The 288358-nt window shown below is 37.9% G+C and overlaps 2 protein-coding genes and 1 long non-coding RNA gene across 37 annotated transcripts in view; 2 read left to right on the forward strand and 1 right to left on the reverse strand.

The window, feature by feature from the left end:
- Window positions 1-22237: 22237 nt before the first annotated feature.
- On the forward strand, window positions 22238-209966 carry LOC134536810 (uncharacterized). 32 transcript variants are annotated; one of them, XM_063376772.1, is made up of 10 exons: window positions 92538-92683; window positions 100250-100314; window positions 184884-185101; window positions 187099-187198; window positions 187679-187809; window positions 200676-201902; window positions 201936-202082; window positions 202116-202802; window positions 207281-207350; window positions 209505-209614. In XM_063376772.1, the coding sequence occupies exons 4-10, from the start codon at window positions 187102-187104 to the stop codon at window positions 209519-209521; spliced, it is 2376 nt and encodes a 791-aa protein (XP_063232842.1). In that variant the 5' UTR covers window positions 92538-92683; window positions 100250-100314; window positions 184884-185101; window positions 187099-187101; the 3' UTR covers window positions 209522-209614. The 32 variants fall into 32 exon arrangements, 31 of the variants coding, with proteins under 31 accessions (XP_063232824.1, XP_063232820.1, XP_063232842.1 ...); XM_063376758.1 differs by having other exon boundaries at window positions 200676-202622; window positions 202656-202802; XM_063376765.1 differs by having other exon boundaries at window positions 200676-202442; window positions 202476-202802.
- On the forward strand, window positions 64246-67502 carry LOC134536809 (uncharacterized). Its single transcript, XR_010075881.1, has 2 exons — window positions 64246-64353; window positions 66592-67502. It is a non-coding gene; the product is annotated as an uncharacterized LOC134536809 (long non-coding RNA).
- Window positions 209967-228753: 18787 nt separating the features above from the next.
- The window catches only part of LOC134536812 (beta-1-syntrophin), a 207526-nt gene continuing 147921 nt past the window's right edge, over window positions 228754-288358 (reverse strand). For all 4 annotated transcript variants that reach the window (XM_063376784.1, XM_063376783.1, XM_063376786.1 and 1 more), the window contains exons 3-7: window positions 258862-259073; window positions 242555-242718; window positions 240714-240892; window positions 237512-237705; window positions 228754-230243 (exon numbers count right to left, since the gene is read on the reverse strand). In XM_063376784.1, coding sequence (XP_063232854.1) covers window positions 230151-230243; window positions 237512-237705; window positions 240714-240892; window positions 242555-242718; window positions 258862-259073 — 842 coding nt within the window. In that variant the 3' untranslated portion in view covers window positions 228754-230150. The remainder of the gene's footprint in view (window positions 230244-237511; window positions 237706-240713; window positions 240893-242554; window positions 242719-258861; window positions 259074-288358) is intronic.

Genomic DNA, 288358 nt, shown 5'->3' on the forward strand with positions numbered 1-288358 from the left:
TCAAGTAAAATGGCATAAAATCGTAAACGAAATTCACAGCGTACATTAATTACAAAGTTATAGTAAACTTTTTTTCCGTATGGTTTTTAACATTACCCCTAGTCAAGATAAAAAAAAGTTCTAATGAGTTAGCAGGCGTTATTAAAATAAGCTGAGAAAGTTGGTTCCGCACTTTTATAAAATAGTTTTGTCCAAATATACCGAGAATATGGTCCAAAAGGAGAAATGCAGCATTGGAATCACCCCACCATAAACTCTTTAGTGTTCGTTTCGAACAGATTTGATTACGTTATACCCTTCTCTTTTTCGTATTGTTTCGTAAGTGCTCCTACGTAAACTCTTTAACGTGGGAAGAATTTGTAATAACAACCAAGTGACATAGCTTTAAACCAGTTCGTAAAAGATAATAATAATTCAGCTCTTCCATGACAATACTCAGTGCGTTAAACTGAGTAATATAGAACTCCGTCTGTTAGAAATTATTTCGCGTATTCGAGGTACGTAAAGATGCGCAATTGTGCTATAAGGGTAGCTGAGTCTATGACCTCTAGCCTTCTTGTCTTGGATTTACCTCTGAAGCTAGGTGATATTGTTTTTATTATGTCGTACGAATGACGATAAAGATATGTCATATGCACCCGTTCTGGATTAATTCTTTAGATTTGGAATTATTTCCCGTTAAAGCAGTTTTAGAAACCACCATTTAACATTTTTCTCTCTGAAAAATACTTTTAAGGAAATAAAGGATATAAACATACTAAAACTCTGTGTAAGATTGGTTTGATAACGTTCCTTTACAATGGTAAGATATCAGCTATCCCCTGAAATTACGTAAACATAGCAGTGGGTTATTTTCTAGTATTATAATTATATTGAAAATCAAAAATCACTAATCACAAAAAAAATGCACTACAAAGAATAGAATACATTTATTTCAGTGAATTTTATATGGGCGTGGGGAGGGAAATAAACTTCAATATCCCTCCCAAACAACCTACCTCCCTGCAAACACGTGAATATTAATTCAAATACTCCAAATAAAATTAACCACACATAAATTTAGGTAGAAACTATATTTTTATTTTTAAAACGTGATTACATCCATGTAAAACAAATATTAAAATAAACTAAACTTAAACGTGACATGACGTTTCTCTCCTAATTATTATTTTATTGAAAATTTACCCAGTGAAATATTTGTGACCGCTCTGCACGTGAGGCACGAAAAAAAAAAACGACTCAAGCGAAGCGGATGCAAAAAAAAAAAAAGAGAGCAAATCCCACACATCCATCGTTCTTGATGATCATTTGTCCAAACAAGCCGCACGCATCCCATATTTCATTCCTTGGGGGAAAAAAAAATTTCTCATTCCTTTAGGCAAAGAAGCTTTAGGAGCCCGTAGAGAGAGTGAGAGAGAGAGAGAGAGAGAGAGGAAAATCCTGTTAAGTTTCTACTCTTCGTCAAAGGAGGGTTCTGGTTTGGGTGAAGGGGGGGGGGGGTCATTTCCCCCATCCCCCTCAACAATATTTTCTTCCGCGGAAAGGGTATCACCTGCAACCCCCCCACTAACACCCCTTTTTTCAGAAAGCAGCAGACGGAAAGTGTATCTTCTCTTTGTTTTGGGGGGGGTGAAGGGATGTGAGAGGGAAGCTGCCATTATTTACAGCGATCAGTCTAGGTCTGGGTGGGGAGGGGTGGGTTGGTAAGGGGGTTGTTTTGTGGTGGTGGGGAGAGGGCGTAACTTAACACCTTGGCAGCTGCAGACTGCCGACGCGTTCGTCCGCGCACGAACAACTGAACCAACAAATTGGATACGCCCATTATCTCACCGGGCCGTTTGGGGTGAAAGTTAGGTTACTGCGGTCGCTTTTGGAGAGGGGTAGGGGTGTTAGGGGAGAACTCCATAAATATATCTTCTCTTCCACCGCCAGTCCTAAAACGCAATTTCACACTTTTGGATTCGCTACCACTGCAGCCGCGCAGCAATCCTACATTTTTTTTTAAAGACACATTAAAATGTTCGGCATTCTCTCCACAGCACACGCAAAAATAATCTTTATGTGGCTTGTAGATAACTTATAATTATTTTTTTTATATTAGACGACGTATTCTACGTATTTCAGTCGTAAACAATGGCGTGACATCCGGAAATTTTCTACCCGTTTTTATTTTATTTCCATGGTCCCTGTACTCCAGAGTTATGCTCATCTCGTGTAAGTTTTTTTTTGTCAATTATACATAAAGAATAATGCACGAGGGATGGAAATTTGTGCAGATCTGCAGTTTTACTTATAACTTGATGAAATTTTTCGCACTTGAATTTCAAAACGTCACTTCAGCAGAATCATGACAACCCTTGAAAAAAACTTTTCCACACTTGACGTTTTAAATATGAGGCAAATTAATATCTGCACCCCTTGACGCTCCAGACGGACAAACAAAAAAAATTGTATCCTTAATCTTTGTCATAAGGGTTTTTTTAATTTATGAATGTGAGGTATGTTTGCCTGTTTGTTTAGTATCTAAATAAAATATACATTTTTTTTCGAGTTTGGTAACATTTTTCACAAGTAATCTTGGTCCAAAGTGTAAGGGAGAAACTATGGTTTACATGATATTACTAAAAACTACCGCTATCCCGCTAAATCAAGCTCTTTCTCTCTCCGTGTAAAACCCGATTAATTACGGGTGACTTCTGTAATCCTCCACAAATTTCTTCCAGACTGATACATGAAAAATAAATTCAGTCGAGTTAGTTAATGGGCCAAATCAGACTAAGGTGTTAGGAATAATGAAGGCTTTATGGAAACATTATCATGACTAATCTATTAAGATTAAAAAAAATATTGTGCTCGTTTAAAGTTAACATACACTTAAAAGTAACACAAAAAAAGTTTTTTGAATGAATATCTTAATAACAACCACAATGAGCTCGAGAAGTGTGAAAAAAAAATATCGCTTGAAAAACGAAAGAAAAGAATATTGAGAACTCCCATAGTAGGCACGTAAATATTCTTCAAAATGTAAATAGACCTTCAATTATAATATTTCAATTTTTTGTCCGAAACAGTTTTTGATACTACCATTCTTAACAGCAAGAGTCCTTAACCGCAAGAGGTGACATTTGGTTCATATTTATTTTGGCCCTGATTGTTAAAACGCACAGAAAGATATTTTTCTTTCTTTTTTGACGTGGCAACGTCTAATAAATCGATGAACGCCGGCTGCACGCACGAAAAAGTGTCCCGTAACGCACATTGTCCCACTACGGATGTGTCCTGTTATGCTCATTGTACGCATGCGTGGCATCTCTCTTCCACTCGATTGGAACAACAATCGATTTGACTTTTCAATCATATTTTCGTCGTTTGAATTATTAATATTATGTAATTTAACGATCGTTCACCGATTTGCAGCCGACAATATATTTTTAATTTCCCGCCTACCACTATAAGAAATAAACATGGCGGACTACATACGTTTTTAAAACTCCCACAACACAAAACAAATTTTTTATAAATATATATATATAACATTTGAAACACCTACTTTACAATATGGCCTCTTGCCATGCGGTTAGCATCGCTGACGACCTTTCAAAAGGTTGACAGATCGAATACCGGTCACTGCAACTTTTTTTTGTACTTGTATAAATAAATACGGCGCGCGCGACACTTCAAAAGTAATAAATATATTTTAATTAATGAAATCAAATAAAAGTAAATTTATTATTTAAATTGTAGATTTAATTTCACTCCTTCTTTGTATCCATACAAAGTAGTGATAATTCAATAAAAATGATTCAATTTTATTCATAAAAGTATGCAGGGGTAAATTTTATCATACAAAAGATAGAAAAATTGAAAAAAAAAATTCTTCCTCAAAGAATAGGTATAATATTTATAATGCCTAAATGGTTGGTTGCAAAAACCTATTACGGCTCAGTCTCAGGCCGAATATGATATTTCATTTTCTTCTGGATCAATCATTTCATCAATGTTCTGTTACGACGTTGTCACGTTAAATTATCGTCCGTAAACAGACTTTACAGACAACCAATTTATTTTAGTGAAAACTTCTTTAGTCGCGTTGATTTTTGGTAGGGGCAAAAAGTACGGGTTCGCGTCACCGACATGCTAGTGACGTGTTGCGCCAGACTGGCGACGCGCAGCGGCCTGTGTACATGTATACGCATATATACACTAATAACATTGTATATACACGACTGTATCGTGTGCGCGTTGGACTCTTTTTGAATGGGTAAAATCTTGTGAGTTCGCTTCACCGACATGCTGTAGTAGTAACTGAAGTTAAATTGACCAAGTGAAAAGTTTAATTTGTGTGTACTGTGCATTGCCCAGTGAACACGTGAACAAGATCTGACATCACTGGTAAGTCATAGCTACGTAATATATATTTTTTTTTTTACAAATAACATCTGTTGTGACTTAAAAAATGATGTACGGATAATTGATATAATGCTGACATCATACTGATATTTAAAGAAATCGAGGAATAGAGAGCTGAGAAAATCGGTATGAAATCTTCTGAAGCACTCGCTCAGTAAAATATAAATCAAGAATGTCAATTTTCTTAGTTTAAAAGTAATTGTTTATAATAATCTTTTGAAAGTAAAACATGGAATTAAAAAAGGATATGTTTTATAGTCAATAAGATAGTCCGACTCTTATATAATTGCCAACTACGTACATAATAATTTTTCATGTGATCCTGATCTTTTATCCCTTCTCCCTTAAATATTCGACATAATGCATTATAATTTGTAGAGGCTGCGTGTAATTCGGTTGTGTAGCGTTGTGGATAGCGCATGAAACTGGCGCGCGTTAGTTGGTAGGTTCGGATCCCGAATGTTTCGATGTGTCCTGTATTATTTTTTTTTGTATTTGAGTCACATTGAATTATTTTATTATATATTTATATTTTAATAGAAATTATGATTTCATAAATAAACATCATGAAAACAATTCTCAAGTCCTTTTTAAAAGTGAAAACTTCGTTAGTCCCGTTTTTACTTCTGTCGGCAGTCCTCTTGAAGACTATCTTTTTTTTAACATTTTGGCAGACTGGACATATCTGAGATATAATTATGCCACTAATTGCGTTTATTAATGGTTGCTGACCCCGTGGCCAATGGCTAGTTACTTTTTTTTTGGCCAGTTAATGCTTGAGAAACGGCCCGTCCCACTGACAGAAACTCAGTACTCAACTGGTACATTACATAACATAGGATTACAAAATTCTTGTAAAATTTTCATTTGTTATTTACACGTTTCAATTATTTCTTTTGGCGAGATATTTTTTTATACGTGTATGTATAGTGGTCAGTTTCTTATACCTAAAATCACGGAGGAAAAGGTGAAAAAAAAATCATGTTATTACAAAATATAATCTCGCAGGACTTTGTAATTTGATTTGGACCTCGCTTTATAAGGATTGGTATAACACGCCAAAGTAATTTTATATAATTTTATTGTAGTTATACTTTTATTTAAGCTCTAACACTGAAATTTTTGACAATTTTGTTTTGTTCTTTGGCACATATTTTCAACGGATATTCACTAAGCGAGATATAATTGGTGTAAAAAGTAGTTAAAAGTGATTATAATTACGAAGACTTGAGCGATTTTTTGTACCCATGATATAACACTTAGTAATATCTGTTGAAATAATTTGTGAGAAACCAACAAATGCAAGGTGATGTATCGTGTTAAAATTTCATTTTTTTGCCCTTAATTAATGACGAGAAAAGGAAAAATTCAACATGGCATGTAAGTTGGTCACTCCATGTGTGCATTTTCTGCCGTCCTGATCTTGCTGTTGGATTCCCTGTAAAAACTACACCGTCCGCCACGTTTCCCACCTGCGAAAAAAATCCGGAATGTTTGACCAACTGAGAGTCGAACAATCGAACCCGGATGGCATTGGATGGATGAGTGTGTGCAATTTTTTTTTACTGACATGAACCAACCATCGTCCCTTAATATATTATTATTTAATTCGATCACTTTTTTTACGTATCCAAAGCATTCGTCAATATATATTTACTGGTATAAACGAGTACGAATTTACTCCCATGTATTACCCGAGACTCGAACCCAGAACATTTTAGCCAACGTGGGAAGCGCAGTCGGAGATAAGAAAGCATACTCATGGGGAATCTGAAGTCTGAAGTGAAGCCTCTTATTTCAATACTTTTAGGGTGGTATTCCAAGACGTTTGGGTAAGGGAACGAGTAAGCACTGACTTGTTGGGATACAACCGTAACCTGGTTAGCGGGCCGTATTCCAGAACGTGTCCGAACCGAATCCCAGTAAGGAAAATGTCGGCAACTGTTTTAATACACGTGCCCTGCATGAGGCTAGAAACCGGTTTAACCGCATTCTAGCTGACATTTTGCAACCATCAATACTATTGTTACGGCAAAAATACCAGAGATAGCAGCACCATCGCACACAAACAGATCCGATTTTTCTAATATCCTCAACTAGTTTCAAAGTTACTTTAAAGTGTACAAAATTTATTTCAGGGTGGAATCGCTATCATGAAGTTTCGTTTGGCTCACCAACACGCTTGGTAAGTCCCCCGATGATCATAAAAAAAAATTGGCTGTCTGTAAAGTCGGTTTACGGACGATTGTTTAACGTGACAACGTCATAACAAAACATTGATGAAATGATTGCATACTTTTATGAATAAAATTGAATCATTTTTATTGAATTATCACTATTTTGTATGGATACAAAGAAGGAGTGAAATGAAATCTACAATTTAATTGATGAATTTACTTTTATTTGTACTCATTAATTCAAATATGTTTATTACTTTACCGAAGAGATTATTTTAACTATAACTTTTATACATGTTTTCTATTTAACTTCTTCTAATCTGTGTTATTCTGTTAAGGATAGGACGATGATAGGAAAAGTAGGAAACGAATGGGAGTGCTTCAATGATGATGTGAAGGAAAATGGCTTACCCAACACCAAGATGCAGTCAAAAATAATATATTTGCACCACGGACTCTGCAGCAATGCTAGGAGGAACGGGTTAGCAAAGAGCAATGGAAAGGTTACATTGAAATGCATGAAAACAGAATTACGCCACGGACTCGGTCGCAGTGCTAGGAGGTTCAGGTTAGCAAAGAGCAATATAAAATGAGCTTAACGGGACACAGCGAAACGGGACAGTGTGCGTAACGGGACATTTTTTCGTGCGTGCAGCTGGCGTTCATCGATTTATTAGACGTTGTCACGCCAAAATGACTAAATACGAGTTAATGGCGCCAGGCGCGGGTCCGCCATTTGGAAGACGTAAACGAAAAAAACTGAGCTCTGCAAATGCGCGGAATTTGGGCAACGGATTGAAAACCGAAATCCGTTGCCTAAAAATAAGGGATTTGCCGCGTCCTATAGAGCACTAGGAATACGGTTAGGGTATAGTTGTAGCATATTTTTGAGTCTTGGAACTGAGCTTTTTTTTCTCGGTACTTTTAGAGACAGTTTACTGACATTTTGTAATTGTTAAATATTTGTTTTAGTTTTTTTTAAATTGTCGCTGGGATTCTCTACTCTTCAAGAGGGAGGGTGATTGTGAAGAAACTTGTAATTGTATTTATATGGTAAGGTAGTCTGGGTGTGCGTGCGTGTGTGTGTATTCACATCTTCAGCTCTGAGTTCGTCGTCCCTCTGGCAACCACGGCGCGAGGCACGGCGTGTTGTGCTATTCAGCAGTTCCCATCTTCGTGAAGGCCCCGAATGTAGGTGACGATATGTCACTGGGACTTGTGCAGGAGCAACAAATGAGATCAGAGTAGAGAAATGATAGTTGCAGAGACGCGCTTAAGACTTACTTTTATTGTATTATGCCGGTCACTACGAGTACAGTTGGTTGCATACCCGATTGGCAAGACTATACTGCACTTGGGTCACCTTACTGTGGGGGGGGTCTCCGGTTCGAAGCCAGAAGGGAGTAGGAGCTTCCAGTGACCTGAGCTATAACATGCAGATCCGTGTCACAGACAATAAACCGTGCTGGCATGGGAGTATTATCTGAGTATACATAGATCCAGAATGCTGCCCCATACGATTCTGAAGTCCCCCTTAATAATCCCCACTCCTTCCCCATCATCTTCCTTCCAGAATGTGCTCCGGTGGGGTCAAAACCTCGGACCATTACAGTAAGGGATCATTAATAATGATACATGGAACTCTTACACAACAACAAAATATCTCAGGAATATTTGAGAGTGATTCCAAGAAAATAAGACCCACGAAGAAGGGGGAGGGGGGGAGAAGAGAAAGAAAAAAAATTGCATAAATATATCATAACATCTTGCAACAAAATTTCTTAATATAAATCTTAAGGTAATTAAATCATCACTTATTTAAGGACACCGTTATCTTACCAGTCATTTTTGCTAGTGAATGAACAAAATCAGCGCCGACTCACTTTCATTTTGTAGTTATTCACGAGTGTACGTGACAGCAGAATAATTTCTCTGCACGGAGTGCCATTGTACCGGTTGAAGGAGGATTTAATGGATGTATCAATCACAAAAAATATGAATTTGAAAGCGCATGAATATTCTCCTTAAAAATATTTCGCAGTCTCATTCACGTTATGTGTCCATGGGTGCACTCCGTTCAAAGGACGCTGTCTCTACTAGTAAATACTCGTTCATGCTCTCTGTCCACTAGTGTACTCAGAACAACAGAAGCCAAGCAGTATCTACAAATATGAGAGGAACGCTTTTTTACTAGCAAAGACTTGATCACATGATCATTCTGTGTTTCCAGTAGTGTAAGCGGCGACAAGAACCAAGCTCTGCAGTATAAGAGGACGCAAGTGTCTACCAGCGAGGTTTCGTTCATGCTGTGTGTCCACAAGTGTACGCGGCGGCAGGAGCCGAGCTTGCAGTATATGAGGAGGAACCAAGTCTCTACCAGCGAGGTCTCGTTCACGCTGTGTGTCCACAAGTGTACGCGGCGGCAGGAGCCGAGCAGTGAAGTATACGAGGAGGAACCAAGTCTCTAACAGCGAGGTCTCGTTCACGCTGTGTGTCCACAAGTGTACGCGGCGGCAGGAGCCGAGCAGTGAAGTATACGAGGAGGAACCAAGTCTCTACCAGCGAGGTCTCGTTCACGCTGTGTGTCCACAAGTGTACGCGGCGGCAGGAGCCGAGCAGTGAAGTATACGAGGAGGAACCAAGTCTCTAACAGCGAGGTCTCGTTCACGCTGTGTGTCCACGAGTGTACGCGGCGGCAGGAGCCGAGCAGTGCAGTACACGAGGAGGAACCAAGTCTCCACCAGCGAGGTCTCGTTCACGCTGTGTGTCCACAAGTGTACGCGGCGGCAGGAGCCGAGCAGTGCAGTATACGAGGAGGAACCAAGTCTCTACCAGCGAGGTCTCGTTCACGCTGTGTGTCCACAAGTGTACGCGGCGGCAGGAGCAGAGCAGTGCAGTATACGAGGAGGAACCAAGTCTCTACCAGCGAGGTCTCGTTCACGCTGTGTGTCCACAAGTGTACGCGGCGGCAGGAGCCGAGCAGTGCAGTATACGAGGAGGAACCAAGTCTCTACCAGCGAGGTCTCGTTCACGCTGTGTGTCCACAAGTGTACGCGGCGGCAGGAGCAGAGCAGTGCAGTATACGAGGAGGAACCAAGTCTCTACCAGCGAGGTCTCGTTCACGCTGTGTGTCCACAAGTGTACGCGGCGGCAGGAGCCGAGCAGTGCAGTATACGAGGAGGAACCAAGTCTCTACCAGCGAGGTCTCGTTCACGCTGTGTGTCCACAAGTGTACGCGGCGGCAGGAGCCGAGCAGTGCAGTATATGAGGAGGAACCAAGTCTCTACCAGCGAGGTCTCGTTCACGCTGTGTGTCCACAAGTGTACGCGGCGGCAGGAGCCGAGCAGTACAGTATATGAGGAGGATCCAAGTCTCTACCAGCGAGGTCAGGTTCACGCTGTGTGTCCACAAGTGTACGCGGCGGCAGGAGCAGAGCAGTACAGTATACGAGGAGGAACCAAGTCTCTACCAGCGAGGTCTCGTTCACGCTGTGTGTCCACAAGTGTACGCGGCGGCAGGAGCCGAGCAGTACAGTATATGAGGAGGATCCAAGTCTCTACCAGCGAGGTCAGGTTCACGCTGTGTGTCCACAAGTGTACGCGGCGGCAGGAGCAGAGCAGTACAGTATACGAGGAGGAACCAAGTCTCTACCAGCGAGGTCTCGTTCACGCTGTGTGTCCACAAGTGTACGCGGCGGCAGGAGCAGAGCAGTGCAGTATACGAGGAGGAACCAAGTCTCTACCAGCGAGGTCTCGTTCACGCTGTGTGTCCACAAGTGTACGCGGCGGCAGGAGCCGAGCAGTGCAGTATACGAGGAGGAAACAAGTCTCTACCAGCGAGGTCTCGTTCACGCTGTGTGTCCACAAGTGTACGCGGCGGCAGGAGCAGAGCAGTGCAGTATACGAGGAGGAACCAAGTCTCTACCAGCGAGGTCTCGTTCACGCTGTGTGTCCACAAGTGTACGCGGCGGCAGGAGCAGAGCAGTGCAGTATACGAGGAGGAACCAAGTCTCTACCAGCGAGGTCTCGTTCACGCTGTGTGTCCACAAGTGTACGCGGCGGCAGGAGCAGAGCAGTGCAGTATACGAGGAGGAACCAAGTCTCTACCAGCGAGGTCTCGTTCACGCTGTGTGTCCACAAGTGTACGCGGCGGCAGGAGCCGAGCAGTGCAGTATACGAGGAGGAACCAAGTCTCTACCAGCGAGGTCTCGTTCACGCTGTGTGTCCACAAGTGTACGCGGCGGCAGGAGCAGAGCAGTGCAGTATACGAGGAGGAACCAAGTCTCTACCAGCGAGGTCTCGTTCACGCTGTGTGTCCACAAGTGTACGCGGCGGCAGGAGCAGAGCAGTGCAGTATACGAGGAGGAACCAAGTCTCTACCAGCGAGGTCTCGTTCACGCTGTGTGTCCACAAGTGTACGCGGCGGCAGGAGCCGAGCAGTGCAGTATACGAGGAGGAACCAAGTCTCTACCAGCGAGGTCTCGTTCACGCTGTGTGTCCACAAGTGTACGCGGCGGCAGGAGCAGAGCAGTGCAGTATACGAGGAGGAACCAAGTCTCTACCAGCGAGGTCTCGTTCACGCTGTGTGTCCACAAGTGTACGCGGCGGCAGGAGCCGAGCAGTGCAGTATACGAGGAGGAACCAAGTCTCTACCAGCGAGGTCTCGTTCACGCTGTGTGTCCACAAGTGTACGCGGCGGCAGGAGCAGAGCAGTGCAGTATACGAGGAGGAACCAAGTCTCTACCAGCGAGGTCTCGTTCACGCTGTGTGTCCACAAGTGTACGCGGCGGCAGGAGCCGAGCAGTGCAGTATACGAGGAGGAACCAAGTCTCTACCAGCGAGGTCTCGTTCACGCTGTGTGTCCACAAGTGTACGCGGCGGCAGGAGCAGAGCAGTGCAGTATACGAGGAGGAACCAAGTCTCTACCAGCGAGGTCTCGTTCACGCTGTGTGTCCACAAGTGTACGCGGCGGCAGGAGCAGAGCAGTGCAGTATACGAGGAGGAACCAAGTCTCTACCAGCGAGGTCTCGTTCACGCTGTGTGTCCACAAGTGTACGCGGCGGCAGGAGCCGAGCAGTGCAGTATACGAGGAGGAACCAAGTCTCTACCAGCGAGGTCTCGTTCACGCTGTGTGTCCACAAGTGTACGCGGCGGCAGGAGCCGAGCAGTGCAGTATACGAGGAGGAACCAAGTCTCTACCAGCGAGGTCTCGTTCACGCTGTGTGTCCACAAGTGTACGCGGCGGCAGGAGCCGAGCAGTGCAGTATACGAGGAGGAACCAAGTCTCTACCAGCGAGGTCTCGTTCACGCTGTGTGTCCACAAGTGTACGCGGCGGCAGGAGCCGAGCAGTGCAGTATACGAGGAGGAACCAAGTCTCTACCAGCGAGGTCTCGTTCACGCTGTGTGTCCACAAGTGTACGCGGCGGCAGGAGCAGAGCAGTGCAGTATACGAGGAGGAACCAAGTCTCTACCAGCGAGGTCTCGTTCACGCTGTGTGTCCACAAGTGTACGCGGCGGCAGGAGCCGAGCAGTGCAGTATACGAGGAGGAACCAAGTCTCTACCAGCGAGGTCTCGTTCACGCTGTGTGTCCACAAGTGTACGCGGCGGCAGGAGCCGAGCAGTGCAGTATACGAGGAGGAACCAAGTCTCTACCAGCGAGGTCTCGTTCACGCTGTGTGTCCACAAGTGTACGCGGCGGCAGGAGCAGAGCAGTACAGTATACGAGGAGGAACCAAGTCTCTACCAGCGAGGTCTCGTTCACGCTGTGTGTCCACAAGTGTACGCGGCGGCAGGAGCCGAGCAGTGCAGTATATGAGGAGGAACGGAGGATCCGCCAGGCGTATCGCTCAGCCGCTCGTGATGACCAAGGGGTAGCTTGACAGCACTATATTGCGTAGCGCAAAGTATAGCTGCTTCGTCGACGGGGCCCTGTGGAAGGGTGGGAACGAGAATGGGAAGAGATGGAGGAAGGAAGTGAGGGGGGATTGGGATTTACGGAAAGAGGAGCAGAGGGAAAGAGGCAATTAAGAGAGTTGGAGAGTCACTGTGACCTTCAGCCGACTGCAATAAAGCGAGCTTTAATTTACATTGTGACTCGTATTAGAGGCAATTTAGCTAAACGCCGAACCAGTAGAATTGAGTCGTGATTTAATGTGAGCCATCAGTTCTATTCCGTCCACAGCACCATAAGACGCTATGGTGTCTTGTCACGGTTCTTTCTTAGGCCTTCGGAAAAAAAATCTTTTATTTCGCCGCGTATATACCAGCTAGAATAGTAAAGTCAGAAATCAATCGTGTGGTCACAACTCGCTACCCGAGGCTGTGAACACAATTCAGACACTCAGCCGCGAATAGTTTTTTTTTCTTACTAAAATTTACACGTTTCTGAAAACCCCGCGTGACATCAGAAACTCTTTTACAACCAAGGGACATCTTCGAAACAAAAAAAAAAAACTATTTACCTAACAAAGTTGATGAGTTACTGAAGTAAGAGTAGCGATATTAAAAGTTGAAAGGTTAAATCTAATGTCAAAACGTCTTCTTAAAAACCAAATTAAAATTCACTGTGTTTAAAACTAACTTCTCAAATTATAAAAGTTCAATTCGATTACCAACTTAACAAACCATAACAATATTAGTTTACGAACAATAGTTAAACATTTATTTTAAAAAAAAAAATATTTTAAAGATTATAAATACTTTGTAATTTTATTAAAAATAATGTTTTTTTTTTTTAATGTCTAAAATAATTTCTGTTAAGTGTGCACTCGCATACCAAGGTTGCAATATTTGTTAAACACACTGATACTAAATAATTAGCTACTTGTGGAAAATCAAATATTTTTAAATCAGTGATTGCAAAATGCATAATTTTATTTTAAATAACACCAAATGATAAATGCTATTCGTGTTATCAGAATTGGTAGCAAAATTTGTGTACATTTCATATATGAGCCTGGAATTGTAAAAGGATAAATTTAAATTTCCTACTACATGCACTATACGTGTAAGTCGTATTCAAACATTGGACTATATTAAAAATAATTTAAAACAGTTATAAACAGTCAGCTTTTAAAAAAAGCTCCAGTTGGTATTTTATTTTAACATGTACAGATGAAACAGGTGATACAGAAAATTATAAAAAATAATAGTCTTGGCTTTCGAGAAACTTATTTCCTATCACTAATCTTTTTTTTTTTTTGCTTAAAGATGCAAATTTTTGCAATATAAAACTTATTTTACTTTTTTAATGGATGTATAGGTGAGTTAATTTTTTTCCTTTTAACATTACAATGGCAATTCCTCAATTTTTAATTATCATTTAAATAGGTACTACTGAAATATTTGCAAAGCATTAAAAAAAGCTTATAAGTCATCTGAGTTTTATATATATAAAGACCAATGGAGCCGTATAATAGTTGAATTATTATTATTTCGTATTTTTCTAATTATGTGATAAAAATATTTAAAAGTTTTTTATTAAACACAACTGAATTTTTTTTTGTAATTGATTCACTATTAACCTGTATGTAGACCTCATGAAGATGAAATACATATTTTTTAAAATTTATTTGATGTTCACGTTCTACCTGTATGCCATATAGCGCTTGATGCATTCAAAACGTCCTCTTATCATTAGAAGAAAATATCAACCTTTAAAAAACCAAATTTAGAATCGGAGTAAGAGCAAAGGAATGATTTGCCTATTTATAAGCATGCTGATTCCTTGATATAATCAGAATAGTACAAATTGCCCCAATAATGACAGTTTTTTTTTTTTTTAATTAATGAGTCTTTTCAGTACTCGCCAAGTATTGTATGTAAAATTTAACCTCGGTAACGAGCAAAATTCATATTTTCTCGTGTTGTAAATAAAATTATAATACGATACTCGGACACGAAGTTTAACGAAGAATTGTTTTTTTAAATAATATCGAGCGTGATAAACACACGAAAATTGTGTTATCTAAAACATTTCTGATCGCGAAATCACACGTAGTCATCGCTGCCGGAGTTGCAACGACTAGGTACTATTTCAAAAAATATTTGAAAAAAAAAATACTAAACCCCCGCCTTTATTAAAGACTTCTGCACATATTGTTAGAATTCGTTGAACAGTTTATAAATACTATAAAATTGCCCTTAGTGTTTGTGAACTTTGGCACAGATGGCAGCACCTTGGTTACACATGACTTCTACCCAAGGCCGTACACGGGAAGCCTTTTCACAGACGAGAGAGCCAAAACCCGAAGTTCCCCGAAGGTCCTGCTTTTTTTTTCCCGTAACTTTAAAGTAGCTATCCTAACCAAATCAACCGTCCACGATGTTTTAAAGTATTTATAATGTAGCTATCCTAACCTTATTTTGTGGTGTTCATATCCTTGTTGACAACAGCAATTGTATGCTTAATTTTGTGTGTTTTTTGTCTTTTTTTTTTTGGGTATTTTTATTTATTAGTTTTTCTTCAACGGAAAAAGTTCTTAGCAATGGCGTATGTCCAAAAACTTACATCAAGTCTTATCCTAACCTAATTGACCATTAGTATCCTTTTATGAACACCGCCATATTTATTTACAATGAACAAAAATAAAAAACGAAGATGCACGATCGGGCGTTTGGCTCTCTCGTCTGTGAAAAGAAGGCTTTCCAACGTGAGTATTCGGGTATGTGCAATATAGAATGTACAGCATAGGCTTCCCCCTGCCCAAGGCCGTATACCGCCAGTCGGGGCAGTAAGTGCCGCCGGGGCTGATGTGCTGTCGCTCTGCCCTGGTAGCTCCGGGGCAGAGTGTCCGACTGGCAGCCGGCAGGTCCGGGTTCGCGCCCCGGCCGCGGCGGCGCGGGGTTTTCCCACACGAGCTCGGCGCGGAGCTCGTTGCTGGGAAATCCTGCGCTTCGCTCGAGTCGGACCGGGCAGGAGCGGTCAAGGGCGGAATCAAAAAACCCGCTGAAGCTGGCTTCCGCAAGGGAGCGCGTTTCTTTATGCGTTCCCTTGCGGAAGCCATCGGCAAGCGGGTTTCTCCCCGGGGCGGACGGAGTTTTGCAAAAAAATTATTGTTTTTGACTAAACTTTGTTTGCACGATATAAATTTAATATTTTAATTTAGTAAAAAAAAATTGACAATTATTAGAATAATTTTATTGTGAATCTAAAATATTTATTTAGCTGCTCAAAATCTAGGTACACTGCCGTCTGAAACGTATATTTAATTACAATAAGTTTGTAATTTCTTGCATTTATATCTGCAGGCCTAGCAGGACCCTAGCCAGGAGTTTCGAACAGGGGTGAAAATTGATTTTCACACTAAAATCCAGGGGACTTTTAGACCTCAAACGTTTAAACACAGAAATTTAAGAGATGATTTGGTTTGAGATTAGAAAACTGAGCATTTTTTATGTTTTGTATTTATTTAATTGGTAAAATAATTAGTTCATAAGCTGATTATTTGTAGAATCTTTAAAAGAAAGTTATAAAAAAATTTTTACTAATTTACGTGAAACACTCATGCCAACCCGCATGGAAACTCATTTCCTGCCGCTTTTACATGATGTGTATGAGGCGAGTGGGGTGATAAATAATAATATTACCGTCAACTGGTGTAGCTAGTTTGTTTTAATTGTGTTATTTTATATAAGTATGTATTTTTAAAAAATCCAAGTAGGTAAGGGTGGAGAGGTGTCACAGACCCTGGCTAGAGAAGCCTAAGATGTAGATCAAGTTCTGTTCCTGCCCGAACACGCCCGAATATTCACCTTCGGCCAACCTCGGGATTTGTTTTATTTTTTTTCGCAGGAAAAATGAATTCAAATATTAAAAGTTGTCGGTTAGGTTAGCTACATTAAAACTCCATGGACGGTTAGTTAGGTTAGTATAGTTAAATTAAAATAAACAGAGGAATATAAATATGTATAAATAATCCCGAGGTTGGCCGAAGGTGAATATTCGGGCGTGTTCGAGCAGGGACAGAACTTGATGTACATCTTAGGCTTCCCCCCTGGCTAAGTCCCTGGGTCCAGCAACCTGAAGGTAATAGTGAGCGGCCGTCGGAACTACAGTGCGCCGCTGTGGTCAAGTAGTTTGTTATCGATCCGCAAGATGGCGATAGTGTGGGCGGTTCAATTAAAACAACTGCCAGCGCCGTGTGTGTGGTGTGGGGGAAGCCTTAATTTCACAGACGAGAAAGCCACACCCAAAGTTCCCCGAAGTTCATGCTCGCATTTTTTTCTTTCCATCTCATTGTATAAACCGGTGTGGCATTAAATTTTGCGGTCGATTAGGATAGGTAAGCTACATTATAAATACTTTAAAACATTGTGGATTGGTTGGAAATAACTTTTTAATATGTAGTTATCCAGGGGCTAGGAAACAGTTTACATGATTTCACAGTACCTTTAATGTAGCTATCCTAATCAAATTAACCGTTAACAATGTTTTAAAGTATTTATAATGTAGCTAACCTAACATTTTACAATGATGTTGAGGCCATCTCGATTTTGTTTTAATTTAAAAAAAAAAAACCTAGATGCTCGATTGGGCGTTTGGCTCTCTCGTCTGTGAAAAGAAGGCTTCCCACACATCACGAAGTTGCACGAACGTGAGTATTCGGGTATGTCCAGAAGGCTGTGTGAATCGTAGGCTTCCCTAGCGTGGGGGGCGGTGCAATTAAAACAACTGCCAGCGCCGTGTGTGTGGTGTGGCAGCCTCGATACTTGGGCGACTGTTTTCTCGCTCCTGGCCATCGCGTGGATACGGTTATTTGCTGTTTGCAAACAAATTTTAACGACCACATCAGACACGTCCTTTGTGGGAAAACTGTAAGTAACTGGACTACAATGTATCAGGTGGGTTTCGAACGTGCCGGAAGGTTCCTAGTGTCGAGTCACGGCGTTAAAACTAATAAACCGCTATAGCAACGTCAAGTGTTTTCATTTCAGATGTGGCAGTCGAAACAAGTTGAGTTAAAATTGTCAGCGCACGCAATGCAGTGGCTGGCGAGCACAATGTGACAACTTTAATAGCTCTGCCTCGTAGGAACTTTAGAAAGGCGTTTTGACATTTGCGCGTTTGATTTTTGATTAAGTTTCGCTTATAGAAGAGTATAATATAGAAATTTATGTCCGGGAACAGGTTTCGTCAGGTGGATTCAACCTTCATCTTGGATGAACCTGACTGACCCACAAGATTTGTCAAATATTTTATTTGTTATACGTTTGCTAAAATTTAAAATTTGTAGGTAACATATCCCGCCAAATAATCAATTTCCCTATATCGTAGGGAAAAAACCCACCCCTAAATAAATCAGATGCCGCCGAATGCCAAAATTGACCACAATGCCGACACCTAGAAAACTGCTGTGTACCACAACGCCAAAATAACTACTGAATGAATTTGTGTGTGTTTCTTAAATGTATTTTAACGCCGAAATACCACAATCAAACCTAACCTAACCTATCGTAATATAGCCTAACCTAACCTATGGTAATATAGTCTAACCTAACTTAACCTAGCCTAGCCTTTTCTGCGTTAGTGTATTTCGGCGTTGTGGTACACAGCAGTTTTATAGCTGTCGGCGTTGTGGTCAATTTTGACATTCGGCGTTATGGTATTCGGCGTTATTGTACGTTCGGCGTTGTGGTGCGTCCCCCTTGAAATGTTTTCAAAGTGGGTTAAATTCCCCAACGATAAACTGCCCTAAGCCACCGAGATCATTACCTCGACCATAAGGATTTCATGGCCGCCATTTTTAATTAGTACGTCACCATTGTATTTATCGTTAGGGATGCCATCGTGAAAATGCGTAATTATTAAGCTACAAATACTTGGAAAAAATTTAAAAGTTTTAAAAAATATATATAATAAAATTAAAAGAATATCCCGCAATTTTGAAATTATACGTAACGCGCGCCATCTTAAATTTCCGAGGAAAATTTCAATGTAATTAATTTTAAAAATGGTCCCTGAAACATGAAGTACATGGTTCGAAACAAAAACAATGATTCCGTCCTCCACGGAAGTCACCGGCAGACTAACCCTTACCACAAATGTCAAGGAACATATTACATACTCCCGTATGACATCATGGCGGCCATATTGTTTTCGTCTGCTAGAGTGCAGTATTACTTGTTACCTTGAATCCGCCATCTTGGAATTTCGTAATTATTTACCTAGAAATTCTCGCGTACTAAATCCCCAATTTATACATTTATACAACTCCCATGAGCGATGGTAGAATCTCAAACTACAAAACACGCAAGCAGAGTACAAAAACAAAAGAAGACTGCACGGAACAGCAAGCCAGCAAACGTAAACACTGAAGTAAATCCTTTTCACACAAAGCGCAAATTTATTAAATTTCGTTTAATTAACTCGTTGCTTACGCCCATTCAATTCTTCTAAACAGCTGTTGAAACTATCATACTCCAATAACTAAATTTTATATTGACCTTAAAATTAAATAAATATCGTAATACCCAAGGTTAGTATTAAAATATAAAATTGCATGAATATAAATTTACTCAACATTTTTGTGTTACCCTGGCTTAAAATAAACCCTTATTTACAGATTGTAAATATGGTAAATATTAACCATTAGAAAAATTATTATTTGTCTTCGATACCATTATTTAATATATAATCGTACAATATAAATATTCTAATATTTTAATTAAAATTGAAAAAAATAACTTCTTAATTTTATTATATTTATTACTATTGTTTACTTTGAAAACTTCATAAAGTAAAAGTTAATTATTTCGTGTGTCAGTGTAAAACAAATTGTATACAACATCGTTTTCAGTCAGTTTCGCATTTTGTTGGTAATTTGAAACATTTTTAATTTTGTTTAAATTATTAGCCTTATTGCTGTCTTTTGATGTGACGTGGACTCAACTCAAATAAATTGTAAAATTACATTCTGTCGGCAGTGCACGTAAGGTAGTTCAAACTCTCTCCATAACTGTAACTCCATTTACACACCTTGATGTGCGACTCACTCAATCATCTATACAAATTCCAGACATGCTAGAAACTCGAAATTTCGACAGTATGCAGAACTCGTCCCATAACCGACGGACAATTATTTTCATATTTAACCCCCCCCTCCCCCTCCAAAAAAAAATCTAACAAGGCAGTCCATCGTAGTTTAAAATCATGGCAACAACAATGATTGATATTATGAAACATAGTTTTTAATAATATATCCACGGATAATTGCTACAAACACATTTATTGACGACAGGACGCTATACTATTACTAAGTAGCTAGTGAATTACCGCTACACTATTTTCCATGCTTATTATCACAATTAGAGCAATTTTTGTTCATTTGTAAGCCGTGGCGTTACGCAAATACTATAGAACACAATATCTGACGCTCGGCCTGCTTAGCATGGAAAAAAAATGAAACCCTAGCGCTTCCTTTTTTTGTAATTTGTTTTTAACCCAACTTTTCATTTCGTCTTTAACATGATGCTAATTGAAGATAAAAGGCAAATTTTATAGAGTAAAATATGTTTAAAAGCATAAATTTAGATTTCAGGTTTCGGAAATGAATAGAACGATTTCGCATTATTTTGCACGTGTTGGTGATTATTAGAGCCGTAAATAGCTCATATTTTGCCGGTTTTGCTGTTCATCACGTTACACGCTGCAAGAACAAACATAGTCTAACACAAGCCAAACTATCACACGTTATTCTTCATAATGCACTGGTTAAAAAATATGTGAATAAATATTAATGGAGCCGTAATAGTTGAATTATTATTTTTTTGTAATTTTCGTATTGTGTGATAAAACACGTAAAATATTTTATTACAAGCAATTGAAAATATTTTGTAATTGATTCAGATTCACCAGGTATGTAGACCCCATATAGATGAAATAATATTTTGACGTGATAACGTCTTATATATCGATGAACGCCGGCTGCACGCACGAAAAATTGTCACGTTCCGCCTGAGCCGAGCGTGCAAGAACCGGCCAACCACCGTGCGAGAAAATCTTCTATAATATCAAATAGGTTAAGGCGGGCTTTTTAACTAATTTTTCGTGATTATATTTAAACAAATTATTTAAATTAAATTTGCAAAAACTGTAAATAATATTTGAAAACTAAAAAGTATTAAGTTTTTCATCAATGTTTTCTTATGACGTTATCACGTAAAATTATCGTCCGTAAACCGACTTCAAAGACAACCCCCTTATTTAATGTTTTTTTTTTGGTCACGTTCGACTGTATGATATAGCACTAAATGCAATAATCCGTCACGTCGTCTTTTAATTAGAAGAAAAATTAAACCTTTAAACAACAAATTAAGAATCGCAGTAAGAGAAAAGGACTATCGCCTATTTATAAGCATGCTAATTCCTTAGTAGTCTGTGTAGTGCAAATTTACCCAAAATTGACTGTTCTATTATTTTTTTAAAAAAAAAATAGTATGTATTTTTAGTGCTCGCCAGAGAAATATAAAATTTAACCTCGGTAACGAGCCAGATTCACATGTCCTCGTGTCGCAAATTTAATTTTAATACGAAACTCGGACACTAAGTATAAAATAAATTTCTATAAAATAATGACGAGAGTGATAAATACAAAGAAAATTGTGTTTTCAACTAAATTCGGAACGCGAAATCTAACGTGGATTTCGCTGCCGGTAGTTGCTACGTCTACTATTTCAAAACAAACAAAAATTACAAATTAACTCCGCCTTTATTATTAAAGTCCTCTGCACATCTTGTTACAATTCGTTAAACAGTTTATAAATACTATAAAGTTTCCCCTAGTGCTTGTGAACTGTGGCACAGATGGCAGCACCGCCAGTCGGGGCAGTAAGTGCCGCCGGGGCTGATGTGCTGTCGCTCTGCCCTGGTAGCTCCGGGGCAGAGTGTCCGACTGGCAGCCGGCAGGTCCGGGTTCGCGCCCCGGCCGCGGCGGCGCGGGGTTTTCCCACACGAGCTCGGCGCGGAGCTCGTTGCTGGGAAATCCCGCGCTTCGCTCGAGTCGGACCGGGCAGGAGCGGTCAAGGGCGGAATCAAAAAACCCGCTGAAGATGGCTTCCGCAAGGGAGCGCGTTTCTTTATGCGTTCCCTTGCGGAAGCCATCGGCAAGCGGGTTTCTCCCCGGGGCGGACGGAGTTTTGCAAAAAATTACAATTTTTTTTAAATTAACTTATATTGCTCAGTGATCAGTATTAACTTGAACAAGTTTATGAAATTAATTATTTAATTTAGTATTACCGTATTTTAACTAACAAACTTAAGTAGGTAACGGTAATAATGATGATACACCCTCAAAAGTAGGTGTAATTATAATTGCAATTTATTGCATTTGTATCGGCAGGCCTAGCAACCTAAATGTAATAGTGAGCGTCTTCGCTATATTTTTAGCTATAGTTAGTGAGCTTCTGCAGACGCCGTCAGTGCGGCGCTGATCAAGTAGTTTGCTAGCGATCCGCAAGATGGCAGCAGTGTGGGCGTGCAACTAAAAACAATTGCCGGCGACGTGTGTGTGTGTGTGTTTTACTGCGCCGGTGAGTCTGATTGGTGCTGGCCTATCGCGCGCGTGTGCCGGGGACGGGCGAACACGTGATTTCTCATCGGAGACGTGTACTTTTCCAACTTCTGGCCATCGGGTGTTTGCTGTGCGCATCGAGACGTCCTTCGAGGAAACATGTAAGTTACGAATTTTATTTATTTATTTATTTATTTATTTGGCTCAGTTCTTCTCGGAACTGGGAACTACAGTGCGTCAGGTGAGTTTCGACGTGCTGCATTTTATTTATTTTATTCGTTTTTGTATTTTTGTTCCGTTGATCCCACATGGAATCAAGGCTCCGGGGATATAGAACATGTCACGTTATACATGTAGTTCCCTTTACATACAAATATGTATGTGCAGACATTAATATTTACATGATGCAAGTTACATGTTACAAGTACCAACGTATTCCACAGTAGGTGTTGCAAGTCAGATACTAACAAATCCAGCGCGCGAACTGAATCCCCAACTGATACAAACCACCGTGAACGACTGTACAATCTCAAATACAAAAACCAGCAAGTAGAGTACGAAAACAAAAGAAAGGCTGCGCGGAACTGCAAGCTAGGAAATTAAAACACTAAAGTAAATCCTTTTCTCACAGAGTGCAGATTTATTATACTTTCTTTAATTAACACGGTGGTTTCGCCTTTACTATACCAAACGGCTGTTAAAATTATCATACACCGGGAGATAAATTTTACATTGGCCTTGAAAATATATGACTGAAAGCCAAAACCTATTTATGTTTCGGGTAAAAATTTTAGTAACACCGAAAAATATAATTTCTAACATTTGCGGAAACTTTATAGTAACAACTGTTCCATTAATTTAACAATATTTAAATAATAGGCCATAGCGTCTGCATGTGAAAGTTAAGCGGAATGTCAAAAGTGTCATTCATTCATTCAGTCAGTAGAAATTTCTTCATAATTATGCAAATAGACAAGGTTCTTGAGTCAAATTATACATAACATCTGAAAATAAGGAAAATTATAATAGCAGTTTTAAATTACGCTATAATTTTAATGGATTTAATGGTATTTTAGTCGCTCTTTGTAATTATAATAGTGAATGATTAAAGACAGTTCTTCATGACCCCAATAACTGATCATGCTAACCATATAAATAACCATTTATTTCATTGAATCATAATTGCCATGTAAAAATAACCATTTCACACATCCTTACTTGTGTGGTTCGCATCCAGAAATATTGGTATTTTAAGCAAATAATTTATTTATCAGTTTATTGATTACATGAATGTTGGCTGGTTTCAGAGGTTATAAGTATACACATCACTGGCGAGTATTGACTCTCTCGGATTTTTTTTACATTCAATGTCTTGAAGTCATCATTATTAATATGCTGAAATTTTTTCATCGAATATAACAACAAATGGGTGCAAATTTAATACATCACTGCATGCACGTGGCAATAAAATATAAACAACTCCTAAGAAATGAAATGAAAAAATAGTTTAAATATAGATTTATTCACTTGGTCTCTTTTCTTTTCGTGCAAAGAAGAAAGATAAGAAGTTTTGCCGTAGGATCGAACCTCCCTGGAAGCTGCCGGACTTGAAGGGAGGATTAAAGCATCCGTCTTAATTTGCATGATTTCCAATTATTTGATGAAAAGGCGACGAGGATCTTCGTGTTATTAGTACCTGCTCCGGTTCCCTGTGAGGGTTGGGATGTGAAGGGGGGTGGGGGGTTGTATGTTTCAATTTCCCTGGCGATCCTCTCGTGGAAGGAGGGAGGTTCCTTATCCTCAGCGCGTGCTGAGACAATGCCTCAGGAATCCTTTCCAGTGGGAGGACTCTCCTTCGAACATCCACTATCGGCGCTGGGCCAGGCGCGCTTTCGGAGGGGGGCCATCCTTTCCACGGGAAGCCTTCATTTCACAGACGAGAGAGCCACACCCTAAGTTACCCGAAGGTTGCTTAGCAAATAACCTTTTTAATATGTAGCTATCCAGGGCTAGGAAACCTCCAGGGCTAGGAAACCGTTTACATGATTTCACAGTATCTTCAATGTAGCTATCCTAACCAAATCAACCGTCCCGCAATGTTTTAAAGTATTTATAATGTAGCTAACCTAACCTAATGGACCATTAGTTATCATGAGTTGTCCAAAATATAAAAAACCGAAGATGCACGATCGGGCGTTTGGCTCTCTCGTCTGTGAATAGAAGGCTTCCCCCTTTCCACACACTCCCTCCCCCCCCCCCCCCGGCACTACTCAAATTCTCCATAAAAAAAACCCGCAGGTTTGATTTGCGAATTCCCTCTGTCAAACGAGTTGTTAAACCCCCCCCCCTTTTTTTTCCTGCTCATCCTGGAAGGAACAGAACAGCATATCCCGTAAGTAATTTTGCAGTTATTTTTTAACAGTTTTCTGCTTTAGAAAATGTATTTTAATAAATTGCAAATTAATTATTCTTCCTCACATTTATTTGCAATGTTTAATACGTAGCATAATTCGAACCTTTATCATGATAAAACCTGCAACTTGATAACTGATTATTTCACTGACAACAGCAGATTGCATTATAGATTATAGTTGGCTACGCTAAAAAAAAAAGTGACTTCAAAACATTGTCCAAATATAATATCTAAATTTTTTTCGAGTCACCGAATGAAGTAATGAATCGGTGCTCCAAGAGCAGTGGCATATCATATTCAAATAATGTGTGTTGAGTTCTAATTTTTTTTTTATTATAGTTTTTGTCCATATATAATTAAATTTTTCAATAAGAAATCATAGCACATATTGAAATGTAATTAATTATATTTTTAACGTAGTTTTAATGTGAACTATTTTCTTAGTTTAGTATTTTTTCAAGTAATCGATTTTCTGTTTTCCTATGTAATTTTTATTTTTATTTGTTAAGTATTTCATTCATAGTTAAGTGTAAGAAATGGCGGTGTTCATGCGTTAACCTCGCCACATGTAAAAATAAATCGAACAAATATAAGTATATTCGTAAAAGTAAACACGTTTTTGAACTATTCTCGTACGAGATACGAGCGCAGGTTTATTAAGTCGTACCAGAAGACACTCGTTTGCTATTCGGGCAGCAACTTACATTTGTGTTAAGTACGTTTTCTCGCATTGCATACAACTGTCGAAAATTTCGAAGATGTATTTTGTGATTTGCGTGATCTGACACCTTTCAGAGATCCGAAACGACTTGAAAAATGGCGCATTTACAACTGGAGCTCTGCACACTTTGCCACGCCCTCAAACTTTCTATTCCAACACCTTCTAAAAAAAAGTTGGTTAAATAATGTAATGTAGTGTTACGAAATTAAAAAAAGAGTAAAAGAGAATTAATGTTTGTTTGGCAAGTTGAATGACTTGAGTTACGATCAGATTTCTTTGATATACTAGGACAGCGATATCTGAAGGAATCAACCATTTAGAATCGTGCAGATTTTTGTCTCAACGAGTCTTCAAAATGGCGAAAGGAAAACACTTGGGAAATAAAATATGTAACGTATATTATAAAAATAACTAAAAAATCTGTAAATATGAATGTTTCATTAACATAAATGAATCTAGAAAAAATATGACTATACATTTCAAAGGTTGCATAAAATGCATTTTGGCATGAAACAATTGTTTAAGCGATATAAAATTAAATACGTTTAAAATTAAATAAATGCACATAATTAAAAAATGTTTACATTGTTATATCCGTCAACATGATGAATTTATTTCTGAAAATAAAAAAATAAAAACAAAAAAAATGTATGAGTTTGATCCAGTTGTGTCCAATAATAAAATCTGAAAGTATGACAGGATTTAAAACATGATTTATTTTATCTGTTTTACCTTATCGATGTAGAAATTGAAAAACATATTTAGCCCAATGTTGACCCACATAATTTGTTGCCAAATTTCGTTGGAAACCAACCGAAAAGTGGACGGTGTGATAGTTGTCATGGGAGTCCAACGGGACCTTATTAAATGATCACAAGGTCGACATACACGCTATAACTGAGCGCATCTTCACTTTTATTGACCGGTGCGCACGGACCTTTCGCTTTCATGAAGTAACATTTGAAAATATTCTGTGACGTTGCAGTTGTAAGCGCACATTTTCCTCGCAATAAAACACAGAAAAGTCTCATCGTTATAGATTAAGTATCTAATTTAAAAAAAAATTGGAATATTGGAGTTTGGTGTGAAAACCATATATACAACATCATACTATGTTATTCCTCAATTTGATAAAAACTATGTTATAATTTTTTTAAATTTTCTTAGTACTGCAAAAAAAAAACATTCTTGCAGGCTGTCAACAGTGTTCTATATTAGTTTCTCTTTTACAATTTTTTTTCTGTAAAATTACTGAATGCTGTTAAAGATATTATGAATCTTTTCCGAGATAAGTTATAATGTTTTAACTTCTTTAAAGCATCGAAAAAGCCATATTACAGTAATGTTAAATATATTTTTGATGATTTCGTGGGGTGTTTGGGGGAGGGGGGAGGGGTCAAACGGGCCCTAAGTCTCACGTTACTTTATATAAACTCCCGCAGACAACGGAACCCCCCCCCCCCTTCACAGCGTTGCAACATTATGTTTCCCCTCAAGAACCACTTCCGCTTCCTTCGTGCGAGGCTCACATATTTCAAATCCCCAGCGTGATGTCGTCCAGGGGGGGGGGGGGTTAGAGACGGCAGATATTTCACTCCCGCCGAGCCCCCAGCGAGAGATGAAGCGATAAGAAGACTAGCGGTTGAATGCTCTCCCCGTGTTTTGTCAACGTCTTTCCGGGAAAACCTCGGGCTAAGCCTGTCAACTGTTACCGGCCCCCACCCCTTTTCCCTGTTTTATCATGTTATCGAAACTGTTACCATTACCCTAGATACCGCGCTCTTAGCAACGTGTAAGGGGCTGCAGTCAATAAGGCCTCTAACCGACAAGGGAAAATGTAAACAAAAAAAAAATTGGTTGTCTGTAAAGTCGGTTCACGGACGATAGTTTAACGTGGCAACGTCATAACAAAACATTGATGAAATGATTGCATAGTTTTATGAATAAAATTGAATCATTTTTTATTGAATTATCACTATTTTGTATGTATAATAAGAAGGAGTGAAATGAAATCTACAATTTAATTGATAAATTTACTTTTATTTGCACTCATTAATTCAAATATGTTTATTACTTTAACGAACAGATTATTTTAACTTTAACTTTGAAACAAGTTTGCTATTTAACTTCTTCCAATTTGTGTTATTCTGTTAAGGATAGGACGATGATGGGAAAAGTAGGAAACGAATGGGAGTGTTTCAAGTTTAATGTGCCTCGAAAAAGTTAAATCGATGGTTGTTCCAATCGAGTGGAAGAGAGATAGATGCGGCGCAAGCGTACAATGAGCTTAACGGGACACAGCGTAACGGGAAAATGTGCGTAACGAGACACTTTTTCGTGCGTGCAGCCGGCGTTCATCGATTTATTAGACGTTGTCACGTCAAAAAATCACGAAAAGACACTACATGGCATGAATTTACAAGCTGATGTGTTTCGAGATGTCAGACTGGATATGAAGGGTACTTTAACACGGTGCTTCTTTCGTTCGCTTTGGTTACGGCCAAATACACTACACGCTTATACCGGACAGCTCCCAGAATCTCGCGCGAAAACCGGGAGTTGTCACGTCAGTCCGATAAATAGCAGAATTTAATCATGTTGGGCACCAGACAATCTATACCTGTAAAAGAGTACCGCGAATGTGTGACAGAAATTGGTGGACCTAGTAATTTTAATTTTGGTGAAAATATTCCTTGAGTGCACAAAAGAGGAATATTTTTTGTTGTAATTTCACCACTAAAGATGTGAAAAGAGGTGGAAAATTTTGTATGGTGAAACGATTATTTGTGAAGTACGATTTTGAATTTTTTTTTTGGTGCAATGCAACGTTTTCGTGAAACATTGTTGTGAAACGTTTCCGACGCCAAAGAGATATAAAGAGAGTACATATGAATCTAGGTTTGAATTACCCAAAAAAAAATATTTCACTTCTCTCACGTGTACTGAGTTACACGCACTCTTTTTTTTATACTTTTCGAAAGTAAGTATTACAAAAAAAAGTTTTGACTGATTTAAGGGTTTATTCATCAAAAGGAAAAAAAAAGTTTGTAATTTTCATGGATCCACCTAAAAAAAAACATAAGAAACACGCATAGAATTACTGGAGCCGTTTCATTATATAGTTAAACCTTTCGCTTTGCAAATCGAAAGATTCGGTAGTCGACGTAGCTGCTCCGGTAGCGAATTCTAGCGGCGGGTGCGGAAACTACGTGTGATTCGCGTCAATAAATACAATTGAATAAACAATTTACGTATATGCATTTATCACGCTAGGCATTATTTTAAAGATTTCTACGTTAAATTTTTTGAGAACGAGTTTTGTATTATAAGTTTATATGCAACATGAGAACACACGAATTTGCTCGTTACAGAGGTTAGATGTTTGCACGGCAAATACTAAAAAACTCGCTCACATTTATTTTAACTTCGTTTCTGAGTTCGAAAAGCTTCCAAAACTTTTATATATGCATCCACAATTTTATTTTTATATCGTCACGAATTTGTGATCGAAGAGCTCGGGCACAAAGAGTGAATGTATCTTTCAGTAAATCGTCTTGTGCAGCCGTCTCACACTTCCTCATATTACCAGAAGCACCGTCTAATCGGTTCAACTCTAGCGGCTTTATTCACCAGTGAATAGTAGAGCGATAAAACTATCGTCAAAAACAGCACCGTTTAATTGACACTTTAATTATTCCGACTCAGTAAACTTTTCAAAATTTAATAACGTTTCCGATTTTATAATAAACGGAGCAAATTTGAGACAAAATGGTTATATATATCATGTTATTGTTTCACTTCTTGTTACCTAATCTGAACACTTTTATTACATTATTTCATGTCTGCTTACAGAAAGGACTACTTTATTATTTTTTTTAATGATTATCGATAGTCTGATTAACTAAATGTTTTCTCTCATCTTCTTTCGCGTGAGCCCTGCGGATTACAGAAGATTACTTGAATACGTATCCTATATAATTGTGCAGTTAAGTTTATGAGTTTATTAAATTGTTCAGGTCTTGCGATACATTGATATTGCTCTCTCTCTCTCTCTATCTGTCCATCTATCTAAATATAAATATAATTATAAATTCAAAATGGAACAAACCAAAGAATCCATAACTTTTTTAAATAAAAAAAGAGTTTAATATCAGATAATTCAATCTGAATGATACTATTAAAAAATTAATATAATTGAAGAGGAAACCAAATTTGTGTTAGGCTTCGTTTTCGGCGGTTTTTCTCGATGCGAGCCAAAATAACTTTAGACCGTTTTCTTCGACGAATTCTGTATATCGAGTTCTCTGCAATCGAGTCTGCACGTCGACGAAAATAACGGAAACAGCCTCCGACCTCGGCACGTGCGGTTGGAGACTTGAGCCTCAACTGAGGGGAAGGTTTTTTTTTTTTTTTTTTATGCAGTCTTCCTCCTTTCCCGACCGAAATACAATCTCGCTCGTTTCTCCGCAGCTATCTTCTTCTTCTTCTTCTAACCTCCACCTTCCCAGAGCAACGCACCTAAATTCTCCTCTTTCCCCCCTCCGACAGGTCATTAAGGTCGCATTCTGTATCGCAACGGAACGAACGACGCGACGTGCGTCGCCGTGCGAGCGGCGTTGATCACGCGTGCTGATTGGTCCGATGTTTTTTGACGTGACAACGTCTAATAAATCGATGAACGCCGGCTGCACGCACGAAAAAGTGTCCCGTTACACACATTGTCCCGTTACGCTCATTGTACGCTTGCGCCGCATCTATCTCTCTTCCACTCGATTGGAACAACCATCGATTTGACTTTTTCGAGGCACATTAAACTTGAAACACTCCCATTCGTTTCCTACTTTTCCTATCATCGTCCTGTCCTTAACAGAATAGCACAGATTGGAAGAAGTTAAATAGCAAACATGTATAAAAGTTATAGTTAAAATAATCTCTTCGTTAAAGTAACAAACATATTTGAATTAATGAGTGCAAATAAAAGTAAATTTATCAATTAAATTGTAGGTTTCATTTCACTCATTCCTTGTATCCATACGAAATAGTGATAATTCAATAAATATGATTCAATTTTATTCATAAAAGTAGGCAATAATTTCATCAATGTTTTGTTATGACGTCACGTTAAACTATCGTCCGTAAACCGACTTTACAGACAACCAATTTTTTCTTCTAACCTAACTAAAACTAAGTGTATTTGGGAGGGACTCAGGCCGAAGCCTAAACGCCTATGCCATGCTGGGATTAGCCATGCAGGGAGGGGTTGGCCAGCCATCACAGCGATTGTTGCCATGACTTAACTCCCTTCACTCTTAAATCTAGGCTAAGCTACCAGGTAAAACCTGCACAGACACAGGGAAAATCCTGGGTACAGTCATGCTGGGAGCAAGTTTTCATGCATCAAGTGTAGGAGAATAAAGGAGACAGAGGATGGTCTGGATGAAGAGTTGGACAGATTAGGAAGAGTCTACCATGCGAGGGCTTGGGCACTTGGACTCAAGGTCCGCGGGGTGCTGTCACAACTTAGAAACACACAACTTAGAAACACACAACTTAGAAACACACAACTTAGAAACACACAACTTAGAAACACATAAGATGGAATCTTCTAAGTTATACCTGTTCTAAGTTGTGTGTTTCTAAGTGATGGCGTTTCTAAATCGTGTGGTTCTGCGTTGCGTGTTTCTAAGTTACGTGTTTCTAAGTTATGACAGTTATAATTGTGAGTTTATAACTCGTGATGACTTTCTACGTTACGACGTTTCTAAGTTATGTTTTTCTAAGTTATGATCGGTATAACTTATGACAGTTCTAAGTTACGTGGATTTTTTCGAGGTTTCTAAGTTATGACTGTTCTAAGTTGTGTGTTTCTAAGTTATGTGTGGTTCCCGTGGTCCGCTTTGCTTTTTATGTAATCAGGGACGCGAACCCCCCTGGTGTGAGAGGCCACACGGGGGCCACCCACCCAGCTGCCAGACAGCACATGAAACTAGAGAGGAATAGATAAATACAACTTGCACACTAAACATACATAAGCCCAAGGTTAACTTACTCTATATACTCTCTGCAGGGGCCGGGCGTAAATGAATTAAAAATATTCTAATAATAAGTTAAATTTTAAATTATTTTTTTAATTTGTATATACTTTCTTTTTGGTTTTTGTATTTTATGTATTATTTTTTGGTCCTTAGGGCTAGTAGATTATACTGTAGTATGGTTAATTCTTAATGCTAGATCGCCTTATAGAGGAACTGTCAGTATATTAAAATGGCAGGGAACTGAAGAGCAGGCATTAGTATAGTAAATTATTACGATCGTTCCACGCAACCCCCCCCCCCCCCCTGTAAAAAATATTGCCAACTCGGTCGGGTCGTTGTATATTTTCACTGGATGCCAGGGCAGAGGGCTCTGTTTAATAGTACGACGCTCTTTATTGTTGCGTATTAGTAACCTAACTATATATTTTAGTTATATTTAAATTTAGTTTTGATACTGTACCAAGCAAGCTAATTGGCCTGAAATTCTGCGGTAGGGCTTTATCCTTACCAGGTTTTTGAAATACAATTACGTTCGACTCTTTCCGTTGAGAAGGAAATTTTTTTAAATTTAAGCATTGCATTTATTTATTCGTTCAGCTAAATAGTGTAGGATTCCATCAGGCAGTTTCTTTATGATAACTGCCTGAATTCCATCGTTTTCCGGGGCCTTAACCTGGCTTCATGTGCTTAATAGCCTGCTTAACTTCCTGTGATTAAGTTAAGTAACGCTATGAGGTTAGTGGTATTAAGTTTTATCCTGAGTTCCCCGTAAACCATTGCGTTAAAACGCGGGTCGCAGGGCTCGACATTTGGTTTGAAGGCAGATTCTAAATGTGTCCGTAAATGCCTGTGCTTTATCTATCGGCGCAATAGCGACACCAGTGGGGAGTTTGTAGTGGAGGTATTTTATCTACCTTATGTAGAAATCGCTTTGTCCCCTCCTCCTCTTTCCAGTTACCTTTTCCACGCCAACCCTTTTAGCGCGTTGCTTTAGCGCGTTGCATTGTGGTCACGCGTGGTACGTCCTCAGCAGAGAAACTTAACATTCATTGACCCAGAGTCAAAAGCTTGAACGTCTGAATAATCTGCGTTCGTGAAGGTTTGCTGTGTATTTATTTTTGTTGTAATAGTAAAGGGTTATTTTTTTTCTTCTTTCCTCCCCTAGGGGGGGGGGGGAGGGGAGAGAAGGATTTCATACGTTTAGATGAACCTAACCAAAATATATTAATTTTATATTAGGCCAGTAACATAAATTATTGTTCAGGTTTCTAAATATTCCAAAAAAAAAAACTTTATTCGTACTTTTTTTTTCATCCCCGGAAGGTTATTTTTCACACGTCTAGGATATTGTTATTCAAATTAAAGGTTGGTTATGTCAGACCAGACCAGACCAGAACTCGAAGCCTGCTTTCGTGCGGAGGGTTTGAACTACCAGGCGCTGCGATCGCGCGTCCTCTCAGCCAGTGGATTAGCGCCTAAAGAGCGCGGAATCCAGATTTGCACGCTTCATTTCGCGCCTGTGACTTTGCAGGGTTGCGTTTGCTGGACATACGTACCTTGCAAAAAATGGTTTGTTTTGGCATTCCCTGCCACCACCCATTTAATGTATGCACAGCTATTTTCGATATATACATATACATTTATATATAGGTATACAATTTTCGCTTAAACTTGATAAGTCAAAAAGTTTGTTTTTCAGGAGAGCTTATTATTATTATTTTTTTTAACATTACACTGTAGTCTGGTCAGTATGTTTTGTGTACTTTGAAACTACATTTCTAAATATATGACACAGCTTAGCATTAAATTTTAAAAATATATATATATATATAATTGTTTTGCCCTATTTATTCATACCCTTTTGTCTAAACATTGTGTGTAACGTTATATTTATACATACACACACATATATTTAGTCTGTTTCTTGACACACGCATTTACCAACGCACAAACACGTCACCGAAGTTCGAATTCCATTTTGTAAAACCCAGTGGGCAGAAAGGGTGAGGGTAAAATATTCAGGATGCACGTATGTATTATTCTCAACATGACGAGCGAGGAAGAGGGGGAGGGGGGAAGGGATTTCGCTCGTATTTTCGTTACGACCCAAACCCTGAACGTCCGTTCTTCATAGGGTCGAGACAAATGTGACAACGGGCTTGTCTCCTCGCAGGAGGAGCGGCCGAGGGAAATTAATGCGCGGTGACCACGAAATATCTCTCCTTTCCCCTTCCTCAACCAGACCCCTTCCAACACGCCGTCTAAACGTTTGCTGGAGCCGATCCAACTAAAGCGTCCGTGTTTACGAAAATAGCGTGTGCCTACATTAAGGGTGTGTAGTATACAAACATTTTTGTGCACGTCATGTTTAGTTAATTCACAAATATATTTAATACTATTAAAACAATTATTCTAATTGTTTTTTTCGATAAAAAAAAAATACATATGTCTGTGTATTCTCGTCATATTTTTTTGAGAAAGGTGTAAAAAACATATAACCATTTACGTATGTAATTTTAGCTTGATTTTGTTGTAATATCTTCAGTAATTGTCATAATTTAGGAAAAAAATGATGCTACGAACCTTTTTCCTCATCTATGTGTGTGTATGATGTTGTCACGTGCATTGCCATTTTATGTACGTCTTCAATTGTAGGTCTCTTTTGTTCAATGGTGTGTTTTGCACGTTAATGTATGTTTGATTATTGTGTCATTCTGTAAATGGCCTCCAGCTGTAAATAGCACGTAAAATCCGACCAAATAAATAAATTTAAAAAATATCTTAGTATTTTGTGAAATAGTTTTATCAATTTATTAGGTAATGTTTTTTTTTTTAATTTTTTGATAAACTTAGCGGCCAATTTATATATTTACTCAAGCATGAACTAAGAATTGGATTGACCGTTCTACGTAGCCTTTGCCGTTAAAATCTGTATTTTTAGTATAAAATTTATTTTAATAAATAAAACTTTTGGTATTTTCGAAAACATGGAAACTTGAGTTTTTCAAATGCTTTTGGGGAAAAAAATATTTATATTTAATAAACTAAAAGGAAGTGTGAAATCACGTTAAGATTGAAAAATGAATTGACGATTAAGTTTATGAAAACCATTTTAAAAAACCAGAGAAAAGTGCAGTTCGGGTCCGCGTCAAAGATGTTTCGTAAAAACGTTGGGATAAAATTATAACAAGTGTTTGGTATAAATATTTCATTTAATTATAAATATATTTAATACAGCTTATGTGTACTATAGTTCTAATCATGTTTACGAGTCATATGAAACGAAATATTCTATTATTTGGTAACAATTACGCGCATGTGCCTACACTGGCACGATGACGTCACAGGAAAAAACACTGTGCGACAAACACGTACAGACATGATCCACCCGCCGTGGGCTCAAACCATTGTCGACGCATTATTAGTCTCGTAGTTATTAAAGATTCAAATCTGACAGCATTTTGTCACACAAGAAAGTTCGACCGACTGCTATCACTGTAGCTATCAAATACATAGATGTTTCACGTCAAAAACGTCAAACCATTTATAACCAGTTAGAGGTAGTTATATTATGAATTTATTTGAAAACAATCCATAAAATATTAACTTGGTTGCACAATATCATCTACGCTAGCTGGCAGCATTCTCTGTTTTTTTGAACATAAATAGGTGAGAACTTGGGGCACATATTTTTTATTATACATATATATGTATATAACATGGCGGGTGAGGCTGAGTCTTTAAGGAGTTGGGTCCAAACTTATTTTCCTTCTAATATTTCGTGTTTTTACACATGATTAGAAATAAATTCATACTATTTGTTTACTTAAGTTATTTCTACCAAACAAAGCTTTATTTAATTGTTTTTTAAACTTAAATGCTAATTTTTTTGTCAGTCATGACTGAAAGCATTGAATCATGTGGTTGCAGTTTTGAATTGACAGACCTGAGGTTTTTTTTTTTTTTTTTTTTTTAGTGTTTTAGGAAAACCTAATATTTTATTGATTTAATGAGTAATATACTAAAAATAGAGTTTGTGCATGGTAATGGTTAATCCAAAACTGTGATCACACGAGGGTATGTGACATAAAAAATTTACTTTTAAGTTCATAAAAATCATTAAATAATGACATATTTTTGAAAAACATTTTATAATAACTATTGATATTCACGTGCAAAAAAAAACTAAATATAAGAAGCAAAATAATTTAGGATACCACCCCCTTAACGCACTGTTAAGGGAACAAATTTTGTTAGTAATTACCCCTTGCCCCTTTCTCCCTATACTCCAACCCCTTACAATTCCCCCACGGGGATTTATATCAGAGGGATGAAATATATTCAAGCCAGCGAGAGTGTTGACCGGTGGTGGATTTCTGATGGGGTGGGGGGGGGGGGTGAGGAGGGGGGACTTTATGGGTGTTCTGGGAGTGACGAAGCGATATTGATTCGAATTTTCGGGGGCGAGTGACAGTAGGCCTCTACGGTGTACACTACCCATTCCACTACGCCCTTCAAATCCCAGACCCTCTCGCCTATCTCTTTCTAATACTTTCCGCATGTGTCTTCCTGTCCGCTGTTTTCTCCTCTGTAATCATAGGCGTCGCGCGGGCGGAAGGGGAGGGGGGAGGTGAGGGATATTGTTGGAAGGGAGGGTGAGAACCGGGGAATCCCTGCGTGAATTTGGTGGCGGTGACGCAAAAGGGAGGGGGGAAAGTGGGTTGGGGGGGTTGTAATGTTGAATTACTGCAGACACGAAGCAGCGAAATCAGATTTCGGCGTCGGTTTTGTACCTCGTTTGCGCGATAGGCTCTCTGCAGGGATGTGTTTGGTGAAAAGGGGAGGGGGGATTTTTGGTGGTTTAGAAGAGTTAAGGCTAGGGGGAGGTGAGAGATGTGTTCCCGGAAGAACATCACACCCTCCTTCCTTCACCCCTTGGCGTGTTTCACAACGGAAATGTCTCCTGGTCGGCGCATGCGCCTACCGAGGCGAGGCCTGGTTTTAGGGAACGAACAGAGAAGTCCTTGGAGCGACCAGCTATAACGGAGTGAAAATAATAATTTAGCCAAGGGCAAGTACTAAATACGTAATGCACGCGTGAAGAAAATATTTAATGAATTGATAGTAACTAATGTAATTAAAATATGCTGCAAAAAAAGGGTTCGTTACAAAAAAAAATCACATTGAATGAATGTTACCACTAATTATAAATATTAAATTGTGCCCAGAAAAGAATAAAAACAGTTAATTAGAAACGTAAAAAATAGCAAGACCTTCTCTTCTTTTCGTCAACATTTATAATGACTATATGATACTAAAGAATTGCTCCAGAAAAGATTATTACAATCATAAAACTGCAAATATAAAACCTTTCTTACTAGAGACCAAACATTTGTATTTATTGTGGTGGGAACAGGAGCTGCGCTCTCAGCCAGAGAAGAACTTAATTAGAGATTAGTTCATTTATAAAGCGATTCGATATTTTCACAAAGTAAAAAAAATTGGTTGTCTGTAAATTCGGTTTACGGACGATAGTTTAACGTGACAATGTCATAACAAAACATTGATGAAATGATTGCATACTTTTACGAATAAAATTAAATCATTTTTATTGAATTATCACTATTTTGTATGGATACAAAGAAGGAGTGAAATGAAATCTACAATTTAATTGATAAATTTACTTTTATTTACACTCATTAATTCAAATATGTTTATTACTTTAACGAAGAGATTATTTTAACTATAACTTTTATACATGTTTGCTATTTAACTTCTTCCAATCTGTGTTATTCTGTTAAGGATAGGACGATGATAGGAAAAGTAGGAAACGAATGGGAGAAAAAGTCAAATCGATGGTTGTTCCAATCGAGTGTAAGAGAGATATATGCGGCGCAAGCGTACAATGTGCGTAACGGGACACTTTTTCGTGCGTGCAGCCGGCGTTTATCGTTTTATTAGACGTTGTCACGTCAAAAAAAAAATAACGTACATCCCATACGGCAAAAGAAAACATTTTTTTTTTTTTTTGAACAAACATATTTTCACAGTAATCGAAGCTCTGTTGCTATTGGTTGGTTTGGGAATATTCACAGTCAAAATGAAAATGGGCTTTTCTTTGGTGCTGTATAGGATCAATCGCAGTTTCCACATCGACTGGAGTGCTACGTCACGCGACTGCTCGATATCGGCTTTGAATATATATACTGTATAGAAGTCGCCAGCCCAGGTTAAAATTTCTAGTACGGTTTTGAGGTAGTTGGTTAATTCACCGCTGCAATCGCCACCATCTCTAGGGCATCGACTTGTGGTGGTCCCTAGCGGACAAGTTTCGAACTCTTCAAACACCCCTTCCCCCTCCCGTTGAACGACGTTGAGCTGCAGTGAATGATGGATGAGGGGTGCGGGGAATGACAGCGGGCGACAGCGCTGCGCTCTAACGTGTAAATAACAACTAAGACGATACAGGGCGTTACGGCAGCGCACTGCAGCGGTGAAGTTCCCAAGCTGCTCATCATACGCTTCTGAAAAACGTAGAGTAAATCCTATCCACTCGCGACTTCTATACAGTATATATATTCAAAGATATCGGAGAGGTTGTTTATTTCACGAGACCTTCTCCGTGTGTGCGCTGCTATCGGTGGGTTTGAGAGCAGTCGCAGTTTCCGAACTCGTGTTTTTGCCACGTCGGCTGGAGCTACAGTCAACTTCGCACACAGCACTGCGACAGATAACTTCGTAAGATGAATCACAGACTGTGAATTATATGCGACTAATGCTGGATTCACAATTGAAAAAAATAACAGTAACAGTAACATTAACAGTAGGTCGTGTGCATAGGATATGAACGCCATGTTTCCTAACCTAACGATTCACAATAGCAGAAAGTTGGTCGTGTGCATGGGAGCGAGGTCGTGCGCACAGGAGTGAAATGAATATATTTTATTTCGATCGCGTACGCATGGCACAACAGCCAATGAGAGAAGAGCAGGGTGCTTCTTTGGCGGGACTTAGAAATATGTTTATATTTACTAACCATATTGTGGTAAGAAAATGACGAGATAATAATAGTATTATCGTTATTTTGAAAGTTAATATGTTAATTTACTAACACTGCTAACAGATGTCGCATAGTTCGCGAAATTTCATTGGCTGAAAAAACAGTAAGAATTCAATTGTGAACCGATTTCGCAGTTCGCACAGGTAGTGTGCACAGGTCATGTGCATGGCTTGCTATGCACTCGCTTAATTTTTTTAATTGTGAACCCAGCCTTAAATCACAGATTGTGATTTCACGGCCCATCTCTACTGGCGATGGGTCCTACTGTGACAATGGGTCCTCGTTGAATGTTACCATTGACGTGATGAGGGAGGGTCACGGGTTCGAGCCCGGAACCCCGGTGTGACCAGGCTCACTCTGTTCCGCCCGTACTGGTTTATCCCCCACACCCACACACCCCCAAACCCCCACGCCCACACACCCCCAAACCCCCACACCCACACCCCCCCAAACCCCCAAACCCCCACACCCCTACACCCCTACACTCCCACACCCCCCACACCCCTACACCCCCACACCCCCACACCCATACACCCCCACACCCCCACACCCATACACCCCCACACCCCCACACCCCTACACCCCTACACCCCTACACCCCCACGACCCCACACCCCCACACCCCTACACCCCCACACCCCTACACCCCCACACCCCTACACTCCCACACCCCCACACCCCCACACCCCCACACCCCCACACCCCCACACCCCTACACCCCCACACCCCTACACCCCCACACCCCCACACCCCTACACCCCCACACCCCCACACCCCCACATACCCCCACACCCCCACACCCCCACACCCCTACACCCCCACACCCCCACACCCCTACACCCCCACACCCATACACCCCCACACCCCCACAGCCCCACAGCCCTACACACACACACACACCCACACACACCCACACACACCCACACACCCCCACACCCCCACACACCCCCACACCCCCACACACCCACACACCCCCACACCCACACACCCACACAGCTCGGACCGCCAATCCACCACCATCAGTCCACATTGCGTCGATTTTTCTTTTTGCTCGCGGGTGGACTGAACGAAGTCCCAGGAGTCGCTTCTGTACAATATTGATCCAGGAAATAACTGATTAAAAAAAGGCTAACCGAAAAGAATAACAGTGAAATTAAATTCATCTCACAACATACATGTTAAATAAATTATTTTAAAGCCGCTTTATTTGTGATATAGTGACCAGTTGAGCTCATATTTACATTTTGAATCCCCTAGTGGATCTGTGTTATTGAGGCACGGTGATAAGTGTGACGCTCGCTGGTCTCTCTCTCTCTCTTTCTCTCTCTCTGTCTCTCTCTCATTCTGGTGCAGACACACATTTTCACGAAAAATTTACAAAAATATTTAAAGAGCTTTTTTTAACTTCCTGATTTTTTTTTCATTTTTTTTTTTACAATAGTTAATCAGTACTAACCGTTCTGTTGAGGCTAGGTTAGAGAAGATACGCTTGAAAAATGGTGATACCGGGTTAACCTGTTGAGTGAAGGGAGAGTGCGACGTGTATGGTGATTGGTGTGTGACGTAGACTGTCGAGTAGAGGGAGAGTTGGTACGTGACTGGTGAGTGGTGAGTGGAGGATTGTGAGTGAGATAAGGAAATGTGGGCGCGGCTGTGTGCGAGTGTGTGTGTGTTTGCGCGCGGGTGTACGTGCTTGGTGCTCTCGGCCTATGGATAGGATTCGTCTAAAAAAAAAAATTGGTTGTCTGTAAAGTCGGTTTAAGGACAATGGTTTAACGTGATGTCATAACAAAACATTGATGAAATGATTGCATACTTTTATGAATAAAATTGAATCATTTTTATTTTAATAATAAAAGAATAAATAGGTACTTGAAATTATACTAGTAATCAGATTTTTAAAATGCAAGAATAATTAACCTTTATTGCCTAAATTGTTGTTGTAATAAGTAATAAAAAACACATTAACTTTTCGTTTAAATATAATTATGAACAAGTTTTCATATAAATAATTTGTAATCAAATATCTAACATAACCTTTTATTACTGCACTCGCCGACAGATGCTACTTTTTTTTAATAATAAAAGAATAAATACTTGAAATTATACTAGTAATCAGATTTTTAAAATGCAAGAATAATTAACCTTTATTGCCGAAATTGTTGTAATAAGCAATGAAAACCACATTAACTTTTCACTTCACTTTATAACCAGTCGACGAAACAGTTCACGTGTAGATGTAAGTTGTGTGCTGCCGCTGTATTTCTTCTCGGACGCATAGTCCAATCGAGTGGAAGAGAGATAGATGCGGCGCAAGCGTGCAATGAGCGTAACGGGACACAGCGTAACGGGACACTTTTTCGTGCGTGCCGCCGGCGTTCATGATATATTAGACGTTGTCACGTCAAAAAAAATAATGGTCGTTAGAGAATATGTGCAACATGCACAAGAATTGTCTACAGGCCATGGCTGTTGAAGGTTATCTGCCTTTCGGTAAGTGTGTCTTTTTTTGCGCGCGACGTGTTACCGAGAGCGCGTCCTGGGAATGCAATTTTACCAAGTTTGGCAATTTTGTATTATTAGCCTTGGTTCAACGGGCAGCCCGATCGTGCATCTTCGGTTGTTTTTTTTTTTTTTTTTGTTCATTGTAAATAAATATGGCGGTGTTGATAAAATGATACTAATGGTCAATTAGGTTAGGTAAGCTACATTATAAATACTTTAAAACATTGTGGACGGTTGATTTGGTTAGGATAGCTACATTAAAGATACGAAAAAAAAAAAAAAAAAAAAACATGAACTTCGGGGAACTTCGGGTTTTGTCTCTCTCGTCTGTGAAAAGAAGGCTACCCTTGGTTCAACAGTCGTCTGGGAAGCAAGTAAGTGGCTTCGCCCAGATATATGAACCCTGCTTCAAGACAGAAGTTTGTTCGCTAGCAGCGAGCGCAGCCCATTTGACCGCCTGTGCCACTAGTCACGAGCCAGCTCGAAGACTCAAGGCTACGAAGTTAATACTGTCAGCTAGAAGTTCAACTGTGCTGAAAAAAACTTAAATGCATTTTAAGCAAAATTTAATAGACTCAAGAGTTCCCCTCCCAACCCCCGACCCCACACCCACCTCCACCTCTGTAAACATCATCGTAAATGAGTAGACTCAACCACCATGCAAGAGAGAATTGATATCCTGGTCTATTAAGATTTTTTAAAGAAAATTAAAATACTGATTTAATAAACCAATTAATAGTGGTTGTAAATAATTTACGTAATGTATGTCTTCTTTCACAAATGAAGCTATTTGAGTCTTAAGACTTCTATTGGTATGTTAATAAAATTTTAATCCAGTATTTAAAAAAATTGTAGGCTTGCAAGCTAAAACGTATAAAATAATGGTTTTCCTTTATTTTACTCTTTGCCTTTTGTAAGCGTATCGCTGTCGTGTTTAATTTTTGGTGTAGCGGCTGTAATGTAATTATTGATGAAATCAGAACTTACCGTTTGAATCTCACTAAGTTTACACTGACCAGCCTCCTTTGTCACCTTTTTTGGTTAGAATTTTTTTTTTCTGTTATGCAGACATTTTTCGATTGGAGCAGCAAGTGTAGGATTACATGCCAGTTTCGTAAATGCCTATTGTGATTGGTTGAAATTTTTCACGCTACTCCCAGTCGAGTGTTCAAGTTGTGGTTGCTAGCTCAAGTAGTGAGGAGTTACCACTATGTAGCATGATTTTTTTCTGTCTAATTACTTCCTCGGAATACGATTTTCTGTTTATTTATTCATATCCTATTTGAAATCGGCTTGTTTTATGTGTGTTTTAAATCTAGTAATTTATCTTTTAAGACTGTGTTAATTTTAATATACTATGGAAAAAAATCGACGTAACTATGTAATACGACGTGGACTAGTGTGTTTAAAAGACGTTAATGGGGTTGCTTTTTATTATTCATTCATGTGGTTGCTCTATGAAATTCAGCAACTGCGAATGTCCATGATAATGTTATAAATCAATCTTCCCTATTGGAAGAATCATTAAAAGAACGTAATATTTTTCAGTCTAGTACATTAGAACCAAAAATAACTTCAAAAAAATTGAGATACAAATAAAACTTAAGACAGCACTTAACCCCAGCATTAAATTTTTATTCTATTGTGACATCCCTAACGATTTTAAAATATTTACATACATACCACTATCTAATATGAATAATTAATTCATATTTGGTTGGTTTTTTTGTTCAATATTAATTAATGCCTGATTTTTAAATAAATTTAAAAAATTACATAACTAAAAAAGAGTAACATTTAACTTGTATGTATGATAAATAAGCCCCATACCGATGTGTTGTTAACATCTCTGTTTAAACTTTATAATAAAGAAAATTCAACGATACTTACTTTCTGACGAATTTCTTTCGAGCTGGTAAACTTTACTCGGTGGTATTTAGTTTTATAAGTTTATTTGCAACAGCAACAACACGAGATCAACTGTATTTGCTCTTTACTGAGGTTAAGATGTCTACACTTCTCTGGCGAGTACTGAAAGACTCTCTCACATTTTTTATTTTATTTTATTTGTAAGACCTTCCCTGAATTATCTGTGTTGTTTGTGTATTCTATTGCAAACTTATTGTTGAGCAGAGTAAAAATGACAACTTTAGAACAGACGCCCACATCCGACGGCATGGACTTAAAACCTTTGTGACAAGAACGAAAATCTCAGGGACGACCAGTATATAATAGATCCGAACGTCTTCGGTAACTGTGAAAAAAAAAATCCGCGCCGAAAGAGGCTGTATGTAATCTTCTTTCCTTGTGAAATATGCCCTCCGGATTGGTTGGGCGTTGGGTGGAAAATTTTCTACGTCGGCTTAGCCTCGCGTGGTTCTGGGAATTCCAATACTTCCTCGGTTGCCTTGTGGTCGAAACCCCCCCCCCCCCTTCTCCTTCCATCCACCGAGTTGGAAGGACTCCTACGCTAACCCACAAAGCCGCTTCAAAAACATCCTGAAACTACAACCTCGAAATCCTATCAAGATGCACGAAAAATGAAAAATAATATTAATCACAGTAATTTTGACATCGATATTTTTTTTTTCAAACCAAATTCCTTGAACCTAATATCGCAGATAATTTTACTTTCTACTATAGAACTAGAGACGAGAAAGCTCGTTAACCTGATAAAACACGAATTTGAATTCCCTGCCTAGCAACAGCAGCAGTAGTAGTGGATACATATGAGGAGGAAATTTAGGAGGTATAGGAAGAATAGGTAGAAGAGGAAGAATATGAAGAAGAGTAGGAGGAGGAAGAAGATGAGTAAGAAATAACGCTCGTTTATATATTTACCCTCAGCAGTCGTTTGGTTTAAATATTTTTTTATCCTGTTGCTAAAATTTGGTCATAATCCTCAGTAAACAAAAATTAGATATATTTTTGTAATTGAATATCAATGTGTTATTAAAAATTATGTGAAGTGTCAAATATCAATTTTCTCGGAGCCGAATCCGGAATTGAAATAACACAGTGTCACCCCTCAATCTGCATATTGAATCCTTATCAATAAAAGTTAAAATAATCTACAAGAAATAAAAATCATTAACTAAGGTGTAAAGACAAACAAACCTTTAAATATTCTTTTCACTAACTCGTAGGATAGGTAAGTAGTATATGAATGGCGGTTCTGGCACTGGAGTCGGAGTGTGGAGTGGGAGCGGGTCAATGACCGACCGACCTTTGACGTCATGGCGGCCATTTTTGGTGTCCAATTTCATAAAATATCTAAATTCTAAAAAAATTCAAAATTACAAAACTTTTTCCTACAATTTCGAGGGAAATATTCCCGTTTTTATTCAAAAAAATTCTAAATGTCCCCCTTGAGGCTTAAATTCCCCATGGGCAAGCCCCCAATAAGCCTCTAATGAGGAGCTTTGACCATGACCTCGACCACCATCGTGGAACTTGTTATGGCTGCCATATTGAACTTCCGTAATTTTTTTTTTCGATTTTAAAGGAAGCATAATTAAAATTTATAAAAAAATTAATGAAAATTTAAATAAAAATCATTCCGCCATCTCGGTTTATGACCTCACGACCACCATATTGGATTCTACAATATTATACTTTTCGTTAGGCCTGATATCTTGGATTATAGAATGCTTTACTTTTCGTCACGGTCGCCATCTTTTATGTGTATGATGTAGTCATTGCAATTTCGTTACGTCCGCCATAATGAAATTCCGTAATTATTATCCTATTTTAACGGAAAATAGGTTTTGCTTTCTCGGTGGGGAAAGGTCGGTGTTGGGCGAAAAGAAAGAAGGGGGGGGGGGGGAGAAGTCTTCCTCATTTCGACTTTAATTTTAACACGGCAACGACTGCACATAACCACTCCATTAATTATTTACCTTAGTGGTTTCACCCATGAGAGTTTTCATGGCTACTGAGATTGGTAGTTTATTTATTTATTCATTCATTCATTCTTCCTCCTCTCTCTCTCTTTCTCTCTCTCTCTATGTTTCTTTCTTAATAGCATCTGTTTGTTCACTAATTAATTCAAAGGAGATGCCAAAATAAATATTTTTTTATATATTTGATATAAATGTATGTATCTTTCAAAACAAATAATCCAGTTCATCTGCCCTCCCAACATTTGATTCTAACATTACAATTGTTCAAGCAAATATCCATCGTAAAAAAAAAAAAAACTTGTGTCAGTTAAGCGGCGCCCGGGGCTTGAGAGCCACGGCTTGTTACGTCCTCGGGGTACACAGACAGGTTCGACATTGAGATGCTAGCCGCATGCGTGCACACCCTCTCTTGTACCCCTTCAACCATGTACCATCCACATTCACATCCACGACGACCCCTCGCTCGCGAAGAGGACGGAGAATCGACCCCCTCGCTCGCGAAGAGAACGGAGAATCGACTCCTCCGCTGCCTTCTCGACCCCCCACGACGATGTCTAGGGGTGGCTCCCGCGACCTAGCGCCGCGCCGGTAACAGTGTTACGACGGTTCGTGCGCCGCCGACAACGGAACGGAACGGAACCTACCCTTTTCGTCGGGGTCTCGGGCGCGGAAGGGTAAGTTTCTCTCTCCATCTTCCCCCACCCCCCGGGCACGAGACCTCTCTCTCTCTTTCTCTCTCTCTCTCTCTCTCTCTCTCTGGAAGAGGCGGGAGGTGGCTCAATAATAACGAAGTTTCCGTCACCAGGCTTGTCTGCGCGCAAAAGGAGGGGTTGGCTAATCAGGAAGAGGAGGCGGATATCGCGTAGTCGGTTCGGATTCTCAGCGTCTCCTTTGAATTAATTAGCGAACAAATGAATGCCCTGGGGAGAGATACAGAGAAACAAAGAGAGAGAGAGAGAGAGATATATGCAAAAAAAAATAAACTTCCAGCCTCAGAGGTGATGAAAACTCTCATGGGGGAAACCACCGGAGGTAAGGATTTATATAGTGCAATCTTTTCCACGACAAAATTTAAAGTCGAAATGAGAACGACTTACCACCACCACCACCACCACCACCACCACCACCACCACCACCACCACCACCACCCCTTCTCATCCCTTCAAACAACACTGTTCTTCTTTCCCCATCTGGAGGGCAAAACGTTTTTTTTTTTTGTTTTAATTTAGCTCAAAGCTAATTTCTTGCTGTGTTTGTTTAGCAATATTTACTTCCCCCTAATGGCGCGTGATTGCACTTTTAACTAGTGAGGCCTTGTACAAGATTTTTTTAAAAAAACACCTGTCATTTTTCTTTTTTTGACATCGTTTACACAAATAAATAAATTTGAGTGCTTGAGGAAATTTAACACTCGCAAAATCAAGATTTGCGCAAGCCTCTTTAAAGTATCCATTTAAAAAAAAATTAATATTAAAAAAATAGAAATATTATTAAAATACAATATAAACAACAAATATTTTTTAAAGTTGGATAGATAGACTGTTTTTTTTGTCCATACATTCTTTTTATTGCAGGACTAAAGTACAATTTAATTTTAACATAATATAACTTCTCTTAAAAGTTTTCAAATCTTGAAAGTGCACGAAAAAATCTGTTTTAAATGAGAAATAAAATAATTTTTTGAAATTTTAAGTGGTTTGAGTGATTTTTTGCTCATTCCACTCCAAGCCAAAATACCATATTACAGAATTGACTGAATATTTGCTATTTTCTATGCGCGAAACTTGTCGAAAATCTGCTCCAAAGCCAGGATTTAGTTGTTTTTTTTTTTTACGTGAAAACGTCTAATAAATCGATGAACGCCAGCTGCACGCATGAAAAAGTGTCCCGTTACGCACATTGTCCCGTTTCGCTGTGTCTCGTTACGCTCATTTTATATTGCTCTTTGCTAACCTGAACCTCCTAGCATTGCGACCGAGTCCGTGGCGTAATTCTGTTTTCATGCATTTCAATGTAACATTTGCATTACTCTTTGCTAACCCGTTCGTCCTAGCATTGCTGCTGAGTCCGTGGCGCAAATATATTATTTTTAACTGCATCTTGGTGTTGGGTAAGACATTTTCCTTCACATCATCCTTGAAACACTCCCATTCGTTTCCTACTTTTCCTATCATTTTCCTATCCTTAACAGAATAACACAGATTGGAAGAAGTTAAATAGCAAACATGTATAAAAGTTATAGTTAAATAATCTCTTCGTTAAAGTAATATACATATTTGAATTATTGAGTGCAAATAAAAGTAAATTTATCAATTAAATTGTAGATTTCATTTCACTCCTTCTTTGTATAAATACAAAATAGTGATAATTCAATAAAAATGATTCAATTTTATTCATAAAAGTATGCGATCATTTCATCAATGTTTTGTTATGGCGTTGTCACGTTAAACTATCTTCCGTAAACCGACTTTACAGACAACCTATTTTTTTCAAGTATTTTTCGCTTTTGTCGGAGTCGTTTATTTGTTGTACGGTTTAGAGCATCGGTCTTCAAATGGATTGATTCGATAGTCTACAGAGCTGCCCCGGCAGCGAATTCTAGCGGCAGTTGCCGAAACTTAACGTGTGATTCGCGTCCGGAAATAATTGTAAATTGCACACACAATTTTGCGTTATGTTTATCACGGCTCGTGTCGGGAGATTTTCCGAGTTACGGGTGTGTGTATTTTTGCAACTCGAGGACACGTGAATATTATCCGTTGCCGAGGGATGTTGAGATGATTTACGCGTCTCTCTGGCGAGTACCGAAGGACTCGTTCGCGCGAGACAGCGTCGGCCCTGGACGGATCGCGAACGCAACTCACGTCTCAGACGTCTCTAACCTCCCCCTACCACCCCTTCTTCTCCCGCCCCTCTTGCCCGGCGGCAACACGACGACGAACCCTGAGGGCGTGTTCCAGGCGCCGCCGACTGACGTCACCCTCCCCCCTCCCCCCTCCACCTCCCCCTCCCCCCTCCCCCCTCCCCCTCCCCCTCCCCCCTCCCTTCTCCCCCCTCCCCCACAGCGCCGTCGGCCTGCACAGGAGGAGGAAAATAAAACTGGCTGTCTGTAAAGTCGGTTTACGGACGATAGTTTAACGTGACAACGTCATAACAAAACATTGATGAAATTATTGCATACTTTTATGAATAAAATTGAATAATTTTTTATTTTAATAATAAAAGAATAAATACTTGAAACTATACTAGTAATCAGATTTTTAAAATGCAAGAATAATTAACCTTTATTGCCGAAATTGTTTTTGTAATAAGCAATGAAAACCACATTAACTTTTCACTTCACTTTATAAACAGTCGAGTGGAAGAGAGATAGATGCGGCGCAAGCGTACAATGAGCGTAACGGGACACAGCGCAGCGGAACAATGTGCGTAACGGGACACAGCGCAACGGAACTATGTGCGTAACGGGACACTTTTTCGTGCGTGATGCCGGCGTTCATCGATTTATTAGACGTTGTCACGTAAAAAAACATCTGTAGTTTCGTAAGTAGTGTAAGATAGCAGGTCCGGTAACTGGCTTCTGGCTGATGTGCCGAGGTCAAGGTCAAAGGCCAAGGTCATCCAAGATTGCGGTCGGCACCTCCTCGGCCAGAAGCCAGTTTCCGGACGGGCTATCCTACACTAAATACTTTCGTGAAAGATTCCTTTTGGAAAACCAGTTGCCAAGAAATCACAGGGGTTGATCCCTTGGCGAAGGGGGGGGGGGGGGTGTTGTCCCATCAGCCCCCCCTCTCCTGGAATCAATAAAAGCCCCTAACAAAGGGGGTCCGCTTGCCGCCTTGCAAAATTATGACTGTGAAACGGGGTTGATAAACGTAAACATCAAAACAATGTTTTATAGGTAAAACTTCCTGTACACTATTTTTGAAGTTTTCTGCTTATTGCATGCAAAATATGGGCAGTGTACAACGTACGAGCACTGTATCTAGAGATGACTTGTGTCGGTTAAAACACACGCCCAAAATTCTAGGAACCCCCCCCCCCCCTTCTCCACACTCGCGTCCATGCAAGAAATAGTTTGTAAAACTACTATAGAGATATTGTAACATTGTGCAGCACATTGCAATGGTTATTTTTTGCATTAATGAAATACAGTTTTTTGAGATTATGCTAAACTGCAACTAATACTGCAAAGACATTAAGTGAACGGTTTGCAAATAACTTTAATGGGGGTCGTCTGGTAGGGCTGTATGTGTATTAGTGGGGCGGGATGATAAGTGCGACGCTCGCTGGTGCTTCCAGCGCGGTATAGCCTCTAAGCGCAAGACTCTGAACTGGCGCGCAGCCTTTTCGTCGTCCACAGGACAACTGTGAAACTTGAGCAGGGAGAAAATAAGATAAGTGTAATGCAAGTCCCTTAAGTGTTTTCAAGAATCTGTACCGTTTGTGTTACGCCTAAAAATTACTCTGAAAACAATGCGTTTTACCCATTTTAACACTTATAAAAATACAGTTAAAAAACTTAATCCGAAATCAAAAGTACTTTTTTGGGCCTCAGCGATTTATTGCATACTTTTCGTAAACAGACCTCACCCGGATATCTTGAGTAGTTTTCAAAACGCGCTTTTTTTTTCCTGAAGCTCTGCGCACCGTGTGTGTGTGTGTCTGGGTAGACGACGCTCTAACTAGCTGAGGTGCTGGGACAACGGAAAGCATAAAGAACTCAGTATTACTGCAAACACATTTTTGCAGTGGTACAGTTGTTTTAACGTAATTGTAAAAATGTACTAATATCTATAATTTTACGTGCATGTTTCTGTTCCATTTAATAAAAATTGGTTGTCTGTAAAGTCGGTTTACGGACGATAGTTTAACGTGACAACGTCATAACAAAACATTGATGAAATGATTGCATACTTTTATGAATAAAATTGAATCATTTTTATTGAATTATCACTATTTGTATGGATACAAAGGAGGAGTGAAATGAAATCTACAATTTAATTGATAAATTTACTTTTATTTGCATTCATTAATTCAAATATGTTTATTACTTTAACGAAGAGATTATTTTAACTATAACTTTTATACATGTTTGCTATTTAACTTCTTCCAATCAGTGTTATTCTGTTAAGGATAGGACGATTATAGGAAAAGTAGGAAACGAATGGGAGAAAAAGTCAAATCGATGGTTGTTCCAATCGAGTGTAAGAGAGATATATGCGGCACAAGTGTACAATGAGCGTAACGGGGGTACAATGTGCGTAACGGGACAATGAGTCATCCTTTTTCGTGCGTGCAGCCGGCGTTTATAGATTTATTAGACGTTGTCACGTCAAAACAAGTTGGTGTAGGGTAATATATCGTGTCACTTCGTATGTTTCAGTCCCAATGCTCTAAGTGTAAGAACCCTATGAAGAAATTCGTAAATTTACATACACAAATATTAGTAATTTTACATTTTATGATCGTGTTATTTTGAAAAAACCTGTGTATTTGGTATAACTTTACACAGTTAATAAAAAAAATTAATCATGCTACAGGCTTCGGTAAAAATACACGAATATTATTATTTAATAACAATAACGGAGATATTAAATTACACATTTAGATGTATATATGAAATTATAACACGTACAACAAGTATAAAATAAGTGCCAGTTTTTTTTTTGTCAATAGCTACCTTTTAATCTACTTGTATACACACATATGCGTAACTGTAACCGCGTCACACACTGTCTCTTTTGAGTTGAAGACTAGTTCTTCGTCAAATAACTTCAGCAACATGTCATTGATAAACGTTGCTTGATAAGTCTTTGGGGTCAAAGTACCCGTCAACAAAACTATTCCACAGGCTTGTATATTATCTTACTTATCTCTTTCTTTACATACAAACTCCTTCAGTTTCGATGCGTGTTTCGCTTTTTTTTTTTTAGGTAGGTCCGTGAAAATTAGATACTTTTTTTTCCTTTTGATAAATCAACCCTTAAATTTTTCAAAGCGTATTTTTGTGTTACTTACTTTAAAATAGTAGGTATACAAAGAAGTTTCAAAGTCGAACCTCAAAAATTAATGTTTCTCCAAACGTTCTCTACCTTAGGAGATGAATTTTCAAAAACTATTAATAAAAAAGGTTATTTTATTTATTTTGAAGAGTATATTTACAAAGTGCCATCATAATAACAGAAAGTTTCTTTATAAATATTTATTATCTCTTTTCATACCTTTCGGGATGGAATTTCAAGAAACATTCCCTCTTTAGTGAACCCTGAGAGTACTCAATGAATATGTCCTCCAAATTTTCAAATATCTAGGATCAAATGTTCAGGCTGTGCGTTATCTGTTAGTCAGTCACGGTACTGTTTTATAGGTATAGACATAGAAAAATATATCGGAGTCGTGGCTGTGTATGACATTTTTTTTTTTCAAAATAGTGGTAGGTTTAGTAAAATAAAAACACGGTATCTATGGTCAAAACAGTATAATTTAGAATATATTTTAATTTGTTGCGATATCACACAAAACCTATTGAAAAGAGTTTTATGGCCTGGATTCGATGGGACACTTAAAACTTATGGTATTTTTTTTTTCGGTAATTATATGGATCAATATATAAGTTAGAACCATTATAACTCAAAAAAATCACAACCTTGAAACATCGTTACTTTGAAAATATAACCTAGAGCTATTATGAAAATTGTTTGTAAGTAATAAGTTAGAAACATTTTACTTAAGAACAAGCAATTTGAGCAACGAAACTTATAAACGTCTTAGATTAGAAAAATGATAAGTTAAAAACTAACGCAAGCTAGAAACAACATACGTAGAACTGGCATAATTGTGAAAAAAATATATATTTTGAGTGTTTCTAAGATATGTGTTACAAATTTGTGTGTTTATAAGTTGTGAACACCCCAGCTCCCGTCGTTATCACACACCGTATAGCGCTGAGATTATAAAAAAGGAGTTCCTTAAACCCACACGAACGTAGTTTGGATCAAAGCTAGTAAGTAGTACACGACATCTTTTCCGAAACTGCAGGATCTCAATGTCACAGCACCAGGGCCCTGTTGCATAATGATTTACAAGTTAATAATATTAGTAATGGTACTTGTAACTTGTTGAATTGTGTTGCACAGTAAAAAATTACAAATCTAAAAGTTACAAGTTGTAAAATCTAAAATATTAGTGAATTTTACAAGTGCGTGTTGCATATATGATTGCTTTTCTACAAGATTATACCACTGAAGAATTCCGAATGAAACAAACTTCGACAACTAAGTATGCTACGCGCGCATTCCTACCTCAAAAAAAAATTAAAAGAAAAGAGAAAAAAAGAGAACTTCCTTCATATTTATGAACCCTAATTCGATGTCGTAGCTTTGGCAAAGCCGCCCCGTTGAAGAAACGAGAAAGGGAGTAGACCCACCATGATATATGTACACGTGACACCGTGTCAAGGATAATAATTATTTCTTTTTCCCTCTTACCCCCTGGGCGAGGATACTCCCGCTTGCGAATGCACCCCGCGAAGAGTGTGAGAGAAAAAGAGAGCGAAACGAAATAATTAAAAAAAAAAGATAGAATGAAAGAAGTAAAGGAGGAGCACGGGAGAAAAGGTAAGACACGAGAAGAGAAGAGGGCGGTTCCTCTCGAAATTACTTTATGAAGTATTGTGGCCTGGCATTCGGGTCACGTTCGCAGCCACCCGGGGAAGAAGGAGGGAGGAAGAGAGGAAGAGAGGGTGGGCTCGCGAAGCGGACGAGAAGGAAGGAGTGGTGTTCGATCGGTCCACGGGGAGGCTGTGTGGGCTCCTGGTTTGCCCGTCGAAGGGAGACAGCCCTCTCCGCACGGTGTGGTCGCCATGCAGATCAGCCAGCACAGGTGTTGGGAACTGCTTGAGATCAGAGCGCAGCCTCTGCTTCGATCCCCCCACCCTCACCACCTTCCCCCCCTCCATAATACGCGCGCGCACGCATCTGGACGTACATCCAAGTCCCGCCCGAGTCAAGGTCGGAAGAGTCCGCGCGGGTGGTAGAAAAGCGACGTCTTTTGTTTCCCCGCCTTCGCTTTTCCCACCGGCAACTCTCCCAACCATCACCATCGGCCGAGAGGGAATAGGAGTGCCAACTTCCCCCATGTATCTTCCTGCAGACAAACCCCCTCGTGCCTGCCATCCACGGCAGGTAACTTGTGGCATCAGTTACGCCTGTTTCAAACACATGGCGGTTCCATCCGGCTCTGCTCGTTTTCGGGGTTCTTTTTTTCGGTCGCTGCCGACAACTGTGAAATGGTGCTTCGGTTCTTATTCCGGTACCCGATGGAAACAGTGGAGCACCAAATACTCCCATTGACACGAACAGGTTTCATCAAGTTTCTCTAAGGTACGAGCACGCGTCCAGAGAAGAGAAGACAAATCAACGCGTCTGCACACGCACGGTTCGGTTTCTGTTTTAACCTCATAGCAGGTCAATCTCTGTTTTTTTTAAAAGTGTCGCAGTTTTTTTCTGATATATCCTGAAGTAATTAAACAATAATGTTCTCTTAGCTTCGGAAAAATGGTGTAGAATGCTGCTTATTCCTGCCGTAAAGTGATGAGATGGTGTTCTTAATGAATTCTAGTATTCCTCCATCGCTTTTTTAATTTTTTTTTCTATAAAGAAACAACATGACACCAGCTTGCCTTCTACCCATGATCACACTGAATGTACGGAAGAGAAAACAAAACCTAATACGATACGTAGGAGAACCGTGTGTGTGAAGGGGTTTCATTATTTTTAGGTTGCAACCGAAAACGAACCGAAACGAATGTAACCGCAATTGTGTGAAAAAAGGGCCTTACGCGCATAGCCCCCGGCCTCAAGATCGCGGAAACAAGGCAAGGAGAACAAATAGCGTTCGGTCAATGACTTTTTTTTAAATGTGTAAACATCTTAACTCTCGGTACAAGTAACTTGGTAGGAATCATTACTTGGAAACTGAAATGAAGTGGATGAACGGAAATGTGACAAAAGATAGGAACCGAGGCCCCATACTCTACACTGGTTTCAGAACAAATGAATCATTCATCTCTCCGCCCAGTCAGAATAGTGGGAATACCGGAATACCGTACAATGCGTTGGAATTCACGAGTCGAAGCACGTGCTCAGAAAAGCCTTTAACACTGGCCAATGCACAGTGCACATCTAGAGCTGAGTAGATATACATGTGCCACTAAAGGTTTAAGACAGTTAGGAAATTTTATTTAATAATATTTACTTATAAAGTTCGGAGATAAATTGTTTCTGAACAGCGATATGGCTTTAAAAATACGATTTAGCTCATTTTAACACCTTTTGACCAATTTTATAAAGATAAGAAATCTTCTCTAAACTGCATTTTTACACATAATTTTCTTTGAAATTTACGTTTATTAAAACTGTTTTCCTGCGAAATTATTTTTCACTAGACATAGATTCATCCAAATGTACAAAAAAAATATACATAATCTTTTATTTCAAAAACTTCAAATCTTTTCTTTTTAAGCCTAATACCATGGAGATATTAATCTATGAAGTGGGCATCTGTTCTGAAGTTGAAGCCAACTGGTTAGCTAACAGATAGCAAAACAAATCGGAAATGTGTTAAGGTTAATACGTAGAGATTCTTAGATATCTTTTAAAAAAAAAGGAACTTGTTAGAAATAATCGTAAAAATGCCACCGTGTAGAGAGAATTGTTAAACAAACATGTTAACAACACATCCGCAACGAACATTGTCAAACTCTATTATAACAACTGAGTTCCACAAATAGTCAGGAGACGGCATACATTGACGTACTAAGTCACTTTTTTTTGACGTGACAACGTCTAATAAATCGATGAACGCTGGCTGCACGCACGAAATTGTCCCACTACGGATGTCCCACTACGGATGTGTTTACGCATGCGTGGAATCTCTCTGGTATGTTGCGGACGGTACAGAGAACTCGGCCGGCACGTGGCGGCGTACTGGTTCGAGGTTATTGTTGTGCACCGCACCACGGGAGTATATTCGCAAGGAAATGGCGTTCTTACAAGTACGTATTATTTTAATTACTAGTGTAAATCAGTATATTTAAACAGTGTTGTATGAGTATTGTTTTAGCTGTGTAACTAAATATGTATTGCTGGTATGATACTTTTCACGCTTTAGTTTGACATTGGTAATTATTTGTCATAAGTTATTATTTGATCAACTAAATCACACACCGTATTATAGTTATGAGCCCACGAGCGTGTAAATATTTCGAGTCCAACAGAGAATATGCTAGTTAAAAGAAATTCAAACAAATATCGTGCGTGGAATATTATTAATTTATACCATCTGAAACAATTATTCTCAATATGGTCTCGTGGCCGTGTGGTTAGCATGGATGTCTTCCAATCCAAAGGTTATCTGTCCGAATCTCGGCATCTGCGAATTTTTTTTTGTACTTGTAAAAATAAATACGGCGCACGCAACATTTCAAAAGTAATAAATATATTTCAATTAATGAATGCAAATTAAAGTAAATTTATTAATTAAATTGTACATTTCATTTCACTCCTTTGTATCCATACAGAATAGTGATAATTCAATAAAATTGATTCAATTTTATTAATAAAAGTATGCAGAGGTAGATTTTATCATACAAAATATAGAAAAATTAAAAAGAATTCTTCCTCTAAGAATATAATATTTTTAATGCCTAAATGGTTTGGTTGTAAAAACCTATTACGGCTCAGTCTCAGGCCGAAAATGATATTTCCTTTTCTTCTGGATCAAACATTTCATCAATGTTTTGTTATGACGTCACGTTAAACTATCGTTCGTAAACCGACTTTACAGACAACCAATTTTTTTTAACCTTGACATCGCCACATTTTTCCGGCCAAAAACATTGCGGAAATGATGCTTTATCACGTTTGATTATGGTTAGTAAGTACCAATTAGAAGCTGTATCGTTAAACACAGACATTTTCATAAAATAAAGTCATTTAAAACTTGTTTCCACAACGCAAAGCACTACACTTCAACCAATGTTTTTTGGGCGTCCAAACATGGCGCATACCATTATCTGGAGAGAAAAAAAAACTTCATCCGGTTGTATTGTGATCATTCAGACGTGAGAAGCCCAAGATGTACACCAGGTTCTGTCCCTGCCCGAACACGCCCGAATATTCACCTTCGGCCAACCTCGGGATTTTTTTTTTTATTTTTGCGCAGGAAAAATGAATTCAAATATTAAAAGTGGTCGGTTAGGTTGGCTACATTAAAACGCTTTATAACACTATAGACGGTTAGTTAGGTTAGTATAGCTACATTAAAATAAACAGAGAAATATAAATTTATATAAATAAACCCGAGGTTGGCCGAAGGTGAATATTCGGGCGTGTTCGGGCAGGGACAGAACGTGATGTAATACATACATCTTAGGCTTCCCTTCAGACGTAGCCAACCCCTGATACCTTCATAAATGAAACCTATCATGTGTCGGGGCGTAGGTTCGCGCGGAGCGCTAACCTCCGACTGTCGTGATCGCAATGACCGCGTGGTCCCCCTCCCCCTCCCTCTCCCTCCTTTTTTCCCAGCAACGTTGCAAAGGGCAAACATTCGCGGCCTTTCGGAAAGCTGGTTTCCATTAGCAGGGCAAACAAGCGGCACCCGCGCGCGCGCGTCTTCGCCAGCCCTTCACGTGTTCAAACAGCCTCGCGTTTCCCTCGCCCCGCGCCGCACTTCCTGGCTCGCAAACACCTCGCCCTTTTCGCCCGAACTGGACTTCCCGGATACCACGACCGCTTCTCCTCCCATCCGTCCAGGCCCTCCAGTTGTCACTGCCGTTATTTCACTCCCACCCCTCCCCCATAAACACTCCCTCTCCCGAAAATAACAAGAGTCCTTTGAAGGTGGACCGGCCGGCCAAGTCACCATGGGGGGAGAAACTCTTAATTACCGACCCTGATACCTAGTTTTTTTTAAGTAGTTATGGGCCCGTCCGCTAGATGGTAGTTTTCATAATGTATTGCTGACATAACTACATTCATTTATTAGGAGACGTGATGTATAAGCTATTTTCAGGCAAACAAGCCAGTCAAAATTCACTCTGTTTAGGTAGCCACTATTTTTGTGGTGTGTAATACAATGAGTTTTTTCACCTCCTACTCCTTTATTTATTACATTATGGTTTATTACAAAACACCATTAATTAGTTTCACATCGATTAAATTAGTTTTGCGTCGCCAAGGAGAAAACTTAATATAACAAAAAAAACGTATTAACTAAAAAAACGGCATCGGACTGAACCACACCAAAACACAGGCTATCCTCTTCTCCCGTTATCACCCACACAAGGACCACCCCCCCAGAATCAACCAACACACCATCCCTTGGTCGCCCACCATCAGATACCTGGGAGTCACACTGGATGCATTCTTCACCTTCCTACCACACCTCGACAACATCCGCACCAAAGCCAGGGCAGTCATGGAACAGCTCGCCCCAGTCCACCGGCCTACCTTTGGCACCTCCCTCCAAAACAGGATCACCGTCTACCGCACACACGTCATGTCACACCTCACGTACGCCTGCCCCAACTGGACTCACTCATCTCTCTTCAACCTCCGACCCATCACCAGAACATATTTCCTCGGCACCAGACTCATCCTGGGACTTCCCCGCTCCACTTCACGACAACAACTCCTGCAGCAGACCGGACTCCCCCACATCCATGACATCATCATCAAATCAACAAAGAAATTCCTCAAAAAATGTTCATACAGCCTCAACCCCCTCATCAGACTCAATGCCGATCCCCCCCCCCTAACTCACCACACCCCAGAAGAACCCTCTTCACTACCGACCACCTAGAAGCGGAGGACTCTGAAGATGAAGAAGACGACATCCCAGTGGGCGGGGCCGGCGGCTAACCCAGAGGACCAGCAACTCTACAAGAATGCGCTGCGGGACCAATGATTCACGGTACTCCAGCACCTCTATCATGACCACCCCACCGAAACATCATCCCAGTTGCCGTCTGCACAGGCCAGCCCCGAGCCAAACGGGCCTGGCCTCACCACCACACCATCATCAACTTCACCAACACATGTAAAGAAACACTTCACCAATCATAAATCACCAGCCCCCAAGGACTCTTGTGTTGGGAGGGGCCCAGTGCCTTGTATATAATATTGTAAATATCTGTGTTTATTGTTTATTGTTTCAAATTTTCTCTTTCATGAAAATAACCTTTTGTACTACTCTTTTTCAAATAAAGAGACTTTTTTGGCGGGGTGGACCCCCTGGGGGGTCCCCCATTATAAAAAAAACTAAAAAAACGGCATCGGGATCAACCACGCCAAAACCAACGCCATCCTGTTCTCCAGATACCACCCACGCCATGACCATCCCCCCAGAATCACCCAACACACCATCCCTTGGTCACCAACCATCCGCTACCTGGGAGTCACACTGGACGCATCATTCACATTCCTCCCGCATCTCAACAGTATCTGTGCCAAAACAAGAGCAGTCATGGGACAACTAGCCCCAGTCCTCCGCCCCACCTCCGGCACTTCCCTCCAGAACATAATCACTGTCTATCGCACCCACGTTATCTCCCACCTCATGTACGCCTGTCCCACCTGGTCTCACTCATCCCTCTACAACCTAAGACCTATCACCAGGACGTACTTCCTTGGCACCCGTCTGATCCTGAGGCTTCCCCGCGCCACCCCCCGCCAAGAACTCTTACATGAAACCAGTCTTCCCCACATCCACGACACCATCTCCAAAACCACTAAGAAATTCGTCCACAAATGCTCACACAACCTCAACCCCCTCATCAGACAGATCGCCGACCCTCACCCCAGAAGACCGCTCTTCACGACGGATCATCTCCAGGCAGAGGACTCCACTGACAAGGACGACATCGACCCAGCGGGAGGGGCCGGTGGCTAACCCTGGGGACCAGCACAGATACGAGAAGGCACTGCGGAACCAATCACACCACGGTACTGCACCACCCTCTACCTGACCACCCCACCGAAACGCAGACCCCGACGCCGGCCGCAAGGACCGGGCCCGAGCCAACGGACCCGGCCACACCCTCACATCATCACCACCCTCACCCCCAAATGTAAATAGACACTTCACCTCACACAAATCACCTGCCCCCAAGGACTTGAATGTTGGAAGGGACAATTTATGTATGTATCTATAATTTATTGTAATTCTTTTTGATGTAAATGTACCAAATGTTCCCCTTCATGTAACCATTTGTATTCTCTTTTTAAAATAAAGTCATTTTTTTGTATGAGAACCTCTATTCCGATTTTTTATTTGCTGGTAGTTATGGGCCCGCCCAACAGATAGCGACACATGTCGCGTGAAACATGGTTTCAGTTTCCACTGTAAGAGTCGCACTTATTTATTTCCCTCCTTGTTCTGTGAAAGTAACCTAACAGCACATCCTACTGAGCTCCTGATGTTAAAACGTTATAGGTCCGTTAAAGGTGGCCGCTTGACTAGGTCGCCAAATGGCGTATTGAGCTCCAGGTGTTAAGCGCCAATTAACAAAACCATTCTAGTTTCTTTAGACGTATCTGATTATGAACAGAATTTAAGAAACATTGCATTTGCATAGACAAGTTTAGTTCCATTGTTTTGCTGTAACATGTACTTTCAGGACAGGACAATGAAAAGGAGGTTATAACAGTTGTTTTTCACAGTCGTTTTCAGGTATGAAAAATTGTTCTTTCAGGACAGTGAAAAGGAGGTTATAACAGGTGTTTTTCACAGTCATTTTAAGGTATGAAAAATTGTACTTTCAGGACAGTGAAAATGAGTTATAACAGGTGTTTTTCACAGTCGTTTTAAGGTATGAAAATTTGTACTTTCAGGACAGTGAAAAGGAGGTTATAACAGGTATTTTTCAGTCATTTTAAGGTATGAAAAATTGTACTTTCAGTTCAGTGAAAAGGATGTTATAATAGGTGTTTTTCACTGTCGTTTTAAGTTATTAAAAACTGTAAACACAGTATTGTTAAAGGTATGGGGAAGTGCAGTATTTAATCTTTGATATTCTTGCATAACTTTACATGATCACCGCCTAAGACCTACAGAGGCGTGCTACCGACGCGAAGACTTCACGCCAGTTCTGCGCCTGGCGCGTAGAGGCGAAAAGACGTGTGATGCGCCAGCCAGTGTCGCCCTTAGCGCCCCCGCGCTTCAGTGCTCGTGTGCCCAGCCAGGCGGCCAACTTAATGCCCCATTTTACTCTCCATGTTGATTTTTTTTGTCGTCATACCTATTACTTAAGGGTCCCGCCTATCTAGGCACACATAGGGTGTAGAGTGCTTCAGGAAAAAGAAACGCGATTTTAAAACTGAATAAGATATTCCAGTGATGTCTGTTTACGAAAAGAATCATGTATACGCTGATGGTGGATGAATACTTTTTTTTCCACAATAGTAGATTCGGACACATGCCTATATTTGAGGAAACCAAATTCAAAAACCTTCTAACGTTCCCTTTTCCTACCAGCGGTAGGGTTGGAAAAAAAGTTCGTGTTTATTTCTAATGTAATATATGTACGTGAAAATTCTTAATGTCTTTTTAAGTCTATTTGGTAATATGTTTTGATCTGATAAGTCCGAACTCATTCTGTTTTTCTCACTCTGTGGGTTTATTTCAATAATTCAACAGTAAAACTATATTTATTCATTTTAATAATGCTAAACTTTTTTTTTACCTGCATTAATGGATTCAAATTTTAGGCTAGCACCTTTGAAAGGTGTTGTTTAAAGATAAATATTTTGTGTTTAAAACAATTCTAATTTCCCGCAGAACCTTGTTTAAACTAAGGTAACTTTGAAGTTATTACAAAAGGCGACTTCTATTTCATTCCATTGAGTGAGGATCTAACATATATTGTGCTTATCATGGTCGACGGGAATAGAGGTTTTACCCAAATTTTCCCAATGGAGACATCAGTGTCCTGCCCCCCCCCCCCCCCATGAAAGGAAAAGTGGCTTGCATGAATCTTGTCAAAATGAATATTGATGAAATATGCACATGTCAGGTACCAGCAGGTCAAAGATGTTTCAGAACGTACTATATATATATATATTTTTTTTTTCCTCACTCCTTCCATCCGCCAAGTAGCTCCACTGTATCACAAACATGTTATTCCCCTGGCGGAGAAAGTGAATGGGTGGGAGTATTTTCTTCCATCCGACGAGGGAAAAGAAGGGCGCAGGTGGGGTATTCCGACCCGAACACGTTGAATATTCATAACACGGAGGGGGGAACATCTTTCAAGAGCTATGCCCCAACCCATCTCGACTCTCCCTCCCCCCCCCAAAAAACCCCTCAAATTCACTCCCTCGCCAATCCACCGCCCCGAAAACTTCTCTTCAGCATTTCATCCTCCGTGGCTCAAGCCACCCTCCCAAAGTGGAGCGACTTCCCACAAAGTCTCTCAACTCCTCGTCTCTTTTATTTCTCTAGGCTCCCCCCCCCCCCCGGGTTGAAAATCTGACCCCTTCGCATTTCTTCGGAACTTTAAATTAACTATGCATAACATGAAAATAAAAGTTCTCTCGTCGCTCAGTCTCCCCGTGTATAACCCCCCCTCCCTTTTTCCTCCTCAACTTCCAGCCCAAACCTAGGGTTTGCTCAAGAGCTCTAGGATGACTCTTTTGAAGCGGTTGAGTTGTGAAGTATGAGGGGGGGGGGGGGGGTTGGCTCTTTCGAGTCGGACCTGCGACCCCTATAACCCTCCACCTTTCGTCGTTTTACCAATCGCTTCGCCCCTCCAGTCGCGAGATGCTGGCAAGTGTTGGCGGGCGTAAGTGCAGCTGGTCTCGTTTGGAGATGTTTTGAGGTGGCGCTGATGGAAATGCACGCGTAGTTTACCGAGAAGAGTTGAAAATAAAATAAAAAGTTGGTTGTCTGTAAAGTCGGTTTACGGACGATAGTTTAACGTGACAACGTCATAACAAAACATTGATGAAATGATTGTATACTTTTATGTATAAAATGGAATCATTTTTATTTTAATAATAAAATAATAAATACTTGAAATTATACTAGTAAACAGATTTTTAAAATTCCGAAATTGTTGTTGTAATAAGCAATCAAAACCACATTAACTTTTCACTTCACTTTATGAACAGTCGACGAAACAGTTCTCCTCGGACGCATAGGCCAATCGAGTGGAAGAGAGATAGATGCGGCGCAAGCGTACAATGAGCGTAACGGGACACAGCGTAACGGAACACTTTTTCGTTGTGCAAGCCGGCGTTCATCGATTTATTAGACGTCGTCACGTCAAAAATTTATGTGTTCACTACAAAATAATTTTTTCAGTATTATGGACTACCAAATATTTAAGTCAGTAACAAAGACAGGGCATTATTTTGTTTCGTATTATACAAACCACACCATATTTTGTCAGTAATAAAGACACGATTATCAGTTGTATAGACAATATCAAATACTTCGGTAGTATTATAGACATTACATAATTTTATGTCACTATAAAATATTTTGTGAGTAATATTGTCGCGGGTTGAAATTTTGCAGGGTTGTTGAAATCAAATTTAGGGACTTTACTGACGGGACTCTGGGCTGGCTGCTCTGTTCACTAGTCAGCGCAAGTGGCGTGACCATGTAATTGGGGCACGGGGCCGGCGCGGCGCGCTGCGGGCTTGCAGAATTTTGTTTGTTTGTTTGGCCGCGCGCTGGCGCAGCCACGGGCCGCAGTTACTGGGGCGCGCTGTCGTAACAAGCCGCGCGGTGTGGCCTGCACATTGGGGTAGAGGGGGGGTAGTCTTCCCAGATGTTCTAGTTAGTTGTTTAGTAAATTTGACTTCAATAACGAGCTTTTGTTATGGTAGGCGCGGCAGGGCGCGCGAATTTAAGCGCAAGTGATTGGTGACTCGGGGCTCACTCAGGCGGAGGCTATGCGTCTCACCTGTGGTCACGAGTTGTTAGTTCGTTCGTGATGTAGGAATTCAGGCTCACTCAGGCGGAGGCTATGCGTCTCACCTGTGGTCACGAGTTGTTAGTTCGTTCGTGATGTAGGAATTCAAGCTTTCGGGCGGAAGCTATGGTCGACGCCAGAGGCCACGAGTCGTTTAATTTAAGTTAGGTCATAATGTAGTCGTCAAGCTTTCGGGCGGAGGCTATGGCCCTCGTCAGGGGTCACGCGTCATAGTTTTTAAAATGTAATGTTCGTTCGGGATTTCAAGGGCAGGAGAGGCCCCTACGTTATTTTTTTAAAGTAATCGATCAAGAAAGGCTTTTCGGAAAATGTGAGTATGGACTTATCTTTGTTTTAATTTTAAGTATTAATTATGATTTGAGGTATTCGGAAGGACTAGGGAAGTGTTTAGTGAAGTTCTCTCATTCTCTCTCTTGTAAGGTCGTTCAATCGTTAAGGAAGTAAAGAGATTATTGTTTTAAATTGTAATCCCGCTATTTAAATGTTCTTTAAAATGATGTTGAGTATTTGACTTTAAGAATAAAATAATTTTAATTAAGTATTATGTTATTTTGCAAAATCTCCTTAGTTCAGCTCTCACCAGACATCCTGTACGGGATGACGAACCTATGATCCTAGGTACAGTAAAGTATTTTATGAAGTTAAGACTAGTTGATGCCAAGCGAGTTGTTTCTATGTAAAGAGCTACGATTCTCGCCCCCCCCCCCTCTGAAGGTGGATCGTGACAGAAATGGCGGTGGCACCGGCTAGGTGCACGTGACAGAAATGGTAGAGTTCGCCGGATAGGTTCTATTTCTGGAGAGAGAGAGAGGTAGATTTTTATGTTTATTATTAAGTTAGTTTCAGCTTCTGATAGCAGGTTATTAAGAGTTTACTTGAGGAGAGGATTACGGAATTTTAGTCTATAGTGGAGGAAGTCTTTGAGATTTTTTTTTTTGACGTAACAGATGTTTATTTGAGGATACTTGTAAGGATAAAGTTTATAGTGATAAGTTGTTTTAAGTCGTTGAATTTATTGTAGATTTATATCGGGGATTATTACGTGAGGAGAATACGTTATAAGTTAAATGCTTATTAGAGATAATGCAAGTGGTTTAATTTAATTGAAGTTCATTTTAAGATTGTAGGTTAAGAGAATTATAATTTAAAATAAAGTTTTTTGTCGTAAATAGGAATTATTTTCAAGAGAAGTTTGTTTTGTTTTCGTGCGCGTAGGAGACGAGACGTACGAATTAAATCAGTCGAGGGAAGGATAAACGTTAGAAAGGAATTAAAGAGAAAACGAGAGTTTATGTAAAAGAGAGTTATAGAATTTATAGTGATGTTTTGTTTTAATTAGAAAAATGTTGAGAGTTGTTTCAGAACGACACGTCAGTGGACGTGGCAGAGTGAACACGTGACGGGGAGGTGCTGAGACCTAGCGGAGAACGGAGGAACCGCAAGCGAGGGTTGGCGCACCTGATGGAATTCGGTGACGTCACGGGCTCATACGGAGACGTGGACGGCCGTGACCTTGTTTTGATCAGCTGTACGGTAACTTAGCGATAAGAAAATAGACTATTGGTTAAATAAATTTAAATTTAAGTGTGTTTTAGAAGAAGAGGAACTTTCAGTATGTAAGTAATTTATTTTAAGAAGTGTATGATGTATAGGCTAGAAGTGTTTCGTTGTAAGTTGTTTATGTTTTTGTTAGTTAAATTCTACCTCGGTTTTAAAAATATTTTTTTGGGATTTGTAAACATTATTAAGGAGGTACACTATAAAATCGATAAGCATTGAGAAAACTGGGAAGGCTAGATTTTGTGTGTAGAGGGAATTTACTCCAAAAGAACAGAGAGACAAAATTAATGTTTTCTTTAAGGCGAGGGACCCTAAGGTGAGGTGTTGTGTCCCTGGGAAGAAAGGGAATTGTAGCGCAGACCATAGGAGATGGGCTGACTACGGAATTAAGGGTCAGGAGAATCCTGAGAGTTGTGAGTAGTTTGGGGCAGGAGTTCCCCATGGTAGTACCGAAGTGGCTATCCTGTATGGGATAGGGTACCATTTCAATGAAGTTTGTTGGTGGGGTTAGAGCCCCCTGTGTAGTGGGCCTATAGCAGATAGGCACTACAGTGAAATTTTTGGTTATTTTGTGAGGTAAATTCCCTGGAGGTTAAGTAAGATTGGATTCAGTTAGGAAGGAGGGAAATGAGAAACATTGCTGTAGAGAGTTAGTGTACTTGCCTAATGTGAAATTGAATTTTACTAAATTAATTTAGGAGAAAGTTTTGTTCGGTAAATAAATAATAATGGAAGATAGCTAGATAATTAATTAATTTTTTTGAGTAAGGTGTTTTAAGTAATGAAATAAAATAATGTGAAGAAGTTTGAATAATTGGGGAGGAATTTCTTTAAGAGTTTAGATAATTGTTTTTGAATTTATTGAGATATTCAGCCAGTGGAGTTTGAGTATGAGAGATACAGTGAGATTTCAAGGAAATTGGTTGTTTATTAATTAGGACGAATGAGATTTTATGATTTAGAGTCAGTAAGCATAGTTAAATTTACGACATAATATTTGTTGACAGTTTACAGTTATTAAGGAGAAAACAGAGTAATCTATTTATTTTTATTTTAAGGGTTTGAAGATAAGATTATGAATTTTTTTTGGAAGTTTCTTTGGCATGTTGGAATAATTTTTTTTTGATTTTTAGAATTTACAGAGAAAATTTAATTGATTTACATTAGTTTGGAAGTATGGAGGTTTAGTGTTCGATTAGCCCTAACTTGATGGTCGGATCCCAAAAGAATGCCGTAAAACCGATAGCCAATTGAGAGGAATGCGGTAGGCGCTTGTGTAGAGAGGGGTTGTGGGAAAACTCCTTGGGACTGATGGCAGATCAGGGGCCCTAAATAGTGTGTGATGCTGTAAAACCAGTGCAGGGAAAGCCTGGTATGCTTAAATTTTTGGGCACAGGTTATGTAAACCTGGGGTTCCATGGGATTTAGTCATGTTAGCTGCTGTGAGACATTAAGATTTCCAGGCTCCATAGTAAATTCAATGTAAATTTTTGTTTTCTTAAAATAATAAATTTGTTTTTAATTTATTTGAGATATTTGATTTGGAACAGTGAATACAGACCCCGAGGAATAAGAGTTGTCATGCTGTGAGAGGAGAAGGTGGTAGGCCTAAAAGGGTACAGGCACCACAGAGGTTATGTGCATTGCATAATTTAAATATAAGGAAACTTGAGAATTTGAAATTTTGTTGTTGGGTTGTACACCCATAAGAAGAGTATAGGCAGAATTTTTATTGTTATGAGATGTCTAATTTAATTGAAAAGAAGAAAGTTTAAAGATGCAAGGTAACATTATTATTGTAATAATTGAAAGAGATTAAGAGGTAGAGAGAAATAGGCAGTTTTTGTTTGTAAGTACTAAAGTTTACATATAGAAATTTAGTAACTAAGAATGAATAATAAGTTAAGTCTAGTGTAAAAGTTTTTTTTAAGTTTGTTAAGTTAAGAGTCATAAGTAAATTTTTTTTGAGAGAGAATGTCTTTGATAGGAAGTATTAGAAACTTATGGGAATTTTAGGGTAACATAAATAATGTAGGTAATGAATAATAAATAGATGGTAGGTCTTAAGTTAGGATTAACATTTGAAGCAGAATTTAATTAAGAAGAAGGAAAATAAATAGGCCTAATGAAAAGAACAAAAAAGGATTTTATGGTAAAGCATTTTTTTTAAGTAATAAACAATGAATAATAATGTTGTTTCAGGGTAATGTGTACTAATAATACAATTTTTTTTTAGGACCAAAGAACAGGAATTATGTAATTTAAATTAACATGTATTTTTGAAACTGTTACAGATTCCTTAAGATGAGCTGAGCAGCAGTCCAGTTTACAAGATGACAAGAGTTCGAGAGACAAGATACAAGATCACTGAAACAAGAGCCAAGACTGAAGATTCAAGAGAAGAGAAAGCTGGCAGCCATGGACTTACAAGTGGAGATTAATAAGGTCATGTAAAGTTTTATTTTTTTATGGAAGACAGTAACTGGAGTTTTTTTTTGTTATAAACATTATTTACAGAACTTTTTAGGTTATAGTAATGTAATGGAACTAGTGAGTTGTGGTAGCTGTCAAAAAGAACTAATACCTTAAGTTTAATTTTTAAAGTTAATTTTCTTAATTTACAGAGGGATTAGTAGTTTTTTTTAAACCTTATTTAGGTTGGAATTTAAATACAATAGCTTATTATAAATGTGTACGAACAGTTCAAGTTCACAGTACTGATAGGTAGGTCAGATGATCTTATTGATTTTGATGATTTGTTGTTTTGAGTTGATTTTTAAGTGTTGTGAATTAGACAATGAAATAGTTCTGAAAACTTAAATTATTTCAAGCTAAGAAATAGTAAAGTTAATTGTAACTCAAAGGACACCAGAATTTAATTTTTTTTTAATTAGTAATGTTTGAAAATTTTATACTTTACAAGAAAGGTTATAAACAAACAGATCGGATGGAACAAGGATGCAGTAAATCACAATTTCATTTAGAATTATTGATTTGCTTTTGAGGTTATGAAGGAAAAGTAGCTATAATTTAAAAATTTGAATAAAAATGGTTTTTTTTTATTTGTTTGAAATAGAAAGTTTAAAAGTTAATTAGTCATGATCTAGGTGGGTGATGGGGTGGGAATTGGCCACTCTTTTTCCCTATAACCTCCCTAACATGGCCTTCTATTACATCTAACAGAAGAAAAAAAAAAGAAGAAAAAGAAGACTTAGTATTAGTTAGAATGTTTTTTCATGAAGATACCTGATGAACTTTTTTTTTATTGTTGGGAAGAATAGTAGCAAGATTAATCAGATGTTTTACTCAGAAGAAGAAGAAGAAGAAGATAAAGCAGTTTTATGACTCGACAAGCCAGAGATTGGTGTTTCCCCTCTGCGCTTCTATGGACTACGTTGTTTACTCTCATGGGATAGCTGGTTCGGCACCATGGAGAGAGATTGGTGGGCATTGTGGTTGCCCCCAGAAGAAAAGAAGAGTAGAAGAGGTTATGGGTGGGTCATGTGAACTGACCTTCAACCCAGTTACTTCGTGGGGACTATTTGCTGTATAGAGAAGATCAAGACTCAAGAGTTAGGGAAAATCATTGGAGGTCATGTTTCCCTTCCTTAAGTTTTTCCTATCAAATTATTTGCCTGATTAGATTATGCTAAGGGTGGGATACTTTATGTTAGCAGTTGAATTAATTAATTTTATTTTTTTGTGTGTTTGCATCCTTGCCCATCGATTGCAGTTTAGTAGTTAGTTTTGTATTTGTCAGGCGTGATGGTAATGCCTGTTGATGATGTTTCAGAATTGTAATCTGTTCGTGATGAGGATGGCACAACTCCGAAGCAGATGTGGGGAGAAGTTGTGAGCTGCCCTGGAAGCCAGTCCAGTAGCTGTTGGAGTTGAGTGGTGTTTGCTGATGGCCAGCCCAGGGAGCTACTCTTCTCGACAACACTGACTTCGAGGAGTTGCACCAACCTTCACGAGATAAGAGTTTAATTAATTGAAACACTGTAAGGACACTTAATTTTTTTTGAAGAACGAAAGAAGTATGGTAATAAACGGAAACCGAAAAAAAAATAATAATAATAATTATCAAGAATTTGCACATTGTTTAACGAATACTGAGAAACTAAGAACAGTAATTTAATTTGTAAAGAGAGCTTCACTAACAGAACAATTTTTTTAGAATTGAGAACTCGAGCCTCTGAAGGTTCCTGTGAGAACAAACCAGATAAAAGTTTTACATTTAATTTTATGAATACTTGTTGTTTTAAAATAAATCTTATGCAGAATCTAGATGTATGTTCAGACAGCAAGGAACTAAGAAAATTATTTTTTTTGTGAAATGAGGAATTTATAGTTATGGTTTAATGGAAAAAGACAATTTGTAATTTTGAGGTAGCTCGATGGGGCTCGAGCTCTGTGAGGGGAGGGTTATGTCGCGGGTTGAAATTTTGCAGGGTTGTTGAAATCAAATTTAGGGACTTTACTGACGGGACTCTGGGCTGGCTGCTCTGTTCACTAGTCAGCGCAAGTGGCGTGACCATGTAATTGGGGCACGGGGCCGGCGCGGCGCGCTGCGGGCTTGCAGAATTTTGTTTGTTTGTTTGGCCGCGCGCTGGCGCAGCCACGGGCCGCAGTTACTGGGGCGCGCTGTCGTAACAAGCCGCGCGGTGTGGCCTGCACATTGGGGTAGAGGGGGGGTAGTCTTCCCAGATGTTCTAGTTAGTTGTTTAGTAAATTTGACTTCAATAACGAGCTTTTGTTATGGTAGGCGCGGCAGGGCGCGCGAATTTAAGCGCAAGTGATTGGTGACTCGGGGCTCACTCAGGCGGAGGCTATGCGTCTCACCTGTGGTCACGAGTTGTTAGTTCGTTCGTGATGTAGGAATTCAGGCTCACTCAGGCGGAGGCTATGCGTCTCACCTGTGGTCACGAGTTGTTAGTTCGTTCGTGATGTAGGAATTCAAGCTTTCGGGCGGAAGCTATGGTCGACGCCAGAGGCCACGAGTCGTTTAATTTAAGTTAGGTCATAATGTAGTCGTCAAGCTTTCGGGCGGAGGCTATGGCCCTCGTCAGGGGTCACGCGTCATAGTTTTTAAAATGTAATGTTCGTTCGGGATTTCAAGGGCAGGAGAGGCCCCTACGTTATTTTTTTAAAGTAATCGATCAAGAAAGGCTTTTCGGAAAATGTGAGTATGGACTTATCTTTGTTTTAATTTTAAGTATTAATTATGATTTGAGGTATTCGGAAGGACTAGGGAAGTGTTTAGTGAAGTTCTCTCATTCTCTCTCTTGTAAGGTCGTTCAATCGTTAAGGAAGTAAAGAGATTATTGTTTTAAATTGTAATCCCGCTATTTAAATGTTCTTTAAAATGATGTTGAGTATTTGACTTTAAGAATAAAATAATTTTAATTAAGTATTATGTTATTTTGCAAAATCTCCTTAGTTCAGCTCTCACCAGACATCCTGTACGGGATGACGAACCTATGATCCTAGGTACAGTAAAGTATTTTATGAAGTTAAGACTAGTTGATGCCAAGCGAGTTGTTTCTATGTAAAGAGCTACGATTCTCGCCCCCCCCCTCTGAAGGTGGATCGTGACAGAAATGGCGGTGGCACCGGCTAGGTGCACGTGACAATATAATCACTACTTAATAATTTGTCAGTAATATAAACACTATTAAAAAATTTTCTGGCATTATAGACAAAACCTTGTCGGTAATTCAGTTACTACTAAATATTTGTTTCAGTAATTTGACACTACCAACTAATTATTCAGTAATGAAAACTCTACCAAATATTTTGTCAGCAATATTGAAACCATAACATATATTTTTAGTATTATAGACACTCCAAATTAAGTTACTATGTCAGTAATATAGACACGACCAAATGTTTTGTCATTTATAGAGGCACTGCATAAGCTTGAGTAACGAGGAGTTGCCGCCTTTCAATATTCCTTACACATAAATTTGGAGGAAAATATGTCATACTGTCTGAAGTACCCGCCGCTTGACCGGGCTAAACGCATCATAATATAAGGAACATCACTAGTGAGTTTCAAGTCTGTAGGACATAACACTTGAAAAACGGGAACATTTTATTTTAAACTCCCATTGATTGCACAGTCTCGGTGCATCAAGGCTATGCATCAGCAAACCCGGGACCTCAATCTTCAGCTTCATTTAGTGGGAAGACAGGTAACCCCTAGGCAAGGCGTTACGGACGAACCAAACGATAGCGCGTTACAAATTCAAGGCAACGCATTCTGTTGACGAAGTTCTAAACTAAACTGTTGCTAGCGCCTTTAGTTCGCTAGCAGCCGCGAGCTTCACCAAGCGGATGGGTTTCGCCAAGGGAAAGGATAGGAAGTTGCCAGACCTAACTAGTATATAAACGTGTGGAGGTCATGGAGAAATTACACAAACTCACTGTTTGTGTGTCTATGACCTATCTCCTGTGATTTTAGGTGGATTTCAAAGAAAAACTACCTATTGTAGCCGTTACCATTGAGCGACTTTCGAAAATTTTTATATAGTTTTTCGTTCCATGGTCCATATACACCAAAACCATTGTTAACTCAAAAGTTTATATATATATATATGTTTATGTATATATATCAGAATATTGTGGACACAATAACTGTCGCAAGTTTTCACAAATCTCTTCCAAACTGATACATAAAATCTAGGCGAGGAAAATCTCGGTCGAGTTTTTTAATGGGCAATATCCGACCAAATGAGTATAAATGGGAAATGTATTTTTAACGGAAAATTAGCTGTAACTTCCATAGTATGGAAAATCACATCCGTTTTAACTTATACCCGTAGGAGTAATGCCAAAATATTTTGTCTGAATATGTTTTTGATACGACCAACCATAGCTGCAAGTGGTTGAAAATACCATGCTTGGAGAACAAAAAAAAAAAAAAAAATAACCCCCTTCGTAGGCCCAAATTGAATTCTTAAAAATTGTGTATTAAACTTATAATTTTTATCTGAAACCATTATTTGAAACTATTTTTGATTGGACGAACCATTGCTGCAAAGGGTTGTAAAATTAAATAGAATTTAAAAAATTCATAACTCCCTTTGAAACTATACCATCATCTCCGTTCAAATTGTTTGTAAATCTTATAATTTTTACCTAAAACTTTTGTCTGATACAATTTTTTGATAATACAAAACATTACTGCAAGGGGTGGAAATAACATGGGTAGATAGACCAAATGTCATTACTTTTTTTTAGTAGATATACAATCATTTCCATTATAATTTATTGTAAAACGCCTAAACTTTCATAAAACCTTTAGCTGAAACAATTTTTTTGATAAAATGAACTATTACCGTAAAAACAGGGTTTGAAATTAAAAAAATATTAGTATATAATTCGTCGTAATTTATTAATAATAATCTTAATGTTACCTTAAACCTATGTCCAAAAAATTATACGACCACATATTATAGTGTTTGAAGATCAAAAATATTTGCATGAATACCTTAGTAGGTATAATGTGATTTTCTTTAAGACATCCAATAATGGATGCATTAAGTTTCAAACATTCAAAATAGTTTCGCTGCATGGAATTTGATAAAATATTAAATCAATATTTTTTTTTAAATATTGGCGAACATATAGGATGTTATGTATGCTACAGTAAGTTCTTAAAATGTTCCAGGAGTCTATAGAAGTCTCCAAAATATTTCCAGAAGAAATAGGTACCTACTTAAAAATCTACCTACGCCTGTATGCTGTGCCGAAAAGAATTTTTTTTTTTTTGTTATAAGAAAGAATTTACCCCTTTTTCACTCAACGAGGGAGATAATTTCGTAATTATATGTAGTCTATGTCACTTTTCGGTCCATAAACTATCTATATGCAAAACATCATGTCAGTCCGTTTCCCCGTTGCTACGTGGAAGAAGTCCAAACAGACGCATACTATTTCGCGTTTATAATATCAGTAGGGAAGTAGGTATAAATCAGGGTCCCATTCCCAATATTTGCAGTTCAATTCTAAAAATTAAATTGCATCGCCCATACGGAGGTGAATTTAGTACGGTATTATCAGTCCGCGAAGTTGAGAACCACGAATGCGTGTGTCAAACTTACAAAAAAATTCTTCCAAAATGTTTCAAGCTGCTTAAGCACGCTCGTGTTGCTCAACGTGGCTGCACGCGTCTCTGATTACAGCTGCGGCATTCATGATTCTTGTTTGTGCAGTCCTTTGGAGAACAGTGCCCTTCATCCAGCCTCCATACGCTGTGAGATGTTACGATTTGTCGAATCACTCCCGTCAATATTGAGATAGGGCTTTAATTTATACAGTATGTCCATAAAAGAATGTCCTAGTTACAATTATATACTTTTTCCCACATAGTAAAATGTACCAAAATTATACTTTTACAAAACTTCATATCTTATAAATAAAATAAAGAACTAAATTCAGTATCATACATTTATAAAAGTTCGTGGTAATGGCTTAACTAGCACAAAAAAAAAAAGATGTGGCTGTGTCACGGACACAGCCGTGTGTTGTACGTGAATACGTGTACGTAACAGGTACTTAATATTTTCCATGAAAAATATAAAATGCGCTATATTTTTATTTTAACACAATATATATTCACTTTAACTATTTTACACTAATTTTTTTATGTATGCAATCGATAGATTTTGACTAGAGCTGACGATTGAAACTCAAACGAACGTGTAGCTTCTCCGAGTCAAAAGTTATACTAAATGGAAATCTCGAAACGCAGAAAAATTACCTCAAAATGGCGGCGCTTCCCCCTCCGCCACGCGCGATGCGTCTCAGTCCTCACTTAGCGTAACGAATTATTTGATCCTTTAGCTATACAGTGGTGTAATTAAATTTTGGATGGAGATGATAAATATGTAGCTGCAACACCAAACTGTGTCCCACGATTTTGTTATCATTCGTTTTTTTTTTTTAAATTGCCTCCCACCATGGAAGCAATTTTAAAAGGCTTATTCACGTCAAAATTCTATTACAAAATATAGGTGTTACCCAATTGTTTATGACAGGAACATGTTCACACAAATGTTGTAATGTTCCAATGTTCCAAAGCTATTGTCGGCGCTGTTGTAGGCCAGGGCGACGGATGAATGGTCGTGTGGTGCCCACGGCGAAGTCGGTCAACGTTTTCGGGGAAATTTCCTTGGACGGGAAGAGACGCGGAAGAAAAAGAGTCCTGAATAATAAACTCTCCCACCCCACACAAATCCAAAGGGGCGTCCACCGAAGTCGACTACAGCAACCAGGAAACAGGAAACAGGAAAGAGGGAGTCTCTTTTTCCAGTTTTTGCTTGTCCCCTCTACCTTCCCCCTCCTCCACGCCCAAAAACATCCTTCGAAAAACCACGCTTTCTATACAATTTTGCGGGTAGGTTAGGGATTTTTTTTTTGCTCGTGTCTGTCTGTGTCTACAAGTTCTCCTTTATAAACCACTTTACATTATCCTGCAGGTTTAAAGGAAAATGCTGAAGTAATATGCTTGCTTCTTTCTTCACATCACATCACAAACCTTCCTTCTCTCTTTCTTGACACACATCCAGGGTGATCCCCGAGGAGTTACCGCACTGCATATTTTTTTTTTTTTGAAATAGAACATAAATATTATATATTTAAATTTGAACATTTAAATGAAACCAATTGTACCACTGTGAAATAGAATTTTCACTAATACTGGGTTCCGATTATTACCCGGGAATTCGTGCTGTGTGTTGTCCCAGTACATAAGAATGTCACTTATTTTTAACCGTTCTCTGAAATATTTCAAATAATAATAAGTATAATAAAAGTAAATAGTTAGATTGTTAACTATTTGATTATAGTTACCGTGTTTTAAAAAAAAATTGGTTGCCTGTAAAGTCGGTTTACGGACGATAGTTTAACGTGACAATGTCATAACAAAACATTGATGAAATGATTGTATACTTTTATGAATAAAATTGGATCATTTTTATTTTAATAATAAAATAATAAATATTTGAAATTATACTAGTAATCAGATTTTTAAAATGCAAGAATAATTAACCTTTATTGCCGAAATTATTGTTGTAATAAGCAATGAAAACCACATTAACTTTTCACTTCACTTTATAACCAGTGCACGAAACAGTTCACGTGTAGATGTAAGTTGTGTGCTGCCGCTGTCTTTCTTCTCCTCGGACGCATAGGCCAATCGAGTGGAAGAGAGATAGATGTGGCGCAAGCGTACAATGAGTGTAACGGGACACAGCGTAACGGAACAATGTGCGTAACGGGACACTTTTTCGTGCGTGCAGCCGGCGTTCATCGATTTATTAGACGTTGTCACGTCAAAAAGTATGTTTAATGATACATCGATTAAAATATGCGCCAATTTTCGTAATAAATACTCAGTATTATCCACAAAAAAAGTATTTCATACATGAAAAAATAACACAGACATGTGTTGCACAAAGTTACAGTATCTTTCTTGTAGTGTTACAAACTGTTTCTTGCGCCATTATTTGGAGCAAAATATGAAATACAGAATATCCATAAAAGAAAGTCCCAGTTATAAAATTTTATAGTATCATCTGTAAGCGTTGTAGAGTGTTTGTTCGAGTTCACAATCAAAGCGCAACGCAAACAGTTTTAGATAAGCACATGCACGAGTACTGCTTTGTTGTTTTCTCGCTTGCAGCGCGAAAGAATGGCTCTTTCCCCCAATTAGTGGAAGTTGAACCTGTAAACTTTATTTGGCAACAGGATGGAGGCCCCACGTTATTGTAATCGCTTTTTTTTTACGAGAGTGGTTGAACTTCGAAGTCCCTGGCCGTTGGCTTGGTTGTAATGGTCGAGACGACATAGCTCCTCGTTCACCTGACATAACGCCACGCGATTTTTTTTTTCCCTTTGGAGCTTTATAAAAGATCGCGTCTACGTTCCGCCGCTACCTATTGATTTGCCAGAGTTCAGACACAGAACTGAAGAGGCTATTGCTTCAATTACTCCCGAATTGTTAACCAAGTGTGGGAAGAATTGGACTTTAGGTTGGATATGCAAATATTGGACATTTGTAAGAAAAACTTGGTTATTTTATTTTCAGTTTGATGTATGATTTGTTGTAAATAGTCTTCATTAAAATTTTATAATATACCATTGAATCTGTGACATTATTGTATGGACACATTTATTATCGTCGTAAAAAGTCAATGATCTTTCGCTATAGTAGATAGAAATATATATATATATATTTATTATTTAAATCTAACTAATCCATTTTGCACCTCTTGTGACTGACAATTTGGAACATGGTATAAGGGAGTTAAGTTTTCGTTTTTTTTTAATATTATTTTTCCAATATCTTACTTAACTTGTACTTTATTATCTCTGGAGGTTCGATGATTTATCCAAGAACCGTTTTCACACCCTTTTTATTACCTGCTTAGGGGTGGAATTTGAAAATTTTTAACTTAATCATAAGGCTATGTATAACAAATTTTTGTAATATACAGAAAAAACTACATTTATATTGGATTTTATTCATTAATTATTTTAACTACGATACAAATACACGGTGATTTGTGAGGTGCTGCCACCACCCAATGGCTTATTTCTTACATAATTTAGAGCAGAACATGTCACATAATTTTGTATACTATTCCCACTGTTGACTTAAGTCATCCGACAGATTGTAGATGCCTTAAAATGATCAGCTTATAGCTTCACGGGGATGGATGTAGGTCATTGTTTGCCAGAGGACTGCACATACAGGCATCACGCATGTCGTTACAGTAGTCACATGGGGCAACACTTACTAGAGAAAGTATTTACGATGGAACACGGGGAGTCTGATTATTTTCAACTCGAATGAAGTTATACAACCGCCGCTAATTATGTCACTGTCACGTAAATATTTCATTAAAAAAAATTCGTGGGGAGTAACTCGTAACAAAATTGTGTGGAAAAAAAAAATGTTTTATCCCCAATTATTTCAATGAAATAATTTTGTTGCAGTTGATAAATCCAGACGCCCTGTGCTCCATCGTAAATACTTTATCAATATATCTATAAATATAATTAGATGTTGGTATGTATGACGACGATATACTCGGACACAGTTTGACTGATCGCCATGAAAGTTGGCACATCGAAGTTTTTTTTTTTTCATGGAGAATGTTTTTATGCGATTCATTTATTTTTTGTAACTCGCCGTTACATGACGCTGCAGCGCATCAACTCCTAAACTGTTAACTGATCTCCATGGGTTACAAAGAAAATCATAGGTCATAGACATACAAACAGTAATTGTGTGTAATTTCTCGATGTCCACCACAATGTCATATAGCGCTATAAATTTTCATTTAGCTGGTGGACCATATATCATCCTGTGTTCAGACCGGGCAACGCCGCGCCGGTTTGTCTATAATGAAAATGTTGTTCAGCTCACTCTTCAAAGACATGCACTAGCTTTGGGAAGCACTTTAGATCATTAGTCGTATTATGTTTTAAACTTAATTTGTCGTGATGAACCAGCATCCAAAGTTGGTTGGTCGGATTCAGACTCACGCTGTATACATAAGAAATAAATTATGTCGCGCTTTTACGTAAAGCATAAGTGCGTTAAAAGTATATTTTATATATCCGTCTATATCTTATGAATCTTTTATCTTGCAAGTGAACATAAATTTCTGTTCTTAATCCAATTTTTGTGTAATAATCTTTTCCATCCTATGAAGGTGTGATACGAAAAAAAATTGCTTATCGACATAAATTTAGATATGAGTTTTTTTATATTAATGTGCTGGTAGAATCACGGAATCCTAAATCTCCATTGAATTTATGGTGTCTGAAAGAATTAAGAATTAAAAAAAAATCGAAAGGGAAAATCGATGATATTTATTATATTCAAAACTTAAGCACTGAAATTGTTTTCGTTTTTCTTTGTACCTATCCCATGAACATTTATTAACATTTGTTTATTATTTCAATTAAATAACATTACGATATATATGATCTAGGAAACTTAATTCGTGAAAAAAAATTGAAGGGGTTGAACACCATGGTTAATATTTTTTGTTTCTTCTAAATTTAATTTTTGACTATTGAGACCTACATTTGGTAGATTCAAAGAACACTTTGTGATTCGGATTCGATAAGATTGGGATTCAACCCATCACTAGTTATTTTTAGTGATTACTAATAGAAAAACTGCTCTGTTAAAATTTGTACTTATCTACCCGCGCAAAGCCACGTACTTACTCAAAAAGAAAGAGTGAACAAAGTTTAGACGTGCCTTGGTTTATTTATTTATTTTGTGAGGAGGGAGTTGGATCTCGTGAAGAGAAACGTAATTTATATATTTCTCTCCCGGGGTCATTAAGCCGAGAGAGAAAGCGGGAGTTCGGCGGTAAAAAAATCCAGCAAAAAAATAAAATAAAAAGACCATTGCAACTTTTTTTACGACTCCACTGTAAAGAACCATTTGAACCAAATCTTCGTTAAATTCGAGACCTCTGCAAGCTGGTACTCCCTTCCGCTACGAGGCCAAGGAAGAAGCGGGAAATCTTCGAGAGTAGTTTATGGGTTTGAAAAATTTCAAGCGTGTTTCAATTATTTGAGCACTGCCATTTAACCGCAGCAAGTCAAGTCTGAGTCAACTCCTCCGAAGTGGTGGTCCTACTGGGAAGGGCGTCAGCTGGCGATTTCCTGCCTAGAATAATAAAAAAATAATAATCTGAGCGAGCATTTCAGTACTCCCCAGAGATGTTTAAACATCCACATTCGGTAACGAGCAAATTCACGTTCTCTCATGTTGCAAATATATTTTAAATACAAAATTCGGACACGAAATTTAAAGCAGAATTGTTTAAAATATTGCCGAGCGCGAAAACATTTTCCGTAAATTGTGTTTTCATCTGCATTTCTTGACGCGAATTACAAGTAGTTTCCGCATGTCCCTGAATTAAAATGCATTTAGTATTGTGTCTATTTTTAAAGAAAAAAAAGTTTTCCGGCTAAAGTATTCCAACGTAAATTTGATATTTTTTAATGTTGCATTTAGTATGTAGCCTGAAAAAAAAAGTGGATCTATTTCAGAACTAGAAATTTAAGACATATACCTAGTGTTATAATATATCTCAAAATGTTTCAGATTAATATTTTAGTTATTCCCTAGAAGTATATTTTCTAACGTGCGTGTCTAAGTACACACTCAATTTTTTGTATACGAAATAGTTCAATTGTAACTCATACTTTCAATCTTTATTTTAAAACTAGAAATGTACATAATGTTTAAATATGTAACATTCGTATTACTCAGGGACATGCCAAATTATTTTAAACTTAAGTGTCCCAGTTTCGTATTATAAGTGTAGCCTATTTGCAAAATGAGAAAACATGAAATTTGCTCGTTACCGGGGTTATATTTTGCACATCTCTGGTCGAGTTCTGAAATACTCGCTCAAATTTCGTTTTTTATACAGTTACACATACAATTAACATTTCACCAATTTTTTTTATAGAATCCTATTTCTCTTGCAGTTCCAAATGATCACTATTTTTTTTACAACGAGATGCTTGCATTTGAAACGGGTGTCAACTCCGGCTGTCTACAATTCTGACGCTCGCAAACCAGTTGCTGCTGGAGCCAAGACATTTTCACCGGCGAGAATAAAATCTAGGCTTTTCGGTGAAAAAACGCCTTGTCGGTGAAAACGACCGTCAGCTTTGTTGTTGGTTCCCCCGTCTGGGCCAAATGTGGTTTCCGGTCTTGCTGGCCGCGGCTCCGAAACATGCTCTCCTTTTTCGAGCCGACAGTCCTAAATTATGCATGCTTTCCGAACAGGCGTCGTAGATTCGTCCCGTCTTGGTTTTGGGTTGGTCTGAAAAGGAAGGGGGAGGGGGGGAAGGAGGTCGAATTCCGACTTGTTTTTTTTTTTTTTTTTTCCTAACCTAAGTTAAAACTAAGTGTGTAAGGGAGGGGTCTAGGTAGGGAAGACTCTAAGTGCGTCTCAGGGCAAGCCCTATACGCTCTAAACATGCGGGTTTTTAACCATGCAGAAAAGGTCACGTGCATCATGTGCTAGGAGGGGATTGGCCAGCCATGGCAGACGTTTTCGCCATGACTAACTCCCCTCACTCTTAATTCTAGACTAAAACTAGATAAGTTGGGCCCAGGTAAAACCTCCATAGACAGAGGGAAAACCCTGGGCACATACATGCGGGATGCAAAGGTCATGCATTATTACAAGCAGAATTCCCGCCGACGACTGCGACGGGGTGCGAGCAGGCATGCGTGCCCCACTACCCCCTCCACCCGACCTTCCCCCCCCCCCCCTCCAAGAGAGGACCGCCGAGGCCACAACAGGAGGAGAATTCCTCGCGTGTCCGCCGGGGAATTTGTTAAGGGGGAGGGGGGGGGAATCCGACCGACCGCAGATTACACATTCGCATGCGTCCTTTATTGCCTTCCCCTCCTCTCCCCCCTTTTACACTCCGCGAGTAAGGCGGTGAGGAGGAGAAGGGGAAGAAAAGGAGGAGGGGGTGATGATCGTGGCCACCTCCTCCACCTTTCTCTGCTCTTTGCCCACACGTGCGCGTGTTTGGTGGGCCAAGGTAGCACTCGCAGCTGTTGCTCCACTCCTGGAGACTACCTGTTGGCTTGGCCGTTTCTCTGCAGGGTCGGGAGTTGTTTCTGTCGCGGTAAGATATCCTTCGCGGGGTTCATCTCTTCACCTTCATTCAACAGAAGACAGCAAAAGGATCCCTGGGATTTATCAATTCATCAGCTTTGTCGGGCCACTGAACAGCGATAAGCCACTCATAGGATGACAGACACAAAAAAAAAAAAACAAGAGTTAAACATATAAATACACACACCAACTGAATAAAATATTAATACAAGGCATACAGTTGTTTACGGCATGGCATAACACGAAACAACAAAATACACTATTATGTTAATTCAGTTTACAAAAAAAAATCTTTAACAGGTAAATAAAATTAATTTGTTATAATAATAAGTATTTTTATGTTTATTTTTTTTACAATGATAGATAGCTTCGAGATTATAACAATAATAATTATGATTTCTTACACAGCTATTTAAGTAGTTATTTTTATTAATGTTATTAAAAGTATCTCTTATTCTAAAATTTTAATTTGAAACGATTATTCATTGCGAGATATTATTTCTGAGCAGTCATATTGTAAGAAGGTATTTATAAGAAATAGCTCATCACTGGTTGAACGCCTAGTAAATAAAGAATGCATAATGTATTGTGATCGAAAGTACTGTCAAAAGGGCTGAAATTTTTATAACAATAACCTAAGAACGTTTTCCTGGATATTTTCAATTCCTAAATAATAATCATGATAGCAGTAACTACGTAATTATCAGTGGTGGAAGATAAACAACAAATTTGCAAGATTTCAGTGAAGGGGATTTGCTGTTTCAGACGAGGCTCATGTAACTACAGACACAGGAAAAGGAGCGTGTTAAGAATGTCAGTAACAGTCCAACCCAATTCTTGCTGACTAAAAGTATTTTTTCTATATTTTAAAATATTCCCTCCGCGAAAAAAAAAATCAGTATCCGCCTATAATCATAATCAACGTCATATAAATATGTGTTTTAATGGCTTGAGCTTCTTAATCATTTACATGTGTTTTTTTTGTAGGATATAAATTTAAATTTTTTTAAATATTAGATTCCTGATAATTCGACACGCATTTTAAATGGACGATCTAGAGGTTTTTCCGTATCACTGTTTATTTTTTTTGAACACCCCGCAAGTTGCTCTCCGATTAACTCGGTTGCGCTCTCTTTCCGATTCACTCGGTTGCTGGCTCTCTCCCATTCTCTCGGTTGTTGCCTCTCTCTCCGATTCACTCGGTTGCTGGCTCTCTCCCATTCTCTCGGTTGTTACCTCTCTCTCCGATTCACTCGGTTGCGCTCTCTTTCCGATTCACTCGGTTGCTGGCTCTCTCCCATTCTCTCGGTTGTTGCCTCTCTCTCCGATTCACTCGGTTGCTGGCTCTCTCCAATTCACTCGGTTGCTGGCTCTCTCCCATTCTCTCGGTTGTTGCCTCTCTCTCCGATTCACTCGGTTGCGCTCTCTTTCCGATTCACTCGGTTGCTGGCTCTCTCCCATTCTCTCGGTTGTTGCCTCTCTCTCCGATTCACTCGGTTGCTGGCTCTCTCCAATTCACTCGGTTGCTGGCTCTCTCCCATTCTCTCGGTTGTTACCTCTCTCTCCGATTCACTCGGTTGCGCTCTCTTTCCGATTCACTCGGTTGCTGGCTCTCTCCCATTCTCTCGGTTGTTGCCTCTCTCTCCGATTCACTCGGTTGCTGGCTCTCTCCAATTCACTCGGTTGTTGCCTCTCTCTCCGATTCACTCGGTTGCTGGCTCTCTCCAATTCACTCGGTTGCTGGCTCTCTCCCATTCTCTCGGTTGCTGGCTCTCTCCAATTCACTCGGTTGCTGGCTCTCTCCCATTCTCTCGGTTGTTGCCTCTCTCTCCGATTCACTCGGTTGCTGGCTCTCTCCAATTCACTCGGTTGCTGGCTCTCTCTCCGATTCACTCGGTTGCGCTCTCTTTCCGATTCACTCGGTTGCTGGCTCTCTCCCATTCACTCGGTTGTTGCCTCTCTCTCCGATTCACTCGGTTGCTGGCTCTCTCCGATTCACTCGGTTGCTGCCTCTCTCCTATTCACTGGGTTGCTGGCTCGGTGCGAGTAAATTTCGAGTGGCGCCGGGCTGGTTGGCATTCTCCCCGCTCGAGCGCCACTTGCTGATGTAGCGATCACCACAATCAATGACACTTGATGAGCGACTGAAGCGAAACCACTCAGTCGCGGCGCTCTGTAACAGGATTATAGCTCGTGAAAAGGATACTAAATAACTATATTGTTCACTTAATTTTTATCATGCATTATTTACACAATCACATTAAGGTGTTTTTTTATAATTAACTCTCGCAAAATCAAGCTTGTGCGTTGGTGAGCCTCTTTATGCTACGTGCGGTATTTTAACTATATTATTAAATAAAGAAAAAAATGAAAAATTACAAAAGGTTAACAAAACACACAAATTAACTATTTTAAGGGCAATAATTTTTCTAAGTTAGAAAGTATTTCATTCATTAACATTTTAAATTAACAATCACAATTAAAAAGAAAATACATTTAGGCCTACATACACTACCATAAAAAAAGTAAACCCTACTTAAAGAAGTGGATGTTTGTTAAAAGATTTTAAAGATATTAAAGAGGTTTAACAACGATGTCGAAAAAATTGCATAGGCATGAATGTATATTTAATTTAATGTGAATAATAACTACGTGACAGATAATCAAAGTCAGCATTTATAGACCTTTATTTTTACAGGTCCTGCTATAAAATTGCGTTGATATATATAATGAAATTTCAACACATTTTTAAGATATAATTTATACTTGACATATATACATTATAAATACTTCCAATACAAAAGTTTGTACTTTCATAGCGATTCCGTCAATTTCGGCCTGAAAATTTTTTGCACGAGTCAAACTTTACTTGTCCGAATTATCAGATGTTTTGGGTTGATTACGAAGAAAGACTACCCATCGTAGCAGTTACCGTTTATATACACTTAATATAGCTAAACGTTTCTCGCATTTTTATGGACACTATAACAGCCGTATTTTTGCACACATTAGTTCCAAACTAATACATAAAATATGGTAATGAAAAATCTCGGCCAGGTTCGTATATAGGCATAATTCCACCAAATGTGTAGATATAGGGAAGTTTTTTTCGAAACACGGAAAAATCGCGTGGCACTAGTAAGCTGGTCTCACGATATAGTCGTAGTAGCGAGCGTGAAAATTATCCAGCCAGAGTTGATCCCGTTCTAAATGCAAGCATCCCGTTGAAATAATAGTGATCATTTGGATCTACAAGTGGACTAGTATTCTATAAAAATTCGTGAAACGTTAATTATATGTCAAACTGAAAAAAAAATGTGAGCCAGTCTTTCAGAGCTCGCCAGAGATGTGTAAAATATAACAACAGTAACGAAATAATTCATGTTTTCTCATTTTGCAAATACATTTATAATACGAAACTGGGACACTAAAAGTTAAAAATAATTGGCATGTCCCTGAGTTTTACAAATGTTACATATTTAAACAATAAGTACATTACTATTTTTTTTTAAATACATATTGAATGTATGAGTTATAATTGAACTATTTCGTATTCAAAAACGTGAGCGTATACCGAGGCACACACGTTAGAAAATATACTTCATTGACATAACTAAAATATTAACCTAAAGCATTATAAGACATATTATAAAACTAGGTATATGTATGTATATTTGTTTTTTCTTAAACGACTGAAATCAGCCTGTAAATACTTCCTACAAACAAACCTTAACCATATTGAGCTGATCTCACATTTAAGGTTTTAACAGTAAATATTTCATCACGAAATTCAATTTTTTTTCTTCATATTTTTCTAGAATATGTTGGCTAATAGTTTGTTGTGTATATGTGGAACGCTGAACTATCTCAACATTTCAGGGTTAACTAAGGGTTGTCGAAATTGTAAAGCTACGATTCTAACATACTTTTATTTCTTTTCATGATTATGAATTCAAACCTGAAGCATTAAATGATAGTTTATAATAGTTAAAGTTTAATTTTTAATACCTATTGTGTACAGTAAATTATATTCTACTATTGACATAATTTTTTTTTTTTTTTTTCAATGTACAACATTATAACTTGGCAGGTACCAGATTATACATTTCATCAGTAATACAAATTGTGTACTGTGCAATGATATTAGTTGTTTATGCAACCAAGGCATAGTGATAAAAGTATAACTAATTTAACAGCAACTTTGTTCGTATTTTAATTTTTTCACATGTACCTACTTAAAAATGTGTAATTGAACACGTTAATTATTATCAAAGATGAAAATTATGTAATTCACACAATGAACAAACAATATACACACTGGACAAACAACATATCTCGGTTATTTTACTAAATTACAAAAAAAAATATTGAATACTGAGTAATTTTTTTTTTTTTAATTTTATTGAATTTATACTCTGCCGTATCTCTAATATCACCTCAGTTTTTACTATATTATTTATATTAATCATTTGCATGCAAACTTAGATTTTTAATCACGCCAAGTAATAAAACTTCTAACGTGTGTAAATAAGTACACTGAACCATTTTTATGCAATAGTTTTTCGACCACATTTCTCGGATCATCTCCATGACAACGGTTATTTTCATATCCTGGCAACGGCTAGGGAATTGTTGGTGCTTTCTTGGAATCCTGGCAACGGCTGTTGTATGGTTTATTTAATCGTCTCATGGAAACTGTTATTGCATTGATATTGCTAAACTTACTCTCGAATATTAATCCAATCCTTCTGTTACCATCTTTACCATCATATTTACACTATAGGTTAAATAAATGTGAATTTGAAGGCCCCTAAGAACGGTTGGATCCAAAATGACGACTCTAGTTTGTTTTTCTTCCAGTTATCTTATTGCAAACGATTTTCTTGTATCTAATAAACTCACACCTGGCATTTTAAAAATAAATTAAAAATTAAATTAAATTTTCACATCTTACCCATTCAGAATTCTAAATTGCTAAAGTGTCGCTTAACTCAAGGAGTTCGAATATGTTCGGAAGATGTGATGCTGTGACGTATTTGAAGTAATTTTCTGTCTCACCATTCACCATTCACCATGCATGGAAATTGAGAATGACCATGCCTGATGATGACGATTAACGAGCATGGATAATATTTTCCATGTTGAACACAGTGACTGTAATAAAAAAAAACAGTCGTTCGAATCTGTTATACGCGATGAGAACAATGCACTTAAAAACAAAAAAAGTACGTTTTTGGTGTTAGTCTAGACGAAAAGTGGCTTCGCGTGGTTTTAATTTAAGTAACGGCTTGAATTTCATAGACGAGGCATGGGTGTTGACATCAAGAATGTCATGACATCTTTGGCCTTTCTCGTCAGTTCAGTCGACTCCTTACCAATCGATCTGACACTTCCCCGGAGGGTGGCTGGTGGGAGGGGAGGAGGGGGGGGGGGGAACTATGATACCGCCTTGACGACGCGAAGTTCGGAGACAGAGTTCAGCTCCCGAGGCGTCGACGAATGAAGAGGGGGAGAGCCATGCAAATAGGAGGAGAGGGATGGGAGTTGGGGGGAGGGGGGAAACGGAGGCGGGAACAAACTCGCGGAACTGCCGCCGCACGCCCGCAAACAGCGACGGGGAATATAAAACAGCCCCTGGGAAGTCCTGGCGGCGACCGCGCGAAATCCGTTGAGCCAGGGGGGAGGAGTGGGGTGGAAGAGGCAGTCTTTTGCGTTCCCGTTCCTCGAACTTGTTTGTCGGCGACCTCCTCCTCCCCCCCCCTTCCCGGTGGAGGAAGGGGGGGCTAGGGAGGAAGGGGCCCCCCCTCTTGTTTGGTGACGTCACACACGCCGCCTCCTCGCTCCAGGGCTGCCTTCGGGAAGCCTAAGATGTACATCAAGTTCTGTCCCTGCCCGAACACGCCCGAATATTCACCTTCGGCCAACCTCGGCTTTATTTATACATTCACATTTCTCTGTTTATTTTAATGTAGCTATACTAACCTAACTAACCGTCCATAGAGTTTTAATGTAGCTAACCTAACCGACCACTTTTAATATTTGAATTCATTTTTCCTGCGCAAAAATATAACAAATCCCGAGGTTGGCCGAAGGTGAATATTCGGGCGTGTCCGGGCAGGGACAGAACTTGATGTACATCTTAGGCTTCTCGCTGCCTTCTGCGAGAAGCAGCATGTGCGTCCGTTCACTGACCTCGAGTCAGGCAAACCCCCCCCCCCCCCCCCATCACCGGCCAACAACGGATAAAGGTTTAGGTGTGGTGTATTACTACGTAAAAATTCGTTCGTTATTATTTTGTTTGACGTGAACACGTCTTAAAAAAATTGCTTCCGTAGTGGGAGGCAATTAAAAAAAAATGAATGATAACAAAATCGGGGGATACAGTTTGGTGTTGCAGCTACATATTTATCATCTCCATCCAAAATTTAATTACACCAATGGATAGCTAAAGGATCAGAGAATTCGTTACACTAAGTGAGGACTGTGACGTCGGCGGAGGGGGGCCGCCGCCATTTTGAGGTCATTTTGCTGCGTTTCGAGATTTCCATTTAGTATAACTTCCATTTAGTATAACATTTAGTATGACTATGAGAAGCTACGACGTTTGTTTGAGTTTCAATCGTCAGTTATGTTCAAAATCTATCGATTCGATATATAAAGCCTTAGTGTAAAATAGTTATAGTTAATATATATGGTGTTAAAATAATAAAAAATAGCATATTTTATATTTTGTATAGAAAATATATTTCCTGATACGTACAAGTATTCACGTACAACACACGGCTATGTCCATGACACAGCCACACGCCATTTTTTCTTTTCTTTTTTCTCGGGAACGAAGGATTTCACACGTTTGTGTGTAATTTTTGACATCTATCCTCGATAACAAGCGAATTCACGTGTTCTCGTGTTGCAGGTACACTTATAACTCGGGCACGAAATTTAACGGCTCGGAATTCTTTGAAAGAACGCCGAGCATGATTGACTATACGAAAATAGTTTTTTTAAACTACCATTTCTTGACGCGAATCACGCGTAGTTTCCAAACTCGCCTCTGCAGTTCATTTCTTGAGCAGCTACGTCAAATATCGAATATTTCCATTCGCAAACCGAAATTTTAAACTATTATAATGAAACGGCTCCAATAAAAGCGGAAAAGACTTGAAAAAAATTACCAAACCTCAACTTTGGACCTAAATGTTCGACAAGGAATTTTATCAAAATACTACCCAGCTTGTTAAAATTCACTAAACTGGCGCGAACCAAAGTCCACAAAGCCAAGGGGAATTTTATAGTATTAACTATCTAGTGAATATTTACAAGATGGACAGTATTTTAATAAAAATGCCTTGCCGAACAATCAGAACCAAGCTGGGGTTTAGTATATACTTTTCCAGTCTTTTTCGTTTTTATCGTAGCTATTTCATTACATAGTTAAGAATTTTTATCTACAAATGGAAGGATTCATTAGTCCACCTAGCTTCTTTGGTAGCGTATTCTAGCGGTGGGTGCAGAAACTACGTGTTTCGCGTTCAGAATTCTAATTGAAAAAAAATATAACGCTCGGCATTATTTCAAAGGATTCTACGTTAAATTTCGTTCCTGAGTTTCGTATTATAAGTGTAGTTATTTGCAATGTGGAAATTCACGAATTTGCTAATTACAGAGGGTAGATGATACACATCCTTGCGAGTTCTGAAAAACCGCTCGCATTTTCCCCCCTAGAGTATTAAAAGTAAATTAATTAACATCTAATAGCTTTTTAATTATGTTGAGCTTACGAAACTTGGTGCTAATACTATCTTTGCGTCCATAATAAAAAATTGAAACTAGAGTAATTGTTTATTCCGATTTGGATATTTCTAAAGAATTATTTACATCAACTTCTAGTGGGATCTTAACTGGTGGCAGCTATTTTCTCAAGAAATTAGTGCACATTTAAACATAACTTTTAATACTGTAGTTACACTAGCTCTAAGGGCGTAGCGCGATAAACGCAACGCAATTAAAGTTATGCGCCGGCCAATCACTTTCGACACACATGTGACGTCACAGCGACAAAAATTCGCATGCATGACAGACTTTCCGATTGTAAAAATATTTTTTATGTTTGCATCGCTCGATGTTACTGAAATGAGAGTCAGAATTTTTTTAACATGTTTATACTGGTGTCTTATTATTATTCGTATAGTATTAAAGATATATTTTAGAAATTTATCTGTTAAATCTTTGACATTTTTTCACGCACGGTGATTTTTCCGAATGAACGTTAAACTACTCTAAGACATGTCGATAAAAAAACTTGCAAACATTGACGGCTGTAGTGTGATTGGTGTATATGAAACGGACATAAACACTTTATACACTAAGGTGGACTCACAATGAGCCATGGCATCCGTCCACCATACGTCCGTCCGTCAACAAGCCGAGTGATTCACAACGATCCACACATCCGTAAAATACTATTCCATTTTGATGCTGCTAACAGACTAGAAGACTTAAATAGTGGTGAAAATTTTACATTGTGCATGTATATTATATTGACGTTCGTGAAAGTTAACAAAGTAATAAATCATTTAACTCAATTTTTTTTTCCGCTCTGATATTCATCAAAATATTTTTTGTTTGTCAAAAATTGTGTTCAAACAAAACTTTTAAAAACATAAGTTGAAGCAGGTAAAACAAATGAGCAAACTCAAAAAAAAAAAACCTTTCAAGATGGTAAAGGTTGCCGGTGAAAGGCATCTTGCTAACAGTTTGGAGGCTATTTCTTCTGTCCGTCAGGCGAAAATTGAAGCTCGGTGAGGTTTTTTGACGGACGGATGGACGGATGGAAAATTCCGGGCCTCCCGATTGGCTGCAGGTCACGTGATGGACGCACGGATGAGACGGATGATCATCGCGATGTTCAGCTGTCGTGGCCATGGTGTAAGGAAGCCTTACACCATGGTCGTGGCCGCGTCGTACCGCAGCGTTAAGAGTGGCTGCCCCGTGGCCAAACCCCGACACGGCTCCGAAAATAGTCGCAAGGAATGCCTCCACTTCCCAGCGATGATGCAATATTCCGCATCAAGAGACAAGAAACATGTAATGGTGACCCTAAGAATGTAGCCTTTTCGGGGAAACTTGTCGCGACAAGAGCAGCACCACTTTTCTGGCAGAGGAGAAAAAAAAATAATAAGGGTCATGGTGTAGGAGGGTTGAGCAAAGGACAGACGAAACTGGTGGGTATTTTTTCGGAAAGGGGGGGGATGGGGCAAAGGAAAGATATTTTTATATTCACAACTTAAAGTGAGCTTCCGCCTTTGACTTGTTGGAAAAGAAGAAGAAAAAAAGAGAGAGAGAGAGAGAGAGAGGGAGAACGGCTGGGATCCTGTAGTTTTCTATTTTTCTCTCGCTCTCTCTATAGCAAGGTTTTATTTTTCCTTCGTATCCTCACGTTCTTGAAGAGGCGTCGGCGGCGTTCTGCTAGGAGAGTCTGTGATGAATGAAGAATTCTTCAGCCCCATCCTTGCTAACACACCCCCCCTCCCTTCTTCCACCCCTCCCCACCGAAAATCCTCTTCGTACAATCGTCAACCCCAGCTACAGGGGACTTTTTTTTTTTAGCATTCTAAATGAGGCCGTTTTTAACAGCGCATCACATAGGGTAGGGGAAAAAAAGGAAGAGGGGGTGTGAAATGACAATCAACGGGATAAAGATGCTAAGCATTCCGCCCAAAACGTTGGTGCTTACAGCAGGTTCATATATATTTTTTTTGTGCCCTCATATTTTTCTTACGCTATTTTTATTCCCCACCGGCTCTTATTCGTGGTTCGTTGTGTTCTTGTTTCAAAGTGTCGAGCATTTATTTACTTTCTTGGATTTTATATTTTCTTCCCCCTCTGTTCGACTACAAGAAGCGTTGCGGCTTTGCTCTCGGACTGAAACAAAGTATCACGGCGGACTTTATTCGTCGCGAGAGTAGCTTTTTTTTTTCTTTTTTTTTCGCTTCGCGGGATAAAGAATCATTTCGCACATTTAATTTCTCTCTCTCTCTCTCTCTTTTGCATTTGTAACGAGATTTCCCGTCGCAGGAGGACCGCAAGTGGTTTACATAATAAATTTCCCCGCGTGGAGTTTATCTAGCGTAGCGGAGGATTTTTTGGTGTTATATTGCAAAACGAAAAAAAAATATCGAAAGTGGAAAAATGAAAATACTTTATGAAGGGAAACGTTCTAGATTTTGTGTGAAGTAAGTGGGGGCGCGATTGTAATTAAGATCATGCCATAAACTGACCGAAATTCACTAACCTCGCCCATAGATTATATATATATATAAACATAACTTTCCATCCTAACTAAATCACCACTCCATTGTCACTATGTAACGTCTTGTGTAGCCGAAATGGACGAAAAAATCTCAAAATCCCATGGTAATGGGCTACGTTCTTTTTTTCTTAATGATACATGTCTTTAGTAGTTTAACAATTAAAAGTTAACGTGGAAAATATTTTACTTTACCACTGATTATGTAAGTCGTTTGAGCAAGAAATTAGTAATATACTTAAAATATGACTAAAGTGTATACGTGAGTAATAGTTTGACTGTCTCTAACCGATAATCACTCAATCGTAAAGGATTATTTAATATAAGCATGTGCTGTACATAGTTTCAACTTTTCAGTGCTATATTATCGCGTTAATCATAATAATTTCGTGAAATAATTTTGAACGTCATTTTGAAAAGAAAACACTGAAGAATTTTACAGTACAATTTTTTTTCATTGCAGAGTTTTACATTACAATTTTTTTCATTGCATATTATAAACCATTGCTAATGGAATTAGGCCTAGTAAGAGAATTTTATTTGAAAAAAAAATATATTTTTTTTACTTCTTACTGCGATGTCAAGTATTTGAGATATATATATATATATATATATATATATATATATATAATATGAGTGTGTGTATTCATACATAATTCAGTGATAAATTATAAACAACTAAAATGCACGAGTATCTGTATGTCATTAAATAGCCACTATTGATAAAATAACACTTGATTTTATACTCGCTTACACTTGTTGGGAGCTTCACCTCCAAAAACCCCCTTAAAGTGTTTGGAAAAATTTGGAAGTTTGGACAGAGACATTCATATTTTCGTAATGGACCTTCACGTACACTTCTTTATGAATTAATGATGAGAGCGAATCTTTAGGTGCGCACGCACCGTGCAACGAAATTTTCACAGGATGAAAATAAGGCTACATATAAATGTGCTTTTAATTCTTATACTTAAGTGATTGATATTGAATACTGGTCCACTTAACTAACATCATTTATTTATTGTGAATATTAGAGATTTAAATTGAGTTAATAAACTTTTGAAGTGTATTTTCACATTTATTTATATAAGCTAGGTTATGTTTAATTTATTTGCTTTAAAAAGTATTACATTATTACGTAAATAATTAAAATTAATCAATCAGTATAAAATGCATAACATCTATTAATTTTTCCTTATTATTTTACTATATAAAATAATTTTTATACTTGTGTTTGTATTAATATTTAATACTGCGTATTTTCTTTTTAAATTATTATTTTGATTTAATGTATAATACCACTCTAGTCATCTTATTATTTTATTTCTATTAATTATTTCCATGCAAAAATAAAGTTCTTTTTTTAACCCAAGTAAGTATAACTTCTAACTCGCGTACATAAGTACATTCACTGGTTTTTTTTTATACATTTACTAATAACGCTTGGTGCTTTTAATAATTTCAACTGGACTGGGTATTGATTTACTTTAATAAAGATCGCAGGCTTTCGCGGCCATTGTATGAAGTTGCTTGGCTTCTGGGTTGTAACTGCGTCCAAGGCGAATATATCACCGACGTTTCGGTCGGCATTGCAGTCGCCATCATCAGGTTTACCCTGATGATTGTTGATTGATTGATGTTGTAGCTGCGTCCAAGGCGAATATATCATCGATAATGGCGACTGCAATTTCAACCGAAACGTCGGTGATGTATTCGCCTTGGACGTGTTCACCCTGGTCATAGTGACTGCATATGTCGACTGAGACGTCGGTGATATATTCGTCTTGGAAGCAGCTACAGCCCAGAAGCCAAGCAACTGTGATTTACTTTTTTTTTTTTTCAAATATTTCTAAAGCGCTTGTCTGCGATGGGGAAGCCTTCATTTCACAGACGAGAGAGCCACACCCGAAGTTCATGCTTTTTTTCCGTTTCTTTAATGTAGCTATCCTAACCAAACCGTACACAATGTTTTAAAGTATTTATAATGTAGCTAACCTAACCTGATTGACCATTAGTATCCTTTTATCAACACCGCCGTATTTAGTTACAATGAACAAAAATAAATCGAAGTTGCACGATCGGGCGTTTGGCTCTCTCGTCTGTGAAAAGAAGGTTTCCCGTCTGCGATGCGTGACAGCAAGTCGGGGGAGGGTGGGGGGAGACTGAAACACGTGACGTCACGAGCGAGTGCAGCGCCGTGTTGCAGCGGCGGTGGAGAGAGTAAGCTCGCTGGCTCGGCGGCGCGCGGACGTAGGTAGCTATCTTACGCCAGGACTGCGCGAACTGCGTGCCGCCCGCAGTGGACTTCAACCTCGGGCCAACTGGGGCTCACGTGTTTTCGCATCGCTAACCGGGCGTGCCGTTGTGGCACATGAAACAACTGCACTGCAAAATAAGGTAAACAGCTATCCTCCCCCCCCCTTTTTCCCAATTACACCATCGTTCCCGGCGGTATTGGCGTAGTGCATGTAAGAAGCATTCTGAAATTAACGCTTTCTGTCCATAAAAGGAAGCATCGGTTGTAAATTTTAGCAATATAAACTGTAAGCGTTGTAGAGTTTTGGTTCAAGGTCACAATAAAATAGTAACTCAGAACAGTTTCAGATGAGCGCATGCTCGAGTACTGCTTTGTTGTTTCCTCGCTTGCAGCGCCACCCGCTAGAAATGGCGATTCCTGAGTGTAAACTTTATTCGGCAAGAAGATGGGAGCCCCTCCCCATTGCACGAGAGTGGTTGAACATTGAATTCCCTGGGAAGCCTTTATTTCACAGACGAGAGAGCCACGCCCGAAGTTCATGCTCGCTTGTTTTCCCGTTCTATCTCATTGTATAAACCGGTGTGGCATTTAATTTTGCGGTCGATTCGGATAGGTTAGCTACATTATAAATACTTTATAACATTGTGGATGGTTGGTTATATTAGGTAAGTATAGCTACATTAAAAATACTGTAAAATCATTTTATGGTTGCTTAGCAAATAACTTTTTAATATGTAGCTATCCAGGGCTAGGAAACCGTTTACATGATTTCACAGTACCTGTGGTGTAGCTATCCTAACCAAATCAACCGTCCACAATGTTTTTCAAGTATTTATAATGTAGCTAACCTAACCTTTCACAATGAACCAAAAAAAAAGATGATGCACGATCGGGCGTTTGGCTCACTCGTCTGTGAAAAGGCTTCCCGAAATCCCTGACCGTTGGATTGGTCGTAATGTTCGAGGCGACAGAGTTCTTTTTCGCCGGCCTCCAAGTTCACCTGACATAACGCCTTTGGGGTTTTTATAAAAGACCGTGTCTACGTTCTACAGCTGCCTAATTATTTGCCTGAATTGAATAGGTTATTTATTCCATTTCTCTGGAACATTTGCAAGAAAACTAGTGTTTACCTTCAATATAATGCATAATTAATTGTAAAAAGTATAAATTAAACTTTTATAATGTACCATTGAAACTGGGGCATTATTTTATGGACATCCTGTACTTTTGATAACTACGTCATGTTTGAAAAACTGTAACGATCGAATTGAATAGCGTACCTTAAGTCCGTGGGCGTTTGATAATTGAGTGTTCCGCGGAACTTTTTGATTAACTGTTACGAGTGTAAAACAAATTGGCCCATTTTTTTTTCGTGCAGTTAAATTAACAACTTTTACGTTTGCTTATTATTGGAATTGAGGGCCAGAAACTGCGTTTTGATGTTGAGTTTACGCATGGCATGTTTACTTGTCGTCAGTAAAGAGAGCTTCAGAATGACACTTTGATTTTATAATCGCAGCTGTGCTGCTCTTTATTAACCTTACACTATTATTATTATTATTACTACTACCTGTAGTCAATATTTATATAATTTTTACTTTAAGGCAGATGGATTCATAAGTGTGTGCTATAATTGCTGATTGTACACACATTTGCATGTGTTATGATCAGGTAGACAAAAACACTTAACGGAAAAATAAGTAAGATGTAAAATATGTGAAGTAATTTTATATGCTGGTAGAATATTAATTTACAACAGTAATACATACACTCTTTGTGTAGTGTGTAGACTAAAACAGACATATTAAGGACACAAAAATTATTTATCTCTCTCTATTCAGGAAATAACTTAAAATGGATACCGACATTAACAATATGTTATGTTTTTAACCCAGGGCCTTTTAAGACACTTGACACAATTTAACTTGTTAATGTGGTTGATATATGAAGGGTACATGAGAAAAACAAGAGTCTTTATAATGTCTCAGTTCAGAATATAATATTGTGTATATGTATGTGTGTGTATATATATATATATTATATATATATATATAATTTAGAGGATGTTGCTTTGTATGACGTTGATAAACTCCAATACCGTTTGACGGATCGCCATGAAAGTTGCCACATAGCAGTGTTTTTTTTTTTTTTTTTCACAGAGAAGGTTTTAGTGCATTCCATTTGTTTTGTAACTCGCCGCTAGATGGCACTGCAGCGCATCAACTTCTAAACCGTTCAACCGATCGCCATGAAAATTGGTATATTATGATTTATACTGTCCTTAATCGTAAATATAAAAAAACGGTGATTTTGACTGTGATTAATAATTGGTGAGTGAGTTTAAAATGGAATACCATTTCAAACACTTTATAGATTCTAGATTCTAGATAACATTCTAACAACCATCCATCTGGCAAAATAACGTAGGCTATGCCGGTTTCTACTAGTCAAATATAACACAACACTTCAGTTTACTCCACTGATTCGTGAACTCGCTGCAGCTAACTTATAACAGTGGTGAGCAAAGAAACAAATCGAAATCAAGACCATTGGGTGAGAGAGTAAGTTCAGTTCGGAATTCAGATTTACCGTTATATTAGTTCACATGTGGTATAATATGTTAAGCATTTAATTCAAATTTTAAGTTCCGTTTGCAATGTAATTTATTTCAGTTCAATTTATCATATAGTCTTTTAACAGTCAAAATGATGCTAGTAGTGTAAGTGTGTATTAGTGACTTACAGTGATGCACTATACTTGCATATTTCACACCTAAATAAAGTTTTTTTAACACTGCCTTAACACACTACGTTAATACAATCAAAATTAGCATAATTTTACAACTAGATGCTCCTAATATTAACTAACACTTTCGGATTTTGTTCCTTGCTTCACCATCGTAGAAAAAAAAAAAGGAATTTCAGTTACTTAGTTTGAAAATCACTTAAGTTGTAATGGCGATTGCTGATTGGCTGGACTGTCGCGCTGAGCAACGTCTTTAGTCGCAAAAATCACACAAATAAGCTATTAACAATACCGTTGTAATTGCGGAATGTCACTATTTTTTAATATAATATAATAACACTGAAAATGTTAAAAAGTTCATATAAAAATAATTTATAAGTCCGTTGACAGGTTCAATAGTCTTTAGAGCGTGTTTGAATATCGGGAAATGTACTGGACAAATCAGAGGCATAGAGTCAATGCGTGGTATATCTCACTTAAGTTCATAGACCCGTGTTGCTTAGCAGGGCAAATTCAATTTGAGTCATCAAATATCAATAGTAAAAATTAAATAAACTTATAAAGTGTGAGTTGTATCGGCACACAGTTGTCGTTAATGTAATTTAAGGTTATTTTCTTGCAAATGTAAATGTTATGCGCCGCGCAGACTCAGCGTAGTAGATGGACTGATCCATTTGAATCTGAACAGCGAGGTCCGTTCGCTTGTTGGTAGCTACCGTGTACATTATTTACGTCTTGCGTAAGAATAATGGCGTTTTCGCAAGAAACTATGACCGGTACGTTTATTGCTGTCGTGAAAAGGAAAAAATAAATAAAAAATTGGTTGTCTGAAAAGTCGGTTTACGGACGATAGTTTAACGTGACAACGTCATAACATAACAGTGATCAATTGATTGCATACTTTTATAAATAAAATTGAATCTTTTTTATTGAATTATCACAATTTTGTATGGATACAAAGAAGGAGTGAAATGAAATCTACAATTTAATTGATAAAGTTACTTTTATTTGCACTCATTAATTCAAATATGTTTATTACTTCAACGAACAGACTATTTTAACTATAACTTTTGTACATGTTTGCTATTTAACTTCTTCAAATCTGTGTTATTCTGTTGAGGTTAGGACGATGATAGGAAAAGTAGGAAACGAATGGGAGTGTTTAAAGTTTAATGTGCCTCGAAAAAGTCAAATCGATGGTTGTTCCAATCGAGTGGAAGAGAGAGAGAGATGCGGCGCAAGCGTACAACGAGCGTAACGGGACAATGTGCGTAACGGGACAATGAGTCATCCTTTTTCGTGCGTGCAGCCTGCGTTCATCGATTTATTAGACTTTGTCACGTCAAAAAAAGGGGGGTTGGTGGTTTATCGTAATTTATGCTTTGTTGAAGGAAAACCTGTATTGGCTCTTGCTGCCACGTATTTGTGGGCGGTACACCTAAGTAGTCGTCGGTCGCGAACATCGAACATTGCGCTGTCGTGTCCGTTACCATGCTCTTATCTACATACATATGTACGCGGACGATGGCAAACGATCGAGAAAAGAAGGGGGGGAGGGGGGGTGTTGCCAACTTGGGCGAATCGGTTGTCGGGGTTTGGGAGGGGGGGGGGTAAGTCTTCGATTTCCCACACCCCTATTAGTACACCCATCCTTTGCCCATTTTTCTTTAGTCATACTTCTTTAAGCGCGAAAAAAAAAGAGTGAATTTTAAACGATTCGCGCGCACCATGCAACGGAATTTTCATAGAATGAAAAAAAAAGAGCTACATACAAATAAAAATTATGTGTACTCTTAAATATTACACTTTCGTGACTGTTATAGAATACTGTTCAATCTCATTAAAAATTATATATTTATCGAATCGTTCGACTTGCAGATCGAAATTTTAAATCATATAATGAATCGGCTCAAATGACAAAAAAGACGGGGAAAAAACAAAAACAAACCCCGGTTTTGAACCTGATTTTTGACAAGGAATTTTTATTAAAATACAGACCATCTTGTTGAAAATTCGTTAAACAGGTAACACTATAAAGTATTCCTTTGGCGTCGTGAATTTTGGTTCGCGTCATCCGACACTGATTGCTGCACCGTGGTTGTTACACATTTCAGTTTCATGACTTCCATCACATTTACTTACACTTCTACAAAATGCATATACCAAGAGCTAAAATTTTATACATGAAAACATTCGGAATATGCACGGACGCGAAAAAAATAAGTCTGTCTGACTCGGGGTCAATTAATGTAGGCTTCTCAACAATCACGAACGCAGGCAACCTGAACCTAGGTGCAGGTCACGTGAGGCGACAAATGGGTAGAAATTTTGTCAACCCTTTCCCCTCCCTCTCCCACCTCCCCCCTCTCCCCTCCCTCTATCCACCCTCTCTCCAGTCTCTCTCCAGTCTCTCTCCAGCCTCTCTACAACCTCTCTCCACCCGCTCTCCTCTCTCCACCATCTCTCCTCCCTCTCCTCTCCCTTCCCTCTCCCCCCTCTTTCCCCCCTCTCCCCTCTCTTTCCCCCCTCTCCCCCTCTCTTTCCCCTCACTCTCCCCCCTCTTTCCCCCCTCTCCCCTCTCTCTCCCATCTCTCTCCCCCCTCCCCCTCTCATCTCTCTCCTCCTCTCTCTCTCCCCCCTCTCCTCTCTCTCTCCCCTCTCTCCTCTCTCCCCCCCTCTCCCCCCCTCTCTCCTCTCTCTCCCCCCTCTCTCTCCTCTCTCCCCCCTCTCTCTCCTCTCTCCCCCCCCCTCTCTCCTCTCTCCCCCCCTCTCTCTCCTCTCTCTCCTCTCTCTCCCCTCCCTCCTCTCTCTCCCCTCCCTCTCCCATCCCTCTACCCTCCCTCTACCCTCCCTCTACCCTCTCTTTCCCCTCTCTTTCCCCTCCCTTTCCCATCCCTCTCCCCTCTCTTTCCCCTCTCTTTCCCCCTCTCTTTCCCCCTCTCTTTCCCCCTCTCTTTCCCCTCCCTTTCCCATCCTTCTCCCCTCTCTTTCCCCTCTCTCTCCCCTCCCTCATAACTTTCTTCTGTTTGTGTTTTTACGTGTTTATGTATGTGTTTGTTACTGTTTGTGTGCTTGTTTGTTTCTGTTTGTGTGTTTGTGTCCCTTTGATGATAATTAGTCGAGCGAATGCGTCGCGTGGAAGCTGGCTACGAACATTCTCCACTTCGCAGCTCAGCCTGTCTCTACATAGTCTGTCTTGTCTCAAAAGATGATGGTTGTAGGCTACCATTGGTTATCCATTTCCTGTCACCTGCAGGGCAACACAAGATGTGTTAACGAACATTGTCGCCAGAACAGTGACACAAGGATAACGTAGTTGTTAATTCAAGAAATATTGTCTACACTAGTTTTAACCCATAGTATTCAATGTTGATGAAAAGGCACCTCTTTGAATTTGGTGAAACGTTTTGTAGTAAAAGCGTATACTATCAACAATTTTATGAATTTTATGAAAAAAAGAAATTTTCTTTGGTTTCGCTTACTTTCAAATATATATAATATATATATATATACACACACACATATATATATATATAATTTTCTGGAGTATTTCTTAGTGAATGCCGTATTATTTTGCAAGCTATTAATAGTTTTTTTAAGAAAAATCTTTTCAAAAATAACATTCAATTCACCATTCACGTAGTCACGATTATTTCATGGACAGTTTAAGGTCAGGCACAAAAAAAATGGCGGGCGCTATATTTTCATGACTGAGAACCTTCCAGAAAAGGTACATAACAAAAGATTTTTACCTCTTGTAATTCATTCGACGCTCCCGAACGAACATTAGTTCTTGTTCTTCCGCGTTTATTTAGCCTGAAGTTTATAAATTCTTCCTTCCTCTGTTTCTTTTTTTTTTTTTTTTATCTGGCGTGATGTAGGATGCAGGATTGAAGGGGTGGTTGGTTTGGGGAGGGGTGGGAGGTGGTTGAAGTTTTTTTTTTTGTTCCGTGTGTTGACTACCGCCGCTGATAGCGGCAGTACGTTTTCTCTCGCCCTTTTGGGAGGGGTTTGGGATGAGGAAGGGAAGGGGGTGTAGCTAGCGACGCGTGTCCTGTTCCGCATGCAGCGGGCCAGTTCGTTCATTATCTACCTCCGGGCAGGCGTAATTCCTCCCGTGTGTGGTCGGTGCTTCGAGAAGGTTTTAGGTGGTGGGGGGTGGAGGAAGAGGGGAGTTTGTCGGGGAAATGAGAGGGGATGGAAGGACGCAACCCGTGAGGGGAAGGGGGTTAAAGGGAGGCGTGCTTGGTCGAGGGTCGAGGCAACTCGTGACAAACATCCGCAAGTGTTCTTCTGGTGGAAGAAGGATAGAGAGGGAGAGAGAGAGAGAGAGAGAGAGGAAGATAGGTTTGCCGTCGCGGAGGGAGAGAGTGTCCGTGAGGGAAGTACCACACAGCAGACACAGACACAGTCAGAGAGACAGAGAGAGAGACAAAAGGACAGAGGCCTGCCGTAGCGAAACGCAGGAACAGTTTGTGAGTAACTCTGAAGCCCCCGCGAAAACATGCCTCCTCGCCCTGGGTTCTTGCTGGCGCCAGTTCTGGAAGCACCAGTTCAGTTGGTGATAAATGCTTTGGCGGTTCCCTCGATCAAGGAATTTCATACGTTTACTCGTCACGGGAGAATCCAGACGTGGCGGGGGCAAAAGTTGGAGAAAATTTGTAACTAATCCTCTCAAACTATTGTAATTTTTTTTTCTAAACAGTTAATTGTTTTCCTTTGGTTGTTGTTCATTATTGTATAAACCCCCCCCCCCCCCCCCCCCATGCACTCTCCACCTCCACAAAAGAGGTTGAATTCCGATAAATAACACCCCTCCCATTTTTGCTTTTGGATTCCTGTTTTAAGCTGGATACCTGAGATGGTTTCTGTTCTGTTGATGAATGTGTCCTATCAATAAACATAAAATATTTTTTTTTCTAATTTAGTGTTTAGTGCATAATTTTCCCTTTTCTTTTCAGTTGTGGATTTTTCTGACCAGCTACACTCGCTAAAGAACCAATTGCGTTTCGAAAAAAAGTAGAAGGTATGAATTAATATTAGCTTTTATTTACTTATTGCCGTTTGTATCTATGTAATTTTGTACTAGATTATTGTAGTCCACAAGATCAAACAGAGGCAATAAACCAAACTAAGCTGATACTATGTTTAACAGCTATTTGTTTAAGTTGCATTTAAATTTATCAGGACTTACTCCACTATCAAAATTATTAAATAATGTTTTTGTTACACGATAAATAATAAATTTCACTCTCTACCAGTTGGATTTGAGAACCACTAAAATATTTTCTAGAACAGGGTGTGGCATATATTTTGCTTTAGTAAAGAATAAGATAATATTTCAAATAAAAGATGTTCTCACTGCCAAAACTGTGAACAGCCTATTCCAGGCTGAGCTGAACATTTTGAATCCTTGCAAAGTATTTTTTTTTTTCAGTTAAGAACTGTCCTATTATATTTTCATTATTAACAAGCATAATGATAGCTAGGTCTAAGATGGTTATATGTGTCGTTGACAAGAGTGGCTATTGTAATTATATTTCACATAGCTGGAATGCATCATACATCACTGATAATCCCCATGATGCTTCACTGTTCACAGGATAATTTAGTTTACATCTCGCTAAGCCCTCCGACATAACGCAAACCATTAGGAATTCATTTTGTAAATTCAGTGATCGAATAAAAAAAGTAAATAGTAAATATATTTATAAAATTGACAAAATATCGTGTCTACGTTCCGCCGCTTCCTAACGATTTGCCAGAGTTGAGAGACAGAATTAAAGATTCTTCCATTACTCCGGACGTGTTTAAACAAAGTGTGGGATGAATATGACATTAAACTGTTGTAATATACAATTGAAACAGGGACATTATTTTATGAACATTCTGTATATCCCTAGATATTAGTTTTTTTTATATTTTTGATTTTTAATTTTTTGTTATGTTTTTTATTTGGTTTTGTGTTAGAGGACACTGGAAAACAGGTGGTTTATATGCCTTTTGACCCATTTCCTTGCATGGCCAATGACAAGCGAGCAGGCTTCTGATTGGCCGTGCACCTGAGAGCTGATATTGGCTTTTTTTCTAGGTGAGAGTGTAGTTGTTTGGCTGTGGTTTTTTGTGGTAAATTTTTTTCTGTTTCAATTAAATTTATCCATATGTGTAATAACTATCTATATTTTTATCAAAATATATTCGGAACCTTTGAAGATATTACAAGAAAGCACAATTTACATTTGGGGTGACAACGTAAACCATGTATGAATTTAAAGTCCATTGCGCTAGATATTTTTGGTTGGATTATTTCAAAGAGACAAATTTTATAGGGCCTACATTAAATTTGGTTAATATATTTTATTTTCTAGAAGGAAAAATATTATGCTTCAGAGTTTTAAAATCACAGACACTTAAATAAAATCTATTTTTCAATAGATTACCTTTTTACATGACTTGATTCCATTATTTGATAGAAACATGGTTTTTAATGACTTAAAAACTGGATGTGCTGTAAGCCAAATATCAGTTCAGAAGGATAACCACCATAATCTCGCAAGTATCCCGAGCATTTTGAGTGGATTAGTTGTATCACCTTTTGTTTGAGGTGCAATGCGTTGCCAGAGAAGGGATATCATAAATATATCTAACAATTTTCAGTGCGAACACACAAAAAATATAATTTAATACAATAATTTTTTTACATGGAGACATAAAAACGAACACGGAAAACCAACGGCAAATTTGATGGTATTTGAAATATGTTAGGAATTTAAAAAAAAAATTAAACACTTAGTATGTAGGTGTATTAAATTCGTATGAGTGTTAAATATAATTTTTGACCTCATTATTTATGCTTAAAATAAAAGTACTCAACTTAGTTCTAGTGGAGTAGTTGTTTACCAACGTTACAACCACAATGATGGTTCCATACCATTATATTAATAAGTCACTACATTATGTCCCAATGAAATTCTGTGGGCCAGATTTCAACGGTAATTATTTTTTCATAATTATAATTTAATATTTATTTTCATCTTTCTCGGTCCACGGCCGGAAGAAGGCAGAGAGAGAGAGAGAGAGAGAGAGAGAGATAGAGAGAGAGAGATAGAGAGAGAGAGAGAGAGAGAGAGATAGAGAGAGAGAGAGAGAGAGAGAGAGAGGAAGGATTCACTTCCTGAACTCATTTGTTTGGAACTTTTTTTTACACGTAACATTAAAAACTTTTCCATTCGTATAAGGATGAAATTTTTCAGACCACAGATTGTTTCCCCCTTTTTCAACTCCCTGCCCCCTCTTCACCATTATTCAACCCGCGAATGGAAACTGCCCTCGGGTCAGAAAAGCCCTTACGAGGCTACGGCCGCGGCGTAAATTGTGAAAATTTACCAATGCAAATGTCAAGGGAAGGCAGTTGGACCGCGCGCGGGGCGGCGTTGCCGCGGTTGAATTAATCCTTTTGAAGTCTGGCAACGTGGCATGCGCGTGCTTGAGGGCGGGTAGAGACGCCCGGGTAATCCGTGCGTCTTCATTTCTTGTTTGCTGCCGTGAACTCGGTGGGGACGTACCACAGCGCCGAAATACCACAACGGCGAAATACACTAACGCCGAAAAATGTAATTGCAGGACTGCCACAAAGGTTAGGTTAGGTTAGTTTAGACTAGGTTAGTTTAGACTAGGTTAGTTTAGACTAGGTTAGACTAGGTTAGGTTAGACTAGGTTAGGTTAGACTAGGTTAGACTAGGTTAGGTTAGACTAGGTTAGGTTAGACTAGGTTAGGTTAGACTAGGTTAGGTTAGACTAGGTTAGGTTAGACTAGGTTAGGTTAGACTAGGTTAGGTTAGACTAGGTTAGGTTAGACTAGGTTAGGTTATATTACGCTAGGTTATATTACGCTAGGTTATATTACGCTAGGTTATATTACGCTAGGTTAGTTTAGACTAGGTTAGTTTAGACTAGGTTAGGTTATATTACGCTAGGTTATATTACGCTAGGTTAGGTTTTTTTGTGGTATTTCGGCGTTGTGGTACACTGCAGTTTTCAAGCTGTCGGCGTTGTGGTCAATTTTGACATTCGGCGTTATGGTATTTCGGCGCTGTGGTAACGACCCACTCAGGTTAGGCGTGTTAACATAAATAAAATTCTTGCAAAAAATAATCTCATAAAATTTGCAGCGAATCCTCTTTACAGCAGGTGGGGGTAAGCTGACCGATGACGTCATCGCCGGGAAACGGAAGTGAGGTATAGGTAACGGAGGTAACTGACATTACTCGATGACACGGGATTTGAAATGAAGTGTTCAAGGTGGAGGGGGAGGGAGGAGACCCCCTCTTAGGGAATGGGAAAACCATACAACACATCGATACAACGGTATTTCCATATATCGCTTAAATTTTATCTATAACGATTTGATACTTGCCTTTGATTTGCTTACTTACTATAAAATTATTATTTAATCATGAATTGGATTGAGCTAATGTAAAGAAATTAATTAATATAAATTTCCTCTTTCTAAAGAATCTGAATAAAATTAATATTGTAAATTATTTTTATTATTCAATAATACTTTCTCAAGATTTTCCATTTTTTTTATTGGAGTTATTTTTAATTTTTTAGTTAATTTTTTGGATTGTTATTGTTATAGATTTCTGAAGATGTCAAACAAAAATTTATACAGATAATTTAAATATATTTTTTGAAAAATATTATTTTATTCAAATTATTTTTTATTGGAACAAAATATAAATAGACAAATAGCAGCACTTAAATATCGATACCAAATTATCGCTATTTTGAAAATTTAATGTCTATATTTCCGATGTTTCCATATATCGTTGCCTTCTTTAGGGGAGGAACCCACTAATAAAGTAAGGAGTAAAACAAATTTAAAACTCTGCAGGTTATTTTTCGAAATGTTTTTTTTTTTTTTTTACAATAATTGTGAACACTTTATTTATTAATTTCATTGTTTAAGTGAATTTTTGAATAATTTTAATTTAATCTTCTCCACTGCCGGTAACAATTGGTTCGATTGCAACTGAGACAAATAGTCTTTACTAACTAAAAAAATAACATTTATTATTTGCTCATATGTGTGTACTTGCAAGAAAGTAGAATTTATGTTAAATTTAAGTGATTTTAGTTTAACAAATTATAAATTTACGGAATAAAAATCAAACAAATATGTTGACAGCGCACTCTTAACAGACGAAAACATGGAAGATCCAAGATGTTCGCCATAAAATCATACTGGCTGACATAATATATTCCTTGATGTTAGTGGATGGAGGTCAGTCTGCTGGTAGCCTCCATGGAGAAAGGATCCTTCGCCATTTTTTCCCCTTATTGGATTCGAACCGAGAACTCAAGGATGTGTTTTAATAAAAAAAAATTAACTTTATTCAGTAATTTTTTTTCTCGGATAGTAATTACAGATCTTCGATATGGTGGCCTTAACGAAAATTGAAACGTAATTAAAAACACACATTCCAATACAGCGAAAATGTTAAGAATCCGAGATGGCAGATGTGACATAATATTTCATAATGGTGGCTGAGGTTAAGGTCAAGGTATCTCTGATGGGGCTTTTGGGGAAAAGTACTCCTTTCCGAGGACATTTAGCTTCTACAGACATTTTCAGGGAAAAAAATGTGAAGTTTTCCTTAAAAATATTAATGTTTCCCGCGAAATAGGAATTTTTTTGCATATTTTTTAAAGCTCTTTAGGCATATTTTTTTCTCCTTAAAACTGATAATTGAGTCATTATAGCGAATTTTTGGCAAATTTTGAAGTTCAAAATCAAAGGGCAAGGTGTGACGTCACAATCAAAGATGGCGTACCCCCTACACCGACACCACACCCTGAGGATCATTCATACACTACTTAAGAACATATTTTTTTTTAACTGGTTAGCCATTTTAAATTCTGTTTTGTATGGCAGGTAGGTGTTACAAATGAAAGTATGTTGATTGTAAAATAAAGCCGGAAGCATCTTCTGGTACATTTCACCGTGTATTTCCCCCCCCCCCCCCCCCCCGATGTTAAACGGGAGGTTAAACGGGACCGTTAACGCGCGTGGGGAAAGCCGCGGCTGGCAGGGGTGTCCATAAACACCTGTCTCGTCTCGATGCGGTCGGACGGCTTAAGGGGCCTCCCTAGTAGCATCAGAAGTTAGCGGAACACTATGTTTTTAAAATAATGATGGGACTTTATTAATCGACACTACGAATCTGAAAATTTTTCACCCACGAGAAGATAATACACGAATTGTCTGTATACTTTTACATTTTTGTTTTTTTCTATCAAAATATGAAATAAAAAATCACCAACTTGTCCAACTTTGGGGCCATTTTATACTGCTTAGGAGAATGACAGAAAAAAAGTACAAGTCTAGAAAAAAGGATAATTTTTTTCTGAAGAAATTCATGTATTTAAAACATATAGTCATCGCTTTGAATTCCGAGATATCTTTTCCACAATTTCCGCAAATCCTGAAAGTTTTCCACCGTCTCGTGCTGCCGCTCGGCGAAGCCAGCTCGCAGGCCACAGCTCAGGTAGCCGGGTGGAGGAACACGTGGCCGGAGGGGGAGGCAGGCTACCTGTGTGTGCGTGCGTGCGTGAGAGGGAGACAACCCACAACCGGCACCGGTAAAAGATAATCCCGTGACCGAAAGAAATTCTCAGAATTGCTTTTAGTGTGCCTCGCCACAGTACCATGTGCTCGACTTACTCTGTGACTATATTCGTGTATCTCTAAAACATTGCTTTTGTTTAAACTACAAATATCCTAAAGCTTACCATACTAGATCATGTATTACGAAATAAAGTATTGAAACTAATCAATCAACACATTGAAAGTTGTCCTACAAACTATTTATTGGTGGCTTTACAGTCTCGCTAGCTAATTCGACAAAATTTATATTTAATTTTTAACATGAAAATACACTTCATTGTTTTTCCTTTTATTTTTAATAAAAATTCAAGAAACAATTATTATACCACCCAATATTTTTTAAAATTATTTAAGTTTTCCAAAATAATTTTACACATCTTACAATGCCGGGGAAAAATTTTATACTGGTATTAACCAAATGGTTAACTATTCACAAAAGTTTTGATACTTAAAAATGTAGGTTTTATATAAAATGTATTTTAAATTAAAAGAAAAATCGTATATTGAAAACTAAATGTCATTTTGCTATGATTTATGGTTAGATAGATATCTGATTGCCTGCACTGTTTTAAAAATGTTCATGGGATGATATATAAAAAAATAAAAACTAGGGAAGTTCTATATTAAATAAGCTAGTCAGAATTATGTAAATGTTCCTCCTGGCGCAGGAATCACGAGGAGGATTGAAGATGAGGTCAGTGACCGATCGCTCACATATGTAGTTATGGATGGTACGTTATTAATTACAAAATTCAAAAACCATTTTGAAGTTAAAAAGTATAATTAGTGGCAATGTTTAATAAAGATGACGTAAATTTTCAGATAAACTTATTTCTACAGCTCAATTAATTAATAAGGGCAGGAAATAAATTTTTTACAGCAATTGTACAAAATTATTAAAAAAATGTAAACCACAATTAATTTATCCAAAAACCAAAATTAAGTAAATATTGCCCACACATTACAACATCCACGAAAGAACCTTGCAAATTATTTTTGTTATATGCATTATTTTGCATTCAAGTTCTTTATTTTTTTATACTTCACCTACTTATAATTGTTACATATTTGGCACATGGTCCGTCACGCCCAATTAAAGGGCCTGAATAAGTAGAACGCGTTTCTGATCAAATTGCACGCCTGTTACTTTACCTGCAACCCGGAGCGGTGTGAAATAAATTATTGTACATTCGTGACGTTGGCAATCAACTTAAATATTTATGAGTTAAAACCAAACATAACTATAACGGATAATCAAAGAAATTTTGAAATTTTGAAAGCTTGTTCTGTTTTTATATAGTACACAAAGCAGTTAAACCATAAATTATTTGTTGTTGAAAAAAAATAATCCTTAACCTTTCATGCTTTTTTTCATTTATTTTTATTACCAGATATTTCCGTTTAAGTAATACTTATATATATAACAATATAGCAATCTAGAAAAAAAAATTAAGGTAGTCTTATTCCAAATATGTTATGATAGACGTTAGTTAACTAAGAATATAAATTCGCTTTACAACCACAGCTTGTACACAAGTAAAAAAAAACATGGTTCTACTTACAGGCCGTATTGAACGTAGGGTAGGTTTATGACAAATACAACAGCAATAAACGTATGGCTGAGTCTGCTTTCATGTACAATTTTTTTTTAAGTTATCACTTTTAAAGCGGGTAAAGGGTACCTATCAAGTAGCTTAGCATTACCCAAAGTGAATGTCGTGCTCCAGAAAATGTTCGAACTATGTAATATTTGTATCACTGTTGCGTTACAGACCTGCAACTTTTTTCAGTGCGCGATGTCACTCTCATGTAAAAATATGTCGTGTTTAGCACAAACGTGTTCGAATGAATCCACATCGAGCTGCCAAAGAATACCTATCGATGTCGGCAACATACATAAGTATACAAACCAACGTTTACAAGTGTATTCATACGTAAGTATAAAACTGGCGGCGGGCCATGATGCAGTTGGTTCTTCGCGTACAGTCCACTGACGGGATAAGAAGCGTCAAAGATCTTATATGGCTATTCTGTAAACTTGTATGTCATTTCACTGCCTGCTTTAGACAAACAACATCCATTACTTTTAGCTTTGGCTTGAAAAGAATTACTCCGGCCGGCTTTCTTATATTACTTATTTCAGCTCCTCGTGCGACCAGTGTGTATACCTAATTTGTCCGCGGCCTTATCTTTGGGTGAAAGTTATTTGTAAGGGAAGTTGTATCGGTAATGTTCATCATGTATTACATAACAATTCGACTTAGATACGCACATGTGTTTTTAAAATATATGTTTAATAACTTGCAATACAAAGTATGTGTTGAATTTCATGTATTGAATTTTTTTTTACATTATGTACGAACATAATAATCACAATATTTCATGAGAAATTTTTAAAACATTTTACAAAGTAATCTCTAATTTCTTCCACACCTCATGGTTAACCTTACTATTTTATTTCATGTTTCAGTTGATTTAAACTGTTTGGAATCATAATATGACGGACAATGAAGAATATTAGTTTCAGTAAATTTTATGAGAGGATTTACTTATTACATTAAATATACCTCAATTTTTACCTCAAAGGAAAATAGTTGCATATAATTAAATGATAAATATTTGTTTCCTATTAATATAGTTTATGAACATAACTTATTGTTATAAAACCTACATTAGTTAAATTGTGTTTTTGTAATGCTCTCCTATTTCAGTAAAATTTTTGGGCAAATTGAATAGCATATAGTCGATCTTTAACATAAGCTTTTGGAATACATAAATATAATAAATTATGTTCTCGTGATTTTAACAATTAAATATTTCTTCGCATGAAAAAATTAATTAACTAAAAAATATTTCAGTAATTTATACTTAAGGACTAAAAATTTTTATTTTTATAATATAATAATATTGTATGTATGTATACTTTTCTGAAAAAAGTAGATTCAAGAAAACAAATTTTCTTTTTTTTAATTTTGTTTTTGAACTTACTTGACAAGCGATATTGAACTTCAACTTTATACTTTCGGTATAGTACTTTTCGATTTATTTTCTCCAAACGGGAATTAAAAGTAAAGAATAAATAACATTTTCCTCTATAATTATTGCAGCCGTATACTGAAAAGTTTAACTTTCCTTTATTTGCATGACGCGGAGCTCCTAACTACACAAAATTTTTGTTATTTATTTTGAACGTTGTATTTATGTTTCCTTACAAACTTAAATGAACCCCTTAACATTTAATTTCATCAAAAGTTATACAATATAAGTATCAAGTTAAAATATTTTTAAGTGTAGTTGTGGCTATTTTGTTGTTGAAAATGACACTCTTAAGTTTGAATGAAAGTGAGATATGATAAAATTATATTTGTAGTTAAAAACAGATAATTCATTTCAAATTCAATCTTTTGTTACATGCATATTTCCAAATAAATTTGACAATATATTAAATTCTATGCATTTGAATCTATTCGTATATTCTGCAGCATTAATTCCTATAAGCAAATACTTATTACGTACAATGTACTTTTAGTCCTGTCGTATAGTTATGCAAAAAATTGTATCAAAAGTATTGTTTCTTCTATGCGGTTATGGTTTAAAAAGAAAAAAAAGTAATTTAATTTATTTTTAAATTCGGTTGTCAGTAAGAACACGTATTTAGTGTAATACGACATATATTATTCTGTTTATTAAAACATTACTATCGATAACTCCATTTTAGATTTATCTGTCTATGTTATATTTCAAATTGATTCTTTTTCTTCGGCTTATGACAGCAGCAAATTTTGTTTTATCGCATATGTAATGTTTTTATGTTTTGCATATTATAATTAATGAGTTAGTATTGTTGGCGGGTGAGGCTTTTTCACAAATGGACGCGTTCTTGGCGGCTAGCAGGTAGGACGCGTGTATTACGCAGGCTGGATAGGGAAGTACGACTGCGGGCGAGCTCCATGATAGAAGCAACGGGAGTAGTATCACTCGGCTATTTGTATAGGTTGGGATAGCTGTGCGAATGGTAGAACAGATCACGGGACTATGGTGAGGAAAAAGGTCCCAAGCTCGACATCCCGACGATGAGACCGTTTACGAACTGTCGATGGATCATCAGGAAAGTTAAAAACTTCTTCAGAAACTTGAGTCCCTCTTTCAAAATTCAGTTTAATACCTGGAGATGACTATATTCGGTGTTCTACCAAGCGAAGCATACTCTTAATTCATTACTAGTTGATGTTTAATATTTTGACGCAAAATAAAATTGTGAATCAGCTTACTTTGCTCATGCCAGGTTTTACAAGTTTTGTCAAAGTTAATTAAATGAATAAAAATTGTGTCCCTTTGTTACTGGCTACCCGCAAGAAATTATCATGGTGAATAATAATAATTTTAAGTCGACATGTAATATTTTGATTTTTATGGGATTGTGTTTTGGTAATGGTGTGTGTAACTGTCTTGTGTATTTTATTACATTCACTTCACGTAACGAATTGTCTGAACGTAATGTTATTGTTTGTTTGTTTTAATATTTCGTTTTATTGAACAAAGATACATAGTTTGCCACTTCGAGCGACTACAGAAATGACAATACAATTAGTTTACAGTGTTCCAAACATTTTAGTTTCCTCTACTGTACATGGGGGGAATATTTTTTATGTTATGTTTACTGAAACCATTTTACGCGCTAAGTGAGATGTTGCGATTGAGTAGAAGGGAAAATATGTCATAAAACCCTGCGTAATGTTATGAATTCCATTCATTCGTTTACTCTGTGATCCGGAGGGTCTAATGTTAAGACTGAATACATGTGCACTTCCTCTATGTAGAGTGGCTTCATTGAGATGAAAGCAAAGCTCACGTTGATGAAATACTTATTAATTAAAAAATTAAAATGTTGTTTTATGCTTCAATTTCTGTTAGTGTCGTACACAGATTAAAAATGTAATGCAGAGTTCCTCAGTTTTATGTATATTGAAATTTGCTCATGTGTAGAGTAGTTATTAAAAGCATAAAAAACATATATGACGAATTGTTGTGTATTATTTCCATTAGGCGTGACCATGAAAATAGATAAGATTTTATCATTATGTGAAATCTACATTTTAAATGTTGGCATTTAAATATTTATGAAAGCGTGTGATCTTAAAGCACTATTTATCTATTAAGGAAGTAGGTAGTTTCTTTGATTTTAGAAGGGTTTTTTAAACAAACAACTAAATTAATTCAAAAATTTGAACTACTGCAAGCAAAAAATACTTTATTCCATTTTTATTTTAAAATTAGCCATTGTATTCTACCTTGCTTACACTCTATTATCGAAAAATATATTTTTTTGACAGAGATGAATACCGTAAATTAATACACAAAACATACATGTTTTCGTATGATACAATAATTGCTAGTGACAGTGACGAAACCAACATTATTTTGATAGTTTGTATAGAAAATCCCCAACAGTAGTGGTGGTATATTTAGGGATTTATTTGTAGATGGGTAAGTACTATTCCACAATAAAAAGGAGTTATCGTCAATTATCAAAGCAGCCATATTTCGTATCTTCTTTGACAGCCTAAATACAGCACCAAATGACGTACTTGGCTAAAAATTAATTCCAGCTGCATGCGTAGATTCCGGGAGGAGGGGAGAATCTCAGGGTGGCCCGAACCTCCCTGAAATAAAAAAGTCCGTCTGAGGGGGCCCCGCTTGCATTTGCAAAATCTTCACGTTATCCCGTGGGCCTCATGGGAATCCTACAAATTTTCGCCCGTGATTCCAGCTATACATTTCACTGACACCTTGAGCACAACAGTCAGTGCACACTGAGTTCTTCCATACCACCCGCACTTGTCTTCGATAAAATCTGAACTCAGGTGGATTCAGCGTGACTGACTAAGCCTGCAGTCTGAATCCACCTGTAGGCCGCTGTTGCAACAGCTAAGAAATTTACACTGCTCGTAGTGAACAGTCTGTATGTAACTCGAAACGTGATTCCAGTTCATTCGGGTATACTTATTCATCATATTATGCAACGTTAAAGTCATTAAAAAAATATGCAAAAATAAAATAAAATGCTAAACGTGTAATAAGAGCCAGAAAATAATAATATGCAGTAATATTTAGTGTAACTAAATACGACGTGAACCCTAGAATACAAAGTTGACGATGTGTCGTTGGTGGGAACACTTGTTTGTTCCTGACATTTTTTTTCTTTACAGAATTTAAAAGTAAGTTTGACATGCACTTTTTATTCAGGAAGTAAGTTAAAAATTTATTTGTCGTTATTGCGATTTAAAAAGTTGATTTGTGTCTAAGATTAAATTAATTAATATTATTTTCATCATTTTATTCCCAGTTTTATTACTCAATTATTAGTAGGACGTGATTTCTCGTCGCGGTGCGGAATACTTTTATGAATGAAAGCATAACTGTTCGTGCAAAACCATTCATCACACAAATGTCAGTTCGAAAGTATAATGTTGGAAATTTTTTTAATGATATAATTTTTGCATTTTTTCCCCCCTGAAAACACAAGCTAACACATCGATTGTTGGTGACAGCATTTTTTGTAATGTATGTAAATCTCTTAATTATGTAGAACGTTAATTAAAATAAAAATACATGTTTTAAACAGAATTGACGATTGTTTGCATTTCATGGATATGGACTGGATCGCAACACTAATTTAATGTTTCAAGTTAGTAAACACTGTCAGGAAGCAAGCAAGGCAATGCGAGAACATTATCCTTTTGGTTGAATGTAGCAAAAGGGAAAAACACTCACCTTTCTTGCCACGATCTTGTTCGCAGATAACGCAGGTATAAGTAGCAAATGGACTCCACACAATGACAACCCTCCCATTATTCCGCCCCCCTCGCTGAAACGCCCTCTCCCCCCTCCACCACGGTGCAGGCGACAGTCTCAGGTATATCGCCCCGCCCAACCACTGGCAGTAGCACGTGGCCAGTGGCCCACCGCGCTAAACATTTTTACTAGGGAGGCCCCTTAACCCCCTTCCCCTCCTCCACCTTGTTGCCGGTGCAAATGATTCGTTGGGAGGGGGGTACTGTGAAGAGAAGGATAGAGAGGTAGTTTGGGAACGGTACTGGTGGACCAAAAAGGACGGAAAAAAAAGGGGTTTGTGGGGGGGGGGGGGGCAGACCAGGGATCATTACGTGGTGGAATTCTGGGCCGGGGGGGCGGGGGGCATTTGTCGCGACACGTGTTTTCGGCGCGGACCGCAGTAATCCTCCCCCCTCCTTGTGTGACTAGGATCGGTCACAACACAACTCGACCAGCCGCTGAAACATTCGCCAAAAACCCCTTTCACCCCCTTTTTTCTACCCTCGTGTGACTGGTCTCCATAGATACCCCAGTGTTTTCGCGGCGAACCCTGTGGGTGTCCGGGGGTCGTAAACTGCGCTATGTTTTCGCCCGCAACGACTACTGCTACAGTTCAAGCCACGCGGGGAAAAAAAAAAAAAAAAAATTGGTTGTCTGTAAAGTCGGTTTACGGACGATAGTTTAACGTGACAACGTCATAACAGAACATTGATGAAATGATTGCATACTTTTATGAATGAAAATGAATCATTTTTATTGAATTATCACTATTTTGTATGGATAAAAAGGAGGAGTGAAATGAAATCTACAATTTAATTGATACATTTACTTTTGTTTGCACTCATTAATTCATATATGTTTATTACTTTAAAGAAGAGATTATTTTAACTATAACTTTTATACATGTTTGCTATTTAACTTCTTCCAATCTGTGTTATTCCGTTAAGGATAGGACGATGATACGAAAAGTAGGAAACGAATGGGAGTGTTTCAAGTTTAATGTGCCTCGAAAAAGTCAAATCGATGGTTTTTCCCATCGGGTGGAAGAGAGATAGATGCGGCGCAAGCGTACAATGAACGTAACGGGACTCAGCGTAACGGGACACTTTTTTCGTGCGTGCAGCCGGCGTTCATCGATTTATTAGACGTTGTCACGTCAAAAAAAAAAAAGCTTGTTCCGTACAGTCGCAAACGAACTACGTAACTGTGTTTTTCGAAAGGGGCCCCCTGTCACACCGTCAATCACACTGGTCAAAATAATAATTAGCGAACGTGAGCGAGTCGCTCAGTGCTCGCCAGATAATGTGTAAACGTCTAACCACGGTGTGACCAATAAATCATGTGATAGGTTTGCAAATGAACTTATAAAAACGGAACATGGGCACGAAAATTTAACGTGGAATACTTTAAATAATTGAATAACATTTCTTGACGCGAATCAACGCTTTGTCCGCCCTTCCCACCCTCCCCCCTCCCAAACTAAAAATTCGAGGCTGGAGTAGGTATCTACGTCAAATTTTGGATCATTTGATTACCGGACAGAAATTTTTAAACCATATAATGAAACGGCTCCTAATATAAAAGCGAAAAAGTCCCAGATGTTGACCTGATTTTTGTCAAGGAATTTTAATTATAATACAGCGCATCTTGTTAAAATTAATTAAACAGGTAATATTATAATCTTTCATTTCGGCTTTGTGAACTTTTGCGCGCCATCCGTTCCATACGAACACTTCCGTTTCAGTCACGACGATCACTCCTACCAAATTCCGTGTATCGAGAGCTAAGGTGTTTACACATCAAGAATAATTGGACGGTGTTATGTAAAAATGGTTCAACCCACAAACCTTTTCAACTGAGTAAATTGAGCTCAAAGTTGAACACACAATAACCGGTATTGGGGCAGTGCATTGAATGTTTGGTCGCAAGATGGCATAGTAGCAAGGAATGTCGGTTAAAAAAATTTAGCTCAATTAAAAGTGTCATTTTACCTACACAATTATTTCAATAACTTTTTTTTTCCTTTTGTTGGTTAACTCATTTGTGCATAACACCATCCAATTATGGGGATCGGTTGATGGTTGGTGGACGACAAACTTAGACGAAGAGGGCATTCGAGCGTCTTGTCGTGAACCAAACTCAAGCTCGGTTGAGCACATCTGGGATGCATTGCAGCTGGACCAACACCTCACACAACTCGAGCAGAGCTGTGAGATGTCTTCATGACGGAGGAAGGGACTTTATCCCCCAACAGTTCATTGGGTCATCTCGCCCGAGTCAACGCCACTAAGTATTTGGCCGTTGCGGGAAGACAAATACGCCGTACTGGAGGACAGGACTGTTTCTGTAGAGTTCATGCCTGTTTTCGTGCGCTGTCCTACTGACCGTCACATCCCATCTCTAGTCAATGCCGACCATATCCTTTATGCAAAATTGTACTGCAACTATTCTCTGTAAAAGTATCTTAATGTTTTGCCAGATTCCTTTTCATAATTTTCGTCTTAACCCATTATTATTTTCATCAGTTTACATTTAACAACAAAATTTAAGGAGTGAGTTTGGATGAAATATTTCTCTGTTTCTCCATCAAATAAATGTGTTATTAAAAAAAAAGATAAAAGTAGGTACCCGAGTATTATTTAGGAAGTTGTAAGAAAAATTTGAAGTACTGATTTCCAACAAACTTTTTTTTTTTGGATGAAGGAAATAATTTGTTTACCAACGAAGCAATCCGTTTCCTGGTAAATCTGTGTTATTACAATTTCTTAAAATGGCGCTCAGGTACATTTTATTAACAGTAACCATTTGGACAGAAAACCTCAAACATGTTTTATATCCTGTCACACCATCATAATTTATTTTTGGACTGAGCTAGATTAAACATTTCGATTTTACTATTATTTTAGAACTAAAAAATAAAATTATGCACCACATGTACTGGATAAAAAATTTAAACTTGTTAATGATATCTTTTATATTTATTTTAACTTGTAAAACATCAGTAAATTTAAATTACATTTATACTAGTTACATAAAAAAATGCATGCTGACGATCTTTAAGTCACTGGCGCTTCATTTACTTTTCACAGATAAAACACTTTACGTAACGACACTCATAACAATGTTATTTTATTTTACATTCATCCCACATTTTTAATATCGTTCATGTTCTTCGCCATTTTGAAGATTAGTTGAGACGAAAACGCAAGCCATTTCCATTTTCACTGGACACGATTATCATTGGCTGTTTCCGTCAAACATCTAGATAAGAGTATCAACTATGTAAGCGTTGTAAAGTGTTGGTTCAAGGTCAAAACTAAATAGTAACTCAAACAGTTTTACATAAGCGCATGCGCGAGCACTGATTTGTTGCTTTCTCGCTTGCAGCGCCACCTACGCAAAATGGCGACTCCTGAGCGTAAAGCGTTTTGTGTTCTGCAATTTGCTAAGAGTAAATTTGTAATTTAAATTACATTTGCAGTTTCGTTTAAAGTTTGTATTCCCCCATGCCCGCCGCGGCATAGGCAATATTCAAGACGACAGAGCTCTAAAGGTACGCGCGAACTAGGGCGTCACGGCAAGGACAGACGGCCGTCACAGAAAAATACAAAAATGTATAACGTGTAGAGTAATAGAAGTGCGCGCACCACGGCGGGACGGCCGGGAACGGACGATCGGTAGCTTCGGCCGTCCGACAGAAAGTTCACGAGAGGGAATCAAAAGACAGTGCGGTGCGTGCCGTACCGTCCGTCCCGATGAGTCATCGGCAATTCTTAGCAGTCGCACGTGCAGGACATGACAAGGACGGCCGGTACCGCCATTTGAGTTGTTATACACATTGTGCGAGATGGACGTCTCAAAGTTAATAATGTTGGTTGAAAATTATGAAGAGCTATATAACATGCGGCATGCACAATATTTTAACATTACTAGGCGAGATAACTGCTGGGACGAAATAAGTTCCATCATGAATGTCTTATGTTATGGATCCAGAATTTACGCTTTCTTCGCCGTTTACGTTTCTCTTCCACTTCCATTAATATTGTACTAACAACTACAAGTTCTTCGTCACTTTCCATTGCAGTGGCTCGGGCGACACTGTGCCGTCCGAAACAATTTCCGTCCGTACCGACCGTCCGTGCGTCCGTCATTGCCGCGACGCCCTAGTGCGCGCGTACCTTTATTCGCTGGCCTCCACATTCTCCTGAAAAAAACATACCTAACTGTTTCCTCCTCCTCCCTACCCCCCCCCCCCCCCTCTTTTGGGGCTTTGTAAAATATCGTGAATACGTTCCGCCTCTACCTACAGATTTACCAGAGTTGAGACACATAATTGAATTGATTTTATTATATTAACGAATGTGCCTCGTCACGCATTTTTTTAAAAAAAATCAAAAGTAGCTGTAATAATTTTTTCATCATTATTTAAGTTTACAGATAAACATTTTACTCCAAACACATAAATATAAATCAAATTATTTTCTTGATTGGCTTTAGTTACAATGTTTAGGTAATGTCGAATCAGAATTAATATGTATTGTTTTCTCTACTTTCTCTAAGTTTCGCGTTAAAAGGTGAGCCGGAAGTTAATGCTACTCAGTTGGTTGTACAATCTAAGGTGATGCTGAAAAATGACGCGAAATGTTATCATCATGTACCCTAGTTAATGCAATAATGTATTTTGTCTGTGACGCACGTCTTTTTCGGCAAGCATTGCGAGACGGGTATTTGATTATCTCCTTTACTTTTACCTCTTTCTTCAGCTCGCCGCAGTCAGTTACGAGCTCCTTTATTTCCTGCTCCTTGCTAACTCCATTTCTCCTTAATATCTCTCGGACCCTTGTCCCATCTCTCTGCGCGGACTCCAAGGAGATATCTGCTTCAATCTCAGGCCCCCCGGGGTTGGCTGGATCTTCAACTCCGTGGCTTTGCAGAAGTTTACACCAGACCCCCACATCATTCTGTGGGCCCCGTTGCTAGAAGTCATGATGGCTCCCCCCCCCCCTCCCCCATTATTCAAACAGAGATAAAAAATGTTTTTTTTCCTTTATGTATATTGTTTTAGTTATATATATTTTTTAACCTTTTCATAATTATTTTTAAAACACATTGAAACTAGTTTTAAGTCAGTGTTTCGATTGTCAACGTAAATTGATTTTGAATAATGGCAAATAAATGAGTGTAAGTGTTCTGCACTGTCCACATGGTGTCACGTCAATTTGTGGTGGTTTTGTTACTCACAGTTGTAGATTCAGACATGTTCTGTACGCACAGCATATTCCGAATAATATTACTCTGGTGTAATATTTAATCGGTAACTAAATTTAGACCTTACTGTTTTATTGTTTTCTATGATTTATTTAAAATTGTCTACTTTTTTGTTTTAAGGTTTTTTTTTTCTTTCCTTCGCAGGCCCCATAGACCCATGGGCCCCGTTGCCATAGCAACGGTAGCACCGGCCATGTGGGGGCCCTGGTTTACACTCTCCGACACGAACTAAGATAGAAAACTGGTGGTGCTGCAACTGTTAGGTTATAAAATGTTTAATTGTATCAGGAGCTTTTAAAAGGGGAATAATTTGTACAGTTTTTTCCTTAAAATGAATAATTTTTGTTTATTTATCACGCTGGGAATTATTTTAAAGAGTACGTGTCCGAGTTGCTTTAGCAACATGAGAACACACGAATTTGCTTGTTACCGTAGTGAGATATTTACAAATCACTGGTGAGGAATGAAAGGCTGGCTCACATTATTATTTTATTTTTCCCCATCTCATTGTCTTTGCCGTGTTAGTTAGACGCCCAAAACTTTTGGCTGAAGAGTTTGCGTTGTGTGCCTAATATCATGGACGTGGCTGTGGTTAACCATCATCAGACGTGTTCAAGCACATTTCCTGAATTTTTTTTTGACGTGACAGCGTCTAATGAATCGATGAACGCCGGCTGCACGCACGAAAAAGTGTCCCGTAACGCACATTGTCCCGTTACGCTCACTGTACGCTTGCGCCGCACCGACAGAAGTGAAAACTTAAAACTTTGTTTATAAATGTGTAATATAAAATAATTTCTACATCAAATGTACGTAAGACAATGAATCTGATTACTAGTATAATTTCAAATATTTATTCTTTTATTATTAAAAAAAGTAGCATCTGTCGGCGAGTGCAGTTATAATAGGTTGTTAGATATTTGATTACAGTTATTTATATGAAAATTGGTTCATAATTATATTTAAACTTTGTAGCTAAACGCCAGTTTTTTAAAATTAATAACAAGTCATCTACACGTGAACTGTTTCGTCGACTGTTTATAAAGTGAATTGAAAAGTTAATGTGGTTTTCATTGCTTATTACGACAACAATTTCGGCAATAAAGGTTCATTATCCTTGGATTTTAAAAATATGATTACTAGTATACTTTCAATTATTTAATCTTTTATTATTAAAATAAAAATGATTCAATTTTATTCATAAAAGTATGCAATCATTTCATCAATGTTTTGTTATGACGTTTGCATGTTAAACTATCGTCTGTAAACCGACTTTACAGACAACCAATTTTTTTTTTTTGCGATACGGCGATGGCGCGGTAAAAACAAAGTGAAATCAACCGCGCTACAACGGCATTGCCATCTCCCGACGGTGCCGGACGCAACGGGAGATCCTCTATCGTGCGCTAATCAATGAGCACGCTGCATATTCATGGCCTCGCGGACTTTCCTCTCTCTCTCTCTCTCTCTCTCTCGCTCTCTCTACCCCCTCCCTCCTCCCTTATCCTACCTTCTCACCACTTTTCCCCTCCTCACCCACCCAAACGCTGAAGCTACGCGCGTTGTTGATACAGCTAACGAAGGGGATCAGACTGATAACGAGTCTGGCTACACCGCATTAAACCAAGCCCTTCCCTTCCACACACCGCCGATATCTAATATCGGCTAACAAATTAGAACTGCTGGCCGTTACTGGACAGCAGTTTGCCGATGGTCGCCTGCCTCTCTCTTTGCGAGACATCACAAACAACGGGGCAAAGGATTTTTTTTTTTTTTCCACTACACGGCCTTTTTTTTTACTTTCCCCTTTCTGGGATTCACTGATCCCTGATTAGTTCCCGAATATGTACGAAGTGTTCGTCACTTGCTCGTAACGACATATAACGTTCGGAATAAAATAAATTTGTGATAATTGACACATTTTTCACGATTTTAGAGAGTTTCAAAGTTTCGCTGATCTAATAACCCCAACTTTAATTTTAGTTATGACTAATGCCCGGCATGCAATGCAATGCTTCATTGAATTGTTTTTTTTTGGTGTGATTTGTTTGAAGTAGTTATACATATAATTATCTATATATTTATATTAATATCTCTTATTCTCTACATATTTATATCTATATATCCCTCTATATATATATATACACATCTCTACCTCTCGCTTTCTATTTATATATATCTTCCTGTATATCTGACCCTATCTCTCGCCATCTCTCTTATTTATGTACATATTTCTCTATTTATCACTTTATCTATCTCGCTATCTCATTCTCTATACCTCACTCCATCTGCCTCTATCACTCTCAATCTATAAATATATCACACTATCTCTCTTATATTTAATTCAATTCATTTATGTCGTGCGTGCGCATACCCACAACGAAAACGCACGAACTGCCGCTAATATATATGAAATATACAGGATGTATCAAAATTCATGTTACAACGCTTGAGGGTAGAAAGATCTTATTATTTGCAACCATTTTTGCCAGTAAACATGTTGCCGGAAACGCGTAGTTAAGCCCCTGTAACCCCAGAAAGAGTCAGCGTAGGCAACCCGTTGTTGAGTGTTATGTTGTAGAGAAATAACCTTTTTAATCGTGGCACAGATTTTAATTTCACTCTGAAATTAATCACAGGTTCAGCTTTGTTTCACAACATTGAAATTGTTTCATACGTTTTAACAACGTGACAGCCTAAAGCAACGGCTCAAAAACACGCCCACCTTGAGCGACACGCAGAGGTGGCAATGGCGAATCATGTTTTCACGGATACGCTGGAGCATGTGTGGAGTCGACCTTATGATTTCGAACGCTTCAATGATTCGCTGTGTAAGCTCTTATACCGTTTCTACTGGCGTAGCGTAGATAAGCCCTTTTACGTAACCCCACAGAAAGAAATCTAACAGGGTTAGGTCCGGTGACCTTGGCGGCCATGCGACAGGGCCCGCTCGTCCAATCCATCGGTTTGGAAATGTTTGGTTTAAATACTCTCGCACTTGCAGGGAAAAATGAGGTGGTGCCCCGTCATGTTGGTACCATATCACACGTCGGACATGCAATGGAACCTCTTCAAGAAGACCTGGTAGTTCGTTCTGAAGGAAGTGGAGGTATCCGGCGCTGGTAAGTCGTGGCGGAAGAAAAAAAGGCCCGATGAGTACGCCGTCAACAATACCGGCTCGCACATTAACTGAAAAACGTTCCTGGCGAGCTGTAACACACGTTGCATGCGGATTGACATCATTCCAAACATGACTGTTGTGCGAATTGAGAATATCGTCTTGAGTGAAGTTGGCTTCATCGCTGAATAAAACCGCTAACTCGGGGTTCCTCAATACTCTTATAAAGTACCAAACGAAAAAAGGTCATGCGAAGAGGATATTCTGCCGGACCCATGTGTTGCACTTTTTGAAGGTGGTACGGGTACAAGAGATGCTCATGAAGAACTCGCCAAACAGCCATTTTGTCAGCGTCCATATCGGAACCTTCTGCCCTTGTGCTTGTATCCGGACTCTCCTCAAATCTCTAAAGTACACCTTCTTCAAAACTGGGAGTACGAACCCTGCGTGGAGCACCAGCATTTGATCTTGTGACGGCGCATGTACCAGTATCACGCATTCGCTGAGTAAGTCTTACAAACATGGTGTGAGCTGGAATCCTACGACCCGGATATCGTTCTACGTACAGACGACGGGCGGCTCGTCCATTTTGTCTAGCTTCCCCGTAAACAAGCAGCATGTCCGTGTACTCAATAAACGTGTACTCCATTGAGCTCCACCAAAACGTCGCCCTTTTCAGAACCACAGCGAAAGAAATGACACCACGAGTTTGCTTGTACGACAGAACAGTCAACGACAGACCACCAGTGATATCAAAACACACTGCGACACTGCGATGTCACGCTGCGCAGTGCTATGGCACGGCACGAACAGAAGAAAAGAGGTGAGGGCGCCACCAACGGAAGTAAAAAGGGGCGGGGGTCAGCATTCGACATCGTACAGTCCTCTCGAGTGCTGCCCGGCGTCGTAAACACGTAATTCACCACAGCATCGTCTGTCTCGCACAAAGCCCAACGGATTGCCTACGCTGACTCTTTCTGGGGCTACAGGGGCTTAACTACGCGTTTCCGGCAACATGTTTACTGGCAAAAATGGTTGCAAATAATAAGAGCTTTCTACCCTCAAGCGTTTTAACATGAATTTTGATACACCCTGTATAAATTAGTTGAAACGATTCGCGCACCACCTATTGTAAAATGGTTGTACTGACTCATAAACCTTCGCGGGCATGCGCATAAATCCTCGCCGAAGTTTCATCGCAATCGGATAAATGGTATAGGAACGCATACGGGACAAACAAACATTCATTTTATATGTATAAATTCGCCTTTATACGGATCAGATTTGTTTTGATATCCAACTGCTAACCATTTGAATTCAACTCCAGAACAGACACCAGCTCTAAAAACTAATACGATTCGCGTGCCACCATTATTATTCGGATAATATTAAAGAGAACTGCAATAGAATATTTATTGGTATTTATCCGATACGATTCGCTCGCCACCTATTATGCGTTATCTCACCTAGATAGTAATCTTCTTGGTGTGTCAAAGGTCAAGTGTGCAAAATTTCATGAAGATCAAATGAACTATGCGTTAATACTTAATAAATGATGAAATATTGGATATAAGGATTGGCTTTATAGAAATCATACCTATACAGTAATCTTCCTCATGTTTCAAAGTCCAAGTGTGCAAAAACGTTTCATCGCAATCGGATGAATGATTTATGAAACCATAAGGGAAAAACCAACAAACATTCATTTATATATTAAATAGAAATAAGAATAATTACTTTTCCAAGAGAAATTTTTTTTTTTCAAATTTAATGAATTCATCTCTTATATGTAACTGAAGCAACACAATCAATTTATCATTTTAGTTAAGATTACTTATCATCCCGGGAGGGGGGGGAACCTAACAGATCTTAAACTATTTTTTTTCTTGCACAATAACATAATAGTAACATAATACGCATGAGCAGATTATCCGGGCTTCTAATTCGGAGCCCGGGAAAATTGATAGTGGGTAATTTTTATAGCCATATTACATGATTTGATCAGTGGAAAATTACAAAACTGATCGACGAGCTAACAAACTGCAGAGAATCATAAATGTATGCTTTCGTTTCATTTTTAATTTAAAACCTCGTGAACACGTGTCACCTTATTACGAAAAACAGACGAATGGCGAAAATTGCACAGCCTACTTCTGTTGAAAAATGTTAATCATTCTCATTTAATATCGTATCCGGTTAAATGATTTCACTACCTAAATTTCCGTCACAATATTGGCACAAGTTGTAAGAGCAACTTGGCTTTGTTGATTCCGTCGCATCACTCCAGCGCGTGTTCCGAATACTCCTCTGTGGCCGCAGCGCACGCTTTGAATGCACTTAGAGTCAGTAAGGAACAAAAAATTTCACACTCAGCTTACACAAGGCATGTTTTGAAATATCAAAAATAAAATTATCGTAACTTGAAATGGATAACGACTGTATTCCAATTTTTTTAAAGCACCTTCAGGGACGATTGTGTGTGTTGTTGGCGTGTGTGTGTATATATATATATATATATATATATATATATATATATATATATAATGTGATATGTTAATAAGCTTTAATATATTTTATGTAATAGGTTAATAAGATTTAATATGTTTTATGCTATAAGTTAATAAGCTGTAATATATTATATGTGATATTAATAAGCTTTAATATGTAGGTTTAAATAATGAATAGTTTTTAGTCTGGAAAGTGACACGGTGTATTATACTTAAGTTTTATTTTTTATAAATTATAGTTTTTGTTTTTGGTCATCTTATATTTTGAAAATTTTATACTTGTATTGTGTTCTTTTTCTCGGTAATAAATGAGACTTACCATTTAAGAGCGCACATTGAAAATATATTTTAAGTTTTTTTTCCCGTAGTTTGAGTGTGAGCTATTTTCTTAATAAATTTTTTTTCATGCGATCACTTCTTTGTTTTACGATTAAATGCTTATTTATATTTGTAAAAGTTTATATATATATAATCGGGATTAAGTGCAAGGCAAGGTTGTGTCCACGCCTCAACTACGCCACGTGTAAAAAACTTAAGACGAATGAATAAATAAAATCCCATAGAGGTGCGTTACTGACGTAAAGACACGCTAGAGGCGTGTGATGCGCGTGCCAGTGTCGCCCTTATCGCCATCGCGCTTCTAGAGCCGTGCGCCCAGCAAGGAGGCCGGAATAAACATGGTAACTGAAATACGCCATCTGGTTTTATACAGTTTTCAGACCACAGCAATACTGTTTTTTTTTTTTTTTTTTTTTTTTTTTAAATTTTCAAAAGCAGTCTTTCTTTAAACCGTAGTGTACATTTATGGGATGCCTGAAGTTGTCAGTCACCGGCTGCTACAAATTGTTTAGAATCTAATTCATTTTTTTTAAGGATGACTACAACTGTTCTCATACTTTTAAAAGACACCAAGTTATGGTTTATAAAAATGTCTTCATTGGTGATATTTGCCTGAAAGAAATAAAATGTCGAATATTAAGCTATGTAAATTGTTATGGGATCGAAACTGTCTAAACCCAATACGGCGTCTTTCGTTTCGACCGCTTCTCTTTTCTGGCTGTCTGCCGCGCCGAGGCCGCGACAGCGCGCGCTAAATTTATTCGCGCCGCGCGGGAGTGGGTTAGCGCAGCGAGTGCTCGCTGTTTGCTGCTCGGCGGAATTATGCTAATCTCCGCGGAGAGACCTTGGTGGGGGCGAGGGGGGGTGGGGGATGCGGAGGACGTGCTGAAGACATCGGGAGCGGCATTTAGCACCGCTGCTCTTATCATCTCGGAATTCCTTTCGGGAATGTTGCGACGGGAAACTTAAGGGCAGGAAAAATAAGACAAGGGTTTTCCTTTAATCGCCAAGACCTCTGTCACAGCTGTAATTACTTGCTGAACTTCTCACCCCACCTCTTTTTTTATCATTTTATTTAATTCGGCGCTCGTAATGATACCTCGCAGAATATCTAACTGACTATTCATTTCAGGCTTGCTTAATTTCCTCCTTTGGAAGACATTTAAAAGTCACTGTTTAAGTGTTCAAGTGTTTCGCCTGAGCATTTTAGGAAATTACTTAAGAGTTGCATAGTAAATTCATCTAAATGTACCGCATAAAGAATTTATAAGTTTCATTTAAGGGGCAATGTTTTTTTTTCTTGGCGTTTGGTGATGTTTACGTGCTAAAAAAAAGAAAAATCCTGCTCGCTTATCGGATACACTCGCCTCCGGTTTTAATTCCTGAAGTCACACCTGGATTTTCTCGAAAGATGAAAGCGTGGCGGACGTTTCCGCAAGGACGTTTCACCCACCCATTCATTTCATCAGCACTTTCTCCTCGTCTATTTGCTCTTTTATAGCCTGTTATAACACCGATATTGACGGAATGTTCATTTGTTCTACTTGCTAATAACTTCTGATATAAATATATCAATACAAATAAACTGAACTGCAGTGCCTGGCAGTTATTTCCGAATTATTACTTTTTAATACAGTGTTTGGACATACGCCATTGCAGTTTTCCACTTTTTGTCATGGAAAAATCCCGAAAATAATAAAAAAATAAATTATATAAAGATAAAAAATTCACAAATAACAAGACTGTGTTTTTTTACTTTCGGAATTTTCCCATGACAAACAGTGTAAAACTGCAATGGCGCATGTCCAAAAAACTGTTTTAAATTAAAATTCCCCATTGCATGAATCATTTAAATAACTTACCGAATTATTACATTCCAAATATTTATACTGTTAGCATTTTAGATACCTAAAAAAATATCACTTAAAACCATTTTGCAGACGTACAATTTATTTAACTCAAAAACTGCTAATGCTATTGGCTTACAGTTCAACGTGTTTTATATTCATCCCCAACATTAATTATTTATTTGACTGTACACTCTAAAACGTGTTCCAATGTCCTTATTATATACCAAAACCTAATAGCGATTATCTTCAGATCTAATTTTTATTGTAAAGTTTACAAAAAATGCTTTGTTTAATAAATAATTTCAAAGCAATTACTTGCTTCATTATGGATTTTCCTAAAATTAGTTCAGTGTGGTCAGATTGGGAGTAAGAAGCGAATGATCAGGTATACTTAAAATGTTATTTGAGAAAGTGATAATCACCAAATTGTTTGTACTTTCTCCGTAACGTAAAACACAAGATGTAGAGAGTTTGTAGGGAACTTTAGTGTACATATTGTTACGAGGATACTAGAGGCTAGGTAACGCGGTAAGACAGTCAGTCAATAGCACTGGCCAGGGGCAGGGGGGGGGAGTTTCCAGGGGAGGCCCCATCTCCCGGACAGGCAGCTACTGTCCCTCTATGGTAATGCCGAACAGTAGCGGCGCCTGTCTTCTCTCTCGAGTGTTCGGCACGTTTCCCTGTACCCCATCTGCGCGAAGCGGCGTAACTAGGACGCCGTCTTTCTCGGAGCTTCGAATGTTAAGTATGTAGTAGGATTCTGATGACGCGACGCGTCTTGAGTGCTACGAGACCATTTCCGGGAGCGGGACTGAGAGGTGCGCAAACGGCGAGGCCTGACTGCGTGGTAGTGCAGTGTGCTGGCGACCGCTTGGCGAGCGATGAAGGGGCGACGAGCGACGGGCTTCGTATACGAAGATAGTATCATCGAGCATCAGAGCATCGGTGGGACGGTGTTTTATGTGCGGTGGACGAGTGAGTATTGCGCGGCAGTGTGTTGAGACCGAGGTGCGAGGTAAGAGACTAGCGGTGGAGAGAACCACTGTCGAGCCGAGCTCCAGTGATGAGAGTGAACAGTGGACTCGCGAAGTAGTGATTAATTTGTGGACAGTAGTCAATAAATAAAACCCTACTTAAATTAATTTTGCTATCCTTCCCAGACCTTTTTTCCCATTCGTAACAGAAATAATAAACAATATTTGTCCACCTTTCTATCTAATAACGTGTGTGAATTATTCCTTCTACGTGAATGAATTAACGGGCATAGCTATTCAGATAATAAGTGAAATAAAGTAAAAACCAGTTTATTGGATGAATAGAGTTTCAATGAATATCACTTGTTTTACGAGTCTGTTACGGATGAGTGATACCAGATGAACAGTTTTAATAACAAACGGACTTCACTCGTTTGTAGAAATTATTTTTGCCGTTTTAAATTTAGGCCTGTCTGTTGCTTCATGAACGTCTTTGTGAGGGTGATGGAATTACAGTACTGATCAAAGAATTTGGTAAACATAATATTTTATTATAAGTACCGAATGTCTCATGCAAATGTTTTAAAATGGTAAGCATTATACATGGTATTGGAAAGATCAATAGTAATTCTTTTTTTAGTAAGTTAGTATAAAAGTAGTAGGCTATACTTAAGTAATGACTTATGCATAATATGGTCTTTAGCTAGCCGGTAAATTAATTTCAGGCTTGCTTAGCTAATAAATAATGGCGTTCGTTAACTTTTAATTCAGTTTTTGTATAAAATGGTTACTATTTATACTTTTTTAAACTTTTCTAAATTGCCAATCCCAACAATAAAAAAAATTACTTTGGTGTTGGCTTTAAATTTTGCAGTTAAATATGTTTTCAACTTCAGTTACCCACATTGATAAATAAGCATACATAATAATCATTTACCCTCCCACCAAAAACCAACTAAACGCATATTAGACTCGGCGGTTTTGAACCCAACCGATTTACCCTCATACCTGCGAAATCGTACATGCAAGGGTTACGTGGCTAACTGGGTCTGATCGTACCGTAACGTAATGTTTTAATGGAAATTCATACTTCAAGCCGTGCTTGCCGAGGATTCAACCCCGGTATGTCACAATGTAACCCATGAGCTCATAAGCGGAACGTTTTTTGCGTAGAGAACATTAAATTTCGTAATTATTCCATTTTTATTTTTTTTATTTTTTTGGTTATTTAAACTTCGAACTTTGCTCATTTCAATAGGATCATGCGAACGCATGAATGGCACAGTTTTGATCCAATTTGATCCAATTTGATCAGACGTATGCTAATTTTTTTGCTGTTGCTGACTGTTTTATGGATTTCACGTGTCGGAAGGCATTGTGGAGCCAGACGGGTGGACAATACTTACAGTGACGTGACGTAATAATCCCAGTGACATGAGCTTCCCGTGTCCTCGCGCTCGGCAGCCTGTGCTATATTCCCCTGGCACGCAGAAACACCCCCTCCCAGTGTGTTTTAAGCTGTGCCGAATCCGCCTCTGAAACTCCCCCCCCCCTCCTGCGGCCATAAGTTCCGTGCGAGCCGGTGAACAATCCACAATCGTGTGGCATTGCTCGGGGCCTTCAATGGAGAGCTCTCGTGTAGAACGTTTCCAACAGTCTGGTACAGTATGTCCATAAAAGAATGTCCCGGTTATTTATTTATTTTATTTTTTATTTATTTAACAGGTGGGCACTTAACAAATATCACATACAGAAATAGCAATAACATACACAAAACACAATGATAAACACAACAATAAAAATGGGACAACACAAACATAAACACATGACAAAGACACTTAAAAAATTATAATAACTAATTTTGTCAAATTTTAATTTAATTATTATCAATGAAATAACAATAATACATTGTTTACATCAGAAGTTATCATAACAAAATTGACCACAACGCCGACAGTTAGAAAACTGCTTTGTACCACAACGCCGAAATAACTGAATGAATTTGTGTGTGTTTCTTAAATGTACCTTAACGCCGAAATACCACAATCAAGCCTAACCTTACCTAACCTAATTAAGAATTCAAAATGTCTTTTTGCCCTTTGGAAAGGGTCTAAATCTTTCAAAATATCATTACAATTATCAGTACACCGTTTTGATAGCTCATTTTTTATGTGATACGTTCGAAAGGGTATCATTTTTCTGTGATCGAATGAAGGAACTCGAAGACCAATTTTTTTTAATATGTCAGTGCTGTGGTAATCATTTATAAAACAATTTATTACAAAAACAGTATCAGAAACTTTCCTTCTAAACTGCAGTGTATGCGTGTTCAGGGTTTCAAGGGTTAAGTCGTAGATAATTCTCTGAATTATCATCTATTAAATGTTTGTTAAAGATGTATCTAAACAATTTCTTTTGTTACAAAATGTAATATAGTGTCATAGGTGAGCGTTTGTAGAGTGTTGGTTCAAAGTCACAAATAAAGAGTTAACTCAAAACCTTTTTTTTAAAAAACCGCATGCGCAATTAGTGGATTATAGATCTGGAACCTTTCTTGTTGATTTCACATCAAACATAAACTGCCACAATATTTTTTTTCCTTGACAAGCTGTATTCTTTGTAATAAAATGATAAATACATATAATAATGGGCCCACGTACTATTTAATCATAGATTTGGAAAACCATATATTTAACCATCTAAAAACCAAACCAAAAACTTGAAAGTAAACGAACATTTCACACCAATTTTAATACATCATAGATAACACACATGCATAAATAGGAATTCTTACAAGTAAAAATTGTTTTGGAAATTCAGCTGTAAAAATGTTAACAGTTTATTTAATAAAAGTATTTTAAAAAATGAACCAAAACCATTTTCAACATAAAATAGAAAAATTGTTTCCTGCCTGTTTGCTGCCATAACTTGACTAACTAGTCGCTACATTTTTGCCGACTTATTAATCTACTTGTGAGAGCAATCTGAAAAAAAAATACTGGGCAAAATTGGCAAATTTGGCTGCAGTCTCATTACGAAAAAACATAATTTAGAAACATAACTTTCTTAATTGCTTCCTAAGGCTGGTATAAGCCTTTAAAGTTGGAGTTGAACAATTTTTTATTTAAAAAAAACGGTATACAAAGATACAACGCTGATCATCAGGATGATGATCAACTGAAATCATTCCTACTGAAACTTAGTAATATATTAAAATGATTTATTTGAAATAATTGAGGGGAAGTACAAGTAATAAAACCCATGGATAGTAATGTTATCCCCAATTATTTCTATATCATTTTACGACAAATTTTGCACTGGTTGTTTTAACGCACATGGTTCCATTTTAAAATGTTTCTTTATTATTTGCAACAAACCAGTTGTTCAATTCCAACTTTAAAGATTTTTACCAAACTTGGAAAGAACTTCAGAACATATGTAGTTTGTACGATTTCAAGTTTTTTTTTTAAATGACAACGTCTAATAAATCGATGAACGCCGGCTGCACGCACGAAAGTGTCCCGTTTCGCACATTTTCCCGTTACGCTGTGTCCCGTTACGCTCATTGTACGCTTGCGCCGCATCTATCTCTCTTCCACTCGATTGGAACAACCATCGATTTGACTTTTTCGAGGCAAATTAAACTTGAAACACTCCCATTCGTTTCCTACTTTTCCTATCATCGTCCTATCCTTAACAGAATAACACAGATTGGAAGAAGTTAAATAGCAAACATGTATAGAAGTTATAGTTAAAATAATCTGTTCGTTAAAGTAATAAACATATTTGAATTAATGAGTGCAATAAAAGTAAATTTATCAATTAAATTGTAGATTTCATTTCACTCCTTCTTTGTATCCACACAAAATAGTGATAATTCAATAAAAATGATTCAATTTTATTCATAAAAGTATGCAATCATTTCATCAATGTTTTGTTATGACGTTGTCACGTTAAACTATCGTCCGTAAACCGACTTTACAGACAACCAATTTTTTTTTGTTTTTGCGTAATGAACCTGTCGTTAGAATTCTGACTCTGTTCAGTTATGGTCATATACTCTGTCAGTGGTTTTACGTAGCATTTTCTTGCAGCTACACGAATTCTTGCTCACGCCCAGTCCGATTTTTGCCAGACTCGTCATGCTATTTGATATTCTCGTGGTAGGCACCCGATCCGGATTTCGAACTACTCTTGAACTGCACTCCTCTCCCCCCTTGCGTTCTTCAATGACCCTTCATTGCCATTTTTATCGAAGCTCCATACATTCTCTTCTGTGCATCTTACAATCTCTCCTGTGTGCTGCAAAAGCACTCGCCGTCCCTCTCTGTAGTCCATTCTCTCACGCTCTCCTCTTTGCTCAACTCTTTTCCCGTGAGTTGAATACACGCTCTTCCTCCACGGTGCTTTACGCTATCACTGTCTTCCGGTACTCTTGCGTGTACATGATCGTCTTTGTATGCTCCACGCACATTGTCTTAACTCTACGTGAATTTTTTTCTCTATGACACATCCTCTCCCGACATCTTCTGACTCAACCCTCTCACACATATTCTGGTTCCCACAAATCCTCTACCTCCTTTTTATATTTAACTCTCTCACTTTTTCTAGACTATGCTCTCTTCCTGTTTGTGCAGTCAACACACACTCACTCTCTCAATCTTTCACAGTCTCATTTAATCTTTCACAATCTCATTGAATCTCTCACATTATATTAAAATCCCTGTATCTTAAAATCTTTCACTATCAAAATCTCTCGCTCTCTATTAAAATATTCCACATTTTTTAAAAAATCTTCTACGCTCACTATGAAAATTTCTCTTAAAATATCTGGCACGCACAATATCACTCACTCTCTCCTTCTCCCTCACTATTTTTTTCTCATTCTTTCTCACGGTCTGTCTCTCTTTCTCTCTCGCTTTCACTAACTTCATTAACTCTCACTTTCTACCACTCTCTTTCACTTTTAACACACCTTCTCACTCACTCACTCACTCTCTCTTATCACATCAGCCCAATACAGTGTCTCTTCCCTTTTGATATTTTTATTTTCGTCTTTTTCCCTCTCTTTGGTATGTTTATTTGAAGATGAAACAAAAGAAAGATCTACCGTTGACGGTTTTTAAAGCAACTATCAGGCTTTAAGAAAATATAACGATTAAATGAGGCAATTAATCCTCGATGATTGAGAACGATTTTGAATTTTAATTAAAAGGCTCTCAAACTCACATTTGCGGCGTAAGAATTTGAATGTTCAATCACAAATTGATGCGAAACCCAAATTGAAAACTATCGCAGTATTTTACTGTGTTTTGAATGGTTTTTAGTTGTTTTGTATGTGAGGATTTTCCATAGTTAACGAATCAAGTATTATAGAAAATTTCAAAATATATTTCCAAGAGGAAAAATACGTTTTAAAAGAAAATATATTTTGCCTCTTTTCAATGGCAGTGCTAGGTAATATAAGGGTGTTACAGTTGACGGTGTAACATTTGTGTTACGTCTCCGCCATTTTAGAGCTTACCTCAATTATAGTTAATTTATTTTTCCTTTTTTAACGGTTTCTTCTGTAAATTGTTTAGTATAATTTTATTACGTTTGTTACTTATTTTTTTATTTGGGTTTAGAAGAAATGCCAGTTATTGGCCGTTTATTGCAGGCCGAAGGCCATAATTTTCCTGACTATTAATATTTCTGATTTGTGGTGTTTATATTTCAGTGTACGACGTTAGACGACAATTTTTTAATGTATTTGGGTCTAAATATGATGTGTAAACTACGTAAGACTGAAGCTTTTGTGTCGCTAAAGTATGGGCGTGTGGTCGTGAACGTCAGCGGAAATGGGGGGGGGGGGGGGGTGTTTGACGTCAGACATTACAGCTGACGAACGGGAAGCCTACGATTCACGCCGAGTATTCGACATGCCCGAACATACCGAATGCCTGCCTTCGGGTGACTTCGGAATTCTTTTGTTTAGGTAAAAATATTCATGATTTCTGTTGTCTTTAAAGACTTTTTTTTTATTTTGCAGTGTGTTCGTGAATACCTAATTAATTAAAATGGTCGATTAGGTCAGGTCAGTTACATTATAAATACTTTCAAACTAAGCTGACATTAAAAATAATATGAATTAATTTTAATGGTTGTTTAGGTTTAAAGTATTTATAATGTAAGTTACCTGACCTAACAAACTTCCTACCTTTATTTGTTTATGTCCGGCATTTAAAACGGACGTTTTTTCACCTAAAAAAATAAAATTCCGAAGACACCCGAAGGCAATTATTCGGTAATGTTCGGGCATGTCGAATACTCGGCGTGAATCGTAGGCTTCCCCTGACGGACTGTAAGTAGTTCCGCTTGGGCAACGAGACGGTGTACTTCGGCGGGCTCCCGCCTTAACTTTACAACGCCGCGGATTTTTATGTTGAAGCAAATGTGGTTTTACGAGCGTTGAAAGTAACACTGGGTGCTTGCAATCTACGCGAGTGTGTGTGTGTGTGTGTGTGTGTGTTAAGCGGAAAACGATGAAGCAGCTATTCTCGTTAACTGCCTGTCATATGCGGTTCGTCGGCACGCCATTGCGTGTATGTGTATAAAGATGTGACGTTATTAGAAGACGCCTCTGGCATTATATGACTTGAGCCAGTCATCATCAGGTTTGGATGCCCTGCAGAAAACAAGTAAGTGGTAGCTTACAACTATATTTGTGTGACGGGAGATTTTGCATGGTGCGCAGATGTGTGATTTTGCTTTGATTAATATTTAAAATACTGTTGCAGAGTATAACCTTTTTTTGCACGCAAGGTTAGTGCTGAGAATATATGACTACAACAACAAAAACTAGCGACGTATAATAACACCGTTTAGAGAACCAGTGTACAGTTACTGACGTCACCCCCGCGTTTGGACTTTCAAATTGAGTTTGCGGCGAAGACTTTTTTAAGGGCCAATTTAAGGTTAATATTTTATCTTAATATATTTTATATTGCAATATTTAAGATTGTATATCATATTCACTCATTATTTTTAACGATTGTGTTAGCCTCTCTTAGTATAAAGCAAGCAGGGATATATGTTTCGTGAAAGATTTAAATAGTTCTAAGCGAGTGTATTTTTGGGCTACCTTTTGGTAAAGGACAGAAGTGAAAAATACGTACAGTATTATCTCGCGTGTAAAATCATGCATGCAGCTTTTTGGGATAAATTATTTGTATACAGTTTTTAATGTATTTTTATTTGAATTTATTTTTAGTTTTAATTCATGGCCACGCAAAAGTAATTATGATTTAAAAATTCCCATTTTTGAATTTTTTTTTTTGAAAATGCCAAAATAAATGGATGTTAAGATATATATTATTTTTATTTAGTTATTTTAATTAATTCATGCTGCTGCATGAGGACACTGTACTGCTTTGGTTTTACAGTGCTGTTAAATTTAATATTATGCAATTACCAGTCCCCTTTAGGATGGGTTGCGTTTTACGAAAAAAAAAATTAGGGTTAGACGCAAAGTTCCCGTTATGGTGTGCATTTTGAAAGTGGCCCTTGGCCAGGGGCGGGAGTTGACGCCTTTAGTAGGCCCAGCAGCCAAGGCTAAACACGACAACGGTGACTGAGTGCGAGTATTCCTAAGTGATATTCCTAGGTGAACCTAGTGAATGAGTTTTATCTTCATCTCAAGTTCTTTATACTCTTTATGTTTAGAATTAATAATTTTGGTAAATATGTAGTGTACGGATTAGCGCCAAAAAAAATCGTACAAATATAAAATAACTTTCATTATATGCTCTTTTACGCCCTCTTTTCATAACCGCCTGCGGAGATAAAAAATTCCAATTACTTTTGGAGATATAGCTGTTCTTATTTTGCAATACAAGCCCTATGTAATCATTCAACAGACGCCATTTTATATTTTGCCGTGTGCGCATGAATGCCTAAATAACAGTAATTTTCCATTAGGTAAGGTTAGTTACATTATAAATACTTTAAAAAAAAACGGAAATTAAAAATAATATCAATTTTACTTGTATAGTTTTAAGTATTTATAATGTAACTGACCTGACCTAACAAACCGGGAAAAAGGATGAACAGTAGGAACTCACGTAATTTTCTTTTTACGTGATGTAGTCGTTCAACTACGTCGCGAAAAAAAAATATATATATATATATATATCATACTTGTAAACAAGCAACAATGGTGAACGCGGGAAGCCTACGATTCACTCATCCTTCTGGACATACCCGAATACTCACGTTGGCAAGCCTTCTTTCAACAGACGAGAGGCAAACGCCCGATCGCGCATCTTCGGTTTTTTTTTGTTGTAAATAAATATGCAACTCATGAAAACTAATGGTCAATTAGGTTATGTTAGCTACATTATAAATACTTTAAAACAATGTGGATGGTTGATTTGGTTAGGATAGCTACATTGAAAATACTGTGAAATCGTGTAAACGGTTTCCTAGCGCTGGATAGCTACATATTAAAAAGTTATTTGCTAAGCAACCATAAAATGATTTTACAGTTTTTTTAATGTAGCTATACTTACCTAATCTAACCAACCATCCACAATGTTTTAAAGTATTTTTAATTACTTCTTGCTAATTTTAAGAAAAGAAGGCTTGCCAACGTGAGTATTCGGGTATGTCCAGAAGGATGAGTGAATCGTAGGCTTCCCGCTGAACGCCGCATGTGCACAGCATGAAAATAAAAAAATTCCATATCTCCTAAAGTATTTGGAATTTCTGATCTCCGCCGGGTTTAATGAAAAGAGGAAGTTAAAGAGCACAGAATAAAGGTATTTTTGGAATTTTAAAATTTTTTTTAACAAATATTGCCCAAATCTGAAAATTAAAAAATTCGATATCTCCTAAAGTATTTGGAATTTCTTATCTCCGCAGGCGGTTATGAAAATAGGACGTAAAAGAGCATATAATGAAAGTTATTTTATATTTGTACGATTTTTTTTGGCGCTAATCCGTACACTACATATTTACCATAATTTTCAATGGCGCGCATTTCACTCCAGGTAGCGCCAGTAGAATCATTTTACAAAATTTACACCGAAATGTTTGTATAAATTGAAAGCTTTTCTAACTAGGTTCCCGAATACTTATACATCTTTCTAACATGTGAAGCTCTTTTATGTTATCCGTAATTTCATGATCAGCCTAAGCTATGAATCTTTTGGTTTTGATTTTTGTTTCAATATATACTTACTGTCAAGGTCAACATGTTGAAAAATAATTTTGTTTTCACGTCCCAAAATTTAACGAAACGCAGGAGTTTAATAAAAAAATTTAGTGAAAAAAAATATGACATTTACAGTAATGGAAGTTAATTAAGTCCGTACCAATTTAAACTTTTTTTTAAATTTTAAACAAAATAAATAATTTCCTTATTGAATCCTTTTTAGTAAGAGCGGGACGTTAGCGTTTGATATTTGGCGTTAATTTGTATCGTCACCCATGTATTATTTCTAAGGGAAACTATACTTGAAAATTATGATTTTTGACGCTTGATTTGGTAGTGTCTTCGCTGAAAAGATACGTTTTGCAAACCCATTCATTCTTAGATTCTATTGAAGAGTTATTAACTAGTAAACAAAGGTCCATTTACAAAACATGATCACGCGTTTTTTCAATTTTAGAGTTCCTTAAAATTTTCCTAACACTTATTTGTAAAGTTTCTTCTCTAAGGCGCGTGGCAGCCACGAACACATGGATTTTTTAAAAATTAAATGCTCCTATATTGCTGCGTCTGCGTTAAATTTATCAAGGTCATTTATTAATTCCCTGCAAATCCGATGCTTGAGAAGGTAAGCCTGTACACGATAATATAAATAGTAGTATCTAATGGGCGTTCGGTACCAGGAATCATGGAGATTTTCGGCAGCCATATTGGATTGTGACGTCACGGTGGCCATATTGGAGGGCCACTGGCCTTGACCTAGAACTTTGAACTTGACCCTGGCCACCATCTTGGATTTAGAACTTTCAGCCACTTGGTATCCGCCATTTTGAATTCTAGAATTTTCCGTCATCTTGAAATCGAGCGCTTACTCTTAAACATTGCACTTTTCGTTACGATGCCATCGTCGAGCGTCCCACTCCCAAACGGTTCACTTTTCGTTTTTGTAGAACCTTCCGCCATTACTACAAGTGCAAAAAAAAAGAGTTGGGTGCTCGATGATGCCATCGTTACGAAAAGTGCGACGTTTGGGAGTGGAGCTCGATTCAAAGATGGCGGAAAATGTTATAATTCAAGATTGTGGATTCCAAAATGGTGAAATGTTCTAGGATCCTTGATGGTGGACGGGGTTGAGGTCAAAGGTCATCCAATATGGCCGCTGTAACGACGCAATCCTAGATGGCTGCCGACAATCCCAATTCTCACTCCGATTCCTGGCGCCGGTCGCCCATTCATATACTACTATAAATAGATTTTCTCGAGACCAAAACTTAACGAACGTTTCTCTTGCAGGCAATGGAGCAGTTAATTAAGTTAAGTAAAGTTCTGAGCCGAAGGTTTTTATTTAATTTCTTACTTTTAGTATCCTACCATCTTCATGAGGTGATTAAGACGTCAGAGTTAATGGTATCCCGTCTAACGGCACTTGAATTTAATTTAAAACTTTCCCAATACTAGAAAGTGGAGAAAAACTAGCTGGTTCTGCTATTGACAGGCATAATTTTTAAAGACCTAGCGTTTTCGCTAAATGAAATTATTTGACAAAGATACCATCGGTTTAAATGCAATACAATTACAGCTGCGCTCAAGAGAAATTACATCACTAGATCCATGGTTTTAAAAATTATTTGTTGGGTGGTTTATAACAAACCTAACCTAATCTCACACTTAGAAACACCACACACATACAAGCTTTACCCGGGATTCGAACCCTTATTCTCGAGTGCAGCTGGCGTTCCAAATACCTTCGCTTCGGAGATCCGGCTTACTATACATTAAAAATTATTCTAATCAAGCGTTTGGTCTTATTTAAGGGGCTATCCCCGTTCCAGGTTAGTATTTTACATTTACGTCTAACTGATGTATGTATAGCTTGTGATATTCAATTCTTCTATCTTATCCCCTTTACATTCTTAAAGCTTCTGTCAAACCGCCAGATAGACTTACATGATCAAATACAGTACATAAGATTTGCTTGAGTTTTGGTCATGCTTTGTTTGTGTTCAATGGCAAAATTGAAATGGAAACGTTTCAACCTAATAATTTTAATTAGATTTTTTACTTTGTCGTAATGATATTAAACATGCAGAATTTGGACAAAAATGGATATACATGTAACTCTCTTGAGCACTACTATTGCAACTTAATTTCAAATAAATGGTCAAAATTGTATCAAGATTCTGCCTTTTTTTTTTAAGTGGATAGTTTTATTTGTTGTGTTTCAAAAGTTTTGTATTTCTGCGTACATTTTACATTAGGTTCATCGTATAAGAATGGTTAATTGTTTATAATTCGTTTCATTTAATGATTTATAAGATCTCTAAAGATCCATTTATTTTTTAAGCATAGCATGTTCAGATATCATGCAATAGTGTAATATATAATCATTAATTAACCGTGTGTGTTTAGTCTTTGTCACAAAACTCTTTAGTTAAAGGATATCACCCATGATTCTCATAAAAATTGGATGTTCACAAAGCCCTGAATAACGCACGTTTCTAGGAATTTGGGAGGATCAAATTTTTAGATGTCTAGAAAAAAAGGAAGAGTTCCGCGCAAAAGCTGCATTCAAACGCTTAGTTAAAGTCTGTATACGAGTTGATTTCAGGCTAGCATTTGAAATATAAATTGATTTTGAAAATACTTGAAACCATTAAAAAAAACTTATCGATGAAACCGTTTGCAAACCATCAACAATAATAATTAGAATTATTTAAACTTAAATAATGGAACAAATCAAAACGAAATTGCGTGATCATAAAATGGTTTGGATGCTGGTAAGGAAACAACGAGGAACGAAGTTTTGTTCGTGGAGGGACTGGGACAAATCAGATCGCTGCGTGCCGCTACGTTTATACTCGGCCAGGGGGTTAGGGGGCTAGGGAGTTGTGGGGGGGGGACTAAATATTTTATCTGCTCTCCCCCCTCCCCTTAGGTCTCCTGAGTCCACCAGTGGGTCCCCCGTCTGTCCGTCCGAGAAGTTGATCAACTTTCGATCACATTCTCCGGAGCCCCGCGCTCAGATACACACAAGTAATAACGCCAAAAGGAAGGGAAAATTGAATTTTATCTGCCAGCGACCCCAATTCTCTCACCCCCACCCCCCACTTCCCCCCTTTTAGCCACAACACCCTCACGAAGGTCTTTCCACGTCTCGTGTCCAATTCCGCGGCAAATTGCGCGTTGGAAATCGTGACCAACGAAAATTTATCCTGGAATGGTGCGGTGTTAGTCTATTGCTCAATAAAATCGCCCTGCGTTTGAATTACGTCGAAGACCAGCTTTTCGTGCATACAGTGAATGTTACTTCTTAATTTTCTAGAATAATTATAAACTTTTTTGTTTGTTTGTTTGGCAAGCTCTTTTACTGCCAATATTTGCATAGCACATACAACTGTACAAATGACAACCCTGACATTATAAAAATACATCGCTCAAGACACTTAGTTTATTTCAGTGTTGTTTGGTGTTAGGTATTTTAATTGGCTAAATGTCCACCTCAAATTTGTACAACTTATTTTGCGGGGAAAAGTAAATAAAAACATATACATTTGGTTTTCATAGTTAAAAATAATTGTTTGTTTTTAAATGCCTTAGGCATTCTTCTTGATGTTGCACTTTAGTTCTTATTGCTGCAATAAATTGATTTTAGTTTATTGGTCATATTAATGGGTTGCATTACGCAACTTCATCATTGTAGGTAACTTATAAACTATTCACAAAGTTGGGTGGTTCAATATGGGATCGAACAAACCAAAATTGCGACCAATGGGATTGTAAAGAAACCTCTGGGCAACATTGTGTGACATCCAAGTAGCGTGTGTGATGGTGTCGCGATGGTTTTTTGCGGTCGGATCGCTCGCCTCTGGGTTAGATTCTTTGAGGGAACGAGAGTGGGAAACGTGGCGGACGATTCCGTGAGCCAGTTGGATGGGTTCTCTCTCGTGTTACTCCCCCGTTTTCCTACGTTGATACGCCATTTCAACACAATAGCTCCGCGTCGACGTTTCCAAAATGTACCCATGTTCAGTTATCCCAAACGCGTGTAACTAACTGAGTTGATCGTAGTTAAACGGGCGTTGCTCAAAACTCCTTGCCTTTCAACTCGTGAACGTTTGTTACGTACTACGGTAACAAGCTTCCAGATAACTGTCAAGTGTTTCTTGCGATTCTATTTTCTAAACCCCGAAGCGGTGAATCAGGCGCTAAGGAAGAACGGCAATAAAGAATGTGAATAACAAGACAATTTGTCACTTCCGCCCCCCCCCCCCTCCCTTCAAAAAAAGTGGAATACTTTATCGAACGTAAAATATCCAAGACAATCGGATTTATATTCAAGTGTTTGATCCGTATCCTGGTTAAAGTGATTTTTCTTGAAGAATTGTGTATGTAATTTGTGGTACAAACTGGTACTAAGAAATGTCCGAGTAATTAGTGGAAATTTTCCCCAGTTTCAACGGGCTGTCCTTTTTGATGTATAAACATGATATCTCTCGGTATACGGTAAGTGAGTAACTTCACGAATGGAACGGAAGTTGCGTGGAACGGAAATGTGTCCCTGAATACGGTGCTGCCATTAGTTAATTTTAAAATTCATAGTTGTTTTTTTAGTTTTTAATATAATATCACTTTAAAATTTATTTAAGTAATACAGTTGTCTCTTGAGGGGTTTCGGCTATTGAGTTTGAAAGCCCACTAGATTACATAGTCTGATCGGCGTAGGGTTACTGTTTTGTAATTTCACAGCAAAATAATGTAGGAAGCATAAAATACTCTATTAGTTAACGTCAACAAACCAAGTTTGTAAATAAACAAATGACCACGGGGAAGAAACTCTTAACTGCAGTGACTTTTGAAATTTGAAGAAGTTATAGGCCCTCCCTCTAGATAGTAGCTTTCATAATATATTTCTAACATAGCTACATTTATTTTGAGAAGTAATGCATCGGCTATCATCAGGCAAACAAACCAGTGAAAATTATTCACTCTATTTTGGTAGCCACATGTTGTGTGGTGTGGCATTCCAGAAATCTTCATCTCCTACTTATAACATAATTTTTTTATTACAAAACCACATGAAGTGTTTTTGAAAAGTTGAAATCACTTTGACCAAGCAATTAATCGTCAAGTAGATAAATTAACATTATTAATCTAAAACTTTGTATTGAACCTCTATCCCAATATATACATATTTTTTTCTTTTTGCTAGTAGTTATGGACCCACCCAACAGATATCGTCTCATGTCGCGCGAAACATGATTTCAGTTTCCACTGTGAGTCACACTTCTGTATCTCCCTCCTTATTATTTGCAAATAACAATTCATCTGTGTTGACGCTTTGGCACAATGCGCATTGTATTTTACCTTTCGAATTTCCGTTGCGTAATACGCGCTTATTTAATTGCATTTCTGGTGCATACTAAAATTTCACCCACAACCTTCAACCTGCCTAAATAAGTATAGGCCTAACCTTTAAAACGCAGCTGATGCTAGTTCCTGTCTTGGGTAAAATGTCACAGGTTCAACTTTGAGGCATTTACTTGCGACGCGTTTGGTACTCCCTTGTTTGTCTAGTACTGAGAATTCAAAGCACCATATTTTTAATCAGAATTATTATTAGTTTTTTTTTTAAAAAAAGGGCAATATTTTTTTACCTTTTTTTCATAAAATGAATACTTTTCGTACATTTATCACGCTCGGCAATTTTTAAAAAGATTTATACCTTAAATTTCATGCCCGAGTTGCGTATTATAAGTTTATTTGTAACCTGAACACATGAATGTTACCCGTTACCGAGTTAAGATGCTTACGCATCAATGGCGAGTACTGAAAAACTCGCTCACTTTTTTTATTCGATATCCTCTTAATACGGTCAATATATTTTAAACGATAATTTTTGGTACTTTAAACTATTAATATAATCAGACAAAATATCGAGCTTTAGTGTTGCTAAGAATTGTAAGAACCTTGTTGTCCTAGATATCCCAGATATGTTACGTATGAATTTCGTTGATAACCTTCCATGCAAGAGACTTAGAATACAAAGTTTTATAACAAAAAAAAAATTCCGAATGTTGAAGTGCTTTTTTCGAATTCCTCCCAATGTTGTCGTTTTGAGAGAAAACTTGACATGGTGGCTCAAAAAAGTTCTTGTATTTTCAGTTTGTCGAAGTGATGAGGCAGGAGAATAAAAATAAATTCACCATTCATGATGGCGTTTCGAGGGAATCCGGGAAGGCGGGTAGTGCCGACGTCATCGACAATGCTCGTGTGTGAGAGAGAGAGAGAGAAAGAGGGGGAGAGTAAGAGAGACGGATGGAAGCGCACATGAGCGTTGGTGTTGGTTGGAGGAGGGGGATGGGCTGGAAGGCTGGAAGGCGGCCAAGGGAAATGGTTTCAGTGTTAGCAGCCTCCCGAGAGAAGGCAAGTTATATTGCTTCATCTTGTATTCGCCAGACGTCCCAGACGGCGAGAAGAGGAGCGGTCGAGGAGGGGGGGGGGGGGAGGAGTGGTCGTGTTTGGGAGGCTCGAGCGAGCAAGAGAAAGAGATGCTTCGAGGGTCAGCGAGCATTCTCAGCCACGTCACATCGTAAAACCTTGCCCACCACCTCCCCCCAACCCATGCTACATATCGGGATCAGCAATATTTATAGTAGTTCATTGTACGGTCTGCAGAGCGCCGGGGCGTTCTTCCTTCTTTCCTCACCCCCCTCCGTATCACCCTTTGCGGACTGGTCCATTATTCCCGCAGAACAAGGCCACCACAGTCGTAGGGACAGGAAATGGGGGGGTAAAACTGAGCACAGTCCTCTCGGCCAACGTTCGTCGAATTTTATCGTACACTACCAGAAAGTGCTTCTCTCACACTGGCATCTTTGGACTATCCGACTATTTGCTACCATAAAGAGCAGCACCTACTAACACTGTCATCTATAATCATGCCACGCTCTGCTACCAAAAAGTGCTGCACATATGCTGGCATCTACAGGCATGCCACGCTCTGCTACCAAAAAGTGCTGCAAATTATGCTGGCATCTACAGGCATGCCATGCTCTGCTACCAAAAAGTGCTGCACGTAAGCTGGCATCTACAGGCATGTCATGCTATGCTACCAAAATGTTCAGCACTAAAACTATCATGTACAATCATTCTACACTCTACGACCAAAACTTACAGCACTAACACTGGCATCTGCGGCCGTGCCAAGCTCTGCTACCAAAGAGTGTAGCACTTACACTGGGGCATGCCACTCTTGAGTTACCAAATATGCATATGAGAATATTGTACATTATTGTACAGAAAATTCTTGATCAGCAAGGTAACCTAAGTGATAGACTACTGAACATGTAATAATTTCTCAGATAAATTTCTCAGGACTTCGGATGATTCTTGGCACTCATTCATTTGTATGTGTCTTGTTATCTGTTGCCAAAAGTGCAGGCGTAAACAAACCTAACAATGTTCGAAGGTTTATGGTGTCTCCAAGTGAATTACTGTAACTTTTTCCATCTGTATGCAAGGAAGAAACGTCGGCAATCGTAGCGTAGAGACGCGATGCGCAGGAAGTGAAATGCAAGGTGCGTGTCTTTGTCGCCATTTTTTATCAGCATACTTCGACTGCTGGGATAATATTTACGACAAACCATCTAGGAGAAAAGTTTGGCTAGATTTGATTGGTTACACTGCCATCAGTAGTCATTTAAGCAAACAAGCAAATTGCACATCACAGAAAAAAAAGTATATGATGAGAGACAACCTGGCTGATAGTTTTGTTAAAATCAAAAATTAAGAAAAAATCAATGTGTGGATACGTACTTATCGTTCCATATTGCGAACACAGCGTTAGAATGGTTATTTATACCCAGAACTAGTTTACACACAGTGAGTACTGTTAAGGTGATAACAGATTATTCAAGTTACTCGAACGACAAGTAGTGTTTGTACAACATTTTGTACGATAGTAATCATATGCACAATAATTATTCGTATGATAATAATCATATGCACGATAATTATTGTTAGTACGATAATTAGTGATTGTACGATAATTTTGTGCAAGTTGTGCAATAGCTATGGTGGAAACTTTCGACAGCAGTTGCGATATGTATATACATTCCTCCCTTGGGCAGACAGGGATGTCTGGGGAACAGGCAGTGGACCTTATCTGAGGTCAGCCACTCGCTCGGAAGTCTCGCCGGGGAGCGAATGGTCTGACCTTAACCCCCCCCCCCCCCCAAATTACCCAAATTCCCTGCTCCTCAACCTCCTTCGAAGGTCGATCAAGAAGCGACCAAGATTATAGCCACCCCGCCAATGAGAAATTAATTCCCGCTTGACATTGTCATCACAAAGCGAGTTAGCAGTTCGGGTGTTCATCTCGGTTGTTTATAGAATTCCGTCAACATGATGGAAATTGTTAGGCTTTTTTTTTGTTGGTAATATATCTTATCTCTCGGCATACGGCGTTTGGTAGGAGAGATTTCGTGAATGCGACGGAAGTCGCATGGAACGGAAATGTGTAACAACCGCGGCGCTGCCACATGTGGCGGATGGCGAGAACCAAAGTTCACAAAGACAAAGGGAAACTTTTTAAAGTGTTTAATGAATTTCAACAAGATGGACAGTGTTATGATAAAATTCCTTGTCGGAAATCGGGTCCAAAGCTAGGATTTAGTATTTTTTTTATCAAGTATTTCTCGCTTTTTCGGAGCCGTTTCATTACATAGTTCAAAATTTCGGTCTGGTAATCAAACTATTAGATAGTATACGTAGCTGCTCCGGCAGGAAATCCTAGCGGCGGGTGCGAAAACTATGTGTGTGTGATTCGCAATTTTCATATATTTATCACACTAGGCATTATTTTAAATAATTCGACGTTAAATTGCGTGTCCGAATTTCGTATTATAAAAGTTTATGCAATATGAGACCACACGAATTTTCTCGTTACCAAGGTTAGATTTTACACATCTCTGGCGATTACTGAATACCTCTTGGCTACCGGCTGGATGTGTTTGACCACCTACTTAATGCGCCTGGCTACTAACAGGATGTGATTGGCCACCTGCTGAATGTTCCTGGCCGCCGATCCGATTGTACGTGTCTGGTTAATCTATCGGCATGCAGAACTGCCCTTTCAAGGCATTAAAAGGTCTCGCTTTGCCTTCTAAGAAGACTGTTGAAAAACGAGAAAGGCTAGTGGTTAGTTTGTTACTGTACTTGTAAAAATTTCATGATAAATTTTTATTTGTAATTTTGTTCTTTTTTCCCTTGAACATATTCGCATACTGGCATACATGAATATTCGCATACTCGAATACTCGAATACTCGCATACTCGAATACTCGCATACTCGCATACTCGCATACTCGCATACTTGCATACTTGCATACTTGCATACTTGCATACTCGCATACTCGCATACTCGCATACTCGCATACTTGCATACTTGCATACTTGCATACTTGCATACTTGCATACTCGCATAATAGTGTAATTTAGGGCTCCTATACTTTTTTTATCTGTGACCAGTAGCGGATCCAGAGGGGGGCTAAGGGGCTCAAGCCCCCTCCAAAAGCATCTGGGTCCACTATTGTTTTAGTGTTTGCCTCAGCTGGGTCAAGCCCCTCCCAAACCAAAATCCTGGATCCGCCACTGTCTGCGACCTTAGCCAGATAGAATTATGTTTCCTGTACCTAATATATTAAGGAAGAAGTTTCACTCTGTCATGCATGGACTCCACATGCACTTTTTTTCTGCCTTTAATGCCATATATGACTACGGTGCTATCAAATGGAATAATTTACATATTTTAAAGTTCATTTGTTTTCGTAATCCATAAAGAAATTATTATTTTATTTTAACTTAAATAGTTATTACTATTTAATATAATTACATAATAACTTATGTCTGTAATACACTATTCATTCAAATGTTATAAAAAGCCCTAATCTAATTTGAGTTAAAATTGTTTTTAAAATATAACATTTTTTTGTAATACATTAAAAAAATTAAACAGTCGTTAATTGTTGAACATCCCGTTATTTAATACTGGACAATAGTAGCTCACACAATTTTTTTTTTCTTTAAGAAAAACTCATTTTGCACCTTGTAGAAAAATTGCTACTAAATAATTTGATTTTTTTAAAGTTAAAACTTATATAGTATTCAATTTAATTTTGATTTTAACTTTTGTGCATTGAAATGGAATATGTATTTATGTGTGTATATATATATATATATATGTATGTATATATATATATGTATGTATATATATACATATACATACATACATACATACATACATACACACACTTCAGTTGAACTTATCTTTAATTTTAATTTTCACTTAAAATCTTGTAAAAAGGATTAATCTAAATTTCGATTGCAGCCTCGCCTCTTACGAAGTTTGGTTATCTTGAATCTTGAACCCGGAACAAGGACGAAAGGTAGGTAACTGCTGCTAATGAGGGTTTGCCCCCTGCACGAGGGCGGTTAGGCTACACTTCGAGCACTGCTGCACATCCGGCTGCCTGGCACAGTTACAGCAAGGCGCTCCCTAATTGGACACGCGCTGCATAATGCGGATCCAAGACGCGGGCAGAACCAGTTGGAGCGCACGGCTCTGATCTGCAAATTAACACGTTGTTAGAGGGTTTCGCGGCCCAATCCGAGCAACTCGTCAACAACCGACCTGATTTCTCTCCCTAGTGGGCTTGACGGGGAAGTCGTGTTTTCGTTAGTTACATTTAATGCAGTTTTCAGGCTTATATTGCTAACATGATTGCCATCAAACCGGTGCATTAATACAACCATCACTTTTATGCGGAAGTTCAAAATGTATAATAAATTATTTCTGATAAATAACTTCAGGTAATTGACATAAGTACCAATAATTTTAGGATCATAATCATTAGGATGAGTTTTTTTTTAATGTTTTTAAAATAAAAATGAACTACTGTTGATGAAAAATCAAGAATACAATATAATTTAGCATTCAGGTTAAAAGGATTTAGGGTAGTTACCTTTATGTTAGTTTATGTTAAAGGTGGATGAATTTCGGATAGTTAACTTGATTCTGATTAGTTTTTAAAGATGAATGGTTTTGGGGTAAATAATGAATGAGTGATTAAGATTAGGATTATAAAATGATAGGATAATGCTGCGTATATGAATTTAAAAAATGAAGTAAAAGTCAGTTTTTTGTAGTTATTTGTCATTCTTAAATTTTAATTTTATTAATATTTTGAATTAAAAATGATAATTAAATATATATTAAAGATAATATCTTTCATGCGATTCTTGTGTAAGACAACCTCGGGGGTATTTATTACAACCCTCCTCCCACCTTCTGCAGGAAGGACAAGTCTCATTGCTATTCAGGCAAATTAAGAGCATTGCCACGAATATATTTGTCTTTCTAACAATTGCTAGTCATTTTGATGCCGAAAGGCACTAGACCGAAAGACATTTGACCGAAATTTCGGAGAAACTACTTTTGATTGTGCCTTTCGGGCAACTACATACGGCCAGAGTTAAGACATATTGCCAGTGAGATAAATTTTCACGTTTTCGGTCAAGTGCCTTTCGGTCTACGAAGTGCCTTTCGGTCTACTGCTACATATATCCAACCATTCAATTGTCCACGTTTTGACTGTAAAACCACGTTTTTAAAATTAAAATTCAGTACTGAATTTTGTCTTTTGAAAAATAAGAATCAAACGTTCTAGTTTTATCAGAGCTAAAATAAAATCATGTAAAACTACATCACTGAATATTTTGCTACGAGTGTTCTTGGTAAATTTAAGATGAACATTTTGATGTGTAACATCTTATGTAGCTCTCGGCATACGGCATTTGGTAGGAGCAATTTCCTTCTCACGGAACGGAAATGTGTAACCACGGTGCTGCAATCTGGGGCGGATGGCGCGAACAAAAGTTCACAAAGTCAAAGGGAAACTTCATATAGCATTAACTATTAAAATGAATTTTAACGAGATGGGCGATGTTTTAATAAAATTCCTCGTCGAAAATCAGGTTCAAAGCCAGGGTTTGATATTCCCCCCTCCCCCAAGTCTCTTTTCGCTTTTATCGGAGGCGTTTCAATACAACATTTCTGTTTGCAAATGGAATGATTCGATGGTCGACGTAGCTGCTCTCAGTCAGCGAATTCTAGCGGCGGGTGCGGAAACTACGTGTGATTCGCGTCAAGAATCTCTGCTTTATTTTTAAATAATCCTGCGTTGAAATTCGTGCCCGAGTTTCGTTTTTTTGCGACACGAGAACACGTGAATCTGCTCGTTATCGAGATGTTTAACAAATATCTGGCGAGTGCTGAAAGACTATTTTTTTTTCGCTTCGAGTCTCTGTTGGTTAGTTAGTTAGTTAGTTAGTTAGTGAGGAGGTGCATCGGCTTGGGCAGCGGACTGTCCGAGCTGGAAGGGTGGATTACGCCGTTGTCGAGGGGTTGGAAAGCTCGCACGAGGGGCCCGTCTGGATTAGTACCCTCCACCCCCCCCCCCCCAATCACCCGCGGGTACGATCGCGAGGTGATCAGCTCTTGTGTTGCAGTGCGGCCTGGGTAATTAATATGATTTGTGTTCGCGGTCCAGAGGCATCGAGGATAGCTGTGTTGTGCGTGGATGCAGCTGCGTTGCGCAACTGCACTGGCGAAAAAAAAAATTACCTTATAGTTACGAAGAACGCTGGTTTACATAAAAAGCTACCCAGCAGGGATCTCCATAAATTTATCATTCTCTTTCATGAAATTTGATGCTTTCGTCATCTTGCAGTTGATGAATTGCATGTGCTGGATTGATGTTCATCTTAAAAAAAAAAAAAAAAAAAAAAAAAAGGGGAAGCAGTAATTGTATCGTGTTCTTGCACACGTTATAAACATTTCCATTTTTTTGTGCAGTTGCATGATTTTTTTTTCATAGTATCGCTACGAAGTACGAAGTCTTCGCGTAGGTACTCTTTAATTACAATTCCTTTATTGGAAAATTATTTACAATCCCAAATTATCCATGATCATTAACCTGTCAAAATATTATACATATTATGCATTATTTCGGTTCATTTGTGGCGTAAGTATCATAACTATTAAAAAGAAGCGAAACAAAAAAATATCCGCATGGGGACTCGAACCCGCAACCTTCTCGTTACGGTCGCCGCTGCGCCAACCACTGCTTGGGAATTACAGTGAAATTAAAGACCATTGTAATTACCGATAGTTGTGAAATTTCCGGGAAACAAAGTTTCTCTCCACTTGAAAGAAAAAATAAAAAATAAGGTAAGCATATTTTTTTTTCCACAGCCCGTAGAGTAATATCAGAATCATAGGGTAAAGAAGTGAGTAGGTAACGTAGTTTATAAAAAAAAAGTTGTAAGGAAAATAATGAACAGAGTAGAGTGTGAGACAAATATAAAACTATTTGCAGGATTTAGTTGCCATATTATTCCAGTTGTGAACATTGTGTACTTTATTGTATAATTTAATAGTTTTAAGTGAATCATATAATATTTTAATATGAAACACATTCACAGTTGGTAACCCAGAGGTGTTTCAACGTATTGTTTCTAACAGTATAGTGTACTTTTTTTTCGTTTACCGTTCAAGTTAATTATTGAATATATTTAAGTGAAACTTATTTACAGCTGGTCACGCGTACATAGAGGCATTAGCAAAGCTGCAGGCAGCGCTGTTAGTGAGCTGATGTGGAACACGTATTTTAACATGTTTCAGAAGCTAAGGTATGTTACTTTCAATGTAAACTTCATTGAAAGTTATTTGCTGTGCATAGATTTACATTATCATACATTATACTTCCATCTGTGAAGTTTCACATCCAAAACGCGTAGTGTACACGCACCCTTGTGTTTTTTTTTTGACATCAGGTAATAAAATAAATGTTACGTAAAACAAGGTAGTTACATGAATTGAGTAGAAGCTTCTTTTAAATAAAGCCATCCTGATTTTTCGTTAAATAACCTAAGATATGAACATGCAAGATATATAACTTGTGTTGTACACAAAGCACAAAGAAAACGTATCGCGTCTGTGGCGCTCAAAAATAATATCGATTGGTACCGCGATAAAAAAATACTAAGTTTTAGATATGGAAATACTTTTATTAGCTTGGGTTTCAAGGCATAATATATGTTAATCAAAACGTCAAAAAAAATTAAAATAATAGATTTCAGGCAAATTTTCCACATAAAATAAAAATAAAATAGAATCACTCATGTAGTTTTCTGTTTCCTCAACACACAGAGAAAACTGTCGAGTTGTAGGATTCAAGGAGAAGGAATGTATATAGAATAAAAATAAAAAGTACGTTTCTGATATACAATTACATTCATATTGTTGCCTTATTGTAGTATGTGTAAATTCATAAATGAACACGCTAACTGAAAGTATAGCCTACGTCTAAGCTCTAAATGCCATATAGATGACTCATTCAATTAATTTACAATTAAATATACACTTAACTTCATGTTGATATTGATAGCTGATGTCTAGTGGCGACAAATTGAAATCGCTCAGCCTAATTGATTTTTATGCGCTACGTACCACAGTTTCTTACAACTTTTTAATCTTATCGAAAAACGATGTATTTATAATTTATTACTGTGTTCGGCTACTTTTTCATCCACCGTCCTTGTCTGCTACTTTTTCACCTACCATCCTTTATTTTATATTCTGTTTAAAATAACAATTATTTAGATTATTAAAGGTTAAATGATTTATTTTTAAAATAACATTATTATAAAGTTTTAAGCTTTATTTACAGCAGTGTAGGCAGAATCTTTCTTCCCTGCTAAGTAATTCATCATCATCTGCTTTCAGCCAGTGGTCGGGTCAGCAGAGTAAAATACCTCTATTTTCCTCTACCCCTCCAACGTTCCTCATCCTTCACTCTATTCCAGTCTTCACCTCTCTCTCTCTCTCTCTCTCTCTTGCACTCTTTTAACTATCTGCTCTTCCCACTTTCTCCCTGGTGCCTTCATCCTCTGTACTTCGAATCAATCATTTTCGTAGGCAGCCTGTCTTCTCCCATTCTCTGCACATGACCACGCCGTATCATGCTTGCTTTTTTCAATTATCTCATTCAAGTCCTGTACTTCTGATCTTGTTTGCACCATCTCATTCCCGATCCTTTCTCGCCTCGTAACTGCGTACATAATTTTCATCAACTCCATCTCTGTTGCTCTGATCTTCCCAGCATCTCTCTTGTCTACAGTCAGTCTCTGCTCCATAAGTGACTGTGGGCACATAGTAGGTATTGTGCAATACCTACTAAGCTATGGATCGTGGCTTCAATGTTTAGTAATTCAGTAGCAGCTCCGCACAAACTTAGCGCAGTAGTATAGTCTACATGACACTCCATAAGAGCGAGGTCCTACAACTGTCGCTACATCATTCGAGACCAATCTATTTTAATTCCCGATTGGTTCAAACCAGGAGTTCTTTCGCAGGTGGAAAACATTGCGGACGTTTTCATGAGTATTTGCGTCTATGCTCCATATCATCGTTTGGCGTATAATCCGTCTGTAATGACTTTGTCGTCTTCGATAACTTTTCAACTCGGTTGAAATAAAACTGAATGGAAACAAAATATATTTTTGCTGAAATGATTTTTATGAATGCAATATTTTACGACTCTTTTACAACTTAAAATTTGCTATACTTTAGAGTAAAAAGTTACAGCAAATCTTGACAAATAGGCATATAACCACCATTCCGTCATCAATTATATTTCATATTGCTGTTCTTAAACATATTTCTTTAAAATTTCAGGTAAAGCTTTAGATCGTGCATGTTTTCTTGAATCATTTCATTTAGCAACCGTGGTAGGTGGGGCAGTTGGTATCTTTTTTTTTTATTAAGTTAGAAGGTAATTCTCGTCAAACGCAATTCTGGTCAAACGCGAAAAATAATTAAAAAATAGGACAGTCCCCTCATCTGGACATGATGCCTTATTTAAGTTAACGCAATTCAACTGCGCGTTCCAATCCATAACAACTTATTTATTTCCCAACGAATTAAACCATTCTGCAAATAATACCTGCATTTCTAGCCATTGTCTAGTCAATGTAAGCTAGTCAATGTAAGCACTCAGAGCTGAACGCCTGGACTAAAAACATTTAAGCCTGCTTTACACATTTCAGATTATTTAATATTTAGGTGAACACATTTCGAATCGACTTTATAGTGACGAGTTTCATGAAGTAAAATATAAAAGTACATGGACATTTTTTTTACGTAATACGTAGTGCCAGTTAAATTTTTAACATTTTTATAGCTACTTATGTTCTTATAAGTGGGTTACAATACTTAATATTTAAAAGTTTTAAGTACGCTGCTGGCAAATTCGTGACTCAGTCATAATTTCCCTTAAATTAATTTTAGTATATTTATATTAGTGAAGTGAAGGTTCAGTTCTTCTAATTCATTTATTTATATTTGAAGGCAAGATTTCAAAATATTAAAAATCAGTATTTACATCTATGTGAAAAAAAAAATTATACGGCCGATAGTTTTAATTCATTAAAATCATAAAAAAATAGTCTACAAGCATAAGTTTTTCACGTAAATATTAGATTGTAAATAATAGATTGTAAATAATAAATAATTAACTGAAATAAAGGCTTAAGCGTCTAAATAGCCAAACCTTGTCATTGTTAGTTTTATCGCTTGGAAACAAAATAAAAAAATCTATTCCGGTGGTCTTCAATCTGTTTTTAATCAAGAGCCAGTTTCCCGAGTTCCCGAGTTTACGTTTTGCGTGGCGGATTGTATCATACACATGTCACAATAATAATTACGATGAATGATTTTTCACGGTTTTCGTTACTTCGTATAATAACAAAAGTAACTTAAATCCAAATAATTAGATTTAAATTGAGTTATAATCTACGTTTGCCAACCAGTGTTTTTTTTTTCAAATTTGAAAAAAAAATACTTTTAAAATTTTTCTAAAATATTTAATTTGATATTGCACATCATTTTTAACACGCTTTATTTATAATTATCGTGTTGATTTGAAACTTTGCGAGTATGTTTAATCCCCGTGACAATAATATAGTTTGGTACCACAGAACTAGAGCCAGGAGGTATAAAGTGGAACACTGTCAACCTTTTAGTGTACCTCATAAAAGCGTGTGTTTTTTTTTAGTTTACTAAACTATTTATTGATTGTATTTTTTATCAAGAGAAAACCATCTTACAAAAAACTATTTGTATTTCTCTTTTGATTATAAGTGATATTAACTTATGTGAGTTTTATTTTAAAAGTTATAAAGAACATCCGTTAAAAAGTGGGCAGCCACAAAAGAGCCCCAGACGTATTTTTTTTGGGACGAACGCAAAAAAAAAAAAACTAGCCTGGCGTGTAGAAAGTGGCCTGCAAGCCGCAGTTTGAAAACCCGCTCAGCCGAATCCTACATGAATACGGTGTGGCAGCTTTCAAGCAACTTTGAACAGCCAGTGGTGTCGCATCTCCGAATTGGCTAATTCTCTTCTTCTTTTTTAGCTTGGGAGTGAGGAATAGTAACTGCGTGAAGACCAGGCTTTCAAGAATGGGGGTAGGGGGTGCTCCTGGGATGCAGAAAGAGAGCAAATGAAATCCTAGGGTGACTTTTTTATTGGCTTGATTCCATATCAATTACGTCGGGGCTGAATTACGCGGCTTCCCTTAGCGGCCCAAGCAAGGGAGTGTGGAATGGAATCGAGGGGGGGAAAAGGGTGGAAAAGGGGGTGGGGGTTTTGCGATAGCAAGCCGACCAATTTATCTAGAGACTTTTTTTTTCCCTCCCCCACCCCAAACCGCAGAGATAGTTACACGTACTTATCACTCAATTTAGGGGTTTCAAGCGTTGGCCGCGGGCTTAATCTGCGGACGACCGAATGCGTTCGCTCGGCGAGTCTTTCTTTCCTCTGCCCTGCGCTGACGGCCCCCCCCCCCTTTTTTTTTTAAATTCGAACACTTTTGAAATTTTCTTTTCTTCCTCCTGGTTGACATCTATAAGCACAGTTCACCGCAAAACAAAAAAAAAAAAAAACTTACATAATCACGAGTTCTTTGCGTCTCTTCGTCTCGCTTCTCATCCGTCTGTAATGACTTCCTTTGCCGTCGAGAACTTTTCAGCTCAGTTGAAATAAAACTGAATGAAAAAAAAAAATAATTTTGCTGAACTGATTATTATGCTAAAAAAAATTTGTTCGTGTACTAATGCACGCGCGTTAGAAGTTATACCTACTCGGCGTAATAAAAAAAAACTAACTGGAGCAGCGGTTCCCTAAAAGTGGTCCGCGGAACCTTTGTGTTTATTATTTTCATGCTTACCTTCGCAGCTTAACCAGCGTCCTTTGTAAGTAAAAAAAACTTGAAAAACTTAACTTTATAATAGGATCAAATGCGGAGGTTGTGGTCGGGATTCCGCTGCCTGGTAGGTACTTGTTCGCGGACTCCGGGGTTCGATGCCTGTTTGAGGTTGCACCGATTCACATCCGGGCCGACCTGCGAGTGCCAGTTTCTGAGGAGCGGGAGAATTTGAGATGCGGAATAAAAAAAAAATAGGACAAAAATTTTTGAGGAACGTGAAAAATTGAAAATTTTGAACGTGCGGTAATGATGTGATTTTCAAAGAAACGTGTCAAGAGGAAATTTTAGTTTATACATTGAAGCCTTAAACCAAATGCTTAATAAATATATTTAAAACTCGTTTAACAACATACCGTATATTATGACTCACGTTTTATTACGGTAGTTATAACAGCCGTATAAAATTGTAACATTTACTTAATTTAAATTTAAAAACAAAAGACAAACCTTAGTATTTAGTTGCGTATTGTGCGGTCTTAAAACTGATAATAAATAAGCTTGGATTTGCAAAAATTTTAAGATGTTTGAGGAAACTGGAAAAGCACATTGGGTGGATAAATTTTATCGGCCCAGAGCGCTAGCTGCCTGTAATCGGGTTCGGTTGCTTCATTAAGGAATAATTCTGAGCTCCGACAGGTCAGACGGACTAGACTACGTGATTTATGGCATAAAATTGAAGGGTTGTAGGATTCGGTATCCAACCTCTTTCATAGGGAGAATTGTCTATGGTGCCATACAATAAAAACACAGTTTGAAGAACATAATTTATTATTTTTTTAAACAATAATTTGTGAGGATTGGTTACAACTTTTTGTTGTGTAAAATCCTAGCTCTGTGTATACGCCATTTGTTAGAGTAATTTCGTGAATGGGAAGGAAGTCGCACGGGACGGAAATGTGTAACCACGGTGTTGCCATCTGTGGCGGATGGCGGGAACCAAAGTTCGCAAAGCAAAACGGAAACTATACAGTATGTAATTTATTTTAATTGTTTAATTAATTTTTTAACAAGATGGGCAGTGTTTTAATAAAATCCCTTGTCGAAAATCAGGTCCAAAGCAGAGTTATTGGTCATTTTCTTTGGAAGACTTTTTCGCGTATATTGGAGCCGTTTGATTATATAGTTTTAACCTTTCGCTCTGCCATTTGAATGATTCGATAGTTCACGTAGCCGCTCAAGAAACTAACTGTAGCGACGCTTTTGGAAACTATACGCGTGATTGGCGTCAAGAAATCTAGTTGAAAACATAGTTCGCGTGTATATTTATCACTCTCGGCATTATTTTAAAGAATTCTACGTTAAATTTTGTGTCCGAGGCCGTATAGTAAGTGTATCTTACACATGAGAACCCGTGAAACTTTAACTATGTACTACTCATTATTACTTTTTTTAATCTGCCCCCCCCCCCCCCTTTTTCTAGTGAACATGTACATAAAAAAACTGTCTTGTATTTTCTTTCGTAATAACCTATGTTAAGTTATTCTGTCAAAACAAAACGCTACTTAAATGGGACCGACAATATACATTTAAGCCAGCAGTAATGTCTCATCTTAATTATTCAAACTGTAATGACTTTGTTCACGAAAAGTCAACCACACGTGAATTAAAGTGAAAACTACAGCAAGCGAACGAAATATATATATATATATATATAAAAGGAAAAAGTATTCTCAGTTTGTAGATTTATACCCGCGTCTAACGAGATGTTTACCTGCTGGAAGGTTTGTCAACAGAGGCGATTCACCTCTCCCTTCGCCGGGAGAAAAAGAAGCAAGGTCATTCCGAGAATTTTTCTCGTCCATCAGAAACTTCCCCTGGGGAGCCAACTGCGCGCAGGCAGGAATGTTTGCGGCGGTGTGAATGTGAACTGGCCAGCTTTTAGAAAACGTGACTGTACTGGGAATGCTCTCATCGTCCATTTAAAAATGTTTATACTGTTTTCATTGCTGTTGGTGCATCGTGATGCTAATGTGAATAAAAAACAGTACTCGGCCAATATCGTTGTCATCAGTGTTTTCGTGTGTGATCATAACTGTTGACCGCAAACATGTGTAGGCTTGGGGCCGGGGGGGGGGGGGGGGGTCAAGTCAATAAAAATATGTCATATATATATATATATCTACGTGGTTATAACTCGCTCATTTACTCAACTCACTTACCCATACATGTTATTACCTAATTCCAATTGAGCTATAGACTTGAAATATTGCAGGCTCGTAGATCTCGGCCCGTAATCGACGGGGAATTTTCGAAAAGTTGCCTTTTTCTTTCTTTCAACCTACTAAGCCAGTCCATTCATGGCAACTCCAATGTTTGAATTTTGAGGAGTAAAAGCTAGGTGACTTCGAAACACGAGGAAGGTCACTAACTGTCTGGGTGAGATTTCGAGAAAACCACCCCCAAAAGCAGAATTTAATTGTTATTGATGAAATCTCGCCGTTTTGTTGTTGGTGTCTTGTGCGTATCCGTGGCAACGGTTTATGAAACTACAGTGGCGCACCCACAAGGAGGGGCGTGAATGTATAATGAGCAGTGTGAGTGTTTTCACTGACTGACACACTTATTACGAATCCTCGGGAACTATAAGTAAGACCTACAGACTTGAAATTATTCACGTATATTACTTTCTCAACGTGTACATCCGATAAGAAAGGGTTTTATCAAAATAAGCTCCCGGGGGGGTTTCAAGTGTGTTAAAACTCAGTACTTCGCGTTTATCAATAATTAACAACATTTTTCAAGTATACATATGTATGTCATGCAGACTTGAAAATCAGCAGTGAGGTTCCTTACATAACATAGCCATTAATGGAGGAAGAAGTTTTCTGAAAATAAGCTCCCAATGGTGCGTGCTTTAGCCCAAACAACGCCGGGTACTTCAGTTAGTATATTTATATTAATGAATAATGACGTACGGAATCAGTCTCCTTGATACCAGGGTGCTGTTATCCAAATATTATGTAATATTTTTGTAGTTCTGAATTTTAAAAACCCAGTGTTTAAGTTGTTTTTTTTTTTTTTTGTTACGAAAGGCGAATTTCAATAAAACAGCCATCAAGGCGGAAGCAAGGCTAGTGAGTTGGCATGCTACAAAATGGTAGCTATTAAAGTGGAATGAGGGAGCAAGAAAAAACCATTTATCATATTATATATTAATTTAAATAATATAGGCCTAATTATTTTGAAGGTAGAGACCGTGTGGTAGAATGGGAGAAAATATAAAATAGCTCAGAATAATCAGTAATAAGTAAATGCATGTCAGTATGAATGTCATCGAAGTGTAATGATACGACATGAGTAAACTATGTAAGGTAAGATGGGATAAATCGTTGGTCAATTCAATATTTTTCAATTTTTATAGTAGCATAGTATAGTAATGTATAAATAACAATTTTTGAAATATTTTTTTTTCTAATACAAAAATAATTCCTCAAATTTCCTAGGGGAAGTTTGGAGAAATGATTTCCAACCCTATTTTTATTCGTGCTAAACATCTGTGTGGTAAATTGGTGCTCAAACAGCAAACAAAATCATTACATAAAACCCACTTTCCCTGAAAGTAATTACGGCAGTAAAATTGTTTTTTTAGTAAAATAAGACTCAAAACTTACATTAGGAACAATAAAAACATGTGATTCAAGCATTTGTTAATTAATTCCGTATTAAATTTTTTGGGAAAAAAAGTTTACGCTGTCGTGAAATGTTTGAGTAAAATTTTTGCATGTATAAAAGGAAGTAAGTTGGAGATATGTTGGAAATTGTTACTTCCAACAAACCAAACGACCGAATATCCCCAACTTACCCAGTAACCTGCGTAGCAGTCGTCGCACATGCAATGAGAGACCTTGAAAATTAAATTTTAGTTTTTTGTATGTTGAGTTAAAAACTGAGATAGCATATTTTAGTTTCCATGATGTTCTTCATTAATGACCAACACGCTGTAATTGATTTTTTGTAATACAGATTGTTATCGTAAGTTTCAGAATATATGATTTTTTCAGAATACTTTCTAAATTTCTGGGAAAGTATTTTTCTTTGTTTTTTGGCTGGATGAAAAAGAGTCTTTTATTATATTAAGGTCGCTTGTAGTTAACAGGTCAAATTAATCCAATATGGCATCCAAGGTTAAAGTTGAAGGTCAAATATTTACGATTGATCGTTTTTCCAGCATCCGGCGATTTCTTCTGTCGTATGTGTGTTATTGTGGCAGTTTATGTGAATTACTAACCATACTAAGATTATATTTTATTTGGTATCGAAAATTTTTTTTAGCATACCTGATTTTTTTCTTGCATCAGAAAGCTGATTGAGGCAAATGAAAAAAAATCTTGATTATATTTTCGTTAGTAATACTAACATTTTAACTTAAAATTTGATTAGAAATATGTACAAATATTCATTAAACTCTTTTATATTTCCGTATCTACAGCAAAGAAAGATTATTTGCATTTTAACTTTCAGTGGTTTGCGGTCAAACGTAGAAGTATGTATAATGTAAATATTAATTAAACCTTATTTTCAACACTTAACAAAACCAAATAAATGTGAAGTATCTCGATTGTCAAGCGAATATTGAATGTTTTAAAAATAATATTAACGATACCTGAAGAAAAAAAATGTTTAGTTTAAGACAATATTTTATCTCGTGCGTCTACATTGAATAACAATTTTGTCATGTTTAAGGCAGAGATATATTTAAAACGCTAGCCAAGTAGAAAGCAAACCTAGTTGCGTACAGCAACTAAGTAACTAAATCTGGAGAAAAAAAACCAAAACTTTTATCATTGATACCTTTTCGGAGAAACGACGCCAAGGTCTATAAGAAATAAGAGAGACGCGGTGCAGTAACGGGAAAATAAAATTTTTCACTCTTAGAAGTTTCCATCGGTTGGGACCTTTTGTTGGATAAGGAAAAAGGGGGATGGTGGGTGTTTTTAACGAAGTAAGTTAATAACGTTTCTGTATTGGCCTCTGGCGGAAAAAAATATATATATTTATTTTGGATAAGGGGAAAGCGAAATTTCACGCATTGAAGAATGCGCCTGAAAATAAATTTGCCTGGTTGGCTTTTAAACGTGAAATTAATTTTTACCAGTTCAATGTATCTTAACGTATTTTGAATACGTATTACAAAACTGTGGCCTTTTTTTTGTTTTTTTTTTGTAGCCATGTCATTACATGTATGTTATCTGCCGCTAAACTTTCTGTTATATGAAATGTGAGATTTAACTTCGTTAACAAACTATGTAAATATAAAAGGCGTATTGATAAAAAATGTTTCGAATGGGCTATAAATGCAGTTAAAAAAAAAAAAAAAAAAAGGCAGTAAGAAACATATGATGTGTAACTATTTACATTGTATAAACATTTCTTTTTTACAAAAAGGTTATATTTCATATTTTACTGACAATTTATATTGATTCACAGTATAGAAAACAGTACCCTTTATGAAGAGCGATGTGTTAATTTAATTATCACTTACTGTACCTTCGTTATTCTCTATAGGTTTGGCGCAGTCACACTTATTTAATTATCCTTGCTACGGCTTATGTCAGGACCCTGGTTTCCAAGACCATTGATTAACAAAAAACACAAATTAAATTAAAAAAAGATGCTCACTCTTAAATCTTGGCTGTAGTTCTGAGGTTTAGTTTTTAATGTAGGATACTGACGTAAATTACATATTTACGGCTAGCTAATGCCCAGCAAGCTTTGCAATGTCTCAATAAATTTTATTTGTAGTTTGTTTGAAGTGGTTACACACAAAAAAAGCATCTCTCTCTCCCTCCTAATTCTTTATCTGTGTGTATCTCTATATTTATCTAGAATTATCTCATCTCATATATATATATATATATCATTCTATATGTCCATCTATCATCTATATACCTAAATATATATGTCACTCTATAGTAATGAAAATGTTGAAAATGTATGTTTTTACCTATTTATAATTTTATCTAAGTTTTTACCTGTTTCAGGCGTGACATAGGTGTATAAAAACACGCGCGTACCTAGTCAAATGTGACGTGTCACAATTTCAAAGCTATCGGTTAAAAACTTTTCGGAGATTTAAGATTCTGAATGAACGAACATTTACTTTTTTTTTATATATATGGATTACGATTTGCCGAAAGAAAACAAAAAAAAAAAACTATCGGACAATCTCTAAACGGATTTTTAACAATGTTCGTCCCTTCTGAGGGCCGATACAGTAGTCATGAGCAGGCGTTCTATGCCCTCATTCTCCAGGGATGAATTACATTCGGATAGCTGACAAGGGCGTTGCCAGCCGATGGTCTGAGATGGGGGGGGGGGGGGCAGCAAGTTGTGGGAAAGTATGTATTTTTTTTGCATTTGGCTACATTATTTTATATCTCCAAGGCTCTAGGGGGGGGGGCAACTTCACCCCTACCCCCCACCTCCTTTGGCGACGTCCTTGGCTGCCTATCAATCGGAGGCCAAACAGCCTGTACACGTCCGTGTGCTTTTGTGGCCAAAATTACATCCCCCCCCCCACCACCTTTTTTTAATTTTTTTATTTTGCGCACAATGTTCTTGGAGGAGTCCCGGGTTGCAGCTCTGAGCCCTCCCGTGTCCACCAACCAGCGCTCCTCGGAAGACCTAAGCCCCGCCCCTTCAGCCAAATGTAGGCTAATAGTGGGCAGGTTTCTAGCCCGATATCGTTAAGATTTTTGTTTCTTAAACATTAACACATTCATTAATAATATGGGGATTCAGAAAGAGAATGGTAAATAATTTATTTAAAAATTATATGGGAACAGTACAAAACTATATTGTGGGAAAAGAAACATATGGCTTCTTATTGTCATATGGAATTTTTGTTTTGAACAGTTCTGTACTTCTGCCACCGAGTTTATTTATATTTAACAAGATGTTTTTATGTTCAGATATACAATTTACTGCTAGATTTAGCAGTTTTATTTTTAAAGTGGAGCATTTGAAGTTTTTGGAGGTTTTTGATTGCATGACATACGTATTTACATAGTTATTAATTTATTATTTACAATGGTAAAAATGACGTAGATTTGAAATCAGAAAAACTTTGGTCAGATAAGAAGTTACATAAATAATGTATAAATTTAGTTTCATAAATGAAAAAAAAAGCACAGTTACAAACAGTTGATTGTTTGGTTTTTTTGTCACTCGGTAGTTATTTCTGTGCAGGTGTATTTTATTTCTGGGCATATTACGTTGCAGATATCGTGTTTATGGAAAATAATTATATCCGTAGGCTCAATTAGTAAGAAGGCGAGTGAAATCCAAACTATTTGCAAAGGAAGGGGATGACGTCCGTGTATTGGTGCAATTTAACTGATAAGGGGCTTTGTTACTCGGCACGTTTTCCACATATTCTAGGGGGAAGGGGGGGGGGGAATGCTTTCAACTTTCGCCATTAATTTCTTACTTTTTTTTTTGCTGTGAGTCCCGGCCTGAATGCCTCGTGATGGATGGCGCAATAGCTGTGGGATGCTGTGACGGTTCCTGCCATCGGAGGGGGTGGTTGGTAGGGGGTGGTGGAGGGGTGATGAAGGGGCAGGGAGGAGGGGACTCGCTGCCGAAGGAGGGGAGAGGAAGGGATATTGCATCTCCAGACATGGCAGGCAAATCCCTCGGAGACCATCTCCCCCCCCCCCCTTCTTTCTCACTCCCTCTACCAACCCCTCACGTGACTTAACCCCCTCCTTTCCCCCCGACAACCCCCACGCGCAGTTATTTCCCGCGAGACTTTATAAGAAAAAGACGCCAGGCGACCGGAAGGAAGAGAAAAAAAGGGGGCGCAGCCCTGGAATAAGATTCCAACAAGTACACAAGAAAGACTTTACCGGCAGCGACGCATCAACACGATGCCATTTTTCCGTTGTTTTTTTTTTTTGTCCCTAGATTTGTGGATGGCTCTGGTCCGAGAAGAAATAAAAAAAAAAAATAAGCACGCAGTGTCGGGCAAGTGGATACGATACGTTATGGTTCGTTATGTTTTTTTTTAAGTACTGTTGTAATCAGGAACGGCTCCAGGAAGGCTTTCCGGGAAGGTCTATCGTACAAATAGTAATGTATTTGAACATAAACACACACATTTAAGTACATAAGTTAAACATAAATGTACCCTTCAAAAAATAATCGGGCTTCATTTTGAAGTTAAGCTTGGTTGTAAACAGTCATATCAGTCATGTCAGTCATATCAGATCCGCCGTTTTTACAATGTTTTGAAGCGGGGTTTCTTGCAATCGCAAATATTATGTAGGTTTGAATTTAATTATTTAACGCTATTCTTGTTCCAAGTTGGTAATATTTATCTGAAGTCGAATGTAGCATTTGCAGTCACTGAATAATTTTCTGAACAATTTTTTTTTAATTTTCTTCTTTGTTTAAAAAAAACTCTAATATTTTTTGTGCGTGTTCTGGAATGGTCTAGCACCCGAAGGTCCCAGAACAATGGCGTCTTAGCTACGCCACTCCACGCTGCGCCCGCAGAATCCTCCAGAGGGACTTGAGGGGTTCAATGAGAAAGCGCCGTGGAAAGGGGAAGCGGGAGGAGAGGGTGGTGAGGACCTTCCGCTAATCCGAAAAAAAAAGTGTCGTGCCCCACACATAGAGCCAGATGCCTGCATCGAGGCCCTGCCTCCAGTATGCTCGTAACAGTATCAGTATATGTGCTGCATCAGCTTGGAGAGAGAGAGAGCTGCTGTCGGTAACTGAGGAAGGAACAAACTCATAACCGTGAAAAAAAAATTTGTTCTGTTCAGCCAAATTCCAGCTCGTCTGAATCAGCTGTTTGCGTTTGCCACAGTTGCTGCTCTGCCATATGCTTGAGTGAAGGCAGAAGCCACTCGGTACTCTCCAAATGTTCTGCCAGGGTGTTCTCATTACCCAACGTTGCACTGACTGGTAATAATAACACTCTATAGGACTAGTGAGCTAGACTTTATAAGAGTAATTTCTGTTCGATTGGAGTGTTTCTTTTACAAGACAACGTCTAATAAATATATGAACGCCGGCTGCACGCACGAAAAAGTGTTCCGTAACGCACATTGTCCCGTTACGCGCATTGTACGCTTCCGCCGCATCTATCTCTCTTCCACTCGATTGGAACAACCATCGATTTGACTTTTTCGAGGCACATTAAACTTGAAACACTCCCATTCGTTTCCTACTTTTCCTATCATCGTCCTATCCTTAACAGAATAACACAGATTGGAAGAAGTTAAATAGCAAACATGTATAAAAGTTATAGTTAAAATAATCTCTTCGTTAAAGTAATAAACATATTTGAATTAATGAGTGCAAATAAAAGTAAATTCATCAATTAAATTGTAGATTTGATTTCACTCCTTTGTATTCATACAAAATAGTGATAATTCAATAAAAATGATTCAATTTTATTCATAAAAGTATGCAATCATTTCATCAATGTTTTGTTATGACGTTGTCACGTTAAACTATCGTCCGTAAACCGACTTTACAGGCAACCATTTTTTTTTTGGTGCTTTCATTTTATTCAGATGGAGATTGTTATTTAACGTCATTCCTAAAAATAATAAAAAAATGCAGAAGCAGATAAGGTGTATTATCAAAGGCAACGTGGGAATGACCCGCCAAAAGAGGCGTCAAAAAGTACCAGTGAACGGATGAGAGAGTAGGTACGGGGCTCGGAAAAAGGCTCACGTCTAACGGCTGTACTTTATCAGTAGATTGTTGGGGTAATCTGAGTAGTGTGATACCATTTTCAGAACAGTATCCAAGTACTTCACTACTCTTTGTGTGGTTGGTCTGGACATCAACAATGAGAAGCACTGTTTTTCTCTTGATGGTCTAATGTGCTTTACAAAGTGTTTCATGTGTGATGATGATGATGATGATGATGATGATGATGATGATAAACTTGCTGTAACCCATCTAGTTAATAAGATACATCCTCAAGGAGAACCATCTATTTAACCGAGTTTCTTCCTTTTTCTAGCGAAAATGAAAGCAGAAGGGACGAAATTACCACATGGCATTCACGTCACATATCAACGTAATATTTTTTACCCCTTTCAGCACTCGTCAAAGAACCAACCTGCTTTTTATCCCGTTTTCCCTATACCTTACTTCGTCTGTGTACTGTTTTCATACCTGTTTCATCTGCGTTAATAATCAGGCTTCAATTCAGAGCACTCTTCATGTCGTTTTTCGAGCGAATTAAAAAATGTCATTAACCTTGCTTGGTTAAACCCCACAGCTATGCCAAATGGGAATGAATGTTTCCGGTGTTCGATGAAACAAGTAATTGTTGTGATCGATAAATTAATACATTTTTTTTCCAGCCATTTTAGTTTCGTGGTTGAACCTTTGGGAAATAGTCTTCCTCTCTTCTAACTTAAGTTTCCTGAGGGATGTGCGTGTTAAACTAAACAACGTATCTTTAAGTTTAAAAACAAAACTGCAAAGTTAATTTTCAAATTCTGTACTGAAAGTTGTCTCCAATCTTCCGAAGTGTTTTTTACTTCCTAAATTATTTCCTCTCCGCATCACGTAGTGACATTGTTTCACTCACTGAGATAGCATGTCTTGTTTCCGCCAACTTCACATCATCTTTATCTCATAATGTCGGTCTTTGGATTGTGTCGCAGGCAATCCAAACTAAAACTAAACATAAATAGAAGTTAAAGGGTTACGATTGTAATTTAGATGATTACATTATAATGCTTGAATCAGATTATGCATGTTTAAAATAATATGTAACGCAAATTATTAGTTGTTACGCAAATAAACTCTTATATAATCAATTATTAACATATGTAGGTTGGAAAAAAAGGAAATATAGTCTACAATCATCAGCAGAGTATATAAATGATTTCAGGCAAAAATAACTTTTGCCCAAAAAGGTCCAAAAACTCTTATTAAAAAAAGTACGAACATTCATTCAATATAAAATAATGTTTTTATGGATAAGTTTCCTTTAAAAACATATTAACATTGCATAACTGTTATTTTTAAACTTTCTCAGCTAGATATGTATAGATAGTACATATTACAAAAAATATTAGTAAATGTAAAATATGATAATTTACTACTTAGGCGCAATTATTTAGAAAGTTGTATTTATGCTTGTGAAAATCACAAAATATTTGCAATAAATATATAGTTGTTTTTAAAAAAAAAATAAAAAATACATAACTTAGTATTACGAAGAAAAATATGTCATAAATGATCTACAAAAAATATATATGAAACATTCCGTGATATAAGATGCCAGTCGCAGGCATGATAATGGAGGTTAAAATCAACATAGCAAATAAAAAAGCGAAACCGTGGCTAGCAAAAAAAAATTAATAATTTAGGAAAAAAGCACATGATGTTAAATAAAATATTTTAACCAAGCATTTCTTTTAAGTGTAGAAGTGAGAAATGAAGGGAGGTACGAATGACGTGGCTGCACTGCTGAATCCACTCACTAAAAGCTTCTCCTCAATTCCCACAGAGAGCACTAGCGTTCATTATTTTGGCGCAGCTGTGTTTGTCCCATCTTACATAGCGTCCTGTCTTACGCAACCTTCCCTTACGCAATCGAAATCTTGAGTCCACGGCTCGAACCAGTCGAGAGCAATTAAAAAAAAAAAACTTGGCAGGTTAATCAAAGTGGGAATACTTCACCTTTGCCTCAGCTAGAAGACTGTGAAAGCCGGGAATCCTTCTTTTCACTGACGAGAGAGAGCCAAACGTCCGATCGTGCATCTTCGGGTTTTTTTTTTGTTCATTGTAACTCATGATAACTAATGGTCAATTAGGTTAGGTTAGCTACATTATAAATACTTTAAAACATTGTGGACGGTTGAATTGGTTAGGATAGCTACATTAAAGATACTGAGATAGAACGGGGAAAAAAGCGAGCATGAACTTCGGGGATTTTCGGGTGTGACTCTCTCGTCTGTGAAATGAAGGCTTCCCGTGAAAGCCAGCCAAGGATCCTTTGGTTAGGGTGCCCGCCTAGTCAGGGGTGTATCTGTGTTGTTGCAAAAACGAGATGATAAGAAGTGCGACGCTCGCTGGTGCTTCTAGCGCGGTGTCGCCTCTGAACTGGCACGCAGTCTTCTCGTCGTGCATAGGACAACTATGAAATTTGAGCGGTGATCGTAACATTATATGGCGGAGAAATGAAGATAAAGGCATAATGCAAGTCTCTTAAGTGCTTTCGCGAATCTTTTAACCGGTTATGCATAAAAATTATACTGCACACACGCGTTTTAGCCATTTTAATCTTCTAAAAATTCAGTTTATAAACTTAATCCTTAATCAAAAATATTTTTCGGTCCACAGTGAATCCGAGAGATAAATTGCTACACGTAAAAAATTTAAATACATAAAAATATTAGAGCCTGTCTTAAGGAAACATGTAAATCAAACATGTTTATAATACGATATAGTGACTGTAAATGCTACATTCTACCTGAAAATCAAGCTTACCAACTTAAAATACGAGCAGCATCAAATAATAAAATCCAATCCAAACATTTACTATTGCAAGAATGACAACAAAATAGCGAGGATACGCCTCAAACACGAATTTAAAGATGGCTGTCGGTCATTGACCCGCATCACGTAGGTACCACACAGGACCCTGTCCCAGTCTTTGTTATTTAACACCACTGTAAAGTTGCACGACTTCTAACTCTAAATAAAATAGGTGTTTTAAAGGGGATTAGAACCTCGCCTACTTTGCAATTTCAAATATTTTGACACCGCTTGCAATAAAGTTTCAGAACTAAATTTTTTTTTTTTTTTTTGGTTTGACATGGCATAGGACTTAGCTTTGGCTACTTATTGAAGTCAACACTAGTGAACTGGCGTGATTACTATTATAGTAGTATTCGCTCCCGTTAAATAGTAAGTTACTTCCTTGCGGCACGTACAGACTATAGCCTGGTGGTAAATATGTGGTCGCAACAAGTTATGCAAGGTCTGGGAGATATAATTTATGCCTTCACATTCCAAAAAAAAAATTATTTAATAAATAGTTCAAAATTAGAATTCCAGCAGAATCCAAGATAAGGGCGTAACACCCCTAGCTTCAGTTTTAATGTGAGGCACAACGTTTGGATCATTTTAAAAACTGGATGTTACTGTTCAAGCACGCGACAGTTTTCTTGCAGCTGACTTCTCGTGATCCATCTTCAGGGCCATTCTTCCGCAGATCTGAAGACGATGACGTCAAAGAGCTTCCAGGCTGTAGCCGCCCGGAACCCGATGGTCTGGCTCCGAAGAGACTTCAAAGGTCGTGACGGAAAACTTCCGACGAGTTCTTAACCCCAGAAGTTTGCCTTGCGAACCCCCCCCCCCCCCCCCCCCATTTTCATATTTCTCTCCCTTTCCTTCAGCCTCCGACAGAGATCTTGCCTGTTCGAACGATCCAACTGTCACGGATGTAGCCACACATCGTAGATCTTCACATACCTATAGGCTTTATCTGCTCAACTCTAGATATCGTTTGGCCTTTCGCTATAAACCAAATACGCTAGAAACAAATACCCATCAACATAACAGAGTACGCGACAATTATTAACCTAGTTGGTTGATGTGACACTAAAATTTATATAAAAAAATTATTTTTTAAACATTTATTAAGTATTTGAAGACAAAAATGTTTAACTTCTGTTAAAAAAAAAATTCCCACCTTCATTTCTCTGCCATCCAATGTTATGGTTACCGCTCAAATACCTCAGTTACCCTATGCACGACTAGAAGACTGCGCACCAGTTCAAAGCCTTGCGCTAGAAGAAACAGCGAGCGACACGGAATGCTGATTTATTATTTTCCGTCATTGCTATTATTTAAGTGTTATTCTGAAATTTTTAACGCGACACCTCTTTTGCATTTGCTGTTCTATCACAAATATTTTCAACAGATATTCACTAAGTGCAACATGAAGTATGTAAACGTCACGCAAATGATAATTACGTATACGTGCGTGACGTTTTACTACTTTTTGACGTGACAACGTCTAATAAATCGATGAAAACGCCTGCTGCACGCACGAAAGTGTCCCGTTACGCACATTGTTCCGTTACGCTGTGTCCCGTTACGCACATGGTCCCGTTACACTGTATTTATTATTTTATTATTAAAAAAGTAGCATCTGTCGGCGAGTACAGTAATAATAGGTTATGTTAGATATTTGATTACAGTTTATATGAAAACTTGTTCATAATTATATTCAAACGAAAAGTTAATGTGGTTTTCATTGCTTATTACAACAACAATTTCGGTAATAAAGGTTAATTATTCTTGCATCAGTGTGCTGAAATTTCAGAAATAGACCTTCGAAAATGATGATGATGATGATGACGATACAGTGAAAATATTGACACAAGGTGTGAATCGTGAACGTGTAAGGTCATCCACGACAAGTTATCCCTACTTACACGAGCATGTACCGACACTGGCTATTCTAATGGCATTGCTTCAACTTGGCGTGTTTTGACGCTTGTAATCGTGTAGCTCACGGCAAGCTATATTATATGCACGTAATAGTACAAATGAAATTGAAGTAGTGAAAAGGGGTAGGGTTTTTTTTTTAAAGAGCGAGCCCACGTCAGGAAAAGAAACTAGCGTATATACACTGCAGCACAGCGAAGCAATGAGCTTGATGAAATTTTTTAATGCCGCGAGCGAAAATGAAAACAAAATATATATGTATGTATATATGTGTAAAAGGAGTGTAGACCAAATTGTGTTACACGTTGAAGGTGAGTGTTAAGGGTAGGGAGACAGAGAGAGATATAAAGGGGGAAAGGATGGCGGAAGAGTAGAGAAGAAAGAATAATACGTCGCCTGTGGTTCCATCTGGGGTCCGTGTTAATTAGCAACTGGCTGTGCCTCGGATAAGTAAAAAAAAAAAAAAAAGGGGGGGGGGGTATTACGACACCTGCGGCAAAGAAGAGGACTTTGGAAGGGGTGAGCTCTGCTCGGTGAAAGAAGCACAAAAAAAAAGGGGGGGGGGTAAAGGGGTACATGGCACCGCCGCCGATTTTTTTTTGCACGCGTCCAAACAGTACCCAACCTTCTTCTCGCATACTGATGAGAATATAACACACGTGTGGAGGAATGGGTTGTGGTTTTTGGCGGAACGGGGGAAAGGTAACAGGCGTTACAGTGCTACCCGTTCAGGCTGGGAGGGGTGCGTTATGTGCACATGGGAGAAACGCACAGTAGGTACCTGCATCAGAATCTCGGAGGAAGAACAGCACAAGTCTCGTTCCGTTCGTGGGGTTGCCAGACGCTAAAGAGAGAGAGAGAGAATACACGTGAGAGTCTCTTCAGTACCCACTAGTGAAGTGTAAAAAATCCATCCAACCACGGTGACGGATGCGAACTCACGAGTTCCTCTCATTGATCGTGCTGCAAATATAAACGTATAAAAAAAATTGGTTGTCTGTAAAGTCGGTTTACGGACGATAGTTTAACGTGACAACGTCATAACAAAACATTGATGAAATGATTGCATACTTTTATGAATAAAATTAAATCATTTTTATTGAGTTATCACTATTTTGTATAGATACAAAGAAGGAGTGAAATGAAATCTACTTTTATTTGCACTCATTAATTCAAATAGGTTTTTTACTTTAACGAAGAGATTATTTTAACTATAACTTTTATACATGCTCGCTATTTAACTTCTTCCAATCTGTGTTATTCTGTTAAGGATAGGACGATGATAGGAAAAGTAGGAAACGAATGGGAGTGTTTCAAGTTTTAATGTGCCTCTAAAAAGTCAAATCGATGGCTGTTCCAATCGAGTGGAAGAGAGATAGATGCGGCGCAAGCGTACAATGAGCGTAAATGGGACACGGCGTAACGGGACAATGTGCGTTACGGGACACTTTTTCGTGCGTGCAGCCGGCGTTATCGATTTATTAGACGTTGTCACGTCAATAATAAAATCGGGACACGAAATTTAACGCACAGTGTTGCCACTGCTTCGGTCTGTGGAACAAAACGACGACGTCGCTCTGTACCCCGCACGGCTGCAGTTCGCTCTACAATGAAGTGTTCGGCCAGCCTTCTGGTTGGTGTGGTTGTTGGAGGAGGGGGGGGGGACGTAGAAATGTGTTAACGAGGGACGGGAGTTTATCTACGCGAAGAATTCAATCTCGGACCAATAAAATAAGCTTTATCGCAAATGAAGAGTGGTGAAACGAGGGGTCCCCCGTTTAAAAGCACGTGACATAAATTAAAGCGGTTCGTTCGGCAGGGAGGAAATTAGGAAAATAGAATTATGGCTCTTCCAGGGATAGTGAAAGGGAAAACATCTGTGTTTGGAAACGTGACCAGAATGCGTAAAACAGTTTCGCCGGAGAGATAAGAGAAACGGTGGTAGTTTGGGAATTCGAAAAAAAATTTTAATGTAATAGATTCGTAAGTAAATATTTTGCGCTATATATATTTTTTTGAAAGGCAGTAGTTTCTTACATTACTCCGCATCTATAATTATTTTATTGATAACCGGCGATTTAAATTAATAATTTTTAGGTTATAAATTTTTATCACTTCATTAAGTGTTTTTATATAACATTTAATATCATTAGCAATCAAATCTGAATTACATGAAATTTTGTAGCATTCGATAGAGATCTTTGTAGTAAAAAAAATATACATATATTATTTATGAGTAAATAAAGCTTTGGTTTTCTCAAAACACTGAAAATCGCAGGTTTGTGGGATTTATTTTTGTAAAACTAAATTTTTATTCGTTTACGAATTCAATTCTATTAATAGTTTTACTTTATAGGTTACATACAAAACGTTTAATTAAAAAAATGTGTACTACACAATTACATGCACTTTGTTTATGCTAGGATTAAAATATAGATGTGAATCTTTGTTTTTCAAAACAAAATATTATAGTCATTTAAAAACATTTTAGTCGTTAATTTTTGGTTATTTAAATTTATTTTGTTTATTAACATTTGCGACCCAACAGCAAACGTGAAAGAACTGTGGTAAAATATTTTAAGATTCAATGCTATTTTCATTTTGCTTATAACTAATTAACTAATATAGAGTTCGAAATGATGCTTGCTTGATATGTAAGACAACGATGCTCTTATCAAAGCCCCTTTCTTCAAAAACGTGCATAAATTATGGTTCAAACCTAGACAATACACTTATGCATATTAGTAAAGGTTAGTATAAAACCATAATTTATGCACGTTTTTGAAGAATGGGGCTTTGATAAGAGCATCGTTGTCTTACATATCAAGCAAGCATCATTTCTAAATATATATTAGTTAATTATTATAAGCAAAATGAAAATCGCATTTAATCTTATGAGGTTAATGCGGGTTGCGTAGTGCCCCTGAAACACTGGCGTGGCCTCTTAAAGACATGATACAGTTTCAGAATTTCAGGTGATCATCAAATAATAAGAAAAGTGCCGAACAAACTCCAAAGAAGTTATATTTATAGACGCGGGTGGTACAGCTCGTGAGAAACTGTTGTCGAACCTTGGGGGAGAATCCGTCGCGGCGGCGTTATATGGAGCAGCGCCAACCAGGGTAAAAGAATGTAGTTCTCCCTAGTGGAGGGGTGATGAGGGGGAGGGGGAGTGGAGGTGTCATGGCGGCGGCCCGCGGGCGTCTCCGAGGAAATTGGATTCTCCCGCGCCAGGGATCTGGATTCCCCCCGCGCCAAGGATCTGGATCGTGGCTGCCGGCATCACCAACAGCGGTAGTTGGTGATTTAGGGGTGAGGGGTGAGGAATGGCGCGTCGCCATGCAAGTGACTCCACATGGGAGCGAGCGCGGACATCGCAGGAGTTCAGGTGGGGGGCTAGTGTTGTGAGACGCGCCAATTCACCATGATCGACCCGTGTGTGAGTACACTCCACTTGCCCTAAAGTCATTCGACCTAAAATGAATCTCGGCTGAATGCCTGTTAGGTCGAATGACTAGTAGGGCAAATGACTTTTAAGGCAAATTGACTTTTAGGTCAAGTGACGTTTAGGAGATATGACTTAAGGCAAATGACTTTTAGGGCAAGTGACTTTTAGGTCAAGTGACGGTTAGGAGATATGACTTTTAGGGCAAATTACTTTTAGGGCAAGTGACTTTTAGGTCAAGTGACGGTTAGGAGATATGACTTTTAGGGCAAATTACTTTTAGGGCAAATTACTTTTAGGGCAAATTACTTTTAGGGCAAATGACTTTTAGGTCAAATGACTGAAGGATTATTTTAAATTTTAGGTCAAGTAACGTTTAGGATATATGAATTTTAGGTCAAATGACGCGCACCGCCGTGTGTACCATGCACCATCACAGGCTTATCTTCGGCGGCGGAAAAAGGGGGGGGGGGGGATAAACAGCAGCTGCCTTCCCCATTCCTTAATGTGAAGGGGGGGAAAAAAAGAAGTGAACGAATATTTCAGTTCTCGCCAGAGATGTGTAACATCTAACCTCGTTAAACGAGCAAATTCGTGTATTCTCATGTTGCAAATCCACTTATAAAGGTGGGTCTACACTATATAACAAGTTACACAACTTGTTTCATAACATGTTACATATTAAGTTACACAACTTGTTTCATAACATGTTACATATTAAGTTAAATAATAAGTAATATAACAAGTAATACAAATTGTTTCATTACATGTTACATGTTTTTAAACATGCATACCAGTGTGGACAAACAGCCAACATGTTATACAACAAGTTATTTAACTTCCTTTGATTTTTACCGACACTGCATGGGAAACATATAACTTGTTTTATAACACTTATTTTGTTATAAAACATGGTGTTATATAACATTTTTCTTCATGTTTTCATAACAAGTTATATAACTTTGTTGTATGACTTGTAATATAATTTTCATTCTTTTCATTTTGTAACATGTTGTATAACTTTGTAATATAACATTTTATAACTTGTTTTGTTATACAGTGTAGACCCACCTTAAAACGAAACTCGGGACACGAATTTTAACGTAGATTTTTTTTTTTCAAATGTCGATCGTAAATTGTGTTTTCAACGACATTTCTCGACGCGAATCACGTGTAGTTTCCGCACCCGCCGCTAGAATTCGTTGTCGGAGCAGCTACGTCGACTATCGAATCATTTCAATTTGCAGAGCAAAATTTTAAACAATATAGTAAATCGGCTGCGATAATAGCAAAATAAAGACTTGAGAAAATACTAAACCCTAGCTTTGGACCTGATTTTTGACAAGTAATTTTTTCATCAAAATACTGCCCATCTATTTAAAATTCATAGACAGTAAATAGTATAATGTTTCCCTTTGTCTTTGTGAACATTGGCTCGCGCCATCCGCCACAGATGGCAGAATCGTGTTCACACATTTCCGTTCCATGCGACTTCCGTTCCATTCACGAAATTACTTCTGTCAAATACCGTATACCAAGAGCAAATAACAAATTTTTGAAGGGAAAATAAATTAAAAAGTTTTGTTTTTAGTGTTTCAGCGCTTTGAAAGAGACGTATTAATTACGAAACAGAGATACTGCGTCATCTATAAGAATAATTAGTTATTAACTGAAGATGCAAGAGGTCGAATCCCGAAAAATCCCCCCAAATCCCAACTACCCAAATATTTTCTGTTTTCAGCTGGATAAACCCTTGTTCACCACGATGTACGGCTATTTGACATCAATGTAAATAAACTGTGAAACACGCTTTCGTGAATGTTTCATGAAATAGTCAAAAATAATATCCTCTGTTAGTATTTTGAAGTTCGTATAATGTTCTAAAATTTTCTTTAATACACAAAACAGATCATTTAATTTTTTTTAATAATTTGTGTTTAGTAAAATTAACTTAATTTAATATAAATTGAAAACCTTTTTGAACTTTGTTAGCTGTACCATGGTAAGACACGGGTGAGGGAACATACTTGGATGGATCCATTAAACTGGGATCACGGTGGTCTAGTGTTATGGCAATTATTATTCCACCTTTGCAATAAGTTTATGATAATTATGCAATACAAAGTTTATATTGTAAGGGAACCTAATATTGGATTTTGTTGTAAGGTATTCTGATTTTCTGAAAACTCTGAAAATAGCAGGCTTATAGGCTTTTGGGAAAACTGTTGAAGTACAGAGGAAGAAGGCCACAAAGATCACCAAGGAGGGTTTGGGAAAATCAGGTGGTTAAAGGAGTGCAGAAGAGAGGAGAAGACTGGAATAAAGTGAAGGATGAGGAATGGTGGAGTGACAGAGGAAGATAAGAGAGGCATTTTACTTTGCTGACCCGGCCACTGGCTGGGAAGCAGTTGATGATGATGATGATGATGATGATGATGATGATGGTGATGATGATGATAACCATGGTAATGCACATAAACCTGTAGCCTAATCGCTGGCGATTAAACTAAAATATCAAAACATGAAACATGAAGCTTGCTGGGCTTGAACGATATGCCAGCCAGGGCCGGTGCAAGGTAAAATTGACGCCCTAGGCGAAAAACCTTAATGCCGGCCGGACACCCCAAAAAAAAATTTCCTTGCCTCAAAATACATCACGTCAGCCTAATATTTTGTCAACAATCAAATGTAAGCAGGCATGTGTTTTTTTAATATTTTTTTTAACTTTTTCACTTATTACAAATCATAAACAGGTCACCGTGGACTTTAAATAATTACTTATATCAATATAAACATTCCAAACTGTTACAAAATCCATTTTCATCTAGTTTCAATAATCGTTAAACATATTATATGAGTTGTTATGTGTCGTGCTGCGCAGCCCCCAGCTACTTGGCGCCCTAGGCGGTTGCCTAGTTAGCCTATATGGACGCGCCGGCCCTGATGCCAGCACAACTAGTTCATAGAAACTGTACCATGCTTTAAAGTCTAGTTGTTGAGTTACCAGTTTGTCATACAGTGTTGCGTTTTGAAATAATTGTGTTGTTGATTTCATTTTAAACACAGTTTACGATCTGCCTACCTTGTGTGATAATATTGTTTCGTTGTCGCAGGCTCCAGTTGGAAATCCCTGGTAATTAAACTAGTTTTCGACGGCGGATTTACACTGGAATACGAACTGTTTATTCTCTTGGAACGCAAAAATCTCTTGTTTTCAGAGTTTCGGATGACACCTGTTTGCTCGTTCCATTTCCCTAAAAGCAATTCGAAAGCAAAATATTCGGTGCAGCGTTCGTGTAGCGTTCTCTCTCCCTCCCCCCCCCCTCTTGGCCAATTGTTTTCGTGGCAACAGACATTAATTGGTCGCGTATTCATTTGCCGCAGCCTGTTTGCCGCGTGGAAGCTCTGGGTTCGCTGTTTTCCTGAGCGATCTACCGCGCACACAGGCGATAATGTATTCAACTGCCTGTGGCGAATGAAAAAAAAAAAAAAAAAAAAAACTCGAGGCGTGAATTACCACGTGACGGTTGGCGGAAGAGGAGAATTATAAGCATAACTCGGCATATTTACAATGGAGTGTGATTCAAACATTGACCGCGCGTACCAGTTAATCATAATTTAATTTCAAAACTGCCCTTAATCCCCTGATCGAACGTATCACATTCCGATATTTGTTAACTTGCGGTGGAGGGGGGGGGGGTTGAAGTGCTACACATCAGTGGATTTTGAAACTTTCGCGTAAGCTATAACGACCTTCAAAGAGCCTTAAATATACTGTATAAATTCGGGTATTAAAAATTCGATGAATTCATAATAAAAAAAAACTTGTGTTTACTTATAAGTGCGTTAGAAGTTATTCTTCTTTTACATTGTACTTAAGTTTTAAAAAAAATTGTTTAAAAAATTACAAAAATTAAGTTAACACAATTTTTTTTTACTGCACAATGGATATAGAGTTAATTATATGTTCGTGATGCCCGGACTTCACTCAGAGAAAAATCATATTTCATTTCGGGAAAAGGAAAGGTTTTTTTTTTTTTCAGAATAGGATGCAGACATTAATTTTCCTTTAATTTTGAACGTTAAGTGTGCCAAATTTCATCCAGAAATAACAATATTATAATTAAAGAGGGGGGGGGGGGTTGTAGGATAGAGGTTATGGAGACATTTTTTTCGAAATACGTTGTAAACGTTAATTTCCCCATATTTTTCTCATCAAGTACGGTAGTTGTTGGATGTACACGAATTAAAAAGTAGCGTATTTATCCTATTAGCCACAACTCGTTGCGGAATTTCTACCCGCCGACAAAACGTGGACAAGTCAGTACTTTGTAGACTTCAACATTTGTATGCTATTTAAAAAAAAAATTACCTTATACGGCAAGAGTATTGTACCTTATCGATTTTAGTAGTGATATTTTTTTCGAACTTGGAAATTGGTTCATTTTTGCCCTATGGTCACATAAACATAGGGTATTTATTGTATTTGTTAAAATTGTTTATGGTTCAGGACGAAGGACGTTTGGAAATATTCATCAAATGAGCCCACATTTGTTGTTTCAGTCGTTTTGGTTGCCAATTTTAATTGGCCTGCACTTTTGTAGTAGGGCTTCAGCGAAATGTAATGGGACATTCACACCAGCACGCTTCAAGCGTGTATCACCATCACATCATACGACACCAAAATGCGAGTTAATACACCATGATGCACCAAAATGCAAATACGATAACGTAAATCAATCATCATTTTTTAAAATCAAAACTTAACTCAAATCACAATGACGTAATATTTTTTTTTTATCAGGCCTGTGCGGATATTCGAATATTCGAATTTTCGAACACGGATAACAAACTATTCGTGTTCGGTTTCGACCTCGAATACTAATACTCGGAACAACGAATGTTCGTTTTGTTACAAATTAATGTTTGGCGTTGCACGCCTCGAGAGTCTGTCTCGTGCCGGCGTTCAATGTTCGAGGTTATTCATCTCACTGTTCGAGGTTAGTCATCTCACTGTTCGAGGTTAGTCATCTCACTGTTCGAGGTTAGTCATCTCACTGTTCGAGGTTAGTCATCTCACTGTTCGAGGTTAGTCATCTCACTGTTCGAGGTTAGTCATCTCACTGTTCGAGGTTAGTCATCTCACTGTTCGAGGTTAGTCATCTCACTGTTCGAGGTTAGTCATCTCACTGTTCGAGGTTAGTCATCTCACTGTTCGAGGTTAGTCATCTCACTGTTCGAGGTTAGTCATCTCACTGTTCGAGGTTAGTCATCTCACTGTTCGAGGTTAGTCATCTCACTGTTCGAGGTTAGTCATCTCACTGTTCGAGGTTAGTCATCTCACTGTTCGAGGTTAGTCATCTGTGCGACACGGAAGTCGAATGTCTTCGCGAAACTCCTCGTGTGGAGCGCTGTCGAAGGACTGCGGCGAGGAAAGTGAAACCAGGGAATTTTTTTTTCCCCCTTTCCCGCCTTGGTGTTTGTGTCGCCCACCCGTCTCCCGAAAAACCGGGGGAGAACTCTAATGAGAATAAGTTGGAAGACGTGGAACACGTCAAGAATAGTTAAGCAGGGTAGGAAAGAAAACTAAGAAGGAACAAAAAAAAAGTGTGGAAGAAGGCGATAAAAAAAAAAGGTGGAGGTGGGGAGAGGGTGGTATCATTTTGAAGTCTGCAGGCGTACTTATCCAATCCATCTTTCTTATTCGACTCTTCTTTTCGGGAATCCGGGAGGGTGTCAAACCAAACATCGAAAAACTGTCGAATTTCTGCTCCGGAGACGAAGTTTACACAGGATGCAATTTGTAACGGCACATCTCTTTCGTGCCGCTCCGCGAAAAAAAAAAAAAAAAAAAAATACGGGTTGACGATAATACTTCGTGATGTATCATCTCTTACACGTGTCTCGGAATTTCGTACAAATACCGTAGATCAAAACTATGACTTCATATTTAAACTGTTCCTCGGGTAGGTTGCTATGAGTGTCAGTCGCATTCCATCTATTTAGACCCCGCCGATTTTCATTTCATTTCAATTATAAATGTAACTAATTTAACTTATATTTTATTGTAAATATAACGTTCGTTTTTGAGTTCATAAAAATTGGTTGTCTGTAAAGTCGGTTTACGGACGATAGTTTAACGTGACAACGTCATAACAAAACATTGATGAAATTATTGCATACTTTTATAAATAAAACTGAATCCTTTTTAAAGAATTATCACTATTTTGTATGGATACAAAGAAGGAGTGAAATGAAATCTACAGTTTTATTGATTAATTTACTTTTATTTGCACTCATTAATTCAAATATGTTTATTACTTTAACGAAGAGATTATTTTAACTATAACTTTTATACATGTTTGCTATTTAACTTCTTCCAATCTGTGTTATTCTGTTAAGGATAGGACGATGATAGGAAACGTAGGAAACGAATGGGAGTGTTTCAAGTTTAATGTGCCTCGAAAAAGTCAAATCGATGGTTGTTCCAATCGAGTGGAAGAGAGATAGATGCGGCGCAAGCGTACAATGAGCGTAACGGGACAATGAGTCATCCTTTTTCGTGCGTGCAGCCGGCGTTCATCGATTTATTAGACGTTGTCACGTCCAAAATACCGTATTTTTTTAATTAACTCTTAAATAAATTACCTTTTTAAAAAAAACTAGTTAGGAAAAAACATTGCGCGTGTTAGAAGTGTAACTTATTACAGTGTATAAAATCACCTATACATCGCCGTTTGACAGGGGGGGAATCGCGCGAGATGACACTGCGATGGATCGCCGTTCCCTTCCGCACACAGCAGCACCCGGTCCTGAACTATTTTTCAAAAGCGAGAAAAATATCCTGACCCAAATTGGAATCAAAAACCCCGGGATTCTTGGCTTACCAGATGTAAGTTTTTAAACTACACGGATACAGCCCTAGCGGACATGTTTTTCCTTTCCCCCCCCCCCCCCCCCCCTCTCTTGGAAAACAGCAACAGAAATATTCTCAAATTTATTTTCAGTTGCGAAAAGTCCAAAGGCCGCAAAAGACAAAAGACTATTTGCAGGAAATTACTAACGAGGAGGGATAGGAAGAACGAATAAACATGCCATCGTTTCAACGATTTTTTTTTTTTTTGCTTTCAAAATGTTCTGTTGCTTCATATTTAAAATTTGGCTTCGTTAAAGCATACTTACGGTTTAATTCAATGGAACCAATAAAGTTAAGTGATTGGCTACTAGAAATAAAATAACGTTTGAAGTCAATGGCTTTAAATATTGAATTAAAGTTTAGGAATGACTACAGTTGTAATAATACTGCCATAAGACACTTATGTAATGGGCTTGTATAGCTGCAGTGTGTCATCTCTGCCAATACGAAGAGAAATTTAAAATACTAAACTATTAAAAATATAAATATTTTATGGGACGAAAACTAATGAAACCAAAATTGCGTTTCTTCAGTTATACGTTTTAGGCGCGTTATGAAAAAATGTTGAAAATGAATTTTTGAGATCGGCGCTCACCATACAATGAAATTTTCACAGGATGAAAAAAAGGCTGTGTGTGTGCTTTTAAATTATTATACTTTAGTGATTGATATTGGATGATGGTGCATATAATTTAAAAAAAACTTAGTTATTGTGAATATTAGTGATAGAAATTTTGTTTATAAAGTTTTTTCAAGATTATGCCGGTAAGTATAATTTATTTGAATTATAATTATTCTTTTTTTATTTTATAGATGATAAATATTAATAAATTAGAATAAACATTCATCATATTTACTGATTTTCATTACCGGTTAAAATTTATTTTAATTATTTTAATAAATTGAATAATTAGTATCATATGCTTGTTTATATCAATATTGAGTATTTGATTTGAATATTTTAATATAATTTATACCTTACCAACCGTATTTATAATATCATTCGAGTCCTTTTACTATTTTATTTTTTATTAATTATTTAGATACAAAATTTAAAGTTTTTTTTACTACGCCAAGATAGTGTAGTTTCGAACGCGGGTACGCAGCCAGGAAAAAGCCAGCACCCCCCTCACCCTTCCAGCAAAGACTCGTGTGCTATCGACGACGGCGACGCCCCATTTGACGCGGCCTTGGCCTCGCAGCGTCGACCATTCGTCAACTCTCCCCTCTCCTCGCCCTTCCCCTTTCCCCCGCGCGCTGGTGATAATCTCGGCCTCTCTGCCCTACGGGATTTGTAACGTCACACCCCTCTTCTTCACCCCTCGGGTTCCCTTGTGGCTCGCTGACCGTGTTCCCGTGGAAGCGAAGAAATGATTTATTGCCCGAAAGAGACCGGCACGCCGCGTAGCGTCGCGCTTCGGAAGTTTCGAGAAGAGACGTGTTGGGGGAGGGGGGAGGAAGGGGTTTGAAACTACGTCCAACATTTCCTTCTCTTCCAGCCCCTCGCCAAAAGACAGTCGAGCGAGTCGCGGTGCTGTTACAACTTAGAAACACACAACTTAGAAACACAGAACTTAACAACACAGAACTTAACAACACAGAACTTAGCAACACAGAACTTAGAAACACACAAGATAACATCTTCTAAGCTATGCCTATTCTAAGTTGCGGGATTCTGAGTTGCGGGTTTCGGAGTGTTGCGGGTTTCGGAGTGTTGCGGGTTTCGGAGTGTTGCGGGTTTCGGAGTGTTGCGGGTTTCGGAGTGTTGCGGGTTTCTGAGTGTTGCGGGTTTCTGAGTGTTGCGGGTTTCTGAGTGTTGCGGGTTTCTGAGTGTTGCGGGTTTCTGAGTGTTGCGGGTTTCTGAGTGTTGCGGGTTTCTGAGTGTTGCGGGTTTCTGAGTGTTGCGGGTTTCTGAGTGTTGCGGGTTTCTGAGTGTTGCGGGTTTCTGAGTGTTGCGGGTTTCTGAGTGTTGCGGGTTTCTGAGTGTTGCGGGTTTCTGAGTGTTGCGGGTTTCTGAGTGTTGCGGGTTTCTGAGTGTTGCGGGTTTCTGAGTGTTGCGGGTTTCACGAGCGAGTGTAGAGAAAACTTCTTTTTTTAAAGGGGCATATTCCGTTCCAGGTCACTATTCCATTTTTGCATTTGACACTTTTAAACTTGTAGACTTATTGATTGGCTGAATTTTAACGGAATTATAAAAATATACATATTATTTTGTGCTGCATGGATAAGAAGAATCAAATTGAATAATAAATAGCTAAAAAAAAAATTGAGTATAAAGGCAATGCTGGTGCCTACTGCGTAATATGTTTTAAAATTATTAAAAATTCTGATTTTAAAATGCCAGGCAAAATTAAATACTTATTTTTTCTGAAAGAAATTATTCACATTACATATCAGCCAGTAAAATTGACTTCAAACACTTAAAAAAGGTTCCAGTTTTATATTCCATTTAATTATCCTTGTCCATTGTGCATAAAAACTTTAAAAACTTTGCCAGCTTCATTTATAATTATGTAAAATAAAGGTATGCTATGTATATATTTTTTAATTTTGTGAAATTCAGCCACTCAGAAAGCTCAGCAAGTTTAACTTTGTGGAACTTGATATAAAATAAATACCCGGAACGGGACAAACGCCCTTGCGTAAATGCTGTTCCTCCAGAAACCACTTGTAAGGGGAGGGTTGGAGCAGGGAGTTAGGCAAGATTGAGTGAAGTCAGAACAAATAATTTTATTTCCTCCCCATTGTAACCTGACATGCCTCGTACACAAGCGGCAGGATATTGTGTTTCCAACAAGCACTATTTTTTTTATGGCGGTTTTCACACGTGTCATTCAAACAACACTTTTATATGTATGTGATTGTATGCGGTGTTGTGTGTTATTTTGCAGAAGAAACGGCTGTACGGCAGGAAGTCGTTTGAAATGGAGGGGGGGGGGGGGGACGCGCCAGTTTGTTCACTGCTGGCGTGACTCGGTGTGAACAGCCCCGTGTGGTGTCGTGTGAACACGGCGTGGCGCAGTGTGAAAGTAATCCAATCGCACGGCTGTGGACTGGTGATCTGTCTTGTCAATGTGTATCACTGGCGGATTGAGAGCGAAAAAGAGAGCCATAGCTTCATGTCATGTTTTTTTTTTTTTTAATTTTCTCCTAATTCCTTATCATAGTTACCAAAATTACTGCAGGGCTGTAGATAACATGACGTTTTCGAACCACAAATAAAATGTACCAAATATTACAATTTTAATTGTACTAAAATTGTACTAGAAAATTTCAAATTGGTCATGCCCGGACCATCATTCTGTATCCGCACTTGTGGTGCATAATGCAACTATGGTATTTGAGCGGTTATCCCAACGTTATATAGCGAATGAATGAAGATAAAGCTGTAATGCAAGTCTCTTGAGTGCCTTCAAGAATCTTCACCGCGTGTTTCATGCCCAAACATATGTTCTGAAAATAAATTGTGTTTTAACATTTTTTTTTTACTTGTTTAAAAATACAGTTCAGCAATGAAATCCGGAAACAGAACTACAAAGCGTGTCCTTAAATGCTGTAAGTAAACAGACCCCACTCTGATATTTTGAGCAGTTTTCAAGCTCTGCACACCGTATTGGTACCCTGGTAGACGGGACCATTAGGATAATTGCTTCGCCTTTACCATACGAAGTTAATCAAGGCATTTGCTCGGAGATAAAATCATTTTCAAGGAAATGGGGACTATTTCACTCCCTCTCCACCATTTTCCCCTCTTTTACAACTAAATATTTCCGTACAGAACTTTTCAATAATACATTTGTGAGCTACGTAGTTCCTAGCGACAACCATTTTGTTTAGAGCGTGTTTCTTTGATAGTTTCCATGGTGTATTTCAGTTACAGGACGAGCAGTTTTTTTAATATGAATATAAATAGTGTTTACCTTCAAAGAACTAGGCCAGCTAGTCATTTACCACTAATTAACTCTGAAATTAAGGGCGGGGTGATCAGCCACCAATCTACAAACGCGGATAAAGTTACCTGTCGAAAAGTTGCACTCGTTTAAGGAATAGTCATTATAACAGAACTGCTGTGTGGCCAGTTATTAATGAATTTTTTTAGTTTGGAAATTTTTTATAGTTAATTTTCTTAATGATTTTCGAAATTTATTGTTTTGTTTAACTTTTTTTTTTAAATCTAAACTAAACCTTTAATTTTTGTGTCTTCTTTTATTCAAATTCGTTTGGTTTAAATGTTTTTAATGAGTCAAGTTTTACTTTGCTTTAATTTAAAATTGTCACTCATTTAGTTATAAATTATGATAATTTCTAAAAGTGCGGCTAGCTAGCTCTAAAGCTGAGCGCAAGACTGGCACTTGTGCGGACTATTGTTTCTGGTACTAACCGTCGCTACGGAGCACCTACGAGAGAGAAACTCTTTGACTGTCGTGACTGAAATAGTTTATTGAAGTAGTTTTGGGCTCATCCGCAAGATGGTGTCTTTAATCATATAATCCTAGGAGAGCTATATTGATTGTGAGAAGTTGTGCATACGCTATTTCCGGTGAAAGTTCATTCACATTATTTTTTTAGCCTGTGGTGTGGCATACAAGAAAATGTGCATATTCTACTTATTTATAGAAAAATCAGTTTTTTATTACAAAATAGCACTTAGTGTTTATCGGACAGTTTAAATTTCTGTTTCTAGACATTAAGTCGTCAGTTGGATTAACACTGTAAACTTAACAATGGACTTGAAACCTGGGAAGCCTAAGATGTACCTACATCAAGTTCTATCCCTGCCCGAACACGCCCGAATATTCACCTTCGGCCAACCTCGGGTTCATTTATATATATTTATATTTCTCTGTTTATTTTAATGTAGCTATAGGTACTAACCTAACTAACCGTCCATAGTGTTTTAAAGTGTTTTAATGTAGCTAACCTAACCGACCACTTTTAATATTACAATTAATTTTCCTGCACAAAAATAAAACAAATCCCGAGGTTGACCGAAGGTGAATATTCGGGCGTGTTCGGGCAGGGACAGAACTTAATGTACATCTAAAGCTGGGTTTACGATTGATTTCCTTAAGAATTATAACTTAACATCGAGCACACGATTAAGTCAAAACTACATTTTCCAGTTTATGATTGACATAGAAGTCGTTAATTCTAACCAATCACAGCACAAAACACATGGTCGGCCATTGTTCGTAATGGAGAAGCAGGTTGGAAATATGTTATTGACAAATGGGATATCTATTTTTCGAAATGGATGATGATTACAAATTACAAATATACGAATTCTAACCCAAAATACTGCCTCGCTCGGTCCAATAATAAGACATAAACTTCCGGTTGAAAGGTTCCGGTTTGTTGTGATTGGTCGCTTCCCTTAAGTCTTAACGAAAAATATAAAATATAACCATTTCTGTTAAGTCTTAAGTCATCATATGGTTCGCACACGACCCGTCAAAATTCACACACGACAATCATAAACCATTCCACTAGTTTACAGTCATATGGTAAGTACACGACTAAGTCTTAAGTCTTAATTCTTAATTTTCAATCGTAAACCCACCTTTAGGCTTCTCTTGAAACCTCCTCACCCTAGTTTTTTTTTTTTGCTAGTAGTTATGTGCTTGTCCAACAGATAGCGTCTCATGTCGCGCTGAACGTGGTTTCAGTTTTTGCCGCAAGAGGCGCGCGTGTGTGTGTCTCCCAGCTTGTCCGCTGGGAGCGCCACTGTCGCGTGTCGCGGAACGGGCGGAGAGCCGCCATTTGGACGGACAGCTGATCGACGTGGACGTAACCGTCTGTGGGAGGACCGTTTTGTACGTTCGTGCTTCCCGCCTGGTGACCCCATGAGCCGACGGCAGCCGTGACTACGTCGTCATCCTACAAAGTAAGGCACACAGAATCTGACACCTTCTCCCCGGTCACGAAGACTTGGTATTTCGGTTCAGTCAATTTGTAACTCAAAATTATTTTTTGTCGTGTAAACATCCTAGCTCTTCGGTATACGGCATTTGTTTGGGGGGTAATTTTCTAGAATGGAACGGAAGTGTGTAAACCACGGTGTTTTTTCGTCTGTGGCGTTTATGAATTTCAACTGGATGGGCAGTGTTTTAATAAAATTCCTTGTCGGAAATCAGGTCCGAATGCCGGCAAAGTCATTTTCGGTTTTTGTCGGAGCCGTTTCACTGTGTAGTTAAAAAAATTTGTCTGCAAATGGAATGATTCGATAGTCGACGTAGCTGCTCCGGCTAACAACCAGAAATTTGGTTGAAAATACAATCTTCGTATACTTTTATCACACTTGGAATTATTTTAAAAGGAGTTCTACTTTAGATTTCGGGCCAGAGTTTAGTATTATAAGTGTATTTGCAACATGAGAACACACGAATTTGCTCGTTACCGAGGTTAGATGTTGCACTTCACTGGTGAGAATTGAAAGACTCGCTCGCATATTTTTTTTTTTTTTTTTTTTTTTTAGTGCTGAAGCATTACGTTCTGGATGTCAAAGTGGTCGTGTAGCACTGAGGATAAGTTAGATTCGAATCTTGAGATTCGAATTTTGAAAAATTACCGGATCGTTCTATAATTATCGTACACACCTTAAAAACACAGAAATTCCTTCGTGCAACAACAGCCTAAGTCAATTCCTTAAATTAATGCGTATAAAACAGGAGAAATATATATATATATATATATATACACACACATGTTCATGAACTTATACGTGTTAATAAAAATGGTTTGCAAGACTGTTCTTCAAAATTAAATAAAAACATAAATGTTTAATTAGGATAAGTAAGATTCGAAACTGAGATTCGAATTTGAAAACAAGAAGCATAATTTTGATATATAAAAGTAAACTAGGCTATGGTGCAACATTCGGCTTGGTGCAAACGTTTAAGGAGACCCTTGGTTACACCACACAACCTTCAGAATTGGGGGATTTGGCACCATTTTTTACCACGAGCCTCCCTTTGTGGTTGGTAAATGTGTGTATTTTGATCAGACTTGTCAATAAATAAATCAATAAAAAATAAACTAGACAATGGTGCAACATTCGGCTTGGTGCAAACGTTTGAGACCCTTGGTTACACCACACAACCTTCAGAATTGGGGGATATGGCACCATTTTTTTTACCACGAGCCTCCCTTTTAATATTTTTACTGGAATATTGTCGAGGCCTGTGGAGTTCTTTGTTTTGATTATCTTTACACAATCTATTGTTTCTGATGCATTTACTGGGTAAAGGTAAAAAGAGGATGCTATTTTGGACCTGTTTAGATTTAACTTACATGCGTCATATTGAGGGATTTGAGCACACAGCTTGTTTTGCTGTATCACAAAAATAGTTGTTTATGTAACTTAGTCTTTTTATGAGATTTTATATCTCCATTATTATCTACTATTTGTAGTTTATGTTGACTCCCTTTATATCTACCTGATTGTTAATTAATAGTGTTCCACAATGTCTTCAATTTATTTACCAAATTACAGATTTGCTGTTATAAGTGTAATTACTTTGCTTTTTTAATAATATATCTATATATTCTTTTATAATTATTAAAATAGTTTACAAATTTTGGGATTTATTATATTTACTTTTTTCATGCAGAGAATTGAGATTTATACTAGATGTCTGTATGCCTTTTGTCACCCAGGTTTATTTACTAGCACCTCGTTTAAATTTTGTTTTAGCTTTTTGGGAAAATGCATATTAAATTTAAATGAAAAAATATTCATAAATGACCTAAATTTCTCATTTAAAGATGTAGCCTACATACTTTTACAAGATAAATGAATTTAAGTGTACAGCAGTAATACCGTATATGCAATTGTTAATTAGTATAGACTACACCTAATAGCTGATTGTTTTTTTTTTTCAGCCTATGTTTTATGATGCACAGTTGGTGGGTGCCTTAAATTTTGTTCGCTTGGCGAAGACTTTTGGTTACCATTCTTACAAGATTGGTAGCCAAAGTGAAGGTAATAATGAATTATTACATTATATTTCCACTGAATGTTGTAATTTTTTGCTGATTTACAAAGGCTCATGCTTAGAGGAGATACCTATTTGATGTTTCTCTTACTTTGATTTAAAACGAATTGTTTGAGTGGTAATTATAATGGATTTATATTATGGCATGTGTATGTGCAATGCTTAACTTTTTCATTTCTTCAACTTACAACTTTTATTATTTGGTGCAAAGTTAATTTTCAAACGATATTCAATAAATAACAATTATTGCAGATGAAAAAATATTAGTTATTGTTACAAAGAAACATATTGCAATGAATATATAGTTACTACAAGTATAAAATAATTATATTCTTTCTGAACACACACAAAATAATTACTTAATGTAAAACAATAGCCTGGAATCTTGTAACAGGTAAAAATGTGCATTGTTGCGTTTTATGTGAAATAGTGCTAAATATTTTGTATCTTTGTTATTTTGACAACAGGCCTAAGGATCAAAATAGGAAGCTGTGTAAGTGGCCAGTGTGCGCAGGCGATACTAAATCACGTAAAGCGGTTAAGCCAAACTGGCCATCTCCACAAGATCATTCTGTTAGTGGGGATATATGATCTGTTGGTAAGTTTGCCCACTGTATTTGATGATCAAATCTGTCATTGCTATGCACATACATTATTATATCTACAGCCAATTTCGTTGTCCTTTCCAAGAGCGCTAACGTGGTGCACAAACAAGAAAGCTTAACATTCATTCTTGTATGTGTTTGTAATATCATCCATAACATACATTGTTTAATGTAATGAATTTATATTACTCATATTCACACTATTATTAATTAGAACTTTGATGTAGATTGAATTACATTTTGCTCATGTAAGGATTTCAAAACTAATTCTAGTTAACAAAATAAAATTTTTGTTTTTGCAATTCTTCTTTCAGATGGGGACACCCCAATTAAAACTCAGGACAGTTCTGAGGAGGCTCCTTTGATTTCTGACGATAAGAAGTAGGAGTAGTGTGCTTATTTGCACGGTTCCCCCCCCCCCTTCTCGCGACTGTGGAAGTGTCCAGAAAAAATGGCAAAAGTATTAAAAATGGCAAAAGTATTAGCTAGGAGAGATGTCGTTGCCATCAATGAACAGATCTGCTACGACAGATCACAAATGAACTGTGAGTAGTTATTGATTTAGTAGATATTGTTAAACACTGTGTGCCATCGGATAGGACAGCTGACTCATGTAAGCATCAGGCCAATTCCATCCACGTAGAACACGTCTCTAATGGGGAACATATCAATTTTCATTTTTAATACATTCTTTACCAACCTTGTATTTGTAATGAATTTGACATGGGTTTCCTTAAACGTTTGCACCAAGCCGAATGTTGCACCATAGCCTAGTTTATTTTTATATATCAAAATTACGATTGTTTTGAATTCAAATCTCAGTTTCGAATCTTACATATCCTAATTAAACATTTATGTTTTTATTTAATTTTGAATAACGGTCTTGCAAACCATTTTATGAACATGTATAAGTTCATGAACATGTATATATATATATATATATATATATATATATATATATATATATATATATATATATATATATATATATTTTCTGTTTTATACGCATTAATTTAAGGAATTGACTTAGGCGATTGTTGCACGAAGGAATTTCTGTGTTTTTAAGGTGTGTACGATAATTATGGTACGTTCCGGTAATTTTTCAAATTAGAATCTAACTTATTCTCAGTTCTCGTAGCAAGCCAGTACGATGAAAAATTAATCACCGTTTGGATACCCAGCCAAAAACGTTGAGTTAAAGCTTGAAATGAACTATTACGGAACTTCTCTTTCGGAATCTAGTAAATAATTTACATTTAAGATGGCACGGATTGACTGAATCGCTAGGCTAGCTTGGCATTTGGAGTTGAACATTCCCAATAAGGGGCATAGCAAATTTTATGTTTGCGATGGACGCTCTCTGAATGTTCAGTACCTGCAGTCAATTCAAATAAGTATTTAGTTCGTAAGGTTTGTAGTGAACTCTTATTATTTATATATAATGTGTGTGTGTGTGTGTGTGTGTGTGTGTGTGTGAAAATGTTAAGGTACCCATTTTAACACATTGTTTTGTTTCAAATTTTTTTTATTTTTAACACTTATTGAGGGTTTCTACCCTAGCATGTATATCGTGCGCTAAGTAGGGTTATTTATAATACTTTTGATTTTAAGCTCGGAAGCTTTTAAATAAATGGTTGGTTAAAGGAGCTAACTCAGGTATACCCCCATGTTTAGTTGGAACTTTAAGCTCAATTGCGGCGTTTAAAAATGGTATAGTTGAATAAACGTTTGGCGGGAAATATATCTATGTAGGCCCACGTAGATTGCTTATCCCGTATGCGTTCCTAAACTATTCATTCGATCTCGATGATATTTTGTACATTTTGCAATTATGAAACACTGGGCAGTGAGAAGGTCACTGTTTAAGCGAAATTTAGAAAATCCACTCCCATCCCTCTTCCCCCACTTTAAGGCAGAAATTTGGTACATTTTGATGACATCTTGCACACATGACATTCAAAATAGGAAGAAAATTAACAAAAAAAAAAATTTACGGTACTTGAGATTTTGAAAATAAACCTATTTCCCATCCCCACCACTTAAGACAACTTCAACACTACCTACTTGATGAGTTTTTTAATTTCACTTTCCATACAAAATAAGGGGAAAATTACTGTATATAATTGAAAAAGATGCAGGTCACTATCTACATGGAAAAAAAAATCACCCACGTACTCGATTTACCACCATATTGAACATGATTTGTGTACTTTTGGATGAAATTTTGCACACTTGACGTTAAAATGAAGAAGAAAATTATTGTATACATAAGATTCTTAAAAAATTCCCCTTCCTGTGTTCAGCCCGGGCAACGCCGGGTACTGCAGCTAGTGTATAATAAAACAGTTGAATTTTTCGTGGTACAAACCCGATTTCCTCTTTAATATTTAATGAGTTATTTTCAACATGACGGTGTGTTATTTACAACATCAGGGTTGGGGGGAAAAACAATTTAAATATTTGGCGTGATTTTAATATCCGCCTATTTGAATACATTTTGTCACGTTCCTAGCCGTGTGTTGGTTTCCCGCCTGCGAGTCAGAGAGAAGCCACAACTGCAGAAGAAGAAGTAACCGCATTGATATATATATATATATTAAAATTGTTATAAATTTACACATTTATTACAATTTAACGTTCAAATACTAACGTTTATCACATTGTACAAGATACAGAAGAAATTTTAAAAGTAGCAACGACCCCACATATAAGAAATGCGATCAGAACAAAAAAAAATTCCCTCGGCCAGTATAGTTTGTTCTGTATATTTATCAAATTCTGACTTCATATATTTAGTTCCTTGGATAAAAAAAACACTCACACACACTCACACACACTCACTACCACTCACTCACACACATATATAGAAAAGCTAAAAAAAACACCCTGCATTACTTTTTTACATGTATATTAAGGTTCACGAAAAACAGTCTACCTTGTTAAAATAAACACACAGAACCATTTTTAAATACATACGTACAGTGTATTCTTAATAAAGTCTTATACACATTTTTGTGAAGTTAGTTTTAGTACATTGCAAAATATTTGTTATAAGTATCATGGATTACAATTTAAAAATCAGTTAAATTTAACCACTGTCCAATTTTTCTATCTTATTGAAGATTAAAGAATTCCTTCAGAGAGTGTAAATTGAATTTTATCAGTTCAGAGTGAAACTTCTTTGGGCGCGATGAGAGTAAAATTTCAAGGCCAAATTTTATTGCATTGTTTTCGTGAAACGTTTCGGACTCGAAAAGGACAGAGAATAGGTACTTGGTCAGAGAGCTATTAATAGAGCACTGTGCTATATAGGCTAAGTTGCTGGGCTCGTTTTCGTTCTCCTATTTGTGCGATGATTCGTCCCTTGCACAAAAAAAAAAAAGAAAGATATATCGCACCCTGAGTACAAGACTATCGTAACTCAAAAATCAGTGCAATACTATCACAACTCATTTGCCATAGTCTTGCACATATTCTTATATAATGTTTTCCAGAGTGCAACACTACATTATTTGCCATAAGTCCCGTAAAAGTAAATATAATATTGCGATAGTCTTGCAGTGCCTAGATAATGATATTTTCCTGCTTATGGTAAAAATATCTCACAAACTCAATTTTTTAAGTTACGATAGTCTTGTACTCAGGGTGCGATATGAGATACAATAAGATAGTGTGAGCGTATGCACTTGTTTCAGAAAATAGATATAGGTATCGTTTACATTCAGCTGTGAATGCTTTGAATTTTATATTTGCTATCAGGGGGCTCGCGTTCCTCCTTGTTCAACCAGCAGCGTAGAGAGCACTGTTGAGACAGTCCCTGCATTTCCCGCATAGATAGCGCTACCTGTTATGAATTTAATATTTCGTTCACAGATTTAGCGTGTTCCAAATGGCAGAATTAGTTGAAGAAACAGTAATACGCAAAGTCTTTCTTTATAGTGTGGTATTTCAACAGTGAGTAATATTTATTGTTAATTAATCGTTATTGAATGATCAATACATTGATATCCTGAGCAGTTATTTAGAAGGAATATTTGTGTTAAAAAAATTATTACACATGAATATAATCAAAATTTTAAAAATATAAAAAAATAACTTGAAAAAGAAATTAAATCTAAATAAACCGAGCTGTTACATGGTTTGTAAGCATTTTGTAAATATAATTTTAATATTTTAAGTAATGATATGGTAAGGTTAGTGACATTTAAAATACTATAGATTTGTGAAAACGCTCGGTAAGGTTAGGTTAGCTATGTTAAAAATATTGTAAACAAAGTGTGAGTGGTTGCTTATGTTAGGCTTACATCAATAACATATTATGTATTCCATACATTTTAATTAAGATTTATTTAGAAAATTGCCTTCTTTCGCGCGCTCTCTCTCTCCGTCTTTTACCCCTAACGATAAACATAGTCGAAGTTTAATTGCTATATGAGTCTCACTTCTATCACGTGTATGAAATCACACGCGCTCTTTTGTTTTTTTTTATACGCGAGTAAACTGTTCTAAAGATGTTATACTTAATTAGTCTTCATTATTTTATTTTCACTTCGCGGCGAAAGTGGTGCGGACAATTTTGAGTTTCTGAAAGGCGGAATTATTTCGGTTGCGACCAGATCGATTCCAATGCGTTTTTTTTTTAGATCGCATTTTAAAAAAAAAAAGTAATCTCTTAAAGACGATTAAAAGGAGTTTTTCCATCGACTTTTTATTTTCGGTCGCTTGCTATTCTCTGCCCGACGTTGATCATGAAAGTTGGGATGCGCGACGCGGGAAGATTTTTATTTTTTATTTGAATATTTAAATCACGTGGGAGAGTTCTTGATTGTCGCCATCAGTTTCTGGAAGATGGTTCTAGGATGAGCAGGGGGAGGGAAGCCAGCCGTGGCTTACGGCACATGAGAGAGGGGGGTGTGGTGGGGGAAAAAAAATAGGGTGTGGGGAGTTGTCCGCCGACGGATATAACGGCAGCAATTCGTCAACTCCATTTTCGCGAATTAAGAAAGATCCATGGCGTCGTGTGCTGGGAGGGTGGCTCGCTTCTACCCCCTCACCCCCTCACCCCCTCCAACCACCGTTCAACGCGTCACTTCGCTCGCGCCTGACAAATCATCGCTCCGCTACGCGCCGGTAAAGCACCTGCGATGAAGCGACCATTCTCTTCAGTGTGTCCCTCCCCCCCCCCCCTCCCTCCTACATACTGCCCTCTCCATCAACCCGGGCCTAACTACTTCGTGGTGCACGGAGGCCCATCAAAACCTTTTTTTTTTCCCCCTTGGTGATCAAGAAAATGTAGTACAGGTTTAACCAAAAAAAAATATATATATATAAGCGCCACATGAAAAAAAAATTGAAGGGGAGGGGAGGATGAAATTGGAAGCTAAAACATCGAAAGAAAAACAATAATAATCCACTTATTTCATGAGCGTGTTGAAAATGAAAATGCGACCGAGTGCAGAACCGTGTAGCACACAACCCGACCGCTAATTAAGACAATTATTTTGTATCAATGAAAAAATATTTTCATTGAATTCTTTGTTAATAATAATTAAATACTAAAAAAAAGGGGGGAGGGGCGAAAATGTGTGGAGACCAATAAACGTACCCAGATGCCATATTAAGTTATTTATTTTCTATAGAAGGAATTAATGTCGGAGTACTTAACTCGAACAGGTTCATGAGTTGCGCACGTTTTTATCGCTATAAGTGGGAACATATATTTTTTTTAATATAATTGAATCTAGTTGCGTTAAACCATGTATTAAAAAAGTGAAACTCGGGAACTAAATAAATATATTTATCTTGATGCCCTGTGGCATGTCTGCCAGTGTGTTTTAATTTTTAATCATTTTAGTAACGTTGTTTTTAGTTATGTTTGTTATTTATATTATTCACTTAATTTGTTAATTTAATCATGGTAAATTTGGCTCTTAATATATCACGTTGGCAATGACTTTGAAAAGACTCTGGAACGAGCTGGAAGCTCGGAGAAAAAGAAGTTTTATTTGAGTCTCAGCTTATAATTAATTTATGTAGGTTATAAATGGATATATTTATATTTAAATAAGCAAACATTTGTAGTATTTATACTTATATATGTTAACGTGTGCGGATATAAACTGTAGTAAGTGCGAGAGACATATGACGTATGGTGGAGGCGCGCGCAACTGGAAAGTGCGAAGTGCGCAGTGTTTGTGTGTGTTGACGCCAAGGCCCGAATTCAGAGTTGACCTTCGAAAGCGCATCCAACTCGCATTCATCTGGCACTCTCTCCACCTCTCATACTTCAAAAACGCCTTTCGAATGACTGCCAGCTGAAAGCTTGTTCCCATCCACTTTCGGTGAAGATCTGGCAACATGGCACAAAAATTTTCTTAGATCAAGTACTTGGAGTGAGTGTGGAAAAGCGCCCTATTTCATTTCGATTGTCTTTTGTCTGCTCTCCCGCTGAAAAAAAAAAATATTTTGTTTGGATTGGACACGAGGTTGAGAAATTTTCTGAAGATGGATACGTTGCCTAAAATTATAGCGTTTACTCCAGATGAAAAAGCGATTATTTTTGATCTCGTGAGTAAGCACAAAACCGTAATCGAGAAAAAAAACAGATGCAGTTTTTAACAGAGAAAAAAAAATTGTGTTTCGAACTCTTGATCCCGATAAAAATCAAACGGGTCTGCTAAATTTCTTATATATCTTCGCGGAACTGGATTTTCATTTTCAAAATCATTAAAAAATTCAAAAACCTCGTCAATGTGATTTGGAAATTCATCCAAATCTTCTGCCATCGCTACAAAACACGTGACTGATGCACACTTTGCGGGCGAAACGATTTCTTTAAAAACGCACATTTAATTCCAAAACATTTTACATATCTGCCATATGACGAAAATGTTTTAAACAATTACAAACATACATGAACACGTTTTTATGTGGGAATTATATATTAAAACCATCAACTGCTCCGCCGATTTTCAACTGAACAGGCGTTCGAATGAGCTTCAGACCACATTCACTTTCAAGTGGTTGGCTCTCCTTATCCAGCAGTCAACCAACCACTGAAAAACGTCTCTGCCGAGCAGCTTCAATTGAAAAGCCTTTCGGTGTGTGGATAACCGTCGAAAGAGCTCTCTGAATTCGGGTCTAGTGGTGGCCTGCGGTTGTGGCAGGTAGGGACCGCGCTACGCGGAGTTGAACCCGTCAAATGGCGCCGTGGCGAGAACCGAACTTCAGTAAGGATGACCGTGGCTACGAGTGTCTCCATCTACGTACGTGTATGTGTGTGGCTGTCTGCCTTTTTTCGTGTGTGTGTTTCTGTCTGTCTGCCTTTTTGCGCGCGCGCGCGCGTGTGTGTGTTTCTGTCTGTCTGTCTGCCTTTTTGCGTGTGTGTTTCTGTCTTTTTGCGTCTGCGTGTGTGTTTCTGTCTGTCTGCGTGTCCGTGTCCTGTAACGGACTAGAAAGAGGAAATGTGTGCCGAAGCGACATCGCAGTGCTGCAAGAATCCCGCGTCGTGAGGTGACGAGAATATCCAACGGATATCGTAGGTAAGTCTCGCCGTGTTTGGGTGCCGCAGTCAAGCACAACGGAGAAATATACTCGGAAGTTTGTAAGGGCGATTTTGCGTGCTTTACGTTCAGTACAACCTGGGGGCGTGAGTAGCTTTGTTCCACGCGAATGCTGTTCCGGACTGCACTTGGCAACGTGCAAGCAAGTGGGACACCGCCTTCCTGTTTGCAGAGTCGAGAGCCGTTGGAAACCAATAAAAAGGCACGGGCGCGACCCGTTTGAAATTGATCGAAGTTCGTTGAAGATAACAAACAAAATGGCACACGTAAAAATATGCGTCGCGACGGATTGTTTTATTTTAATAAAACCGGCTTAAAACCTTCTCAGATATTTTTAAAAACTTTTGTTTTTAATGAAAAGTTTATCGCTCATCCCATTAAATTATTTAATCATTTTTAGTATACTTTTAAGCCGTCATATAATTTTGTACTTTTTTTTATTTCAGGCAATATTATTTTTATAATTAGTAGATTTTTCTAGTGTGACTATTTGTGGAAATAAAATCAGTTTTAAAAAAAATACCTTTCGGCATAGCCTACAGGCGTAGGTAGATTTCGAAGTAGGCCTACTTATTTCTTCTGAAAATATTTTTGAAACTCATAAATTCCTGAAATATTTTAAGAACATAAAGTAGCCTACGTAACATCATATAAGTTCACCAATATCCAGAAAAAGATAGATTTAACATTTTCTCACATGTATATCCAGCATAGAATGTCTTAACGAATTTCATTTTTTGCCTACTAAAATAGTTATGCAGTTATTTTTGATCTTACACTATTTATTATACCTTGCATTAATACGTGGTCGTATAAAAGATTTTTTTCGACAAAGTTTTAAGATAATATTAAGACAGTTAGATATAAATTTAGACGAATTTGATACTAAGAAAGTTTTAATTTTTTTAAACTCCTGTTTTTACGGTAATCGTTTAATCAAAAACTGTTTCAGCAATATATGTAGATAAAGTTTTGGCATTTAACAATTAATTATAATGGGTTTTTAAGTACGTCTATTAAATATAGTAATGCCATTTTGTCTTTCTACCCTTATTTACACCCATTGCAGTTATGATTGCTCATGTAAAAAATTATTTTAGACGAAAGTTGTTAATAGTAATTTATGATATTACAATAAAACAGAAGGGATTTAAGAGTGTACATGGTATGAAAATTATTATTTTTGTTAAATTATATCCTTTTTATTTTTCCAATCCCCTGAAACAATGTTACGTCTGATCAAAAATTGTTTCAGACATGTTTTAGATAAAAAAAAAAATAGAAGATTGATGCATAATTTGTAAGAATTCGATGTTGTGCCTACGAAGGAAGTTACAAAATTTTTTTGGTCCTCAGCCCTTGATTTTTCAACCCCTTGCAGTTATAGTTGGTTATATAAAAAACGTTTTCAGACAAAAGATTTTGGCGTTACTCCTAAGAGTTATTATACGTTCAAACGTTTGTGAGTTTTCCATTTTATGGGAATTGCAGAGATTGTTTCTGTTTTAAAAAAAAAAAAACTTCTGCCATATTGTCACTCTGTAAACTTTTACGTGAAAAGATTAATGAACTTGGTTTTGCGAAGTGGTAGGTACTTTGCGAGTCCGCTTAAGTGCCTGATGCTTCCTTGCGACACTCGAGTGCTGTTTTCTTTTTCTCTATTCGTGGCGCGGTAGATGGCGAACGTTCTTTGTTTTTCTGAGAGCAGAGCCGACCTCCGTAGCGTAGTCGGTCGCACACCGGCTTGCGGTGCGAGGGGTTCTGGGTTCGAGTACCGGGTATGGCATGGGTGTTAATTTACATACAGAGATTTTATTGATAAGATATGATAAGAGATTCGAGTAAGGACAAATTATCCTATGGCCGTGGGCTTCCTGCTGTAGGCCACTATCCAATAAAAAAAATTTAAAAATTTCTGAGCAGGTGGGTTAAGACACCTCGGCCGGGAATCTCCGGGAGCATTGGCCGGCCTGGTTTGTTTTTAGCTACGTTGCTGTTTCGCGCAGGCGCGCTCGCTTATTTCACATATTAATGTGAAATAACCGAAATAATCTGAAACGATACAAATAGAAATGAAATAAATCCACATACACCGAAATGAGTCGGAAACCTAATATAACAAATAAAATCACTTAATACAATACAAATTGAATAACTTGTACCTAAATGTAATTATATGAAATAAAAAAATCTGTGTCGCAATCTGGCGGAAGGAATGCCAGTCTGGCATGGGCGGAGGAGTGGGGACAGCATCGTTTGACCGCGTTTCGCATCCACGTAGATCGTTCTCGAAGTGGGTGAGAATTAATAAACGGGCCACTCTGGGTGCGCCCGGGGTGGTTCTTCTCGGTGAGGTGGTTTGAGGACTGTCGGAGCCCCTGCCTGGCTGGTAGCGGCGTGCTGCCGTTCGGAGGTGGTGTTGTAAGTAATGGCGAACTCGTAATTCTCTTTCACCTCGTGTAAGGCATGTACGCGTATTTCAAATTGTGTTAGGATGGCTTAACTTTTTGTTTATTTCCAGGAGTGCAGGCAGTTTGGAATCCATTAATGATAAATTCCTTTCGTTAATTTAACTGGAGGATGGGTCGAGGTGTTTGTAAACATTAATCATTTCATTCTAAAAGTTAATACTCATACTAAGAAGAGGATAAATTATTGTTTATTTATTTCCAAGGTGTATTTGTTTATTTATTGTGAAAAGAGTAGTTTGACCTTTAATTTATTTATTTATTTATTTATTTATTTATGTGACAGTTCTAATTTACATGAAATAAACCTGAAACGATGTTGGATGAATAATACAGCGTGTCCATAAAGTCCCGTTACCATTAAATATTGTTACTACAACCAAACGGGAAGAGATGAACGGTGGCGGTTTTCACCATTATGTTCCACGCGCCCCAAAGTTTGTTTTCTAATCACACCGTCTCAATGTGAGCCCCTTTTGTTGCCCTCAGGATGTCCAGACGATACTCGATCTCCGCCCACGTACGGCCAAGGATAGCAGCATTGGCGCTTTCGATACGTTCTGTGATCCGTAATTTGTGTCCTTATGTTAGGTACTGGAGTAGCGTACATGTAATCTTTGATGTAACCCCACAAAAAAAAATCTTAACGGTGTTACATCTGGAGAGCGAGGAGGCCATGCAACTGGTCCGTCACGGCCAACCCATCTGTTTGGAAACATTTCATCAAGAGCACTTCTAACATTATGGCTCCAATGAGGTGGTGCCCCATCTTGTTGGAAAATGTTTGGTTGCAACTCCTCAATCTGAGGAAAAACGAACAATTGCAGCATGTCCAGATCACTAGAAAAAAAAAGGTCCGATCACTCTGTCGTGCATTATTCCACACCAAACATTGACCTTTGGACTATCACGAATGATTTCACGGATTTGGTGTGGGTGTTCTGATCCCCATATTCGAACATTGTGGCGGTTGACGTGGCCGCTTACATGGAAGGTTGATTCGTCAGAAAAAAAGAACTTTTTTAAGTACGTTAAGCATGTAGGAGGCAAAGTCATAACGCCAACGGGAGTCATCTGGCTGCAGAGCCTGGGTAAGTTGGACTTTGTAGGCGAAAAGGCTTAAATGTTTATGAAGCACATTGTGCACTGTTGAGAACGTGGCATTTGCAGTTCTCGTGATGCACGACGAAAAGATTTGCGGGGCCTTCGAACAAATGTGGTTCGAACATGTTCGGTTGTTTCTTATGAAACACCAGGTCGTCCACTACGAGGTAAGTCATGAACACTACCCGTCTCTGTAAAGTTTTTAACCCATCTCAAAATGCTTGACTTGCTAGGGGATGCAGTCCCATATTGACGCCGATAACGTCTTTGCACTGTGATCGGCGACTGGGTCTCCGTATACCACATCACACACTGAGCTTTCTGTTGTGGTGTTGCCATAATGTGTCATTACTGAAACAAAAGAAAAGCTGTTACACACAAAAACTACGGACCTTCCCCAGCATTTTAGTAAAAACCACAACCGTTTATCTCTTCCCGTTTGGTTGTACTAACAGCATGTAATGATAACGGAACTTTATGGACATCCTGTACACCTTTTTTTTTTCCAGTCAAAACCCTACACCCCCGTCCGAAGGAGGTAGACATCCCTGTACCAGCTCTACTGCCCCCCCCCCCCCCCCCTTTTCTGTTGTCGAAAGCTTAAAATGTTAATTTATTACTTTTATTTTGAGTGACAAATTGCAGATCTTGACGGAGGTGCTTCTGCCAGCCACAATATATTGCCCATTAACGAACTCGACCGAGATTTTCCACTACTAGATTTTATGTATCAGTTCGGAAGTGAATGTGAAGAAATGCGACAGTTATCAGTCCACAAAATTTATATATATAAATACATAATTACAAACTAACTTTTGAGTTGACGGTGTTTTTGGGGTCTATATGGAACATGAAAGGAAAAAACCTATATAAAAATTTACCGAAAGTCGCACCATGGTAACGGCTACAAAAGGTAGTGCTTAAAAGTATAATGAAATTTTAAGTAGATTTCAAGTATCGCACCCGCGATTAAATGTTAGGTGTATTTGAAAGATGTTTTGGAAAAAAAGTTTATTTTAACTTATTGACATTGCGTCAATTGTTTTTTTATTGCTATTAAATATTTAGCAAAAAAATTCAGTGGCTTTAAATTATGTTCCCTACGATCACAACTCCTAAACATGTTTTTTACTTATTTCTCTAACATTTATTTACATGTTTTTTTGTTTTGTTTTTTTAACCATTTTCAGTTGCGGTCAGAGCTGCTTTAAATGGCCAGGAGTAGTTCAAACAATTTTTTTTTAAGTTAAATTTTATGTTAATGAAGCTACTGGCAGCTATTCAATTAGTTTTTTTTTTACATTATTTGTATGTTACTCCATGTACTTGCATTATTCATAAGTAGAGTTTGGCCTTGATGGTAGAGATTTTATCAATTTGATAAAGTTTACAAAAATTATTTTAAAAGTTACTCCTAATTGTCACTTTACTCAATACATTTTAATCAATAACTTTCTGTATTTTAGCCTAAACCAGTTTTTTAAATGGTAGCCTTAAAACAATTTATTTTGCAGTATTTTTATTATTAGTAATGATATTTTAAAACTAATTAAAACAAAGTTTTATTAGTTTAAAAAAGTTTTAATTATTTTGAACAACAAGGTACTGGTACTGGTAGACAATATCAATTGTGTTGGACGGTGCTGCTGATGTGAGCACAGTAAAGAGCAGTCAGCGGCGCCCAGCGAGGGAGTCAGTGTGCAGGTGTGATGTGTGCTGTGTCAGGTCACAGCGGTGGACTATTGGGCGGAGTGCTGTCTCCCGACCACTGCTATGGACACGAGGGTTACCACTGGTCGTGCGGTGAAGAGCTACGAGCAGTCAGCAGCGCCCAGCGAGGGAGTCTGCCGGCTGTTGCGAGCAGGAGAGGACGTGAGTGTGCAGGTTTTATGTGTGCTGTGTCAGGTCACGGCGGTGGACTATTGGGTGGAGTGCTGCCTCCCGACCACTGCTATGGCCACGAGGGTTACCACTGGTCGTGCGGTGAAGAGCTACGAGCAGTCAGCAGCGCCCAGCGAGGGAGTCTGCCGGCTGTTGCGAGCAGGAGAGGACGTGAGTGTGCAGGTTTTATGTGTGCTGTGTCAGGTCACGGCTGTGGACTATTGGGCGGAGTGCTGCCTCCCGACCACTGCTATGGCCACGAGGGTTACCACTGGTCGTGCGGTGAAGAGCTACGAGCAGTCAGCAGCGCCCAGCGAGGGAGTCTGCCGGCTGTTGCGAGCAGGAGAGGACGTGAGTGTGCAGGTTTTATGTGTGCTGTGTCAGGTCACGGCGGTGGACTATTGGGCGGAGTGCTGCCTCCCGACCACTGCTATGGCCACGAGGGTTACCACTGGTCGTGCGGTGAAGAGCTACGAGCAGTCAGCAGCGCCCAGCGAGGGAGTCTGCCGGCTGTTGCGAGCAGGAGAGGACGTGAGTGTGCAGGTTTTATGTGTGCTGTGTCAGGTCACGGCTGTGGACTATTGGGCGGAGTGCTGCCTCCCAACCACTGCTATGGCCACGAGGGTTACCACTGGTCGTGCGGTGAAGAGCTACGAGCAGTCAGCAGCGCCCAGCGAGGGAGTCCGCCGGCTGTTGCGAGCAGGAGAGGACGTGAGTGTGCAGGTTTTATGTGTGCTGTGTCAGGTCACGGCGGTGGACTATTGGGCGGAGTGCTGCCTCCCGACCACTGCTATGGACACGAGGGTTACCACTGGTCGTGCGGTGAAGAGCTACGAGCAGTCAGCAGCGCCCAGCGAGGGAGTCTGCCGGCTGTTGCGAGCAGGAGAGGACGTGAGTGTGCAGGTTTTATGTGTGCTGTGTCAGGTCACGGCTGTGGACTATTGGGTGGAGTGCTGCCTCCCGACCACTGCTATGGCCACGAGGGTTACCACTGGTCGTGCGGTGAAGAGCTACGAGCAGTCAGCAGCGCCCAGCGAGGGAGTCTGCCGGCTGTTGCGAGCAGGAGAGGACGTGAGTGTGCAGGTTTTATGTGTGCTGTGTCAGGTCACGGCTGTGGACTATTGGGTGGAGTGCTGCCTCCCGACCACTGCTATGGCCACGAGGGTTACCACTGGTCGTGCGGTGAAGAGCTACGAGCAGTCAGCAGCGCCCAGCGAGGGAGTCTGCCGGCTGTTGCGAGCAGGAGAGGACGTGAGTGTGCAGGTTTTGTGTGTGCTGTGTCAGGTCACGGCTGTGGACTATTGGGTGGAGTGCTGCCTCCCGACCACTGCTATGGCCACGAGGGTTACCACTGGTCGTGCGGTGAAGAGCTACGAGCAGTCAGCAGCGCCCAGCGAGGGAGTCTGCCGGCTGTTGCGAGCAGGAGAGGACGTGAGTGTGCAGGTTTTATGTGTGCTGTGTCAGGTCACGGCGGTGGACTATTGGGTGGAGTGCTGCCTCCCGACCACTGCTATGGCCACGAGGGTTACCACTGGTCGTGCGGTGAAGAGCTACGAGCAGTCAGCAGCGCCCAGCGAGGGAGTCTGCCGGCTGTTGCGAGCAGGAGAGGACGTGAGTGTGCAGGTTTTATGTGTGCTGTGTCAGGTCACGGCGGTGGACTATTGGGTGGAGTGCTGCCTCCCGACCACTGCTATGGACACGAGGGTTACCACTGGTCGTTCGGTGAAGAGCTACGAGCAGTCAGCAGCGCCCAGCGAGGGAGTCTGCCGGCTGTTGCGAGCAGGAGAGGACGTGAGTGTGCAGGTTTTATGTGTGCTGTGTCAGGTCACGGCTGTGGACTATTGGGTGGAGTGCTGCCTCCCGACCACTGCTATGGCCACGAGGGTTACCACTGGTCGTGCGGTGAAGAGCTACGAGCAGTCAGCAGCGCCCAGCGAGGGAGTCCGCCGGCTGTTGCGAGCAGGAGAGGACGTGAGTGTGCAGGTTTTATGTTTACTAAATTGTTAAATTAGATATAAATGTTATATTTTGATTGAAATTATAAAATAATAATTCTTGCACAAATTACCAAACTATGTGATCATAAAAAGGTCCAAATTTAATGTGTTATGACTTTCGATATCTATAGCGTTAAAAGCTGGAAATAAAATTTTTATACTTGTTTTAAAACTATACTAACACACATTAGCACATTCAAGCATAGGCGTGCCTACAGGGGGGGCCAGGTGGGCCATGGCCGCCCCCTAATGTAATCACTCAGATCGGCATTTTCTCTAATGCGTTCGTTAATATTCGTATATTCCTGGCACTGTGGCACTCAAACTGTGTTTCAGTGTTGCAGCATGCTATTTAACAATTTTTTTAAACATTTTATCGTTCTGGAAATACAGCCGCCTTAGTTTATTTAAAACATGAGGTCCCTTAAAATGTCCTATAGCTTATACTTGAATTCGGTCAGACAGTTTACACGCGGGAATGTTTATTGCTCTCCTGCATCTGTGACACAAATAGGGGAAGTTATCAACATGTATAAATAGCCTCCAATATCGCTGTCATAAATACGTGCAGAAATATGTGCCTATGAAAAGTTAGAATGCGATTGTAGCCAGTAAACACAAGATAATCTTTCGTCTCTCTTTTTTTAAATATTTTTTCTTCCTGGATTTGAAAACTATCTGAGGGATTTCTACCCGATATCCGTGAGAAAACTCATCCAATCTGTCACGATTGTTGTCTCCGACTTCACCAGATCAGGTCAAGCACAGCAGAAAAAGTTTGTGTGGTGTGCCTTTAAAATGTTAATATGAAAGAGTGCTTCATTCTGTTATTTTAGCGATGGATAGGTATGTATGTTTGAATTTTCTAGTTTAGATTAAACAAATATGTATTTGTTAGTTTTCATCTACTTAACAAAAATATGCACCCAAGAAAATAAATTATAAAAAAGTGCATTTAGTTTCATTCTTGTGTCGTGTGAGGATCATTTTAAAAAGTACGAAATAATGCTAGAAAAGTATGTAATTTTCTACCAAACAGGTACATAGCATAAACATTTTTTGTAAGTGGTAAGAGAATAAGCCTTCCACCAAGATGCTCCGAGTTCGATTTCCGGCGGAATCACTCCCAGCTTTTCGTATGTGATAGGAATCGCGCTAGGGTGATGCCACAAGTAGGCGTGTTTTCTCGGGGTTCTCCTATCCCTCTCAAAAATTATTTATTTTAGTAGCAAAAACTGAATACTTGTCAAAACTTAAAACTAAGATGAATCAGACTTCGTTGAAAATGGAAACAGTTTGATTTTTGTGCGTCGTTTTGTTATTACATAGTACATAAAAATAGGTACAACATGACTTAAATTCCCCCCCCCCCCCCCCCCCCAATTATTTTGTAATCACGTAAGGGACATTCCTAATAATATATTTCTGTAAATCAGTGTTTGCCTATAGCCAATACCTGTTTATCTGTAACCGGCCCCCATAGTGTAATCATTTAGGCGCTGCTCTGCGGTGTGAGGGGTCCGGGCTTCAAATCCTAGTTTGGACATAGTGTTCACTTAATATCACACTTATCAGCTCGTAAGATGTTGCTGTTAAAGGGCTGTAAAACACACTAAACTAAACCCTCGATACATAATACACAATACTCAATTAATTTAAAGGAGAAATGTACATCCTGGAATCTGTAATTCTTTATTTTGGCTTTCATTTTGTCTAATAAAATCCCACAGTCACATAACTAACTGATTTTCGATTTCCAAGATATTAGGCTAAGGGAAGGCTAGCCACAACTTTTCCTTATGGCTGGGTGTAAACTTGAGGCGCGGTATGAATTATGACATCATACAAACGTTCGATATGACTGTACATAATTTTGATATTTTAATGCAGTCTGTAGTTACGTGCTGACTGTGCTTAAATTAGCAGCAGGTATTGCCAGATAAATAAAAATGCTTGCCGGTTTGTTTAACCTACAATTGCCTGGATATCATTATATTTCTGTTCATTGGAAAACTACTTAAATTATGATAGATAGTTCCAAGCTGTTGAGATAAAGTTACCTTGACTTTTTTGCGTGTTCGTACCATAACTTTGGGTTAACTTGAACTTAATTAAATACAGTAAAATGTTTCTAAAAATTTATTTTTGTAATCAAAACTGTTCTCAATTTGTTGAGTCTATTAAATTTAGTAATTGATTGAAAAAAAGAGGATGCTTTGCAGGTTTTTAATATTTGTGTTTGTGATTGTAATCAGAACTTTGAGATAACGTTTGCGTTAACGTAATTTCGTAGAATTTATTACCATGTAAATTAAAATCTTTTGCAGGTTTGTTAAAATGTGTGTTTTTAATAAGAACGTTATGTTAATTTGAACATAATTAAGTAGAATGTATTACCATGTAAATAAGAATATTTTGCAGGTTTGTTAAAATTTGTGTTGGTAATCAGTGCTTTGAGTTAACTTGAAAATACTTGAGTAAAATATATCACCACATAAATCAAAATATTTTTTAATGTTTTTAAAATTTGATGGATTGAACAATCATTCATTGTAAAACAATGATGTATGTATTTCAAAGCAAAAAAAAAAATATTTTAAGAGGTTTGTTAAAGTTCTTTTGTCTGAATTGCTGTGTTGGCATTCACTAAAAAGTAGTTCATTTCAAGGTAGATCTGGACCAAGCTATTGGAAAATTCGAGGGGGGGGGGGGGGGGGGCAATGTGTGAGTACCCTTTAAACATTGTCTAACGAAAAAAAAAAACATATTTTCAAGATTGTTAAAATTATACGGATATAAATATTACCTAGTAAACATATCTCGTTGATACTGCACAAAAATATAAACAAGTCAATGAGTGAATGTATTTAGGCTATTTAACATTCTAAATTCAGCTTCTGATTTAAAAATTTAGCAGGGCCCCCCCTAATGGAAATGTCTGGGCACGCCTATGCATTCAAGAAAATAGAGTAATTGCTGCCATAAGACTTGGTAGGGCCCTGGACATTTTACTTTAATGGAGATCCTCCCACGGAAAATTTGAAAAACATTGCCACTTTAAACATAATTTTAAGGCAATCCGGGACTAAAATTTCGACAATGTTTTTGTTAATTATCTTAAGAAATTTCTATATTCTTTCCTGATAAATTAACCTCGGGCAAATTTTAAAATAAATTTCGTAGGATTTTGCGGTTACGTTGCAGTAGCCATAAGGTAATAGTTTCCTACTGAGGTAGCTCAAGGTAACTCCATTCTGATGAAGGCGATTTGCAACGTCGACCGAAACGTCTGATATATTCGCCTTGGACGCTGCTATAACCCAGAAGCCAAGCAACTTTATAAAATTAAACACTTACGTGAGCAATAAACACTTGACAATATTTTCTAATGCGAAATCATGAATTGAAATTTGTGTTGACCAGCAGTTTAGTTTACGTTCTAATAAAATTGTGATTTTCCTTTTTCCATTAATGTCCACATGTTAGCATGACACTAGACAAACAAGTAAAATAAAAGTTAAAGGAATAGGCATGTAGCCCAGATAATTGCCAGCTTCTGGGCGTCTTATGATCTGTCATAGGTTTCGATTCCTTCTTTCGATATGTGTTTAGGATAAGTTTGTAAGACATCCACAGTAAACATTTAATTTTTTTTTTGTTGGTCTTTTCAAAGATATAATCCACCAGATAATTGAATTAGGGGTAAACGTGATGCAAGGAAAGTGATGTGACCACTTTAAGGGCCCTGACTTGCAGTGATAAGAGCTTCAGAAAACACACAAACACGTTATTTAAAAACTGCTAAAGATATCAGAGTGTAACTGTTTACGAAAACATTAGGGCAGTCTTATTTCGTTTATAAACTGAATTATTTTTTAGGAGAGTGAAAATAGCTGAAACACATGTTTTCTGAACTATTTGTAGGCATGTAACATCTGGTAAAGAATCTTGTGATCACTCAAACTGACTTGCAGTACAGCTTTGTCTTCATTTCTCCACCAAATAGTGTTATGGTTACCACTCAAATGTCATATTTTTCCAATTCATGATGGGACGACTGCGCTAGGTGGAATCCTTCAACACTTTGGCCCTTTTATTAAATGGGATACAATATAATTATGAATTTTTTAAATGTAGCTACCAGTATTTGTCACCAGTCCTGCCTGGTTGCACCGCCAACGGCGTGCAGGGCTCCAGGTATTATTAGCTATTTACAAACTGCTTAGGATTGAGTAAAGGTGTCTTGATACAAATAGCATTTAGGAGTAGTTTAGTTTTTTAAATTGAACTTCCTGAAAGAAAGAAAAAAAAACAGAACTACATATCTGCCCTTGGTGGGTTCTAAAATGCTTTTCGTGAATAGACCACTCTATCACGTGTTGTTTCTTCTGAAGCTCTGCAAACCATGTGTGTGTCCAGGTAGGCATGTCCCTTTACAAAGCTGGTGCTTAGCTTTCTTTTTGCAGATTTGCTGTTCGTGACTCTACCTGTGTGTGTGCTTGGAGATTACATCCCTGGGAAGGTCAGTCTTAGGTGTGGTATTTTATTTGATTTGCCCACTTTAGGAAGACAAAACCTTGGCGTTGAATATAATTGATTTATTGAAAAAAAGAAGCAGAAGCTGTGATTAACCTTGAGGGCGCCAGTTTTAGTAGGTAACCACCCCGAATTTTATATTAAAGCTTCCGATAACACATCACATATGAACTAAATTTAACACCATGACTTGTTATCTGATAAAAGGTAAAATGTATTTGTGAAAATAATCTATTAATATTACAAGTAACTATCTATCCTTAACAATTACAAAACTGACACTTTGAAAGAATATTCATTGGTAATGCAAAGTTATACACAAATACTTTGCTCCTATAGTGTCCAATTGGTTGGTTACATCATTTTTGGTATTTGTTAAGAGAAATTAATCGAGATGAACATTATACTCTTAATATTTTGTATATGAATCAAAAAAAAATTTTTAAGTCAAAGAACAAAAACAAAACTTAAGTTAGGCCCTGAAGTGTATGAGACAAAAACTGTAGCTCCCTGCTAAGCATTGAAACTAAGGGACAAATGATTATTCAAAAGGTAAAGCTCCTAGTTACATGTATGCTGAGTTTTTTCCATTTCTTGTAACTGTTGCTTTGATTGGCTGCTTTTTGAAAGGTGGCTTAAGCTTGTATGTGATTGGTTGTGGGGGACACTTGACCAATTCCCTCCTTCGTTGACATGGTACGGAAAGGTCGCGGTTGGGCGATAGCTGAAAGAATAATATAATAATTAATGTAGTTGAGAAGCAAATTTTTCAGCTGCGAATTATTATAAAATTATTTTTTTTCTCCAGTTGTCGATGTTAAGCTGACGAGACTTTAAAATTCGTATAGTCATCAGTCCAAGGAGTCAAGTGTATCTAGGGCATATAACCTTTTTCATTGCAGTTTGAATTGCTTTCTTGAAGTAATTAACTATTTTTGTGATATTTTATGAATAATCTGTGCTGTGGATGGAAGACTACAGCATATTCTGCTTGTTTGAATTCTTGTTCAAGGATAACTTTCGATGTAAAATGCTTGTAAACTCCAATTAATATTACCAGTGCCAAATACAATTTGTAGATAACTTCAACATACACTTGATAGTTTTTCACTATCTGTGAAATATTTACTTTTTGTGTAAAATTATCATCGGTCTATCTTGCTTGTGGATTCCTAAAATGTCTATGTATAACATTCTGCAATTAATATGCCAATGCATAGATACTCTTAAATGTCTTATTTAATATGTTGGGAGATTTTCATTCGTAGATATTTTTCAAAATTTGCAGTTAACGTCTAAATGTCGACTATCTCTCACTGTGGATTGTATTCAACTGTTTCTTCTTAACAGCTGTACAGGGATACATGCCTATTATGGCTAATCAGAAGTGTCCTTATAAAATCACACTAATTTTAAAACACCAAATGTAAAAAAAGACAATTTTTCATTAAATAAAATATATTATTTATATAATGCAGAAAGGGAATTACACCTCTAACTCAATAGTACATAAATTTTAAATATAGAAAGAAAAGATTTTAATAGTTACAAAGCATGGTAATGATTTGTGTCACAATGAAAAACTATAAATGATGCAAAGCATAAATCCTGAAATTAAATTGAAGCATAAAAGAAACAGAGAAAAAATAAGTACATGGAAGAAATTGTAATAAATGCTAAAACTTATACAACTTTCACATGACTAGTGGTTTAAATGGTTTATTGATCATACTGGAAAGTTTATTTCAACAACGGGAAGATAATCTCAATTTGGAGATGAGTAGTTAGTAAAAGAGTAAAGTAAAATTAATGTTTAGTAAAAGAAAATTGTTGAGCTATTCTGAATGGCTTAAGTACAATTAAAATTCAAATATAGTTTATCTTTGTAATCAATATAAATTATGAACAAATTTCACACAATGGTTTAGGGAAAGTAGAATCAGTCTGAAATCACAGTGAAGTTGGAATAAACTTTTAAATTGAATTACCATTTTGTAACACATGTTCATAATAAAATAAGTTAAACAGTTGTAAAACAGTTACAAATTTATATAATAAAAACAAAAAAAAAATAATTGAAAGCTGTAGCCAAAATTCCCATGATTGATTTTTTTTCATCATTGTAATCATATGTTTGCAGGTGGAGGTGGATTTTAATCATTGGCTGCCACAAACTACAAGAGTAGCACCATGTATACAGGGGTTGATCCCGACCAACTTTGCTCTTGCCCCTCATGACTACAGCAGCTTTCATTAAACAAGTTTAGAGGAAATTGGCATGAAGTGAATGAAGAGTCATTTTGGTGAGGGAGGGAGGGGGGAGGGTGGAAAATAGAACCAATCATTAACATTTGATCAAATTTGAGATTCATATTTACAAATGTTTATTATTATTTAATTCATGTATCATCTGAATTATTGAACCATTTACTTCCCAAAATGTTTTTTATTTATGTAGGTCATGTTGGTAGAAAATTCTGTGCCTCTGTTTATTGTTAATTACACTAATTACTTGTAATATCAGACTATATGTAAAATTTATTATGTAATGAAACTGATATATGTATCATTCATGAAGAAATAAAGTTGGTCTTGAACAGGACACTATGTTTGTCTCATTTATAACACCTTTTTACAAGTTATTTCATTATTAAACTAGGAAACAATTTTTTTAAAGTTGGACTTAGGGTATTTTTGTATTCATATGTATATATACTAAATATGATTGTTAATAAATTAGTACTTACATATTATTTTAATTAGATACATTCATTTATTCCTACATTTGGTGGATTTCACAAATGACTTATGCCTAAAACACATATTGACTGTTATCCTTTCCCAAAAGTTTAAATAAAGTTCCCCTCCTTATGTACTTATTCGCTAATATTGTTATCAGTTTTCTTTTATGGTGTAGCAAATTACAATCTTTAGAATGGTGTACATAGTTGGTTTGATTTTTATCTCAGCTGATTGTTTATTTTAACATACTCTACTTGTTACATATTCATACCATTGAGAACACTACATGTTATACAATTGAATTAAACTGCACCAAAATTAGGGCATCATTTTCGAAAGTTATTTACATATGTCAACTATAGTCATTATGTTCTTGCAGTATTAATGGGCACTTTACTAGTGAATTGATACAACCTTATTAGTTGTCACAAATATGAACGATTTGTTTAAATCATTTCCCGTAATACCGAACATTGTAGCGTTAGTTACTAAAAGGTGTTATGGCTTTGTAACATATTTTGATTGGTTTTTCCTGCAAACTAGGTTCTATTCATTTCACAATAGACATTTAAAGTTTCTAACTGTTGTAGCTGTTCATCATGCCTACACTACCAAATATCTCAGATATGTATGTTATTACATGCAAACTAACCATATTTTCAATCTCCATTTCAAAACTTTCAGGTGTAGAAACTATTCTAGTCTTCCCTGAACAATCAAATAAATATGGAAATAACAATTGTTCTTTCAGTATTTTATTTTCATGTTTAACTGAGCTAGCCCAACTACTTGTTTACATTGTTCTGTCCTGTTCATGAGCTATACATATATAAACTAATTAAATTTGTTTACGTGCATGATTTTTCATTTTGTAGTGTCTGATCTATATATGCTGTACAACCAAATCCTAGTTCAGAATAAACATTGTTGTGTAAATTGAAAAACAAAGCATTATGGCCAATATTGATTTACAGACTTGTATTTTCAACACTTATAATAATGGGACTAGTATATGAATGTTAAACAACACAACAGTCCATTAACATCCCATTACTGCTCTATAATGGTTTGTGTATCATGACTATTCTATACTGCCACATCCATCATGTGAAGATTTAAACAACACTGCCTATTAAAATTGAATTAATATAACCTTGTTTCTTTGTCATTATAAATGTCATTTTATATAGTAAACTTAACATTTATACTATTATGTGTGTTGTATAAAGTTCAACTTCCTTAGTTTATCATAACAAATTATTCATATTCAAACATTTTTTGATCATCAGAATATAATACCATACAAACAAATTATTCAGATCATTCAACATTGGAATAAATTTATAATCACCTGACCACTTCAACTGTTACTATTCAAAGTAAATTTTTCTAGTATAGTTGAGTGAGCCTCACAAATCTGAAATTATTGTAACCAAGACCTGTGCATATTTTTTGCTGCATTTAGTTGTTACATAACAAAGCTTATAAAATCTTTACATGTACAAAATCACTAATCATTACCAAAATTTTATATAATTTTTTTTCAATCCTCACATTGTACAGATCAGATTGCCTTTTCATCTCCATCAATAACACTAGGCAATGACCCATGATGTTAACACATTAAGTCCTCAAATATATTATAAATAAAACATCTAACTTCATAATTTTCCTTTTCTTTGAATACTATATATGTTCACTTTAAAGATATGTACAGTTTCAAAAATTTCATGACCATGAAGCACTTAAAACCATCAGTTGCTGCTTGTATTAAAGTGTACCATTCAAATTAACAAAATTGTAATGCATAAGGCCGCTAATAAGTTGAACTACAAAAAATAGAATTCAAGTCAAGTCAACCTTCAGATTTACAACAAACTACTGAGCAGTTTACAAATGTCTCTCAGGGCCTTGAACAACTAGATAGTTTTGCATTTAACTATACAACTTCATACTATACATTTGGCCTTAAATGATACCTCCGTTTATGTATATATTGGATGGTTCTCACTACTAAGAGTACTCTGCTGCCGACAACATCACGTGTCTTCACTCCCTCCCATTGCACTCTCCTGGACATGATGCAGCTGTGCAAAGGTAGACGCCTTCACTGCAGCCCACGGCATCACCCTCTCTCGACGACATGCAACAAGAACACGTGTTTGTAGACACGCTGTAGACCGGACGGCTCAACTGCCATCCCGGGATCACTGGCTGTGGACAGTTCAGCAACTTAGTTTCCTGCTGGCACAAGCCTTATCTTGGTAACATCCAAACACACTCCCTCGCATACACTGTCACACTTGTCCAACATTGCCCACCACAATCATCCAAGTCCACTCGTCCATCTCTCCACCACAGAGAGTAGGACTCCCTGGGCGACCACACAGCAACTGTCAGTCACACACACACACACACACACACTTCAACCAACAGCACTTGGCATGCACAGTGCCAGATATTCGGCTGGCACAACTTCCCCAACAGAGGAGTCCGTTTCATGCTTTCTTTGCCGGTGTTTCAAAAATTCTCTCCCGTGAGCCGTGACTGCAATATTCATAAAATTTACATACCTGGCTTCAACATCTGCTTTCACCAACACCACGACGGTTTCCGTGCGTTTCTTGAAACGCACTGCACTCGGCCAGTCCATTTCTACCAAAATTTTGCTAAGAAAACATACCAACCCCAACATGCAGCTATAACAGAGGTTATCAAAATTACCAAGCGATTGGATTATTTTCAATCTGCCAAATATCTTAAAACAAAATCCACTAGTTCAGATCCACTGTTTCTCATTACAGCACAGACAATTGCCAGCTGCCATTGCTGGTTTTGACTGTGTGCCATTCTGTACTGACACATATTGCACTTACACCATAAAATGACTACACAGAAAAAATAAAATAAGCCAATGTGAATTACGTAAAATATGTCATAATTAAAGATCGAACAAAATATCACTTAATACATTATAGTACAAGTCTTCCTGAATAATTTCATATCTTTAGTTACATTTCAGTGTTGTGAATTGCTTTGCGGTGTTATTTCGGTTTTCTCGCAATTCACCAATAATCTTCTACCTACCTATAACTAAAAAAGTTTTCATAAGGGGCAGAAAACAGACCTTTCCAAGTTCCCTTCTCTGCACCACATTTTGAATGAAATTTATCACCAGAGCCCTGTGTCATGTGCCATTTTACACACACATACATACAGTTTTATCAGTACTAATCTATTTCAAACAAACTGCCTCTTTCCCTGGCAGAACTCACTATGCAAAAAATTATTCCTCAAGGCTTTGCAAGCAATACATGTTTAAAAAAATTTTATTTTAGGAATAATTTTTTGTAGCCATGTTATACAATTAATGTGTGTAAATTACTTCCATTTCCTCCTTACTGTTTTTTTTTTTTTTTTTAATAGATAATACCTAGTCATTGAACAAAAAATATGAGGTTCACATTTAAACAAACTGCATTTTTCTGTACTTGACTTCTGCTTGAATATGTAACATTGAATAAAAGGTTGCCATATCACCAAATGTGAACGGCAGATCCCAAATATGTTTAGGGAGGAAGAGTCATAACTTCAATATATCGCACTGTGTTAGAGACAATAAAATTAATGGAAAGTTTGTTTTTGCTAAGTTGGCTAACGGTGAAAAGAGCGGAGATGTGTATTAAAAATGAGTGCCGAAAAATGGAATGAATAAGTGTTTTTGATGTGCCGTTTTAGTAAACCTTTAACACACTGGCTTGTTTGTATCACAAGTTCACCTCCTGCAAGAAATAAATGTAATGCACCATGAGTACACAACACATGCTCCCAAATCTCAGGCAAATAACATCTTTGTAATGAATTTTCCAATAAGGAACCAAGTGATAAATTATGAAATAAATTTTTTTTATTAAATTTTACTCAGCTTTGAAATGTTACATTTTACTTGAAAGGCTTGTCTCACTGCACTCGGGTAGAGCCATCACTTTAAATAAAATTGGGGGGGGGGGGGGGGGGGGGGAAGAAAAAAATTATCATATGAACTTGTTCCCACAGAAAACACTCCATCACTAACATTATAAAATACATGTTATTCAAGCAGTCACAGGTAAATCTAAGGAATGTAAATTATGTAAGACAACTTAATTATTAATGTAGTTGGTGGGGATTCTAGAATTAGCACAGCCCTGTCTCATGTACTTTTACAGTGACATAATATTTTTAAGAGGAGCATTTCTGGCCTTCCACAAAAAAAAAAAAAAAAACTCTTTCAAACAACATTTCTGAAGTGAAATTTCTTTGCTGAGGGGGCTACAATTTTCCAGTGTTACAAAAATTCCAATCGCATGAGGGAAATGGTCAGGAACGTGGTGAGGAAACTGGAAGAGGGAGAATGCATCAGCCATGATGCCACTCCAACGCACGCACTAGCAATCGAATGGGAAGATTGCAAAATCAGTGAGGAAAAAGGGGGGGGGGGGGGGGGAGATAGGTATGTAGCGTAGCATGTTATATGCTAGTTGTAACGGCCGGAAGGGGAGAGGTATAAATGACGCGACAGTGATGCTATGGAATTCTCATAATGCAAGTTAATTTTTGTAACAGCTAATGATTGGCACCACCATATTTATTTAACTTAATTTAAGTATCTACAATTTTTTGTCCATGTGGAAGATTTATTGATTTGTATAGTTAACTTTTTAAATGTAATTTATTTTTATTTCATTAGTGTGAATGAAAATAATGTGTAAAAGACAGATTTATGAAGTTAGCTTTAAAGGTGTAGGTAATTTATTTTTGTATGTGAACACTGATTTGAAAAATAAAAACCACTTCTAGACTTGAGTGAAATTTATGTTTGATTGGAATATTTCTGTGTTCTTTCATTTTATTCAGCTGCAGGCCATGATTTAACATCATACCTAAAAATAATAAAAAGTCAGAAGCAGATAAGAGGTATTAACCAGAGGCAACGTGGGGATAAGGCACCAAAAAGTGACAGAACGAATGAAAGAGTACAGGGTGCAGAAAAAAGCATATATATCTTTTTATTTCAAATCATACCTGCACCCTTTCTAATCTCAATTGTCTCTTGTTCAATAATAAAAAAAAATTATAAATACGTTTTCTCTATCTGTACCTAATACACAAGAAGTTACACTTCTGTCGCGCGTGGACTCAACGCACACATTTACTTTAAGGTTTTGCTAATGCACCTTAATAAATTTTGATATCAATTCCTGATAAAGCCATCCTCAGGTTAGTATTATAAAATCTTACAATCAAATTCCTGTAAGCGCATTTTTACAACAGGAAATAAAATAGTTTCAAGATTTCCTAGCACAAAATCAATAATTGAAATAGGCATAGGCCAGAACTTTAAACTACACGCTAATAATAATCCAATTTTCCTTTTTCCCATTACTGATTAAAATTTTAACGGAACACTAGATAAGCAAGGAAAATAAACATGAAATGCATCAGCGCAGGGCCCAAATAGTCACGAGGCCTGAATTGCCTGACTCTGGATACACCCCCTATTATAGTTGATATAACTATAAGCTAAATATGTATTCTGGTGTTATTACAGAAGAACCCTGTTATAATGATCCTGCTTATGTTGTTTGCTTTATAAATTGCAATAAATGCAAAGAATGTTTTAAACACCTAACTATTCCAACACTCATCTCATCTGTGAAGTTTAAAATATTAGAATGTGCCAGAACACTAGCGCTACATGATAGCGCTAGCTAACCTGTGTGTTCAATATACTGAAGGTACATAATGTTCGCAGTTATGTGCCTGTTGGCACCAGTGGCGTAGCCAGGATTTGTGTATGGGGGGTGTTAAGAAGCATGGCCTCACCCCCCCCCCCCCCCCCCGTATTAAAGCGGGGGGTCCGGGGGTCCTCCCCCGGGAAAATTTGGAATTTAAGGTGTAAAATTGAATTTAAGGTGTAAAATAGTGCTATTTTAGCAGTTTTCGGTACTTAAATTTAAATATTGTAACGGTAAATTTGTTTTTATTAATTTAATATGAAATTTGTTTGAGTGATGAATAAGAAATTAATTAAAGATTTGGTGCTAAGGGGGGGGTTTGAACCCCTAAAACCCCCCCCTGGCTACGCCCCTGGTTGGCACCCTTGTCATGAAATAAAAAAAATTAAAAATTATTCCTGTTCTATTGTTTTTCCAGATGTACAAACTAGGGGTGAGCTGATCACCACATTTGCCGATCATGCCGATGCCAGAAATGTGGTACCGATCATACCAATTTTTTTGAACGATTAGTGCTTTTTTAAGTTGGTTGTAAAATATGCTCCAAATTACTTAAGTTAAATATTATTTAAGTTAAATAATTTTACTTGAACCTAGTCATTATTGAATACCCTAAACAAATAGGTTACATATATTTATATGAAAAACTTTTGATTTAGACACTGATTATTAGTTGTTCCCATGAACTAATCTGGAAATCTATTAATCCTTTTAACAAAATCTATAACACACTGTTAACCAACTAATCATCATCGTCACACCATTCGAAAATGAATGTTTGTTTACATTTTTCCGCGATTAAAATTCTTTCTGCTTGATTCTTGATATAAAGAAGCTGTTCTAACTATATGCCAGCGCCCCCGGCTGACGTGGTATGACCACTCACGTAAGGCTGTTCCAAACACCACCACCGTTCGCCCAATCATCTGCTTGCTTTTGTATTTATCGGGTGTCGCTGTTCCAAGCTGACGTCAGTGCCCCGAGCAGTGTGCGTAGGCTTTAAAACTTCGGCGGTTTGTCTTATCTATCCCAACATTATGCCGGAAAGGAAACTAAATGCCGTAGTTTTACGTATTTTTACAGTATATTTTTGAGTTTAACATTATAACTTAAGCGTGTGTAAGCTTTTGTTTGCTTTAGTGCATTTATGACTAATGATCAGTGGCGGCCATGTTGCGGTGTTTGTTTACCAGTGACGAGTCAAGCCTTTTACCCTGCGATTTCGCGTTTTAATACTAAATTTCGTGTAAAAACGCTGTGTTATGGCGATTTCGTGTAAAAACTGTATTTTACGGTCATTTTGCGTTTATCGTCGTTTAATCACGATTGCGAAAAGAACAGGCCCCTATGCATGAATTATTAAATGGTTTGGTGTGCTTTTGTTTACTCTTTTTTAACAAATGTACTTTTCATGAATGTTTATTTTTTAAGAATAACTTTACTTAATTTTTTTTCTGCAGAAAAGATTAAAACACGTAGTAACATAAATGTTACTTAAAAACGTCAAGCAACAGTTCTGAAGCAAAAAATATGTCAGCGCTTTTGTGTTACGTAGAGATTTTTTTTGTCGGCAAAAAGGATCGGCATACATGAAGCCGATCATGCAAAAGACAAAAATGACTAAAATCGGCCGATCTTAATAATCGGCAATCGGCATCGGCTCACCCCTATTACGAACATAGTCATACAATATTTTAGTTTGCCAATATTCCACCGTGACAAGAATAAAAAACAAAGTGTTTTTTATTTCTGATAAATAAAGAGTTTATCTATTTCAATATCATCATGAAAGGTAAATTGTTTTACAATATTGTTGCAGCGTGTCTTTAAAGACAAATAATAGCATGCAGAAGTTGAAAAATTTTTGGCTTGGTGAAGCAAATTTGACAGAGTGTATCCATCAGTGGTTTAAAAATTAAATTTGTTCATATAGTTTGATGAGCCAATTTGGTAAAAAGTTCAAACTATATAAAGTGTTATATTGATATTTCCTGCTGTTAATGATTTCCTGCTTATTTTTACCTTAAGCCCCCTTGAAAACCATAACAGGGTTATTGGAATTACTGTTTATCTGTTGACTAATTTAGTTAACATGTCATCCACGAAATAAAGTGTTATTGAACATGATAAGAAGAGCAACTTACATGACTGACCAAATTACAGCTTCGAAAAACACAATAGTCAAAAAACACTTATTCCACTGGTTGCAGCTCAGCAAAAATACAGACATTCAGCTCCAAATAAAGTTGACTAACGTAAACTTGTGAGATTTACTAGCGAGTATCACCAAAATGCATTTCACATGTTTACACTTTATTTGAAAGATGTAAAAGTCATAATACTTAGGCATGCTAGTCTTTATTTATTAACAAATCAGTTAATTACTTGCTCAAGTATATTGTAACAGTTTATTCTACTAATAGTGAAAAACATTAACGTAGTGAGACACAGACACAAAATTACAGATTACACTTTTTAAGGTCCAAGAAATTTTACATTATCAGGATTTCTGTGAAAAAAAAAAAAAACAATTTTAGGCTGACTCAATTGTTTCTGGAAATCCAACACTAAATTTCACTTAACAATGTACATAATGAAAAGTTTTGTATTGCATAGACTAACACTTTGTACAGTTTCAACACTTCAAGTACGTCAATTTCACACGACGTTAGGTCTAGTAACAACAAACGGTATTGTCAAAATGTACTTACAAGTACAAAATACTAATGTTTCCTATCACAACAGCAACTAAATATTTCCAAACTAACTTAAAAATATTAAAATAACTTTTAGTCCCAAATTTTCGTACTTGAAAAATGTTTTGTGCAGTTTATTGACTTTGAACATGGTGTTTATTTAGTAAACTATGATCATGGCAGCTCAAGCAACACACACTATGCACACTTAAAACTTCAGCATCTTTAGCAAAAAGGAAGAGGATAGGTTGATTATTTCTGAGCATGCTAACCACACGTACATACTTAACACTCACATAAATTGTACAATGACATGCAAATAATACCGTATATACTCGTGTATAGCGCGCCCTTTTTTCCCCTCAAGTAAAGGAAAAAAATAAGGATGCGCGCTATACACGGGAAAAAAAAATTTTTGGGGGGGGGGGAGGCGGGGAGGAGTGGAAGTCGTTAACTGCCGGGTGACGGGTGACGTTTCTGGCCAGCCCCCACACATACGCACAAGCAACAAGGCCTCTGTTTCACACACACACACACACACACACACACACACACACACACACACACACACACACACACACACACACACACACACACACACGCGCGCGCGCGCAAGCTCGCACATCATGGTCTCTTGTTTATTTTTAGACCTCCCCCCTTTACAGAAAGCCAGCTCAGAAGCTAGTAAAAAGAGAGAGAGAGAAAGAGAGAATGTTGTCACCAGTTCCTTCCCCCCCCCCTGCAACTTCTTCGCTTCCTCCATTCCTCACCGGTGAGTCATCAAGTTCTCCGCGCCAGCTTAGCAACGTAGCGCGGCACGCCTCCCTCCCTTCCTTCCTTCCACGTACCAGTTGTGACGATATAGCGCTTCATTATCTTCCGTTTAGACAGCAGAGTTTATGTATTTTCCTGACGCATCACCACACATCAATTTAAATAATCAGGTACCACAAAATGTTAGTAAAATTTATTTATGGGGGAAAAAAAAATTTCAATTTTTTTTTTCTTTGGAATTAGTTGCAAAAATCGTGGTGCGCGCTATACACGAGGGCGCGCTATACACGAGTAAATACGGTATACTTGATGACTAAAATTTCAGCTTTAAAATAAATTGGACAGCTTGAGAATGGACGGCCAGTTTTTTTTTTTTAATAATTATAATAGCACAATTTCTAATCATGCATGGGTTTCTATAGATAAATCTATAATATTACCCTACAGCATTAGGTAACTACAGTGAAACCTCGTTAATATTATCCCGCTTATTACGAATTACTCGTTAATATTACCTATTACTATTTCCCCGTGAAATATGCCCATTAAACACAATGAAGATTTGTTTGGTTAATACGAAATTCTCGTTATTATGTATAGCGAACAATAACAATTCCCGTCCGTATAAACAAACAGTCATGTTTACCGTTTAATACGAACCAAAGATTACCACAAAGATACGGCCCCGCCTGAGTCTCCGAAGTGTGTTTTTAACTCTATGTTTTCAAAATCACTCGTTCGTGTGTTCGATATGTTCAGAAATCACTCGCGTTTGTACAATATTCGATATATCGAACTTCACGTGGGATGGTATTTACGTTCGATTTTGTACTTCCTTTGTATACATGAATCTGTGCCGGACCAATAAAAACAAAATATATGTTACGCCTAACGTGTTTAATATTTGTGTACGTTGTAATGAAAGTTTAAGTGAATTATCTCGTGAGAATTTTATTAAACTTTAGAATTTGTACGTACACACATAAAAATGGAGGCAAAACGTAAACGCAAGGAAATTGCATTGAAGACGAAAATTAAGATAATAAATTCAGTTCGTCAGGGTGAAAAAACGAAAACAGAACTTTCTGAAGAGTTTGGTATATCAAAATCAACCTTAAGTACAATTCTAAAGCAAGCAGATAAAATAGAAGAAGCGGTCAGGAAAGGTAGTAATCAAACTAAGAAAAGGATGCGCGTCGGTAAACATTCCGAATTAGAGGCCAAACTGCTGGAGTGGTTTCATCAAATGCGCGCCGCCAGAGTTCCAATTTCCGGGCCTATTATCCAAGAAAAGGCTGATCAGCTGGCACTGCAACTCAGAATTGACGATTTTCATTGCAGCAACGGATGGCTTCAACGCTTCAAAGATAGGCATAATTTGGCCACAAAATCCATTTGTGGCGAATCTGCAGCTGTCGACCAAACAGCAACGAGTGACTGGCTTCAGTCAGTACAGTCCATCGTAAGTAAATTTGCACCACAAGATGTGTTTAATATGGATGAAACAGGGCTTTTTTACAATCTGTTGCCCAATAAAACTCTAACCGTAAAAGGTGAAAACTGCCATGGCGGTAAACACAGTAAAGTTCGTCTTACAGTTTTACTATGTTGTAATCAAGATGGCAGTACTAAACTTCGACCCTTGGTTATTGGCAAGTCTGCCAAGCAAAGATGTTTCAAAGATGTTGCAGCAAAAAACCTGCCAGTAGATTACGAGGCAAACAGTAAGGCTTGGGTCACCACAAAAATTTTCCAGTTGTGGTTGTTAAAATTGGACAGGAAAATGGCGACTCTAAATCGCAAAATTTTGTTATTGTTGGACAACTGTGCTGCACATACTGCTCATGGTATGAAGTTGGAAAACATTACCTTACTCTTCTTGCTACCAAATACAACAAGTGTGACACAACCACTCGACCAAGGTATAATACAGTGCTTGAAAAGAAACTACAGACAGCGCTTGGTGAAATACCTTATCAGGCAGTGTGAAAAAGGAAAGACTGAGCTTCCTAGATGGTCAGTTTTGGATGCTATCCGCAGTATAGCCATGTCGTGGGACAGCATCAGCCAAAAGACAATTGTGCATTGCTTTGCAAAAAGTGGTTTTGGCCAGCAAACTGTTGAAGAACCTGACTGTGATCAACCTTTAGAGGATTGGCAAGAGTTAAAAGAACATGTGCAAGTTGATAATGACTTCAATGAGTTTGTTCATATTGATGACAGTGTGTACACCAGTGCAAGATTAACTGCAGAAGATCTTGTTGGTTCACGAGGATTACAGGAAACACCAACGGCTGACGCTGTACAGTCACTTTGTGAGGGTGGTACAAGTCAGGATAATGATGGTGATGACGACAATGGTGAGGTAGTGCATAAACTTCCAAGCAAAAGTGACACAATCAGTGCTTTGCGTACACTGGAAAATGTACTTGCTGCAAGTGATGTGCCAATTGACTTGATTGCAGGATTTGAGAAGATATGTTCTGCTGTAAATGATATTTACAGAGATAAGTGTGTCCAGAAAAAAATTAATGATTTTTTTAAACCTATGTAAATATATCTTGCATACTTTGCATAAGAATTGCTATACACTCAACAGCAATTAACTGTACGGTAAATGTTAATCATTTTTGTCAAAACTTTGGAAGCAAATTAAATAAGAATACATACATACGTATATGTATACTAATTATCAGTCTGTTATAGTATATTTTATTAAAACTATTAAAATTGCTTCTAAGTGTATTTTGTTAGTGTGCATGTCAATATCTGGCTTCTATTACAATAATAATATTCCACATTTTTAGTGCTCTGACATGTAGGAATTCAATATTTCTTATCGAGTTCTTATTCTACCTATTGGCTCAAAAACCTCATTAATATGAACCTCGTTATTACAAACTGAAATATTTTACTCCCCTTCAGGTTTGTATTAATGAGGTTTCACTGTATTCAGGATTGTGCAGTAAATTATATACATACCTAGTAGGATTGTAGTTAACACAAAGCATTATGACTATAATAGTCATAACTTTTAACACATTTTTTCACTTGAATTTAAAAACTTTAATTTAGAGTACTATAGGTATGTGACACATAAAGAAATTAACTTAGGTGCTAAGAATTACTAACTAACTTTTGACTGATAATGCAGCCACTTTTAAACCCTTTTTCACGTTACATCACTTAATTTTGAAAGTTGCGTAGAGAAGTGTACAATGATCACAACTTCCTCCACAGGTATAAATTCTTACTTTTTTTGAAACAAATATAAAAATAAATTTCTGGGTAAACATTTATTTTACCATGATGCTCACATCAGCAGTACCATTTAGACGAGGTGAATTGTGACTTAGTAAAATCTCTGTTTACAACAAAACTAAAGGGACTGAATTTTTGTGCATGTGATACAGAGGATTTCTTCATACAGACATGGAGAGAAACAAGCTCAGCAAGTCTACATCATCAGATTTTACACTATTCCTGGACACTAAATTCTAAGTATGACTGTCACAAAATCTGCAGTGAACGTTTTTATAGATCAGTTACTGAAAAAAATTAATCATGAATTACATCCATATTTCAATAAATTAGTCATAAAGATATAAAATACCCAAATGCCATTTATCTATCAGTCAATAAGGACACAATGTTATGTGGAGAAAAACAATTTTTTTTAAAGAAAGTGTGTCAAACTTAACTTAATAAATTAACAAAAAATGCATTCATCACCAGTTCATAAGCTGTCAAATAAACACATACAGAAAATATTTGTATTACATATTTTCTAATGGATTTGGTTTTGGTTTCTTCCCCTATCAAAAACAAATTCAATTAAAATCATACCAAAATTCGAACTCCAACTAGCCAAATTGACATTAAGACAATAATTATTTTTTCTCATCCACCTTACCACTATAAGCAATCTTCAGCATTGGTGGATAAGTTTTACAAACACACCAGACTCATGAACAGAAATTTCATTTAAATACCACATACTCATCCCTTATGTATTACTATAATTCAGGTGGTAAATAAGTAGTAAAACTCACTTAAGATGTTCCCACATAATAAGTTTTCCTTTTCCCGCCTATTATGTTTACAAAATTGTTCCCATTTAAAACATTTGCATTTATAGATGCTTCCCGCATATGACATTCAGCATTTGAGGAAAGTATTATTATAATAATTTTTATCTTTAAAATTTTAAGGGCCTCCCTAGTAGAATTAAAGGTTAGCAAACACACTACTATTTGGATGATGATAACACACTATTTATCAAAACTACGAATTTGAAATTTTTCACCCACGAGAAGAAACTACAACAATTGTGGGTATTGGTTTGAATTTTTATTTTTTAGTTTCAAAATATGAAATAAAAAATCATCAAATGTCCAACTTTAAGTCGATTTTGTGCTGTTTGGGAGAATGAAAGAAATAAAACTTATAGAATTGTATAATGAAGAAATTGGTGTAATAAAAACTTATCGTTATAGTCATCGCTTTAAATTTCGAGATTTCTTATCCACAGTTAATGAAAATTTTGATATATTTCCAACCGTCCCGTGCTGCAGCTCGACGGAGCTAGCCGTGACCTAGGGCGGGCAGAGTGGTGGGGGAACACGGGCTCGGAGGGGAGGCAGAGACTCCTTGTGCGTATGTGTGCGCCTGCGTGGAGACGTCTTAGTTCTTAGTACCATGCGTGGAGACGAAGATAACGGCCATGTAAACGATACCCTTGTGTATGAAAGGAATTCTCACTTCTTTTAGTGTGCCTATCCACAGCAAGGAGTTACGAGGTTTCATAAAACATGCGTTGAAAAATCATGGTGCGAGGCTTATTGAAAACGTGGCAATGCTGCATACCACAGGTTCTTTCAAACTCCAAGATTCGTTAACCTGCTACTGCTTAAAGAAAAACAGACATCGTAAGCATGATTTATGAGTGTTATTCTGTGAGAAGACGTTCCGATGAGAACCGAAGGTTTGCAGTAGCGATCATCTGCAGCCTGCTTAGTTTATAAAATTCAGTTCATTGGAAAACATCTTTACAGGGTTTTACAGTACATATATTAGATTAATAAAATCAGTACAAATTTTTTTAAAGGATTTTAGGTAATAATTAACATTTTTAGGAACAATTTCATATTATATGCCAACCTAATAATTTGAAACTAGCAACAAATCATTGCCTGATAAAATACTTGAAATGGAAGATTCACATTTTACATACCACAATTTCAAAATTGAGTGAAGTAACGTGAATGGACTAACCACCAAGGCATTTTGGTTTTGCAGTGAAATTGACAGAGCACAGGCATGCTGCTATAGCAAGTGTTAATTACTTAAAGTAAATCAAGGGACACAGTACAAAATGTGGATTTAGGCCAAATTGTTAATTAATAGACTTTTCAGGCCAAAGAAAGAAATTCACGCATTTCTCCATTAGCACCTACATTTGCAGCATTTACTAAAATGATTGTGAACATGATGAAAAATCTGCATAGATACCTATTTACCAAACACAATCAAAAACATTATTACAAATCCAGTTTCCTCCAATTTCTCCATTATGGAATAGTCTTTGATACTAAATATAATTATTAACTGCAACACTAGGATATATTTAATATTTTTTTAAATTACACATTTTTAAATAACTTAGCAAAATATATTAATGCAAATATAGCTTATTTATTAAATATATTAGTGTATATAACTACAAAGTATATACATGTTTTAAACATTGCGTGGAGAAAAAAAATTATATTCAAATTTATATTAAAATTATAATTTAACAGCAAAAACATTATGGCTAAAACAAAATTCTCTTTTTTTTAATGATATGTTTGTACATCAGACTCTCTAGATATGTATAGTAGAATGATAATTTATGTATGGTTTATAACATATTTACATTAAAAAGGAAAAATTATTAAAATAATACTATATTACTCAAATTTTAAGATATATTTTGAAGGTTCCCAATTTTAGAATGGAAATTTCTTTTAAGATCATTTGATTATATTTACATACATACAGGGTTGTGCAAGTATGTTAAACATGTATCCTGTAGAATTATGGTATTTATATAACCAGATACTTGCACAAAAAAAATCAATAACAAACAGTATACACAGATGTATTAGTATTTTGATTTTGTGCAAGAAAAACAAATTCATTATCAATGGTCTTGCTACCCAATGTTCTAGTCCCAAAGATATTTGAGAAAATACTTTTAATTGTACTTTTCAACCTAACATACAATGAGCAATGCCTGATATAACACATCTTCAATGGGAGGATTAAAATATGTTTATCATACTCTTTCGTTGGTCAAGTTTCACAACATTTAATAAGTTTACATGAAATGCAAGATACTGTCTATAATTAAAATTTAAGAGGAATGTTTAACATGGTAAAAAAATATGCTGTGGCATAACATTACCTGTACAGGCTACGTAAAGGATGAATTGGCTATACATACCTAAATGATAATGTATTTATTATTGTAAAATCCACTCACTGAGACATGCATCTCAAAAAATATCAACCCATCCTCCATTAAAAATATAAGAACTTGCCACTCAAATTGAAACAGCTTATACAAATTTTGCTAAAACTAAAAATTAAAATCAAATTTAAAAAATAATAACTGTGTAGAATACACAGAGCTTGTTGAAGGCACAGCCACATATAAGAGACAAAACTGCTATAGAGTTAACTCATTAAAAAAACATAAGACTGTTTTGGTGACTAGGCAATATTATTCAAAAACTGTGATGTTGAACTATCAGAACTCGAAAATATCTACCTACCAGGGGCGTATTCTCCATGAATGCAATGCATGCAGTGCATGCTCTAAATGAAACTAATATTTTATGGGCATTGTGGCATTGATCACTATCTCGCTGTTTAATTCTGTAATTGTTTTCTGCTTAAGTTATTCCCTTTTCTTTATAGCTAATCTCGTTCCGTTCACGATTTGTGCGACGTGTGGCAAACAAATGCATTAGCGCTACCTATTGACTACAGCGTGAATGATACTTGTAATAGTTCCTCAGATTGTCGCGGTACGGCGCTGTGGTGCTCTCAACAGCCACTCTCCAGATGTGACGTCACTACCAACTCTCGCGAAGACGGGGTCGCATGCATACACTAGTTGCTTCTGCATTCACTGATCAGTAACACAGCCGGCCGCGAACGAGTCCATTTAGTGTCTGTTCAGTTGTGTTTTTTTTTTTTTAATTAAATGTTTGGGTTGGAATTATATAACATTCGTAGACACATTTAGTTGTAATTCAACTCTTAATTTTACTATTTTTCCTTTTCACTGCAATCTTAACGCGTGCGGCGTGGGTGCTTGTCGCAGCTTGTGTTAAGCTTATGTCACGTGGGAGGTTGCAGGTGCTTGAAGGTGACATTTTATTCAGCATGAACAGGAGTAGATTGTGTGATGGTTAGTGATTTAGTGCTAAGTTTACAATTAAGTTTGTTGTAAAATTGTAGTTTTGCAAGATGAATAACTGTAAAAATGACGTCGTAGAGACTATTTTTAATAAACCTTTTCAATCATGTTCATTTGATGAAAAGTTATAAATCGTTAAAAACGGGCGCCCGACGCCAGCGCTTAGCAATCTAAAAACAGATAACAAAACTAAAAATTTTGTACGGACATTTAATCCTGAGCTTTATAACAAAATTGTGTGGTTATGTGGCAGTGAAACATTAACAAAACTCTTCTGTTGGCCATGTTTGTTGCTTGCAAATGAAAAATCACCCTGGAACAGTAAAGACCGGGGTTATTCAGATCTTAATAATTTGCACACGGCAATTTCAAGGCATGAAAAGTCAGTCTCATATACATGCGTGGATATCGCTCGGTACATTCGGCAAAAGTAGGGTTGACTTGCAACTGGATTCACAGAAACGTGCAAGCATTTTAAAAGACAATGAAACTGTAAAACAGAATCGGTAAATACTGAAGAGATTGACTGCAGCTACATGTTTATTAGGGCAACAGGAACTGTCATTTCGAGGACACAGGGAAAACAGTGATTTTAACAATTGAGGCAATTATGTAGAGCTAGTTCATTTGTTGGCTGAGTTTGACGACAAATTGAGAGTCCACTTGTCTACAAGCTCTGTGTTCACTGGATTATCACCAATAATTCAAAATGATTTAAATTAAAGTATCAATGATGTAATGATTTCGGAAATAAAAAATGAGATTAAAGAAGCAAAGTTTGTTGCTATTTTGCTTGACGAAACATGTGATGTAACAAATTTTTCACAGCTATCAACAGTGTTAAGATATGTGTACAAGGGGCAAGTATACGAAAGGTTCGTAGGCTTTCATGATGTCAGTGGAGACAGGTCAGCAGAGGCACTAGCAAAACTTGCAATAGACACTCTTGAAGTATTTCAATGTAAGGACAAACTGGTCGCACAGGTGTATGATGGTGCGGCGGTTGTGGCCGGACATTTGAATGGTGTGCAGGCTAAAGTTAGAGAAGTGATTCCTCATGCTGTATTTGTACATTGTTACGCCCACAAGTTGAATTTGGTGTTATCGCAAGCAGTTTCATGTATAAGTGCATGTAGTGTGTTTTTTGCTAACCTTAGCGGCTTTGTCAGTTTTTTTGTCCATTCCTCTAAAAGAACCAATTTATTAGACACTATAGTGCAGAAGAGATTTCCTAAACTTGCACCGACAAGATGGAGTTATTCAAGTCGCTTAGTTCAGGCTGTCGCTGATCATAAAGTAGAACTTGAAGAACTGTACGAGCACATTTTAGAAAATCCGGAAGACTGGGACACAACTGCTATTAACGAAGCTCGTGGATTTCTTATGATGTTAAGGGATTTTCAGTTCAACTTCTTGTTGTGTGTATTTGGAGAGTTATTTTCGTTGACAGATGTTACATTTAACATCGTGCAGTCAAAATACTTGGACATTACATTTTGCAGCAAAGAAGTTGAAGCTCTGAAGGATAAGCTAAACACAAAGAGAAATTGCGGTTTTGATAAAATATGGTTGAAAACTGAAACCATATCTGACTGTGAGCCTGCAAGGAAGAAAAGAAAAGGACACTGCTCAGAAGCCACTGTAAAGGACGATTTTAGGATTGGACACAGTAATCATGCAGCTGAATATTCGGTTTCAATCGTTGCATGATTTGAAGTTCATTGAAATGTTTGATTCAAAAAAAATTCTCAACATTTTCAGATGTTTTCCCCGAGGAGGCATTTCAAAAATTAAGGACACTCTATGGAAAATTTTTTGATATTGTTAGGCTGAAATCTGAATTGAGTGCTATGTTTACATCTAAACATTTTGAGGGAAAGACAGTGCAAGAAATGCACCATTTCCTGTATCAAAATGAACTCCAAAGTGGACTTCCAGAACTCTATAAACTGTGTGTAATGGTTTCAACTATTCCTGCTACATCGTCATCCGTAGAACGTTCGTTTTCTGCACTAAGACGAATAAAATCATTCACAAGAAATGCGCAAGGACAAAGTCGTTTGTCTGCACTCTCCATCATGTCCATAGAAAAAGATCTGTTGGTGCAGATGAAAGCCCGCAGCTCGTTTTTCGACGAAGTCACGGAGCAGTTCTGCAGGAAAAACCGCAGAGCCGAGTTCCATTATAAGTAAATACATGGTGAGTGACAATTTGATATCTTTGTTAATTCTTCTCTCTAAGTTTATCACAAAAAAATTAATGTTGTTACCAGTTTTACGTTTAATTATTTTTTTAAAAAACTACCTAAACAGCACCATTTTGCTCCCTGAAAACCAAAATTTTCCGGGAGAGGGCCCCCGGACCACCCTTCTTCCGGAAGCGGGGGGGGGGGGGGGGGGGGGTTGGATGTATTCTATATTGCATGCGTTACCAAATTTGTCAGGATACGCCCCTGCTACCTACCAAAGTAAGGTCATAATGTACACATCATCAGCCAAATTACTTACAGTATTGTACTATTTACAAAGTTTTCAGTGTACAATAAACACTGTGAACTCTAAACTTACTTGCAAATATTGTATCGCACAAATGTCCATCCAAAAAAACTGTCGTACTAGGTATTCCTTTATTACATAACTAGTGCATGTGTCGAAAGCACTTCTTAATGTACGACTTGATTATTGAAAATAATTCATCACCTCTACACGCAAATCTAAAAAATAATTTTTAGGAATGATATTATGTTTTTTAACTTGTTTCCAGAACAGTAATAACGCTTTAATTCACAAATTTGAATATAACAAGCTTTATGCTACAGTACCACATTTCAATCTGAAACAAATGTACATACATCTTTACACCAAACTTACTTGACTACTCTTTATACAGTAAAATTTTTTCAACCTTCAGCAATTTACAACGGGTAAAATGCACCTGTCTACTTTTTTTTTTTTTTTTTTTTTTAAAGAGAAGCTATTTAAAATGTAAATAACTACAAAGGAAGCTCTTAAATAAGGGAATCAAACATATCAGTCACGCGTGAACGTTGTAACGCATACATACTTATTTCGAGTTTAGAAACCGTTGTTACGACTGTTTGTCTGAATGCTCCGGTAGCTTGGCGCGGTTGTCCGTCTCCGGGTCGGCGAGAACACGCTCCGTACCGACGCCCGGCCACAAGGGCGCCACTACGGCAACCTGCAAAGCACCAAGTTCACGACCTTGTGCGCCACAAAGTTGGCCACAAGCCCCGTCGTCTCCGCGCAGCAGGAGCCGTACTCGTTTCTGTTCTTGGGCAAGATGGCCGGCTGAAGGCGGCCGACCGAGCGTTATGCAAACAGACCCAGCCGGTGGATCTTGGCCGACAGGAAGTTGTGCAGGATGAAGACCAGCGGCTTCGGGCAAGCTTCGAGATCCAGCTCCTGGTCAAAAAAAAAAATAATGTTCAAAACACACATCAATTACGGGCATACTTTGGGTTCTTAAACACAAGCAGAGTTGGTCATTTGATTTTATAGACATTTGGATATTTCTCTTAAATATGTTGACGACCACATTTCTCATCATATATTAACTAAACATTATTTTGGAGGTGAAAATTCAAAAACTCACAAGTGATAAATAATTATGAACGCTTTCATTATATTTCTACTAATTAAATTGTATTTAGTTAAAAAATCTTGACACAAAATATATAATACAAGAGTGCTATCTGATTAATTTTACTGGAAAATCAAATTAAAGTAATACTCCAAAATGAAATGACCCAACTCTGCATGCGAGACTAATCCTTAAAATTTGATTTTAGTTTGAAAAACGAATCTAAATTAACTAACAAAAAATGTATCACTTTTATGTTAAAGATCCAGCCAATAAATGTAATGATTAAAACTTATATTTTGTAAAGTGTTGTCAATTTTACATATAAACCATCTCTTATTAACAAAGTAATAATATGCACATATGCAATTAGAAAATCACACCCAATTTATTTCAAAATCATTACATTTTGACATACTATCTACAAATAGAAGTTCTGCACATAAATTTTATTTTGAGGTAATTAATTATTCTTTTAAATGAAACTGATGTATCCATACAGTAATTAATTAGTAGATTGCAGGCTTTGCCACCATTGCGTAATAAACGATCTTGGCTATCAAGGTTGAGGCACATTCAATGGCAGATTTTACCAACGTATCCCTCTGCGCACAGTAAAAAAAATTGTGTTTTTTTTGTTGCATTGTATCTAGAAACATCAGCCAGGCGTTACAACCCTCCTATGAGCCTGATGTGACCCACCAATGCCCACCCCTCCACCCCTTGGCCACCCCATGCTTGAACCTCTCTCCAGCAACGTGTGTGCGCATCACGCCACGATCCAGCCCTGCAAGAGGCAAGTATAGCTTCAGCACTCTGAACCCTCTCAGAAGCATAAAATGACGTAAGTAATAATTACGGAATTTTCATTTTTATAATTTCATGCCCCTAATGTATGTGTAACGGGTTTAGCATGCAGACGGAGCGGCGCTACGTGCAAACATTTCGGAATGCACCCTCGCTTGAGTAGTTTAGTTTTGAACTTTAAAACTAAACACGCAAATATGTATGCACTATTAATAGCTCCAGATAATTGTAATTTAATTAGCAATAGTAGTTTAAATGGGTTGCTTTTTTTGTTATCACTATCATGCTTTCAAACAAGGTCTAATGGTCATTGGGGGACTAGTGAACTTGATGGCACAGTACTTCAGTTCTGTTCCTATTATTTCTTCACAAACATTTCATTCATCGCTTGTTCTGGTGCTTTGTCACTACACAGTGTTTCTTTGCAGTTTACATTATTAAGGCCTCACATTTTGATATGGGAATGATAAATACGTATTTTAAATGAAACAAGGTTTATTTTAATCAGATGTAAAATAAGTTTTTTTATTTTTGTAGTAAACATTATGTGAGACTATCAGATTTATCAAATAAATGTATTATTTATTGTGAAAATTTAAAGTAATAAAATCACATTTAACATTCTTCTGAAACACAGAAAACTACAATCTTGGAAAACTGATCATACTGTTGCATACCTGTAGGTAATAGAAGCTAAAAAGGTGAATTAAATAGATTGTAGTTATGATTTCAATGATCCCCTAGTAAGGACTTAAAAGATTTTTAGTGTGAGTTGAGGGTTAAATTTAAGTATGTAACAAAATGAAATGGAAAATTAACAGGATGAATTCCAATGTGCATTGTCATTTCATTCAGTTGTGTTCAAATGCAAGGTATACAATGTAGAACATAGTTTATTTTTAAATGATTATAAAATGAAAAAAAAAATTCATATATATTTTAATATTTAATGAATAGCTAAAGTTAGTAGAAACTAATTTTTATAATACTGAAACCAGCCAACTCAGTTTCTGTAATTTAGTTTTCTTCATGTTAAGTTATAATTGACTAGCAGAGAAAATAGTGTTAAATAGCTTCAATGATATTTACCACTTTGTTGGTTCTATTTATTATGAACAAATGCTGTACTATATTCCTTTTGATGTTAACCAGCCCCGTGAAACTTATATGTGCAATTTGTGCACGATGTTGTGTTTCCTTGAGTGACAACTTGGAGCGCTTACTGTCAACGATTTATTATTATTATTATTATTATTTCTGTTGATATTTGAAAATGGCGGGTTTTCATGTTAGGTTAAGTAGTTTAAAAGGGTTAACCTTCTTTTCTATTCAAGCGAAATGAAAAATAATTATTTGGATGGTAGGAAGTGTGCTGCTTTGGGATGTCCATCCACTTCCAGGAATTAGAAATTATTTCGTTTTCCTAGGAATTCGAAAGAGAGGTAACAAAACTAAATGTCTCGTGAAACTCATGATTGTATGTTCACTTTAAGAGGGTATCGAGAATAAGTTAACGCATGTTAAAAGTGAATTAATGTTGATTTTAAACCAACTTCGGGTGAAATATTTCCAAATAATCTGAAAACTGTTTACGTACCTACGGAAACGTATGAGATTCGAATCTAACTTCACCTCAGTTATGTTTCTGTACTTACCGTCAATGCTTTTTGTCGGAGGGTAACACAATATTTCCAGTACTTCTTTACTTGACGTACATTTTATTTCCGGCATAACAATTCTTCGATAGTTATGTTTTTTTTTATTTACATTAGAGAGAAATGTTTGGTTATGTATGGTCAGTTACATTAAGAATGCTGTTGTTTAAGGTTCTATGAAAAGGAAAAATTGGTGGGTTACATGGAAATTAAAATTTGTCGGGTTGGGGTAGATCTTCTATTTTCTAGCATAAGCATTTTACTTCACCTAACTTAAGCATTTTTCCGGTATGTCTAGCATAAGACAATAGCATTCAAATGTTACTGACACTGACTGTACCTAATCAAACTCTTCACTTTAAATACATTAATAAACATGCTACTTAGCAATCAACATCACTTTTACATAAAAAAAAGTTATTTAATTAATGAAGTACTCTAAATATTGCAATGTCCTTCCACCAGCACATTAAACATTTCTGAGAATTTTTTAAAACTTTTTTGCTGAAAGTTTCACTCATAAAATTTTACCCCTGTAAATTATGTTTTATGACAAAATTGTAATCATTTAACAATGTATAAATATATATTTTTAGGTACCAGAAATGGGCTGGCGTTGCAAAGAATCCTAAACTTGATGTACAAAGTATGACATCTTCGTACCTTTGTGGGAACCACTTTGCAAGGAATCAGTTTCGAGACGAGAACCAGACAACTCTGATTTTTGGAGCAGTACCTGTAGCAAAGGACAATTCTGGCTACTTGGATGATGATTTTCTCCCTGCAAATAGTGTCGTCTCGGACTCGTGGACACATTCAACGCCAAGAAACAAGCAAAGTTGTGCTACAAAATTGAAGTGAAAGGTTGGTTAGGTTAGGTCAGCTACATTTTAAATGCTTTGGCATTGTGATAGGAAAACAATATTGGCCAAAAATGGCATTCTTGTTTGGGTTACAGTCTTAATTTCAAAATTCCATTTTAAAATTTTATTTATTTTTAGAAAAGCCACATTTGTAATGTTTTAGCACATCCAAACATATATAATGTGTTGACCAAAATTAGTGTTGTCTAAAACAAGTACTAAATCCTTACAATCATTTCTGCTGCCACCAGCTGATTAAAAGACATGGTTTACGTTAATGATATTATTAGTTACGGTTCTCACAAAGTAATTTATAGTTGATGGAGGTTTTGCATTTGAAGTGTTATCTTATTTTACTTTATTATTATTTAATATTTTTCACATAGTACTATCCCATAAACTTAAGCACTGTTCACAAGGATTGATATTTAATTTTTTGTGTCTCTTATGTCATTATTTAAAGATGCTGAACAGCAATGATAGGTATTGTAAATTATAATTAAAATATTACAGCAGTGCATATATACGTGATAACTCAGAAGTCATAATCACAATGTAGTGTTAATTTAATTTTTCTAGGCGTATGAAAACTTAATACTTTGAAAAAATTTACAGTAGATGTGAATTGTACAAATTGAATACCTATGTAACATCTCACAATATTAGAGTGAAACACTTATTAATCCTATGCTGCAAGCAACTCTCATTTTTGTATCTGATTTTTTGGTATTTTAGAACATGAGAATCATAATTCTGTTTTGTGTGTGAAATAGATTAGGAAAGATTCACGTTTTAAATTGTTTGTAAATGTTTTAGCATTAAAAATCTATTTGTAAAGCAGGGGTTATATTAGTGATTAGAAGCCATCACACCATACATTTGCCATTGCTTCAAATGATATATGTGTGTGTGAGAAAAAACACGTTTTTTTTATAATAATTTAGTAATAACAGGATGGTGGATACTTTAGACTTCAGAGCAATAAATGAAATAACCATATACTAGTGCTTTTGAAGCAGCTATTTTGATTTAGTAATACTTCTTCAAAATGTTATTTGAATGCAAAGAATTTGTATACCCTTGTATTTTGGCTGTTTTTGTTATGTTTATGCACGTTGTATTTTTATTTTTTTAGAATACCTACATTTATATTTCTACTATATCATGTAAACCAGGATGAGTAACAAGGTATTTCAGCACTGTCGCTGATAGGATTATTATATTATTAGCCGATGTCAGGGTCTGCACTAAATGATGCTTCCAAATGCAGCCAATAAGCACACATGATAAATAAACTTACAGTATCCAATACAACCACAAACACAGATGGCCATAAAGTATCTAGTCATTATTTTTGAAAACATTATTGTGGTGGGACAGAACAAACAAATGCCTGTCTTTACAAGTTGTTCTTACTTTAGTTACCATCCTTGATACCACTATTTTAATTTGAATGAAAACAATGTTTGAATAAAACTAGGTATACATTTTTTTTTCTATTACCATCAGAATTCAGGATGCAACTGCAGGCACTCAGTTTTTGATTTTGGTTTTGTTTGAGGAATTAACTCAGAACCAATTTATATATACATATATTTTTTAATGTATACTTGTAAGAACCATGTATTATATCACTTGCTATATATCATTATACCATTCTTGTTGAATAAGTCATGCCTAGGAAAACTAACTCTATATCTGTTATGAGAGTGTATAACATACCTGTCTAGGGAGTGTTTAGCAATAAACACTCAGCAATGCTACTTCCCTGAAAATTTAGTGGGTAATTTTCTAGAGTAGGTGCTCAACCAAGGAAATTTATTGAAAATTCTGAAAATGGTGTTTTTGTTAACAACTAATGTTCCTTAAGATATTCCGAATCAGGTGTTCTCAAGTTTTAAATAGGATACTCAAGAAAGTAATAGTGGAGACTGGAGAGAATTATGAAGTCCTAGTAAATTGTGGTGTTAAACATGCACAAATGTTTATTTTGTATTTTCTTTCCTTTAGCAAATTATAAAGCTGTTAATAAATAAAGATTCAAAAAATGTGTTTTTTTATTCAATTTAAGTTGTAATAAAAATTGAACACATTGTTCTTATATTTTTAATTTGTCCAATTTTGAAGATGCAATACATTGACAACATATTCCTGTGATTCATCTGTTTGCCTAGCATAGAAACAATGGACTTGATACTGGTATATTTTTATCAGTGCTTTCATTTTGTAAAATAGTTTTCCATTTGCCTTTACCTAGTTATAACCCAGTAATACAAATTTGTTTTTCACAACAATTAATGTAAAGCTTTAATTCAAAATCTTAATTTTTTATATGAGGTAAGCTAATAGTAGGTGGCAATTTTTTTATTTGATATTTTTTACATTTGGTTTATTTACTGTAATTAAAACGAGTATATATTATAAATTTAGAAATTTAATTAAATGTATGTGTGTATACGTATTTTTATATTCCACACACACTATGTTACAAAGCAAAACTTTTAGAGGAAATAAAACTAACAATTTTACTTTTACAGTTGAATATTCATATAAATAACTATACAAATAGTTCTACTTGTAGAATTGCTTGTTTAGTTTCCTTTGTAAAAGATATTCATCAGTCAAAGTAAACATGTTAGTTGAAATATTTCCATAAAAAAAATTATTTTAAATAGACCACACATATGTCCACATTCAAATTTCCCGCCGCCGGGTGTTTTTTTTTGTTAGTTCCGCGAGTGACAACTTGGAGCGCTAGTGTAGAACTAGTAGCATAATAAATAACATTGAGTTTCCCATCTTTCCGTAGGTGGATAATCTTTGATGTTAACCAAGTTTGTTAGCAACTTAGTTTATTTATCAAACTGAAGGTTGCAGTCAGGTCACATCATAGAAAAGAGAGGGTCACATGCAGTAACTTGTGATTCATAATATTTATTCCAAATAAGTATAATTTTTAATGTGTCCATATGCACAAGCACCCCTCATTTTCAAACTTAAGCTTCACTAGGTATGTTATGAAAAAAATTATGAAATAATTTTTTGAACGCACATGCAATTAGCAACAAAATTTTCACAGAATGAAAATAAAAATTCTGCATACAATTAAAAATAAAATATGATATAGATTAAAAAAATATAAAATATATTAAAAAATAAGATATGTGCCTTAAATCTTATGAGTGACATTGAATACTGGTCCATATCATTAAAAACATTTATTTATTGTGATTAGTGATAGAAATTGCGATTATAACTTTTTCCTGTGTATTTATAAAAGTGAGGTTATGTTCACATAATATGCAAAACAATGCTAGGTTGTCTGTAAGCTTCCATTGTCTCTGGCAGGGAGTGTGTGGAAGGTTCAGTAGTCTCCTGGCCGATTTCATGGGAGTTTTGATAGGTTATGTTTCCGTACGTATAATTTGCATTTTAAATAATAAAATATTACAATATTATTTAATAATTAATTAGAATTTATCAAAAGTGTTTATTTTAAAATTTGATTTATATAATTTCTACTTTACCAACGATATTTATAAAATTACTAGTCCTTTTATTATTTTATTTATATTATTTATTAGCTTGTAAAAGAAATTTATTTATTATGCCAAGTTAGTATAACTTCTAACAGGCATAAATAAGTTCATACAACCTTTTTTTTTTATTCCTTTTTTTTCAAGGCATTCCTTAACTTCATACCAACACACTAATATCAACACGAGGAGGTAACTTATGTGCTACTAAGTTGTGCGCTTGCATCACCATCTCGCCCTCTTCGCCCCCGAAGTCGAGCCAGAGGAGGCGGGCTCCGTCGTCCGCAGACATGCGCAGCCTCTCGAACGAGAACTTCCACAGCACCTTGGGCTCGCGGTTCGTCTGGGTGGCCGCCTCGTACAGCGTGAAGCCGTTCTCGTAGTGCAGCACCAGCTGCGCGGGCTTGCCTTGCCACAGGCAGCCTGCAACAGAACTGCTGGTCGTGAGCACGTATCACGAACGTGCGTGCGCACACACACACAAACCCACCCCCCACACACACAAACCCACCCCCCATACACAAACCCACCCCCCACACACACAAACCCACCCCCCACACACTCACAAACCCACCCCCCACACACTCACAAACCCACTCCCCCACACACTCACAAACCCACTCCCCCACACACTCACAAACCCACTCCCCCACACACTCACAAACCCACCCCCCCACACACTCACAAACCCACCCCCCCACACACTCACAAACCCACCCCCCCACACACTCACAAACCCACCCCCCCACACACTCACAAACCCACCCCCCCACACACTCACAAACCCACCCCCCCACACTCACAAACCCACCCCCCCACACTCACAAACCCACCCCCCCACACACACACAACCCCCCCCCCCCCACACACACACACACACATACACAATGTACCCCCATGTAACAAACCCAATCACCAAGCGCCCACGTATTCCAACTAAAATTCACAAACGAAACCTGTGACACATTTATTTAACAGTGCTTCAAAATTAAAAAGTCTTTTAAATATAATCAGTAACTACGCAATAACACTTATTTTGTCCATAAATCTGTGAACTGTCACGCATCCCAATGGCCACCACTAAACATGTGAGGGGTTGGGAACAGTTGTAACTTGTAATTAGGGACAAGATTACATGGTGAACTACAATAAAACTGAAATAACCCCGAAAAGCATGTCAGAACACTACGTAACATGTAAATGCAAGTTAATACCCGACAAAGCTTGGGAATGTAATTTATACCATGGAATTAAGTAGCATATAACAAAGACCTATTTAAAATCATAAAAAAAAAGTTTTCATGTTTGAAATTCAAGAAACGTAGTTACTTACTTACAGACAAAAAAAAGTACCCAAGTGCATGGATTAGAAAAATTAATTTAATTTTTTTACTGTGCATACTGCCGGTGTTTCGGCACATCGTGTTTTAAAAAAACAACCTTTTCCATAGCACATAACCTGATTTTATTTGACTTGGTAAAATTTAACTATCTGTTATCAATTGAAGCAAAAAAAATTTGATTTTTTCTTCATTTTGGGTTATGACTAAAAACATAGTATATATGGAAAAAAAAATAGTTTCGAAATAAAGAACTTTTATACGAAAACCCCCTAGACCTTATAAACCAACTTGAAATACTTTTTAACCCACCTTTAACCCCAATATATTAAAAACCCTCGACAATTCAGCTCGTGTAGTACTTGAAAATTCAATTGGCCCTACATTCCTTCCTACCTAATTTTATGCAGATCCAATGAACACTTATAAAGTTATCATTAAATAGTCACATTCCTACATATATACATACATACTACATACATTACATAAGGAAAAACCTAGCTAATTTCAAACACAGGTAGAAAAAACATATTTGGAACACCTACTTACCATGATCACTTTGTGGCTTACCTTCTGCTCGAATGTGTGACTGGTTTTTGATGTAATACTACAAAATATTATCTTTTTCTGGCAATGCCGGATTCTTTAAATGATAATTACTTTCCAGCATGTTTATGCCTATGCTTAATTTTTAGTTACCTGTAAATAAGCTTTTTGGATAAATTTTGTAATGGTTACCTACCTCTATCTTTGAACATTTAGTTAAAGCTTAATTCTGATTTATATCTTATTGACTACCTGTTTTATCATTATTTTGTTTACTATTGCTTATTTCTGTAATTCTCAGTGTATGATGTATTGGCATAAAATATGTAAGGGTACGTAAAGGCATAAAATTCTTCAAAAAGCTCTCTTTTTCAGATCTCAATACTGATAGTACTGATATTGAACTGTTTTAAAATGTAAAACATCTTAAAGGAATGTCTTAAATCAATTCTTAAAGCCAAAGTTTTCCCAGTGTGTAAAGAATACAAGAATCTGCACACATCTATCACTAGTTGACAGAGACGAACGCCTCTTAAGATGTGCGAGACAAATGCCTCTTGAGACGTGCGAGGCGAAGCAGGCAGGGTTCGTAAGCTTCGCAAATGTGGGCCACAGAAGGCGATTACAGCAAAAGCAATGGACCCTCAGTGCGTGCCAAAGTTGACGAGTACAAGGAACATGCCTAGCAATGAGGTCTTCCCCTTCCTTCTCATCGTGGTCATGACAGCAGCAGTCCAGGCTCAGACGAGGCCGGACCACAACTGCAGCATTGCGTCCCACCCAGGACAATACCGCAGCCAGAGATTAAACCCAGAAGGAGATGTGCGATTCGTCTGTCAATATTGTATCTCAGCTGCCTCGGATTCGTGTGGCGAGTGCACAAATGGGATCAAGCCAGAAATTAGTTATAATGGCAATCAATAAAACTTTAGATTTAATTAAGAATTTTTGCGTAACTTACGTTGTGCCGAAGTATTCATCAGTATTGTAAGTGTTATGTTTCACATGTGAGACGAGACTTGGTCCGTGGCGGGACCGAGTTGCCTTCACGGTATTAGCTGGTGTTGTCAGAACTAATAATACCAATTTGATGCTTCACCAATACCTTTTAATATATATACTGTATAGAAGTCGCCAACCCATGTTAAAATTTCTAATACGGTTTTGAGGTAGTTGGTTAATTCACCGCCGCAATCACCACACATCTCTAGGGCATCGACTTGTGGTGGTCCCTAGCGGACAAGTGTTGAACTCTTCAAACACCCCTTCCCCCTCCCGTAGAACGACCTTGAGCTGCAGTGAATGATTGATGGGGGGGTGCGGGGAATGACAGCGGGTGACAGTGCTGCGCTCTAACGTCTAAATAACAACCTAAGACGATACCCGGCGTCACGGCGGCGCACTGCAGCGGTGAAGTTCCCAAGCTGCTCATCACACGCTCCTGAAAAAACGTAGAGTGAATCCTATCCACTCGCGACTTCTATACAGTATATATATATATTCAAAGCCAATGCTGCGACCCCACGCAGGAGAGCGCCGACTCACGGCAGAGCAGCTCGCGCTGGGCCTGCACGCAGCCGTGGCTGCCCTGCACCAGGGCGCGCGCCCAGCTGGCCAGGTCGCGGTGCGTCTCGGCGCGCAGGCGGTGCGACACCACGCCCTCCGGAGTCCCGCAGCGCACGCTGAACGTGATCACGTCCGTCTGCCGGCTCGAGCTCACCAGCCTGCAAGCACGCCCCGTCCGAACACTCCACCCTGTCGTCAAGGACAAGAGGCGCCCATATGAAAGTTTGTAAAATGGGGGGGGGGGGGGGGGCAGAATTTGTAGGGGGAGGGGGGGAGGGGGCAAACCATCACAAATGATGACAAAAAAAATGGCCAAAAATGGCCTTAAAGGACTCAAAATTTGCCCAAAATGCTCAAGAACACCTATTTTTTTCCTTCTTTGCCTGAAAGCTAAGGGGGAGCCACGGACCAACCCTGCCCAGTGGGGTAGCCAGGATTTGTGTATGGGGGGTGTTAAGAAGCATGGTCCCGCCGTATTAAAGCGGGAGGTGGGGGGGGGGGGTTCTCCCCCGGGAAAATTTGGATTTTAAGGTGTAAAATAGTGCTATTTTAGCAGTTCTCGGTACTTAAATTTAAATATTTTAATGGAAAATTTTTATTAATTTTAATATGAAATTTGTTTGAGTGACGAATAAGAAATTAATTAAAGATTTGGTACTAAAGGGGGGGGGGGGGTGTTTGAACCCCTACCCCCCCCCCCTGGCTCCGCCCCTGACCCTGCCCATAGGTATGGGCGCCCTTGATCAAGGATTCGGCAATTGTTTTACATGAACATGTCTTGTAGTTTAGGGACAAGATTATATGGGGCATCTCGACAAAACCTAAGAGTAGGGGGAAGCCCAATAGGGGATTTTGTGATTCACTCGAGCGTAACAGATTAACAAAAGGGAGGATACCTTGCATTTTGTTGAGTACCTCCACCATATATATAAGCCCTTTATGCAGGGTGTCCGTGAAATACCGCACGTTTCTTTTTGGATCAGATAGAGAATAAATGTCTGAGACAGGAAGTCTTTGCCGATTTTTTATCTGACCCATAAGTAATTAGTAATTAATTAAAATAGTTAACCAATGTGAGCATGCTCTAAGAGAGGGGGAGAGAGAGGGAGAGAGAGGGAGAGAGAGGGAGAGAGAGGGGGAAGGGGGGGAGGGGGGAGGGAGAGGGGGAGAGAGAGGGATAGAGGGAGAGAGAGGGAGAGAGGGGGAGAGAGAGGGGAAGAGAGGGAGAGAGGGCGAGAGAGAGGGCGAGAGAGAGGGGGAGAGAGAGGGAGAGAGGGGGAGAGGGAGAGAGAGGGGGAGAGGGAGAGAGAGGGGGGAGAGGGAGAGAGACAAAGAGAGAAAAAGAGAGATAGAGAGAGAAAGAGAGAGCAGGAGAGAGCAGGAGAGGGGAGGGAGAGAGGGGTGGGGGAGGGAGAGAGGGGGTGGGGGAAAGGGGAAGAGGGAGAGAGGGGGGGTGGGGGAAAGGGGAAGAGGGAGAGAGGGAGAGCTAGGGTGTGTGAGAGGGAGAGCTAGGGTGTGTGAGAGGGAGAGAGGGGGTGTGAGAGGGAGAGAGGGGGTGTGAGAGGGAGAGAGAGAGATAGAGTAACTACTGCTTACTGTATCTCACGGCGCGCCAAGAGTATAAGGGGGCAAGCAGCAGTAAGCGTGCGTGTGCGTGTGCGTTTAGTTACAATGATCAAATACAGTTTTCAATTTTTTTTATCAGGAAGTTAAAATCTGATTTGTTTAAGAAATAAATAACACACACACACACACACACACACTCTCGCCTCACGACAGTTCGCTGCGAGACCCCGGGAGGCCTCGGAGGAGGGTCATACCTGGTGGACAGCAGCGGGCAGACGTGCAGTGGAGACCCCCACGCCTCGGGGCTCCACGGCGCCGACTCGTACAGCCTCAGCTCCTGCTCGGTCACCGCCGCGAACACAGACTGCCACCGGTCCTGGTCGTCGCTGCTCTCGGAGCCCACTCGCCCGTTCTGCACCTAACAACATCACACTCGCGCTTCATCCACCACGTCAGTACATTTACAATAATTTACCTAACTGTCCATCAGATGCACACGGCCAAGGTATTCAGTATTTGCAATGACTAAGAGACTGGAAAAATTCGCACTTTGGATGACCTCCAGGATAGACTCCACCATCCCCTACATACTCGGGAAAATGCCACCTGCTCATTGGCTACTGACTCGTGTCACCTGTCAACTGGGACGCTTGCGATTCGATACTTTTTTGGTTGAAGGTTTTTAATTGGCTCAAAGTCCTTCAGATAAACTGTGAGCCAATCGGAGAAGCAATTTAAAGGTACAGTTGTTTTGGATTCTATCATATCGCGAAATGAATCCGCGAATTTTTCCGGTCTCTAGTAATGACATCTACGATTTACAAAACATCACACTTAGAAAGTAACCATACAAACTATAAAAATTAAAATTGAAAAAAAAACATTAATAATGGAAAATATATATTTAATTAAATAACAAAAACCTCATCTTATCCATAATCTTGCTAGATACCAAGTTTCTAGCCTTGAAGGATGCAAAAATCACCACCACAATAAAACAAATTCTAGGCAGTTAACAGAAACGTCTTTTTTTAAAATTAAACTTTCCATATGCCATTTTTATAACCAATCATAGAATGATAGATTTATTTGTTTTTTAAAATTTTTGATAGAAAAAATAAAGATAGGAAAAATAAATAAATATATATTTAAATACTGCAGCTTAAGACCCCCGCCTACCCGGGCACACATGCGGTGTGCAGAACTTCAGGAAAAACAACACGATTTCTAAGCTACTCAAAATATTTGAGTGGCATCTGTTTACGAAAAGCATTTAAGAATTCACTGAAGGGCCGAGAAGTAGTTTAGGTTTCCGGAATAAGTTTTTAAACGGTAATTTATAAGAGTTAAATTGGCTGAAAGGCGTGTATTCAGAGTAACTTTTAGGCCTAAAACAACCGGTACAGATTCTTGAAAGCATTTAAGGGACTGGCATTACATCTTTTATCTTCGTTTCTCAGCCACATTATGTTACGGTCACTGCTCAAATTTCAAGTAGTACTATGACTGCGCGCCAGTTCAAAGGCGACATCAGCGAGCGTCGCGCTTATCATCCCGCCTCACCAACACACATGAACCCCTGTCGAGGCGAGCCCCTTAATGCTTCAAACTTTACGACAGAAAACTAATCAGAAAACGAAGGGTCAAAGTGGTAGAAAGATGGCATACTGAGACAATACAAGAAAGTTCAGTCAGTCACCTCTGCCACTGGTTGCCCAAGAGAACAATGTCCATCAGTTGTCCCACCTCTTGTTCTGTTGCAAACTATAAGACTACATTGCATAAGCATCACTTCTTGGTGTTTCGTACGAAATTTAATGTGTTTTCACAAAATAAAAATTGCAAGAAATAAGAGAAGTCATAAATATCGACATCGGCGGCATGGCATGATATTTTGAAACAGGTACAGTAGAACCTTGATTAACTGGGGTAATTTGGAAAAGGAGGGAGGAAGGTCAGTACGTATAAGCAAAAATAATCTAATTCAAACGTATTTAGGTTATAAAATACAGCAAAATTTCGTAAGTAATTTATACACGGGCAATTATAGTCTTGTTTCTTTGTCAGATCTTTCTACTCTTAAGGGTCCTTTGGGCGTATGGTCTCCGCGAGAAGAGCTCTCCATGCCACGTGTTCGAGCAGTCCGGGAGGCGTGGTGTAGGGTCGGTGGCGTGGTCTACCCTAGTGACGCACCCAAAGAATGTTGCAGTGGTGGGGGTGCGAGCCGCCCGGCTTGTCCCTTCCCCTCCGTCATTGTCCGCTAGGCATCCGAGAGCGAGGGTCTGGCGGACTGTCGCGGCGGCAGGTACAGCGCCTCTCGCTCGCTATCCCAGTAACGACCGTATGATATATATATATATTTTTTTTAAACGCTCGTGGAAACCAATGGATCAACGTGGTTGTCAGATTTATTGTCTCTAAACTGGTCCAGTCCCATGGGAGCGTTCAAGTATTACGTAACGCAATTTTTTGATATTTTTGACCCCCCCCTCCCCCCCATGTAACGCGCCGTAACGTTTTTCTGTACCCCCCCTCCCCCCTAGTAAAACGTTACGTAACCCCAAGTGACCATTTTTACCTAAAGTTACAATTATGTGGCGTAACGTACCGGAATAAGTCACTAAAATACCTTTGTTATTGTTTTAATCACTTTAATGTTATTTATTAACATTTGAAATGTCTTGTTTTTAAAAGTAAGAGCTTTCTAATGTTTTTTTTTTGTCCTAATAAATTTTTACTACTCAATCATACATTTAGCAATCATACATTTAATTACGTCGTTTTCCTGACTTAGCCCTGTCCTTACACACTTTTTGCTTTATCCGCCATTTTTCTTCTCACGCATTCTCCTATTTTAGCGTTTTACTAATAAAGCTATTAAAAGCAAATAACAAATTTTATTTATAATAATTATTTTTACCTTTGGCAATGCAATTACAAACATAAAACTAACTGAAATAAAACATATTTGTCAAAATATAATCGTATTTAAGAATACGATCGAACGAAAACGAAAAACATTTAAAATAAAATTAACCATAATTAAAATAAGTTGATTGTAAAAAAAAAAATAAAACAATTCAATTGGAGTTTTACTGCTCCTCTGTCCATGGGCTTGCCAGCCACTCAGATTCTTTCATTACTGGCATCCAGAGAGCAGACGAAGAGGGTTCCGGAATTGTTAACCCGCTTGCATCAACTTCGTCTTCGTCAAGCCAATCGGCATCCTCAGACGATGTTTCACAGCGACGCACAATGCAGAGAAGCTCATTTGCCCTTCTTGCAGCAAGTCGCTGTGGCCGTACTCGACTTTCATGAAGGTGTTGGGCAGTCTTGCCATGCATGAAACGATTGTGCATTTGCACACTCTTGTGGGATGTAAAATAAATCCCACAGGTTGAACATACTCGGTTCTTTAGGTCGGATTGTACCGATGGACAAAATAAATCGTAAGGCATCTGCTAAACCCTTCTAGAGGAGGCGACAGATCAACAGACAACCTCACAAGAAGTGGCGAAAACTTGCATATTTTGTCTATCTGACTAGGTACCACGAGCTTGTTTGTGGTTTGAAGGATTGGACAGGGTGGCGGCAGGAAAGTTTCTGGAAAGACAGATTTTAATGCACTCCTCAAGCGGGAACAGCAGGATTCATCCGCGCATTTAATAACTTGCAAGAAATATTCCGATTCACGGACGTGAGCGCTATACCACGCCATATTAGGTTCTGCTGGATCCTGCAAGCTATCTTCAGGGTTTCTATATTCCGCCGAAACATCGTAGTTGTCAATTTTCATACAGTCGGCCAAGTGCTTGGAGCACATAAACGAAAAGGGTTGCCATCTTGGGAGAACAAAATACGAACAATTCAATCGGGAATCCCCCGTAAGAAATAAACGAAAAGGGTTGCAAACTTGGGAGATTTTAATTCACTAGTAGTTTTATTAACCCTTCAGACCAATCGTCTTTCGTACCACAACATTACTGTTGTGATGAGAGAAAATCTCACACATAGAAAACCGTGTATTGTGAATATCAATACCTACATAATTTCTAATATGGCGATTGGAGTCTACGTTGACAACCGAAGTATAACGAAACCATCCGAATAGCGGTATTTTTTGTTTTAACTACTTTACTGGAGTGACGAGAAAAACTATCACAGCTGTTGATAATATATATATATATATATATATATATATATTTGCTTTACGTTTGGAGTTAAAAAAAAACATTCTCTAATCCTGTAAAGCAAGCAGAAGCAATTTCGTGAAGGTAAAAAAAAATTAAGTTATCATGCCATTTGAAATTTTGAGAAAAAAAAGGGTTTAAAAAATGCGTGAAAGAATCTGTCTCTACGTGACCGTTCTGAAGGGTTAAAAAAAAAAAAAAAAACAATGTGACGTAACGCGTAGGTCAACCCCCTCCCTCCCTCCCCTGTAACGCATCGTAACGTTTTACAAGACCCCCCCCCCCTCCCCCCCAAATTCGTTACGTAATACTTGAATGCTCCCCAATGAGGTATATTTATTGATAGATTAGCAAAAAATTAACAACTTTTGAATCGTTTCTCCATTACCACGTTCACTTTCGGGAGTTCTGTAATTTTTTTCTTCTTTTCACATCTCTATTTATTGTTAAATTTCGAAAATTCGAAAAGTTAGGTAAGGGAACGTGCGTTTATTTAGGCAATATTATGCAACCAAAAAAAAAAAGCGATAGTCTCCAGATTATTGAGATATATAAGATTGTTTGAAAACACATGTCACCCCTTTTTCTCTCCTTAATTTTACCTTCCATGTTTTAATTTTTTCCTAAAATTTCGTATTAAGGAGTTAACAAAAATAAATACAACACTAATATTTCAGACAACATATATTTTTACATGATACAACAAACCAAAATTCTACTTTTCTAAAGACCTATTAGAATTGGCAAATTTTAAACCAATAAACTAATTCCATTAAGTTACATTTATAAAAAATGTGTGCTGATAGCTACAAACAGCAGCAGTTCTAGAGTGAGTACAAACACAGGATTTTTTAAATTAAATATTGTATTTACATAGGTTTTTACTGTCAATTTATAAACACTGAGATAATTGTCATTATAAAGTATTCCTTACAAAAGAATTTTATGTAATAATTGTACTGGTTTTGCTAAGCCCATGCGCTTTTTAAAAACCTTTACGTTATGAAACGATTATAGGGTCATAGAAATTTGGCGGATTTCACGTAACACTATTCAGCTTAATGAAAGCCTTTTTACCAAAAAAAAAAAAATAGTACTTTCAACAGTCATTTGTACAAAATATAACAAATATATAATTTTACACCAATGTAGGTGGCAGCTGTATCTTCACCGATGTATGCGTATTTATACCCTCACGTGATCGAGTGTATTATAATCCAAATTTGTATGTGTAAAGAACTCTCTTTTGTTATTAAATTGCATCCAACAAAGTAAGTGTAAATTTACCCATTACTTACACATAATTTTTAATAGCTTCGGTGATGGCCCCTCGCAGTTTCAAAATCTTACTTCGTACATTTTTTCTGAGTGTTGGTTTAGCAATTTTTGCCTGCTAGCACAGTACTTTCAATTTATTGCAGTAATTCCTCAGGAGGTGATTACGGCAATCAATTTTTTCTACTGTTATCTTTGCATAGGGTCTAGCTTCCAGAATTTTTGTGTAGCAACTGCTGTCTCCATCGGCTATAAGCTTACCAAATATAACACCATATACAGTTTCACTTTGTTTAAATCCCTCTACGATAATACTTGCTTCCATACTTGCTGAGCTGCCAGTCCAGTTTTTGTAGCTGGTGTGGGCAGGAATCTCTCCATCAAGACTTCGACTACAGACAAAGCAAAACTTGTTTCTAACTCCCATAAACAGAACTTTTTTTTTGTAGAATACCCCACTATTGCTGTAACACCATAAAGAGCATTGTATTGACATCTATATGAACGTTTTGACCAGCAACCATTTGCTACAACAGTTAAAATAGGAGTACCATCTGCACTCACATCTCTCTCTACTGCTAAAGCTGCTTCTTCTCTTATTGCCTTCTCCATTTCTTGTAGAGCAGCTTTCTCCCATGCATTACATATTTTGTTGCGAACCTTGGTATAAGTTTTGGATGACATGACAGGAATACCTATAGATGAGCAAAACTCTTCGATATGCGAATGACCTCCGCCTATACTCATCATCCCAGCAACGGCTGTTGAATTTACATCTAAATGTGTCTTGTCTTTAACTGGATCCTCTGTACGTAAGTGAATTTTTGATTACACATATTACAATACATTACAAAAGTAGGAGACTAATCATTGGGGATTTCTTTATAAACATTCATATTGCGCAAAGAACATCCACAGTGTGGATTGTGATTTGAGATTTCAGTGATTCTTTTCAGGAAGTATTCTATTTCTACCATTCTAACTCCATGAAGAGGAATTGTTACTGTATCTGTTCCTGATGTAAAAGAGCATTCATTTTCTATTACAAGAGGATCTCCATCACATTTGTAAAAACATTTCTTTTGCATCGTCTATTTCAAGCATCTCAATAAGAATATGTTTTTCATTATTTTCTCAAAGTCATTATTAATTTCGAGAAATTCAACCTCAGGTATCTCGTTCTGTAGATTGCAACACGATTATAGCATCTTTAAGTAAAATAAAGTCCTGAATAAGATAACATCATTACCATTATGATTATTCTGCATTTAGTATTACATAAAGAATGGGAGAAACCTTTATCAATGAATACTAAAATTTGTGAAGACTGCAAAATTCCGAATATACCATCAGAATGGAAGGAAATTTATTACACCATTACGAAGGACAAAACTTGAAGATTGATCTTCACAAAGAAAAATATTTACCATGCAAGCTATAGTGCGACAACAAGGAAAAGAACCTGCGCAGATCTCACTGCCAGCAGACAGTCACATGATGAGCGCGTCAGGAAGTGGAGGGGGTTAGTAATGGAGCCGCTGTCTGGCTGAAAACACCTTCGCGCTCGGCTGTCTCGCAGTCCGTATTACACGAACCGATCTACGTAATGGCTTCTACTTCGGGATTTAAATCACGTATTAAATCTAGCACGCCAGTGCGGGGAAAATCTCGTGAGATTGTGTACAATGTTGCAACACATCTCAGTAGACAAAAACAGTTGTATAAATTGACGTACAATGTCTCTGAAACAACAAGTGCTGCAACAGGTGTCTCAGTATCAACAGATAGACGAATTCTAGCAGAAGGTAAGGCGAAATTAACGAGCAAAACCAGTTTAGCTTTTTCGACACCGACGCGTAAGAAAACAGAGCATAGGAAAATAATCGAAGTAGACGATTTTACATGTGGTGCCGTGCGGAGAAAAATTCAAGAGTTTTATACAGTAAGGACATTAAATAAGTTGACTAAGGCTTTGCAAGAAGACAATGTTTTGAACTGTAGCAGGGAATAATTGCGAAAGTTGTTGAATAGGTTAGTGTTTCGCTGGAAAAGTGTCAATCGAAGAGAAAGATTTTGATTGAAAAGCCAGAAATAGCTGCTTGGAGAGGGCGCTATCTTGAACAAATGCGTGAGTTACGTGAGGCTGGCAGAACCGTAGTTTATGTTGACGAAACTTATGTTCATGCTACACACAGCGTAAGTTCTTGTTGGCAGTCAGATACGGAAATAGGCGTCACAGAATCCATTGGGAAAGGTCCAAGATTAATTATTGTTCATGCGGGTGAAGAAGAAGGCTTTGTTCCGAATGATTTACTTATTTTTAAGTCAAAACAAAAATCTGGAGACTACCACGATGATATGAATTTTGAAAATTTTTCAATGTGGGTGTAAATTAAATTACTGCCAAATTTACCTGAAAAATGTGTTGTAGTTCTGGACAACGCCAGTTATCATAATGCACAGCTAAAAAAAAAAAAACTACAGCATCATCCTTAAAACAAGACATACAAAACTGGCTAGCAAAAAACAATATTCCATTCTCTTTAACAATGACCAAAGAGAGTCTTCTGCTTTTAGTAAAAAGTGCGCCAGTAAAGAAACAATTTAAAATAGTTGCGTTAATCATGGAGTGTGGCTATGATGTCATTCGCCTGCCTCCATACCATGCTGATTTGAATCCGACTGATCTGGTATGGGCAGACATCAAAAACATCGCTAGATGATAAAAGAAAATTGTGTGAGGAATTGTTCAGTATCTATTCTGTGGACAAATGGAAAGAGTGTTGCAAGCATGTGAAAAATATTGGACTATGTTAGCAGTGACAGGAGAATTGACATTGAAATTGATAAAATAATAATAAATGTCGGATGTTCAAGAGACACGGACACTGCAAGCGATACAGACAGTGAGGAAAGCAGTCTTTGTGATTCGGAATAGGTGAGTATGTTAATTGTGGGCTATCTTTTTTTCCTTGTTTACGAAGTGGTTATTTTCTATGCCTGTTTCAATGTTTTGAAGCAGTACTTACATTTAAAATGGATTCTAAACCACTTCGGTATAATCTTTGCGCAAATATAATTTTTAACTTCCTACATAATAAATTAGACTCGGTGAATCTAAGTTTTTTTAGCCATGCATTTGAATGAGCCTTTACATATATATATATATATATATATTAAAAGTGTTAAATGTTTGTGATTTAAACGACGAGTCGATACATGAATCTTCAATCAAAACACCATCATGAAATTAAACATCAAAATGGGAAAAACAATAACAATAATGCTATGCCATGAGGGAAATAGACTTTGATCTGGAAAACTAATTTAAAAATTGTGAGGCGCAATTTAGTTGCCACTGTGGTCAAATGATGAAATGAAATGAAATGCATAAGTACGCCGTTGGTGTTCGTGAAAGACGGGCTCAGGCGTGACGGGTTGGTTTGCCACCCCTTTTTTCCCACCGTGGTAGGGGAAGTCTGTGGATGCGCAGAGGAAAATCTGTGAACGCTCTTTTATTCGTTGTCGCATTATACACATCATATTTCGCTGTTCGAAGGACACATTGTGCTTCTATTTATTTAAGTATCTACTAAAATAGTTTTTATTGTATTATCGTATAATTCAATCAGTAAAATACATATGATCTGAATATAGAACTCAACAGGTGTTTGTCTCGTCTCACACAAAATTACTTCAGAAAATATCCAGAAATCTATCTCTGATATATAATCGCTTTCCGAAAAAAATTCTAACCATACCTTTGAAAGCAAATACCATGACATATAATAATACTGTTACGAAAATATTGCATGAAGTTTAGTTCTTGTCCATTACCGACCCGACCCAAAATTATGAGGCACCTCAGTTTTCCACATTGTTTATAGCCAAAGTTAGTTTAGGGACTTCTTTTTTCCTCAAATAATAGAAAGAGAATAATTTTACTTATATTACAATTCTGAGTGTTCTTACTGCCGATAAGACCTAAATTAGCATCTTCAGAAATATTAGGGACAAATAGCCTATGTATCGTTAATTTAGGAGCCAGATCATTTTACCTTTTGAATGGTGGTTTTCAAAAAAAAATTTGTACGGCACGATATGTGGTTCAATTTTCACAAAGAACTTTACAAAACAAATTAGAAATTCACCTGCTGATGCCTTGTATTTATTTGAGGAGGTGGAGCTGGAATTATCTGTATATGCTATTATTCTCTTTATAAACATATACATTATGAAAAACTTAGAAAGAAACTCCCTACAGCCAATGGTTAACACCTTCTGCTATTCATATTCAGCCTTACACTGAACCTAGAAAACTGAACTGAACGCCGAAACTATAAATCTTTAATGTTTTATGTTTTATAAAATGGAATTTCAAGTAGGCCTAATTTGTATCTAATTTATTTTGAGCAATTATTTAACTTTAAAGACATGGGACATCATGGGTTCATTGACCTTAGACGAGTAACCATTCTGAAAATAACAAGAGCTGAGTGTTGTATTTTGAATTATAGTTTGTAACCATGTTGGTAACACAATTTGTAATACAAACAACAACGTCCAAGGTTACTAAATGTTACGTTTGACGCAAACAATAAATTAGCGCAAACACTGAATGGGCCTTATTCCTAGGTTTTTAATATGATAGGTATAAAAGGTTTTCATTTTTGCACATACATACGTTTGCACAAACCATTTCAACTGTTCATGGAGGTAAAATTACATTATGGTATAAAACAGTCTCAAACTCTCCAGTAGGTCATTCCAAGATGACTAGGCCGTACAATTGAAGGAATTATTTGTCAATTTTCGTAGATAATTGAAAACTTAACATTTTAGTTAGGGGCTAAGTGCCAAAAAGGAACATTCGAGAAAACAGAAGAAAAAAACAGTATGCTTTTGAAAAATAGTAAATAGTAGTAAAAAATGAAAAACACATTAAACTTATGTAAACAAAAGTAAGATTCCGAAAAAAAATATATTGAAAGCTAAATTAATTGAATTTTAAGGCGATTAAAACAAATGATGTTTTAATTTCCACCGAAAATAGTAAGAGTTTGAACATTAAAGACATTCTCTTTAACAAAGTAATACAAGATATAACAAAATATGTATACCAACAAAACGAAAATATCATTTAATTGAAGAATTTGCTATGTCCACTTTAACTGTTGTAGGCCTATTATATTAGAGCATCATCAGGGCATAGAGCATTTTACATCTGTAATATGTTTAACCAAATAATGCTTAACCTATAACATAGCTGTTATGCCAACCAAAAAAAAAGTTAACTGAAGAATTAATTTACGCCACATTTTAATATTCTTTTACGTTATATGCATTGTGTTCACACCAAACATCAGTACATTTAGTGTTAATTAGACATACCTCTTTCCTTGTGTTTTCTGAGGTTTCTGCAAACAGTGTCACATGAAAATCTATTTTGTTTGGCAACACAATTGTTTCTTCAGCACAGATGAACTTCCACCGTCTTCCACAAAAGAAGAAATGGAAAAATAGGTAGTTCATGTGGTGGCACAGGCTGTAGAACAGTGTATGTTACGACCTGTGACGACCTAAATATAAAAAAAGTAAATTATTTTTTAAATACTTATGTAGTAGGAAGTAGCTAGTAAAATGAGGTGATATTTTAATCTGCAGCCTCTATAAACCCAACGCTATTTTTGGGGGGAAGGGGTGTTAAAGGAAAATAAGAAAAATGGGGAAAAATTAGAAAAGGTTTGATGGCAATGGCCATTTAAAAGGAAATAAGCAAATTTTGAGCGAAAATCCACATTTCCAGGTGAATACCAAACTTTGAATGTTCTGTCATCAGCCTAAGTCCAAAACCTGTTAACGTATGCAGCTCGAGATATCTGTATTTCAAGAAATGTTTCAAAGAGTTCTTTATCTGTTCTTTTTCTTTTTTCCCCGGTCAGATTCATGAAAAAAACTAACGCCACGCTTTATATCTGAGTTATTTCAAGTAGTACACTGGGCAATAAGTTAGTGTTACACATATTTCTGAATTCCAAACTGCCTCAGCGTTAAAATAGGATAACATTAAAAAACTTCATTTCAGTGAACGAGATATATGGTCACAGTCGACCTAAAACTAGTATTGCCACATAAATGTATACTATAGCTGACCAGTATTAATCGCAAATTTATAAAGTCTAATAATTAATAGTCTTAAAATTGCATAGGTAGGTAATGTTTACAGTATATTACTAACATAAAAGATACGCATTTGTTCCCAAAAAATAACGGATGCTATGTAAAGCTTCTCAAACAAAATATATAAATATGATTTCTTTTTGGTTGAGCTTTGAAAGGCATCAAGTTACAAACATTAAATATGAAGATTACTGTGAGACCAAATTTTGTGAAATTTATACGGCTTTATTTTTATGAAATGCTTCAACTTATATATCATCCTGACGCCTGTGAAACATACGAATTACATATTGCCAGATTTATTTAATACCATTGGCTACAATGTAGTTTCCCGATTAAATTCACATTTTATATATATAGATATATAAAGAAATAATTATCTTCACTTCAAGAAATAAGACGTCTTTCCTGTAAATTTAGTACCAACCTTTATATATATTTCTCTTTGGAGTCGTCGCCGACCTATTCATCTGGCAGCGGTAGTGTCATGGCACGGAGATCCGTGCCCGAGGCCGTAATCACTCTACCGGGAATAGAACCCGTGTCCTCCCGAATGCGCGTCCAACATGTTACCATTTCGCTTCCTCACTCGGTTTTCAGGAGAGGGGTGTAACCCCTTTCCCCGGTTCCCACGTCATTGAGTAGGCCTACAAAGAAATGAAGTAGCATTTTTGCTTGAGTAGTCACGGTTCACTATGGTTGGGATCGGTGGGATCGGCGCTGTCAACCAGTTCACAGCTAGTATCAGGAACTTGAGGTACCTCGAAGTTGCTTTCCGTTGTTTCCAGTAAACTTTGCCGTTTGCTGAATAAAATAAAGGAAGTAGTGATAAAAATATTGAAATTAAATGCCAATAAAATACATTTCTCTAGCGATTCAGCAAATAAAAAATGGCATCATCAGTTTCAACTATGGTAATTTTACATTTCTGTGAAAAAATGGCAACGTTAAAATTTTCACATTATATAAAAATGGCTCAGTATCATTCAAGCCTAGTTTTCACATGTTAATCAGCATTCAAGTAATATCTTTACGTAAAATATAAAACTACTGACAGCCATTGAAATCTAAAAAAATAATATTATTATATATTCTCAATTGCTAAGTTTTCCTAATTTATAATAATTAACCAATTACAAATATAAAATACTTATTTTGCTCGGGACTCCAAAAACTGAGTTCCTTTCCTTTTCTTGCGACGTGCAAAAAGGTGCAGTCTTTTCTTATTCCCTTTTCTGTAGTCTGCATTCATAACGAAATTTCTTCAATTATGCGTATTCTCCTGACGAAGATTCTTGAATAGTAACGCAATCCACAGAAGCGCGGGAAGAAGGCTGTGCAGTCGAGGAGACAGCTAAGGGCTTCAATTCATATAGAAGAAACGCTTTTCCTCAAAAGTTTCAGTGACGACTATAAGTTTTATATACATCAAAATGTTCGTAATCGCAATGCGCATGTTTGTATGACATTAATTTCCTCTAAACATTTCACAGCAAAAACTTTTTTTTGTTTAATTAAACACTGAATAACTCGGTTGAAAAAAATTAAAATGCAAAATCACTTTCTAATGAACACAGGTAATAGTATAAGTTCTTCAAATATATCTTTAGAATATTTTTCAAACCTCAGGTTTCGTCATAAAATGTTTTCTCCCGAAGGCCTGAAAAATCGATGGTGGACTTGATCCAAAGGACCCTTAATACGTAGTTTTTAGTTTTACTCTTTTCGTGTCACTTCCCTAATGAATTACACTTCGCGGGCTTTATTTAACACCCCCCCCCCTCCCCAAGAAAAAAAGGTTTAATTTTTTTAATGAGAACCCGGCTAACCGAATGCCCGGTTAATCAGTTCGCAGATAATTGAGGTTCTACTTAATGTCCAACTGTGCACTTACATTCAAGAATTAATTGAATGACCAGGAGTTTTTCCGTAGAAAATATTTTGAAGCTTAATGCTAAAAATCTAAAAAATCATGAACATCAGACAATTAATCCTGTACTTGCGGTGCACACAGTGTACACACCTTCTGTTTTACACAAGATGAATTACAAGTCTCTTTACAGGCTTATGTGAGGTGTTTACTTTCCTATTGATTTTATGAATCTGCGTTAAGTGCTGAAAGGCTGAACAGGGGATGGCTCGCAATAATCATACAGTCTTCAGGTAACTCACGCGTCATATTAAATTGCCATGGTTACGCAGAAGGCATCAACAATATAAAAACCCGTTGCCATGAAGGGGAATAAAAGCGTCACCAATACAATGACGAAATTTCATCAAAAATAATTAAATTATGCTTCGAGGGTTGGTTCTATAGAAATCTCACCCAGACAGTGACCTTCACCTAGTTTCGAAGGTCAAGTGCGCCAAGTTTCAACTCAGTCGGATGAACGATGCGTGATCGCACAGAATACGAACGTAAAAAACAAACATTGATTTTTATATATTAGAATTTTAACGAATCCCAAATGTTTTGCCCATAGAAACTCTTCATACAAACAACATGAATAAACATTCTTAGCAGAGTTACATAAACAATGTCATTTAGTGTATAATACAATAATAATTACTCATTTATCTCCGAGAATTGAGTTTCAAATAACCTTTCCTATAAAGCAACTTTTTAGAGGGAGTTCTTAAAAACATTTTTTTTAGATATGGACCCATTTTCAATTTAATCCAATTAGAGAAATCAGATAAAACTGGCCGGCGTAAGTACCATTTCCAAATAATTAACTGCTACACAGTTAAGCTCTTAAGACTGGGACATTAAAAATAATGAAGCTACGCGATAAAAAAAAATTCAAAATGGCACTCTTACAGTTACATTTTCACATGGTATTACTAATTAAAATAAATCATATTATAACATTTGTCCCAATTTACAAGTGTTCATTTCTAAATTTATTATTTCCTGTCCTATTAAAAGAAATTTATTATTTTATATTACATACTAATATGACTTACGCAAATTTGACACAATAATTCCTACCTCCAAATTGAAACTATAGAAGTTGAAACATCAGCTAATTTGTAAATTACCTATTAAAAATATGTATAGTTTAAGGTTACTTTTATACATAAAAAATTGATTGTAGTTAATTTTTATTGAACATCATTTTTTTGATGTGTGAACATGTTAGATCTCGGTAGACGGTATTTGGCGGGAGTGATTTCGTGCTGCTATCCCAGCACTGAGAGCCGCACCAAGTTTCACGAGAGTGGCTTCTTCAACCTGATTTGCACGCTAAGTCAAATATTTGGGGAGCCTACGATTCACTCGTCCTTCTGGAAATACCCGAATACTCACGTTGGCAAGCCTTCTTTCAACAGACGAGAGAGCCAAACGTCCGATTGTGCATCTTCGGTTGTTTTTTTTTTTTTTGGTTCATTGTAAATAAATAAACAACTCATTATAACTAATGGTCAATTAGGTTGGGTAGGCTACATTATAAATACTTTAAAACATTGTGGACGGTTGATTTGGTTATGATAGCTACGTTAAATATACTGTGAAATCATGTGAACGGTTTCCCCCAAATAAATACACCGGTTGTGGTACGGAAAAAAACAAAAAGCGAGCATGAACTTCGGGTTTGGCTCTCTCGTCTGTTGAAAGAAGGCTTGCCAACGTTGAGTATTCGGGTATGTCCAGAAGGACGAGTGAATCGTACGCTTCCCCAAATGTTTTCAGTGTCGGCGGGGGAACCATGTCGGCAGGCAGACAGTGCAAGGAGTATAGTTCAAGGGGGAGCCTACAACTCAAGTAGTTTCGGTTCCCTACCACGTTCGTGCAACTTCGGATTTCTCTCAAAAATTGCACGTAATGCATGCCAAATTGCATCCCGCATGAATGTGCCCAGGGTTTCCCCTGTGTCTATGCAGGTTTTACCTGGGCCCAACCTATCTCTAGTTATAGTCTAGATTTAAGAGTGAGGGGAGTTAGTCATGGCGCCAATCGTTTCCATGGCTGGCCAATCCCCCTCCTAGCACATGATGCATGCGACCCTCTCCCTGAATGGCTAATCCCAGCATGACTAGGCCTGAGACGCACCTAGGTCCCTCCCTAACCCGGACCCCTCCAAAATACACTTAGTTTTAGCTTTGAATATATATACTGTATAGAAGTCGCGAGTGGATAGGACTTGCTCTACGTTTTTCAGGAGCGTATGATGAGCAGCTTGGGAACTTCACCGCTGCAGTGCGCTGCCGTAACGCCCTGTATCGTCTTAGTTGTTATTTACACGTTAGAGCGCAGCACTGTCGCCCGCTGTCATTCCCCCGCAACCCCCCATCCATCATTCACTGCAGCTCAAGGTCGTTCTCCGGGAGGTGGGAAGGGGTGTTTGAAGAGTTCGACACTTATCCGCTAAGGACCACCAACAAGTCGATGCCCTAGAGATGGTGGCGATTGCGGCGGTGAATAAACCAATTACCTCAAACCCGTGTTAGAAATTTTTAACCTGGGCTGGCGACTTCTATACAGTAGGCCTATATATATTCAAAGGTTTGGTAAATATGTAGAGTCGCGGTATATGCGAAAAAAAAAATGCTAAAAATCCGAAAATACCTTTATTCTATGCTCTTTCGCTTCCTCTTTTCAATAAACCCGGCGGAGATAAGAAATTCCAAATACTTTAGGCGATATCGAAGTTTTATTTTCCATCACAATACCGACCATTGTTGCTTGTTTACGTTTATGATTTATTTTTATTTTCGCGACGTAGGTAGAACGACTACATCATTTTCTACTAATGGCAAAGGAATTGTACCCGCCTCTAACGTAGGTGAGTTTTTTAACGTTTCAAATTTTAATGTTTTATTTGTTGCGCAAGTAATAAGTAAAAAAAAAATACATATTTACCAAAGGTTTTTAGTTAGGTAAGGAAAAAAAAATAAATAAAATCTCGGCCCACCTCGGCGGGTCGCTTGGCCAGCCAGCCCACGTGCTGCAGCTCGCCCGCCACGTGCGCCAGCACGCGGTTGGCCTCGCGCAGCGCCTGCAGCGCCAGCACGTGCAGCGCAGAGTGCAGCGTGTTGAACCAGGCGGTCGCCTCGGCCGGGTCGGCGGCGCGCAGCACGCAGCTGTGCACGCCGTCGGGCGAGTGCAGCTCCAGCGTCCGGCCCTCTGTCGCACACAAGCCCAACACTCGCATCTGTACACACACCTGAACGAATCCGCGGGGGTTCATTCCGTGAAACGCTACAACGCAAAGCAAATAACTATACCTTACTGCCATAGGTGTGCCCAGACATTTCCATCAGTTGGGGGGGGGGGGGGGGAAGTGGTCCCTGCTAAATTTTTAAATCAGAAGCTGAATTTAAAATGTTAAATAGCCTAAATACTACATTCACTCATTGCCGTGTTTATATTTTTGTGCAGTATCAACGAGATATGTTTACTAGTTAATATTTATATCCGTATAATTTTAACAATCTTGAAAAAGATGTTTTTTTTTCTTTCCATAGACAATGTTTAAAGGGTACTACTTACACATTTCCCCCCGTCCGTCCCCCGTCGAATTTTCCAATAGCTTGGTCCAGATCTACCTTGAAATGAACTTTTTAGTGAATGCAAACACAGCAATTCAGACAACAGAACATTAACAAACCTCTTAAAAAAAAAATTTTTTTTTTTGCTTTGTCATTTTAAGGGACCTCGTGTTTTAAATAAACTAAGGCGGCTGTATTTCCAGAACGATAAAATGTTTAAAATTTTTGTTTATTAGCACGCTGCAACACTGAAACACAGTTTGAGTGTCACAGTGCCAGGAATATACGAATATTAACGAACGCATTAGAGAAAATGCCGATCTGAGTGATTACATTAGGGGGGGGGGGGGCATGGCCCACCTGGCCCCCCCTGTAGGCACGCCTATGCTTACTGCTGCTTCCGACATTGGTTCACTGTTAATCTGGAGTAATGAGGGCCAATTAGTAGACCCTCGCTCATAGAAGTGTCGAATCACAGGCCACCCAGTCGAGACGACTCAACAAGTCAAACAGCCAGTGAACAGTCGGCATTCGCCCGGGTGTGCAGAGGATAGTGGAGTCTATCCTGGAGGTCGTTGAACCCGCGAAATTTTTCCGGTCTCTACGTCATATCACACCACTTACAAGTCACATGCACGCAAGAGAAGGATTTTGGTAGAACAGAGGGCTGTATTGAGGAAGGAGGGATCACGAGTGGAAGATTCAGAGGGAATGGAGACGGACAGAGAGAGAGGAAGGCAGGTATTCCTTGCGAGGACGGGGCGAGAGTGGAACGAGCTTGAGGGGAGGACACTGGATGTGGGAGGAGGGAAGGACTTGTGAAGGATGCTTCAGAGGGTGGTTGGGGGGTGGGAACTCCTTGCCACCGGGCGGATGCCCAATTGCAAGTGAAATATATATATATTATTAGTATCACTAGCATACATTTAAAATTAGGAGAAAAAAATTTAAATCCAAAAATAATCAACATAACCTGACTTTTGAAGAAATTCACTACGTAAATAAATAAACAAGCAAAAGAAAAAAAAACATAACCTCAACTTAACTACCTTCTTAAAAAAAAAAGTCAATACTCGCATATGTACCACACAATAACGTTAAAATTTCCTTGGAAAAATAAAAATAAAATAAAAAATTGGTTGTATGTAAAGTCGGTTTACGGACGATAGCTTAACGTGACAACGTCATAACAAAACATTGATGAAATGATCGCATACTTTTATGAATAAAATTGAATATTTTTTAATTTAATAATAAAAGAATAAATACTTGAAACTATACTAGTAATCAGATTTTAAAATGCAAGAATAATTAACCTTTATTGGCGAAATTCTTGTTGTAATAAGCAATGAAAACCACATTAACTTTTCACTTCACTTTATAAACAGTCCAGTGGAAGAGAGAGAGAGGTGCGGCGCAAGCGTACAATGAGCGTCACGGGACACAGCGTAACGGAACAATGGGCGTAACGGGACACACTTACGTGAGTGCAGCCGGCGTTCATCGATTTATTAGACGTTGTCACGTCAAAAAAATGAAGTTTTATCATTGAAAAAAAAAAGACCTTAAATCCAAAAATAATCAAAATAACCTGACTTTTGAAGAAATTCACTACGAAATAAATAAACATACAAAAGAAAAAAAACAACCTCAACTTAACTACCTACTTAAAAAAAATTGTCAATACTCGCATATGTACCACACAATAACGTTAAAATTTCCTCGGGAAAATAAAAATAAAATAAAAAACTTATAACTTTAAAATTAGAATAAATGAAGTTTTATAATTAAAAAAAAAAAACGAACCTAAATCCACAAATAATCAACATTCACTACTACAGCATGTCGGTGACGTGAACTCTCAAGAGTTTGCCCATCCAATAAGAGTCCAACGCGCACATGATACAGTCGAGTATATACAATTTCTTAGTGTATATGTGTATACATGTACACAGGCCGGTGCGATTTGCCAGTCTGGCGCAACACGTCACCAGCATGTCGGTGACGCGAACCCATCAGTTTTGCCTCTACCAATAATCGCTCAACGCGGCTAAAGAAGTTTTCACTTTAAAATAATAAAAAAAAAGCTACCGTAAGTAAGCTGTAAAACTGTAAAAAAAAAAAAAAAAAAAAACTGTGGAGTTCATTTTCAAAGTATTTCAGGGCCAAATTTATATAAATAATTACATGCATTACGTTATAGATTAAAGAATTTTTTTTTCATAGGTGCAAGCTCTCTATTATAAAAAAAACACAATTGCTGATTTCTCGCATATCGTCAAGTAAATTTATATTCAACAAAAAAAAGTTCTAAGGTTTTATTTTCAATAGCATAAAATCAATTTATGAAAGTAGTACTACAACATTTTTGTATTATTTTCTCATAGGAAAATTTAAATGGGGAATAGTCAATGTTTTTTTAGAAACACATATGTAGGTGTGTATGTATATATATATAAACATTCGGTCAATCAGTAGCATATTTGGCTTGCATTAGAATCATGGTTCAATCCCAACTTCCCGTGTGGTTTTACATTACAATTTCATGCAATTTCTTTTACAATTCCAAAGTATTAAAACTATTCACTGCCAACCAATTATAAAAAAAACCAACTACTGGCCAGCACGTTTCAACAACTAAAAATTAATACCGACCAGATAGCTTATAAATTCATAAAGTCTTTATTTGCACGTGATCGACTCTAGACAATTTTATGTTAATAAATAATCAGATTTAAGTAAGCTATTATTTTCGACACGCACAGTGAGAACACTTAAATTATTAATGCGACAATCTGACGTCTTCGTGAAACAAAAACGGAGCGCCGTTTGGGATGCAAAAAAAAAAAAAAAAAAACAACTAGGAAAAACGCAGTGTATAACGCAGACCAAGTCTGTTACGTCACTGCAGGTCGCCAACAGATGTCCTAGGACGATCTGACAATGTCAACACGGAGCATCATCACGTGTTGAGTCTGGGACCGCGCTTGACGGCTCCGACAACACACGCACGTACAAGATGTCGAAGATAATTCTTGCGGGTGCTTCAGAGCTGTGGTGGGGCGTCGCTAGACTTTGCAGGGCCGTAATATTTCGGACAGGGGCTTTTGCCAGGAAGCCAGGGAGGCATGGATTAGCCCCCCGATAAAAAAAAGGGGGGGGGGGGGGGCTCTCGAGGGGTACTTCTCAGAAAAAAAAATTATGAAACTTTTTTAAACAACGTTTATAAACTCAAATTTCGACTCTTCTTTCGCTCATTTATATTAATAAATTTCGAAATTCTTCCCTGATAAATTATACACGGGTTAGTTTTATGAATAAATACAGTTAAATTACGTCCTTGTACTAGGCAGTGAAATGTTTGAAATATTTCAAATAAACAATCATGAAAACTCGACTGATATCAAAACGAATTGACTGTAACTTTTGAATTTCCGAATACATACATAAGCGCTCTCGTCCACACATCCATTTAGCGTATGTAACCACACTGGAAAGATCGCATTTCTTTGAAATGTATGACAACCGAATTCTTTAAGAGAACAACAACGACCACTGGTAAATACGATTACAAAATTTAAATGTAGCGTGGAAGATATAAATGGTTAGCGATCAGAATAAAAATTTGGTTATGAATCTCCCTATGATTTAAGTTCACGAATTTTGTAATACTTTTATTTATATATATATATATATCGATGGCTTAGAATGAAAACCTTGTATCTCATACCGAACATACGAGGTTTTCTCTCTACAATGTGGAGTGCTACTGATATACGTGGTTTGTTTTTTTCCCAATAGAAAGCAGTAGGATGCACATTTTATTTCTTTCAGCCAAACATTTTGTGAGATACGAGGTTTTCCAGACAAAAACATAAAAAACGTATGTTCGTCCAAAAATTGAGATACGAGGTTTTCATTCTAAGCCATCGATATATATATATATAGCTTTTGTCCCTACATGAGTTATAAGCTGAACTAGTTATGTTTTCGACAAATCTTATTGGAAAAATTCTGAAGCAGTATTTGAAAAAATGCACAGCACCACTACGAGGCTGATAAACGTAGAGTTGAATAAGTGGACGCGAGCGTCGAACGCCCAGAAATCTCGAGTCAAGTGGACGCATACATGGAAGCACCGCTCCCTTGTGAGAATTCGGAAGCAAAGCAGAGAAGGCCGCGTCCACTATGATGCACTTTTGGCCACTAGGCTAGTATTTGTAACTAGCCCACACACACCCCCACACACACCCACACACACCCCCACGCCCACGCTAACGCTAACGCACACGCACACGCCCACGCGTGCACGCGCGCACACACACACACACATATATATCCCACAGAAGACAAGGAAAATGAAAATGAAAATGAAAATGCTCGGTGCGGGGCCCTGGGCGGTTGCCCGGCTTGACCGTCCCGGCTTCAGCATACAAACTTTTACAACAGAATATTGCGACGGGGAAAAAAAAACAGATTTTAATAACACTGGACTAGTTAATCATTTATAAATAATTGTTCCGTTTTTTTAATTTTTTTTTTAATTTAAGAAAATTCATTTGCCGTGAAAGTGTAAACGTTTGCTGAAGCACTTTGTCAAATTGAGGTTTTTGTCTTGACTTCAACAGCGTATAGGCATCACAAGGGGGATGGTTATTCGGCAAGATTAAAACGTGTTAAGGTGCCAAGACCGTGTATGCGATTGTTAATTTTTTTTTTTTAGAATATGGATACCCAGTATTTTAATGCACTTTAATTTAATTTCAGTCTTTTTAGAGATTTAGGTTTTGTGAAAGTATAATTTTAATTTTGTTTATATAAAAGGTAAGTCGAGGTGAAAGCAGGCCTGACCTGAAAAAACCGCGGCGAACGAAAATATGATTTCCGTGGGTATGGCGAAATTAGTAAATTAATGTTGAGAAACAACTATAAACAAACTACTAATTAAGTTAAAATATTTAAAATCCAGAGGTAGCAGTTATGCGTATCAGGTTTCCCTGGTGCTACATCCAACAAACCTTTTGATGCGCAACCATATTAGCTATCGGTATACAGCATTACGTGGGAGTGATTTTGTGAATGGAACGGAAGTCGTATGGAACGCAAATATGTAACCACGGCGTTGCCATTTTTGGATGATGGCGAGAACCAAAGTTCGCAAAGCCAAAGGAGAAACTTTAAAGTATTGTTACGAACGTGAGCAAGGCCGCGACACGTGCAGGTGCAGAGCTGGCTGGCGGCTGCCGCAACATGAGATGCACCGCGCGCGTCTGGAAGATTACAAGGATTATCGCTTTCCCCCCTCCTTCCCTCCACTCACCGCGCGGCGCCCTGCCTTTAATACGTAACTGAAACCTGACAGCTGCGGAGTCAACGCGAGCCGCCGACACGTGTTTCGAGAGATTTCTGCCGTCGGGTCGGCGCGTAATGACGCGACTGGCCCCGGCCGCGCTCTTGCGAGTTATGGAAATTGCGGCTGATAGATAAAGAGGACGGCGGCCTCGAGGGAGTGAGTCGGAGTTCAGTGAAAGTTCAGTCGGGAGCTTTCCTGCGGTGGAGTTTCCGGGGCGATAGTGCCGCGGGTGCGGCAGAGTGGCGAAGTCCTTGGACGAAGGATCCAGGGCAGAGAGTTCAGTTCCGGGCGAAAGTGTCGCGGGCGCGGCGGAGTCCCGAGCTAAGTTCCGAGCGAGGCGGCGAGGCGGCGAGGCGGCGAGGCGGCGAGGCGGCGAGCGGGTCCTCGGCGAAAGCAAGTGCGTCGGCGGCGGCGGAGTGCGGCGACGGAGTACGGCGGCGGAGGCCCACGAGGGCTGCTGCGGCGAGAGTTGCGCCAGAGGTGCGGCCCAGCGAGGTGTGTGGATTGTAAGAAACGTGAGACTGGGGAAGCAACATTATTTTAAGTGCAATTATTTGTTATTTTAGATGATTATTTGTAAGTGACATAAGTAGTGGCCATCAATAAAACTGTTTAGTGATAAAATCTTTAATTGGGCTATCCTTTACGAACCCCGCGGTAAATCGTAACAGTATTAAATGTTTAATGAATTTTAACTAGATAAAATTCATTGTCGAAAATCAGGTCCAAAGCCGGATATAGTATTTTTTTCGAGTTGTAGGTTTTGTTTTGCTTTTATCGGAGCATTTTCATTATAGATTTAAATTTAGGCCTGCTGAACAAAAATGATTCCATAATTGACATAGCTGCTCCCGCTACGAATTCTTGCGTCGAGTGAGGAAACTAAGCGTGATTCGCGTCCGAATTGTTTGTAAATCTAAAAAAAAATTCACCTAAAAATTTTGACTGAAATATTTGATACTACCAACCATTACCACAAAGGGTGGATAAATACGGGTTGAAATAAAAAAAATCGTACCTCCTTTATTATGAATACCATCAAATCCGTTCACATCGTTTGTGAATATTATAATTTTTTATCCAAAACTTTTGCTGAAAATTTTTGATAATACAAACCATAACTGCAAAAGGTTGAAAAAACCTGGGGTTGACATTTAAAAAAAATTTATATAACTTCCCTACTGTTATCTTTTTCGAATCCATACTTATTTTTGTTTTGTAAGAAACCATTACTCCAAGTGGTGGAAATAAGAGTTGAAAGAGAAACATGTCTTCAGTATCAAATTAGTTATAATTTTAAATGTAAAAATCCTAAAATTTGTTTAAAACCTTTGGCTGAAAATTTTTAATGAAACTATTACAGTAAAAACAGGAGTTAAAATAAAAAATATATATAACTTCTTTTGTAACAAATTCGTTGGAATTTATTTCAAACCATCTCAATATTATCTTAAACCACGGTGCAAAGATAACTTTTATTCAACCACGCAATAGTAACAGAAGGAAAAACAAATTGCATAACTACCTTAGTAGGCATAATATTAAAATCGATAAGACATTCAAAGGTGGGTGCATTGAGATAAAAATCAATATATTTTCGCTACATGGAATTTGAGAAAATGTTTAAAATATAATTTTGAAACACTGGAAAACATATAGGATATAAGAATTTTTTTTAATATTCCAGTAGTTTATCGACGTTTCCACAGTTCCAGAAGAAATGAGTACTTCTAAATCTACTTACGCCTGTAGGCTGTGCTGAAAGGAATTTTTATTTTTATTTTGAATTGTTATAAAATAGTAGGGTATTTATTATTGCGTAGCTAAAATCTTTAGCCACAGTATCTAATAATTTGTTTCAGGACGAGGATTTAAATACTTTTGAAAAATGCATATACTTGACTTATTGTTTTAAATTCAGTAGTCATTTACTGGCCTACAACTGTTCTCAGCTTGAATACTGTGTATAAAGCAAGCCTACAAACTGACCAGTATTAAGCTGTATAAACAAATGTATTGGTATTTTTCAACGCCAGTCCGTAATTGGGAGTGCTCAAGCAAAACATTGGCATAGTGAAAATGGACTGCAAGCGATTGACTTTACGTGTCTGTAAAATAAGTTTTTTTTTCTACCACAACAAAGCTGGAGTTCAAAAATAGTTTCGTACTCTCCATCACATTTTTATCCGGTTCAAAAATTAAAGCTCCAAATAAACAACCAAGCGCTGAAAGATAATCAACCAGAAGGCAGAAAGAGTAAATTGAGTAAGTCCTTAAATCACAGAACATGGCGTTAACTGATGCAAAGCAGATGGTAATAAATATCATTTCACTGGAAGGCGAATGCACGGATGAACATCTACCAGGTCACAGCTTTCCGCCGATACTTGGAATATAATTCCAGATCATAAATTCAAAACACTTTGCACAACTTCGCGGGAATACGAACTTTTTAAGAAAGACGGTTATTTTATATTACAGGCGGCATGTCTTCTCCAATTTAAATCGGGATAGCGCAAAAAAGTTGACAGTCTCTTAACTTTTTAATTCTTGCGTTTCTGCTTTACCGTTCCTTTCTCCGTATGCTTTTTAAATCACTGCCCGAAAGCCCCTGCAGTTATGAGGAGCAGAGAGAAAAAAAAAAAAAAAACTTTAGGTGCTGTTGGCTTTCTTTTCACTACGAAAACTCTTCACAGTAAGGTAAATCCCAACCACAACATCGCAACAGACGCGGCGCGAAGGACGCGACGCGACAGAAAAACGCCGAGTCATTCGTTATTGTGAACATGCAGTTTTTACGCGAGCGAAAAAAAAAAAAATTACATATTAAAAAAATGTTTCTGGCCTTTACATATGCACAACATACGAGAGACATAAATGTTAACAAGTTTTTTTCTATAATCGACATACTCGAGAGAAATATGTTTAACGCAAATCTAACATGCTAAATTAATTTTTTTAAATACAATAATATGTACTGTATTACCAATGCACCAATTTAAATACCACTGCAATACAAAATTCTGACGCTCTTTTCAGTAATATTGCGCCTGCAAAGCGATAATAGGAAGGGAAAAAAAACTTTCTAATCGGCGGAAGGTCTGTCGCGTCCGCGAATTTTTTTGTAATGTCATATTATATATGTGAAAACTATTTTATTCACGTTTAACCTATAGCTTCCAACGAAGGATTTAGCTCAAATAAACAAAGTAATTCGTAATTTAAAGTAATTGAATCTTGGTAAAAAACTATGCCATATTTATACTTCAGAGTTGTATGTTTCCTTCTAAAAAAAAATTGTCAGTAAACAAGTGTTCTTACTGGGGACTTAATTATTTGAATGATCTGTTAATACACCAATAATATTCTTTTAAGGTTGACAGGTTTTGGTAGTGCGATGAGACATCTTTCAAGATACCGTCGATAGAACGAGGAGATACTGAAGTGCGACTCTTACAGTGGAACTGAAGCCATGTTTCGCACGTCATGTAACGCTATCTGTTGGATGGGCACATAACTACTAGCAAAAAAAAAAGCTCGGGATAGAGATTCAAAACCAAAGTTTTAGGATAATAATGCTAATTTTATTTACCTGGCAAATAATTGTTTAGTAAAAGTAATTTAAACTGTACGAAAAATACTTAGTACTGTTTTGTAATAAAAAAAGGGCATATTCTATATAAATTAATAGGAGATGAAAAATATTCTGTTAGCCCACACCACAAAATATGTGGATACCAAAATAAAGTTAAATAAACTGGTTTCTTTGCCTCATAATAGCTTATACATTACTTATCACTATCAATTTAGCTATGTTAGCAATATATTGTGAAATACTATCTAGCGGGTGAAACCAAAATACTTACTTCCAGTCTCGACAATTAAGAGTTTCTCCCCCAAGATACAGTCCACTACTTCAAAACACCTCGGATCAAACAATTCCAGGCTATCAGCGTCAGTCCAACGGCAGTGTGAAAAAATCCGACAGCGTTAGAGGGCCGTATAAGAAGACCCCTTGGAGTATGGGTTTTTGCTAGTGAGGCGGGATGAAACATGCGACGTTCGCTTGTAACTTCTAACGCGGCATCACTCTAATAGCATGGTGTGCATAGGATAAGTATTAGATCTGAGTGGCAACTATACAACATATTGTGGAGAAAAGAAGATAACGGTTAAAAAGCAAGTCCCTTGGGTGCTTTCAAGAATCTGTATTGGATGTTTCATGCCGAAAAAAAAAAATTCTGAAATACGCGTCAGCTATCTTGACTCTTTAAAAACACAGTTTAAAAACGAAATCCAGAAAGAAAGAAAAAAGGACTTCTCATTTGCCCCTGGGTATATCCTGACATGCTTTTCGTAAACTAGACCCATTGCGATATCCTAAGCAGTTTTCAAATCGCGTTAATTCTTCTGTAGTTCTGCACACCGCATGTGTGCGCTCTGGCGTAGAAGGCGGTGATCGAGTGAGTCTTTTTTTTTTGTGTCCAAAGCACCCGTTGCAAATGCGATGGCACCGAAAACAGAACACGCACGCAATCGGCAAGCGCTCCGACGAGCTCGTGTAACATCGGACTGTCATTTGCAGGGACGCCAACGCATCGCACAGATTATACCGCGTTTATCCCGCAAAAAAAAAAAAAAAAACTCCCACACACATACACCGCGCACCGGTGAGCTACATCTGTGCGCGCGCATCCAAACGATATTACCGATGGAATGAAATTAAACTCCGTAATCTGCTCGCGCGAATATACAGAACGACCAATTAGGCTCGGGACAAAATGCAATGGATAATGCTTAACCGGGTAATTTCAACGAACTTGGGAAAACAATTCAAATAAGCAGATATGATTTTCGCAAATATGAACTGTAAAAAAAGGTTAGGCGTAACAGCGAATAAGTTTAAATAACCCGATTCCATGGAAATTACCCCCCCCACCCCGCAAGTTAGTGCGATTTTCGCCTACCATTTAAAGCTACTTACTAACTGAAATCACCGAAATGAGAGACTGATTTCAGTAAGATTGTATGCTGTTTCGCATGAGAGCGAAACAGTTTCGCCTTGCTAGAAACAAGCTCGTGAAAATGCTATTTAGACTGTATTTATGAAGGCTAGGTATAAATAAAAAGAAGCGTACATAAATTCATTTTGAAAAATGGGCTGTGTGCATTTAATTTATTTTCTTGTGGTTGTGAGAAAATAAAAACACTTTTTTTTAAGATCTCTGTGGGAGGAGACATATATCCCCCCCTTCTCAGCGTATGCCCCGTAAATAAGCAAGAATTGGCATGGCAAAAGGTAAAATTGCGATAGCTTATATTGAGCTGATCCATTTCTATTTAGCATTCTATCTACATAGAAAAATTAGATCCCTTGGAAAGCATATTTAATTTTCTTTTAATTCCACCCCTAATTCATGCATACTTAATAAAAGGATGTACACAAGCAAAATAAAAGTAAACAAAAATTCACACTTTAAAACTTTTCATATTTTCGCTAGAGCGTACGTACAGTGGCACCTGTAAATGAATTTTTGAAGTGAAACTTTGTTGGGAGCGATGGGAGTAAAATCCGAATCAAGGGTATTCTCCAAAGTGATGCCAGCGGTTCGCCATTGCATGTGCACGGTATATACCACACACCAAGCGTGTTGGTTAGACGTGTACCTCGCCGAGATGGGAGTTCCACATGAAAGGGACCCAGTGAATCTCCCTGCACGCGGGTGACGAATACGGCGATAAACAAAAGCATTTCCGGACTTGACCATCATCTACGTGACTTGCATAGACGCCCAAAATTTATACGAGTATTTCAGACACACCTTATACTAAAACTTGGCGAACCTTGTAACCACTCCAGATTTTTTTTTTTTTCCCCCAATTTTTGGGTGTTTGTTTGCTTAAGAATTAACCTTTTTTTTTTTCAGGCGTTTCGTTGTTTAAATTATGTGTTTACTGTTATTATTGCAAATGTCTCGCCGTGTTCGTCTCGTCTGTGCTGTAGTTTTCTGACCACACTTCTTGTGCCATTTGACGTCAGCTTATATTGGTTTGTTATCACTATTTTCATGCATTCGTATCTGCTATCCATCCTTGAAGGTTTTTTTTTCTTTCTTTTCTATGGCAAACCAGTGGCGCGTGTCCGAAATGTTATTTTGAATCGTAGGAGGTTCAGTCGCGGATAAAACGCTACGGCGTCCGCGCGCAACTTTATAATGCAATGATTTTTTTTAAATTGTATCAAACATTGTAATTTGCAAAGAAAATTTTGGAATTTGAATTTTGGAAATACATTTCCTCTTATTTCTTCAAGAGAACAATATTAAATTTTTACTTCCAAGGAGTCGTAACTGAAAGATTCCATCTTGTTTTCAACAGTTTTCGTAAACAATTTTTTTACATAGATAAAAATGAAACATTTTGTTATCAACACCGACTGTTAAATAATAATGTTTAGCATTATATTACTTTTTCTTTTCTTTCAGAATGACTTCATGTGCCAGCTCTTCAATGAAGGTTGGCAACCATCATGAATATCCGGGCTAGAAACCAGCCATAATTTCCCTGAAGATATCAGCGATGATCTTTAATGCAGTGGTTTCCTGTTCCCTTTCTGCATTCTATGCCATTGACCTAGTAGTTAATGCACCTTCTGGGAAGATTTATAATTTCTCAACCCTCCCCCCCAAAAACGCTACGGCGTCCGCGCGCGGAGCCCCCCCGAGTGTGGCGACAAGAGAGCCGTGACGCGCATCCTGGCATTGTGCGGCCGTGATTGGTCCGGCGCGGCGCGGGACCAGCCGGCGGCACGGAGCGACGAGGCGAGACTAGCGCTCCTCCATCACTAGCGGCCGCGGCCCGAGTCAGCGCAAGGATCACATACCCATGGATAGGGCCATGAAAATTTCGCTAAAAGATCCCCGAGAGTAGCTGGAAGTTAAAACACTGTAGCATCGTCTGTGTTCCGTGATTGGGTGAAGTTACTTTGAGGTGTGTGTCGATTGTCACAACAAACAATCACACTAATTCAGCGTGGAAGCAAACTCGTCCTTGGTGGCTCGTGCAAACAAGGCAACGAGTTCTCTCGCAGACGGCCGCCAATCACAAGGAAGAAACCGCTGGTGTGTGTGGGTATACCTTGTTGCAGTTTTGTAGGCGTTCAGATTTTTTCGCGAAAATTTCCTGCCCCTACCCATGGGGGAGAAACTCTTATTAATTACCGAGACTGAGACCGATTTTTTTGAAGTAGTTATGGGCCCGTCCGCTAGATAGTAGTTTTCATAATATACTGCTGACATAACTACATTAATTTATTAGGAGAAGTGATGTATAAGCTATTATCAGGCAACTAAACCAGTGAAAATTTACTCTATTTAGGTAGCCACTAATTTTGTGGTGTGTAGGTAATACAATGAGTTTTTGCACCGCCTACTCCTTTATTTATTACAAAAAAGCATTAAGTATTTTCGTATCGTTTAATTAGTTTTGCGCCGCCAAGGAGATAATATAACAAAAAAAAACGTATTAACTAAAAAAAAAAAAAAACTTTGTATGAGAACCTCTAAACCGATTTTTTATTTGCTGGTAGTTATGGGCCCACCCAACAGATAGCGACGCATGTCGCGTAAAACATGGCTTCAGTTACCACTGTAAGAGTCGCACATCTGTATCTCCCTCCTTGTTATGTGATCCCGCCTACGGCCACATCCGAAACACGCGCTATCCACAAGACACCATGTGCCAAAAAAAAAAAACTTCTTCAACAAAGCAGTTTAAATATTTTTAAATAGTGCCTCACTTAACTATTTTATACCCAAAATACCTGCATTTTTGATGTATCATAGGCCTTAGCGTAGTTTGCCAATAGAAATGACGTCAAAAAGTGGTCAAATATATGGTTAAAGTGAATTTTGCCCCAAAAAAGGACAGTGTCTTATGACTCCGAGGAACACATTTAGGTTTATATATGTGTCTGTACCTCAGAGGCATAAGAATCATGTCTACTTTTGGAAAAAAATTATTTTTCTAACTATTAAATTGACCGCCGTTTGACGTTCTATTTATCGGCAAACACTAATATATACGGCATGTCGAAAATTCACATATATTGGGTGCAAAATAGTTGAGTAAAAAAGGTAAGGCATTATTTAAGAATCTTGAAACTGCTCTCATGAAAAAATATAGTGTGACAGTGTCTAACACCTCCAAGGTAAAAATGTGTACACACACTTTATTTTATGTAGAACTATGCAAACACACTACGTATATTCTTACACATACTAACACGTGCATTTAAAAACGCAGGCTTTTTTTGGAAATAAATACAGATCTGTGCAGCTGCTTACAGCGTGTCTCATCATTAGTATGCAGTTTACCATCTCTTTCCAATGCACGATTCATGCCATTAGCGCTGTCTTTTGTTTCGGGGTCCTCTGTTGCGAAATATACACCATAGAGCAAACTTTTCAGACAACTTTATAATGCAATGATTTTTTTTTTAAATTGTATCAAACATTGTAATTTGCAAAGAAAATTTTGGAATTAGAATTTTGGAAATACATTTCCTCTTATTTCTTCAAGAGAACAATATTCAATTTTTACTTCCAAGGAGTCGTAACTGAAAGATTCCATCTTGTTTTCAACAGTTTTCGTTAACAATTTTATTACATAGATAAAAATTAAACATTTTGCTATCAACACCGACTGTTAAATAATAATGTTTAGCATTATATTACTTTTTCTTTTCTTTCAGAATGACTTCATGTGCCAGCTCTTCAATGAAGGTTGGCAACCATCATGAATATCCGGGCTAGAAACCAGCCATAACTTCCCTGAAGATATCAGCGATGATCTTTAATGCAGTGGTTTCCTGTTCCCTTTCTGCATTCTATGCCATTGACCTAGTAGTTAATGCACCTTCTGGGAAGATTTATAATTTCTCAACCCCCCCCCCCCTTCCCCCCCAAAAAAGGTGCCTTGAATTTCTACCCGCTCAGCCAAGCTTGAAGAAAAGGCAATGCAAAATAAAACTAGATTCAGTTTTCTTCTTGATTAACGAAGCACTGTATGCCAATTGATGGTTTTTATGACCGAAGACAAAATGTGATCAATTCTACGCAAGTAACCGAAAATGTCCGCACTCACAGCTCCAACGCAGTCAATATAAGAAATTATGCAAAACACACATGTAAAAAAAGTCTCATCCAAAAAAATTATATCCTTCCTTTTATTTTATGCGTACGGCAGGAGGTAATTCTGCAATTTATTCACAATATTACAAACACACAGTCATCCTACGCAGAAGCGCACACATACGTGAAAGATGTTTTGCCGAAAACTTAATTATTACCAAAAATACGTACATACAGTAAAAATAAGTTCTGCATCCAACACCATGCTAGTAATGTTTCATTTCCGAATTGAGAGTAGTCTACGCGTCCATAATTTGTATTCGGATCATTTCCCAATATTAATATGTCCGAACGGTCATTTGCATGATTTGTGTTAAAACGTATGTTGCGACCAAAATGGTGGGAATTCAACGAACAGTATTTTTTTCCAATGTAACCTCATTATTATGTACCGAGCCGCTGATTTGTGTGCTATGCGAAGAGATACTAGTATCATCATTTATTATTTAATCAACTACATGCAGGAGGGCTCTGGAAGCGGGCAACCACCAATGACACCACCCCAGCACTTTCGTTTTTATTTTTGCTTTGTCTGGAGTCTTGTAGTTTGAGGGGGGGGGGGTGAAGAGAGGTTAGAATTAAATTATTACCAACATGTAATTTAAATTTTTTGGTAAATACCTTTCGCTTTCAAATTAATTTGAATGACTAGGTATTAGAAAAACTTTCGATTATTTTATTGCGTCATATATTTTTTTCTCCGCTATGCAATGTTACGGTCACCCACCGCTCAAATTTCATAGCACTGCGCGCCAGTTCTGAGAGCCTTGCACTTAGAGGAGATACCGCGCTAGAAGCACCAGCGAGCGTCGCACTTATGATCCCGCATCACTAACAGATACATCCCTGACTAGGCGGGCACCTAAAGCTCCTAGCGCAAGCCTTCGTGCAGCTTTGGTTGGTTTTTGCTAATCAACTGACAACCGAAGCGACTTCAATTCTGTGAAGTAGTACCTCGGTGGTACTAATAACCCAAAAGAAAGAAATGGGGTGTAGCTGTGTCATGGACACGGCCGTGTGTTGTTCGTGAATACGTGGACGTAACAGGTAATATTTTCTAAACAAAATATAAAATACGCTATTTTATGTATGTTATAATCATGTCTGAACTAAGTACACCAATTTTTATATATGCAATCGATAGCTTACAATTGAAACTCAAACGAACGTCGTAGCTTCTCCGAGTCAAACGTTATACTGAATGAAAATTTTGAAACGCAGCAAAAATGACCTCAAAATGGAGGCGCTTCCCCCTCCACCACGCGCGATGCGTCGCAGTCCTCACATAGCGTAACGAATTCTTTGATCCTTTAAGCTATCCGGTTGTGTAATTAAATTTTTGATGTAGATGATAGTTACGTAGCTGCAAACACCAGACTGTATCCCCCCGATTGTCATAATTCGTTTTTTTGAATTGCCTCCCACCATGAAAGCAAAAAACGTAACCCGGTATTACAGATGAGACGCTTCCACGCTCGTAACGTGTGGTTACTGCGCTCTGGCGAGACCACCCGTCCCCCGCCAAGGGTCTTGTGTGACTTGTTCAGAGGCAAGGAATCTGATGGGAGTGCCCGCACATCGCTCCCGCCACTCCCTTGAGGTTTCCCCGCCGCGCCGGGGACGCACCACAACGCCGAAATACCACAACGCCGAAATACACTAACGCCGAAATACACTAAGGCCGAAATACACTAAGGTCGAAATACACTAACGCCAAAATACACTAACGCCGAAATACACTAACGCCGAAATACACTAAGGCCGAAATACACTAAGGTCGAAATACACTAACGCCAAAATACACTAACGCCGAAATACACTAACGCCGAAATACACTAACGCCAAAAAATGTCATTGCAGGACTGCCACAAAGGTTAGGTTAGGTTAGGTTAGGTTAGGTTAGACTAGGTTAGGCTAGGCTACGATAGGCTAGGTTAAGTTAGGTTAGGTTATATTACGCTAGGTTAGGTTAGGTAAGGTTAGGTTTAATTGTGGTATTTTGGCGTTAAGGTATATTTAAGAAACATACACAAATCCATTCAGTTGCTATTTCGGCGTTGTGGTACACAGCAGTTTTCTAGCTGTCGGCGTTGTGGTCAATTTTGACATTCGGCGTTATGGTATTTCGGCGTTGTGGAAACGACCCGTCTCCGCCTACCCGGGAACACAGACGGTGCGCAGAGCCTCAGGAAAAACAACGCGATCAGACATCCGAGTGGGGTCTGCTTACGAAAAGCATTTTAAGAGTTCGCTGAGGGCCGAAAAGTACTTTTGATTTCGGATTAAGTTTTTAAACTTTATTTTTATTAGAGTTAAAATGGCTAGAACGCATGTTTTCAGAGTAATTTTTTAGGCGTAAAACATCTTGAAAGCACTTGAATTACACCTTTATCTCCATTTATGCGCAACATAATGTTACGGTCACCGCTCAAATTTCACAGTTGTCCTGTGACGACGAGAAGACTGCGCGCCAATTCAGAGGAGACACCGCGCTAGAAGCACCAGCGAGCGTCGCGCTTTTCATCCCGCCTCACTGACACAGATACACCCCTGACGAGGCGGGCGCCTTATGGCCCCCCGCCTTCCCTGGCGCACATGCCCGTGTGTAGAGCCTCAGAAGAAGAGGGAAAAAACACGTGATTTCAAAACTGCTCATGATATCCGACAAGGTCTGTTTGCGAAAAGTATTCAAGAATGCTATGAGGGCGGATGGCTAGTTCTGTTTCCGTATTTCGTTTACAAACTGTACGAAATTGTTGTAATAAGCAATGAAAACCACATTAACTTTTCGTTTAAATATAATTATGCACAAGTTTTCATATAAATAAACTGTAATCAAATATCTAACATAACCTATTATTACTGCACTCGCCGACAGATGCTACTTTTTTTTAATAATAAAAGAATAAATACTTGAAATTATACTAGTAATCAGATTCTTTTTCTTACGTACATTTGACGTAGAAATTATTTCATATTACACATTTATAAACAAAGTTTTAAGTTTTCACTTCTGTCGGTGCGGCGCAAGCGTACAATGAGCGTAACGGGACACAGCGTAACGGAACAATGTGCGCAACGGGACACAGCGTAACGGAACAATGTGCGCAACGGGACACAGCGTAACGGAACAATGTGCGCAACGGGACACAGCGTAACGGAACAATGTGCGCAACGGGACACAGCGTAACGAAAAAATGTGCGCAACGGGATACAGCGTAACGGAACAATGTGCGCAACGGGACACAGCGTAACGAAACAATGTGCGCAACGGGACACAGCGTAACGGAAAAATGTGCGCAACGGGACACAGCGTAACGAAACACTGTGCGCAACGGGACACAGCGTAACGAAACAATGTGCGCAACGGGACACATCGTAACGGAACAATGTGCGCAACGGGACACAGCGTAACGGAACAATGTGCGCAACGGGACACAGCGTAACGGAACAATGTGCGCAACGGGACACAGCGTAACGGAACAATGTGCGCAACGGGACACAGCGTAACGGAACAATGTGCGCAACGGGACACAGCGTAACGGAACAATGTGCGCAACGGGACACAGCGTAACGGAACAATGTGCGCAACGGGACACAGCGTAACGAAACAATGTGCGCAACGGGACACTTTTTCGTGCGTGCAGCCGGCGTTCATCGATTTATTAGACGTTGTCACGTCAAAAAATGTTTGTAGAGGCCAATGCAGGCGAAGTCTTTAAGAATGCTAGATATAAATAAAAATTGAATTTTTTAAAACAAAAAAGTAAAAGATATAGGCAACATCGGCGTAGTAAAAGGGAACTCAAGATAATGGTAGGCTCCAAACCAACTGAAAACAAACGTGTTCACAAGAACTGACGTTGCAAATTAAATATCTGTCTTCATGAACACGGTAAGGATCTGAACACATACTGACCACACATTTGTTGGCTCTCATGCGTGGTAAAATGTTTACCACGGCGAGTGAAAATTCGGGGAAGGTGAATAATTATACACTAACAGCGTGTGCCGGTTAATTACACAGACCTGATGCGCGTGTAGGTAGGCGTTAAATTACAACCCACACAGATCGTTCCTGTTATCTATCGTGTACTTTTTAATGACATTTCTCGCAAACCAAAAGTAATTAAACTTCTTAAGGCGTGGTGTAATTACACACTACAGGTAACATGTTTCTTTTTTAATCAATACCGATTTGATCATATCAGTTGGCCTTCAACTTTAAAGCAACTGGCGTTTTGATTAATTTAAATTCTGAAATTTTACACATTGAGTATTTAAAAAACACACACAAACAATTGAAATTATCACGAGAGCATAGTACTTCACAATGTATTGGAAAACCATATAGCTATGTTTACTTTTCCCCACAATAAAATACTGTTTGAATATCTTACGCTATATTATTATAATTCACTTTTTAAAATTTTAATTTTGATGCTTAATGACAAAATATATATATTTTTTTTTTACTTTAAGGGGGAAAAGGTTTTAAATATAATTGGCTGAAAGCATTCGCGTATATGTCATACCTTTCCAATCATTTCCATAATTTAAGCTGGAATATTAAAATTGAATCTGGTGTAATATTTGTGAGAGTTCTTTGTTTTATGCTACTCAAATATTCTCTGTGATCTTTTGGTTAAAACTCGTCTTAAAAACCATTTTGAAACGTTAAAACACACCAGTGAAATGCTCACAGGAAAACGTACAAACATTTTTACGAGCTATTTTTTTTTTTTTTTTGCCAAGTTGCTTGCAACTCGTAGAGCCCGGTTTTTTTTTTGCCAAGTTGCTTGCAACTCGTAGAGCCCGGTTTTTTTTGCCAAGTTGCTTGCAACTCGTAGAGCCCGGTTTTTTTTTTGCCAAGTTGCTTGCAACTCGTAGAGCCCGGTTTTTTTTTTGCCAAGTTGCTTGCAACTCGTAGAGCCCGGTTTTTTTTTTTGCCAAGTTGCTTGCAACTCGTAGAGCCCGGTTTTTTTTTTTGCCAAGTTGCTTGCAACTCGTAGAGCCCGGTTTTTTTTTTGCCAAGTTGCTTGCAACTCGTAGAGCCCGGTTTTTTTTTTGCCAAGTTGCTTGCAACTCGTAGAGCCCGGTTTTTTTTTTGCCAAGTTGCTTGCAACTCGTAGAGCCCGGTTTTTTTTTGCCAATAATTTGACAGCCGAGCGCTCGGAACTGTGCACACTGACCAGGACGTTTATTTCTTGACCAGAGCTTTTAATTAACTTACAAATAATTCTGAAGGAGGCTGGAATTTTAAAGAGTGCGATCAGAACTCTACAGCATTGGCACGGAAAAGCAAGCAAGAGATCGGGAAGTGGCCGGTTCGTCATTACTCAGCACTGCGTGCGTCCATTTGATTTCACAGAACTTCGTCGTAATATTATTCTGCAAAGATAATGTATTTGGCAACTTTAATTGCTTTTTGAGACTGTTTTATGCAAGGATCTGTCCGTAGAAATACTGTAGCACAGAATTCAAAAATACCTAGTAATGTACATTTGCTACATATTTTGGTTTGTGTGTTTGTCGCTAGGCCTTTTAGGTTTTAAATAATTTACGAGGGTGCCCCCCAGTAGACTACCAGCAGCAGTAGACATTTAGGCACTTTCCAATGAATTTGGCAAAAACTGGTGACCGAGTCATGATTTGTTCGTACTGCATATTTTATAAATTCATCTCATTCTCTCCGTCTGTTTGCTTGAGCCTTTTTTTTTTCACGGGATTCGCAAACTCTTTCACCATGGGCGCGGAGGATAAAGAATGGCAATTGTAGCCCCTCGATTAATGTTTCACTCACAGCTTTGTCGTGAGTTTGCCTTGCAAGCCGAAGAAGGGGAGCGATCGCATTTCTAAACGATGAAAATAACTTTAGGGAAATTAATGTATTATTTTACACTGAAGGAAGTTTATTTTTTTTAAAAAAGAGACTTTAGTAACAGTCGTTCGAATACCATAATTTCGATAAAAAAAAAAAGTGGTTTATTTTCGAAAAGAACTTAATTCGCCCCTCCCCCTTCTCTCTTCCGCTCATCTCAATAAAACTTTAACAACAAACACGAGCTCCAACCATTCTGCATGGCTTGCACGAACCCGGCGGAAATAACACAACTCCAGGCGCTCCCTCTGTTTAGTTTAACGAAGCTTCGAGTTACGACCGCGCTCACGAAACCAGAGAAGACGAGTGCGTGCATTTTTAATTGTGGGGTTTAAAACTTGAAGGAAGAAAGAAGATGGGGGAGGGGGGTGGCGGGCTTGAATTTATTACAAGATGCCAGTCACGCTGCCTTTGCCCGTTTATTACTACTTCCCCCGTCCCGCCACCAGGGGGCGCCCTTTGTCGCTGGCGGGACTTCAGGAGGGACCCTAACAGGAGCCGGTACTACCCCAGAGCGAACAAGTCTTCAGAGCACGTTTAGGCGCCTGCGCACCACGCCAAGATAAAAGTCTTAGGGCTAAGGACACAGCCAACTGTCTGGTCAGCTGAGCGAGGTGCGGGGCTGCACTGAGAGAAAGGTTTGTTTGCCTCAACAAAATATTTGTTTGTATATGGTGAAATAAATATATTTTGGTAATTCAAACAAATATTTTATAGTAGGAAAGATTCTGTCAACCCAACAAAATGGTTTTGTCAACTCAAATGTACATTTGGTTAGGTGTAACAAATCATTGTTTGTTTCTTACCGAGTTTGGTTAAGCTAACAGAATATTTTGTTCCACCAAGTAAATATTTGTTTCACCATATATAAACAAATATTTGTTTGATTCAAAACAAACCCTTTTCTCTGTGTGAGGCGGTGACTGCTGGGATGGTGGCCCTAGCCGCTGGTCATTGCCGAAGCTCTAATACCTTCCCGATAAAACAAGACGGAGTGATACCTAGCAGTTTTGTTTAAATTATATAGCTCCGGATTGTACAAAACGAACTGGAAATTTCTCCCACCCTACCCTGATAGGGCGCATATGTGGGAGGGGACCGTGATAATGCCGGCCGTAGCTCGGAACAATCTGCTAAGTTATATGTCACTCAGGAAAACATGGATGATTCCCTGCCCCGGCAACGGTAAAATTCTAGCCCAAGTTCGAGGAAATAAGGCGAAGTTTATGTCGTGCAAATTTTCTCAAATTTAAGAGTTCTCAGAAGTAGCACCAACGGTTCTGCGTATCACTTCTGCCGCTGTTGATCTGTCGATAGCGTTTTGTGAACTCAGTGTGGCTGACAGTGTCAGTAAACAAGTGATTCTTTGCAAATAAAAGTTGGGAAATTGGCACCACCGGTCATGCTATTGAGAAATGCCATACCTGAAGCAAGTTACTTCACACAGAAAATATTTTTACAGGTTACGTGACATTTCCGTTTTGATGTAGGGCGATTTACACACCTCTCCTAGTAGCGATATGCAAAAACGGGGTGCTTATCGAGTTTTAAAGCAGTTGCATCGCCATTGAATTTTAGTGGGGGAGTTGTTTTTTTTTCGGTGTGTTATCTTTCATGCTGATTGGTGAAGCAAACGTTTTCACGGGCGTGGGTGTTATACCCCTCCCGTTTACTAAAACAACATTTATTAGCTAATTTCGATTGCTACATATTCAAATCCTAAACGTCACCACCGCCAATATTGGGTTGAAATACCATGCCCGAACATTTACGAACATTTTAATAAAGTACACGCTATTTCCGCAACTTAGAAAAATAAAAAAATAATATGAAGTTAAGTAATAATTATCAGCAGATGACATGCTGTGACGTAGTTGAAGTCACTTTTTACCTGGCCAGCGCCATATTTAAACACCCAAAAAAATTGCGGAAATGGCATTCTCATCATGCCTGATGATGGTAAGCAAGGGCGTATGCAAGGGGTTGGGGAATACATCCCCCCTTTTTTTTTTTACCGAAATCCCCCAAAAAATATTCCTACCAACAAATTGAAAGGAATGTGAAAGCAAACACGGGGAAAGTGAATTTATAACCCCCCCCCCCCTTTTTTTCCTTTAACGAAATAAAATTCTTCGTACGCTCCTGATAGTAAATAGCCACGAATAAAATGAATTTGCTACGTTGAAGACAAAGTCACGTCATTAAAACTGAAAATTTCTTCAACAATGAAAACCATCGCACTTCAATATATATATACATATATATCGTCCAAACCTTAATTTTTGTTCATTATTGAAGTGCGATGGTTTTCATTGTTGAAGAAATTTTCATACTGCTGTTTTAATGACGTAACTGTCTTCAACGTATATATACGTGTGTGTGTGTGTGTATATATATATATTTCTTGTGTGCGTGTGTATGTCACTTAACTCCTCCTAGACGGCTGGACCTATTTTGATGAAATTTTTTGTGTGAGTTCACGGGGATTCGAGGATGGTTTAGATTCACAATTGGATATTTTATCTCGATTCTGAGTTAAGAAAAAACTAAAAAAACACGCTTTAAAAGCAAAAAAACTAAGCATTGTTGATAATTAGCCTCCATGGCAACGGGCTTTTGCATTGTTGTTGCCTTCTGCGTAACCATGGGAAAGGTTTTTTGTAACGGCAGTGGCGTGCCCAAGAGGAGGGGTATGTATAATGAGAAGATACAAAATGTCCAGCGTAGAAATACTTACCGCCATATCCATATCTCACAAAAAGTACATTTGGGCAGGACAATGTCTGTCGGGTCCGCTAGAAAGATATATAGAGATATATATGTAGAAAGATATATAGAGAGATAGAGATATAAATAGAAAGATAGAGAGAGTTATAGAGATATACATAGAGAGATAGAGAATTAGAGAGATAAAGAGAGATTCTTAGTATACGTTTAAAAAATTACAAAAAAAATTGATTGAGGCATTGCAACGCATGCCGGGCAGTATCTAGTATATATATATACATTATATATATATATATATATATATATATATATATATATATATATTACACATACTAGATAATGCCCGGCATGCGTTGCAATGCCTCAATCAATTTATATATATATATATATATCAATATATAATATATATAATATATAATCAATATATATATAGCCACGTTTGTGGCTATTTTGGTCCGTTTCCTGGTCTATCGCCGAGTCCCGAGCCGTAGGAGGCTAGTGTTCTACTTCCACACTCACTTCGCGGAAATCACTGCGCCGCGTGCAGATGATGAAATACAAGAAAGAAAAAAAATTGAGCAAGGGAGATGGGGGGGGGGGGGGTTTCCAGGAGTGAAACAAGAGGGCGGGGAGTTTGGCAACACCCACGCCATCATTCACGGAACACCAGGCACGGAACAATAGCAAGCAGCCCGACCGAGGAAACAAGGCCCCACTCCCGACGTAGTACCACTCGCTACAGAGTGGTGCTTATCACAATACAGCGCGACGCGAATAAAATAGTCTTCTAGCCAATCAAGTTCGACACATCCGTAGAAATCACGGACGCGATGTTACTGAGACGAGCATCGAAAAATTTGTAAATTGTTTACGAACGCTATTGACATATCAACAGTGGCAGAAGGAATCTTAGGTCACTGATGCTGCTTTTGAGAAATGTTAAAAAATTTCGTATCTATTGTTGGTTTCGGTTTGTTGCGTGGTAAAAATCCTCATGTTCACAAAACACGCGATATATCTGTGTCGTATCGCGTCTGTCGCGCTTTTGTGACTCCATTCACACGCTGCGTGATGCACCCGAACTTGTCGGGCGCGTTCGCAATGATTTAAACTGTTTTGGAAATACAGCAAAGGCCGCGATCCAATCATAACCTTTTATCGTGTGAATACAATAGTACAACGTGACAGTTTTTTGTCGACAAAACATGTAACTTACTTTTGTCGTTTGTCGTTTGCCTTCATTCTAATACAAAGTTAACAATAAAATACCCACCATTTTAGTCTAACCCAACGCAATTTCTATATATACACAAAAACTAATGAAGAGTTGAGTACAGGATATAAAACCTTACATGCGTAAGGATAAGCAAAATGATCAAAATAATTTAAGTGTTTTCACGAAGATTTCGAGACGAGCTGTGTGCTAAAACACTACAGCATCGACTGCGTTTCGAGACCGCAGTAGAGTTTCTTTAAGAGTAAGTTTTACTGTTCGACCACGAAGTCACACAGCCAGTTCATGCAGAGGCAAACATGCCCGGACAAACAAGGCAATGGCTTCTATACGGACGGCCGCCAATTACAAGGAATAAAGCTGGACTCCCAATCATCCGTTTCATCCGTCCGTCAATTTCGGTCCGTTATTTCTCTCGGCAATTATTACCGACTCTCAACCATCAGCCATTCGTCCGTCCGTCACTATTCTAAAATATCAGTGCTACAACTTTCCGCCACATACTTTCTCAATTGTAGTTAACTTTTGGTGAAAATAATTTACTTGGAATAATTAACTTTTGTTTTTATGAATGTGATAATAAGTTGACAGGCGGGAACCGTGCTTTGACAAGTGGATTAAACGGGTGCCGTCTTAAAAATAACATTAGTCATGCCAGCAATAAATAAAATTATGCTTCTTTCATTACTGCGTCAAAGGAAACAGAAAGAAGCTATTTCTATCCAGGCTTTTTCCCTCAGTTGCTTATCCCGATAGTCTTTGCTATATATATATATATATATATATATATATATATATATATATATATGTATTATACAAATGCTCCCTTTCCCGGACGTAATTTATCAGCATTTCTTCCGAAAATCTCATTCTCATAAGCAATCTTTACCGTTATTATGACAATAATAATCGGTCAATACGACACAGCCTTCTATATATTGCAAATTAAAAAAATCGAACACTGTTTTCGGAAAGTCGTATTGAAGACGATCGACTTAACAAGGCGGTGGACCATCCGTTGGTCCGTCAAAAGCTAAAGCTTGGCAAGGTTTTGACGGACGGACGGATGGAATTTTTCGGGCCATCTGATTGGCTGCAGGTCACGTGATTGACGGACGGACGGGTGACTGACGGATGAAACGGATGATTGGGAGTCCAGCTTAACCCTCCGGCAAAGACATTATGTACTGCAGTCTAATGAGCATTGCTTTTTTTTTCTGTGGAAAAAAAAGGAGCCCTTAAAAAATACGAAAATGAAGAAAACCATTATCATACGTTCATTGAATGGTACTTCAAAAAAAGGGAAGATAGATTTAAGATTTATTTTTTAGACATTACACCATTTCTGGTTAATCTGTACGTCATTAAGAAACCTAAATAACTGAAAATAAATACGCAAACACACAGAGAAAAAAAATCAGCCTATGTCAAAAGTTAACATAAGATCGTTCGTTATTGAGATTTCTTATGACAAAACAGTGTAACCAGCAATGGCGTATGTCAAAAAAAATTTAACATTAATATACTTCGAAAAGGGTGTAACTTACCCATTTTAACCCCCCCCCCCCCAGGACTGAAATTTCGTAAAGTAGTAAAATAATAATGTACGTCTTACTTAATTCGTTCCTGTGATTATATATATTTTTATCAAAAAAAAAATCAAAACCAACTCCCATTTCACCGGCTTGAAAGACGAATTTCGATGAGCTGTCCCCCTACTCCTAATCTTGAATACGCCCTTGTGTGATATCGGCGGAGTGAAACGTACAGCGACACCTGGGAGCCTCGCCAAATGGCCGGGACGGACAGACGAATGGGTGGAAGGCACGCAGGGGTATGTAGGGGGGGGGGGGGACGAGGGTCATCCATCACGGGTCTGTCCCAAGGAGCATGTAAGAAGATCTGGAGTGGACATGTGTAGGGCGAGAGCGAAGCCAGCCGGTTGCGAAGAAGGGTTGAAAAGAAAGAGGAAGAGAGCGTATTTCTACTGCAAACGCAGCCCCAGCCCACTTGTCCTTGAGGTTTGAGTGGCGCTGGTGTGCGGCTACAATGGTGATTTCCTGTAGCGCATATGGCTGTACAAATCGATGGAATTCCAAGCCGGATGGCGTTGCTTTTCACATGTATTAAAGATTTTTTTTTCATTTGTTAACTAAATTAATTCCCAAAACTTTTGAAGCATCAGAAAAAAGTGGCAAATTTTTTAAACGGAAGTAACTAATCTTCGAACTTTTCGAAAAACCTAAGAAAACTATTTAACAAAGAGAAGTTGTTTCAGTTGTAAGTATAATTCTTTACTTTTTTCATAGATTTCCAAAACGTGACGATCAACGACAGATCTGGGAAAAAGCGACAAAGCGGAAAAATTGGACTGCGTCTCCGAACCATGCATTGTGTACAGTGCATTTTGAAGACAAATGGGTCTTAAGAAGCGAAAATCTAACTCGATTAAAGGATGATATGGTGTTCGGTATATTAAGGTTTCCCTCAAAGGAACGGTTTCACAATGCTTTTAAGATATTAGATAAATCCCAACATAAGTTTAAAACATTTCTCTTAAAAGTGTGCTTCGTAGCATTAAAAGACGTGCCTTAATTATTTTGCAAATTTATCATTGTTATGGTGACGATGTCAGGGGTTTTCGTATTTTTTTAAGAAATATAGTACAGTATGTATTAGCAACTACGTTAAGAACTGTTATTTTATTCACACAGAGAAAAGAAATACAAAATGCTAAAATTTGGCGTCTGTCTTTTTATATCCTATATAGGCTTGTTATTATATGTGTGTTGTAACATGTATAAAAATGTTAAATATATTCAACAATATTTGGTAATTATATATATTTAAAAACTTTTATGTACGCTACTTGAAACTACGTGAAAGGTTTTCAGTCTATAAAGGCCTATTCTATGCTTTTTTAAAATTATTAATTCTTATGCAAACAATTAATAAAATTGAAAGTTTCTTACATTGTCAGTATATGCATAGCATTACAGTTATTACAAACAATTCTCTACCAGTGTTTAGCTAAGGTTTGCATGTTACGTTGGTTGAGTAAGTAGACTGGAACATGAACATGATATTGAAAATACTTCTAACTTCTACTAATACACGTATATTACAAGAGATTTGTAATAGATTAAATGAAGTAAGTAAGAATTAGTTTTTTATAAACGTTGTGTATGAAATTATAAAATTTGAGAAGTATAATAACAAAAAGAAGTGCGTTACGAAGACATATGTCGGTAGTGTTACCCACTGAAACATTATTCCCACTTCAACTCTCTGTAAAAATAAAAGTATGGGGTTGAATGCGTCAAGAGTGGTATATAAATAAAATTTGAAGCTTCTTCCTAATTTCATACGCAGGTGTCCCCCACCTATAGTTGCAAACAAAAATTTTTCCTCGATGTTGAAATTTACTCTGCGTATTCACAAAAAAATTTGGCAGTAAATAGGTATTTAATTTTTAAAAATGAAAGTATTCATGTTTCGAAAAAAAGATTAAAGCGGTGTGGGGAAGAATGTTTACAGATAATCCAGTAAAATTTTCAGTTTGATTGTTTTGATAGTTTCGGAGCTGTTGCGAGTTTAGTTTGGAGGATTTTACGGCCGCGCGAGACAAGTTTGGCTCGTTTTCGTTTTCTTCCAGCGTAGGAAGCAGGGAATAAACGCCGATACCCGGCTTCACCTCGCATCCTTTGCTGGCCTTCCCATGTCCTCTCCAGATGTATTACTGTATATTAGCTCCATGGTCTGTCCCCGGACGGGAAGCCTTCATTCCACAGACGAGAGAGCCACACCCGAAGCTCCCCGAAGTTCACGCTAGGAAACCGTTTAAATGATTTCACAGTATCTTTGATGTAGCCATCCCAACCAAATCAACCGTCCACAATGTTTTAAAGTATTCATAATGTAGCTAACCTAACCTAATTGACCATTAGTTATCGTGAGTTACAATGAACAAAAAAAAAAAAAAAAAAACCGAAGATACACGATCGGGCGTTTGGTTTTCTCGTCTGTGAAAAGAAGGCTTCCCTCCATCGCGGGCCTGTCTCCGGACAACTGCCGGTCGCTAGGACCGTGTTGCCGGCACGAGCGCCAGACCCACCGGCGTGCTGCAGCTTCTGAAGGAACAACACTCGCGGTCTGAACATATACCCAGAGGAGTCTGTCCGCGAAAAGCAGACAGCAGAAAATAAGAAACCAGAATATGCCGAGGGCCCGAAAGTAACTCTGTTTTCTGATTAAGTTCTTAAACTGTACTTTAAGAAGAAATTAAATGGCTAAAATGAGTGTTTTTCGGAGTAATTTCCCAGCCACAAAAACGCCTGGTACAGATTCTTGAAAACACTCTTTACACATTTATCTTCATTTCTCCGCCGTATAATGTCATGTCGCCGCTTTTAAATCTTATAGATTCCCTGTGCAAGACGAGAAGACAGCGCGCCAAGTCAAAAGAGTTACTTACGGTGAAGCACCAACGTGCCTCGCCCTTCTCTCGCGACTCTGCGAGCTTATTAAAACCGTC

Source organism: Bacillus rossius, chromosome 11, assembly GCF_032445375.1.
Source record: "Bacillus rossius redtenbacheri isolate Brsri chromosome 11, Brsri_v3, whole genome shotgun sequence".
Taxonomy (NCBI): Eukaryota; Metazoa; Arthropoda; class Insecta; order Phasmatodea; family Bacillidae; genus Bacillus; species Bacillus rossius.

What these genes read in the sequence shown, in the direction of transcription:
- LOC134536810 (XM_063376754.1), top strand. Translation starts at nt 187,102, where the DNA reads ATGTTTTATGATGCACAGTTGGTGGGTGCCTTAAATTTTGTTCGCTTG. An exon ending in GATTGGTAGCCAAAGTGAAG is followed by an intron (nt 187,199 to 187,678) that starts GTAATAATGAAT and finishes TTTTGACAACAG; the next exon opens with GCCTAAGGATCAAAATAGGA. An exon ending in TGTTGCGAGCAGGAGAGGAC is followed by an intron (nt 202,803 to 207,280) that starts GTGAGTGTGCAG and finishes GCTGGTGCTTAG; the next exon opens with CTTTCTTTTTGCAGATTTGC.